This window comes from Indicator indicator, unplaced genomic scaffold (assembly GCF_027791375.1).
Source record: "Indicator indicator isolate 239-I01 unplaced genomic scaffold, UM_Iind_1.1 iindUn_scaffold_38, whole genome shotgun sequence".
Lineage (NCBI taxonomy): Eukaryota > Metazoa > Chordata > Aves > Piciformes > Indicatoridae > Indicator > Indicator indicator.
The window spans coordinates 215,243-465,175 of NW_026539186.1; the positions used below are offsets into that span (position 1 = coordinate 215,243).

The window sequence follows — 249,933 nt, forward strand, 5'->3', positions numbered from 1 at the left end:
TGCTCATAAAATATCCATAGCAAAATCATGCCATGCCTGTCTCTCTTATACATTTTTAAGAGCTGTGTCCTAAATCCATTAAAAGACTGTGAGGCACAAGTGGAAGAATAATCCTGCCAACCAGATGGGTGAGAAAGGGGTTGGGATCAAATAACACTGGCCATACAAAACCAACCATGTGGATTTGCTGCCTGCTTTGAGAACACAGTATGCAGTACCTCTTCAAGTTCAGTTCTTTTGTCTAACTTGATGGAAAATATTTTGCATTATAGATCAGAGGAACTTGGTACAGTAAAAGCAGAGCTGGCAGAAAGAGAGGTCAGAGAAATAGAATTGTGGAGGGGTCTGAAGATGGTGAGGACCCTGTGTACCTATAGAAGGTGCTTTCTGATTTCAGGATAATGAAGCTGAGGGAAGGATTTCTGTGTGATAAATGTAATTACTTGTGTATTGCGAGGTGGTTACTCTTATTCCAGGAGTGAACCTTGGAAATCCAATCCTATTTATTGGGAAAAAATGGCCTTTGTTGTTTTACCCTTAGGAGAGAAGCAGGAAACCTAATGACATCCCACATAACCGAGGTGGATGTTCAAAGAAGAAGGGAATTAACCACTCAGAATGAAAGGGAATTGGGTGTCAACATCCCTAAGGCTCTTTATAAAATTACACACTACACCTCTTGCCAGGAGTCCTCTCATCTGATCATTTCTGTAGAATTGTACTGTCTTTAATTTGGAAAATATACACTCCACCTAAGTCTAGGTTCCAGGGACTTCCTCTTCCTATTCAATGTCTTGCATCTTAGAATCCCTTACAGGTGCTCTCAGAGGTACAGTTTGCCCTTTAGCCATGTCCAGGATCATCTGCAGGATTTCAGACATACACATGGGGGCTTGTAGGCAGCCGGTTTTGTTCCCATGGAAGCTGGGAAAGGGACAAGGAGGGGATGGAGATATTGCCCTTACTGGGAGCAGAGTGCTGCATTCCTGCTCTGTCACTGCAGGGCCCTTGCGCTTTGCAGGGCCCATTTTTCTCAGGCAGTGTGTCCCTCTGTCCTGAGGCAAGGTACGAAAACGAATTGGTATTTATTGTAAAAGCTTACAGTTGTGAGGCTAAATGCAGCGTTCCGTAATTTAGTGGCTGTGTGCTGAATAGAGCCCCATTCAACTGCTGCCACAGGTTGGTTCCTCCATAGGTCAAAAGCTCCCAAGAAGTCAGCATGAGAGAGCTGAGCAGAGAGCTGGAGGGAAAAAGTGCCTCCAAACTGAATGCCTCCAAACTGAGTGCCTCCAAACAACTGAGGAACAAATTTCTGTGGAGTCTGCTCCCAAGTGCTTATGCCTCATGCATATGAGATGATGCACAAAAGTCCTCTGCTGCTTCTGGACACCTGAACCCAAAAGCCATGTGCATGTTGAAAGAAGAAAATAGAAGAGCTTCATAATGCATTCGTCAGAGCCTAAGATGGCAGGACTGCATGGCGTGAATTCATCTTAGTTCAGAAATGGATGATGTACTGACCTCACCTGTGGCTGGCGTCACTCCTCCGAGCTCGGTGGAATTCATTGAGTGAACAGAATCAGTGTTTTCTCTTTAGAAACAGGCCAAAGGACAACCCAGCCTCTATATATTCTAGGACTTCACTCTGAAGAAAATCCCTTTGACAGAATCTTCAGTAACTAACTTATCACCCAACTTGAAAAGCAAAGTTTACTGTAAATATTAAATTGGGATTTTTCTGTCTTGGTCATCTGCTGTTTAAAATGACTCGTTACTAGAACTGCCCTTGCAGCTTGTGATTCTCTTTTCTTCTTTCAGTTTCTCTTCTGTGCTGCCTTGGTTGTAAGTAGGCTGTGGTTTTCTGCAAAGGTAGCTGGGATGTTTGTTGTGTTTTCTGACACAAGACTTCTGTTCAAAACAAACCAAAACCAAAACCAACCCCAGACACCCAACCTAGCCAAACGCTAATTCTTTCCCTCACACATTGAAGTTCCTGCTGTTAAGAAATGTTTAACATACACAGTGTGTTCACACCACACTTGTGCATATTCTGAGAGCTGTGGTAAAATTTTTACTGCTAAGAGGTCCTATTGTGTAGGGTGTGTGCACATATCATCTTGGACAAGTCCTGTGAGATATCTGACCGTGATGGAAGGTGATGATGTCTTCACAATCATAGGCTGACTCCTTGCTACAAATAGCAACCTTGATCTTGTATTTGTGTCCTTGGGTCCCAAGTAATGTCCAGAGGTTTCTGTTTGGGATGGAGGCCCACCCTCCTGGTTTGACTGCTGGTGAGGAAGGACAATTAGCAAAATACCAAGACTTTCCACACTCTTCTCAGAACAAGGACGTAATTGTTCTAATACCTCATTTTCTGTATTGCTATTTTGACATCTCTCCTGATTTTGATTTCATTTTCATATGGTGAGTCTGATTCTTTTCTCTTTCCATGTTAAAATGCCTCAGGTTCCTTCAGGCATGTATTTTCTTGGTCAGTAGGTGACCTCAGCTACTGTTATCAAACCAGCAATACCTCTTTTGCTTGCATTTTGGCTGGGCTCCCAAATGTGCTGACAGAAGTTAGATTCCCAAATGAAAAGCATGGGATGCTCCAATGGTTTTCTTCTTCTTTGAGCTAACTTCTGCTTCTGTCCGAGTGTGCCACAGTGCCTCAAAGCTCACTGGAGCTGTCTACTCATCTCTGGAGGCTTAAAAATCAACCTGTCTTTGGTGCTGCTGCCATCATTTCAGGAGATGTGATTTCACTGATGTTTCCTGGACCACTTAGTTGTGGGAAGGCTGCAAAGTTCGACATTTTACATGGGGTTTGTTTGTTTGACCATATTTAGCCATCTAAAACTGTCTAGTCCAAGGTACTTGTCTGCTCCACCTCTGTGGAGATAGGTAGCTTCAGAGGATAGTTCTCCCATCACTATTAGAAACCTTTCCTTGGGGTTGTCTAAACATGTCTGTTTCTCTGACTGTAGGAAAGTCTCAGCTTGTCTCTGGAAGCTAGCTGACAGACAGGTAAAGGTAGATGAGATAAAACCTCCCTTTAGTTTAGGGGGGGGGGGAGAAATGATCTTGTATGCTGGATTTCTACACCCAGTGGTGGAACCAGCAAGTTCCTTCTTCCTTTGGTGGTGAACGTAGCATTCTGGGAATTTCAGTGGAGGTATAGATGAAAGGGCAGGATCTGCCCCTCTTCCTCAAATGGAATGATCTCCTGTTCCATGGGAAGTGCCCCCTCTAAGAGGTTCCTGTTTTCCACGAGGAACTAAGTGTGGACTGAGCAGAAGCAAGCATGGAGAGCCTTGTGCCCTGAGTGCTGTACTGTGGCATTTGTGCTGCAAGCACTCTGGTCTTGGTTGTCCTGCAAAGCTGCACTTCCCATGTCAGGCCTGGCAGCTGCCTGCAAGGACCCATTTCCTTCAGCTCTCCTTTGGCTGTAACAGTCTTGAACTTGTTCACCTCTGTGCCTATTAATTATTGATATGGTGTTGCATTATTTAGGCTTGTTTCAGCAGATGGATACATTATTACCAGACAGACATTTGCCAGACAGGCTGATAGATAACACCTCAAAAAAAAAAAAAAAAAAAAGTCTCCAGTTGGCATGGTATAACAAAGGACTGGAACTTCATTCCTTACCACCCAGCCCCTTCTCTGGCTGGTCAATCAGTACTGTGCTACCTCGAAGCCTTAATAGAAATCTACATTTAATACCTTAGTGTCAGTAAAGTAGAATAATCTCTGTGGACAATAGGCTTGATCTTGACTTTGTTGGAGCTGTGGCCCTGGTGTTGGTCTGTCCTCAGAACTATGGAGGAAGTCTTAACCAACCCACTGAAGGTGTTTTTCTTAAGATAAAAGCAATGGGTTTGTTTTTCAAGCCCTTTCCATGGAAAGGAGAACTGATTTCTCCCTGGTTGCTATGAGCTGTATTGCAACACTCCCAAGGCACAGGCAGAGCTTGATGTCTATCTGCCTTGGACTCGTCTTTCCTGCTGTCTACAGATCCAAGGAAAAGACAAATCAACCTGAACGAGCTGTAATTGAAGACATGCATGCCGAACCTTCCTCAGCCTTTTTAACTGCAGCACAGGTTCAGCTGCAGCAGGAGCGGAGGAGCACAGCCCTGCACGTCACTCACAGCAGAGCTGCGAGCGCAGGGTGCGGGTACAGCTGACGAGCGGCTCCGCGTAGGTGCCGAGTGCCAGCCCCTGCCTGCCGCCTTCGCTCCTCCTGCCCTGCTCGTCATGCTGTGCTCTGTCGCAACCGGTGTCTCCTCTGATGTCAAAATCCCACTGCTTGGTACGTTGCTTGCAGAACAGGCTGAATAAAAAGGAAGGAAAGAGGAAGGAGGATGAGGACCAGAAGTGCAGTCTTGAGCCTTCCAAACCTGACAGCTTGTTTGTTTTGCAGGGACTTCCTCAGAAGAAACACTTGGGAAAACTCGGGAAAACTCAGAAAAACTCAGCTGCTGTTTTCACCAACTTCTTAATGCCGTGTGGGTACCCACCACTGCGGTTGACATGCTATGGGGTTTTCACAGCTGTGTGGCCTCCTGCTGCCTTGGGTGCCCGTGGTCAATGTTTTGATCCTTTGTGAGTCGCTTCTGTCTCATTTGTGATTCACTGCTGCAGCAGAGCTGTGTCCAAGTGCCTGGGGAAACTCCCTTAGTTCAGCCCCGACTTGGCTGCTGTGCTTGGCCCCGTCACTCACAACTGTCTCTCTCTTACACTCTTCTTACTCTGAGGCCACATTAGATTTTCCCTGGCTTTCAGGAACACCAACCACATGTGCTACCCTTCCACTAAAACAGGACCGCACCTTCAAAGCCTCTGTAATCCCTTCATTTCCCCTCATTCAAACACACTGTCCCAGAGGTCCAGCCTTATTCAGCAGGGGGGATTCTGTTCCAGAGAAATCCTCTAGGTTTATCAATATCCATTAACCACAAACCTGGAAAAAAGAGTGAATGAGGAAACTTGCATTGCCTTCCTCGGTGCTCTACAGTGTATTGTGCATATTGGTCGGTGTCTTTGAGGTGTCCAAGTGTCCCTCAGCTCATGGCTGCTTCCCCAGGTTATACAGTCTGTCCTACTCCTGCCAGCAGTTTGGTTTTTTTCCAGACCGATAGGTGAGGGACTGCCATCCCTCATCTCCTTTGTCATGTATCTCATTCATCCAGTCTGTCCATCATTGCCACCGGGCAATCCCAGATTTCCACTAGACAATTAGTTCCTACCTCTTTGAAGTCTGCACTTGAAAAAGGTTTTCCTGAGTGGGAACCATCTTCTTTTTTCCCCCAGTAGCCCTCCATTTGAACAGATGAGTGTCAGGGTTTAGCAGCCCTCCCTTCCAGTCCTGGCTAAAAGGGAAGAATTTATTCTGTTGCATGCTGTGGGTTTTATCTCCATGTAGGGACAGGGAAGCAACCGACTCCCACACTCAGATTGAATTTAAAGTCTGACATGAGTAAATGTAAGAAATGCAAGTCCCTAGCACCAAATTCACAAAACCTCTGCAAGCTTTCTAAATTATTTCAGGCTAGTTGACTGAAATTAAATTACATGAAAGTTACCCAAACCAGCAGGTTATTATGTAAAGCTCCACAAAACAAGAGCTGTGATTTTAACCGAGTTGAACAAATACAACAGTAAGTGTCATTTTCGTTCAGGGCCATGTGTTAGCTTTGGAAAACAAAAAGGAAATAAATGAACCAAATCACACAAAACATATGTCTGCAGAATCATGATAAAACATACACTGTATCTGGACATCTTGGAAGTGTGGTTTTAATTCTTGCTGCTGCTGTGGCTGGAGGCTTTTGCTGTGGAGAAAGGCTACGCTGTGTTCGTGTTACAATGCAAAGTGGATTTTACTTCTACTGCATCAGGAACAATGCAGACCTCTTGCGGCAGTGTGATGGGGTCTGAGTTCATTGGCTGAGACACCTTGGTGGGGATTGCTGGAAACTGGCAGAAAAACAACAGTCAGTGCTGCTGGCTGTGACACAGGTCACCTCTCATCCCACCCAGGCTTTGAAGGAGTCTGACTTCCCCTTTGGTGTGCAAACCCCTACATTCTGAGACTAAGAATTCTGGAGGAAGAGTCAGCATGTGACCAGCTGAATTTAAGCAGTCTCATACCAGAATTTCTGTCACTATGCTCTTAGAGTTGCTTTGTTAAGAAAACCATGTGAGAAGTGGTGTGTTTCTGTTCTCCCTGCCATCTGCAGGCCGTGTTTTGGGAAGAGAGGCTATGGTGGTGACTCTGAACATGGCAAGAAGCCTCTTGTGCAATATATGGGGTAGAATGGCACTTGCCTCTCTTGGCATGTTACGAGTCATGCCAGGCTTAACCAAAAGCATGCTCAGTGGTATTAACAAGGTGCCTTTGGTAGCTAAACATCTGTCTGTTCTCCAGCTTCATCATTGCTTTACCATCCATCATCCTATCATCTGCTTGAACTTGTCTTCTCCAGCTGCTGCTGCAGCCTGAGCCCTGTCTCCTATGGGAGGAGCATGAGTACCCATACCTTGCAATGCTGCCATTTCTTCTTTGTTGTTCTCAGGGTACTGCAGTTGTGGGGTATTTCTGTCAGTGTTCTGGCCACAGGCCAAAGCTGTAACATCTTAATTAATTTTCTCTTGTTGAGCACGATTTCATATTGTAGGCACACGTGTTTAGCTGTCAGCTTGCATCTTGCAGCAAAAGGAAAAGCAACCCAGTAATAAATGGAGAAGTTGCACAAGGCAGTCTTTAAATAATGGCATGGGGTAGAACACGTGAAACAGGAGCTGTGGCTACAAAGCACATTACTGCTTCCTATTCCTCCTATGAGAGTGATGGAAATCACAGCTCTTTAAACTGGTGCAGCCACCAAGGAGAATATTGGAAGCCTGAAGATGCCTCTGCAGCTCTCCTGCTACTCCTGCTTCAGGTTTGTAGACTAAGAAGTGAAGAACTGAGCCCCAAGCCTTGTTCTCTTCCACTGAAGAGTGGTTTAGTTCTGGTGTACTGAGTAAAAGAATTGCAAAGTCACACTTCTGTTTTCTGATGTGACAGTCATTGATGCTACACAAATCTTGGAGGTTCCAAGCTAGAAAGGCCTTACTTTTCAATTCTCTTTTCAGTGGCAGTGGGAAGGGATTTATAAACACTTAAAAGCCTTAAAAATGGAGGCATAGTATTCAAAAAATGTGGAAACTTGGCTTTAAAAGAATCTGCAATCATTTCAGGGTTTTTTTAAGGTCTTAGTTTAGATTTAGAAGATAATGATTTTTTTTTTCAGCATTTCATTGTGTCACATTCAATTTTATTATTTTTGGTGAAGGCAGGTTAATGTGACCAGTAGATGCATATTCATCTGTCAGTACATTTGTGTTTAAAACAATGAGTCGTTTAAGTGATTAATACCACTCCAGATTTCTTCTAATATCATCATTAATCATTAAGCTACAAATACCTTCTTTTGAAAGGCAATGTTTCTTAAGGTGTTTGTTTTTGAAACTGTGGTGGGATCCTACACTTGAAATTTAAAACACATTTAGAGTGGCAGAAGCTTCTCAACTTGTTTTCTATTATAAATGCTTTATATATTATAAAATCTAGAATTTGAGTTCCCCAGGATTCCTACAGTTCTGTCCAGATTATACTAAAAAGTGAAAAGAAATACTGAATTTCAGTGTTTCTTTTAGAATTCATTGAAACAACTCCTTCTGATGGCCTTATTTGCATGCCAGTGTCATAAAATTCTGGAAAGAATGAGAAAAATGGGTTCTTTGAGACAGAGGTAAGAGATAGCTGAAATATTGTGTGCTAGAGCAATTCTCCTAGCCCCCAGCTAATGCTTTGCTATGCTTTTTTCATAGAATCATAGAATGGTAAGGGTTGGAAGGGACCTCCAGAGATCACCCATCCAGCCCTTCTGCCAAAGCAGGACCACTTAGGGCAGGCCACACAGGAACGCATCCAGGTGGGTTTGGAATGTCTCCAGAGAAGGAGACTCCACAAGCTTCCTGGGCAGCCTGTTCCAGTGCTCTGTCACCCTCACAGTTTATTCTCATGTTGAGATGGAATTTCCTGTGATTGAATTTACATCCATTGCCCCTCGTCCTATCACTGGGTATCACTGAAAAGAGACTGGCTCCATCCTGCTGACCCTTCAGATATTTGTAGACAGTGATAAGGCCCCTCTCCCCCTTCTCTTCTCCAGACTGAACAGCCCCAGGTCTCTCAGTCTTTCCTCCTAAATAGGTGCTCCAGTCCCTTAATTTCCTGGGGACATCTCTGACTTGGGCAGTGAGTTATCATGATGAATTATTCTGATGGCCCACAGCTGACCTCTTCTTTCTGGACAGCTTCACGTGTCCTTCCTTATCATGCAATCATGTGTCCACTGCAGGCAATAGCATGTAAGAAGAGAAAGGGAGACAAAAATACTAAGCTCTGAGGGTGCATGAGAAAAAAAAAAATTCAGATCCAAAAGAACTTGGTCCCTCCATTTTAGGGTATTTCAGTCTCCTAGACATACTTGAAACTGTTTTAACTAATGTGTTTTTGCAGAAGCATCCTACACTTAATGATAGCAGAGTAGTAATCCCTAGGACTTTCTTTCTCCAGAGATTAAAGTTATAGTATCATTTTGGTTGTGAGTTAACTTTTATTATCATCTGGGTTGAGAGCAGCTATTAAGAAAGTGACTTGATGAGAAGCTAACCATGAGCCAGCAGTGCCCTCATGCAGCCCAGAAAGCAGCTGTGGCCATCAGGGCAAGAGAGGGTGTTCTGCCCCTTTGCTGCATCCAGTTCTGGTGTCCCCAGAAAAAGGGACACAGCTGTTGGAGTGAGTCCAGAGGAGGGCCACAAAGATGAGCCAAGAGCTGGAGCACCTCTGCTATGAGGATAGGCTGAGGGAGCTGGAGGTGTTCAGACTGGAGAAGAAAGACTGCAGGGGGACCTTATAGCTGCTTTCCAATAGCTGAAGGGATCCTCCAGGAAGGCTGCAGAGGGACTTTTCATCAGGGTGTCTAGAGACAGGACAAGGGGGAATGGTTTGAAGCTGAGGGAGAGTAGGTTTAGACTGGATCTTAGGAAGTTCTTCAGTGGTGAGACTCTGGAATAGGCTGCCCAGGGAGGTTGTGGATGCCTCCTCCCTGGGGGTGTTGAAGCCTAGGTTGGATGAGGCCTTGAGCAGCCGAGTCTAGTTGAGAGGTGTTCCTGCCCATGGCAGGGAGGTTGGAGTAGATGATCTTTGAGGTCCCTTTCAGCCTAAGCCACTATAGGGTTCTATGACAATGATCTTGATCAAAATGTTAGCAACAAATTTGTTGTTTACTTGTGTCTAGACATAAACATGACAACCTTTGAGCTTTTTTTGAGGAAGAAACTCCATTTTCACAGGCATTTGTCACCAGAAAAAACAAAAACTTGGAGATGATTTTATCCACAATTGTTTGCTTAATCATCACCATCCTTATTTTAATGAAATGGTAATGTTTTATGGAGGGAGGGAGGAATAATTTTCTGGGCACTTCTGTTCTGAGCTACACCCATCCAACATGGATATAATCAAGATTTTACAACTGCTTAAATGGATCAGTGCAAGAGGGAGTCATTTACACTCCCCTGTAGTTGGGGAGGGGTGCATATGCTCCATCATCAGAGATACTTGATTGAACCTCAAAAAGAATGCTATTAAGCACTAACTATGCTTAAACCCATCCCTCTAGTGATGCTGGGGCTAATTTTTAATTGATACACTTATATCAGTTCCTTCATGGACAGACATTTGTTCATTATGAGCTCGTTTTTACGCAGAGGCACTCTCAGGCAAAGCAAGCTTCCGTCAGCAGGCAGGTGCATTAGGGAAGCAATTGCTATACATCTCCTCCTGATGTGCTTTCGTGGTGCTCATTTCTTCTGGCATGCTTTTAGCTCCCAGGGATTCAGATGTGTCAGCTACTATAGCTGTAAGAAAACATTGGTGATGGATTTATAACACCCAGACTTCAACTTACTGACCTGAAAAATGGCTGCATGTTTGCTTTTGAAGCAGAATTTGGTTTATCCATACAAAACCCATGCTCCCCTTATCTCTATTTTAATAAAACATTTTATCCTGCCTATAATTCATGACTCTTGTCAGAGGAAGTTTTCTCAATGAGGCATAGTTGGGGTAGCTACTGAATTTATGGGAGGGAATCAACTTAATCTCTTCATAAGTGAAGTTGTCTTGTAAAGTGTCAGTCAGCATCATCATTGTATAAGGGTTCTGAAATGTCTTGCTGTCTATATTAAGAAGAAGTTTCTCTAGGCTGAAAGATGCTGGAGCTCTGACAGGACAATGGTTGTCCAAGGAAGGATGCTCTTCAGATCTCCCTCTGGAACCAAATGCAATTTACTGTTCTTGTGATTGTTATATTGGTTTTAGAGCAGCTCCCAGTTCGACTCAGGTCTCATCCTGCTTGTGTTGAAGAGGTATGGAGGAGGGCACAGCCTCTGCAGCAAAGCTTAGCCCTGCAGACAGAGACAGGGTAGAAGAATCAAAAGGGTTAGTTAAATATTGCAATATATTGCAAAGAAAGCTCCTCTCTTGCCAGGTGAATTCCAGCAGCCAGATCAGATACCAAGGCTCCAGTTCTGCCATCCTCATTCCAACAGAAATCTGACTGCACTCATTCCAGCATAAAACCTGATAGATTATTAAATAATGAAGTGAATATATCTGATATTTATTTTCCATCTACATTCTTCCAGTGGAAGAAGAGCTCCTTGAAATGGTGTCAGCTCTGAGCCATTCATGGTAAATTTGTTGAAAGCTTTACTCAATCTCCTGAGAGAAAAAAATAATCTGCCCCACAACCAATCACATTGGATGAAGTCGTGAGGTCTTGGTTCACTTTTCTGCCTGTCTACAGATTTTGCTGTGTCCTTGGAGGAGCTCTTCCACCCCCTTCTTTCTCAGTTTACCATCTGCAAAATGAAATGACAGTATTTCCCTCACTGACAAGGAACAGTCCTCTGCTCAGGTACTACCCTAAACTGTCATCTAAATCTGGGACATATTCCTGGTCTGTTTTGTCTCAAGTAAATAGGGTCTCCCATGTGCAAGGTAAATGGGATATCTCTCATACATTCATGTTTTGAGGGGTAGCTGGATTAGGGAGGACAAGTAAAAGAGCCTGCATTTTAAAATGTTGCAAATCAGTTTAAGTGTTTTGAAGCTGCATAAGATGATCCCCTGATGATGCTGGACAGAAGGAGTCAGATTACTTAGCTTTGAAAGACATCAGAAAGTGGCTTCTTCCCTTCCCTGGCAACTGCTGTAGTATTTCTTCCATCCTACGGGGAGGATTTAGCTTCTAGAGCAGGCTGTCCCTGGAGCACCTTGAAGTGCCTCTCTAATAGGGCTATGGGGATTTTGCAGTATATAATTCATAACCAGAAGCACTTCCCTTATGGACAGGTTCCTTGACACACCCTAGACTGAGGGCAGACTGCTGTGGCTATCCTTCAGCTTCAGGAGCCTGGGTTAACCTTCCTTCTGCAAGGCACTAATGCAGGTATTTAGCCCTTGTCACCCCTGCTGCTGCCATCATGAATAGAGAATAGAGGTTCTGGAGCACTGAACAGGCAGAAATCAGGCCGAAGAAGAGCAAGATGCCCCTGCATGCTGCTCACCTTGAACCTTAGCTTTAGCATTTAATCTTAAAATACATCCTGCCCTTTAGCCTCTGGATTGAAGGTATCAGTCACTGGAGTGGTTTCTGTGGTATCAACCTCTCTGGAAATACAACAGAGGCAAAGGCCACCCAGCCACAGTCAGATGGTCGATGGCTTTTGGTCATTACCACAGCATTGCTAGTGCAGCAGGAGAGTGAATAAAGGAGGTAGTCCCTCCTGGAGGAGACTGGAAGTCTTTGGGATCCTCACATCAGATGAATGGGCTGGCAGGGAACACAGAGCTGCACCAAGGTGCTTGCCTTTGTATGATACTGCCTTTACTTGTCCATGGAGGGGCTGGGAGCTGGAAAGGGGAGCGATAAGAGACCTGCATCTGCAGAGGTGCAGACCCCTGTTCCTTGGCCTGAGGAGATGGCAGAGGCCAGAAAGGCTGCTGCTGTTTTGGGAGAGCGTAGAAGCACAGAATCATTTCAGCTGGGAAAGACCTTTAAGACCATTGAGTCCAACCATTCTCTAACTCTACCAAGCCTGGTGCTAAACCAAGTCCCTCAGCATCACATCTGTGTGTCTCTTAAACTCCTCCAGGGATGGAGATTCAGCCACGCCACTGGGTAGCCTGGTCCAGTCCAGAAACTCCTTCAGTGAAGAAGTTTCTTCAAATATCCAACCTAAAACTCCTCTGGTGCAACTTGAGACTATGTCCTCTCATCCTATCACTTGTTACTAGTGAGAAGAGACCAACCCCCACCTCACTGCAAACTTCTTTCAAGGAGTTGTAGAGAGCAAGGAGGTCTCTCCTCAGATACCTCTTCCCAAGACTGAACAACCCCAGTTCCCTCAGCCTCTCCTCAGAAGACTTCTTCTCCAAACCCTTCACCAGCTTCATTGCCCCTTTCTGGACCCACTCCAGCACCTTAATGTCCTTCTTGGAGTGAGGGCCCCACAGAACGAAACCAAACCCATAGCACTGTTCATCTCCCACCTCCCTTCCCATCGAGTGAGCCCCACCAGCCTCCTCAAAGGGGGCCCCAAACTGCTGCAAGAGCCTGCACTGGGAGTTCCTACCTGCTCTCTTGTTTACAGTTCCCCAGCTCAGACCTGATGTCTGCTCTCTCCTTTCAGCTAATTGGCAGACAGGTGCCTCAAGGGGTTTGGTTTGGTGCCATCAGACTCCTGCGAGCTCCAGCAGTGGTGTTCCTCCCCAGACAATGACTTCAGTAGCCTCCGGGCACCCCAGAACCTCCTAACAAACATCTCACATAACTGCCTTATTAACTGATTGCTGTAGTAAGATAAAAATTAACACCCTTACTTGTGTCTTGGCTCAGCCAGAAACATTCTCCAGTGGACTTAGAAATGCATAAAATGAATAAATGATTTATGTTGACTATTTTTAATGGAGCTCTAAGACAGAGCACCGCAAAACACTCCTGGTTTCCTTGCAGATGTAGAAGGTGGTAATGAAAAGCTGCAGGGGATAAAGTGGGGAAATGCTCCCCGAGTCAAATGCTGCTCTCAGTGGTATCTAAAGACTGTGCCAAGTTGAACCCTGGAGAAGACTTCCACCAGAAAAGCATTGTAACGGAGAGAAATCTCTGTCATCTACTCATTCCGACTTCATTCAGAACCTGTATCAGCCCAGAGAAGGGTGCCCACCCTGGCAGCACAGACACAGACCCACAAGTGCAGCAGACCAGAAGGGCCATGTTCACACAAGCATTGCTGACTGCAGGAGACAGTAGTAGGCACTTTCACCATGGCAGCCTGAAGTGGTTGTGCTGGCCTCAGGATGCAGGCCATGCACTTGATGAGAAGTGGGAAGGTTCATGTGGCAAATCTTCACTAATTTGTGTTGTTTCTAACAATGATAAGAATTGTAGACTTGTTTTGGTTGGAAAAGATCTCTATGATCATTGAGTCTAACCTCCATCCTAAGACCACCATGGTCATTAAACCATGTCTTGAAGAACGTGGTGGCTTTTAGAGAGATCCCTGATGGAAGACTCCAGGTAACCTGAATGCTGTGCCTTGCACTGTTGCTGGGTGTTTCTTTTAGCATGCACTTCATCCTGCAAATGTTGATAGACCCCTTTTGCAAACACCATGAAATACCTGCAGAGTCTGAAATGAGTCTGAAATGCCTGACTAGCAGCATCATTGAAAGCATCTGTTTTTTCTTCTAGATGGATGGGATTCCAGCAGCATCTGAAAAACCAGAGCACTTTAAGGTGCTAGTAGTGTCAGATCAGTAGTTTCTGGAGGCAACAGAATCACAGAATTGGTTCTGTTGGAAAAGCCCTCCAAGATCATCAAGTCCAACTGTCAACCTAACACCACCATGGCCGCTAAACCATGTCCCAGAGAGCTATGTCTACATGACTTTTGAACATCTCCAGGGATGATGACTCCACCATCTCCATGGGCAGCCTGTTACAATGCCTGACCACTCTTGCAGGAAAGATATTTTTCCTAATACTGAATCTAAGACTCCCCTGATGCAACTTGAGGCCATTTCCTCTCATCCTATTGCCTGATACTAGGGGGAAGAGACCAAGCCCCACCTCACTACAATCTCCTCTCAGCAAGTTATATAGAGCAATGAGGTCTCCCCTCAGCTTCCTTTTCTCCAGACTAAACAACCCCAGTTCTCTCAGCTGCTCCTCATCAGACTTGTTCTCCAGACCCGTCCCCAGCTTTGTTGCTAGAGGATTTTCCAGACTGCCATATTTTTCACTCCTGTGCAAATGAAACATCCTGTGGATATTATCACATTGTCTTAGGCAGTCCTATCAGTCAGCCACATAGAGGCTAAAGGCTACAGGACTTCCCTTGTCCTGAGCAAAATGCAGCATTTTCAGATAACTCCCACAGCAGCCTCTCTGTCGGTTCTTAAAATGATGTATTGCTCCATTTTTATTTTTTTTAATTTTAATTTCCAGAAATAAAAAGGGAGTTTGCTGCAGGGCAGAGACAGTCTAAAAGCTTGTGCTAATAAATCTATGCAAGTTTAGTAGTGCTTAATACACATTCTGCTTCCAGTGCTGTTTTAAATGCATTATCACCTTTAAGTAAATATAGTGGAAGTCTGCCAAATGCCTGAATGCTGCTCCCTGTAAATTTATGCATCTATATCATTAATGCCATGAAATGTTTAAACTTTCATTGGATTTTGCTAACTGATTTGCTATTTGACTTGCAGTAATTTTATGCATTTATCAATTAGCATTGAAGGAGCTGCTATAATATTTCTGTTTAGGCAAGCAAAGCACACTCATCAAAATGCTTTTCATCTAAATTAGATTTGGAATGAAGTACTTGAGCAATCTCAAAACAGAGAATCAGAGAATCACAGAATGGCTTAAGTTGGAAGGGACCCCAGAGATCATCTCCTTCAACCTTCCTGCCATGAGCAGGGACACCTCTTAACTATACTCAGCTGCTCAACGCCTCGTCCAACCTGGCCTTCAACACCCCCAGGGAGAAGGCATCTACAGCCTCCCTGGGCAGCCTAGTCCAGTGTCTCACCCCTCTTGTACTGAAGAACTTCTTCCTAAGATCCAGTCTAAACCTACTCTCCCTCAGCTTCAAACCATCCGCCTTGTCCTATCTCTAGACACCCTTATGAAAAGTCCCTCTCCAACCTTCTTGTAGGATCCCTTCAGCTATTGGAAGACATCTCTAAGGTCCCCCTGAAGTCTTTCTTCTCCAGTCTGAACAACCTCAGCTCCCTCAGCTTCTCCTCATAGCAGAGGTGCCCCAGCCCTTGGCTCATCTTTGTGGCCCTCCTCTGGACTCTCTCCAACAGTCCTTCTGCTGTATTCAAGGTGGAGCCTCACAAGAGGATGTATCCAAGGTATGACGACTTCACAGCTGCTTGTTCCTGATACAAAACAATACTGAGCCTTGCAGAAATATATTTTGTGGTCTCAGGTTCTTAACCTACAGTGCAAACCTGGACTAGATGATCTTCAAAGTTTGCTTTAAACCTCCACCCCTTCTGTGATTCCTTCTCTGCTGCATGCTTATGATGCCAATGGGTGTAAGTGGTGCCTTATCAAAATTATTAGCAATCTCTCCTGTGTTGCTGCTATGCCAAGAAACCATTGCATCATGTGCTGTAACAAATTCAGAAGACAACCTTTGCCCCCGTGAGTTGGTATCCCAAAGATGCATAAATGATTTGTGCAGCTGTTCCTGGCTGCACAGGGTTCAAGGCAGCGGTGAATTAAGGCGGTGGTGCTTTGTGTTGTGATGACACGTGTTGGCTTTTGTGGGCTATAGATACCTCCTCCTCCTTTTGTTCTTGGCTTCTGGGGCCCTCCCCACCCAGCTCCTCATCACTGAGGAAGGCTGAGTGTAACAGTGAGGGAGCTGGATCTCTTTAGCTTGGAGCAGAGGAGCCTGAGGGGTGACCTCATTCATGTTTATAAAGATGTGCAGGGCAGTGTCAGGAGGACAGAGCCAGGCTCTGCTCAGGGATGTCCAACAACACGACAAGGGGCAATGGGTGCAAGCTGGAGCAGAGGAGGTGCCATAGGAACAGAAGGGAAAACTTTTTCAGTGTGAGGGTGCCAGAGCCCTGGAACAGGCTGCCCAGAGAGGTTGTGGATTCTCCTTCTCTGGAGACATTCCAAACCCACCTGGATGCATTCCTGTGTGACCTGCCTTAAGGTGATCCTGCTCTGGCAAGGTGGGTTGGACTCGATGATTTCTGGAGGTCCCTTCCAACCCCTAGTATTCTGTGATTCTGTGATCGTGTCCTCCCAGCTGTCAGTGCTTGTCTAGCCTGAACTACCAGGCATGGCACTAACCATGGTAGCAACAGCTTGGAGGAGGGGAAGAAAGGATTTGTGCAGGGCCCCCATCTCCTGCTGGCATTCGGAGTGGCAGGACAAGGAGCACTGGTCTGTAGCTGTATGACACAGGTGAACAAGACTCTGCCCCACCACCATCCATGCCTGGGTGGAGCGGAGGAGGCCACAGACCACATCTGTGTGCACCCACCACTTCTAATGGTATTGGCATGTTGGGCTTAAGTTGTCACCAGGAGAGGAAGCAGACAGAGCTGCCATGGTATTAAGATGAGAATCCTTTGGTTAAATGTTTCACCACCCCTTTTCTGCAGTAAATAATGCAAACCTTGTTTTGAACTGTTCTTCCTGCAGCCAGGCAGATCTGTAGGTTCCATGTGTACATACCTGAGGGAAGATTTACCTACAGAATGGTAGCATGTTTGAGGAGCAGTAGCTTGAGAGCTCTCACTCCCATAGCTGTCAATACACAGCAACAGACCATTTCTGTAATCAAGCCCTGCCTCGTTAGGAGTCTGCCTAGAGATGGACATTAAAGCAAAGTCACTTTAAAAGAGCCATGTACTGGCTTTTAGAATTTATGCAAATTTACTGAAAGTTTGAGGCAAAAGATTAATATATATGTTAAAAATAGTCTAATTTAGAAGTGAGCTAGTTTACCTTTGTAGGTGGTCATTCCTCTTGATTTTTTACTATAAGAAAAAGAAATAACACAATTCTGTATTTTTATCTGCCTGTTTTGCTCAAGTTTCAAGTTTAGAAACAAGAAAAGAATGGATCAAGTGCTTTGTTTGAAGATACAGAAAAACATTTTTTAGCTCCCACTTGGGTTTAGTTTTCAAGAGTGACTAATAAGAAGGTGGTGATTGCTTCATTAGTATGCACTGAACTGAGTGCACAATATAATGATATATTTCAGTTGTAATTAGGACATTTAATTGATTTGTTTTAACTAAATTAACAGACATCAGGGGAAAAAAGGGGAAAAAAAAAAAAAGAAAGATTTTTGGCAGATTAAGAAATGTTTTCCACACAGCCAGCTGGGTTCAGCTGAGCAGAAATATCTGTCTCATTTCTGGATACTGTTATGAAGATCAAAAACCTGGTTGTTGAGAAACTGTTAGGAAATAATCTCACATTTCTTCAGCTCTCTCCTTTATGGGACAAAATATTAGCAGCTGAATTTCACAGTGGTCTTGGGAGACGGGTATGGATCCCTTTGGGAAGAGAAAAAGTTAGGGGTGGAAATGCCTGAAACAGCAGATATTTCCGTGCACTGCCATAAGAAATAGGGTTGAAGTGCAGAATTCCTTTTATTAGGTTGGTTAATTGGTGACTCTGCTACCCAGTTAGGCAAATACAAGCATTACTTAGAAATCATCTTCTTCCTCCTTTTTGGTCACTTACTTCTCTCTAATTTTTTTCCTGATTTTGCAGCCTGGCTCCATGCTGCTTCTTGATTCTGGGTTATTCTAACAAGATGGCTTTTTGCTTCCAGTTTTTAGCATGGAAGCAGAAATGCTGACACAGCACAAGCAAGGCTGAGCGTGCAGTAAAGCTGCTGGAGTCCTACAGAAAGTATTACAAAGCCTCTTCTCCATATCTTATTGCCAGCATTTAGTCTTGGAGGAGAGGGGGAATATATAAAGGAGAGCCTAAGAAGTCTAGAAGTTGAAATGCATCTACAGTATTTAAATCCAGCCGGATGCTTTATGTACCTGGGGTGCTTCACAGAGTCACAGAATGGTGGGGGTTGGAAAAGACCTCTGAGGATCATCTACACCAACTCCATTGCTGGGGCAGGATCACACAGAGTAAATCGCACTGGCTTGATCGATGTGACCCTTGAAGGCTGCCGAAACTAGCCACTGAGACGGCTGGACATCTCAACCCCAAAAAGCATTTGCACTGTTGAGTTTCTGTGTGAAATTAACCTGGCTTTTCATTTCTGTGCCTATCGATCCTACCCAACTTTGAATTTTCCTGATTTCAGTACTCCCATATTACACAAACAATGAACAGCCTCAGAATCTACCCTGAGAATCCGCTCTGTCCTGTGAGAAGTGCAGCAAAGCAGCATGGGGACACGACACAACTTGGAGGCAGCAGTGGTTTGCTGCTCAGGCATATCTGGAGTAGCTGACTGCAAGGAGTAGTTTAGAAACCTCTGGTGTGAGAATGAGGTGGAGGAGCCAAAAGTGCTGTGGTTCCTAAAGTTATTCTGCTCTTATATTTACAGGAATATGTGGAATTGAGCATCTAGCTAAATGCACACAGAACAGGAGAAAGAAGAACTAAGGGAAAGGCAGTAGCTGGGCACCCTTCTGGTAAAACCTGTTCTAGTTTTTAGGAACAGCTCATAATCCACTGTTTACAAACAGCAGCAACATCAATGTGCAGCACAAATGATTCATCCTGAGACAAACCAAAACAAAACAAAAGAAAGCAAAATCCCCAAATTGCCCCTGAGTTGTGACACAGGGCACTAAAAATAGGCAAATTCAGAATGAAAGCTACAGCACAGCATACAGCTCCCCTCTGTTAGTGACTTGTGTGGAGACCCAGCACTAAATGGGCAAGAGACAGATTTTTCTCTGAAATGTTTTTCTTTGAAAATATGGTTCCATTTGAACTCAGAATTTCTCCAGGAACTCGTCAGAAACAATTTAATTTCATCTCGATACCTGGAGGCAAAGAGATCCTTTGATAATGTCAATCACTGCATGTCAATGTTTTCAGAATGCATGCCACATATTTTTATTTCAAGTCATTGTTCATATTTACATATTTTGCAGTTCCTTCAAGAAATGTTTAGCATTCAGGTTGGAAATCAGGATGAGATGGATTAGTTTGATCCAACAGAAATAATTCACTTGACATGTAATGCCTTTCTGTTTTTAATGTGGGGGATAACAAAACTTATTGCAACCCTGATAACAGGGGCTTAAAGGCTATGCAAAAATATTTGCTTTCACAGCAACATATATTACAAGGAAGTATTGAGATGTTCCAAAAACCATTTTGTGTTCAGTGCTTTTGCATTGAGAGCGTTGGCTGGATCATTAGGGTGCTGTTTAGGAATGAAAACAAGTTTTGAAATCACAGCTTCTAATGAAACAGTAATTTAAGGTTTTTCCGAGCAGCAGGAGAATGCAGAGCTTCCAAACACCCTTTAAGGCATGGAGTGTTCTGAGCTCTGCTGTCAAACTGAAGGAAAGTCATGGGGGTCATGCACAGAAAACTTGGACATGTGCTGTTGATTTGCACATGGGCTGCAAGGCTTTATTTTGCTTTGCTGGGAACAGGCAGCTCGACATTTCAAACTTGGCAAACAGTGGTGGGAGTGAGGGTGTGCCCTGCTTGGGCAGGGCCAGCAGCTGTATCTGGGCCCTGGGTGCAGTGGGGAGATGCTGCCTGGATATGGTTGCATCTGTGAGATCCAGAAAGCTCTTCATCCCTGAGATGTGGGTTCTGGTTCTGCTACCCCTTTCCTATCTTCAAATAAAATCCTATTTTTCAGACATTTGGAATATTTGTGACTGTAGTGTACACCACTAGGATGTATAGCAGCCCAGCATCTCTACAGTCTTCCATACTATGTCATATTTCCATTTCCAGCAGAAAAATGAGGAGATGGAAACTGTTGTTGCTTCTTGCCCTCTCCCATCCCATCAGGTTAAATTATTGGCTATCTCATGTGAGTTGTTATGAATCCAATCTCCATTTACGTCTGTAGCTCAATTAGATTATTTTGATTATTTATATATATTATGCTCCTGCAGAAAATAGAGCAAAACAGGGGAGGAATGACATATTGGATCATCAGCACTTTAGGATGATTCATAGCAAGGAAAGAGTTGGTCCATTTTACTGCCCTTTCTATCATTTAGTAGCCAAAATTTATAGTTTACAAAACTGTAAAAGTATTTTGTCTTTAATGTAACACCGTTGTAAAGAATGCTTCTGAAAGAAAATGCACCTTGTTAGCACCCTAGGGAAGCCAAACTTTGCATTTTGGTGCCACATTGCAACAGGAACCCAAAAGGTCTAAAACCAGAAAGTGAAAGCACATCTCAGCCCATTTTGCCTTTTCTTTGGGAGGTAGAAATGTAAATTTTCAAAGCACCAATAGGAATCAGATATCAGCTTTTCTTGTTTAATGAGTATAGATTCCACAGCCAAAGAGGAAAATTAAACAGTCCCATGTGCCCTTTGAAAAGTCTGAAGTTTACAGTCCTTTTTTTATTGTAGGAACCAAGAATCTGTTTATTATCTGTTTATTATAAGGCAAAAACACTTGCAAATGAAACATCTTTGAATTAGAAAATACTAATTCTCAAATTAACCAGGAGAGTTTGAATGCAGAATTGAACTCCTGCTTTCTCTTAGCAGAGTACAGGAGTGTCTGCAATCTGAAGAGAAATTGATACAGGAGCAACTGTAGTGGTGCTAGTAAATTAGTTTTGGAGCAATAAATGTTGTGCAAAGAGCTTAGAGAAGCCAGAGAAGCTGGCTGAAGTGAGTGTCCTCTTCTGCAAGATGCTGCAATCTGGACAGAAACCATCAAACATTAAAAGGGATCCATTTCCTTGCCCACATGAGCAGACCTGGGGAAGCAAACGTCAGTACCAATGAGTTGCAATTTTCCTGGTGGCTGACCAGTTTGCATGTAGCAAAGGATCAGTCTCAGTGCTTCCCTGGGAACAGTGATTCATTCAAAACATGGCAGTAACAACATGGAGGGCAGGAGCCAAGGATTTGGATGGAGAAGCAGGGAGCCACTCTGCTCCCCATACCACAGCATAGTAGCACTTTGTAGGTAGCTCTCAAAGACAGCTTTATGAGCCACCAAGTCTTCCATCGCTGGCAGGATATGTGCTGTAGGTGCACTTAAATAAGGCATGTGCAGGTACCTGCAGCCCCCAGGCTCTCAAAAAATCTCCTCAGCTTGCAGCTGACATCAATTAAGCCACTTTCTGTGACTTGTCCTGCCTCATGGCTATTGAGGTGAAGTGGGATGTGTTTTGTCTTTCATTTGTGACTTCTGCTTGGTCACACTTTGTAGGGTGAGAAAAGTCTGCTGAGAAGTCTGAGCTTCTTGTAGCTTACTAATGGTGCTCAGGGCAGCCTGAGAGGGGAAGGGCTGCAACAAGAACATCACGCAGCTACTCTACCAGACTACGACCTGGGTGTGGTGTAACAGCTGTGAAGAGGAGGTCCTCCTTCTGTTGGCTTTGCTTTTGAAATGTAAGCAGGTGTTCAAAAGAAGAGAAACAGCCTAGATGCTGTGTTGGATGTAGCCTGTCTCTGCCATGACTGATTTTCTCACAGTTCTCCTGTATTTCGTCAAGGTTTGGTGGGGCTATTTGGTCCGTTTTGTCATGAATTCCACTGAGGTATTTTGGATGGAAATGCATGAAGCACTCAACTATGAAATACCTGGGTGGATGGAAGCCCTATGGCTTATGGGCTCAATGGGTTTTGTTACTCACTGAGATGGTTTTTGCTGGGCAGAGAGGCGTATCCCAGAGCTGCTTCAGAATTCCCAGAATTGTTTATGTAGCTTTCCACCAGCTGGACCTGGCTTAGGAGATACATCCATTGTAAGTGATACCTTCCCCGATCACATGTGGCACAGTTTTCTAGTTAAAATGTTAAACTTTTAATTGGGGGTGGTGGGGTGTGAATGCTTTTCTTTGTGGAATAATAAAAATTTATGTCATTAGTTTGGATGAGAAGTCAGCCTCAGCAAAACCATAGTCAGAGCTCTTGGGAGAGCATTCTGTGGTGCATGGTGGTTGCTGTACCGCTGATTTGTGGCTGGAGAGTGATGTGGCCAGCAGAAAGATCTGGGAAAAGGCAGCAAGCTTGGGCTGAAGGCACACAGAACACCATCTATGAGACTATACTAAATCTGTGCCCTGTCTAATCCTAAAGATGAGACCATTTAACCTGTATTAGCTGGCACAAGAGCAGCTTGTTCTTTAGAAGAAAATACACACACCTGAACATTGATCTCTTCTGCTCTGGATAGCAAACTGGGAGTTAAGTTTTGCAGGTTCTTCATGACCAATATGAGTCCTGCTAGAGAGCTGGCTAAGGCTAAGGCTGCTGCTGAGAAACTGGGGATTAGAAATCTAGCCAAGAGGTAGCACACTAATTATTGGCTCCTGCAATGTTAACCTTTGCTTCTTTCTGTTGTCCAGGAAAATTTTGTTTGGTCCGAGCCTTTGCATTTGGTGTTTCAGAGAGGAAAGGTCCTTGTCCTTAAGTGAACCTAGTTGAGGTAACTCAGGTTTTTTGAGGTAACTCAGGTTTTGAGGTCTTTGGATAAAGGTTTGATTCCTTTTTCAGACAATCTCTTTAGTGATAATTTCATAAAGCTTCCAATAGCACCTGGCACAAGGGTTTCTGGAAAACCCTTAACATCTTGTTAGCTCTGCTCTTTTCCAGGGAAATGTTGAGTCTCCCCATTATGGCAGTAAAATAATGTCTGCCTTTGAGCCCTTCCTGAAAGCCTTATGTGTTGCTTCAGTAGTTAATCATATCAAATAATCATATCAATTACTTCAGACTAAGGAAAAAAAGTGTCTTTGTGGAGAATAGTGAGGCACTGCAGAAGGGCACCAATGTTTGCATTGGAAAGCAGATTATTAATAACTCCTGTTCTTCCAAGAAATGTTGCATCCTGCTGGCTTTGGTTGTTTTAATGTAGTAGCCTTTATGGGTTAAGCTAACAAAAATTATTAAGTTTAATTAAACTAAGAAATTCAGAGCCAAAGAGCCCAATTTGTGTTGAGAGATAAATGGGACCTGTAGCAGAGAGAAAATACACTTTCTGTAAGCTTGGCTCATCAAGTATTTTTCATGTAGCATAAACAGTTTCCTGGCTACTCTGTTGTGTAGATTCCTTAATCTCATTTAATTCCATTTACTTTCCTCTTGTGGGCAGCCCTAGCACCTTTTGCACCAGCTTTAGGGGCTGTAAATCCTACATCCATATAGTCAGCTGCTACTTTCCCTGGAGGCTTGAGGGAAAACTTAGCTCCTAGAGCAGGTGAAAAGGGGTGCCTTGACCTGAGCTAAAGAGTTAATCTGATGAAAACTTGAGCATGGCCTCGGCTGAGCTTTGTGCTCAGTTGTGGTATTGAGCCAGGGGAGGACCAAGCCAATGAGCGTATTCTGGCATCAGCTCTTGGAGGTTACAAGAACCTTATGTATCATTTTATGTATTTTCTTTTCATGTGTCTATAATCAATTCCAGTGGCGAGGCTTGTGTTTTGGTTCATACAGCCAAGCCAGGCAATTGACTTGGCTCCATTTTCAAACCTCTTGGCTTGCTAAATGTCAGAGCCTAAGTAGAGCTTCTCTTTGTACTCCAATCTCATACACTTGGCCTGAGTTATGTGTCTTCCCTCCGAGTACATGCACGGCCCTGAATACAAATCAAACCTAGTTGGGAGCCAAACACAGAGGTCAGTGAAGCAAATATTTTTGTCTCCCCAAACTACCTTTCCTGCCTCCTGGCACAGCTGTGTGAGGCCCTGGCTTGACAAGTCTTCTAAATCCCTTATGCCAAAAACTGAAAATGAAATAAAGGGATAATACTAATAGTGTAAATGCATCAGCACTCTCTGCTAACCATCCACAGTCACTTACTGGATTCTTGCAGTTCTGCACCTAAGGGAAACTGTAAATTCTGTGGAAAAGGGAGTCACTGGAGGGATTTTTTTGAGATGGTTTCTTCAGAGTGTTGATTATCTTAGATCTCCTTAAAGAAGGTGGTGGAGAACATGGATTCCTGCAAGCAAACGTTGTCAGCTCACCGTGAGGTATTTAGATTTCCAGTGTACACGTAGGAAACAATGAGATAATGAACAAAATAATGTTTAAGGAATCAATAGTGAATATATCGTCTTTAGATGAGTCTTAACAGGCTTTGAGTGTAGAGACTGACAAATGCAATTTTGCAAGAAGACTGTTGGAGCATGGTAGGAGATGCTATCCCAGTTGCAGCTGAACTGAGTCAAGAAACTGTCAGTCTCAAGATGAGCTTGCTCAAAAGAAAGAGAAAAACCAAACAATAAACTGCTGAAAAAAATCTTCAAGCTAGGCTGGATCATTCTGACAGAGCCAGAGCTGGGAGTGTCCGCACATGTGGTTATGTGGCTCATGGAAAAGGGTGGTAACCCCTAATGGGGGGCAGTGGATAAACAGCTGTGGGCAGGCTGGAGGTGGTAACCTCTTAACCTGGCTCAGCTGCTGCTGCAAGAGCACGTGTGGCTGTGCCCTGCCTTACACAACAGTGGGATTTCTTAAGAGAGGAATTCTTAGATGGAAGAGCGAGCTGCAGGCCAAGCTCACAGTGGGATGTGAGCATCCCCAAACGTGTGCAGAAGTATCCCTTTCCCAAACGTGTGTGCTGAGTGAACATTCAGTCCTCCAGAGCACCAGCACATAATGCTGGCTCTGGTTCCTCCCGTGGCCATCGTGGTTGGAGCACAATATGTTCCAAACGGCACACTTTGCTGCATGAGCCTCAGCTGTAGCTCTCGAGCAGAGAGAGGCTTCTATTAAATGCATCTGTACTTGTGTGTCTTTGGTCTGTATCAGATTCTCCTTAGGTTACTCAAACTGCTTCCAGACTAAGCTCTCTTGTGCCCCCACTGTGCCATGATACTCTTAACCCTCTCCTCACCTACCCTCCATTAATCAGGACAAGCCACTTGCCTGAATCCCATGCAGCACCCAGCACTGTTTGTAGCCTGTTAATATCTTGTGGGAAGAGATATGAACTGGTTAAGTGTGAAGCACACAAGCTGCTCTGCGAGCCTCTCTAAACACGAGGAGGAATGAAGGGCTGTGCTTTGCTGAAAGGTCATGGTGAGCTCACGCCAGCAGGAGGACAGCATTTTGGGCAGGACTCTTGCTGGGTGGAGGGAGCTGCCTGAATTGTTCCAGGGCTGAACTGGTGAGATGCTGCATGGAAGGGAAAGCCTGACCACACCAAAAGAAAAAGGGGTGGGAGAGAGAATTGGATATGAGGGCTCCTCATGTTGGGTTGAATTAGATTTGATGCAGAGAGATGGAAAGATGTGGTTCACTGCCACTAATACCTTTGTTTAGTTCTTTTACCCCCAAAGCATCCAAAAAGCTCTGATGGGGTAATGATGAGACCAGCTGTATGCTTTGTCATGAGGCTTTTCCTCAGGCTTCTTATCCCACATGCTGTCAGTTTGCTGCACCACAGGACCACAATCCCTGTGGTTCTGAGGATCACAGAGACCCTGCAACAATTAGTCCTCACCCAGCTCCTGGGAGTCCTGTACAGGAGGAGGACTCGCTGCTGGGCCCTGGACTTGCTGCATGCTGTCCTGAGAGGAGCTTCATGCTCTGCTGACTTCTGTTAAGTCTGGGAGAAGGTGGGGTGAGGAAGATCCCATGTTCCACAGCCCAGTTGTCCTTCAGCATCTCCCTTTGTCTGCTGAGCTGCTTTCAGTGCCCTGTCAGCAAGGCAGCTGTGCAGCACTGGGACTTTAGCTTGAGGTGCAGCCACTGGCACCATGAGTGGAACTCAGCAGGTCTCTGAAATTTTCAAGATTTGGAGTCTGTGCCATCTTACAAACCTACAGCCATGGTGGAGTGGTCTTCTGGTATCATTCTCCTATAGTGTTCTGTTTAGGAAAGGGCATGAGGCAAAAATTTGTGAGTCTCCAGATTTCGTTTTTGATGGTATGAGCCTCTGTGGCATTGGGTACTTTCTCAGAGTGAACATTTAACACTGCTGGGATAGCCCTCAGGACAAGGGTGACAATTAAAATGTTACATTCACTTGAGGATTGTAAGGTGAAGCTTGTGGATTTAGGCTTAGTCTGGTTTTGGAGAAGAAGGTGGATGTCCTCTGGAAGACCCTACCCTTCCCACCTGTGAGTTCTGCCCTGGCAGCTGCAGCTCATCCAGCACCAAGCACAGGTGTCAGACCTGGCTTCCCTTGGTGGTGTTTTTATTCTAAATGAAGATTTTGGTGATGCTCAGCAAGACTTGTGTCATTAAATCTGCCGTGCTTCAGGACTTCCCTGGCACTGGTGCTAGGGGCACAAGCACGTGCCAGAACCTGCAGTGCCAAGAGTGAATTGCCCTGGAGCTGTGAAACCTGCTGCACTCTGTGTCCTGCTGAGAAAGGAAGATTCCCTGGGGCATTTATGCATAAGAAGTGAGGGAAGAGGACTGTGAAGGAGCTCTTGAGAAAGCACAAGTGGAAGTTAACAACCAAGTGAGAAGGGATACCAATAGGGATGTGTTTGATGAAGGCCCAGAGAGGGAACAGGGCTTTATAAGCATTGTTTCTGGATGCTGGCTCTTTGTTTAGGCCTGGATGGAGACAAGAAATTATGTCATAAAAAGCTTGTATGGTTTACCGACTTGAAAGGCTGAGGTCCAGCTTAGCTTAATTTGATTAGAATTATTTGATTAGAACAGTTTTTATCCTTTCATAAAATTAAGTAAGACATAGTCTTTAGTGGTAGAGGATCAGATAGTCACCAGAGTGGCTTAAGGGCATGGAGACAAATCCTTGGGGTGGTGTTGTAAGCAAACCACCAGGAGAAAGCAGAGGTAGTCTTCTTTCTCTGCAGAGTGTGAATTGTATGTAGTGCTTGGCATAGGTTTTCTGAGTGACCTTAACCTAGTGATACAGGTTTTAATTGCAACTTTAAATGATGCTGGGACCAGATGGGTGAAGGCTAAAGAAACACTGTTAGCTCTGCCCACCTCCTGTCAGAGCTGTGCTTGCAGGGTCTGGAGAACAGCTTTGGGAGGGGCCTTAAGATGGAGAATGGCTTTGGGAGAGGTAAGGCTCCTCAGGGTTAGGGATCTCAGCAGAGCAGGAATATGTGTTGTCCTCATGCTTGTTTGTACAGTGTTGTGGAAAAGCTCATAATGAGCCACATGGACCATGACAATGAGTCTGCCCTACCTGGAGCTGGAGGCACTGGTACCTCAGCATGGGCCGCTGCAGTGCTGGCACTGAAGGACGTGTTTGCAGCTGCCCCAGAGTACAAGCTGGCTCGTTCTGCCATGCAGCAACCCCATTTTTCAAAGACACAAGAGAACCCCTCTCCATGCTAGCTAGCTGCTGTTATGTGAGTAGTGGCTTCCAATGAAAATGAAAGACTAGAAGCTTTGAGAGAAGTTGTCAGGCATCTGCTGGGGTGATGATCAATTAAATCACCGCATGGCTTGCTCCTTAGTAGCATTTGTGAGGCATGAGGGTTTCCTCTCCAGTGCAGTGTTTGGAAGAAAGGGGTAGTTTTATTTCATACCTAAAATTTAATGGTGGTTGCAGCTAATTTCACGCAGCAAATCAGACAAAATACTTGAGCTGCTTCCACCCTCTGAACTCGACAACAAATGGAAAGAGCTTTTTGGAGGGTAACTTGAGAGTTATTTGAGAAGGTTAAATGTGTCTCACCGGTACACTCAGTTTGACAGGATGATGCACTTTGTCTAGATGATAGATATGAAAAACTAATATCTCGGTTTTCAGAGGGGGTTCTGAAACCTAAAATCAAAACCAGATGTGCAAGAGAAAAGAGCAGTGTATATTACAAAGTGTTGTGAAATAGCCCAAGGGAGGCAAGTAAGCAAAAACAGCCCCGTGTCTTAGCAACCTGCAAAACAAAACAAGTAACAGCTTGGTTGGCATCTGACAGGGCAGGTTTTGGTCTTTGCAGTGGAAAAGGAGACTGGAGAAAACTGGGAATAAATCTGGAATTTTTGGTGACCCGGAAACCCCTTTACTTCCAACAGAGTGGTTACCTGATTTCTCTCGTCCCCTAGACCTCCTTCTTGCAGCTGAGAAACACAGTGCTGTCTTCTTGTCTTTCCTATCCTGCTACAGCCTCCTGTGGTGTGGAACATAAATGTCCTGGTTTTTCCTTGCTTTCCCTCTTAGTAAAGCAAATCACACCCATGAAAAGTGGGTGCAAAGTGAAGATTCCACACAAAATGATGAGGTGAAGTTAGTTCCTCACATGTGGAGAAATATCCAAGTGTGGCTTTTGTGTAGAATGGAAAGAAGTGTTCAATAAATGAGAAGTTAAACTTAAATCCGTGATGAATGATTTCCAAAAGAGTATTTAAGTCAGTTTCTGGAAATGGTGCTCCTTTATCATTTGGTTTCCTTCAGATTGTTAATTAAACCAGTGCATTCTCTCAACCCCTCAAATGAAAAACTTGCAGCTCAGACCCCAAAATGTTATTCTCTAGGTTTAAAATTCAGCCCTGAAAGCAAGAGAAGCACTTGCTGACTTCAGGGGTTGCTATGATGTATGCTAGAATCCTCTACTAGCACTGCTGCATCCTCAAGACAGTCCTACCACTCAGTAACAGCTGCTCGGGTGGGACAGCAATGTGCCTTTGTGGCCAAGAGGGCCATGGCATCCTGGGGTGCATCAAAAAAAGTGTGTCCAGCAGGTCTAGGGAGGTTCTCCTGCCCTTCTACTTTGCCCTAGTCAGGCCATGCCTGGAATACTATGTCCAGTTTTGTGCTCCCCAGTTCCAGAGAGACAGGGATCTGCTGGAGAGCGTGCAATGGACAGCTTGGACATGGAACTTGAACATCTCTTCTGTAAAGAAAGGCTGAGAGACCTGAGGCTGTTTAGTCTGGAGAAGAGAAGGATGAGAGGAGATTTTACCAATGTCTATACATATGATACTGTGATATTTGAGGGGTGGATGTCAAGATGAAGGTGCTAGACTCTTTCTGGTGGTGCCCAGGCATAGGACAAGGAACAATGGGTACAAGCTGGAACACAGAAGATTCCACCTCAACATGAGGAGACACTTCTTTACGGTGACAATGCTGGAGCCCTGGAACAGGCTGCCTAGAGAGGTTGTGGAGTCTCCTTCTCTCAAGACTTTCAAAACCCATCTGGATGCATTCCTGTGTGACCTGTCCTGGGTACTTCTGCTCTGGCAAGGGGGTTGGACTGGGTGATCTCTGGAGGTCCCTTCCAACCCCTACCATTCTGTGATTCTCTGAATGGGCTTCAACCTTCCAACCAGTGTGTTTGGGGGAAGAGCTCATTCTGCTATGTGCCATCCCCTGTAGCTGTTTGTCACAACAGTTCTCATGGCATTTCTGTCTGAGCAAATGTTTTCTGCGAAAATCCTTTTGAGCGTAGGCCAGCCATGGGGTGTTCCTGTAACCAGCCTGGCTCCAGGACCCACAGCTCAAAGCAAAACCGCAGCCTGCCCCGAGGTCTGTCACAAATGGTGGTGGAGAGGGAAGGTGGGCGGACTTGACTTGGATGGGTTATTTTTAGAGAGGTCGAGGCTGCCAGGCAGCCAGGCTTTGTGATCTGTGTTGTGGCTTGGCTTTTGTTGTTTGTTTTGTTGGGGTTTTTTCAGATTTTACAAAATAAATTTATGTTGGAAAATGCTGCTTTAGCAGAATTAGAATCTGGGGGAAGTTCATCTTGATGAAGTTTTCAACAGAAGCATTAATGCTACTTGAGACTGAAACAGTGACTTTCATTTTGACTCACTCCTTCTCTCAGAGAGTTTAGCTCTTTTTAGCTTCTAAGAACTACTGTGATATTAAAGATTAATTATAGATATGAATGGTTTGACATTATCAGATAGAAATTCTTAATGAACTAATTTTGATCCTTGCAGCTAAAACAAAAGAACAACTCAGAATTTCCATTCTGCAAAATGGTTGAGATTTTGTTTTTCTGGCTGATTGGCAGAAAAAGAAAATGTCAGTGTCAGAATCTATCATGGGACAGAAGTCCTTGTTTTGGGCTACCTTCAATAAAGTCACTACCAAGCTAACTGGATCTGAACCAGTACCTTCAAAAGTAGGCATGGTTTTGTTGGTCTTGAGTGCAAAACTGGAAGGGAATAAGTTTGTGTTACTGACCTTTCTCACCTACTGAACTTGTTTCTCTTGAGGCTTCTAGCAGTTCTGTAGGACTCAAGGCCTCCTCGGCTTCAAAATCCTGTAAGAAGGATGCAAATGAAACTGACAAAAGCAACAGAAAGTGGTCCCATGGTATCTGAAACAGGAGTCACTATCTAAGCTGGTCTTGCTTCTTGGGACCCAGAAGATTGTGTAGATGTGGTGTTCACCGAGATGGTTTAGTGGTGGAGTTGACTGTGCTGGGTTAATGGTTGGACTCCATTATCCTGAAGGTCTTTGCCAATGCAAATGATTCTGTGATTCTGTGGACACCGTCAGGGCTCAGTTCATTTTCCACCAGTATTTTAATTCTTTCTCTGGTGTCTCAGTGGCAAGATTTCTTCTCTAGTGCTGCCAGGTGTCTACTAGAATCAGTCTGACCATAAATTTTATCTCAGACAATGCACCAGAAAGAAAGCAGCAGGCTGGAACAATAAAACAAAGCAGGGGATGGAGCTGTCTGAACCAAAAATAATCACAAATGATCAAGCTATTATGTGTCCTCTGTACCATCTCCTGATGTTCCCAATGAGTGTGAAACTCCTCTTTCCTTCAGCAGGATTTCTGGTAGGAGAGTCACTGGCCCAAGGCACTGAAAAAGCAGGCACTGAAGTAAGTGTGTTTTGGGTAGAAGTGGTCCATTCTTTCTTCTGAAGCAGAAAGCCATTTTCATGATACTTAGGAGATGGACTGTTTTCAGTAGCCCTGTATTTGAGCAGTTGGAATTGTTGCTGCATAGATCTGGCAGTGAGCACAGGCTAACCTTGCTGGAAGGGTGCAGCAAGGAGGGGTGCAGGTGGGCAGGTTTTGTACATCAGTACTGGAGCCTTCAAAAACCATCAGTCATCACACAACACCAGCAGAGTGTCATGGAGATGTACCTCTCATTAACAAGGTGTCCTAATTACTCATCCTGCATATCATAGAATGGCTTAGGTTGGAAGGGACTTTGGAGAACATCTACTCCAACTTTCTTGCCATGGGCAGGGGCACCTTTCAACTATACTCAACTGCTCAAGGCCTCATCCAACCTGGCCTTCAACACTCCCAGGCAGGAGGCAGCCACAACCTTCCTGGGCAGCCCATTCCAGAGTCTCACCACTCTCGTGCTGAAGAACTTCCTAAGATCCATTCTAACCCTACTCTCCCTCAGCTTCAAACCATCCCCCTTGTCCTGTCACTAGGCACTGTTATGAAAAGTCCCTCTCCAGCCTTCCTGTAGGATCCCTTCAGCTAGTGGAAGGCAGCTCTAAGGTCCCCCCCAGAGGGTCGCCCCAGAGTCTTCTCTTCACTACACTGAACACCCCCAGCTCCCTCAGCCTATCCTCATAGCAGAGGTGCTCCAGCCCTTGGATCATCTTTGTGGCCCTCCTCTGGACTTATTCTAACAGCTCTGTGTCCTTCTTATGGTGGGGACACCAGGACTGGATGCAGTGTTTGAGGTGGGTGAGGTCTCACAAGAGCAGTCCTAGAATCATTAAGGTTGGCAAAGACCTCTAAGATCACCAAGTCCAGCTGTCAAACCAACACTTTCTTTTCATGTTGCCTCACGTAACTATTGCAGATGGTTTTCCAGCATAAATGTGACAACAATTTTTGGATTAAAACCCAGCATGACTGGGAACTGCATCCAGGTGTTTGCCAGCCTTCTGTTTTTGTTGTTTGTATTCAAACTCCAATTAAGTAGCCTACTAAAACCTGTAAGTGCAGGGTCAGGTCAAACAAGGCCAGTTGGGCAGGTGCAGCTGGTGTTGCTGGTGCACTCCTTTATTTAACTGTGGGCATGTTTACCATTGTCAATGTCTGGGATCCACAATGTTTGATAAATGGAAATGGTGCTTTTCAAATTGCAAAGCCTTTTACATTTGACTTGCATTGGCCAATGAAGTCCATTAGTGCCTGAATAAGTGGTAATTAGTGGTAGGACTGGTGGCCATTAGTGTATCTCAGCTCCCTCTGAGTTGGCAGCTGTGGGATTTTTCTACAGCCTTTGACCTGTACCAGGGGCAGGAGGGAGAAGGCTCCATGGAACGTTTGGGAAGTGGCTGTTTGTAGTGGTCTTTTTGCAGGGTTGGAATGGGGTAACCCATCTGTGGTGTGCAGGGAATTATAGAGGATGAGCTTTCTATAACCAGGAATCTTCAAGAGAGGGAATATTTGAGGGAGATGGCAAGTTTAGCAACTGTAGGATATTCATCTTTTCCTTTGATGTCCAAGATCCATTGAATTAATTGCAATCCTACTGTGTGAACTCAGCCTGCTCCTGTATGATGTCTGCTGTGTTCCCATCAGGCTTACAAAAGGCTACTGGGTCTCTTCTCCTCCTCGGCTTGTGAGGGGTGGCACTCCTGAAATGGCGGGCAGTAGGGGATGGTCGGGAAGACATGGGGATGCATTGACATAAAGACAATTTTCCCTTCAGGCAGCTTTGTCTCAAGGAAGCATGAAGATGCACATCCTGTAGACCAGAACTCTGGAATACTTTCACTGATGAGGATGTCTTCTTAAATCAGGCAGGGAGATGCTTGAAGCTGCTGTGAATCAGTTGTGCTTTCGCCACACGCCTCTTTGAGTGTCAAGGATTTTTCAGAGTGGAAGGTTTAGATCACATAGTGATCAGTTTTCTATTCTGCATTTGAAAACAAAGAGTTTCTGTCCTAACCCCCCCATTTTCAAGGGGCAGTAATCCTAGTTGCTCTGTTACCCCAGTAAGCACCTTCACATGGTACTAGTGGCCTTCAGTCTCTCTCTCATGATGCAGTGCTGGCATTCATCCTTCCAGGAAAGATGAGCAGGAGATAGACAGACCTTGTGACTCAGGGTAAAATTATTTATCACATTTAATACCCATCACTGGGGTTTGGTGCTTGTTGTAGGCGAAGGTAAATCAAGAGTTCATTGGAATAAGCATAAATAAAAGTCCTCCAGAGGCTAGAGAGTCCCAGGGGCATGGGCAGCTTGTCCCAGGATATTGTCATCTGTTATTCTATTCTGTTTTCCTGGATTTCTCTATTTAAGGGAGTGTACAACTGATTCTCTCTCTCCTTTCTCCATCTTGGGATGCATGTGCTGTTATCCTATGGTTTGTGAGGGGAAGCTTTTCTCCTGGGCTTGGCTGGCAGCAAATTTCCAGCTACACCACTGGGCCTGCTGAAACCTGCAATAGGCCTGGGTCTAGTGGGGGGGGACAGGGGCACAATTTGGCTGCTCTTGGGCCTGCTGAGGCTGAGGGGAGTGGAGGTTTTTGGAAGGCTCTGGAAGGTTTTGGCCTGGTAGGCTGAGGTGAAGGACTGAGCCTAACTTGTGAATGTATTCCTTTTACCTGGATACCTTTTGTATACACTTGTGAACAGAATTTCCATTTCAAGTTCCAATGCAGTGTGGAGCATTTTTATTTTCCTCCTTGGGAAGAGGTAAGATCTTTTCTGTCCTTTTGCCCTGGGCAGCTCGTGGCTCAAAACTCAGACAGTGCTTCTTACAGGTACCTGTCCCATCTGTGGAAAGACGCAGAGATGGACAGATGAGGAACTTCAAGTCACTTTGCAGCTGTGTTTTGTCACAGGATGAAAGTGTGCAAGATACAGATCAGATACAGCTGCTGAAAAACAAACTGAAACAAAGAGTCTCACAAAGAGAATGGCTGCAGTCAGAGTTCATAAAAGGGCTCTATATGCTTTCTAATGTAATAAGCCTTTCTTCTGCCTGGCTGCCCCTTTGAGTAATGGTCAGAGAGAAACTGACATCTCTTTTAAATAGCAAAGAAGAACATTTATTTTATTTCTAACGGTTCTAACAAACCTCTCCATGATGAATTATGTATTTATTGTAACTGCACGCTCCACAGCCACAAATTCTTGCAGTGTCTTTCCAGCTGAAAACTCCAATAAAATATTTCCCCAGATAAAGGTTAGAGGATTTGAGACATGATTTTTAGACTTAGATTGATTTGTTTACTCTGATTTCTCCAGACTGGAGATTTCAGAGACCAGATAAATCAAGAGTACAGTAAATGAAGTTATAAAATATTCAAAAATAGTAATTGTGGAGCCATGTACCTCACCTTCTAGTGGCTTCCTTCCTTGATTTTTTATTTTCCGCCTCTCCCTCTTTTCCCAGCTATGCTTTTCATCTCATTCAGTCTTCTTTCCTTCTTGTAACACCAAATCCAGAGGTGTTGACAACTTTTCTTCATTCAGGATAGATGTAAAAAGCTGCCAAGGGAAAAAGGTAAAAAAGGAGCCCTAGAGAAACAATCACTTGCCAGCAAGGATGATATTCAGTTGTGTGGGCCAAGGGAATCATTCAGCAAAGCTGTGTGCCCCTGGGAGCAGAAGCACTGGGGAGCAGCCAGAGAGGAGGCAGGTGGACAAATAAGAACTGGAAATAAGTACTGGAAATGTAGCCATGAAAGGTACAGAGGATAAAGGTTTGTGTCCATGGAGGAGAGGAGGAAAGCAGGCTTTCAGCTGTGAGCAAAGAGCCTGAATCCAGCTGATTTAGCCCTGTTTTGTTGTAGGAAACAGGACCTCATAAATAAGATTACACTGGAGAAATACCTGACACTGTTCTGTGGCTAATGGAAACATCTTAAAAGACTCTGAATATAGGCCAAGTATGTGGGTCAGTAGAGAAACTGCTATTTATATTTGGAGTTGCCTGTGAATACAGTATAATATCCAGCTGTTGAAAATGCTAGGAGAAATTGCAGGAAAGTTTGGTTGTATGTGTTGTTGGTGTTTTTGGGGTTTTTTTAGGTATAAAATGCCAAAGACTTTGTCAGGTGATGTTGCTGTTAGAACTGCAACTTTACTTTCATCTCCCGTGAATTCTGTGGGCAGCTTCTTAAAAGTTCTCATTTGGCAAGATTGTCTCCAATCTGGTGAGTAAAAAAGGATCTGCTCCCTTAGTAAAAACCTTGCTGAATCACAGCATAAAAGTGAAATACGAAAGAACATAGACTGCAAGTGAACTTTGCTGTGGATATGCAAGTATTTCTACTGACTCTCAGATTCTAAGAGTTCTCTCTCTTTCTTTGCTGGCTTGTCAAATCCACTTCTGTCTTGGGAAAGTTTCCAGTCACAGGTTAGAGGATCTCAGGAATGTTCACTGAGTTTGCTGCAGGCAAGCTGCATACACAAGCAGAATCAGGGGTTTAACAAGTTTGAGTTCCCTATCCACAAAACACTCATTGTAAATGATTCTTGCCTTGTAAAGAACATCTGCTGTGGAATTCAGGATGTGATGCATCCCTCATAAAAAGACAGAGGGGGGGAAAAAAGGTTGCAGGAGGCACTGATGCTATGTTAAGGGTGTTCATTGTAATTCCTCCACAAGGATGGATGTTTTGGGAGAGGTAGGGCTGAAACAGGCCCATAGCATCACTGAGAACTTTCTGTGGTGGGGTGGAGGCCTTTGATTTCCATCAGAGCTGTGGGGTCTTGTTCCTTCCTATGAAACTATATCCTGCTCCCTTTTCTCCTACATCTACTGACACAGGACAAAGCCCGTTACTGACAGCCAGGCTGGTCTGTAACATTGTGGGGTTTTTTCTATGTTCTTTTATGATCCAAATCTATATGAAAACAGCCAACATGTAATTCTGCACTCAAAGAAAATTACTTTTTTTTTTCCCCATAAATGCAATTTAGGCAGTAATTGGACTTAGCAAAGCTTTGAAGGTGCAGCTGGAGCTAAAAGTAGAGTGCGATGTAGAAGGGTGTAGTTGAGTAAAAGAAAGCTTTTCCAGAGGACACAGGGGGCCTAGAAGGGGAGGAATTGGACATGAAACCTTCCAAACAAGGCCAGAGTGCAAGTTTATTGCAGCATTCAACAGCTTGCATTGCACTGGTGGCTGGAGCTCATGCTGATGGGCTAGAGTTTGCTCTCCACCATCTCTGTTGTTGAGCCTAACATGCATCTTTAGCTGTGTAGGTGTAACCCCATTTACTCCTGGTGGTATGCATGAGAAGGTGACTGAAAGCAGAGTTAAATTCCTTGTCTTTATATATTAGCTCTGTCTGAATGTCTTGAAGTTCTGCAAATAAATCCTTTTTGGGAAGTTAGAACAATTGGAGAAAATAATGTGCAGGAAAGGTCAAGTCACCAGAGCAAGATGACAGGGTGAGAGCAAGGTCCCAGTCAGGAACCTCCAGTGTGCTCCTGACTGCAGTGCATGCCATATTTCATACTCCCTGAAGGAAGTGGAAACGATGACTGTCATGGGGTTGGGTATGCTGCAGGTCATATGGACAAAGCCACTTGTTCAAGTAGCTTAAGCTGAGGACTCCTCAAAAACTGCTGAAATCTCACAGCCTCTCCTTCCTCAAAGGAGTGAAGTCCTGCATCCAAACTAAACACAGATGGCTGCTTCCCCACTTCATTTTGAGCACTGACCAAGACCTGCTTCCTTGTTCTTAGTGCTGCATTTTGTGTCTGAGAGATTTTGCAGCTCTTTCTGCAGCATCCTTTAAGCACAGCAGGCCAAGATGAAGTGAAAAAAAGTCATCTTTCACTTTGAAAATGTTAAATTACCTTAAAAGCAACAGCATTAATAACATTGGGTGTTTTGGTGGTTTGGCTGAGTCCATCACTGCTGGTGTTGTTGTTGGTGTGTCACTGTCAGTATTTTGTACTGAACTATCTAACAGCTGTCTTGGCTTCCTTCCCCACTAAAACAACTGCTGCTTCACAAAGAACACAGATAATTTTGTCTTCCTTGATATTAACAGATCAAGAGAGGCCTTTGCCAATACAAACTCATCTCTTATTTTTACAGTCTGAGAGAGATCCTTGGTAGAATTGTTTTCTTTTATTCTGTACTTGGAAACTCGTTGACATCTAATCTTTTCAAGTGATGCTGAGTGGGTGGGACATCTAGAAGGGGGTTAAAATCTCTTACAAAAGAATCCAAGTTAAAAGGAACCCAAAGGCAAAACAAAACAAAAAAAAAGCCCTGCAGAAGGCACCAAAATGAAAGGGCTTGTTTAAAGGCAGAACAGTGACAGCACAGTCTGCATCTTGGTTTTAAAAAGCAGTCAAATGAAAGGCACTGTGCTGGGATTTGCCTCCATCTCCCACCATGTCCACACATTCCATGCTTCTGTGTGGGAAGGAGAGTGGCACCATACACTAAATGGGAAATGCTGCTCTTCCTGCTTGAAAAGTCAGACCTGGGCAAAGGTCTGCAGAGTGTCCACAGCAGGCCATTTTCCTCCTGCTGTACAAAGCCTCTCTGTGTGGTGTCAGAGATTTTCACCATGGAGGTGAGGTGCTCATGGTACAGAGTCTGCAGTGGGATATTGTGACATTAATGGTGACTCCAGCAAGACTAAACTGCAGACTTCTGTGTGGATGGGCTTGCTCATGAGCCTCTGGTCCAGCTGCAGCCAGTGACAGGCATCCTGGTGTGGTCAGTGGTTTAATACTCAATGGGAAGCTAAGACATTGCAGAGGGGGTTGGACTAAATGACCTTTGTATGTCCTTTCCAACCCAGACCATTCTGTGATTCTATGACTTGACACCTGCCATGGAAACGTCAGCAACAGAAGGAAAAGAGAGTCCTTCCTGCTGTGAAACTGCTTCCTTCTTGTGATCATACCAGGTCCAGTTTTTAATAGATTGTTTAGTAGGTTAGTTAGTTTTGGATCGAAGTAAGACAATTTCAATTTGAGAATAGTGAGGGTGCATTAGAGGATTTTAACCATTAACTAAATTTTTGAATGTAAAATAGGGACAATATTTGGGGTTTGAATGCTATTAAAACCAGCCTTCCAAATGCATAATACTGAAGGACTCATCCTGCAGGATGCCCATAGGGATTTTAGATGGTGAATGTCTCAGTGAGAGAAGTCTTAGGTTGTGATAGCTGCATGCTATTAATTCCCAGCAACTGGTCTTTAAAAATACCCAAGTTGTGCACTGCTGGTCTGCCAGGCAGAACTAAGGTCCTTTCCTGAGCACTCTCACATCTGCATGTTGTATCTCAGTCACCTCAACAGTCACCGATCAGGCCACCGTTGCTTCCTTTTACCTGTTTCTTCTAGAGTCATCCAGCCAAAAAAGTGTTGCTCTTTCCAGATGTTTCCTTAATGTGACATCTGTGCAATAAAAGATAAGGATCTCTGGATCTTTCTTATTTGGATTGGTTGAAGGTAACCATAGTTACAGTGCCCCTTTGGATTTATAACAGAGTTTTTAATGGGTTTTATTGCAAACTGGACATTTCAGAGAGGTGAGAGTAGCACAATAAAAGGTTTTTTCAGTACCCAAGATGAAATCCTAAGTTTGGGGTCAGTAAAGTGGGGATTTCAATTTAAATTTAGGGCTTGCACAATGTATATAGCCTATCCATATATAGCCTCTGGTCTGTCCAACTGTGAAGGTTACCTCTTAGGACAGTTGGTCATAGACTATTATTTGCAAGTCATCTTCTTGGAGTCATGGTGGAAGAAAAGTAGTAGAGAAGCACAGGGGGAAATATGCTCATTTCAGAGCGGTTAGGTAGGTAAACAGTAATACTTCTCATTCCTTTCCTCCCACATGGATAATGAGCTGAATGTGTACCGTGAGTAATTTGCTTTTTTAAGAATTGAAATTGACCCCAGATCAGAGCATCTGTACCATAGCTCGTGTGCTGCTGAAGAGACCAAAACTCATCATCTGAATTCAAGGAGGTGGTGCATTTCTGTAAAATGGAATAAAATCACATGATGTGGGGAAAGGATCTGATCTGAGGGATGGAAGCAATTGTTTTTAAGGGATTACCAGAGGGCACCTGGACGGTATGGCATGCTAGAAAACATCTATACTCAATAGCAGTAGAAAGCATGCTACTCCTCCCCCCTTACCACAGCATCTGCCAAACAATTCCTAGAATTCTAGAATCATTTGGGTTGGAAGAGACCTTCAAGATCAAGTCCAACCATTATCCAGCTTTGCCCTGTTTACCATATTTATTTATTAATCAACTTCAGGTCCACAAATTATAAAGGTTTGTCTGCAAACAAAAAAAACCCCAGCTGTTAAATTGATGGAGATGCTGGCTTTTGTGTTGGAGATGCACCTTTACTTACTCCAATGACAGAAGACTGGTCTACCTGACAGTCCCTTTCCATTTCTATGTCACCTACATGTGTCTGTGTAATACCTAGGCTGCTTCTTTACAGCTGGCATTATTTTTGCTTGCTTGGTTAAAATGCCCACCTATCAGATGAATATGACTAGTGTTAGGCAGCATATAAGCACCATGTAGGTTGTGTGATAGAGTCTGTGTAGTAGATGTTAGTAATTGCAGTAGATGTGTTGGTCACCACACAAAGCTGTGGCAGAGCTGTTTTTCCCTCCCACTTAGAAAAGCAAGCTCTTGTGATAGCTGGTGTACCAGAGTGCTAGTGTTGGCACACAGTGACTCTTTAATGGCTTTACTATAAATAAAAGCAAGCCATCTCCGTGCTGCGATACCTCCTGGAAATACTTTGGTGGTGGTTTGTTACATAGATGTTTCACAGCAAGGTCAGGGTTCTCTAAAATATGGATGATATCAAGTGGCTGAGGCTTCTCCAAAGGCTGTGCCAAATGGAAGAATTCATGAGGACTTTGCTCTTCTGCCTGCTCTCTGTGGGCTGTGTCTAAATCATGACTCAACTGGCCAGCTAGCCTCTAGCCAGAGAAACTTGATAGAAGTGGAGACCTGGCTCCCACAGCAGCTCTGTCCTGAAGTCCACATGCAATGAGTAGCAGCCACTTGGCTGTGTGAAGCTCAAGCCTGTGTTCAAGCAAGGGAGTATAGACGTGGCTGAGATGTTTCTCTTTCAGCACTTCATCCCTCAGGAATAAAATAATACAGAAAGGGCATGACTGTCCCATGCTCCTGCACCACAGGTCTCGGGCAGATGAGGGTGGGCTAAAGGGAGCTATAGACAGAACATGGGGAGGTAGAAAAAAGAGACCCAGTGTCCATGATCTTCGTGCCCCCTTCCTTACCACAGCACATCATAGCCACAGTGGGTTCACTCCCATGCCAGGTTAAGCCTCCTGAGGGCTGGGTTTGGAAGCACAGGACTCCAGTAGCTGGTGTCCAGGACCTTCCCACCATTTGCCATTGCTCTCGGGCTGCTTGGTGCAAGTGTGAAAGATCTGGTTGGATTCACTAACCCTATTTCCACTTGTATGGCTGAAACCTAGTGTTAGAGCTCTGTGCTGTGTGCCTTGTCTTCCAGTGCTGTCTAATAACTTGGTTTTGTTCCTTATATCAAATGCTTAGGCCTGACCTTTCCAAACTGCTTACATAAAATACAAATATTGAGGTGTTTTTTTTTTTTTCAGAGCTTAGAAAATTATTTCCAAGTTGGAGGGAAGCAAAAAATACTAACACTTCATCTGGAAATAGCAATCAGTAATGTAATTGTTTCTCTTACTTTGGTAAGAAGTGAAACAGTAAGTTATGGTGAGATATACCTGCTGACAAGTGCTCAGGTTCGGGAAAGTATTTTTTTTTTTTTTTTTACAACTTTCAGGTGTATAAGTTCATCCCCCAAGTAGCAAGATCTTGGTCTTCTTAGGTGCATTGAAAAAGTCTCCTGCATGTCTTGGGCTAGAAACATTGACTCATGAGAGACCTTAAGGGTTGAGTGGTTTGAAACAAGATCAAGAACTCTAAGTCAAGTTAATTAAATATACTGAAACCTCTTTCTTCCCAAAGCTGCTAATCCCAATGACTTGGCCAGCTGAGTGATAATGTGTTATCCCCTCTGCCACTCCTGCTGCCATGGCTACATTTTGTCTTAAGTCAAAACTTTGGCTTTAAGGAGAACTAGGAAAAAGGAAGGGAAAAAAATGAAAAAGCAGCGCTGTGGTATGCCTGACTACATACCAATATTAGCAAACATAACCTTGAAATAGCAGCAGTGTTCATCAATCTGAACACTGTTTGAGTCCAGAAATGCTCAGATTACTGACATTCACTGCAATTTGCTTCCCCATGCCACTGTCAATAGCAGTCCTAATACCAACCTTTGAATGCACTAATTGCCTCAAACTGCCTTTTAGGCAAATAAATAATTCTGTGATGCAAGATGAGGGAAAGGGTTTCTGAGTAGGTTGACTTGGACGTTTTCCAGTCAGCAGATCTGTATATGCCCTCATTTAGCTATTTACAGATGTGCTGCCACAGGAGTTTGGAAATGCATTTCATGCCTATAGCTGGAAACTTCAGGCAAACTTGGGCACTCTGGGCTGTTCTTCAGCTGGTGAAGTCACCTTAGCTCAGCAATAATCAAGAGCTGTTCCAGCTGACACCAGCTTAGAGAATCTGTAAGCTGTCTTGGACCTCAGAGCTCAGCTCCATCTGTAAAGCAGGTTTCATACTTCCAAATATACATTGAAGGTATGAGGAAGGATTCCTTGTGAAGTTAAAGGTTTCAAAGGAACATGTCTTCAGTGTCTGAGAGAGGGAGAGCACGTCCTTGTAAGATGTGTCTGTACAGAATGTCCATTTCAAGTAAATGCTAATTACTGAGTGGTGTGTTGCTTTGTCTGCAGAACATCTTCATTCAGAAGACTCAGCCTAAGAAAATCATCAAAACCAAAATTGGTAACTTCTTATATACAACCAAGTTTGTTCTGATCGGTAGTGGTGAAATATTTCTAGACACCCACATATAGAAAGTTAATTTGGGCTTTTAAGAATTATTGGTATTCCTAGTGCTGTCTCAGCACCAGCTACAGAAATAGATCTGGAACATAGCTAGTACATTTTGTAGGGGCAAGTGGAGGGGACTCAAATGTGTCTGGATCAGCTGTGTTTGATGTCCGGGCTTCACTGTGCTAGATTCCGTGGAATGACAGGGACAGAGTCCCCTACCCAGGTGCTTCCCTGTTCCTTTAAAGGCAGAATGTGTCCACTGTTGTCACCTCCCCTGAGAAACCCCAGACATGGTCAGAAGAGGCACCTATTGTCATTCATCACTCAAATTTCTCTTAGGAGGTGTAAGTCAGTCAAGGATGACAAAGATAAGGAAGGCCGGTGGTATTCCTTACAGTTTTATTTCATGCATGCTAAATCAACTTTGTGGTCTCATATTTTTCTAAAACTCTGGCAACTGGGTGGTTTTGTTGAGCTAAATGGTCCTAGTGACACCATTGATGGTAGACTGTTTTTCAAAGTATACTGGGTGAAAATGCACTTAGTAAAGTGTACTTCAGATATAAATTGCCAGCTTCTCTCTGTAAAAGGATGTAGGAACTGGAGCAAGTCTTCATCTATTGTTTCCTTCCTGCAGTATATGGAAATGATGAGGTGCCAGTTAATGCTTCGTGTTGATTTCTGTAGCAGGCTGGTGTTTTTCTGCATTGGCTTTTGAGTCCTGCATCCCTAAATGAAGCATCACAGGCTGCCATGAGTCACTGTACAGGAACTAAATGTCAAAGTTGAATTCAAGTTTACTGCCACAGTTGGTGTGAACAGTGAGACTGGTGGCGTGGCATTCCCATAGCATGGATGTCTGGGCAGGGGAGAGCTGGGTTGCCCCCTGCTTAGAGGAGAGCATAACTGGGCAGGGGTGGCACTAAAAGCACAGTAGCTTCTGCCTTGATGATCTTCCAAATGTACATCTGAGGGATTCAGCACACCTTGAAAACAAAGGTGGTGACCAAAAGGATATGTAGGACAGTGCCCTCCAAGTTGAGCAAGCTGCCTCTGTGCTGTAGTGTGACTTTGCAGACATGCTTCCCAGCAGTGTGGTATGGGCTCCTACAACAGCTGCATGCAGATGACTGAGGAGACCTCAAGCTTGAGGTGCCATGCTGAAGGCAAGGCTCTGCTGGGCTCTGTCTTGTGGCCTTAGGCTGGAACAGTATGTAAAAATTGTCTGTCTTGGGTCCTCATCTGACCTCTTAACAGAAACCACTATAGCACTTGATGGGGAGAGCTAAAGGATGGTGATAGAAAATTCTACCCTGCTCCTATGTAGGGTAAACACTTGTTTTGCCTCATTTCCTGTCCTCATGTCACCCCTGCCATCATGGACTCCCTTTCTTACCACTCAGTGTTGAAAATGGGAGAAGATGGAGGAGTCACTATGGCCTTGCTGTTGACAGCAGAGACTGAGCTCTTTTTGCTACTGACCTGCCCAGATAGTTCTAATAAATTGTTTCAGTGTGCCACGACTCTGGTTTGTTTTCTGAAAACTGTCTGGAGTCTGTTGAACTACATTGTGATTAATAGCTGAAGCCTGTTGGTTCACTATTGAATGCTACAAAACAAAAAGTTAAAACATGACAACTAAATCCAAGAAGTAGAAACAAAGAGAAGTTGCAAGAACTCCTTGCTACTTAAACTGAGGCTTCTTGGGATCCAGGACAATCATTTCTGAACACTAAGCAGGTGTCGAACGGCAACTGGAAATAGTCAGTGATAGTTTAAGACCATGATTTTAGGCCCAATTGTGCCACTGTGATGGGAACTCAGCACCTTTGTGTTCTAGGGGCATGAAAGGCATGCAGCATCTTGCTGTTTGAATATTAGGTTTCTCTCTTTTCTCTTCTGGCTCTAAAGCTTCATTCCTATTCAGCAGAACTCCATAAATAACATAACTTCTAAACCCCCAACAACTGACAAACTGTTCTCTTTGTATTTTTAAGTCTTTTAGGGAACCTTGTTTATAGATATTTTTTAGAAGCCTCTCACTACTATAGCACACAGCAGCACCCCTGTAAGTGTCAGAATTCCTCTGCAAAACTTGAGCAAGGATGTGCTGGGTACGTGACCCAGCTCAGGAGGTGCATATTGTCCTACATAAAGTTCCAGTGCTGAGCCTGTTCCAGTTTTACTAATTCCTGTTGCCTACATATAGCTTGAACTTTTTTATAGACAAAGAGTCATTCTTCTCCTGGTCTGTAATAGTTCCTAAGGGCAGGAGAGAAAAAGTGAGAGTGGGAATTCATGGAAGTCAGAGTCTGTGGGATGAAATTCAGAGCAGGAAGGAGAATCATCAGTTGCCAGAGTTCCCAAAATCAAAGAGAGTTAACCAAACCCTTTTAAATAGGAATAAGACAGAGTAGGACCCATGGTTGGAAAGCATCTTGGTAGCAGAAACTCAGAGTATTCAAATGGTAGAGATCTGTGATCTGAAATGTGTTCCAAATCTGGTCCTTCCACAGACCAGTCACAGTTGTACTTTGTGTACTGGTTGTTTGCTGCTTGCTGGGACCAGGCTTGAGCTGAATGCCCCTGGTTTCAGAAAGCATGTAAGGTGCCAGGTCAGAGTCTGAGCATTGCTGACTTGCAGCAGCTGCAGCATGGCTTGGATACTGTCAGGATATTCTGCTTTGCTGTCAGACTCTGAATGTCACATTGACTCTTTGGGCACGTCTGGCCTAAAAGAGCAAGGGAGCCCTTCTGAGACTGAGTCCTTTCCATAGACTCAGCGAGAGACAGCTGTCATGACACCTAAAAAGCTGGAAGAGCCATGGCTCATGGTAAGAGGGGTTAGGTTCAGCTGAAGAAGGCACATGTAAGAAGCAGCTTTTCCTAAAACCTGAGAAAAGGTCAAAGCGTGTGGAGCTGGCACTCTGGGACACTACTGCTGCTTGTAACTCATGTAACTCTGTGTGTGAAGCTGTTCCCAGCTTTCAGCTCCTCTCCAGGGGAAAGTGAAACCCTTTCAGCTTTGTAAAAAATACCTGGACATCACACTTATCTTTTACACCTTTACCTCTGCCTCATCAGAACCTAAAAAGAGCTCTTTTTTGTCTCCAAAGTCTTGGTATCTCTCCAAGATGTAGTCTTATTGCTTTTGGACCTCCAGTTCTTGTGAGTCATATCTGCAAATTACATGAGTCAGGTTTCAGTGGTGACCATTTCAAATTGGCTGGCCATTTAAGGTGGAAAAATTCACCATTAGTTCATGCATTTTTATTTGGTCTATGGGCTTTGTGTTGGCAGTCTTTGCGATCTCTTTTTTCTCGTCTTTTTAAAGTATAAGGATATTCAATTTGCATTCAGGGCTATTGTAAGCAATCACAGAATGGTGGGGGCTGAAAAGGACCTCTGGAGATCATGAAGTCCAACCCCTCTGTTAGAGCAGGTCTGCCTACATCAGGTTGCAAAACTTTGCTCTGCTGACCTTTGAGGCATTATTAACTTAAGATGTTCTTAGAACACAAAAAGGAGTTTCCAGTTCTCTGATGTACCTAAAATTGGTGGAGTTTGCAGGTAACAAATAATACAAGGAGCCCGAGTAGGCTTTGGCAAGCTGAAGGGCACTTGGCTGTGCTGAGAGAGGATGATGAGTATCGACAGACACAAGCTGTGGGAAGCGTGTAGGTGCCTCCAGCTGCTGCCAGGAGGTTGTAGGGGCACTGAGACAAGATGCACTTGCCATGGGGAAGGTAACACAGGAAACATTATGCTTCCCAGAGCAGTGGTGGGGAATGGCAAAGAGCATCCTCTGCAAATTTACAACCAGGGAAGCATTCTCTCAGCTGCAGCTCCTGACAGAATGAGGATTGTGGCTTTCTGCATTCAACCCCAAATTTCCTTCAATTGGCAAGCAGCTACTAGTGCTAATGTGAAGAGTTCGTCCAAACTGGGAGAGAGGGAATTTACACCGTGCTGAAAACAGTGTTGAACTTCCCCTGCTTCCTGCCTTTGTGCCGCACGTAGCGCATCTGCTGTGCCAGGGGAGATGGGGACTGCTAATGCTGCTTGTCTGGAAGATATGAACGTAACATAAGACAGCTATTCAAGGGCTGCTGCTGGCCTGCCAGGGATTTATGGTACGCAGGAAAGATTCTGATGTGTCATGCTGCAGGGGGAAAGGAAAGCAGGAGCGGGGTCATGAACAAAAAGGAATTTGCTTATCCAATTTCCGTCTCTTTCTGAATTTGATTGGAACTCACAGTTGTCAGGCTCTGTTTAAGGCTCCTCTTTACCAACGCCTCCTTTACTGCAGAAGGTCAGAACCAATTATTGTTTTGCCTCCAGGGACTTTCCTTCTTCAGAGAGACCTTACAGTGGATATTCTTTAAACCCTTTTCCTTCCAATTAAGGCAGCAAATTCCTCATTTAGAGGCTTTTTGAGGGGGGGGACACACACAGAGTAATCAGGAGACTGATAGATTTATCAATAGCCTTGAAAAACAAAGCCTGTATGTCTCAGGAAGCTTGAAGTCTAATTCCTTTCAGTGACTTTTCTCACTCTGAACTTTAAATCTGTCATTTCATTACACCGGGAATGGAAAGCCCCTAATTTTCCCAGGCTACAGTTTTCCTCTGTTTTTTAACCCTCAAATACCATGTGGACTTAAGCCTCTGAGTACCTAGTGCTTAAGTTTTTTAATGTAGATAAAAATGTTTAAGTTCTCTTTTGGGTAGGAATTCACAGCTTTATGGACAGCAGGCAGTCAAAAGTGGCTGTACCTACACTCTCAGCTGTAGTCTGACAATTAGTTAAGAAGTCTTCCAGATCTTTGGAGTGGAAACAGAGAACATCCTGAGATAGGTTTAGAATTCTTTGGCTGTTAGGAACAAATTCTTTACCATGAGAGTAGTGGAACACTGGAACAGGTTGCCTGGGGAGGTGGTTGGGACCCCATCCCTGGAGATACTCAAGGTGAGGCTTGACAGGGCTCTGAGCAACCTGATCTAGTTGAGGATGCCCCTGCTGACTGCAGAGGGGGTTGGGCTAGGTGACCTTTGGAGGTCCCTTCCAACCCAGACCATTCTATGATTCTTTTCGTTTTTCTGTTACGGGCAGAGTTATTTTCTGTTTCATAGGCATTATCTCCTGCTCCAAACCCTTGATATCCACTAAAGCCTGTGTCAGTAGGTAGAGGAAGCAATACTTTTGGTATCGCAATTGGTAGAACACATTGCAAAACTACTTTGCAATTGCTGTTTGCATCAGGATGAACTGTGAAACGATAGGGCTAGGTGTGAGGTGTAACCCCTGCACTTCACTTCAGTATGCTCTAAGGTGAGTATGCTGAAGTAAAGTGAACCACTGAGGTGATTCAGGTGGCTGAGATTGCATGGACAGCACTGGCTGCTCACACAGCAATACTAGATTGTGCATCGTGTTAAAGGAGTCTGTTTTTCTGGAGCTGGTAGATTTAAGACCCCTGATTAAATGTGTTCACAGCTTCACTGAAGAACTGCACAACTATGATTATGTGATTATAAGGCAGCTGTGGTCTTGTGGACTGAGGCTAAGGACAGGAATTAGGAGATATGAGTCTTGTTCTTCATCTGCCAGTGTCTGTTTTGTAAGACTCTGGGCAGGTCACTTGCAATGCTTTGGCTACCATTTGATAGACCCGTTTTAGATGTTTACTGAAGACTCAGCTTACTCCCTTGACTGTGTTACCTACAGAGAGAGTGTGGAGAGTGACTGGCTCAGATTCTTGCATTTAATCAGATCATTCCAATCTGCTCTTCATGATGGGGCTGATGAGTGCCCGGTCTGTCAAGATTCTATTTGCAATTGGTTTATAAAGAGTTAATCTGCTAGGAATGTCTCAGTCATTGCATACAAAGTCAAGTAAGTCTAGGAGGTGCTGAGAAATTACTTACAATTTACTGCTCCTGTCTGCAACATGCATATAGTAAGGGTTAGCCAGGTATGAATCCTTTCTAAAACATTTATAAATAAAACCTGGATACCAACCAGGCTGAAATATAGTCATAGGCAGGGCTCTGAAAGCAGAGGTACAGAGTACTGCTCTCCTCTGACACCCTGCTCCCCTTTAGCTCTGAGCTCACCTCTGGGCAGGCATCACAGCAGCAGTCCTAAGAAATCTTTCATTGGTTGAAAGGAATAATTCCCTCCTTACCCAGAGCAAAGAAAATCATCCAGATCTAATAATAACTTGCTAATCTCGCCTGGCTGGACCAGCACAGATAGTGCAACGGAAATTTCCTTCTCAGCTCCTGGGAGAGCCTGTCCCCAAAGAGGGCTTTTCTTTTGATAAGGTGTCCCCTATCCCGTGCTGCTGAACCAGCCTGAATCAGCACGTCACCCTCGGAGTGCAGGAAGATCCCGGGCTCAGCCGCTGAGTCACATGAATAACTGGAATAGTTCTGCAAAGCAGAATGAATTCCCAGAACCTTTTCAGGCATATACCAGCAGGCACATGCTTTTGCTCCTTACTTTACAGCTCTGGAAAGGACACTACTGATATTTTTAACCAAGATAAAGCAGTTTACCTGGTGTTAGAGAGTTAAACCTTACAAGTTTATTGTTGACACTCTCCTGCTTCCAAGCAGGTTTAAGAATAAGCCACGACATAACAGAGCTATTAGGGTTAAGCTCAAATCAACTCTGCAATGACTCAGAGCTTGTAGCCCTTTCAAAGCAAGTGTTGGGGGGAGAAGCTTGTTATTAACTATTGAGTAGCTTGTGGCTGATGCTGACTCTTCAGACAGCAAAGATCTCTAAGGACACTCTTTGGGTTCTTAAATCTATTATCCTTTGGCCAAAAAAAAGTCTGAGTTACAAGAACAGTAAATCAGCAGCCCTGAGATTCTGGTTTAGCAAAGACTGCATGCTTGGAATTTGGGCAGAAATATGAAATTCACTATAGAAATATGAAATTCACTATAGATATTCTTTATATTCAGTCCTAAAACTTGTAAAGGCTGCATTTGTATTACAGAAATGAACTTGTCTAGAACAGAGGAATGAGGGGAGAAGGCTCAGTGGCAAATGCAGGATCGCAGGCATTGCTCCAAACAGTGGACTAGTGGGGTGGGGGGCTGTAATAAGGAAGTAGGAGGAAAGAGAATAACTGGAAAGCAAGTAGAGGGTTAGTGGTTACTGAAGCTTTTGAGAGTTTTTCCTTTTAAGCTGCATTTTATGTTTTCTGAATAATAGTGATAAGCTGACCAGGGACAGAGGGGAATGAAGAAGAAACACCACTTGTATTTCTACCTGTTGCCCTTGAATATATCATAAGTGAATACAGGATCATCTGCTCTAGAGTCCAACATCACTGATCAGAGGAACTGATTCCATGGCTTTTAGTTCTGTCCCGTCTCCCTTCTTTTAGAATACTAAAGTCAAAGTTGATGCCATTTCTCCACAAAATGCTGTAGTTTTTAATTCTTCAGAAAGCCTTATGTGATGCTGCTCCTGACCTGTTATATCCAACAACCACTATAAAGAAAATGAAATTTAGATGTTCAACATAACAGGGCATTATTACTGATGAGGAGCTCTGGGGCCAGCATTCAGAAGTCTGGATGTCTGTGCCTTGTCTTTTGCCCACAGACGAAAATGTGCCACTTTAATTGGGCTCAGAGACAGGACCTTTCCTTATGGTGTATTTGAAATGAACGCTCCCTAAACCCAAACATTATTTCTGACATCTGTTGCTTGTTTAGATGGCAAAATCTGTGATAATGGTCAGGGAAAAGTATACAGTCCAGTAGCCATGGAAACCTGCTGTAGTTTTTTCCTGTTTCTTTTTCTACTTTTTCTAGTGAATGAATGGCTGCTGAATCCAGCTGGATGGCAGCCCGAGAGCCTGCAGTCCTCAGCTGAGCCTCAGCAACAGGCAAACCTTGTCAAAAGCAATGAGCTTTCTCTTTGCTTGTTCTCACCGAAGTGCTGTTTTTAGCAGGCTACTTCTTTTCAGGAAGAGTTCAGTGCCCCAGGAAGAGTGACCATTCATTCCCCAGTCCCCCTGGCTATGGCTAGAAAACAAAGTAACCCAAACACAAAGTAGCTTATCATGACTCATATCCACATGACTCAGCTCTTTCCCCCCATTGCTGTGTCCCAAGCAAGTGGCCTCATCCAGACTGCCTCTTGGGAACAGTCCTTGGCCTTCACTGCCTCCCAAGTGTTCTCAGACATTGTCTGGGAGAGTTCCAGTTGGGACAGGCCTGTGCCATAGCAGGGAGTGTTCTGAGTTAGACAAGATGAGAGGTGATGGATCAAAGCTGTGGTCTGGTCCTCTGTGTTTACAGTATAGATGTAACCTCTGTGAAGGCTGTCAGCATGGAAGGTAGCTAGTGCCAGTGGTGGTTCTGATTGGGTGACACAGTCTTCAGCTCCAAATGCTAGCTCACAGAGGAGCACCTCTCAAGCCAGGGAACCCATATGTAAAACATAGAATGGCTGCGTTTGGATCTGTGGCCTCCAACATAAGGACATGGACCTGTTGGAGCAGGTCCAGAAGAGGGCCATAAAGATGATCAGAGGTCTGGAGCACTTCTGCTATGGGGACAAGCTGAGAGAGTTGGTATACTTCAGCTTGGAGAAGAGAAGGCTCTGAGGAGACTTTGTAGCTGCTTCCCAGTACCTAAAGGTGGCCTACAAGAGGGACTTTTTATCAAGGAGCTTGTAGTAGGCCATAGACAGGATGAGGGTTGATGGCTTTAAAAGAAGACAGCTTTAGACTGGATATAAGGATAAAATTCTTTACTCTGAGGGTAGTGAGACACTGGAACAGGTTTTCCAGAGAGGAATTTGGATACCTCATCCCTGGAAGTGATCAAGGCCAGGCTGGATGGGGCTTTGAGCAACCTGGTCTAATGTAAGGTGTCTCTGCCCATTGCAGGGGGGTTGGAAATGGATGATCTTTAAGGTTGCTTCCAATCCAAACCATTCTCTGAATCTTTGAGTCTATGATTCTGTTATTTTTCAGAGACTGTATGAGGCCATATGGATGTCTGTCTTTGGTACCTAGAGCTGTAGGATCTTGATTCATTCTTGCTGCACTGAGATGCTGCTGCAGCTCAGCTGCTAGCATCTTGGTGTACCACTGTGCAATGAAGATGGTTTAAGCACATCTCATACTTGTAGATACTGTGCAAGTGATGACTCATACCTTTTATCAGCCCAACACACAGCACAGACATGCTGTCTTCTGCCAATCTCTCCAGTTTGATTTGCACTGTCATATTTTGCAACAAAGAGCACTTGCATGAGGGCCCAGCGCAGCCCAAGGGCTGCTAGTGCCTACGGCAGATTTCGTCTTCATTTTAGTGGGTTCAAGGTTAGGCCCCCCATTGACTGTGATGCTGCTGAGTGTGCTCAGCTGCTCCTGCAATCACTGCTTTAATAAATTTTTTTCTTTTTTTGTAGGGCTGGCTCAATATTATTCTCTGAGAATCCAGTCAGCACCTTCACCCAAAAGAAACCAGTTTGTGGTTTCATCATTCTTAGAAGGAACTCAAGGAGTCCTAAAAGTGTACAGCTGCTTTGTGTGGTATTGATGGGTTATTTTGTACCTCCATCAAGGAAGGGCTAAGCAAATATGTTAACATGGTTCTGGTCAGCTTTGCCTCATTTAGTACTGTGTCCAGTTCTGGGCCCCTCAGTTTAGGAAAGATGTTGAATTGCTGGAGCATGTCCAGAGAAGGGCAACGAGGCTGGTGAGAGGCCTTGAGCACAAGCCCTATGAGGAGAGGCTGAGGGAGCTGGGGGTGTTTAGCCTGGAGAAGAGGAGGCTCAGGGCAGACCTCATTGCTGTCTACAACTACCTGAAGGGAGGTTGTAGCCAGGAGGGGGTTGGTCTCTTCTCCCAGACAACCAGCACCAGAACAAGAGGACACAGTCTCAAGCTGCGCCAGGGGAGGTTTAGGCTGGAGGTGAGGAGAAAGTTCTTCACAGAGAGAGTGGTTGGACATTGGAATGTGCTGCCCAGGGAGGTGGTGGAGTCGCCATCCCTGGAGGTGTTCAAGAGGGGATTGGACGTGGCACTTGGTGCCATGGTTTAGATAGTCATGAGGTTTAGGGTGACAGGTTGGACTCGATCTTTGAGGTCTCTTCCAACCTTCTTGATTCTTGATATGGTTTGGTCTTCTTGATATTTATTTTCTTCTCAGAAAAACAGGAGGCTGACAGGAAAACCATGACTTCAGACAATAGATGTAGCAGTAAAGCTCAGTTTACGTTCCAAACTGGAGCAGGACAGGTATTTGTTATCAGAAAGCCCCCAGAGTGCAGTAGTTACTGGAATGCTCTTTCTATAAAATTTTACAACCAGTTTATAGAATTCCACAGAGCAGACTGTCAAGATGTAATCTTTATTATCACAGAATATATTTCAGTACAGATCTCTCTATGGCTTCTAAATAAGTGTCCCTCTAGATGGCCCTGTCCTTGGTCACATGGGAAGTGCGTCATGCCAGAATTGATATCATCATTGGATTATCCTGCTTGAATCTTCATAATGCACTTTGAAGTCTTCAGAGGAAGAGCTTCATGGGAATATTTTGAGAGCCTGATTCAGTTCTTAATTGGACTGACTCATGTTGAGTCACCAGGATATCCATTAGCTGCATCTTTAAAATCCAACACTCAGATTTTGGATGAACTGTGAGGAAATGGGACCCCCCCTCCAGCTGCTTCTGAGGTGCCATAGGGTTGGGATACCTACTGCCATTGTACTCTCTGGGAAGTTCTGATTTCTACTCTACCAACCACCACAGCTCTGGCTGGCAAGCCAGATGATTTCTGTGTTCTTTGGACACTCGGTTGACCAACTGCTTGCCAGGCAGCTTTTCAAAATTATCTCCTACTCCCCGTCTTCAGCATCACTGGCATCTATTACGCACAAAGAGTTCACCACACCCACAGCTCACCATACTGCAGGAAGTACTTGGCTAAGAGAAGCAACCTTAAAACTGAAAGAAGCATTTTCCTTTTCATTTCTAGGAAAGGATTTTTACTCCGTGAACAAAACAGCAAGAGGCAGTGAGTAAGGCACCTGATGACTAAAATAATTTAGGTTGTGGGAAGCAGCAGAATTTGATGTAGAATAAAAATCTGAGTGGGATTCATCTCACCTAACTTAAGCCATCTGAAGTTAAACATTCAGTCTAAACAAGCCATCCAACACTTGGATCTGTTGTCAATGGGGACAAGTAGGTACTCTGAGATGGTGACTCATCCCGCCTGCCTTTGTTCTGCTGGGCTGAAATCACTCGCCCTTTGAAGTTGCTTCCTAATACCACTTCCTAATACTCTACAAAATATGCAGAGAATCTGGGGTGAGTAGTTTGGTCTATTGCTGATTGATGTTAGACAGCTCGAATTGGGTAAGATAAAGACAGGCATGAACATGTGCAAAGGACCAGATTTAATAAAAGAGAACACTTTATAAGGGCAGAGTCTGACTTTCATTTCCTTTGTAGGTGGCATTTGTAGTGGATTTTTGGCTCATTACCACTCCTATTAGGGTGGAAAATAGAGGCATCTAATCTGTGTACCTTGTGAATCTCTGCCCTATAAATCCCTTTCCTAGAGGAAGACATTTGCTTCATTCTGTAGCAACAACACCCCAGAACGGATGACAGATGAGTGAACGAGTAATTCCAATTATTAAGATAATGAAGAGAAAAGAATTGGGCCACTCAGTCATAAAATTAAACTTTGGCAAACTCAGCCAAACCCATATTTGTGTTCTGGACCTACTTTCTTTCTTTCTGAGGATCTGGAGAAAGGTCTACAAACCCTGGCAGAATTATGGAGCTATTGAAATGTCCGTCATGTAGGTGCAATACAGGCCAAGATTTGCAAACTTGTGTTTGATAGAGTGGAAAAAACCCTAGGAGGTGTTTGAAGAATTGAGGGTAAAGCACTAAAGATACAGCCTCACCTGTGGCATGATCTTGCTTTTTCATTTTGACAGAGTAAAACTCTAAAACTAAGGAAAATTGAGTCCTGACTGAAACTCACTAAAAAGATCCCACGAAACAATGTAAATGATCTGTGACAACTCTGAAGGTTTGACTTCACAGTTAACTGTGGGCAATTAAATATTGAATGTAACAAGAAGAATGTTTCCTTTGTGTTCCTTATGACGTTTCTTTGGTTCGTTATATCATGCATCTCTTGAATACGTAGTGGGCTGCTAAAAATGTTCTGCTTCTAAAATTAATAAAAATATGCCAGAAAAGTAAATATGTTATGAATAATAGTAGAAATGTTACAAATAATGATGACTTTGGAGCCAATGGGCCAATTCCCACAAGTAAAGATGATCAGGCATGAATAAGAATTGCAAGATGACAACTCTAGTACTTTAAATCTTTGAAACACTTCACACACTTTCACCCAAGAGACACCTTGCAACAGAAGAAGAGGAGAGATGCAGGCCCTGGTCCTGTACTGTTACGTCAAACAGACCTCGGCTGATGACTTCAGCAGGTCCAGGATCAAGCTGTATAATTTGCCTAAGGTTGAAGTGGGTGTCAGTGGCAGGATGAGCTCAGGCTTCTGGACTCCAGCCCTGTGTGTTGTCCATGAGAGCCTACAACCACTTACATAGTGTTACCTTCTAGCATGGTGGTGACCATATAAATCAACCCTGCCTGTCAGTTTCCTGTCATTCTGATGGTAACGTGGCTAGAAGTTTTGGGGTGTGTGTATAGAGAGAGACAAATATATGCTTAAGAGCTAGACATAGAATGGCCTCCTTTACCTAAACTGGCTTGAGGACCATGAAAACTCAGGCTGTTTAGAATCTGTCTTTCTGATGGCTACACCTATCCCTCCTTGGATCCTAGGAGAAAGAGGTAGAGGCAAAATAAAATAGCTGGGGTAGTAAGGCCTGAAGCAAACCAGAACAGCTTAGGGGACAGTGTAGAAGTCACTGTTTTGGTGATGGGTTTTGTTTGATTTTTGGTTTTGTTTTTTTGTTGTTGGTGGTGTAATTCTGGAATAAACCCCAAGGTCTAAAAAGAGAAGGTATGGGCAAAGCGAGACAGCATGGAGAAGGGGTGGATTTGGCCCTGGTTTCTGCTTGCATTTTGGGCCTATTCCTGCAGTTGTATCACTCAGTGATGTTTGGCAGATTGTTATTCAGGACAAGAATCAGTTGGGCTGGCTGACAGCACACTAGATATGTTGTGCTGGGGATAACATTTGCTCTGTAAGTTGAGGCCTTGCATTCCTGCACACATGGAATTCCCAATGACGTTGCTGACGCTTCTTTGTGAGAAGGTTAAGTGAAGCCCCAAGTCATTTCACTTTGTACTGTCAACTGAAGTCTGAACTAAGAGCTGTGCTTGTGAGGTCCAGGCAAGTCTGAGCCCTTACAAAGATCAGATTTAAAAATTTATGACCATATTCCATAATGTTTTACATGATTTGCTTATTGTTGAGTACTACTTGGTTTGGGAAACTTCTTTTTCTTCCTAAAGTAGAAATCTGGAAAATCATGAAATGAACAGCACTGGTTTAAAAAATATGAGATATACTATAACTTATTTGATAAGAAATTCATTTATCAAAACTCCACAACATTGGACAGTCAAAGATAAAGATGTGTCAGGGAGGAGAACCAGGCTTTTAGTGGGTTCTATCCTTACTTTAGGCAACAGTGCCTTGGTCCTCTTTTGTTCTTTGCCAAGTTGTCTTTTTGCCTTTAGTGTCTGTGCTTAGCTTTCTCCAAAGAGAATGTGTAGCATGGAATGATACCTGAGTGGTTGAAAGCTATTTCAACGTCATGAAGAATGTCCTTGGAAAAAAAAAGTGCTGCTAGGATTATTTCATCCAGGTTTCCTAAGAAAGGAAGGCTCATGACCAGTATGTATGTGGCCTGTTATTCTCTTTTTAGTAGTCCTTGATAGGTTTGGCTCATATTAACCAAATTTTCTCGGGAAGCTGAGGTCAAATGCATGATGTTGCTATAGATGTAGTGCAAATTGCTGGCCAGTTAAATGATAAAAAGTCTTCTAAATTCAAACACAGTCCCTATATCAGAGTCTATATGGCAAAGGCAAACTGGGAAGTAGGTTTCTTGTATCCCAGGGCTCGTGGAACTACTTAGTTCATTCCTCTCTAAAATGAAATGCAGCATAGTGACTAATGAGTGAGTTCTGCTTCATGAAGGAAGTGCACTTGTCAGAGGGCTTTAGAGAAGAAGGTATCACCCCATATCTTGCATGGGGGAAAAAGTAGAGGTTTTAAAATGAAAAATCTAAATTAAAAGGTACACAGATACAGAGGTGGCAGGAAAGGGGATGAGTGAAGGATGTTGAGAGATTCACAGAATCTCATATTCTCATATAGAATCATAGCCCCCTTCTTGGAGGTGTTCAAGGCCAGGTTGGATGAGGCCTTGAGTGATCTGATCTAGTGGAAGCTGTCCCTGCCCAAGGCAGGGAGTTGGAACTAAATCATCTTTAAGGTCCCTTCCAGCCTAAACCATTCTAAGAATTCTGTGAATCCAGATGTTGACTGGAGCAAAGGAGTGGGCAGTACCTCCTTGTGTCTCACTGAAGATTAGGGTTCAGAGCTTCAGTTTTCTCAGTGCACATGTTCAAGCAAAAGGATGTAGTAAAAGAGATGTCATGTGCAGAAGAGGGAGTGAGGAAGCTCATCCTAGCAGCTGCATTTTCCTATGTATGCTGGTTCCTTTTAGATGCACTGTACAATAGAGAAGTAACTTAAGAACTCTTAATTTGCTGGCAGAAGGAGAAGTTGGTACTGAGTAGGATGGGGGCACTTCCAGTGAAGAATGGCTGGGTCTGTTCCTCAGGGCAGGAGCACTGGAGTTTTTCCCCTGAAATAAAACAGTCCCTTTCCCTCCTTGTTATGCTTTTTCTTACTGAAAGCAAAGGGACTTTCCATTGTATTTCTTCAGCTTTTGCTGATCTTACTGTTTCAAATACCAGAGAAGTGGGTCTTAGGGCTTAATTCTTAGCAACTGCAGAGGTTTATCAGAACTGTGACAACTGCCTAGATGTTCGCTTCTACCCTTGGGAAAGAGAAATTATTTTAATTCTCTTTTCCTGAAGGTAGCTTATTTATCTTTACTGAAAACAAAAGCAAAGCAATAAAACCACTTTAAGAAGTTCCTTCTAGTCTTGGAAGTTCATTTCTGCCCTCATGCTGCAGGTTACTGACTCCTCTTGGTGCCAGTCCAGCTGTGTGTGGAGGTGTGCTTTAAATTAGATATGGAAATTGCCTGGGCTAAAGAAAACAGACAATACCCCTCCCTTCCCCCCCACTCCCCCCCTCCCCCCCCCCGCCCCGTTTTTTATTTGGATTTTTTTTTTTCCTACTTGGGTTATTTTGGTGATTCAGTTCTTCATGTGGGTCCACAACAATGGTCTTGCCACATGAATGGGTGGAAAGTGTAGCAGAGGGGCAGAAGCACAGGTTTGGGAAAGCCTTGCTGCTGTCCTAAGGCATCACTGCTCTCTGCTAGCATGTGCTTCCTACTGACCTGCTGAAACGCTTCAGTTCCACCCTGGATCTCCCCTTGCTCTAACTTGTTTCTGTGTTCATGGCTAATACCCGCTTGTAGCTACCAGCTGTATCTTTAGTAAGCAAATCACCTTAAGTGTGTTTCATTAAATAGCTTCCAACCTCATTAAAGTTTTTTTTTTTAACTTACTGACTTTTTAGACCTGATCCTGCTTCCACTGTCATAATGACAGAAGCCTCCTGATAGCAAGGCTGGCCACAGAATGGAGAAGTGGATTTAGGGATTTCCTCAAGCACTTTATAGTTATGTTCCCAGCTTTGTCTCTGCTTCACTGTCAGTTGTCTACTGTTCTCCCTAATCCTCCCTTTGCTTTCTGAAGCTCTATCTTCCTTCCTGCTGACAGATAATAATTTATTGTGGGCTAGCTTTAATATTCTTGGTGTGCTGAGATCTCATTGCTTTCATGTAAATGTAGGAATGTTTTGGTGTTTTCTTTTAGGCTTGAATTGTTCAAAGAGAATTCATTCAGTCTATTATTCTGTTCCTATTAGCAACCTAACACCTGAGCTTTTAAATAATCTTGCTGTTTAATTAGTTAAATCTTGCTCTTCACTTGGAAAACTGAAAGTATTAAATACTTTTGCAATGTGATTATTTTATGTTTTAAATTATTAAATACTTAAATTATTAAATACTTTTGCAATGTATTAAATACTTTTGCAATGTGATTATTTTATGTTTGCCAAATTATTAAGTAATAAAGTATTAAAGTATTAAATACTTTTGCAATGTGATTATTTTATGTTTGCCAAATGATTTAGCATCAGGACGTTTTAAACCTTCTCTTTATATCCAATGATGGAGGTATATCCCAGAGACACAGACGAAAACCCATCTGTAGAGTAATTTCTTCAGCACTGTTTGACTTCTGACAGGGAGAGGTCTAGATCTGTGCTACTTATCATCATCTTTGCCTCAGCTTTCCCCTTTTGTGGCCTTTTTTCTGCTATGGATCCTTTTCAAGTGGTTGCTTAAATGGATCCCAGAAAGATTTGGACTTCGTGAAGCTGATGCATTTGTCTGTAGCAGAAGCCACTTGCCCATGCCAGGAATGTATTCATTGTGCACTTGTTCTGATTTACGCTTTGGGAGATTAAAATTCAGTACACCTTGGCTGTTATCATCATTACAGAACTAGATCTCTTACCCAGTAACAGTAAATGTGGAAACAGTGGTCCTGTGCTGGTCTTCATCAGGGAAAGGTGAGCAGGCAGGTGTTTAGGTATCACTGAAGTTGTGTGGAACAGTGAAAAATAAACAACATCCCTCAGGAGTTAATATTTTGTTATTTCTTTAAAGAGAGTTTACCTGCAAAAGAGACCTAGATTTAGTATGTGGTAGTAATTAATAAGTAACTCTGGTATTCAGTCGTGTGAATGCTCTCTCTGCACATACTCCCCTTTCTAGCTCTCAGTTGTCAACAAGCAAGAACCAGACTATGGTTGAAGCAACTTTAGTTTATGCATATGTAACTTTTGGTCACACTTGACCAAGTGATACCCTTGTTGCAAGAGGTGTCAGGGAGAGAAATATTTGAGTTTCTAGTCCAAGCTAATTGTGAGAGATGGAAAAATTATGGTTATAGAAACAGGGAGTTCTTCAGATTCAATTTTCAAGAAGACCATTAGAGACTTTTTTTCTGATATAATTTCCAATCTTTTCCTGCTCAGCTTTGATAATAAATATCCCTTGAGGACAGCAAACATGAATCTATTGAGAATCTTGGATGAGGGGATTTAATGATTTCATTTAAAGTGCTGTTCATTCAATTCTTGCAATCTGTCTGTCTCTTTCTTCCATTCCTTATGTTTTCACTCACAGAATTCTCCCTTCCAATTAAGTGAATGAACCTTAGAATTAAGTAAAGCTGTCATAGGATGTAAAAGGAATATGACTGATTTTTATAATATAAATTGGAAGCAATTACCAGTTTTCTATCTTCATGCTTGCTTGGAAAATTTACACTTAGCCTAGCAATACACCTTAATTAAAGGCCTATCTATCTATCTACATAACCTTCTCATTCCAGCAAAAGTCCTTCTGTGAGCTGAATTAAATTTACTGTGGCTTCATCTCTTTATTAATAACCTTTTTGTATATTTTCAATTAAGTTTCTAGTCACATTATCACACTGAGGTAAGAGCTCTTGCTGACCTTTAATAGGATGTGGATAATAGAACATCTTTGGCTCGTGTTCTCCTCCAGACTGCAGTAAAACTGGATGGACACCCATTTGCAGGCTTTGAGACTAGACAGCACTTAAACAACCTCACTTTTTCTTGTGTTTATGGCAAACACCAGTAGGAGATCATGAATGACTCTTAACATAAGCTAAGTATATTTTATTTTGACTGATATTTTCCATATGGCAAGTGGAGCTTCTCCCCACATGAACCCTAAGAAGTGTTGTGTGGGGCAGAAGCTGTAGGTACTTTCAGAGGATAAGGACCACATCATATTTGAATTCAGATGTTAACATTCTGGCATTTGGACACCAAGTAGAATTGGCAATAAATGCTGTAGAGTGATAAGGGATGTTTATGCTCCCTTCAAGCCCAAATTATTTCTGGGTGGGAAGGGTATATTTGGTAGGCAGCCAGAGTTGTGTCAATATGAATATCTGAACCAGCTGCTTTTCTTGCTGTTCTCCCATGGCTGGATGAATCTGTTCTTCTTTATGTCTTTGTCTTTTTTTCTTGTAACCTGTAGGTCATGTTGCTGTCATTTCACTGCCAGAGGCATCTATCATATATTTTTCTCTTGATAGGTGATTGTCATTTTACTTCATTGAAAACCTCAGCTCCTCTTCAGCTCCTTTTTTTTGTGGTTCTTGAATCAGCTTTCCCCTATTTTAGTTCAGCAAACCATACAACCAACCTCAGCTGAAAGTTGCCAAAACACAAAGGGGACACAGTGAGTTAAATCTGCCAAGGTGACATTCCTCTGCATTAATTCCTGTTGATATTTCTGTCTCGATGGATGTCTGGATGTTTAGGAAACCTCATCTGGCATGTCCACGTAAAGTGAGGTCTAAAGATCAAAGCAGTATATTTGTCCCCAATGAGGCAAGGCTTGATATTTCAGATGGAGAATTTGATCCAGACTCTCGGTGGAAGCTGAGGGAACAGCTCTGGGATGGGCTGGGCTCAGGGCAGGGGTGCCACCACTCCTGCAATGGTGTGACTCACAGTGATTCCCTCGTGGGTTTGTCCTATTGACTAGAGTGCACATTTCAAAGACTGACTGGTTGAACCTGCTGCTCAATGTGCCATCTCAAAGAGCTGTGGAGCAATAGCCTCCTCAGGTGAGTTCTTGGCTCTGAGCAGGGCTTTGGAAGTGGCCAAGATCCGCAGATAACACTCCCAGAGGTTGTGTTATTCCCCAGGCAACCCTGCCTTGGTTTAGGTGCAGTCCCATGCATCTTGCCCTGGAGCAGCACAATCTAACAGTCACCATCTGGGCTATTTCACCCTTAGTCAGCAGGACTCATACTTTGTCACTGTCCAAACTGAAAACCTATTCATCACCATCCTCATTTGTACACCTGTCGGATACAGCCTTCAGCTCTACCGGTATTTCCAGCCCAGTCCAGCCATTTAACACTTCTTTCCATACTTCCTTCTGTGTCACCACCTGTGTTCCCTGTGTGAATTCCCTGACTTCCTCCACCAGGCTCTGAGTCTTCAGCATCTGTTAAGTACACATCTCAGCTTGTTTTCCTGAATTTACTTCTACACATACTAGGCTTTGTTCCCATTCTCTTACCCACTTTCTGCTTCCCTATCTGCGCTGAGATTGTGGGCTGAGGAACAATCCCTTGTTTGAGATGCAAAGCATGCAAACACATGCAAAATAATTATGCAAATATTTTCTCAATTGCTTTCATTGTGATTTTAATTAGCATTGTTTTGGTCTTGTGATGGAAAATGGAAGCCAAGTGAGCCAAAGTACCTGTCTGGGTGTGGAGCTGGGGCTAGACCCTGAATTTCCCCACTCCTCTTCAGGCTACAGCACATGATCGTCTCCTCTGTATGTTCTGCCCTGGAAAATTTTCATTTACAGAAACAGAAGTTCTGTAATTTGCATAGCTTTGTAGCAGCAGTTTCTGCTCTATGTTCAAAAGACTGCTTGTTAATCTTCAGGCCACGGCACTTGCATTTCTGCTAAATCATAGGAAAGGAGACTACGTGAACTTGGAATACTTCTCTACTGTGGCATTTTCCACTGTGAGCTTGCTGTAGTTGCTACCAGACTGTTATTGGGAGCAGAAGGGGGGTCGCATAAGATAAAGCATGTCATTTTAAATGTGGTGCACCTTGGAAAGAGTCTCCTGAGTCTGGGAATTGCACTCAGGCTTGTGTTTGGGGGGCTGTGATGAAGTGTAGCTGTTAATGAAGTGCAGAGGAAGGAAGGGACTGTGAAGCAGTAGATCTCTTTCTGTAGGAGAGGGCACAGAAGACACAGGAGAGCAAAGCCAAGGAAGGAGCTTCTGTAAGCAGTGCTGGTGCTCTGGGACTGGTCTCCTATCAACACCACAGCAGAGGACTTATTCCTGGGGTGCTGCCAGCTTTGCCCTCGCAGCCTCCATGCTGGTTTCTACTGTTTGGAGGCGCAGCACAGCAGAGAGTAGCAGATCTGGATGCTCCACAAGTATTGAGAGAGGGGTCATCACGTGGTGCACCAACTCCTCTTGTCATATGGTAGCAGACAACTGGCAGCCTACTTTACTTGTCATCACTTTTTTTCCCTCTTCAGGTAAATCCACCTCCCACCCAGCGGCCACTTTCAAACCAGGGTTGGACATGCAAGAAGAGAGACAGCCATGCAGGATTTCCTCCTTGCTGCCAACTGTGCCAACAGTTTGTTTTCCTGGATATAATTTTAAAAAGAGCTGGGAGGAGAGAAACCTTTCCTGGAACTTCCATTTCTGGAATCAAATAATTTCTGGATCTCATTTCTGGAACAGTTCTGCTGTTGTTCTTGTACACAAAGGATTTAATGGAAGGAACTGAGCTCTGACCCTCTGTGCAGACACTCCTGTAACTCCTGATGTTCAGCACCCTCACCCTGCACATGAGGCACTGGGAGGGGCCAAAGACATGGTAGGAAGAGCCTGAACAGATTATGCAAAGTAGCACAACCTCCAGTTGCTCAAAGGGACACCATGCATAGTGCTGGAATGCCATGGACTGTGGAAAGACCTTCTAGAAAGAAGTTGAGGAGCAGCAAGATACCAGGCAGCCTGGAAGATGGGATACTAAGGAATCTTTCAACAGGAGGGCCTGGGCTGAGTATGAAGCCCAGCAAGAGGATGAATTCACTGGAAATTCAGGAGAAGATGTATGGACAATATTCAGTTCTTCTGTGATTTAAGCCCAAATCATTCCACGCTTTCCATTTTTCACAAAGTCCTAGTTCTCAGGACATCTGATTACGTGAGGCTTTCAGCCTTCAATAGAAAATAATTCTGCTGGCTCTTCAGGTCATAGAGAAAAGCTTTGCACAGATATTCCAGTTTGAAAGGCCAAAAGCCTGGAGTATAAACTGCATCCTTCTGGGCTATCGGGGGAGGTTTCCTAGTGGTACTCACTACATTAGTGTTTTAGGAGTCACCAAGAGCCAGTCAGAGCTGCAACACATAGCTGGGTTTTTAGGCCATGCATTCTACCTAAAATGCAGGAGATCTGTGGGAGGAAGATGGAACGACCCAGAAATGGCATAATTTTGACACATGGAAGGCAGTGATTCAGTTGTTTCACAGGTACATAGACTACTGCAAATGTACAGCTCATGAAAATCTTGACAGTGTTTAAAGAAGCAGTTTGACAGTGTCAGTCCCCCTGTCCTCATGCCAACTGCCCATATTGGCTTGCCTCATAAGCAGAGGGCTCAAGGAACAGGTGAGCACTTGGTTGGCCTGAGGAAATATAACTGTCTTCTAAGAAAGGAGCTTTAACTAACATTCCTTGCTCTGGACTTGTTCTGTGAATGAGGAGAGGGCCTCAGTCTCTGAGGATGCTAATCTGGCACTTCTTGCTGACCTTAAATTGACCTATGTAATTTAAACCAAACCAATGTACAAGTGACACAATTTCTGCTGAGAGAGTGGAATATGTGCCAGGACTTTTAATACCACTTTTTTTTTTTAAATCTCTCTCTGATTAATCTAGTATCTGATGTGAATGATGTACAACACAGTCCTTGCACCAAAGCCTTAGAAAATAAAATGCAAATGCAGGATTATGACACAAACTCCATTTCAGTTAACATGCACTCACACAGAGGTGTTGCCAAAACCAGAGTTAGCCAACCTACAGCGTGTCTATGTGCAATTTACTGAAGGGAGGGGACAGGGCTAATTTATGCACTTGGCCCTCAGACCATGGTTTACCTCAATGCTTTTCCACGCACAGATCCTGTAAATCTTACGGGAGAAGCAATGTCAGCCCGCGCCAGGCTCGGGACACGCTGAAAATGTCGCTCGCACAGATGATGACTTGTGTCTAATTTGCTGTTGTGGATGGGCCTGAACCAAACTCTGTTGTTCCAAACATCTCTAAATTTAGGAGGTTTTGGCATCCCAGTCCAGATATGAGTCAATAGCTCTCTGTGTTCCAAGGAATAAGTATTAGGTTGTAAAGGTGGGAGTTGTAATGTAAATGGGATAATATAAGGGAATATCTGTATTAATCCTTTTGTTATGCCTTGGAGCTTGCACTTTGCCAAGGCTTAAGTGGACTCAGGATGATCTGGACACATCCAGTTAATATCAGTAAGGTGACTTTTCTTGAACAAATGTGGCTCCTCAGTGCACACTGCAGCTGTTGAGTGTTCCAGCTCTGCTGCAGCTGCTGCTTGGAGGTTTAGAAATGTGCATTCTAGTGTTGAAGCCTGCTCTTATTTCTGATTTTCTTTGGTCCTAAATAAATAGGTTCTGATTTTCAGTGCTTCTGTCAGGGAAGTAACAAAATATTGGTGCGTTATTGATGGATATAGAAGTCCTAGGGAAAAAACAAACAAACAAACAACAACCAACCAAAGAAAAAACCACAACAAAACCAGAATGTGAATTAAAGAATTACATGTCTATATGCAAAGTATTGGACCTCCCATCTCATTCCTGATGTCACTGCTACATTCATAATTTCTATATCATGTAAAAGTCTTCTAAGGCTTCTCTCAGTGCAGCATCTGCATATCTTCCATTGATGCCATAGTTAACATTTAACATGTTCTGCTGCTTCTTTGTCTTGTGCAGGTTTTCATGGGTTTGGGTGCTGGCTTCAACAGGGCAGGTGGATGATGAACACATTGAGCTGTGCAGTTGCACTTTGCACTTTGGAGAGGTACTGTGGGTTCTGGTCAAATGTGCAGTTCTGCTTGGTTTTGAGGAAAGGAAATGGGACTTCCTTCCACAGGCTCCTACAGAAGACAATATTATTTAAATGTTTTGTGATTCACCTGTCATCATATTCCAGTCTCATTCCAGGATGTCTTCTGAGTGACTGGGATTCACCACTGGCAGGTAAAAAGGGAGAAAAACACTGGCACAGAGGAAGATTATTAGTCCAATCCCTCTTATGGCTTCCTAGACTGGGAAAGACAGGCCCTTCCCCTGCTCCTCCACAGATTGCTCGGTGGCTCACCATGTTCACCTCACTGCACAGGCCCCTAACTGGGATTGTTCTTTCAAATCCAGTGGTCCCTAGCTGCTGTGAACCATGCTGGCTACACTGTGGTGGCAGAAGTCAGGGTTGTCCATCTCTGTGGTATCAGAAATGCTGTCTGTGCATTGGCAATGATCCACACATAGAAGCAGTAGGCAGTATAACGGGGCAAGCAGAGTGTGCTACATGAGGATCAGCTTTAGCATGTTGGATCAGTGACACTTTGCAGCAGAATACAAACTGCTTATTCTTCTTCCCAGCTGTTCTCTCAAGCATTTTGAGCATACATTCACCCTCAGCATGCAGGAGAGTTACATATTTCACTGTCTTTGACATGGTAGGAGAGACCCTCCTCACTTGCAGATTTGTTCTTTTAATAGGCATCCAGCACAAATGGGAATTGAGTGCATGTGTGTGTCCAACAGAGAGTAGACCAGATCCAGCTGTGGGCACGAATAACTGCTTAGGAGGCCCATTTTTTTCTGCTGATTTGGTAACTCACAGGACAGCCAAATCTTCCTTTTTAGGAATGGGAAGAACAGTTAAAATAGAGGACCTCAGCTTCAGATTGTATCGCCTGTGGAAGAGGGGAGTCAGCAGGAGAAAGCTCTCTGTATGAAGTTGTTCTCTGCCTGCTGGAGCAGCTGGAGAAAATAAGGTTCATTGTGGGCAAACGTGAGCTCATCTTGCCTCTCCTCCAAGCTGGCAGAGAGGTCAGGGTGTTTTGGGCTCTGAGTCAATGCTGTCATGACTTGCTCGTGTGACTTACTAATTGAAGTTAGAGATACTTGCAGATACTGAATGTCTGTGGCATAGACATGCTGCTCTCAGTTGTCTTCTGCTCCAGACCTTTTCAAATCATAAATCTAAAGACAGTGTGGATTTTGGGAGAGACGGGTAAGTCTCCGTACTCATTCTCACTTCTGGGAGATGCAGAGGTGAGTCAGCTGGGTTGTGTGATGACAACACATGAACAAAAACCGGTCCTCAGACAAGTCCTTTTAGAATCAGCCACACAAAAAGGTGAATCTCAGAAGACAAAAGAAAATGGTATTAGGAGGAAAGAAGGGGCAATGGCTGAAGCCCTGAATTTGATGCCAACGATATCTCGAAGTAGGCAATTTCCCAGAGGATTGTCAGAGATGTGAAATGAATTGTAAGAGCTGCTTTACAGGCATTTGTGGGCACATGCACCTGCTTACAGCAAGGGGAAAGACGGTGCGTAAATGTCTGGAGCATCACATAAAAGCTGTCTGCTGGGCTAGGCAGAGCAATTAAAACCCATCTCGCTTAAACGAACCCTGAGTGCAGGTCAAACAAATCTAATTTTTATTGTTCCTTAAGGAGATGTCTGGGTAGGAGACAAAAGTGGGGGGAGGCAGCCGTCAGGTTAAAAAATCAAGATGCCTTTAAAAAATTAAATGTTCACAATAGTGCTACAGCAAGCTAGATAAATGATCTATTGCAGCCATGGTTTAAAACTAATTGATGACTAATGTTGTAATGCATTTGTAGCTACACTGATCTATTATATATCTTGGCCAAGCTGAAGGGACACTTCAAGGAGAAAAATTGCTAACTGTTTTAACCTGATGGAACTTGGGGGAAAAATAGTTACTTTAAGAGATAAATGGAAAGGTTGTGACCTCCTAATGTACATCTGGGTCTTGCGACGCAAAATCAAATTATCATTAAACAGAATGTGATCTGTGATGGAATTAAACCAACTGCAAACCGGCACAGAAGTTTCCTCAGAGAAGCACAATGGTGCTGTTTGAGCTGGGACCATCAGCTGAAAAGCTGCCTGGTGAAAGAAGTGGTGTAACGAGTTGGTATGGGATTGTTTTGCTCTAAAATGAAAAGTTCCTTTAATTGGAGACTGCAGGAAAAATGTAAGCATATTTACAGCAGTTTGCATATGTAAGGCGTTCTGCAAACATTACTTAATTAGTGTATAAATAATTAACAATTTACCCTGAGTTCTGAAGAACATGTGTCTCTCTGGCTCTTGGAGGGGAGACAGGAAGCCTCGTTTTCTCCTCTTCATTTTTGTCATGCCTGAGGCTCATGCCTGCTGGGTTTTACCCTTGCAGTTGGAATTCAGAGAAGATGTCAGTCAGGCTCTGCTTATTTTCACATCTAATTCATGCAAAAACCAGGTTTCCTCCTGAGGCAGTAAACTGGCCCAGATTTGCTTCAAAGTTTGGCCTGGGTTCAGCGAATGACTCACTTGAAGGTACATCCATCTTCCTGGCTGAAACACAACATAGGAAGTGTTGTCAAAGAGCACATACCCCCCTAGAAGAGATTCAGGACCATAGAAACCAAAAGTAATGGCTTGTTTCACCCATTGGTTTCCTTCCAATATTAAGGACACAGAGTGGGTGTAATAAGAACATTGTTACTCAACCCAGGGTACCAATCTGGGGGTTTGCATGCTGAACAAGCTACAGATAGCTGGGATGTATTGCTGGAAGCTGAGCTGGGAGGAGCTGCACTCATGAAGTCTCCATGGTCATAGGCTCTGTGCAAAATTCTATGGAGTAAATATGGCAAGAGGCTATCAGTGAAGGCACTGCTAAAATATGATGATAATGTACTGTTCTCCTGTTTGGATCACACTCACAAACAACAGTCTTGGCAGGTGTTGGAGATGGTAGAGTTACCTACTCAGGCTGAAACTTCTGCTTTTGAAACAATCAGACATAAAATAGCCTAAATTAAGGGTATAGTTACCATTTATTTCTTTACTCTTTTTTTTCTGGGGGGGTGGTGTGGTGGTGTGGTGTACCTTGGTTTGTAACAGCATTGCTTAGCACTTGCTCCATTTGATTTCTGATTGTCAGATTAGTGCAAGAATGCAAGCAGGAAATGTAAAATGTATCTTTCCCCATGTTCTTTCTAACATTATGTCAATAGTCTAAAGGAGTTGTTGCTGTGAGGCACTGAATACTTGACATTGGGTACACCATTTACCAGTTCACTGCTGCCAAAGCCATCACATCCTTCTTCCCTCTTGACCCCAGTTTGCCTAATCTTTCCATAGTTTGGTTCTGATATGGTTTTGAAGCTGTGTTGATTTTCCAAGACAGCCTTAAGAACCGAGGCATCTGCTCTGTGCTGCTAGGGCAGCTCCAACAACTGCAGAGGAAATGGAATAATCTCCCCCAGACCTCTGACAGCATCATATTTCCCTGTTTGCAACCCACCCCCTCTCGTCATGGTGCCCGGTACATGTAGCCCTGGCAGGAGGAGCTGGGGAAACTCCTGTTTTCTGGGCCATGACCTATGAAGCTGCATGATTTTAGGAAAGACCAGGTTAGCTCCAGGAGGAGGGAAGTATTATAGCTCTTTTTCTCTGATGCTGCACAGAAGTCAGAAGTTTTCAACATCAGTGAGAGCATCAGTGTGTATGTTCTGATTCCCATCTGTCAGGCAAAGCATAAATCCAAAGCACTGTGTGTGATCAATCACTCCCCAAATATTTAAAGTTACCTAGAATGTTGAAGAATTAATAGCTTACATTTTTCTCCAGAGTCCTGAGCAGTGCAGACGTTCTGTTAATAATATATTACAAGCTGAAGCAATACATTAAGTTTGAGAAATAGATTTATGTAACAAAGATGAAGCAGAATTATTTGGATCCACAAATGTCTTTCTACTCACAGCTGTCTGTAATTGTTTCAGTCCATTTCTTCAGGTTTTATCCTGTTTTGCTGTGACCTCCTGCTGGCAATGTATCTGTTAAAAAAGGCAAGAAATTCTAATGTGTAAGACCTACAAAATAAATCCTGTGACCTTTTCTAATATGTGAATATTTCTAAGTGCTAGACTAAAACATCCCTCCAACCGTTTTTTTACAGACTTTCCTTGTTACAGGAACTTGGCCTGAGTTAGGAGGAAACCCCATAACTGTCCCTTAAAGGTTGAATTGCATCAGTGTGGGTAAGATGTTGGGCAAAATTCTTTAATGGTGTAATGCCATGAAAATCAGAAATACTACACCAGGGCTGAAGCTGCCCCATGATATAAAATGATCTCCCTAGAGGCAAAACTGTTGGAAATAGCATCATATTTTAATTATAAGCAGACAATTTGTTTTGGGTTGTATTCAGAGCATGAAAATCTAACTGCTATAGGAATTAGCTACATATATGGTGATTTTTATTCTTGGTTTTAGTGCTGTTTGGTTTATTTGTGTGTGATTTGCAGGTGGCTAAATGATCCTGCAGATTTATTTTTATGTACTTGAATAAGTCCCTGATGAATTGAAGATGCTGAAAGATTACAGTGCTGGGTTTAGAGCATCATTTGTACATTTTGCAATCAGTTTAGGAGAAGGGCTACATCTTATTTAGTCTGCTAAGTTCAGATTCCAGTGAACAATCTTACCCTTGGAGAAGAGGCAATTAGATTTTTTACAAGTTGATGGTGCTTTGCCTTCCATGACTCCATTCAATAGTTTCTGAATTCAGAGGGCAATATGATCTGCTTGTTACAGAATGTTCCAGACGTGGCAGTAGAACACTTCTTAAAATATGGTCAATCCTTCTCCATGCTGCTGGCATTTTGGCATCCCTGTAGGATGTATCACAACTGTGACCAACTACTTCATGTAAGCTGTTTGTATGCTATGGAAAAATTCTTGAAAGTATGGTGCAGGAAAATATTTACCCTTTGCTAGTGATTTTTCATGAGATGTGAGGTATTGTGAAATGTAATGAGTTTGACAGATTTTTACAGCTTAGCTTGTGAAATTCATTTCCAGCTCGAGAGGTTGTGATTTCACCATTTTGCACATCTGGATTGTGGCACAGAGCTGTAGTGGAAGATGTCCCTAGCAATTCTGCCTCCCAGAGAGCAGAGCAGGGCAGTATGGCTGATTCTGGTCAGTGAGGAGTCCAGCCCTGCCTGGGAGTTGTAACCTGCCTGCCCTCACCTATGTGGCTTCTGTTCCACCCCTCAAAGGCTGCACAGCTGTAGCTGGCCTTGACATCACTGATCTCAGGAATTACTTGACTACAAATGTTAATGCTAAAGTTAAATTTCTAGTATTTAAAGAGCATATGCAAATTTTGGAGGGGTATCTGGACTGTATTTGTAGCTGGCCTTGACATCACTGGTCTCAGGAATTACTTGACTGGAAATGTTACTGCTAAAGTCAAATTTCCAATATTTAAGGAGCGTAAAGGGATATGCAAATTTTGCAGGGGTATCTGGACTGTAGCTATAGTTGGTCTTAACATCACTGATCTCAGGAATTACTTGACTAGAAATTTTAATGCTAAAGTCAAATTTCCAATATTTAAGAGGTGTAAAGGGATATGCACATTTTGCAGGATATCTGGACTGTGTATTCAGAAACTGAACCTCTTCTGGGGAGCAAACAGAACATTTTTCACATGCTGGCAACATGGGTGGGTACTGCACCAACGTGTGCAAAGACCACTGAGCACTTCCTCTGCTACACTGCAGCAGTGGGCTTCTTTTCTCGTCAAACATTTGTGGAGGAGAGGGTCTTCTCCTTAACCTAATCTGTGGAGAGCTGGCAGTCTTCCCAGAGGGGAACCAGTTGATGAAAACATGACTTTAAGTCAGAATTTTTTTCAGAGTTCACACCACAGAAGGAGTTTATAAAGATGGTAAGAGCCATGTGGATATTCCCTTTGTGTATCACCCCATTTTCCCAGCAGGATCACACAGTGTCACACAACTTCACTTATTCTTGTGGCACTGGCAGTGTGGTTTTGAAAGAAAACTCCCTGTGCTGCCTGGAATGCTCAACTGTTGGGTATCAGAGGCAGAAAACATCCTGCCCGCCATCAACGGTAGGAAAACAGAGCAGTCCTGACTCAAGTGCCAAGTGGTTTTTTGGAAGGCTGACTCCCCTGAGAATAAAGGATACTGGTATCCAGCCAAGAGGGCAGGCAGGAGCAGGCACTGGGCAAGACACTGGAATTTTGATGGAGCCTGGAATATTGTATGCTTGTTTGTGTCAGCTTCTCACTTCTGTACTAAAAGGTGAGCTTTTAGTACAGAATATATGAAATGGGTCAGAAATTGCTAAAACCAAAATTATTTTCTAGTATATTTAGAGCTGTGTGAAACAGGGATTTCCCTTTTTGGCTGCTCTAGTGTCTAAGGGTAACTTAATATCTCTGTTAAAACCAGAAAAAGTTCCCCAAAGGAAATTTCCTTTTTTTTTTTTTTTCCCCCTATTGTACACTCAGAAATCCCTTCTTGTTGTTGCATAGCATTCAGTTGTTCTTTACTTCCCTATTTCCCTGTTTGAATGAATAATCTTAATGACTCATTAAGCCCTTCATCTAGAGTATTCCCCAGCTTCTACTTCCTACACCAGTGTTAGACTGCTTAAAAATTAGATTGAACCCCCCCTCAGGTGCCTGTATGAAGCAAACACGTGTTACATGAGATTTCATAAATCTTTTCTTCCCTTGCTGTGCTAATCACTACCTAAGTAAGCTGAATTTTTGAATGCTCAAAGATACATTTCTGCTTCTGTAACTCCAACAATTTGCTCATGTGCCTCTTTTGTTTTGGTAGACAGATCGGTTTTAGGTTAGGTTTTCTGCACAGAAATTCTTGAAAACACCACAAGTGGGAAAATTGCAAAAAAGGAGGAGGTTATACAGATAGATTTTATATCACTAATTTCCTGTTTAGATTTGAGAGATAATAGATTAGATCCCTTGGTTGCTTTATTTCCAGTGTTACAAAGCAGCTCAGTGTCTAGCCTCTAAGCTTCTACCTCCTCTGACAAAACTGAGATAATGCGAAGTTGTCTTAGTGATGCTACCTATGCCATCCTGACAATCTCTCTGTTATCTGTGCTGAAGTTAGACTCTGAACCTGCTTGAGAATTTTTTTCCTCTGTGGTGGTAGTTTCAGTTATCAATATGTACCCATACTGCCTGATTTGGGCCCCAAAAGAAAGCCCCAAGGCTGTTTCTGTTGAGCCTCTGGGGTTGGTGTGCAGTCTGCTGAAGTGAAAGATCTTGTCTGGTACATTTGAGAATTCTGAATCACTGGATTCAGAAATGCCAACAATTTTCCACTTACTTATTTTTGCAAAATGCCCTGTTTTCCTGCAAAGCAAGTGTTTGAACTTCCAGCACAGCTATGGTGAGCAATTCAGCCAGACATTCTACATATAGGTGTCTGTTGGACTGTCTCACTTGTGTCCATGTGCACTCCTGAGATGGCAGCTTGCGCTAACGTTCACCAGCAGGCTGGGATGTGGGGCCAGAACTTGCATCCAGGGAGGCTGAGAGATCTTTTTGTGTTGGTCACAGTGGAGCAGGGCTGGATCTTTGTTTCCTTGACAAGGCTGGAAAATGTTCATTCTCTTTCTCCTTCACAGAGATATTTTCTTTTCTTTATAGAATAAGTCATTTGTCTTTATCTCACCATTCACCTCTCCCTGATTGCAGTTAATGGAATTGTCACCTTTATGTACTCATGTTCCATTTCTCAACCTGTCTGGACTTTGGCCTTCAAAGGTTACCACTGCTAGTGAAGTAATATGATTAAGTGAGTCGTTTTAGACAGATTTATGCAAGATTTCTTCTCCAGCAAGTGTCACATCTAGTCTAGTTCTGCAGTTGAGAATATTTCAAAGATGCCAACTGTCAGCTAAACCCACTAAATTGTTCTGCAGTGCTGGTTGAGAGGGCTGCAGGCCATCTCGGAGCAATGCTGATTTACACTACCCAAAGCCATATCCCCACAGCTTGAAATACGGGCTTTTGTTAATCAGGAAAAAACCCACTGTTCCTGTCTCACAGAAAGCACATTTAAAATGGAATTTCCATTAGTTACTCTGTAATGAAAAGGCAAAAGAAGATATTTTAAGTGAATCTGTCCAGAATCTTGGGAAAAGAAGGAGGTGATTTGAAGCAGTTAAATCTGAGGCAAAGATACAACAGAAAAGAAGTGGTTTTGTGTTCCACTTAAGGTGCACAAATCTACAAGGTATTTTCAAACTTAGAGAATTAATTTAGGATTATAGAGGATTCACTGCACATGCATCTCTAACTCTTCCCCATTTGATACAAAGCACAAATTAATCATCATTATTCTGCACTGATATAACACCTCTTAACCCTCAGCTTTCAGAGTATTTCAAAGGAGTAATGAATTAAGCCTCATGTGGTCTTGGGGAATAGGTGATAATCTAAACTTTGAGTCTTTCACTTGATGAAAAGCCTATTTTCAGGACTCTGATTTGGGAGGCTGGAGATCTTGTAATTGTTCTTGAAACTGATTTCATTTGTCACCCCCTTGGAAAGAAACCATGTGAGTGCTGGAGAAGCGTAATGAAATGGAAAAATGAATGAAGGGAAAGTTAATACATTTGTCTGCACTTGCAGGCAGACACCTTTAAAAAATAATAATTTCATTTGCTATGTATTGGAGCAAAACGACCTGGATAAATCAAGGTGCTAAGGTGACAGAGGTGTAAAAAAGGCAAAACTGATCCCTGCCTGTGACTACGAGGGTGCATAAGGAATTATTATTGCCACTGTATGAGTCACTAGCAAGATATTGTTTTGAATATTATGCATTATATTGGGCTGTGATCACTCTTGTTCAGAAAAGATGAATTCTGACTGAAATCAGTGCAGAGAAAGCTTATTAGATAAGCCAAAACTTGCTGTTATGAAAGAAATTGTAGATGGTTAACGTTTAACTTGGCAAAACAAAAGAAGGGATTTAAATGGTGTCTACAAACACACTGTGGGAGAAGAACAAATACTATTTATAGTAAACGAAAGTGTCAGCAGCCTGTGAATATACAGAAATAGTGGCACTTGTTTTTAATGGACCGAGGAGTAGATTCTAGAACAAAAGAGCCAAGAAGGGAGATAGTTGTGAGGTTGAAGAGCAAGAACTATAAACCAGAGCTTGGCATGTCTACGGAAGGGTCTGTAGCATTTGACTTGTCAGAGATGGCAGAAGCACACTCAGGTCCATTTCTCTGGGCTTCACTTTACTGCTTCGCAGTTGAATAAACCATTTTGTTACAGCCACTGTCACAGTGCTTTGGTTTGGGTCACTGAACTAACGTGAAACAGCTTGTTTGTGCCTCTGAACTCTCTGCTTTTGCTGGGTCAGTGTCAGCCTTATGCTACGATTCGTTCCCATGGGCCAGGTGCCCGGCTGCCTGGCCTGGTCTGACTCAGCTCGGGTGGACACGTCTCAGAAGCGAGAAATGTGCATCCTGCTGCAGGCACTGCAGACCTCCCGGGGAGCTCAGCAGAGCAGGAGAGCACACGCTCCCACCCTGCACTGAGCTGGCTTGGAATTACAGTCAGGAGCTGGGTAGGTTTTAAAACATGAATCTATCTGCTCAAAGTAAAACAAATGTAAGAAAACTCCAAATACTTCAGTTTTGGGTCTGATGCCCTTTCTTACCCTGCCTAGACATGATGTATTCCCAACAGAAAGTCAGTTTTCACCCAGAAGATTTCAGTTTTGTGGAAGTAGTGTTTTCCATCAGAAAATCATTCCAACGGAAAATTACTAAATGGTTCTAATACAAAGTGACTAGCAAAGCTCTCAAAATGATTCAGTGGTAAGGCTGGAATGAGAACCCACAGCTCCTGACCACGAACCCTGTGCTCTAACCACGAGACAACACTCATCTTTCCCTGAGCAAGGTTGTTCCTGCAGTATTTCTGCCTGGGCCAAAGTAGGAAAACTCTGGACATGTTGCAAGAGAGGGTTTTTTTTTGCTACAAAAATCCTGCTGTAGAATATTTAGGGAATAATAACGGGAAAAAAAAACCCTGGTGAATCCCTGAGGCCTCCTCAGGAGAACATGATGGGAATGTGAGGGTTTCCATCTGCTCCTCCCTGCATGAGCTGTGGAGGAACGTGGTGGGGTCTGGTCCTACCCACTGCTGGTCTGCTGTCTCTCTGTTTTTAAGGGATGTATTTGAATGCATCCTAGTGCCCTGTCTTCCTTCCAGTTTAAGCAAATGTTCACTAAACTTAGGGTTGTTGGAAGTAGGACCTCTAACTAGTCCAGCCCACCTACTAGAGAAGGGTCACCTAGAGTCAATCACACAGGAACACGTCCAGAAAGGTTTTGAATGCCTCCAAGGAATGCCTCCAGAGACTCTACAACTTCTCTGGGCAGCCTGTTCCAGTGCTCTGCCACCGTCAAAGGAAATAATTTTTTCCTTATGTTTATGTGGAACCTCCTGTGTTCCAATTTGTGACCGTTGCCCCTTGTCCTGTCACTGGACACCAATGTGAAGAGGCTGGCTCCATTCTCATGACACTCACCCTTTAGATATTTATAAGCATTAGTGAGATCCCCTCTCAGCCTCAGCATCAGGAATTTCCCAACTTTTCAGGTAAAACTCTCACAGTAACCCAATGCAGAAAATCTACCCCATGGCTGTTTTATTTAAGAAGCAATTTTATATTAATGGGTCAAGGTGGGGGATGTCCTCAGTCCAGACATACCGTTCCCTTCTGCTTGTTTCCCTGTATTCGTCCCTTGGATCTCAGTGTGGCTTCTTGCACTGCTTAAATGCTAAATGCATTACCTGAAAGGAGGTTGTAGTGAGGTGGGGGTTGGTTTCTTCTCCCAAATAACTAGCAATAAGATGAGAGGAAATGGCCTCAAGGTGTGCCAAGGGAGGTTTAGGTTGGATGTTAGGCAACATTTCTTTACTGGAGAGTGGTCAAGACGCAGCAGGCTGCCCAAGAAGGTGGTGGACTCACCATCCATGAGGTGTTAAAAACCCATGTAGACATGGCACTTTGGGACATGGTTTAGTGGGCACAGTGGTGCTGGATTGATGGTTGGACCTGATGACCTTCGAGATCTCTTTCAGCTGAAATTACTCTGATTCTATAAAGGCTTCTGCAGTGCCCAGTGTTTCTGCAGTCTAGTAGGAGAGTGGGCTGAGAAACACGATTTAGCAACAACCCCTTGGACAAAAAGAACCACCCCACCCCCCTTGTTTCTATTTGCTTTTAAATAAAGGAGAAATACGAGTCCCTTTCCGAGGCAAAAATACCGGTATCGGCTGAAATCCTGTCAGGGCCCAGCGCACGCTCGGCTCTGAGGGCAGCGCAGGCTGACAGCTACGGCTAACACACAGCAGATCCCTTCCTTTGACAGCGCTCGGGGCGAGCTCCACACGCGGGACCCCAAATGCAAACCAGATGCCGGCACCGGCCGGCGCAGCCTTCAAAGGCGAGGGGGAGGGAGGCTTATCCTCTCTCGCCTCCCCTTCCCCGCCCCGACGCAGGGACGGCGGCGCAAGCGCGGCCGGGCCCAGGCGGGGGCCCGGGGGGAGAGCGCGGGCTTCCCGGCAGCGGCCGGCGGTCAGGAAATTGCTCTGTCAGGAAAAGCGTGGTTTCTGTAGCCCGCTCGCTGCGCAGCTAATATAGTGTTTCAATTTGGACAAGTAAGTGACTGACGCTCGTCAGGGCCCACGGCGATTAGCCGCGGCCGGGTGGGCTCCCGCGCAGGCAGGCAAGGCTGGCGCGGTACCCCTGCGGGGAGCGCTCTTTCAGTCGAGCCGGTGCGGCCGTTAAGCGCTGGCGGCCCAGGGCGGCCCAGTGCAGCCCGGCCTGCGCGGGCAGCCGGCCTTGCTATGCCCTGGCGGGCTCCCAGCCCAGCGCCCTTCCCGAAGCTCCGCGCTGCCGCTCAGGGATCGACGTCCCCGTGCCTGAGGGACTGCTGCTAAATAGGGAAGTTCGACTAGATGATGTTCAGAGGTCCTTTCCAACCCCTACCGTTCTGCGATTCGGTGCTGGTTGAGAATCCCTGGCACATTTACAGTGTTTACATTTGAAAGCCGTGTGTAACAACCTCTCTGGATTTTTCCCCAGGGAGCTGCTCTCGCTGCACCCCCAGGCCGCATACAGCGTGTCCAGGGTGTGTGTTGGCTGTGCAATTAAATTGTTCCAAACCAGTTTCAGAGCCTGCTTTTCACATAGCTGGTGGGGCATTTTTAGGATTGACATTCTAGTCTGCCTGCCTGGCTTCCCAGAGTTTGCTTTTACTGCGTTTCTCAACGGCACAGCCCATATATAACGCCTCAATTTAATGAGAATGGGTCTGCCCTTTTTCACGGTCCCTCCGCGGTGACAGACTGCAGGCAGCACGGGCGCCTTGGGAGGCACTGGAGGTTTCGCAGGGCTGGGGTAGGCACGTTGCTTCAGTGGCTCCTTCTGCAGATGCTGGGCTAGCAGAGCTACCATTTTCCCTGCCTCGTTTCACAGTGTCACCGTACATTACAGGTTGGAAGGGACCTCAAGAGATCATTGAGACCAACCTCCCCTGCCAAAGCAGGATCACTTAGGGTAGTCCACATGGGAATGCATGCAGGTGGGTTTGAAGGTCTCCAGAGAAGGAGACTCCACAATGTCTCTGGGAGGCCTGTTCCAGTGCTTTCTGAGAGCTTTAAATGACAGTGTTCAGGTTACCTGATGTAGGCAGATTGGACATGTGTACTTGCTTAATCCTCCAGATCCCTGGGAGGTTTCCTTAAACTTATTTCTTACCATTACTCAAGTTGGTAGTTTCCAGTCTTGTGTCTCTGGCACTGGTGTCCTCTTGTTGCTTGCTGCCACCACTGCCTCCTTTCCTCCTCGTGCAGCTCTGCTTTCTCACACCTTTGCAGCCCAGTCTCCTTTTCATGGCAGTTGCTCCCACGTTCTCATAAAGCTTGTGGGCTGGCATGGAGCCACCCCAATAACCTGGTGGAGTTTACTTGTGCTTGGCTCCAGACTTGCCTGTAATGGCTGTGTTCCTTGCTAGTGACGTGCTCTGTATGGGTTAGGAACTGGTGACCTTGCAGATTCTGTTTCTGCTTAGGTGCCTGGGACTTGTTAGCTAGTTTAATAAATTTAGCATCAGTGCCTCTTCTCTGGAGAACACTTGAGAAATAAATATCAGGGAAGGAGAGGAGGAGAGTGCGCTCTCATATCTGAGGTTCTTAGAAAGTAATAAGCCGATGCATTACTGTGAAGGTGGTTTCCTTGTTTTTCATTCTCCTGTATTCCCTCATCCAGGAAGGCCATTCGTTTAATTTATTGAAATTAACTTTCAAATTTTTTTCTAAATGTACTTAAATTTAGTGCACAAACATATTGGAATTTTAAAGTGTCTTTAAATATTAATAGCCCCCTTTCCTTCAGAAATATGTACTGGCATATGGTAAAAAAAACCAAAACCAAACCAAACAGCTTTTTTTTTTTTTTTTCCTTTTCTTTCTTTTTCCCTGGGAAGAGTGCCCAGGGTAGGAGGATGAAAGAGGAAAACAAAGGGAATTGTGTTCTTGTAGGTACAGCTGTTCCCAGCTGTAAGAATCAGGGCTGAAATAAATTCATAGTGCCAGGAGATACTAAATAAACCAGTGCTGTGCTGGGAGGTTTTTCTCTGTATCCTTAGCCACTTTTGTTATTCTGTCCTGTGTTTGTAACAGTCCTACAGCTAAGTTATCATTTGGAAGTCTTGATTCTTCTGGAGAAATTTGTTCTTCTTCCCAAATACAGGCTCTTTTCTGTTTTGTGTCTTGCACTTCCTCAATAACTTTGCCTTCTCTATTTACATTAGCTCTTCTTCCTTTTAAGCGTTCTTAAGATCCTGTTAAAGGTTGATCTGTTTCCTGAGAACTAGCAGATTTACAGGAGAGGATCACAATAGCTCTCGTGTATGTCCCTGTTCTGTATCTTGGGCTTTTCTAATGATTCATGTTGAAATTTCTCCCTGGTACCTGCCACGGGAATGTCAAAGTGCCTGGTGTGCAAAATCAACAGTAGTGGCATGGCCTTGGTAGAAAGATGTTTATGAGCTTCATTCTCAAAGGGAAATCACAGAATATATCTGGTTGGAAGAGACCTCAAAGATCAGACAGTCCAGCCCTCTACCCAGCTTATCTCTGGTTTTGTCTCTTACTGATGCCTTTGGTTTGGTGTCTGAGCTGCCTTCAGTTTCCCCTGTACGTTTCCAAGCGTGAAAGGGAAAGTACTCAGACTGCTCATAAAATAAAGTTGGAAAATCTGAGACCTTCAGCTGTTTGAGGCAAGCAAGCTCTTGACTTCTGAGATGTTTTGAGAAAGTCAGTGAAAGGAACTTACAGAGAGGTGTTGGCCTCATACACTTTCAGGCTTGTCTTTGTGGGAGTTTGAAGTTACGAGTCTGATGGGATCATTAAAAGGGCAGATTTTGAATAGATAAAACCAAACCAAACAAACAATCCTCCCTAGCTGTGTATGTAGAGAGATGGAAGAGAACTCACTGAGTTCAGATGAGCAGCTGTGCTGCTTCTTTCAGTGTAAAAAAGAAGGGAATGTAGACATCTTACACGTGTATGGTCTATCTAGATACCTGATTTTTGTGCAGTATTTGTGTTTCTTTTAGCCTAAGTTAATGTGCATCCTTGCTTTCTCCTAAGTAGTTGTGACAGGAACTTCAGGGCTGGTGTTTTTGGAATTGCAGCCCAAATAAATGTTTAATTTTAAAATGACAGCTTACTTAGGGCTGTCATTCTTCTCATGTTCTTACTATGCAAGGGTGAACAAAGACTGTGCGGTGAATTCTGGCCTCAGCCGGTGGACACGTGCTTGCTTCTGGGCTGAGTACTGGAAGAAGTGGTTTTACAGCATGTCTTTAAAAATTGATTTCACTGGTGCATCTACTACTGGCCTAAGTGTTCCAGTATCTGCCAGGAGTAATTATAGACACTTGGTTCAGATGTTGCTTAAATGTGTAAGCCTTGATGGGAAATGCAGTGGATTTCAGCCAGAATGCTAATTTCGATGTTTTGTCATTTTGTAAAACTGTGAACTTAGACCAAATGATTTTTATACTGATCTGCTGATACGTAATCCCTCAGCTACGGCCAAACTCACCCTTGGTGTAGCACTGGCATTTAAAGACCTGATTAGAGTATCAGCCGTAACCTAAGTTGGCTACTTTGACACCCACAGTAGCAAAATGGTTTTCTTTAGCCAGGATTTCAGGTGAGCAGATGTACTCTGAGCTGAAAGCTCGTGGTGCTGGGCTGCTTTGCTCCAGGGATGCAGTTTATACGTGATGTTTGTGAGCTCACATGAAGTCCAGTTGTGTCTTTCAAATTGCGTTCTACTCTGTTTTATAATGTAAATAGATATTCTCTAAATTAAGGTGATTGTGCTAGGGACATTTTTAACTTAATGCTTCTTTCTGTGTGTGCTTCGTTTATTTTTGTTTGTTACTCCACTTCCATTATAGCATTAGAAAAGAATGAAAAACTACTAAAAGTTACAGTGCAGGACTCTGCCTCATTTTTACAGGCAGTGAACAGTTTGTTTGTTCTGTCCAGTGTGGGAGAAGTTAATGGGATAGAGACATAGGAGTAAGAAAGATCTTTCTTAGCATTAGACTAATAAGATGATGGATCCAACCACTTGCATCCATCAGTCATTTTGGAGCCTGCTACCTCCTTTCAACTAGTCATGAAGCTGATACAGATAGAATTTATGTAATAATCAGATGGCCTCTTTTTTTTTTTTTTTTACCACTCGTAGTCCATGTAAACAAGATAGTGTCTCCTTTCAGAGCTTCAAACATTCTGCAGTGTCATTTGGGACGTGTCTGTCTGCCAGGTCATTAGCACAGCCTTTAGGGACATGTGCAGCTGCAGTGTCAGAGGAGGGCATAGATCTAAATAGGTTGGTGTGCAGGAATTGCATTGATTGCTGTCCTCAGGGTGTGGAGAAGAAAGGCTGCTGCTAGATACCCTCCTAATTCCATAGGCTTTCCTGAGTAAGAGTTGTGTCTTGGCATAACTGATCAACATTTCCTCTGTGTGACACATTGGAGGTTATGGAAAGTGTTCAAAATCCAGCAGACGTGTGAGCACACCTGGGAGATTCACAAGTGTCAAGAGTTTAATCCTGAACTACTAATATGGCTGGGAGTTTTCCCACTGATTTCAAGGGATGCAATATCAAACCCTGTTTTTGAAGTGACGGTCTAGTCCAAGCATGGCCGAGAGAGCCCCAGAGGGGTTTGTAGCTGTTGGGTTTCCCCAGAAGTGTGTTGTCTTCTCTCCTCATCTCATTTTGTATGTTATTGTGGCTCTTTGCTCGGCTTTCCTTTTTCCTGAGAGTTCCTCTCTGCAGCTGTTTCCTGCTGTTCCTGCTGTTAGGTGAGCAGTGGAGCAGAGAGCTGAACTTGTTTCTTTTGTGCAGTGGTTACAGGCTGGGGAACAAATGGGGCAGCCCAGTTTGCAACTTGCTTAGGGTGAGAGGGCTGGTTCTGTCCTCGGTCTCACAGACTGACTGGGCAGCCTGGCTGCTTCCTGACGCGTGCAGTGGCATTAATCTCTTGTCTCTTGCAGTGCAGAGCTCATCAGGGCATGCAGCAACCACCTGGGTGCCTTGCTTTTCCTTCCAAAGAAAACCAAGCACTAGCCTTTAGTCTTCTCCAAGCATAGAGTTGGGAGGAGCTCCTGGATTCCTCTGTTTAGCTATATTTTGAGGGGCTGTGTTTCAGGAACTGTCTGTGAAGTTTTAAGTCCCTGCCTTGCCTTCCATAGCCAGCTCTGTGCTCCAAAGCATCACCTCTCAGTTGACACCAACATGTTATTTTTCTACTGTGAGCATCTCTGAGCAATATCTCTGCTTGTCCAAAGCCACCTTGGGATCGTTACTTGCGCTTATTCCTACTGCACTATATTGTGGTGCTTGTTATTGACACATCCATGAACAGTCAGAGAGCAGAAAAGTGCTTTTTGACTTACCTGACTGTGTTGAGATTGTGAGTTCAGCTCAGTGTCCATGGTCTGTAGCGGACAGTTCAGGATGCGATGCAACTAATCATGACTGCATGGAGAATGTAAATATTGAGCAATTGCTTAATGTCTTCTCTAGCTCAGGAACTCAGGCACATCAAACAAAGCTAGCAGGTGGCATGCTCAGAACAAACAAAAGGGCTTTTTCTTACATTGTTTACCCAAAACTTTATAACTGTTACCACAGTAGTTTGCAGTTACAGAAGTTTCCCTGAATTCAAAAAGAGCACGATCCTATTTGGAGAGGAAAAAGCCTTCAAGCTCTGCTAATCCTTAAGATAAAATATCTGCCTCAGGAAGTGCCTCTACTATAGATAGCAGGAGGAGGACGGTGTCTTGGGGAAGTATCACTGGATGAAAAGGGCAGGCATCTGCTTTTCTGATGGCTGCTGCTGCTTGTGGCAGGATACTGCACTAATTGCACCTTCCATCTGACCCAATGCAGCCAGGGGCCAGAATGCCATTGCTCTCATCAAGGGTACTGTGGGCTGTGTCTGCCAGTGTGAGTTTAAGAGAAACTGGAAGCAGAACATAATTTTTCTTTTCCAGTACAGATCCTTTCTAGAGCAGTTGATACATAAACCCCATTCTTGTACATTTAGGAGCTTAATGTTTATTGACACTGGTCATGCTGACATCTTTCTGCTGCTGCTGAGATATCTGTGTAGGCAGTAAACTGAAAATGAATAAATTTTGGATCTAATTTCTTGGAATAATTTGCTTTGTCATTTTCATTTCTCCACTAATTATTTACCCCAGGATAAACCATGATGTGTATGGCGTTATATACCAGATCAAATGGAAATAATTTGGCCTGAAAGTAATTAAAATACAAAAGATGGAACTGAAGGGCAGAAGGCAGTGATGAAGTAATGGCTTTGTCCTGGACACTGAGAGAGGGGGGGAAAAAAAGAAGATACAGAGAGACATTACAGAAGAGTAGTACGTAGTGAATTATTTATATAGAGAAAAGGAGATATTAGAACATAGTAGAATATCTTCAATCCTGTGGTGGGATTTATTGAGCCCATCTTACAGTGTTGAAGAAGGCAATTAGGAAGGTTTTGGTGGAACAATGTAGGTATTGCAGGACTGGCAGTTATGTTCTGATTCTGTTACTAAAATGAGGTCTCTTCCACTGTTTGAAGCTGTTTGCCCTTGTTCTAAGGAAAGAGTATTGCAGTGTGAGAAAGCTCCACAGAATTTACCAGAGAACAGCTGAAATCATCCAGTGTGTTGGGGTTTTAGTAAAGAAGACTTTCTCCATCTTTTTAATTTGTTCATTCCAGTTTTTTTACTGTTGACATTGCTAAGACAGATCTCCTTCACGTAGGTGTTTCTGTTTTGGGAAGTGAAAAGGGGAGGTAAAGGTGTGCTTTTGTCTCTTGTTTTTGTTTTGTTTGCTGTTGGGTAGCTGAAACAGAAATGCTTGTTGATAGTTCTAGCGTAGTCCCTCGGGCATTTAAGGGCATTATTCTATATTAGTACTGCCCTTCAATGCAACATTCGAATTCCCCATCTGCTCCCACTCTCCCACACAGACATGTGCCTTCATTGTCTCTTCACATCCAAACAGGAATTAAAGATCCTGGAAGAGGAAAGGGAGTTCACTGTCCTTAAGAGGAGTTTGCCATTCTAGCACCAGCACTGTTGTGAGTTTACCGACTATAACCCCAGAAAGCCAAAAAGTGCTGAATTTCTAGTATAATGTTTTATCTCCTTTTGACAATTGAAAAGCAGCTTTTATTTAACATACTTAAATCTCCTCACACTGCAATTATGAAGCCTGATTTGAGCCTGTTAATCTTTTTCTCAGTAATCCATAGAAAAGCACAGCTGCACCACTAAAACCACACTGTTTGTCCATGATGGCTGGGCCCAGGCAGCCTGCAGCGTTCCAAAGATCAAAGTTTAAAACAGACGTGCCAGTCCTTCATAATTCCTCGTGTGTAAGCACATGATACCACACAATCTCTGCTTGCTGCTGGTAAAGGCCTCTGTTGGAAATGCCTGAGAGTCTGCAGCCTTCCTGTGCTGCAGCTTAGCAGAAAGGTAGGTCCTGGCAATCTGATAACCCTGAAGTAAGGTGAGACAGCCTGAGCTGAGTAGTTAGTTGTAAGGAAGCAGTCATCTGGCTACTTACTCCTTTCAAATTAAAGTAAACAATGTTAAGGATTTTCTTTTTTTTTTTTTTTAATTAAAAAAGAAATATTTTTGCAAATGACAGTTTCACCTCCTCCCCCCCCCCCTTTTTTTTTTTTCTTTAATGAGTGCCTATGTGGGAAAACTAGCACATTTGTTTAAGGATAAACTGGGAAGTCTGTGGTTTCCAGCACACACATTTTGAATAATATTTATACAGACTATTATTTAATGGCCCATATAAATATTTATCATATGCTGTAGCCCTTTGATCATAAATGCTTGTTTGAAAAGCCATTCTGTCCCTGCTGTGATTTGCAGGGAAAGAGGCCATTGCTAGTTCAGTGCTTGGAGGAAATTTTGGCTGCTTCTTAGCAGTTATAGTCACAGACTAACACAGTCAAGCTGGACATGCCTTCTAGAAATTGCCTTTTTGGTTTTTTTTTTTTTTTTTTGCTCTCTTTCACTTTGGAGATTCAAATACTAAGTTGTAAATAGGAGGCCCTAACACTGCAACAATTCTGAACAAGCAAAGCTTTAATAAAGTTTTGGAGGCCTTTTTTCTTGACTGCAAAAAGTCAGGCTTTCTGAGGTAGGTACTTCAAGGGTATAAGAGGCCCTGGTATTATCACTACTGCTTTCCAGCTCTTGGGAAGTTCATAAACATGCATCATCCAGGCATGAAATATTGGAATATTGGGCTTGAGGAACTGACCAGTCTGACTATACCTTGAGGACTTGTTATTTCAGTCATTTTTCTGGTTTGCTGTTTTCCTCCTGGTTGTATTGACTGCAGAAGCTGTGTGCTAAGAATCCAGTAGATACAAAATTTCAAACCAAAGTTTTCTTTGCACATGGCAATGCACGTTGGTGTCCAGCTTCCAAAGCAAGAAGTTTGTGCTAGGACCTTCTTTTACCTTTGAACTCCTCTAGAGCATTTCTTCATTCCTGATTTGGAGTTATTTCTTACACCAAAGGAGTCTTCTCTAAACAAAACAACATTCCTCTTTAAATTCTCATTAAAGTGCTTTGGCTAAATATTTTCCATCAACCTGGATGCTTAGTTCTCTGGTTCTCAAGAAATACCTTTAGGCAGAGTCCCAAATTGGTGACACTAATGACCTGGAGATGACAGTGCTTTTTTTGGATCCATTTAAGAAGGAGGTGACTTACCAAATGATTGGTATTCCAGAAAGACCTTTGGCATCACAATATGTTTTTGCAAGCAGATTAGATCCTATTGCAGAGATGCTATACTTTAAACAGCTTCAGAAACTCAGTACTTGCTGTGCTTGGAAAAAGGCTTAATATTTACTTTTAACTTTTTTTTTTTTTATGAGATACTGATACGATGTTTGTAAATCTAGGTAGGTTTTACTCAGAGAAAGACCAGATAAAATAGATTTGTGGTTCTTGGTTTGGACTCTGTCACTTAACTTCCTCAGGTCTACTGTTTTACTTCTGTTAATCAGTAGATATGCCTAGACTGATATGTACTGCTTGAGCACATAAACAAACTGTGCTTCCTGCTCAGTCACTTGCACATGCACATCCTGGTTGCTTAGTAAGGAAAAAAGGAAAGTAAACATTACATGGGCTGATTGGCTTCCAGGTTTCAAATGTTTGTGGGAAGAATCCAATGCAAAGCCATAATTTTAAGTGCTGAGTAGGAGGTACTATGAGCTTAGTTCTCTAACATCTGTTAAGCTTGTTCTCTGAGTAGCAAAAACACATTAATGAGCTAAAATCAAGGCTGCCATACAAGGAAGAGAAGTGAAAATTTAGAGTAAGATTGCATGTGTGAGACAAAGAGACAGGATATAAAATACTCCTTTTGCTATTTGTATTTTGTGAAAAACAAGTAAGAGAGGTTTGATTTTGTTAAAAAAAAAAATAAACCTGCTTTGTAGCTTGTGGTTTGCTCTTGTCTTTTTGTGAGTCAGCAGTTGAAGACAGAGCTAAAATAGGGAAAACTGGGGAAGTTTGTGAGGTAGTATCACAAACAGGCTTATGCAATTTCTTGATAGTAGAATTTGTCATAGGTAGATAGCAGCATGTGCAACCTGCCTTTTAAGCTGTGAGGAGATTAGGGCAAAATGAAAAGTGAACACTGTCTGTTGAAAAGAATGTCTTAAAACTGCTTTTACAGCCAACGGCCAAGAGGAAGACGCAGAGTGCTTTAAGTATCCCCAGCTGACAGATGCAGCATTAATCACAGATACCAGGAGAACTGTCCTCTCAGTGACAGAGGCATTAGCTTTTGTTAGCCTGACCAGGTCATAGAGCCAGGGCCAAGAAAATAAAGCGAGCTTTCTTGCCAATATTCTTAGGTGTTAGACTCATGGCACACCATTATTTTTAGCTGATTGCTCATCACTTGAGCAAATGACCTTGCTTAACAAGATTAGTGTGTATTGCACCTAATTGACTGGGGAGATCCAGTGTGCTGAAGGAGAGCAGCTAGGATTTCTCTCAGGACCACAATATGCTCTACAGCTTTGATTTTCTCTAGTTTCTGATATTGTTAGAAGCTAATGATCTGTACAGCTTCTTCTGGTGACCCTGCCATGGGGTCTGCTAACTGCTTTGGTTTGTACCGGGCTGCTCAGGAGCTTTAGTGATGGACAGAAGTCCCTCATGCTAATGCCAGTCAGGCAAGAACAAAACAGTGGACCCTTGTCCCCAGCAGTGCTTACTCTAAGGATGAAGTTACAGATTCAGGCAATGCAAAATGCTTGTGATAAGAGATCTCCACAGACTAACCACATTTCCTTGAACCATTTACGGTGTAGGATGAGAGGAAACTGGGTAGGTTTCTTGGGCAGTGGGTACGAAGGAGAATGCAGGAAGTTCCACCTAAATACAAGGGTTGGAGTAAATAGTCTCCAGAGGTCCCTTCCAACCCCCACTGTTCGGTGATTCTTCAGCCAAGGTGTTGGCTTATGGTGTTTTACATGAAAAACCCCACTTTGTCCTAATTGGCTGTTACACTGCTTAATTGTTATCCAGATAATGGAGTTTTCTGAGATAAGGGTCTTGCTTTTGTTCCTTCCTCTTTATCCTTCTGTATTTCTCCTGCTACCTCAAACCCTCAGTGGTTCTACATTTGTAATGCCATCACAACAGCGCTTACAAGCCAGCCATAGGTGTGAACAGCCAAGTACATGGTGTCAACACTACCTTCAAACTGCCTCCCAATGATAGATCTTGACCTGTGCTCAAGATGTTTTGAGCTGGGGAGGGGGCAAGCTTGGTTTTGTCTTGTAGAAATAAGTAATAAACATTGCTTCTAAAGCAGAGTACAATTTATGTAGCTATATGATCAGCCATTTGTTCTTTAACATCTGTTAAGCTTGTTCTCCGAATAGCAAAAACATAGAAAGAGAACTTGAGCCATGCTCTGTTCCACTGCTTTTTCGATCAGGCTTTTGCTGTACTTTGCCACTGAACTCCAGTTATTTAACACACACACACACAAAAGTAATAATTTGAAATATGAGTAATCATGTTTCTAATAAGCAATACTCTCCAAATCTTTCCCCCTTTGCTTATGCCCTTCCCTGCAACTCATCTTTCATGTACAGAAGTAATCCAGGTCACTTCTTTGGGAGAAACTAGCTGTTTTTAAGTGGAGCCTTTTTGATGCTATGTAAATACTGTGTATTCATCAAATTAGAATTGATCCTTTGGTTGTCTGAAAATCAGAAGCTGTATGTCAGCTGCACTTTTTTTGTGTTTCAGAGGCTTAATAGAATCATACCAGCACTGAACTTTGTATTTGTCTGAAGTTTCAAATACTTTGTATCAGCTCTAACTTAGTATTCTCCCAGCTTGGTCAAATGTTAACAATAAAGGACAAACTGAGAAATTAAGTGCAGTGCATTTGTCACTGCATTAAATGTCAAACAGTTAAACATAATGTAGTGAAATAAGCAATTTACCCTGAATAATTAAATCCATTAACTTAACCTCATTTTGTTCTCGTAGGTTGTGAGAGAACAGGCAGAGATTTCCTGAGATGCTCTCATAACTCAACACATTTTCAACAAATTATTTTCTGAATCTATAAAATTGTGTGGATTGATGGTGGATAGCTCTTAAAAATCTGCCCAGTTTGGTTTTCAGGTGGGTTTTTTATTTTTTGTTCTTTGGAGGGATCAAATTTGGGTAGTATGTACCAGATTATCACTTAGTTATTTTTATTATCAGTGTCACTCCCCATTTTTTTTTTGGTGTTTTTTTTTCTTTGTTTGTTTTGTGTTTTTTTTTTTTTTTTTTTTTGGGAGGGGAAAGTGTTTGCAGATTCTACAGAAATTCCCTGACTCAGTCAGCTGTAATTTGCCTCTCATGATCTGGCCTCTATGGGAGGCAGAAGCCCTTGGCTCCTTTTTCCTCTTCAGGTCAGGGTTCAGGGGACCCAGGCACACCACCTCTTTCACTTCTTTAGGAGAATAATTTGTTTGCATTAAGGCAGTGGTTCTTGCTATCTGGTTTAGAGATTAATCCATTTTAGCAGGCATTAGCAGCTTCTTCATCTGCCAGAATTCAGGAAAACCCAGGAGTCTCTGGGTGGAAATTTCCCTTCTGTTTAAAGCACCAGCTCCTGAGTGCTGCAGAGTTTGAAACTATACCCTTCCCTTCCTGTCTCCTTCTCTCTTTTTCCCTTTATATAGAGGTGATGCTGTATGATAACAGCTCATTTGCTTGATTGTATGAGTGCAGGAACTTTATTGTAGCATGCACATTCTTACAGGCACATTTACAGTTTGCTTTTCAGGAACTTGTGTGCCCTGCAACTTAGATACAAATGTTTGAAGGAGTACAAGTAGTGCAAGACTTGAAAACTCAAGTTAATAAATGCCAAATGAGTCTTACCAAGCAAAGTGTCTGTTCAGCACAGTTTTCCATCAGCAGTCGTTTTACCTGTTTTTAACCTCTTCTTGTTTGTTTTTTCTTTTATTTCTATTTTTCCCCAACAGGTTTTAATAAAGATGCAGAGTGAGAAGCAGAGTCCAGTAAAATACTATGTTGGAATTGATGTGGGGACAGCAAGTGTTCGAGCAGCTTTGGTAGATGAGCATGGGACAGTGGTGGCACATGCAGATCAGCCAATCCAAATTTGGGAGCCCCAACCAGACCACTACGAGCAGTCCTCTGCAGACATATGGGCTGCTTGTTGCTCAGTCACAAAGGTATGGGGAAAAAAGACAATGAAGGTGATGTGTTGCAGGAAACTCTTCAGGTTTTGGATGCTTAAGGTCTTCCAGTCACCAGTCTTTACCATTCAGTTCTATATGTATTTTGTAACTTTTAACCATCCTTGTGCATTAAAGGGACCCTGAGGCTGATGGCTCTTACTTAAGAGAAGAGCTGAAAGCCAGGCTTGTGCTGTGACTGAAAATAGAATGGAAAGCCTTTCTTTCTACTCTTAGCAAAAAGGGAGAACTTACCTACTGCCTTCAGGATTCACATCTGTAGGTTTTTGTCACTAGTGTATATCTGAGCCACTAGACAGTTCTTTGAGCAGTAAAAGAAAGCCAATCACATCCTGGGCTGCATCAGAAGATGTGTGGCCAGCAGATCAAGTGAGGTGATTCTGCCCCTTTGCTCTGGTGAGACCTCACCTGGAGTACTGCATACAGGTCTGGAGCCCTCAATACAAGAGGGCCATGGATCTGAGGGAGCAGGTCCAGAGGAGGGCCACAAAAATGATCAGGGGGTTGGAGCACCTCTGCTATGAAGACAGGCTGAGGGAGCTGGGGTTGTTCAGCCTGGAGAAGAGAAGGCTCTGGGGAGACCTAATAGCAGCCTGGCAGTACCTGAAGGGGGCCTACAAGAAGGATGGAGAGAGACTGTTTGCAAAGGCCTATAACAATAGGACAAAGAGCAGAACAGATTTAGATCAGATCTTAGGAACAAGTTCTTTACCATGAGGGTGGTAGAACACTGGAACAGGTTGCCCAGGGAGGTGGTTGGGGCCTCATCCCTGGAGATATTCAAGGTGAGGCTCAACAGGACTCTGGGCAACCTGATCTGTTTGAGGATGCCCCTGAGTACTGCAGAGGGAGTTGGACTAGATGACCTTTGGAGGGTCCCTTCCAGCCCAGACCGTTCTATGCTTCTGTAAAGTTCCTCAGGACCTGGTAATGCATGTACACATGGTGCTGTTCTGGAGTCATAAAAGGACATTTACTGTAGAGAAATTATAAACTGGTTTGTGGGTGGTGCCTAATGTAAAGTCTGTCACCTGTGAGCCTCATTATAGAGGATCCAGTGTTATAAAAGATCAAAATACATTCTATACATTTGTGGATAGTACCAAACACAGAACCAGACTGAAATAAACCTCACTGTAAGGGAAAATACACTAGTGGTAAATGAGGAACCTTGCTTGGCAGTGCACATGTAGGACATTTCATCTTACTTTATAAAGCTCCAGCCTGCTCCATGTGCTAAGGTTTGCTTTTTAAATATTCATGATACGCTTGGTAATTTGCAGATGGACAGTTCACCCATTCCCTTGTTATTGATCAGCCTTTTCAAACATTAATGAGCTTGGCTCTGCAGAAATGCCCTGAGATGAAGGAGACAAGGTGAGGGGGGAAGGAAGCTAAAGAAGGGAGTGACAGGAGTGATGGGGAAGAATAGCATGATCTTAAGCAAAGCAAGGCTTTTATTCTGCTTGTTTGATTTCTCTCTTTGTGAGTTGCTTTGTTTTTCTCTGAACCTCTCTAGATACAATCTCTTATATGTAAGCAGTCTTTGCAACTATTGCTTTACAGAGACAGTGAGAGACTGGCACTGGAGCAAGTCTAGTGAAAGTCTTTCCTTTTAGTACTAATTAAAATAGTGAACCTTTTATTGTTGCTGAGAAGTGGCAATTTATTACCACATTACACTTTAGGTGTCTTGCAGCCTCACTTGGCACTTAATCAGTGTGGGTGTTGTGGGTTTTTTAAAATTTTATTTATTTTTTTAAATTTTCTTTTCCAGTGCCGCTGGAAGCTGTGAAGTTGAGGCCTTTTAGGGTGGTTATTACTGGGGGGTAGATCTTCCAAAAAGTATGCTCTCCAATCTGCTGGTAGCAGAGCTTTTCAAAAAGTCTGCATTGAAGAGGGGATAGCACTGCTGCATGTTTTGACCAACTTTAATTTGGGGAGCCTTCACTATCGCAAGACAAAACGCTGTGGTGCAGTACTACCAAAGCAGTTCAAGAAGATTGTTGCTTCCACAGATGGGGGCAACTGAGTGCAGTAGCTGATGGAAACACCTGGCCCTAATCCTGTGTCCATGTTTCACATGCAGCTCAACTCCAAGCTTTTAGAAAAGAGAGGAAAATTGGCATTGCTAGTTTTTTGCTGATTCTATTTGCTGATATTTTTGTGTTTCCTGCTTTTACTTCAGAACTGTAGCTGGTAAGATTAACATTAATGAAGAACTTTCTGTGGACCTTTGAATTCAGTTTTGACAACCAAAAATTATTTTTTTTAGTAATGAGGTGCATTTTTGATTACAGAATCACAGAATGGTCTGGATTGGAAGGGACCTCCAAAGGTCATCTAGTTCAACTCCCTCTGCAGTCAGCAGGGGCATCCTCAACTAGATCAGGTGGCCCAGAGCCCTGTTGAACCTCACCTTGAGTATCTCCAGGGATGAGGCCCCAACCACCTCCTTGGGTAACCTCTTCCAGTGTTTCACTATCTTCATGCTGCAGAACTTGTTCCTGACATCCAGTCTAAATCTACTCTTCTCTACTCTGCCCCTTGTTCTATCACTACAGATCTTTGCAAACAGTCTCTCTCCATCCTTCTTGTAGCCCGCTTCAGGTACTAGGTCTCCCCAGAGCCTTCTCTTCTCCAGGCTGAACAACCCCAGCTCCTTAGGCTGTCTCTGTAGAGGTGTTAAAGAATAGTGAATCTCCATTTTGGAGTTTGAGCTCACATTTCTAGTGCATAGCTCATCTTCTGTGCTCGCTTGGATGGTCATGTTTGTGATCAGGAGTGTTCTGTGTATTTGCAGAAAGTTGTCCATGGAGTAGGTGCTGGCCAGATCCGAGGGCTTGGGTTTGATGCGACATGTTCCCTTGTTGTTGTGGATAAACAATTCCAACCTCTGGCAGTCAACTGTGAAGGTAGGACTCCAGCACTTCTAGAAACTGGTCTTACTGTACATGTTTTGACCCTGGTGGGAGTGAGCTTAACAATTTCATCCAAGTGCCAAGTTAAGGGAGCTAGAGATGATAGAAAATCTTTTTTACAAGAGGATTTGTAAAAAAATTGTACTGCAAAATTCAATTTGGGATGAGAATTACTGTTTGGCTAAACATTTGGCATCCTAAGGTCAAATTCATTCACCTTGGCTCAGAGAGACATCTCTTAGAGAAATCTATGCTCATTTTTCTTTTCTACATATTTTCTTCTCCTTCGAACTTTGCTACTCATGGCTTTTGTAGTGTGTGTGTATGCCCATGGCTGCTGTAGTGTGTGTGGATGCCATCCACACTGGCTGAAGGCATGCTAAAAACATCAGTGTTAGCACAGTCTAACTGCCCACGCTGTCATGGAGCTGCAGGCAAGAGGTTCAGCTGTATTACGTTATACTGCCCTTCTCTCTTTGCCTAGGACAGTGCTAAACTTTAAAAACAGTCTCTGACCTTTTTCTAGTAATTCTGATTTTTTATTTTTTTTTTTTTTACAATTGGTTTTAAAGTACTGATTCAGACTCCAGAGAAGTCTGAGGCACATCTTTTCAGTGGATCCCATTAGAGATTAGGTGTGTGCTAAATCAGTGGTTACACAGCCATAATCACAATTCTGTGTATGTTCCATTTCTATTCTCAGATGTATTTGTCATCTCCTTCTCCTCTTCTCAAGAAACCAGCTTTGACCCCAAAATGTCCTTCCCTAAATTTAGATGTAATTATTTATTTTTCAGTTCAAGAGTCTCTTGCAATCTGTTCAAGGCCTAATGATGTCTGGGACTATTTTGGTCTATTGAGTCAAATTCAGTTCTCATTACTTGTTTTCTGATATCCCCAAGAACTTTGAGTTTACCCAGTGTTGTTGTTCAATAAGAAGACAAGAATGCTTGTGTGTGAATGCTCTGAATGCTGTCCCACTGGTATGGGCATGCAATGGTGTGGTTTCAAGCAGTCTCATAGTTCTGTAGTGGTATTTCAGCCCATGGTAGAAATACTGATGTGCCTCATACTTCTGCCTTGTCTTGGAGTATGCTTTCAAGAATATGCATGAGTGGCTGTCATGAAGTTGAGTGTGCAGTGTACTTAGCAAGAGAGGAATTCAAAGTGGTGTCTGGATTACTGTTCTACCTGTCCTGTTCTCATGTGCTATGTGTGCTTGCCAAATTCTTTTTCTTTCCACATAGATGATCCTAGGGCTGGAGCAACTCTGCTATGATGATAGGCTGAGGGAGCTGGAGTTGTTCAGCCTAGAGAAGAGAAAACTCCAGGGGGACCTTAGAGTTGCCTTCCAATACTTGAAGGGATCCTACAAGAAGGCTGCAGAGGGACTTTTCCTAAGGGTGTCTAGAGACAGGACAAGGGGAATGGTTTGAATCCGAGGGAGAGTAGGGTTAGACTGGAGTTTAGGAAGAAGTTCTTCAGTAGGAGGGTGGTGAGACTCTGGAATAGGCTGCCTAGGGAGGATGCCTCCTCCCTGGGGGTGTTCAAGGCCAGGTTGGATGAGGCCTTGAGTAGCCAAGTCTAGTTGAGAGGTGTCCCTGCCTATGGTGGAGGTTGGAGTAGATGATCTCTAAGGTCCCTTCAAACCTGAGCCATTCTATGATAAAAGCAAGTTGTTCACCCTGAAACTGTATTTTTGACAAGAATTAGTGTAGTTCTTATAGCAATAGAAGAGGAAAGAAAACCCCTCTAAGTGTCTAGCTGACTAGCTGTGTTAATTTCAGTTCATAGTGTAATTGCTCAGATTTTGTCACACTTTTAGTTCTTAGTCACCAAAATACTTCTTTACATGTATGTATTTAAAAAAAAAATCTTATGTATGTACTTTGTCAAGATGTTTGGGTTCTTTGAACCAAGTATAGTCTACAAGAGTGTGGCATTTCAACCTTCTTGGATGCTCACAAGCCTGACTGGTTTCAGTCAGCGTTCTTAGTGCTCAGCATGTCTTAAAGTTGGTTCAGAGAGCTAGAATTGGATCTGTAGATACCTACTGTGGATTATTAATGCAAATAGAATTAGAGTTTCATGTGTAGAAGTGAAAAGTGTGAAGCAGCTTAGAGCCTAGTAACTTAACACTTCTGAGGTGGGGTTAAACCGGACCTGAAATATCTCTTTTCGTTTTGTGTGTTTTTTTTCCCCAAGGAAAGAACTATAGGAATGTTATTATGTGGATGGACCATCGTGCAGCCAGTCAGGTGGAGCGCATCAATGCCACACAACACAGGGTTTTGAGCTATGTAGGGGGAGTGATGTCTGTGGAAATGCAACCACCTAAGTTGCTGTGGCTCAAGGAGGTGAGTACACCCAAGACTGATGTATTTTTAATGATTAATGCTCTTTGTTAATTTCTGAGAACAAAATTTCTGAAACAAAAGGTTTTAGCCTCAGTGTTGAACCCAAAGGTGTGCAAAGTAAGGGCAGCCTTAAGTTAGGTTGAAAACATTTTGATATGCTTTTATTTCTTCTCAATTATTTAGAAATATCTTTGATGTTATTGCAGTGTAGTGTTTCTTGATTAAAACCTTTCATATGCCTTTTTAAACCTACTTTTAAGGTTAGATATACATATAAATGTAGTTACAAGTAACATGTCCTCAAAATATCCTAGGATATAGATATGGAGACCTGTTTCCTGCTCCTATTACTGTAGCAGGACATGTTTACAGGGATGTAGGTGCTACTTCTGGGATGGATTTATAGCAATTTGAGGGCAGCACAATCTCCACATTGGGCATTGCAGCTAGAGGTACTGCCTCTGAGGTCATGCATCCAGCAACAAGGGCACATGGCATGTCTTTGGCTGCTGTTCTGTTAGAGCTTCTCTTGAGTTGTCCCACCTGTAGGAAGGACACCATCTGTAAATGGAAGGTGCTCTGTTCACGATGTGGACCTTTACTTCTGGGGGTACTGGTTGACAGGCGCCTGAACATGAGCCAGCAGTGTGCCCAGGTGGCCAAGAGAGCCAATGGCATCCTGGCCTGCATCAGGCATAGTTTGGCCAGCAGGAGCAGGGAGGTCATTGTATCCCTGTACACAGCACTGGTTAGGCCACACCTTGAGTACTGTGTCCAGTTCTGGGCCCCTCAGTTTAGGAAAGATGTTGAATTGCTGGAGCATGTCCAGAGAAGGACAACGAGGCTGGGGAGAGGCCTTGAGCACAAGCCCTATGAGGAGAGGCTGAGGGAGCTGGGACTGTTTAGCCTGGAGAAGAGAAGGCTCAGGGGAGACCTCATTGCTGTCTACAACTACCTGAAGGGAGGTTGTAGCCAGGAGGGGGTTGGTCTCTTCTCCCAGGCAGCCAGCACCAGAACAAGAGGACACAGTCTCAAGCTGCACCAGGGGAGGTTTAGGCTGGAGGTGAGGAGAAAGTTCTTCACAGAGAGAGTGGTTGGCCATTGGAATGTGCTGCCCAGGGAGGTGGTGGAGTCACCATCCCTGGAGGTGTTCAAGAGGGGATTGGACATGGCACTTGGTGCCATGGTTTAGATAGTCATGAGGTGTAGGGTGACAGGTTGGACTCGATGATCCTTGAGGTCTCTTCCAACCTTCTTGATTCTTGATTCTTGATTCTTGATTCTGTCTCTTGTGTTTAAATGTTGTGTGTTGCAGAATGCCATTTTTCATCTGATCTGACAGTTATTAAATGCTTGCCACTTGAATTTTTCATAAGCTTCTCCATCTTGGCTCTTATATTTGGTCTCAGTGATGCTTGCTGTCATTTTAACAAAGCCCAGATGTAAATTACTTGCTGCCAGTTTCAAGCAAACAGTCCTGTCCTTAACAGACACTAAACATTATGGAGCAGCAAGGCACAGCTTGGACTAAACCAAAGGAATCAACTGGTAGGGGCAGGCACTAACAGATAGGAGATAATTAGTTGGTTGTAAATCTATCTGAAATACAGCTATCAATTCAGTAGTTCTTTCCTTCTCGAGCTATGAGTATCATATATTAGTCATTTTACAAATAATAAAAAGTTAGAAGCTGTAAAAAAACTTAAATGAATCCATCATGTTTTAAACATTTTTATATTGCAAGGTCTGGAATATCAGTAGCTGACTGATCAGGACAGGCCAGCTTATGGGCCCTCCAAATGTGGACATCTGGAGATATGTCTATGCTATGACCTCAAAGCCCTCTGATGTAATTGCTGTATTGTATTATAAAGGGGAAAGGAAGTACTGCAGGGCTTGTTCCCTCCATGAGCAAATGGGTAGGAAATAGAATTGTCCTTGCCCTGCACTGCCTGGCAGGAGGGCATTATGAAAGAGGGCTTGTTCATAGGTCCCCTTTCAGCTCCTGACATACCAGCTTAAAGAGATGATTACCCTCAGGAGAGGGGCTTTTTGCCTCAGTATCTGCTTGTGAGCTGCTCACGCCACAGTTGCTGCATCCTGAGTGGACCAGCAAAGTCATACTGCTAAACTGCTTAGGCTTACCCTGCTTATCTTGAGGACCTTAGGTGACATCTACAGTAGTACCTCAGCTAGCTCATGTGGAGGAAGAAGAATGTTTATGAGGGATCTGGTTGTGCTCAGTTGAGTACATACAGTGTTAAAGTCTCTAGCTTCAGAGAGGTATGTGATCAAGTCTTGCTTACTGCTTCCATGCTTGTTGCAAAGTATGAGGGTGAAAGGAATTTTAGGAAGAGTGGCAACGTCAGTGCCAACCACAATAATGTGCCTATGACTAGCAGCAAAACTTCAAATTCATCAAGTTCTGCTGTTCTCTGACAGCTGAAATTCAGCCTCCTGTAATGCAAGTGTTCCTCCTTTTTGCCAAGGAATCCAAATTATACTGTAACTTTGAATGTCAGGTTCTCAAAACAAGAGGTAAAAACCAGTTTGCACCTATGCTGTTATTCAGTGGAATGTCTTCAAGTGGTCTACAAATAATAAATTACTTAAGTCTCTTCAGCTTCTTTGTTAATATTTTATAGGTGAATAAACTGGCACAGGAATTAAAGGCATGGTCAGAAAAAACTACTTGTGAAATGCTACTTAATATTTCTTTCATGGCTTTTGAGTTGTACAATCTATCTTTTCTGTGTTTAGTATATTTCTGTCCTGATAATACTGCCCAGTTCCCAGAGGTGTGGTAGAGGGAGATTTGGAGCTAGCTCACACACCACAAGCAAAAAGTATTCTATGCTGATTGCAGGCTTATTTCTTAAGCTGCTGATTATACACAAGTTGGCAAAAGGGAGGGTTGGTTTTCACATCTCTTGGGAGAACCAGAAGATTAGCAGGTAGAAAGAAACATTTTATCCTTTTTAACTGAGAATATCTGGACTCTGTGTGAAGAGGTATCATTTCTTCTGTAGCAAGCTCCTAAAACTTCATTTGCCTTTTGGTTTTTTGAATGTATGAGACAGTGAACTATATCATTCCCCACCAAGATCCCTGTGCCATTGACCATTGAGATGGTTGTTTTTTAAATTTTTCTTCCTTATGCCTTTCTTAGTATTCCTCCCTAATGTTGTCATATACCTGACAGCATCCCAGGAACCTAAAGCAAACAGTGGATTGGGCACATTCTTCTGTGATTGGCCATACTCAAAAGTGGCTCAGGCGAGGTGTACCCAGAAGCTACTTTCCACCTTTATCTTTGTCAGGCATCACAATTCTTGAAAGTTTTTGATCAGAGAGCTTGACAACACATACAGCACATGGATGTTTATAAACAAAAGAAAACAAAACAAACCCCCCAGCCATACGCTTTGTACAGTCATGCTCCAGCTCACTGGGTACACTTCAATATATGAAGATTCACTGCTGGCTGTTGCTTTGAATTCCCTGGAACTTTTTTGAACTCCCTGGGAATTTAATGTTTCTGCTATTAAATAGAATCATGGAATGGTTTGGGTTGGAAGGGATCTTTAAAGGTCATTTAGTGAGCAGGGTAATCTTCAATTCGAGCAGGTTGTTCACAGTCCTTTCCAACCTGACCTGGAATCTCTCCAGGGATTGAGCATCCACCATTTCTCTGCTGTTTGCCCCCTGTACATCTTTTCCTGGAACTGGTGCTGTGGAGATTCTCTATGTGCTTGGATTGATCTCTGTTTTGCAGAGACAGTGCAGTGGGGAAAACAACTGCTTTGTAACTGAAGTTATGGTATAATAACCTGGTACTAGTAATAAAGAACAAATTACAAATCCATTGAAGTAGCCAGAATTAACTTTTGTGTCATCAGGAAAATGTATGATACTTTTTAATTAAACCTCACTGTTTTTTTTTTTTTAACAGTAAACAGTATATAATTGAAAGAACTTTAAAAATAATCCTAATGAAATATGTTCCTTTCATGGATCCTTAGTTCTCTGGAACTCTTAATATTCTTTTCTTGAGCTTCAAAGTTTATGTAGGCTGACATAAATAGAAATGTTTCTTTTTGAGTTTATTGCCTAACCAATAAATATTCAAGATTTCCCTTGACTTTTCCATGTTCCATATTCAGTGGATTCAGTCATGTAAAACTGCAGTCTTGCTCAGACAAGGTAAGCTGCACAAATGTGACTGTAACCTAAATTAATTTAAGAGCCATTTAGGAGAATAGTGATTTAGGGGACTAACTAGATGCACTTTTGGAAGGAAGTTACTGTCCTCTGTTTGCTGGGCACAAGCCTAGGCCAGCTATGGTCTTCAGGCCATTGGCAGTTTGGAGTCAGCCAGGGCAGCTGACCTGAGTTGGCCACAGGTGTTCCCAGACCTTTAATGTCATGCTCAGTATAAAGGCGGGGCGGGGGGGGGGTGGTTTGCTGTGGAGGGGGCTTCTTGCTGTGGCTCCTCCTGACCCATGCTCCTTTGTTCCTGAGGACTGCCATCCTATTTACTGTGACCACCGTATGTCTGCTGGCCGGAGTATGACTTTTTATACTGTCATTTGTGTTAGTTTGGCTGTTTCATGCGATCCCTTTTCATTAGAACCTGGGGCTTTCCTCTCCTTTTCCTGATTTCCCTTCTTTGCTGGGGAGAAGTCATTGAGTGGTAGAGCAACTGCTAGAGTTTAGCCCTGGATACGGGCCAAGCGCAGACAGTTATTTAAGGTATTGCTGCTCGGTGACCCTTTGGACTGCTGTTGTACCTGCAGGTTCATTGTGTGTGCATGGTCATTAAAGCCTCTACCTCCCTTTCCCTGCTGCTAACCTGGCTGCAGAAGGCCACATTAGGAGATCTCGTCTTGGCCCTTTTTGCCCTGTACTCTCCTACTCTCCTGTGGTATCCGAAACTTAACTTCTGTGAGGAAGGGTCTGACTTAGGTCAGTTCAGCAGTGTTTTGAAGTTCTGGGTGATTAGGCTGTCTCTCAAAGAAAGCAATTGGATTTCTAGTACATACAGAAATTTCATCTTGGGAGTCAGTATTACTGAAGAGTATGACTTAACAAATTTGCTCTGAATTGGTTGGAAATAGTGAATAGGAAGGAGGAGAGGGAGAGGACTAAGGTGATCCAACTGTGACTTTCCATCTTCATTGTCTTATTAGAATTGAAGTTAAAGATGACCTCACACACCATGAGGCATGAGCTGACATCACTGTAAGAGATACTGGTCCTTATCTCTTGTGGCTTTCTTGTAACACTTGTATTTATTTTCAGAGGGATGTTGCAGATTTTCTTTGAAGTCACAAGCTGTTTCTTTATTTACTCTCTTTTCCATATAATGCTTTCTCTTCAACATTTAATCTCCTTATGTTCCCACTGTACACAGCCTACAGATTTGACCAGGGGCTTTGGGGTGTGTTCTGTTCTCCCAGCTCTTCATCTCTATTCCATTTTGATTTTGAATTAAGAAACTAAATAATAAAGACTGTAACAGGCCTTTTGAGATCTTTTGTTTGGATTGTGTTGGCTTTACCTTGACTGCTGCTGAATCATTTTACTCTCTGATACCCAGTGATTAGTCTGCATGAAATTAATTGGGTGGCCTTGATGTTTGTGATGGCAGATAGGTGTTCATGTGATGAAGCCATCATTGCAGGTGGGAATTTGTGTGCTGGGGACAGCTGAGTGCAGCTTCTGTGTAGCCTGTGGTCCGTTCATGAGGGGCTGTGTATTTCTCTGCCTGTGTGGACCATTTGTGGTGATAGAGTCCAGTGTTAAATCTCTAATGAATGATTATGGTAATGAATGCAATGAATGAATATGTGATTTTATTTTTTTAAGCTAATTTCTGTGGATACACTCACGTTTGGCTTTTGAGAACGTCAACTGCAGAAGAAGTTGAAATGAAGAACCATTATCTTTTCATGAGTATTTAGAAACTAGCTGAAAGAGAATTCTGACAAAGTCTTTGTGAAGTCAATAAAAGAAATTTGAATGTTAACTTCACTGAAAATGAAAATACTCCCTGGTTACTGAGTCTTTAGAAAAGCCTATTAAATTCACTCCTTTTGCTGTTATTTCCTTAGATTTCTTTATTGTTAAGAATTCTCTTGAAAACATTATTGCAGTAGTTCTTTACTCCTGTCACTGCAGGTGAATATTTTTGCAGTGTTGTGCTGTTTTGTTGATTTTGGCTAAAGAAATTGATTGTTCTGAAATAGGTAGATGTGTGATGAACTGAAAATGTAGGCACACACCTTCGCCTTTGCAGCCAATGTTTATCAGTACAACATGACTGTATGGATGTCTATGCTATGGCAAACCAGCATGAGAGCACAGCTTAAACCCAGCAGTGTAAAAGCTTCAGTCAAGGCTTGTCCAGCTCTGGGATTAGCCACTTAGTGTTTTATTTCCCAGAGGTAGCACCAAAAAAAAAATCTAATAATCTTGTTTACTAATTTCTGTCTGGAAATTTTATTGTAGCTTGTGCCAAAATGAAAGGATGCTTGCTATGTTTTCCTCATACTAATGACGTTGCAAATCAACTATTTCTAAAAAATACTGGTCCCATTAAATCAGAGACACTGTAACTTATTTGAAATGGGTGGGGAATGCTGGACTCCAAGGAGGTTTGCTTATAACTGTCTCCAGATGAAATGCAGTCCTCTTATGCTGTGTTTTCAAAACTCTCCTCTTAATAGGGTGTGTAAGAGCAGAGAAGAGCCTCCCTTCAGCAAAGAAAAAAACGAATGTGACTAGATGGCATATTTTTCCTCTTCGATTAATTAAAATCAATAGGTTTGGAGTAATTTTATGGCACAGTGGTTGATGGTCATAGAATGTTTTGAGTTGAAAGGGACCTCCAAATGTCATCTAATCCAGGCCTTCAGTAGATCAGGTTGTTCAGAGCCTTGCCAAGCCTGACCTTGAATATCTCCAGGGATGGGGCCTCAACCACCTCCCCTGGGCGACCTGTTCCAGAGTTCCACCACTCTCACGGTAAAGAACCTTTTCCTAATACCCAATCTAAATCTCTCTCTAGTTTCAAACCATTGCCCCTCATCCTATCACTGCAGGCCTTTGTAAACAGTCCCTCTGCAGCCTTCTTGTAGCCCTCATCAGGTACTGGAAGGCTGCTATTAAGTCTCCCTGGAGCCTTCTCTTCTCCAGGCTGAGCAACCCCAGTTCCCTCAGCCTGACCTCATAGCCGAGGTGCTCCAGCCCCCCAGTCGTCTTCATGGCCCTCCTCTGGACCTGCTCCATGAGGTCCATGTCCTTCCTGAGTTGGGGACTTTCTCTGTGTTGCAGTTCCCATCTTCAGTTCCAGCAGCTGTTTTATGCATCATTGTTCTGCCCCTACACACCTGTGGCTCGCAGCTATCAGTGGGAAAATTTTCCACAACAATGCAAACGTTCCTTCCCTTGGCTCTGAGGGGAAGAGTGGTGGCTCTACCGGTGCTGGCTTGGCAGCAGCTTCTTTGATACATTTTGTTTCTGTTGCTTGCTGCCTTTGCAGCTGGCTTTTTGTTTTGTTGAATGTGACTGAATATTTTTCCATTAAAAGAAATAATAAATTCCATGCTAAGTGAGAGTGAGTCCAAGGTACTGAGTCAGAAACTCTTGATTAAAATTGTTTATAAATGCTTCAACAGCTCTGCGTTATCAAAATCCTTACATAGTGCAGACATAGATGCTTAAGTTGTACTTTGGACTGCTGAGTTTGGCTTTCCCTTGCAGTGGCTAATCAAGGAGCAGTACCAGTTAAAAAAGGACTAACAGCTGGGAGGTTTGAAGCACCTACACCTCTAAGTATGTCCTGTTCAGGCTGCCTCCCAGCTGTCTCTCTCCACACCATCACAGCGTGATGAGGCTTACAACATGCACACATTTTGTCCTTCCTGCCTTGTTAGAGCTTCTGCCATTAGTGTGCCTGGTCTCTCCCTCTATAGCCATTTCTGACCTGCACTCTGATGCTTTTCTGACTTGTGGTGCTATGGTCTGGGTTCCTCGAGGCTTTGAATATACCTCCATGTGTCTTAAGCAGTGTCTTGATGGCAGAGACAGTATTTTTCCACCTTCAGCAGTGGCCTGGATAAGGACTTTCCAGGTCTCCCTCTCATCCTGAGGCTGCAGCTGGAGCAGGGGGGCAATCAGTTCCATTTGTGAGGTTTTTACCAATAAGAGTGCAACTTATGTTTGTAGAATTGATCAGTTTGCAGCCTTGGCTCTGTCAAGGATAGAATTTCTGGTCAGAGCCTGTGTTTGGTATGTGAGAGTAGCTCTATCCCCATTGCCTGACATCCAGTCTGTAGTGTGGGAGAACCAAGTCTGAAGTCCTTGCTTTGGGAGCAGGGCATCTGATTCTTACCACCGCCATGAGCGTGTGCAGTAAGTCTTCAGTTCTTTCTACCTTTCTCAAAATGTATGTTTGTTTTCTGTAATTCAGTGGAAAAGAGAGACTGGTACAGCATGTAGCCTACTATGACAGATTGCCTGGGAGCGTGAGAGAACGTTTTGGTGTTGAATTGGGAAAAGCAGACAATTCTCCAGTGCATGAGTCTCTCTTCAGATTTTCAGATGACTTAGATTCTGACCTGATGTGGTTACACTAAATTTCTTTTTTTTTTTAACACTAAATGGTAAAACATTTTTCTGCTTCCATCTGTTCCTCCTGGTTTTAATCTAGTTTTCTAACACACACCATTTTGAGATGATTTTTGAATTTGTGGATTTTGGCTCATAATTCAGTCTGATACCTTGTGCTAAAGCAGATGTCTTGCTTCTAGCCCATCCCATGGCCTAAAGGGGTCTGATACAAAGGCTATCTGTGATGGCTTTTAAGATAACTTGATTAATACATAATCTCTATTGGCAAGTCAGAGCATCTTCGGTGTTCATAAACGTTTTACTTATGGTGGAAAGGCATCAGATATTCTGATCACTTCATCTTACAAGCAAATTATAGAATTAGTAAAAGTAGGAATCAGAGGCTTTCTGTACAGAAACAAACCACTTCAACCACCCAGTGAAATGGGAATGTAAAAGCACTTTTAACTTTCCCAATGTGAATGTGCCTGAAGGTGCCTCAAAAAATTGTATCAGGTGCTGGAGTTTGTGTGCAGTTCTGCCTGTGTGTGTATTTTCAGTCCAGTAAAGAAGTGAAAGAATACAACTGACACAACACTGCCTGCTGTGGCTTCATGGTACTCCTTTGGCTTGTCAAGGAATGCACGGGCAGTAGAGGCTTTTCATGTGCTCTGTATCAGTTCACTGAGTCATAGATTCACAGAATGGCTTGGATTGGAAGGGATCTCAAAGATCATCCAGTTCCAACCCTGCTGCCATGGGCAAGGACACTAGACCAGGCTGCTCATCCAACCTGGCCTTGAACACCTCCAGGGAAGGGACATCCATGACCTCCCTGGGCAACCTGTTCCAGTGTCTCACCACCCTCACTGTAAAGAATTTCTTCCTAATCTCCAGTCTAAACCTCCCCACTCAAGATTAAGCCATTGTCCTTTGTCTTGTCACTACAAGCCCTTGTAAAAAGTCCATGTCCCTTCCCATCTTTCTTGTAGTCCCCCTTCAGGTACTGGAAGGCTGTGCTAGGTCTCCCTGGAGTGTTCTGTTCTCCAGGATGAACAGCCCCAACTCTCTTTGGCTGTCCCCACACGGAGGTTCTCTGGCCCTGTGATAATCTTCATGGCCTTGCTCTGGACCTGCTTCAGCAGCTCCATCTGCCTCTTATGCTGGGGGAACCAGAACTGGACAGAGTACTCCAGCTGTGGTCTCATGAGAGCAGAGTAGAGGGTCAGAATCTTGGTCTCTCGTAGACCCTTCTTGTTTAGGAAGGTTAAAAGATGTTGTACTTCATAATTCTTAAACTTTGCCCCTAAGTGTTTGGGATTATCTGTAGGGACTTTAAACATCATTGTCTGGAGGTGTAATTGTTTAAAAAAAAACAACCCCAAAAGAGTCAGAGGTGAAGAATGAGGACTCCATAAGTACCTCTGGATCATAGAAAGGCTTGAATTAATTTCTTTCCAAGTGAGTTTGGAGGGTGAGCTGCAGGATGTGAAGACAGTGTTGGGAACGTTCCCGGATCTCTTCCACAATCCTTTTAATGTGGTCACAGATTCTTGACTGCAAGTGAAAATAAATTAGAATTAACTTGAGCGAACATCAAAAACATGGAGGCTTTTCAGTTTGTTTGGAAAAAGCATCAGGGCATGCTATGATTTTTATTTTTTTCTTGTGTCTGTACTAATTACTGATGACAAAGCATCAAGATGGCAAAGAATGAATCAGTTGGATGTTCATGAAACAACATATTTTAGTGTCACTATCATGTGGCTTTGGGAATTTTTGAAGTGCAGCAATAGAATATGGATCCAAGGAGTATCTTTGATGAAACACATTTGTTTGAAGAGGACAGGTACTCTTAATGCAGTTTCTTTACTGATAGCACTAATGGCCAAGCTCCTCCTATTGCTTCTTGAAGACTGTCAGGTACGTTAACAAAACATAATGGCTTTTATTACCAAAATAATCATAGAATGGCTCTGTTTGGAAGGGACCTCTGAGGTCATCTACTCCAACCTCCCTGCTGAAGGCCTTATCCAACCTGGCCTTCAACATCCCCAGGGAGAAGGCATCCACAGCTTCCCTGGGAAGCCTATTGAGAGTCTCACCACCCTCGTACTGAAGAACTTCTTCCTAAGATCCAGACTAAACCTCCTCTCTCTTGGCTTCAAACCATTCTCCCTTGTCTTCTCTCTAGACAGCAGCCTTCCTGTAGGATACCTTCAGTTATTGGAAGGCAGCTCTAAGGACCGCTTGAAGCCTTCCCTTTTCCAGACTGAACACCCCCAGTTCCCTCAGCCTATCCTCATAGCAGAGGTGCTCCAGCCCTTGGCTCATCTTTGTGGCCCTCCTCTGGACTCACTCCAACAGCTCTGTGCCCTTCTTATGATGGGGACACCAGAACTGGAGGCAGTATTCAAGGTGCGGTCTCAGCAGAGCAGAGCAAAGTGACAGAATTGCTTCTCTTGCCCTGATGGCCACACTTGATGCAACCTAGGATATGATTTGTCTTCTGGGCTGCATGAACTTTGTGGAAGCCTGGCCTAGGTGATATTACAGGCTGCTTCTAGTAGACTTCTTGCTTTCTGGACCACCAGCTCTCTTCAGTCTACGGTTTACAGGAGCTATCTGTAAATGATCTGTCTTGGTAGAAGAGTCTTTTTAGGAGTTTGGAAATGTCACATGGCTATCAGGAGCTTGCAGGTGTCATTCCTAATATTGGAGGGGTTGCCTGTAAGTCTTCAGTTTCTCCCTTAGCTGAAGAAAGAAGGTTGAAGCTATGTTCAAATGGAAATATAGGCCTTCATGTGGGTGAAATTTAGAAGAGGGGCAGAGTTTGCAAAGATAAACTTCTGTTAATTGTGAATTGATGTGCCTTCTGGGGTGGCAACTGTAGGGTTGTTGTGTGCATTTAAAGCTGATTGCTGTGTAAAAAAGCTTCACTGAAAGCTTAAAGATCCTTACATGCTTCAATCATGTTTCAGTTGTTCTCAAATTTGAAAGCTTTGGTCCTGTGCTCATCGAGCTGTTTGTTTTCTTCCTGTACTTATGATTCAAAAATACTAAGTTAAAAATGGTAAATTTTAGAAAGTAGGGTAGTCTTCAATCAAATACTGTTTTTATCCATGGACTTTGAGACTTCTCTGACATTGAGCAGTTGATGGGGAACTGAGAGAGCCCGCAGTATTGATCTGAAATATGTGCCTCCACAAAGTCTTCATGGGAAACTCCTTATGGTCAGTCTGTCTGTGGTGGGGAAAAAAGTTAGTTCTTCAGGCAGTAGATCACTGTAACATGAGGAGAACAGTCTTGAATGATCAGAATATTGGCTTTGGGAGAGTTGTCATTTTAACATAAATATCAGGTTTTGTAATTGCATTAAAATAAGGCCATGATCATGCCTGGCCTCTAATATTTGTTTTTCTAAACTCGTTTTGTTTTGTTAGAACTTGCAAGAATTGTGCTGGGAGAAGGCAGCCTACTTCTTTGATCTTCCAGATTTCTTATCTTGGAAAGCCACAGGTGTCACTGCAAGGTAGGTTCATTTGTTTTTCTTGGTCTGTTTTCTTCAGTGTGTTTCTGCTTTAACTCATTTTGCCCTGACCATGCTGTTGTGTCCATGTGTCTGTAATTCAGCCTGCTCCCAAACATCTTGAACCTATCTCCTGCTTCAGAGTGCATTCCTGTGCACAGTTGTTCCTGTGAGCAGTGTAGTTCACAGAAACACCGACGTTGCTGCAACTGTCACTTTAATTGGCCTTGTATTCCATTTTGGAACATGATTGCTCTAGTTACTGTGAAATATGTTTCTAATCAGTCTTTGAAATCTGTTTTTGTTGACAAATTTATAAACTTCTATTGAGAATTGGAAGACAATATTTTTGTCATGTGGGAGGGAGATGGTAAAATCATCTTTAAAATGAGCATTGCAGTGTAAAACGCAGTGACTGTGCTGCTCCTCAAACGCTTCCTAGAATACTTGCTGAGCAGTTTAACAAACCCTCTAAAGGGACCCCTTTAAAATCTTCCCTGAAGTACCTTTGCAGATAGAACCATAGAATTGTTTTGGTTGGAAGAGACCTTCAAGATCGTTAAGTCCAACCGTTCTCTAATTCTGCCAAGTCTGGTGCTAAACCATGACGCTCAGCACCAAGTCTCTGCCTCTTTGAAACACCTCCAGGGATGGATAGTCAACCACCCACCATGGGGAGCCTTCCAGTGTTTGAGAACCCTTTCAGTGAAGAAGTTTCTTGAACTATCCAACCTAAACCTCCCATGGTGCAAGTGGAGGCCATTTCCTCTTGGTCACAGAATCACAGAATTTTTGGGGCTGGAAGGGACCTTCAAAGATCATCCAGTCCAACCCCCCTGCCAGAGCAGGATCACCCAGGGCGGGTCACACAGGAACACATCCAGGCAGGTTTGGAATGTCTCCAGAAATGGAGACTCCACAGTCTCCCTGGGCAGCCTGTTCCTGGGCTCTGGCACCCTCACAGTCAAAAAATTTTTCCTTCTTTTCCTGTTGGAACCTCCTCTGCTCCAGCTTGTACCCTTTGTCCTATCACTGGACATCACTGAGCAGAACCTGGCTCTGTTCTCCCCACACTGTCCTTCACATCTTTATGAATCATGAATGAGGTCAGCCCTCAGGCTCCTCTTCTCCAAGCTAAAGAGACCCAACTCCTTCAGCCTTTCCTCACAAGAGAGATGTTCCACTCCCTTCAGCATTTTTGTGGCTCTGTGCTGGACTCTTTCAAACAGTTCCCTGAGGTCCTTCTCAAACTGTGCCCAGAAATGGACACAGTATTCCAGATGGGGCCAGGGCAGAGTAGATGGGCAGGAGAACCTCTCTGGACCTACTAATCTATTAGCTCTGCTAATAGACCCCAGGATGCCATTGGCCTTCTTGGCCACAAGGGCACATTGCTGACTCACAGTCATCCTTCTGTCCACCAGCACCCCCAGGTCCCTTTTCCCCACAATCAGTATAAGAGTGTAACAGATGAAGTGCTCCAGAAATTAGGCATGGTCACATGTGAGAAGAAACCCTACCTATCCTGAAGAGAATGCTGCCTTCATGTGCTCCCCACAACATGAACCTCATTGTTCTGGCTCTAGCTGAGCGTCTTATGGGATAACAAAATAGGAAGAAAAAGACAGGAAAATAAGGACAATCAATGCTTTGTTGCAATCAAAGCTATTTTTTTCCTTTTCTCTGCTCTCCCCCATGCACACCTGCTTCTTGGGAGCTTCCTTTCAGTTTGAAATAATTTGTCCTGCATACTCTCATAATAGGGGGGACGTGTGAATTTACCAAGTGTAAGATTCTTGCCACCTTTACTCCTTTTGAGCACAAAGGAACCTATTCAAAGGGCAAGACACAAGAGTTAGTCATTGTGAATCATCCATAACTTGACCTTGATAAAAGAAAGAGGTTTTTTTTTTTTTTGGGTGCTTTTTTTTTTTTTTTCAGATTTGTTTTGGTGAGGAGGATTTTACCAAAGTAAATGCAATTTCAAGGGCACTTTTACAGGAAAGACTTCTGCACACATTCAAACTATTACTGCTTTGCTTCTTTCAATTTTTAAGAGGATCCTGAATTCATTTTGTGTGTGTTTAAGATTGTAAAACTATGTGTAGTCTTTTTGGCTTCAGTGAGATTATTCAGTGCACAAAGGTAACTAGTCTAAGAGGTCAGGATTCAAAGTATTTGAAAGGGGTTTTTGATGTGTCTTTCTGAGTGTAAAATTTGGTTTTCACCTTTAATTCCAGTGGTTTGCACTGCTTCATTGCCAAGTTTTTTCTCCTGGATGTATAATAAACAGTAAATGCTTCTTACCTGTAAGGTGGAGGCTCAGGCATATTCTGAGATTTTTACCTAATTTCTCTGAAATGCACAAAGTCACAGAATGTTAGGGGTTGGAAGAGACCTCAAAAGAACATTCAGTCCAACCCCTCTGCCAGAGCAGGATCACCCAGGGCAGGTTACACAGGAACACATTCAGGTGGGTTTGGAATGTCTCCAGAGAAGGAGACTCCACAACCTCCCTGGGCAGCCTGCTCCTGGGCTCTGGCACCCTCATAGTTACGTTCCCGTGGAACCTCCTCTGCTCCTGCTTGCACCCATTGCCCCTTGTCCTATCATTGGACATTACTGAGCAGAGCCTGGCTCCATCCTCCCCACACTGCCCTGCATAACTTTATGAACATGAATGAGGTCACCCCTCAGGCTCTTCTTCTCCAAGCCAAAGGGCCCCAGCTCCCTCAGCCTTTCCTCACAAGGGAGATGTTCCACTCCCTTCAGCATTTTTGTGGCTCTGTGCTGGACTCTTTCAAGCAGTTCCCTGAGGTCCTTCTTGAACTGTGGGGCCCAGAGTTGAAGACAATATACCAGATGTTGCCTCACCAGTGCAGGGTAGAGGGGGAGGAGAACCTCTCTTGACCTACTAACCACAGCCCTTCTAATCCATCCCAGGATACCATTGGCCTTGCTTGCCACAGGGGTCCATTGCTGGTTCATGGTCATCCTGTTGTCAGACCTCCAGGTCCTTTTCCCCAGAGCTGCTCTCCAGCAGGTCAGTTGCCAACCTGTGCTGGCCCATGGGGTTGTTCTTTCCCAGCTGCAAGGCCACACTTGTCCTTGTTGTGTTTCCATTGCTATATACTTCACCAAACAGCACCCACCCATCAACTGCAAAAAGTTAAGTTCCAAATCATTGATTCCCATTGTTCTTGGAAAATCGTTTCCTGTAATATTAAAAGTAGTTGGTTTTTTATTATTTCTTCTTTGGGTTGATGAAAGACCATTGAATTGTTCTGGATGATCCAGACAGCTGAGGGTTCTGCATTAAAAAAATGTTACTGACAGCTCTTGAGTTAGAACAATTTAAAACTTTGGAACTTCACTGTACTTCACAGAGTTACAACAATGGGTATTGGTTTTGCCACTTGGTTTTGTCTTCTTTCAGAAATGCTGTTGTGGAGAGGAAGAGAGAGCTGTTTCTTCACAGACATGTTAGCAATGCTTTTCAGAGCCTCAGCACTTTTACTCATGGGGAGCGTGACTCACTGCTCTCTTCCACCCACCATCTATAACCTCTGATAACTTCTCCTTTATATGGTATTTTGGATAAAGCTATCTTAATAAAATCTAAATACCCATCTGATTTAGTTACAGGCTACTGTATTGTGGATGGAGAATTCCTACCAGAGATGTGCCTCTGCAATTTAATTGTCTTGCTGAAGTCTTGTGAAGGATTATGTTGAGAGATGAGCATGGCTGAGCCGGTAAATTGGGCAGAATTCACACACACATTTCTCAAAGGTCATGTGTGCTTAGATTCAAGAGTTCTGTTTCAAGGCCACTTTTAATCATAAAGAACTCACTCAGTGTAAAAATTAGTCTCTACCAAAGACAGATTAAACCTGTGGAGGAGGATTTGGAAACACAGGGAAGAATGTCAGGCTGACATTGCTCTGATGCTGACGGTGTTTAACATCATGCTATAAACCACCTACCAAAATAACCAAAACCAGTTGGAACAAGCAGAATATTTGTGCAGAATAATACTTTTAGTATTTTTTTAAATTATTACACTCTAGATATTTTAATAGTTGGGGAAAGTAATGGGCTATTTAGTGTAGAGATTATCTCTCATATAAATGTCGACCCAAATAGTTCTCATGTGGAAATAATTGCCCAGACAGTCTTCAACTGCTAACCATCACAACAGGGAAAATGGTGTAATGGGGACATTTCCTATTCTTTTAGGGAATCTTTTGTGAATGATCTCTTTCTAGGAGATCCTTCAGCATCATGAGTTTCTTCAGATAAAATCAGTTTTCTAAGAAAAATTACTGTCTGTAATTACTGTAACAGCATTGAAGTGAAAGACAAATGTTTGAATGTTTACAGTTCATAGAAACATTTCTGGGAAGCACATTATTGATATTAGGCTTTACATATGTGAGAGATCTTTTTAATATACATTATTTTCAACAGAAAAATACATTGATAATTTTACTTTCCTTTCATTTATGAGGAAAAAAAGCCTAGTTCCTTGTACACAGTTAAATAGCTGACTCTTTATGTTAAACAATGATTAATTCTTTAAAGTCTATTTGTAACCTGTCCCCAGTTGTTTATCATTAGGGCAGCTGAAAAGCTGGTATGGATACCAGTAGTTATCTGAATCCAGACAACGACTCTGATGGTAGCAGGATTGGAGTGAACTAGGAGAAAAAGAAGTAGTTTGGTCCATTGCTGTGATGGAAGGTTGTAATACAATGTTAAAGCTAGGAAGGTACTTTTGAATCCAAGAATCTGGATTCAGGTCTCTGCTCTGTTATGTCCCGTCTGAGATTTGGAGGAGTGAATTAAATCTGTATCTTCAGAGGTCTTTAGGCATCTTGAATACCTCTGGGGACTTGATTCTGGTTCATCCCTGTGTGTGTTCTTCATCTGTTAAACTGATACATGCACATGCTCTCATGAGGTTGGTTTCTCTGCTGTGAGGTCTTTCGTTAGTGGAGTCCTCACCAAGTATTTTATTCAGATAGGCTGGAAACTTTGAAAAGAGAAACAGTTTGGAAGAGGAGCTTATGTTTAGAGGCACTGTTGTAAAAACAAACTGGTGTGAGTTAAATGATTATCTGAAGGATGCCTGTGCCTTTTGAAAGGATTAGGCAATCCTGCTAGTGAGATGTGGTAACGGGAGCAGCATAGACACCAGTTTTTTGGGGCCAGCTGCCCTTCCCTTCCTTCGTAGCCTTGCCATGACTAATGTATACCCTTTGGCTGGGATTCTGGTGTTTGGCTGCTTCTTGTTTATATTTTGTGCCTACTTCAAAAGATGGCTGGTAAAAGGAGCAGGCCTCTTTCTGGAAAGGAGGGGTCTAGGGAATATTTCAGAAGGCTTTCATGATTAGCACTGCAGCCCATGTGGTGGTGACAGTATCCTGAATTGCACTCGGGTTTTGTGTCCTGTTTGTGAAATGAAACCCAAGGCTTCAGATGTGCAGACTTGTTTGGAGAAGTCTCTGGAGAAGGGAGAATTATCTTGAAGGGCTGGTTGGGAGGGAAGGGATGGTGTTTTTGTGGATTGGACAAACAAAGTACCCTGAATTTATTGTCACAGAGCCAAAAGCAAGTGTCCCTGTGACAGTATCTTTGCCAAATGAGAGAACTGCACTTCTGCCAGGCTTTTAATAAATTCAAAACATGTTGTTTGGAGACACACAGACTGATCCACTGTAAGAAAATAGGAAATGTATAGCTGGAAAAGTTATCAGAACTGTGAAGGGCAGGTGCAGTGTGGGCTGTTACTGTAAGATTTGATTTGATTTTAATTTAAAAATGGTATGTCCTTCAGTCTAGAGAGTGATTTGAAAGAGTTCTGTGTGCTAAAGAAGAAAATTGTTAGCAGGTCTCGTTAACATTAGCCAGGAAGCACACAGGCAAACAGGAAGCTTTAGCTATTGTTATTGTACAAATGCCCTTTACAAAATATTAGCAAAAGAAGCTTAATGTCTTTTCCACAAGAACAGGAGCCCTTCATAGTGTCTAACTATATCTGCAGGGTGATGAAAAACTGCATTGTGCCTTTGCAGCAGCTTTGACATACATTGAGACCTTGCATTTCAGACTTGCATTTGGATCTTCAAATATTTACTGCTTTGGTAATTCTTTCTTTCTTTTTTTTTTTCTTTAAGATGTTAGGATTGTTAATTAGCTGTGACAGTATCTAGCCCTTGGTTTTCTATTGTGTTCATTTGCTGCTAAAAAAAAAAAAAAAGTCAGCTAGGTCAGTATAGAAAAGGATTGGGGGCAGGCGCGGTAGTAGATGTATTACTGGCACCTTGCCACAGAGACAGTGAACTCTGAGCCAACCATGAAGTCATTTTGAACTCAGGGAGTCTCACTAATCCAAGGCAATGTGTCTTAATTTGACAAAGCTGAGGCTGCTTGATAAGCAACCCCCTCTAGAAATGCTGTTAAAGGGGGGTGTTTGTGAGTTTAGATTGGGGACGAGAAATGTGGCGATAGGAAAAGAATCATCTTGTTTTCAGGTCCTTACTCCCTCAAGCCCAAAGGCAGGCTTGGCTCTGTTCTCCCCTGCAGTTTGGGCTGTGCAGTGGCTTGATGTGAAATTTGAGAAACATATGTAGTTTTCTATTTCAGGAAAGTGATCTCAGGGATTGAATGTGTGTTTTGTTGGCTGTTAAGCTCTGATCTTGCCTAGTGTGGTAGTTTGAGAGTGTGTGTGTATGTGAGTGTGTGTGTGTCTGTGTGATGGTTAAGACATTCTCCAGCACTAATAAAAAGAATAATTAAAAAAAAGTCATTGCTGTTAAAGCTCTTATTTTTTTCAGTCTCAAAATATAATATCCTACATTGTAAGAGGCCTCTTAAATATATTCTGTACATCAGAAAATGTTTGTCTTTTATTTTTCCATAATAGTCATTAACATTTACTGGAGCTGCTGAGTGGTACACACACAAAGTTTTCCATCGTGGCAAAGGAGCTGTGTTTAAACAACCCTTTCATTGTTGATCCTGTGCAGCAGCTATATATATGTATCTGAACACTGTAATTATTAGCTTCTCTGAAGATCAGATGATCATTTTCCCTTAAGCTTACAAAGAGATGGTGAGAGGTGCTTGAGACCCATCTTGATGCTGTGCTAACTAATGGTGGGGCTGGATTGTTGTGCTTCACTGAAGATAGGCTTGGGGAGGACGACTATCAAAGGAGATTGTGGTGTTAAGGCCTTAAATTCTGAGGAAAGACAAGGCAGAAACCACAGAGGAGCTTACTGTCTTTCAGCTCTCTTCATCTCATCTTTTTTTATAGTCATCTTAGTTCTCTTCAGATAAAGATTGGGTGCTTGGGAAGTATGTGTTTCTTCTTTGGCTTCTGTGAACACCATTGGGGATCAAACCCTCATGGTTCAGGCATGCTATAAACTATCTGTCATCTTCTTTGAACTCTTTCTTCTGTGAGACACCATGGAAAGGCTTATGCAAAACCTTTGGGTCTCTGTTCAGCAAGAGCTGTGTGACAATTGCCTTCTTGCATAAATTTGAACCAGATAGGAAAATAGCCACCTTTCTGAACTCCTGGGTCCTGTACAACCCCAGCAGTGTTTCAGTGTGCACATATGTAATGTATGTATCTGCACTCAGCACACCAGCCCCTGAAAACAATGACATTCCAGGAATGTCCTGATCCAGTGCAGGAAGAGAAGGCTATGTAGCGTGAAGTCCACACGTTGTATCTGTACATACAGTGCTTAAAAGTGTTCAAACTCATATGTTTGATTCCGTAAGGGGCTCTTTCTAACTTTACTCTTATGTAATATCATGTTTATAAAAGAATCTTAATAAATTCAGCCTTAAAATGCTCTTCTTCATTATGATTTTGTAGTTGAGCAAATAGCTGTGTAATATGAAGGGTAACATTTTTCTAAGTGTTTAACTGGGCATCTAGCTTTCTGTCTAACTTGTGAGAATGAGGTGTCCTATTCCATAGGCATTTTCACACATCACTGTAAATTATTTATTCTGGACCAATTCTTTCTCCAGACTTCCCAAACAAATGCTTTTCACCACTGGAGTGTTCCTCCCATCCCTTTCACTGTAATACATAGCTGTAACAACAGTCTTGGCCTGGAAGGCAGTTTACTTACACGTTTGCTTTATTTTTCTTGGCTGGCTGTCTCCATCTGCTCAATGTTAGTAACTTTCCCTGGAAATTCTCATCGTGCTTTAGGATGACACTGATGGTGTCAGGCTTGATTTACGTTGTCTCTTTAAAGTAACATTAGCTTACATAAGATTTTTTTTCTCTTATTTGTTTTTGCATTCATATTATCCAGAGAGCAGCTTTTTAATTGTGAAATGTAAATACCCTGACAACACAGACTTCAAAAGGAAATGATTCTTTGTCTGTGGCAGTGATACCAATTCTGCCAACTCTAACCTTTAAAGGAGTGTACCTTTATGCTTGACCTGTCACCTGCCGATAAAAATAATCTTAGATCAGTGATGCAGTGCTTTCAAAAATGTGTCTGAAAAAAGCAGACCCTTCTACATACCTGTTCTGTCATTTCTTCATTGTGATTATCATCTGCTGCTTTAACTATAAGTTAGATCTTGTTAGTGACTTGGTCTAAATGCCTGGCTGTGCCTTCTACTTACATTAAGGTAGTGAACACTTTTTTACTGTAGCTTGCAAATTGATGTTGCCAGATAGTCAGCCTGATCCTATATAAATATATAATGCATTATGTAAAATCACCAAGGATTTGTTTTTGTCTTCCCTTGCTCTTTATTCCACTGCCATTATGTTAAGATGCTCATTAGATGAAAGGTTGCAATTCAGTCTTCCGTGGATGCAATACATATGTATGTATGGAATCAAAGACATTCCAAGAAAGGTTGTTTATTTTCTTACTACCTTCTTTAATTAAATTTTTATAGTTAGATTCTGACTGTCTGACTTTAGAGAAACAGATGAAGCAATAATGATTGCAGTGTGATACAGCAAAGATGACTGAAGTTGTGCTTGTTGGTTGTCAGACTCTGCATGCATAGGAAAATTAATTATACTGTGGCTAGGATACTTGAAATTTCAGATTCCACCATGCCTGTTAGTATTATTTTAAGGTGAAGAGATGGAAGTTTTCTATTCTATCTCTCAGTATCAGCTGTCTTCAGATAATATTTGGCTTTTGTATACATTTGGCATTGCTCACACTCTGCTTTAAATTACCTCTGGAGCTGCTAACCTGAGTTAAAACCTGTGTTTGTCCAGTTCACTTTAGTTCGTGTGTTCTATCTCAGGTTTGTCAGCCTGAGTTATGTGCTTACTGCTGTTCTGCATTATAGCTGTACCCTTATACTCTCCTCAGTGAGGATTTGGAAACAAGAAGCATTCCTCTGAGAGCCTGTCCCTGTGTTTTCCAACAGGCTGCAGTCAGCTCAGAGCTCCACGGCTGTGCCTCTGTGGCCATTGTGCCTGGGCACCATCTGGCAGTGGCTGTTAGAGTCGAAGGGAGGCTATGGAATAGAGCAGGACGGAGGGTGACCTCAGAGTTGCCTCTAGTACCCACTCACAAGGAATTTTTGTCAAAGTGGGAAAGAAAGCACTAGTAGTAAGGCCCTTCATGTAGCAGATGTTCATCAGGGAAGAACTTACTTGAGGGTGTGCAAAGGGAGCTAGGCTTGTTACAGTGCGAACCCTCTCTTGCCCCCAAAATACCTTTGAATTTATGCATGTGTAGTACCTGTTGCTAAGAGGAAGGTAATAACTCCAACTTTCATTTACTGTACTTAAGTGTGTTAAGAAATTTTCCTTCCAACCTAATTTTCCCTTGTTTCTTCTGAGGGATGAGACTGGATTGGCACAGTAAGATGTTTTAGTATTTAATTAAAGTGATGAGAGGGGGGGAACATGTCACAAAATACACAGATAAACATTTTCCTGCAGTTTCTATCTTCTGAGATTATCTTCCTGAAGCTGTGTTTGGGCGTTTTTGATGTTGATTTGTTGTTGTATGTAACATATCATACTGTTGCTTTTTCTCAAGAGATACAATTTTACTTTCAAGAAAAATAATGGGAGTGTGCTTCCTGTCTTAACGGAAAAAGGAGGTGTGATGTCGTCCTTAGTTCCTTCAACACAAGAGTGTTGTGGATGGCCCCAAGGCCAGGTTGGATGAGGCCTTGAGCAACCAAGTCTAGTTGAGAGGTGTCCCTGCCCATGGTGGGGAGGTTGGAGTAGGTGATCTCTGAGGCCCTTCCCAACCTAAGTCATTCTATGATCTGTATGCAAAGTTGATGCTGCCTGGTGCTTTCAGAAGGGAAAATGGGGAGTATGTAAGAGCATGATATGCTAGTGACACCTCTTAATTTTTGCTTCATCCCCAGTTGTTCTTGCCCTCCTGCTTCCATTCCACCAAGATCTCTTGGCATACCTGTGCAGCCTGGACTTGGAAAGAGCAGTTGATGTAGCCTCCTTCATGAACAGTATCTTTCATATGTCATATTGGTTGATGTTTGCCCATGATATGTATGATATGGCCTTGTATCTCAGACAAATGAGAGTTCTTTAGTATTCACCATTCTTCATGCAGGTATGACAGGGGATCTCTCTAGAAAGATTCTGGTTTGTTTCAGACTTCTGGTCTTGTATATTCTGTCCTGTAGCAACTCTTCATTTTGTCTATAGGGAAAGTTCATAAACAGATGTTGAATCTCCACGTGGTGCCTGAAATTTCCTGCTGTTTCTGTCCTGCCTGTAACAACACAGACAATCCTTATTTACACACACTGATTGGCTCCACTGGTAATCTAGCTAAGGAAATTTCCTCTTGACTTTTTCAGGTTATGTCTCTTTAAGTGTGGATCAATGCAAAGTTATACATACTAAAAATGTTAAGAGTCAAGAGATTTCTAATTGACTAACTCATCAAGAGACATTAATTAATTAAAGTGGATATTTTTTTGCTTGGATACAAACAGAATAATAGGCAGAGGATAGAGGAAGAAGAGTAGAATGAATGTCCAAAATTACATAGTACAAATTACCTTGTAACTGATACCTACTGTGCTGATGGAAATCACTTCAGGCTGATCTCAAAGGCTTCATCCCTTATCTCACTTACTTGTTTGCTTATCTGAAAGCACCTCTATGTGTGTGTATGCACATGTGCATAAACTAGGAATACAACCTTCCCTTATTAAATCTGAAACTCTGCTTGCAGAAATATTGCATAAGAAAACCACATCAGGCCACATTTTTGAAAATGCAGACTGGTTTAGAGAAAGCATTTTAATAATATTGAAGCCTCAAGCCATCTACCTCTTTGCTCCTGAGAGCTCTACCTGAAAACTTCCAGGGCTGAATAATTTAAAGTTTGGGTTTTATTTTTTACTCTTTCTGCAAGAAATACTAGTCTGATATTTTATTTTCTTAAAGTCTGAACTCCACATAACTTTTTTTTTTTTTTCAGAACTGTTTATCCTCACTCCAGACATGAACCTTGGAAAGGTGGCAGAAAAAACAAACAGCTGCTGTGTTTTTGGGCAGTCTGCATTCCTTTAAACTCTCTGAGATCAGACTTGTGCTGAGATTTTCAAATTATTTGTCCTAGGGCTTAACCACTTTCACTCCTGCTTGAGAGTTCAGTGAGTTTGCCATACTGGTGCTTGTGAGAGCTGTCATGCAAGAGCCTTAATGATTCAAGAGCTATGAATATATGATGTGTTCCTAGTGCTTTTTATTATTGTTTCATTCCAGCTTCACCTACCTCCCTAATCATCTTTCCATTTTTGGTTTCCAACTTGTTTCTTTTTTTTTTTTTTTTTTTTTTTTTTTTTTTTTTTTTTTTTTTTTTGCTTAAGCATTTTGCTTAATGTGTTGTAGGGAATTTTGGTTTTTTTCTGGTTTCAGGGTAAATTTGATGCATATAAAAATGTTATTAATGGACCAGGGTGGAGGTAATAAAAAAAGCTGTCACATTCCCAGAACACAGAGTCAGAAATAATCTTCTCCAGCTTGGATTTCTTTCACGGATTCACAGATTGCATTGGGTTGGAAGGGACCCTCAAAGGTCATTTTATGCAACACCCTGCAGTGATCAGAGACACCTCCAACTACATCAGGCTGCCCAGGGCTAGCCACATCAAGTCTCATCTTGAATGTCTCCAGGGACAGGGCCTCAACTATATCCCTGGGCAGCCTGTTCCAGTATTTCACTTGCTCTCATTGTAAAGAACTTCCTCCTTACATTCTTCCCCTCTCCCACTTGTGAAGGAAAGAAGAACATCAGTCCTGTGACAGTGTTTTGTATCCTCTTGGTGTGGCCTCCAAAATATGTTCTGTGGAGCTTGATGCAAGAGATGTCAGAGTCAGGACAAGGTGTGTTGTGTGGTGATCTACTAAAAGAATTTCTACTTGTGCCTTTCTAAGGAGCCCAAATCACCAAGCTTGTCTTGCAGTTCCCTGGCTTTCCAATTCATAGAGGTTCCCTGAGAGCAGAGGTTGGCTGTCCTGGAGCACTGATTTTGTGCAGTGGGTTAAATATATTGGGCAGGATTCTGAACCCAAATGTGTGTTTACTAGCAACTGGAGTTAATGGAAAAACAAAGCAGTCAATGCAATTCTGAAGGGCTTTTCAGTTAACCATACTCATTCTTTTCTGTGGGCCTTTTTCCAGCAAAGCACTTAGGCACGTGCTTAAAGTTAAAGCATGTGCTTAAGTGCTTTGCTGGTCTGGCTCCTTTATTTGCTCTCCAGGCATGTTGGTATGAAGAAACTGTTGGTTGTATGGATGTTTGGGGAACTGTTCTTACACTGTTCATTTTCTTCTCTGAACTCTTTGTCTGTTTACAGCCCAGAACATATAAATTGTGATTTCAGTAGGACACAGGTAATGATTTGCACACGCTCTGTAAGTTATTGGTTGAGATTAAGTGGCACTGATTGTGAAGAAATTGTGTATTTGGAAAAATGAAGGTCAGTCTCCTCAGAGACCTTGTCATCTGTTGTCTTGCTCCATCCAAGTAATCTGACTGCAGCACTCGTCATATGACAAGAGACTCTCCTGACAGTTAAGGTACTGTGGATTTAGGCCATGCTTACACTTGGTATTCCTTCTTCCAAAAAATTCTCCTCAGGTAACTGCTGCCTTTTAGGTGGCACTTGCTGTGATTTTTTTGATCTGGATGTAGATCTGTTTATTTATTCTGGTTTCTATTACTGGAGTCCAGAGTTGCCTATCTGCTTACTGCAGGACAGCAGGTCTTGTGCTGTCCCTCTTCCTCATTCTCATGCCATCCATGCCAAGTCAGGGCAGGAGACCTCAGTTAAATTGAGACTTTAGGATTTCTGTCAGCATCTTGCAGCAGTGGAAGTTGGCCTTTCACCTCAAGAACCATTGTAGAACATCAATAAGTTAATTTTCTCTATGCTTTTCTTTGTCAAGGTGCTAACCGCTTCTCGGAAAGGAAAATGGCTTAATTATGCAGAATGTACAGCCTGGTATTCCTCACTTAATTGCTGCAGTTACTAAGGACTATCTCTATGGAATGAGTTGCACACAGCCCTGCAGTTGCTTGCGCAAACCAGTGACTTGCATAAATGCTCCTGCTGACGTCAAAGGCACTGTTGGTTCAGGTCAGGTTACTCACACCTAACTCTTTGTAGGACCAGGCTCATAGATAGGTAGTGGGTTGCAAAATTGCATCTGAAAAAATTTGTCCTTAATTTCTCTTACATGAAAATGTACGGTGTTTCTGTGAAGAGTGAGCTTTTTTTAATTGCATCACTTAGGTAAAACACAAATGTGGAAATTCTTGGGATTTTTTTTTTCCATTAAAGGAATATAAAGCATTAAAGAGGGAAGAAAACACTCTTTATGTTTCAGGCATAGGGAGTTTGTAAGTGACTTCTAGTCCATTCTTTGTGCTTGCTACGTTTGCAAGTGTTTATGCTGCAAGTGTTGCAATATAATTCAGGTGTCAAGGAAGGGAAAGATAAATACTTCAGCATTGTTAGAACTGCATGAAAGGGTTCATTAGAGTTTATAGTAGTGGTAAACTCCACCCTTCTGGTTCAACCGTCACCTTTCATGGCATTTAGCGTAAGGCAAGCTTAGGCATTACCCAGCTTACCTGGGAGGGTTAGCTCTGTCTCTGAGAGAGCTGTGGATGTTCATTCCCAGATGAACTTGTTTTGAAGATTTAAGTGCATGTAAAAAACGTTGATGTCCACCTTCCTTGTGCAACAGACTAAAGCATCTGAAATGAGAAGAGTAACATCTTTCTTTTAGCCACTCTTCCAAGAACCTGTGGGTTGATTTCTTTGACTGTTACAAGAAGTCAAAGTGGAGATTCTTTTTGTCTGGTCCCTTCTCTTTTACAACAGCAGAGGGGAAAAAAGGAGGGACGAATCCTGGAACTGACAGTATGTTAAATTCTTTCTGTGAGAGTTCCTTTAAGTCCTGGACTTATGTTCCTGTATATTATTTACGTCTCTTAGGACTGGAAGCAGTCTAGCTATCCAAGTAACACTTTTTTCCTCTGTTACGGTCCCAGTAATATCCATACCCTTCTTCAATTGCATACTGATTTCTTATTTTGTTTAGGTGCCTTTTATTGCTGTGTTCTCAGAATACCAACACCTGATTTATCTTCTCTGTAGCCTTAGTTGTTTTCTGTATCGATTTCCTAGTCCTCTCCCAGCTGATGTAAATCAGCTGTTCTTTTCATTCTGTCTTTATGGAAATTTGTATGCTTTTACTGTCTTAGAGAATCATAGAATGGCTTAGGTTGGAAGGGGCCTCAGAGATCATCTACTCTGACCTCCTTGCCATGGGCAGGGACACCTCTCAACTAGACTAGGCTGCGCAAAGCCTCATCCAACCTGACATTGAACACCCCTAGGGAGGAGGTGTCCACAACCTCCCTGGGCAGCCTATTCCAGAGTCGCACCACCCTTGTACTGAAGAACTTCATCCTAAGATGCAGTCTAACCCTCTTCTCTCTTAGCTTCAAACCGTTTGCCCTTGTCCTGTCTCTAGACACCCTTAGGAAAAGTCCCTCTCCAGCCTTCCTGTAGGCTCCCTTCAGCTATTGGAAAGCAGCTCTAAGGTCCTCCCAGAGTCTTGTCTTCTCTAGGTTGAACAACCCCAGCTCTGTCAGCCTATCCTCACAGCAGAGATGCTTCAACCCTTGGATCATCTTTGTGGCCCTTCTCTGCACTCACTCCAACAGCTCTGTGTGCTTCTTGTGCTGGGGACACCAGAACTGGACGCAGCATTCAAGATGGGGTCTCACAGCCCACTGTTTCCCAACTTCTCATGGTTCTCTTTAGTGGAGTTTTCCAAATAGTGCTGTTGATCTCTATGCTTTTTGAAATTGCTCAAAAATTTACTCTCTTTTTTTACATGAATACAATTCCAAAGGGCTGTGAACTCAAACCATATTAAATACACTCTAGAAACAGGTGTACTGATCACTGGAAAGATGAAGATACGAGCATGCGATACGGTGTATGATGTATGTGAAATGAACCGTCTTGCTTTGCCTTTGATTGAAATATCTTGCCAGGGACATCCTGGTTTGTATCAAAGGCCCCCAACACAACAGGGACATGGACCTGCTGGAGCAGGTCCAGAGGAGGGCCACAAAGATGGTCAGAGGGCTGGAGCACCTTTCCTGTGAAGACAGTCTGAAAGAATTGGGGCTGTTTAGCCTAGATAGGAGAGGCTCTAAGGAGACCTTACAGTTATTTCAATATCTGAAGAACAACTCCAGGAAGGCTGGAGAGGGACTGTTTAGAAGTGTAGCAATAGGACAAGGGGCAGTGGTTTGAAACTGAAGCCAGTTAGATTTAGGTTGGAAGTATTAAGTTCTTCACAGTGAGAGTGGTGAAACACCACTCTGCTGCCCATGGATGTGGTTGAGGCTCCATCCCTGGAGACATTCAAGATCAGACTCGATGGCCCTGGGGAGCTGGATCTAGTTGGAAGTGTCCCTGCTGACTGCAGGGAGGTTGGACAAGATGACTTCTGAGGGTCCCTTCCAACCCAATGCAATCTGTGAATCACTAGTGTGAATTTTTGATTGAGATACACATGATGGCAGAATCCTGACATCCCAATTTGAGTAAGGCTTGGAGATGGTTTGTCTGAGTAAAAGAGGGCTCAGTATTGGTGTTTAGTATGTGAAATTGGATCAGTCTGTATCAAAATGTAGTTACTAAAACTTTCTTTTATTTCAGTACTCTTGGCAATTTCCCTGCTTCTGTTCTGGTTTCACTTAGGCTTTGTCTGGCCACAAGTGCATGACAGCCTAGGTTCCAGTTCAGTGCAGTCTGACTAAGCTGGTAAAAACTCCTATTAACTCTACTGACATTTCTTTAGGACTTCATACTCACACAGATGGCTAAGTACTGGGTTAAATTAGCCTCTCGACAGTTTCGATGGTAGGAATAGATAGATAATTTACTCATGGATTAGTGAAACGTGACTTTATAGTGAACTTGTGAAGAGATTTCTGGACTAGTAATTCTCTCTTGTGAAATATCAAGGTTAAGGTTGTAAGGGTGGGTTTTTCTCTCACCACTCTAATTCTGCTCAGTTATATGAAAATAGCGTAAAACACATCATGAAGTGTAGCATTGCTCATGTGGAGGTTTGCTTTACTAGTCAGTGTAGAGATTCAGTGTCCACATGGCTGCTGGCCAAATGTTGCCCTCAGCCTCTTGCCATGCTTTCTAAATCACAGGAAAAGTCCACAATGATTCCTAAGTTTTAGTGCTCCCTAAACATGGAGGTTGGTGGTGTATGTCCCATGATTTTTTTTCTCATACAATAGAAGGTAAGTGTCATGGAGCTACCGTGATCTTCCTGCAGCCTCCTGATGCCAGTCTTGCCCAATAATAAAGTCTAATACAGCAAAGTGTTGTGAGGATATGTGTGGTTGTGTGATGGCCAGTGACTGAAGCACCAACAGGTGCTGACAGATGTATTGGGTCATACACATCTGGATGTGAACACCAGTTTGGTACTGTCATTGCACTGGGAGACATTAATGTTGCTGAAAGGAGTGATCTTCCTTTATCAAAACCAATATAGTGGTGAAGGAGCTTGCCTGAAACCTGACTTCCTTTCTCTCAGGTACCTGTAATCTTCACTTAATCTTTTGAATAACTTCTTGGAGTGTTTGCTGAAGCCTTAAACCATGGCAAATTTGCTCAAGCTTAGGCTTCCAGAGGAAAGCTGTTTGCAGAGTCACTATCCCCATACTTTCAGTCCATTGTGTAATAGTTTTAACAGCCTGAAGAAGGTAACAGATGTTTTTTAAATACAAGCTCTTAACTGAAACAGGTATTTGTTGTCCTGATGCAGAGTGGTTTGCTTGAAATACTGAGCTTGCAGTAGTGTATTTTTCTGGATCAAATGAACTGAAACACTGCTGATGTTGCATAATGTCCAGAGGGCAGGCTCTGGCCTGGAGTGGCTGCCTACAGGGGCTTTATTTGTAGCTTTGCTTTTCGTTTCCTTCACATTTTTGAACAATTTTTATAACCTCTCCTTATTATGCTTTTAAAACTTAGTGATTCACTTTTATATATATTTACATGCTTCTTGTACTCATATTTCAAGATTAACTGTGAGAGTGATAAAGCACAGGAAACAGGCTGTCCAGAGAGGTTGCGGAATCTCCTTCTCTGGAGACATTCAAAACCCGTCTGGATGTGTTTCCTGTGTGACATGCTCTAGGTGGTCCTGCTCTGACAGGGGGGTTGGACTGGATGATCTTTTGAGGTCTCCTCCAGCCACTAACATTCTGTGATTCTGTGATTTAGACTCTAGCTGTGCATAGGAAGGTTTTTAATATGTTCAGCATCATAGTATGTGAATGCTGGATCTCTGAAATTCAGGATTCAGTTCAGGGGTCTGAATAAGGTTTACTCTTTGACCCTTGGCCAGATCACTCAATTTCTTTTGCCTCTGTTTGCCATCTTTTAAGGAAATGGATTAATATTTCCAATCCCACATGCTATGTCTGATTTGTCTAGACAATACATTTTTGTGTCTAGGACTGTGTCTCATTATGTGTTTTTCAACAATGCTGAAGACAATGGGCTTGAATCTTGGTTGGGTGTCTGTAATACAATACAGAATGAAATTAATACAAAAGCAAGCAGTCTGCTGACTGTTTGCTTCCCCTTACCTCATGACACGGTGAGGTGTATGTGGGTGGATGAAATACTCTTATTTTGTGCTTTCTGGTCCAACTCAAGATGTTTAATGAAGTGCATTGCTGGTATAAATCCACTGAAGTTATTGGATGGACACAAGGGATTAATCAGACTCAATGTGTTCTACTTGAGGTGGGTGGTTCCCTTCATGTCTGATGACATAACTTCTAGGAAAACTGAATTTAAAAGTCTAAGTCTTTTGACAGCCTGTTGCTGAAGAGAAACATGGTTGGGTTTTTTGGTGGGTTTTTTTTTGGTTTGGGTTTTTTTTATGTTGGTTTGTTTTTGCTGTTTGTTTTTTGTTATTTTGTTGGGGGTTTTTTGTTTGGGTTTTTTGTTGTTTTTTTTTTCTCTTGGCCTCTGTAAAAGAAACATCTCATTATAGCTAGTGTGATTCACCTTTTCTTGTGTAACTGTTTGACATCTGCACCATTTGATGCATTTGTTTGTATTTTTAAATGGCACGTTTAAATAGATTACAGCAAAGAGAGGCAGGTACATTCTCCCAATCCAAACTAAATATCTGGTTGTGTATAAATACCTGTCTGTGTATTTATGCAAAAGGAAACCATGCCAGTTTTCTTGTAATACTTCTGTATCAAATGCATGCTATCACATCTGGACAGGCTTGGGACTGGGAAAAAGTTGAATGAAATACAACAAGGACAAATGTAGATTCCTGAAGCTGGGAAAGAACAAACCCATGCACCAGGATGGGTTGGGGGCTGACCTCTTGGAGAGCAGCTCTGGGGAAAAGGACCTGGGAGTCCCTGCTATTATGAGAATATGCAGGACAATTAATTTCAAACTAAAAGGAAGCTCCCAAGAAGCAGGTGTGCATGGGGGAGAGCAAAGAAAAGGAAAAAAATAGCTTTGATTGCAACAAAGCATTGATTGTCCTTATTTTCCTGTCTTTTTCTTCCTATTTTGTTATCCCATAAGACGCTCAGCTAGAGCCAGAACAATGAGGTTCATGTTGTGAGGAGCACATGAAGGCAGCATTCTCTTCAGGATAGGTAGGGTTTCTTCTCACATGTGACCATGCCTAATTTCTGAAGCACTTCATCTGTTACACTCTTATACTGATTGTGGGGAAAAGGGACCTGGGGGTGCTGATGGACAGAAGGATGACTGTGAGTCAGCAATGTGCCCTTGTGGCCAAGAAGGCCAATGGCATCCTGGGGTCTATTAGCAGAGCTAATAGGTTAGTAGGTCCAGAGAGGTTCTCCTTGCCCTCTACTCTGCCCTGGTGAGGTGACATCTGGAATAATGTGTCCAATTCTGTGCCCCTCAGTTCAGGAAGGACCTCAAGGTCTGTTTGAAAGAGTCCAGCACAGAGCCACAAAGTTGCTAAAGGCAGTGGAACATCTCTCTTGTGAGGAAAGGCTGAGGGAGCCTGGGGCTCTTTAGGTTGGAGAAGAGGAGACTGAGGAGTGCTCCCAGTCATATTCATAAAGATGTGAAGAACTGTGTCAGAAGGACAGAACTAGGCTCTGCTCAGTGATGTCCAGTGATAGGACAAAGGACAAAGGGTGCATGCTGCAGCAGAGGAGGTTCCAGAGGGAACATAAGGAGACACTTTTCAACTGTGAGGGTTCCAGAGCCCTGGAACAGGCTGCCCAGGGAGGTTGTGGAGTCTCCTTCTCTGGTGACATTCCAAACCTGCCTGGATGAATTCCTGTGTGACCTGCCCTGGGTGATTGTGCTCTGGCAAGGGGGTTGTACTCAATTTTTCCAGGTCCCTTCCAGCCCCTAACATTCTGTGATCTATGGCAACATGCACAAAAGGTACATTTTTAAGGTACCTTATTCAACAGAGCATTTCGCTTGTGCTGGTTGATCCTTAGAGTCTGATTGTCACAGAAATGGTTTTGCCATCAGTCTGTCACTGAGCTTGAGGTCTATCTGTGTAATACATCAGTCTCGTATCTCTCTGGAGCACAGGAAACATCTACACTTTATATTTCTCAAGAGACTTCTGTGCTTATTGTGGTGGTAATTGGAGGTTACTCTTAGTGCTGGCTGGGGTGGTCAGTAGGTTGATACCAGGGCTCAAAGCACTTTGATTTAAAACCTTGTGGTGCAAATGATTCTACTTTTTTTGGGGGGTTTGGTGTTTTGTGTTTTGTTTTTTTTTTTTTTTCTTTCAAAGTGGCACCTAGGGTTTAAATATAAGATGGAATCTTTTCAGGGAGTGGCAGTAATCAGAGATTAATTATAGAGGTGGGTGTAGAAAATTGCAAATGTTGAATTGTATTTTTCATACAATAAATTCTCTCCCTTTAAGTAAGCAACATATTTGCTTAGAAAATGCTGTGATTTTAAAAGGCAGCCAAAAACCTCCCAAATGTTACAGCATGAACACCAAATACTAGAGCAGGGCTTGTGTTAGTTGCTCCTTTCTCCCTTTTACAGAAATAATATTCACTTTTTGATTTGCAATTTGAAAGCCTTTCTTTCCTACTCACTCCCTGCCTGTAAGGGCTGTGAGTGGGACTTCAACATGCATGTGTGGTAGGACATGTTCAGAAGAGTCAAGACCTCCTGCACCCTGTATCCTGACACAAGGCCTAGAAGCCCAGGGTAACATATCTGCCTTGAAATGCCTCCTGCTGTTGAGGTGCTGGAAAACCTCTGCAAGGAAACTTTTATGATGGTAGAAGAAATTGTTTTCTGGTCTTTTCTTCCTGGGTTTTGCTGAGCTCATAGTTTAGTCAGTGCTTTTCTTCACATAGTGCAACCTTTGCCAGAGTTGGAGCTCCTGCTTACTGCACAGGAAAACCAGTCATGGACTTAACCTGACTTAGGACCTACTGTTCTGCCTGCCTCAGGACAGCCATGCTTAAGGCAAAGGGACTATTTCTATGCTTGGATCCCTGGTGTGGGTTTCCCTGAGCAGCGATGAAGTCTGAGCTAATTCCTCACAAGTTTGAAAGAGAAACTCCATTTTGCCTCAGTGGAAACTGGGCAAGCCCTGTTATCCTTTACAGCCCCAGGCATTTCTTTGGCTGATAAATAAGTTTTGAAGTGCTAGTGCAATGCCAGAGATTGGATGGATACCAATCCCTTAAGAGCTGTTATGTAGTTGCTTCTCCCCAAGAACCTTCCTCTTACATAAAAGAGTCTGTTACTTTCATGGACTGCTTTGACAGGTAGATTTACAGTAGAGGAAGGGAAACTTGTTTTACATTTTAAAATAAAAGCTGTGCCACCAGTCCAGTGAGACTTCTGATTTCCCAGATCTGTGGCCAAGAGAGATGTTGAATACAAATTCAGAAGTTTTCAAACCAGGGTTTAATTATGGTGATGGTGAAGGACTATGCTAGGACTACCCAAATTCACTGACTTAGCAGGGTTCAGAAAGAAGAAAGAAAGAATGGTGAATCTTGTCAGATGAAGCTGGAACACCTCTGCTATGAGAACAGGCTGAGGGAGCTGGGGTTGTTCAGCCTAGAGAAGAGAAGGCTGTGGGGACCTTAGAGCTGACTTCCAATACCTGAAGGGATCCTGCAGGAAGGCTGGACAGAGACTTTTCATAAGGCTGTCTATCAATAGGACAAGGGGGAATGGTTTTAAACTGAGGCAGAGTAGGTTTAGAGTGGATCTCAGGAAGAAGTTCTTCAGTACAAGGGTGGAATAGGCTGCCCAGGGAGGTTGTGGATGCCTCTTCTGTGGGGGTGTTCAAGGCCAGGTTGGATGAGGCCTTGAGCAGCCGAATCCAGTTGAGAGGAGTCCCTGCCTGTGGTGGAGGAGATGATCTCTGAGGTCCCTTCCAACCTAAGCCATGCTTGGATTCTGTGAAATACTTTAAACACAGGCTTTAAAGAAAACCCTCTGAAATCTTTAGACCAAATGCAATACTTGAGTATGTTTTTCTTCTACAGAAGAAATCTGACTTGAGAGGTTTGGGGAAGGTATAAATAGTAGAATCAAGGATCAGTATTGTCAGTAGTTGATAGGTCATGAGCTGTTCAATGTGCTTTGCCTCAGTGACTTTGTGGGTTGTTATCTTGTACCACACTTAAGACATTTGTAGTAAAAGGAAATCTCTTCCACCCTAAACTTTGTTTTTTGAAACTGAAGAGCTGTTTTCTGAGATTCTGTTTTCCTCACAGTGAATTCAATACTGCTGATGTTTAAAACGAGATAATGAAGACTTCTTAAAAGAGGATAGTCCAATTAATTTTTGGAACATTAACTCTTGAGGGTCGAGATCTGCAGCTTAATCCTATTTCATCTGTAAAATATGACAGAATTGCCTTTAACCTTCATGTTAATAAATACTGGCATTTCCTTGCCTCCCACAACAGGAAAGAAATTCATCCTACAGTTTATAGATGCACTTATTTATATTATTTATATATAGTTTTTTCTTTCCCCCCGCCCCGCCTCTGCAGCTTTAGTCAAGATTTCCAAGTGGTGAGAATGCTATTGAACTTCTTTTCAAAAAGCTAAGCTTAAGTCAGACTACTTTTAATTATTTCAGATGAACATGTGTTATCCATAGTACAGAAAGGATGAAGCCAGTAGAATTGCTAACACTGTTTACCTTAAATTCCTCGCTACCTTTGTTGGCCAGGTTTAAATCCTCAGACATGCAAAGGCTGAAAGTCAAGGCCTCTGAGTGCAACTGGAATGTGTCTGCTAGTTGTCCCAAACAGGCTTCCCCATCTTTCTTTGCTTGGCATGTTTAATGTTTTGTTAGAAGAAGAAAACCCTTTTCAGGCTAGAGTCATGTTGCACTGCTGTTCCAAGACAATGGGTTTGGGCAGGCAGGAATTTCATAGGCTTTGGGTCAAAGGCAATAATAATAAAATGTGGTGTGTTGTAAATATTAGGAACTTGGGATTTGCACAGTTGGGTGGATGGAACAGCCCCTGACATGTTTTGGTTTGTGTACATGCAATTAAAGAGCTGTTGAATAGGTGAAATGAGTAAAATGCAGACAGCGTATGTAAAACAGAGCACACCCAGACTGACTTAGCCTTGTGGTTTAAAATTAATCTGTATGAGAGATCTACTGTAGGCACTGAGTGACAACAGGTGCAGCTCTTCTTACACCTCTGTCAGCTCACCACACTGCTCTCTGATTCTATTTAGCAAACACTTAAACATGGGCAGCATCTCATACATTTTATACATTGCAAGACTAAAGACTAGATGTCACTTTTTCTTTTCTTACTACCTGAGAAGTATTCCTTAGGACAAATTCCCCTCTTTTCCCATTTCCCCCAGAGCAACCAAATACACCAAGCAAGCAGAGACATCGATGTGGCAGGTATAAATACCAGTGGTGTATGTGGATCTAATAATCTGGTTCTAATTTCAGAGCTCCGTGTTAATGTAAATGGTATCATCCATAATGGAGCAGAGAATAATTCCGTGTTTCCTATTGCTCTGTGATAACCTCTGCTGTATTTCAGGTTCTTGCAGGACCACTGAGCAGTTCTCTTTAAATCAAAGCTTGGATGCTGGCAGTATGTGTAATCTGTCTTAATCTTTTTTTTTTGGCAGAACTCACAGTCAGATCTGGAACTGTGTTAGACTGGAGAATTGCTCCTTGTTGTCAAAAGCTTTAAGTCTGTGCATAATTTGGGAGGACATTAACAGTTTGGTTCAGATGTCAGTATCTGGAGAAGTTCACTTGAGCAGAACCTAGGCCCTGGTTGTTGGTTTGAATTCAAAGACTGTTTTCAGTTTGAAGTTTAGAGAACAAAAGGCAAACCATATTTGATGTTGCGATGGTCACACTCCATTGTTTCAGATTTCCTTCTTGCCTTCAGAATGTCATACAGCTTTCTTCATTTTTGATTCTTTGGAGCTTGAAATAAATCTGGGAACAGACCACAGAAAGTTACTCTATTCTACACACTTTTGGGACCTGATTATATACCCTATCCTGGCTTCTGTAGGTCTTAGCTCTGGTACAGTCCTCAGCAGGTGCACTTGGTTTTAGTTCACTACCAGCACATTACTCTCAGTATGACAGCCAGGTTGTAAGGACATTTTTCATGGAAGTGATCCATTGAACATATTTTGTGATTAAACTGTTAGAGATGCCTACAAAATTAATTATGTTAATGAATTGAAATTCATTTCTGAGCAGTTAGGATAAATGAAGTGGATGCTTTTGCTTTGGAACCAAGGCCAAAGCTTCTGTTCAATTCAGGCTGGTCAATACAAGTTTCTCTGTCTTTAGAGCTGGTAGCTGACTCATTTTCCAGGCTAACTAGTATTGTACCAACCCTCCCGAATAAAAGGTCGCATAGAAATGCTGTATGGGGTCACTTTTCAGGGAAAAACATTCTCTTAGTAACTCTCCTTGTTAGTAGGACTTTTATATAAGCCTATACTCAAGGTCAAGTAGACCTCCAGGAGACTGCCTTAGTTATGGAATACCCCTGCCCCCAACTGTGTTTTGCTGTCAAAGATAGCAAATGTTCTCCTGGGCAGGGCAGAATCTCTGCAGAGTTAAGTGTCATCTCTATGCTTGCTTTCTCTCTTTTGGAGTATGGGAAATGGTGTCAGCAAAGAACAGAACAGAGTATAAAGCTTCAGCAACTCAAGTAGATATGGAGAAGACTTTGGTAATCTTTACTTTTAGGTATATTTTTATGTGGGTAACTGAGACCATACAGTATTTGCCATTTTCAAATGAGTGTATCTGAATTTGTTCTCTCCAAGGAGTACAAAAGAGTGAGGGAGAATACTCAGAATGGGTAGATAATGTGGCAAGAGCCACACATCAACTAACTTGGATTGGCTATGAGTCTTGTTGTTCTGGATCCTTTTGAAGCTTAGTGTGGGCAAATAGTTGCTTCCAGGCAGCATTTTGGGAATTATCAGTGTGTGTCAGAAAGTGATTATGGTCTCCCTGAACCTCATGGTTTTCATATGAGGACATACTGCTGGTGGGTTTTCCTGAATTCTGAGATTCTGGTCATGAAGGACCTCAGCACATCCACAGTCAGTCCTCAGCAAGAGATGCGCAAAACCTCAGAGCTAGACAGTAATAGAAAGGATTGCGTAAGACATCTGCCCAGCCAAACATACTTTGTAGGGAATGGGGCAGGGATTTTTTTTTTCTTTCTTTTTGAGGCTGTTGGATGCAAGTAGGATCCTATAGTTCTTTGGAGACAACAATTTGAAGGAAACACTAAACATAAGCATGTTCCCGTGGAAAATCTGGTTTCAATAAAATGGACGTTTTTCCATGCAAAAGGGTTGTTTTGTTTTGTTTTGTTTTTTTCCAGTAGGAGTATCCTAAGCAAAACATTTTGTTCTGAACAGAGAAAGGAAATCTTTCATTTCGTTGTATTGAGAATATGCTTGAGGAGAACAGTCCTCAGATTTATGGTATTTGAGACTAGCTAAATACGGCCTCTGCTACTGAGGGGTTCCACACTATGTCTTCTTAAGTCTTCCATTAGATCCAGCAGTCAGGAGAGGGCTGTTGCCTGGATGAATGCCTATTAACTCAGCACCTTTGAACCTAGCTGATCCTGGTAGTGAAGCACGGGAATGTTTGTGTCTATTCGTCTAGTTCATCCAGCTTCAGCTGGTACAACTCTGGTTTTTAGGGCTGAATAATTGAGGTCATCCCGCCAAATAGTTAGGAGAAAGGAATATACCACAGTGAATATTAGCATTGTTTCTGTTGAATGTCTGCCCTTCATCTCATAAAATTTCGGAGTTACTGTGAAATACAAAATTTTCAGGTTTCTTTGTATGTGTAATGTGCTTCCTCAGCTTCTTCTTTATTATAACATCTCTCTGGATGCGCTTTTTGCAGATTACAGGCGACAATGGTTTTAAATGACAGAAGAATAGATTTAGATTAGATCTTAGGAACAAGTTCTTTACCATGAGGGTGGTAGAACACTGGTGCATGTTGCCCAGGAAGGTAGTTGAGGCCCCATCCCTGGAGATACTCAAGATCAGGCTCGACAAGGCTCTGAGCAACCTCATCTAGTGGAGGATGTCCCTGCTCACGGCTGTTGAATTGGACTGGGACCTGAGTTAAACACTTCAAGTTCGTTTGGAAGCATTTGAAGTTAATCGATCATTGCAAGCATCTCAAAGAAATACTTTCCCCTTACACTATTATCTGGGAAACCAGAATGTCTTTCTGCAGTATAGTGTTTTGCCTCCGACACTAAGGGGTTTGTATAAAGCTGCATTGTTCAATTAAACAACTTTCTATGTGGCAATTAAGTGGTGGCAACAGTGGAATAAGGAGCTCAAATCCCAGCAAAGTGTAAATGCTTGGGCTTTGTGTTCATAACAAATGTTCTGGGGTTCCTATTGTGGCTATAGAAATAAAAAACATCCAGGGTATTGGGTTAGAGTTTTAGCTCAGATCTGAGGTTGTTTTTATATCAGAACCTTCTGTTTCTAGATCTGCCAGTTAATTCATTTGGGAAGAGGTGTCCTTCACAGTTCATGTTTTCTGTATTGTATTAAAAATTCAAACAGAAATCATTAATTTATCCTTCTTCTGTCAGCACTTGGCATTTATAAATCTACATAAGCAGGATGAAATTGCTCACAGCTCCATTGTCATTTCATTCTAAACTACGTTCAGCCCAGCTGTATCCAGTAAGAGAGCTCCAACTTGCTGGAATTCAGTGGACTGTCAAGGGCTGGTCTATCCCTGTTGACACTGTTTCACTGGACCTGTATACATAACATGCAGTTGCTCCGAGTGAGCTGCTTGAAAGCATTGGCACTTGTTTGAAACATGCCCTTTGGAGTCAAGTAGTGCTGCTCTGGTTTCTCTTTGGACAAGCATAGAGACTCAGAGTTCTGGGTGAGTGAGGAGCCATGACATTTAGCTGTCATCCTTAGAGCATTTGTCAGGGTGTGGCAATAGTTCATGGCATTGATCTAATTAGAAAAATACATGCTCAGTTCTGATGCTAATTTGTTATGATTTGGTATTTACCATATTTGGAAAAACTTGGTGCATTATTGTTTCACTCTTTATGTCTCAGTTTTTCCTAAAGTGATGAAATGGTCTTTATTTCGAATATTCTGTCTTTATTTTTCCTTTTAATGGGAGGTTTGGGGCAAATATTTAGTTTCCCCCCACCCCCCTGTATTTCCTTCAGCCTAGAATTTATTTATTCACCCAGGTTTTGTCAGAGGTCCTAATTAGATTTCTGTGTCTGGCTTTAAACCCTTGGAAATTGGAATTTCTTATATCAACATTGTCATTGCTGTAGTTAGAGATCATGTGCTTTTCAGTTTTCAAACCAGGCACTGAACTGTAGTTGTCTGATCTATGCTTAAACTGGGTTTTTTGGTTGTTTTTTCTGTCTTTTGTGAAAAAAGGGGGTGATGAAAGGGGGTGTTCAAGAAAGGGATTGAGTGGGTTCAAAATTGTTTGAAGAGAAGCCGTGAAATAATCCCCACAGTATGTACAAGGATATAAATAGTGAGTTATATTTATTTTTCCTTTTTTTTCCCCCAAAATGATATATGTTTTTTCCCCAAATGATAATTCTCGTTGTCAAGAGCAAATGATGCAGCTTTATGAAGAGTGGGGTTGTGAGTGAACATCACCAGTCCTCTGGTAGTAAAAACGTGGTCATTCCAAAAGAACAGACACATGTGAAAAATGCTGCATTTAAAATAGACGTTTCTGTCCTGGATGAGAAAATGGGAGTAGGGAGAAACTGTGTAAGTCACAGACTGCACTGGGTTGGAAGGGACCCTCAGAAGTCATCTTGTCCAACCTCCCTGCAGTTGGCAGGGACACTTCCAACTAGATCAAGCTGCCCAGGGTCACATTGAGTCTTACCTTGAATGTCTCCAAGGATGGGTTCTCAACCACATCCCTGGGTAGCCTGTTGCAGTATTTCACCACTCTTATTGTGAGGAACTTCCTCCTGATATCCAATCTAAATTTCCCCTGCTCCAGTTTCAAACCCCTGCCCCTCATCACCGCAGGCCCTTCTAAACAGTTCCTCCTCAGCCTTCCTGGAGATCTTCTTCAGATATTGAAATGTAGCTGTAAGGTCACCTTGGAGCCTTCTCCTCTCCAGGCTGAACACCCCAAGTTCTTTCAGCCTGCCCTCACAGGAGGGGTGCTCCAGTCCTCTTATCATTTTTGTGGCTCTCCTTTCCTCCATGTCCCTGTTGTGTAGGGGACCCCAGAGCTGAACACAGTACTCCAGGTAATTATCTGTTCTTACTGGGATTTAAGTGCATAGTATCAGTGTCTAGAAGCCTTAGCTGTGATCTCTAGCTAGTAAATAAAAATAACTTCTCTACTTCTATTGTTTGCTGGTTTCTTTTCTAGTTTCTATTACTGTGTTTTAATTCATTGATTCACAGAATGGTTTAGGTTGGAAGAACCCCTTAAAGATCATGTAGTTCCAACCTTCCTGCCATGGGCAGGAACATCTTCCACTACAGCAGGTTGCTCAAGACCTCATCCAACCTGGCTGGAGGAGATGCACTTGCTTTGTTTGTGTGGTATTTCCATAGTGTACCTTGCTGAAGATGGGGGGGGGTCATTGTCCAGAGCTGGTTTTCCTAGGCATTATGGTAATGTAGATAACAGCATGTTTAATTTTAGTTTAATTCTCCTTATTTAGGTCCATAGGTAGCTCTGCTGGATGAAAAGAAAGCTTTACTTTAACTCTCAAAACATTTTTCATAGATGGGAATATTTGCCTTTTATTTGCACAAAACTGTAAGAAAAAGACAAATGCTTCAGGAAAATTCAGTTGCTTTATGCAGGCACTTGAACACATGCTATGCTCTAGTAGTTGGAATGTGATGTCTTCTGGGCATTGCATGGCCTGTTATTTGACTGATTTATGCCATGAAGTGGTTGGACCAGGAGTTACTTCAGCAGGGAAGAATCTTAAACAAAAGGTCTTTTTAAGGTATCTCAGGATGTGCACTCTAAACAGTAACCAGTCTTGGGTTGTTTTGTTTGGGTTTTTTAATGCTAGCATTATATTAGAAGTATAGAATGGCTTAGTCTGGAAGGGACCTCAGGCATTATCTACTCCAACCTCCCTGCCATGGGCAGGGACTCCTCTCAACTAGACTTGGATGCTCAAGGCCCCTTCCAGCCTGGCCTTGCATACCCCCAGGGAGGAGGCATCCACAGCCTCCCTGGGCAGCCTATTCCAGAGTCTCACCACCCTTGTACTGAAGAACTTCTTCATAAGATTCAGTCTAACCCTACTCTCCCTCAGCCTAAAACCATCTCACCTTGTCCTATTGCTAAACACCCTTATGAAAAGTCCCTGTCCAGCATTCCTGTAGGTTCTGTCCAGTTCTGGGCCCCTCAGTTTAGGAATGATGTTGAGTTGCTTGAACCTGTCCGAAGAAGGGCAACAAAGCTATGAGGAGAGGCTGAGGGAGCTGGGGGTATTTAGCCTGGAGAAGAGGAGGCTCAGGGGACACCTTATTGCTGTCTACAACTACCTGAAGGGAGGTTGTAGCCAGGTGGGGGTTGGTCTCTTCTCCCAGGCAACCAGCACCAGAACAAGAGGACACAGTCTCAAGCTGCGCCAGCGGAGGTTTAGGCTGGGTGTTAGGAAGAAACTCTTCACAGAAGGAGTGGAGTGATTGCCCATTGAAATGGGCTGCCTAGGAAGGTAATGGAGTAACTGTCCGTGAAAGTGTTTAAAATAAGACTGGATGAGGCACTCAGTGCCATGGTTTAGTTGATTAGAATGTGTTGGGTGATAGGTTGGACTTGGTGGTCTCAAAGGTCTTTTCTAACCTGTTAATTCTGTGATCCCTTCAGATATTGGAATTTTTGACCAGTGAATAAAGAGGTCATTTTGCACAAACTTCTTTCTAGTCACATGTTGGAAAGTAAAAGTGATATTTTTCCTCAGTTTGTGCCTATATGTTCTGTGTTCTAGGTCCCTCTGTACAGTAGTGTGCAAGTGGACATACGCTTCAGATGGAGGCTGGGATGACAGTTTCTGGAAAATGATTGGTTTGGAAGATTTGGTGAAGGATAAGTATGAAAAAATAGGTATATCAGGGGGTTGTTTTGTTTTATACATATGCATAAAAACAAAAAGTCATGTACACATAAAAAGATATTTTGCTGTATTACTGGGAAATGAAGCAGGACTTGATGAGCCTTCAGATGGGTTGATAGCAAGGCTGGATGCCCATAGGTCACAGCTTTCCTAAGCATACTTTTAACTTTCCATTGCCATAAAAACATTTACATTTTATACCTCCTGGCCTTCTGAAAGGCCTTTCAGTGGTGCTCAGCCTCAACAGGAGGGAAGCAAGCGGGAGCCTCAGCAATTGGTTACATGAGAAAGGACCTGATGTGGGGCTATTGGGTGGAAGGCTACAAAAGAATCCCCACTGTAGTAATTTATGGCTGTTACTGATAGCATGTTTTGCAACTTGTACCAATCTCCCTTAGAGTAATTTTCAAAAAAGTGCTACTTCAGCTTGTTATTCTTTTCATACTGACTTTTTTTTCCACTGTCTTAGAGCCCAATTTTAATTAGAATGGTGGCCTTGCTAATAGCAATTCCTACAGCAGATATTCATTAAAAGTCCATAATGTTAATACACCAGAAAATTTCCAGGATAACTTTATTAGACTTTCCCTGTTAACTTAATGGACTTTTAATGGATGTCCTAAGCAGACATGTCATTAACAAGAATATTACCAGACATGAATTAAAATATGCTCATTCATCAAAGTTAATTATCTGAAATTTCCTTTGATTTTTTTTTTCTTTTTTCTTTTTTTTTTAATGTCTAGCACTTTGAACAAGTTCGTGCAGTGGTTTAAATGCGGGAACATGAAATGGAAAAGGGGTAGGGAGGACTGTAGTGAAATGAAGTGTAATGAAATCTATAAGCTTTACTGATTATCACAAAATATAAGTCATTTTCAGGTTATCAGAAAATTAATACTTCAAAGCTTCCTTGAATAAATTTCAGCTTCTCCTCTGTAACTGAAACTGCTTATGCAAAGGTATAAACCCTTCCAGGAGTATTAGGCTTTTAGCTTCCTGAGGTTTTAGTTGGAATATGGTCTTAGAACATCTATCACATGTGGCTTTTAGCAAATCTTCAACAAGTTAAAATAAGACTCTCAATAAATGCATGTTTTTACCAGAAAATTGACCGTCTCAGCAGCTGGTGGTCTCACAGAAGAGTATTTTTTAAACTAAATTATTTATGAAGTGTAAGCTAAGGCTTTAATATAATATTTATGCAATGTACTTCAAGGACATTGCAAAGCTATTTGCCATTTTAAGTAACTAACATACATGGTTTAAATTATAAAGCAGCCATTAATAAAAAGGGCCACTTGTTGTGATGGAAGCCTCTTTAAACTTATCTATATAGGGCTTAACACTTAGTTAAACAAAATTCATTAACTTTCAACATCAGGCTTAATTTTTTGTTAAAACAGTGTTTACAAAATAAATCCGTGAATTAGCTTCTGGTGATAGGTGACTCTTGCAAGACAAAGTGGTTTTCCTGAGTTGATGAGAAAGGTGTCTCATTCCCTGGGCAGCTGTGTTGATTCTCGTCAGCTGAACCGTAGAATACTTGAGTGCCTCTTGGCTGGGGTTGGAGAAGCAGAACCTGACCTCCACAATTGCACCAAACTGTAGGCTAGAACTTGAAGCTTCTGAGGAGCTCACCTTGAGAAATCCTTTGATTTTTTTTTTTTTTTCAGATTCTTGAGCTGATTACCTTAGGTGTATCCAAGGTGTAAGACACTTCTTGTTCTTCATAATAATGCTGAAACCTGGCCTCAGATAGAATCTATTCTTGTTTCCATGAGCATTTGTCTAACCTTGCCTTTGGTAAAAATAAAAGTGTTACATTCATTATAATTAGCTGTGTGATAAAATCACAGAAAAGCAGGACAGTCATCTTCATTCATCTGTCTGTGAAGAGGTAGCAAGGTGCTTGCTGAACAAATATGGAAATCAGGTAGCAACTACTCCATCACTGCTTTGGGTTTGTTTTCTAAACTGTGCCTATTGGAGTCTCTTGGGAGAGTTTAGCTTCAGAAGGAGAAAAGAGGAGAAGGCTCTGGGGAGATGCAGTAGCAGCCTTTCCAGTACTTGAAAGGGGCCTACAAGAGAGCTGGAGAGGGTCTGTTTGCAAAGGCCTGCAGTGACAGGATGAGGGGCAATGGTTTGGAATTAGAGAAGAGGAGATTTAGATTGGATGGTAGGAACAAGTTGTTTGCCATGAGGGTGGTGGAACACTGGGGCACGTTGTCCAGGGGAGGTAGTGGAGGCCCCATCCCTGGAGATATTCAAGGTCAGGCTTGACAAGGCTCTGCGCAACTTGATCTAATGGAGGATGTCCCTGCTCACCACAGGGGGGGGTTTGCCTAGATGACCCAAACAATTCTATGATTCTAAGAAGACAACAAATTAAACAAAAACTGCAGTTGGAGTGGTCTTGTATAGTGGAAGACTTCTTCTTACCAAATCCTTTGATGTTAGCATTGCTGGTGAGGCACCACCACTGCCTAGACCTCCTCCTAGGAGCTCACAAATGCTACGGTGGGCACAACAAACACAGTATCACACCTTGCACAAACTCAACTTAAGCTGTATTTACAATACTGCTTCAGAGTGCTGACCCATAAGTGAAGAATCTCAGCTGCCATTACCTTTACCATGTTATACAAAAAGCAATTTAAGTAACTCATCTGGGCAAACAGTCAGAGGCTGCTTCCAGGAGGCACATCACAGTGTGCTACAGCTGACAGAAAAGAATTTGAAGCAGTAGACTTGGCTGGCTTGCAGATTAAGGAACTTGGAATTGCCAGATAACCCAGGTAGGAGTAGGTTGAAGGGAGATTGCACATAGTCAGAAACTCCTCCTAAAATGAAAACAAAACCAAAAACCTAACAAGTGTGAAGTAATTCTAGTGGAATTTCCTTTTCTGTTCTCAAGCTTGTCCAAGTCCATGTATGTCTGCTCAAGGTTTGTTTAGCTCAAATACAAGGATTTATTTTAATGCATGCACATTCCCCTTACAAAGAGAGATAATAGTATTTTTCTCTCATATCTCTCCTAAAGATTAGCAGGCTCTGAATCATCACTTCTTTCTAAAGAAAGCAAAATGTCTCAAGATAAAATTAGCAAGATTTTCTCACTGTAACATGTAAATATATAGTTTACCAGTTTAAAATAAACAGAAAAGCTCTGTGGCTTCTTTTTTTTTTTTTTTTTTTTACTCTCTAGAGAAATCATTGTGTCCAGTCAGAGGGACCTATGGATGAATAGTTGCAACTAGACTTATATTTGAAGTACCTTTAACTTTCAGGACAAATATTTATGGAAATCACCTGAGAACAACTTCATCACTGTACATATTTCTTTATTCTTATAAATACCCCTTTAAAAATCACTTCTAAAATGCCTTGCCCTTAAAAAATGTATTTACTGTAATCTGATTCCAGGTAGTTCTCTTCTCTTAGTTTCAGTTTAACTTAAGATACGACCTTGTTGATACAGCAGACCCTCACATCTGACCTTTAGGATCTTCCACAAACCTTTCCCACATCAAGGCGTGGGTTCACATACGAAAATTCCCCGTCCTTTGATATTTCACATTTCTCACAGCAGACAAACCTTTCAGGGAAGCCACACAGCAAGCTTTTTGTGAGCCCTTCTGTACATTGTGAGTTTGCTGATCGTGGGGTTTTTTGAAGGTAAAGAGTCTTATCTGGAGATACGACCAAATTTATTGATGCCATTAATTTGCCCACCAAGAGAGTAGAAGATGGCTTGTATACAAAACCACTCTGAAAGTGTTGTGTGCTACAGACATTAGCATTTATCTGCTGTGGTGAAAGCACCCGATGAGTATCTCTTTGTGGTGTTATAAAACCTAGAAAGACATTAAAAATTCCGTTAAAATTTCATGTCCTAGAGACCTCTTAGGGTACTGAAGCATATATTCCATTTGGAGTAAAATGCCTGATAAATTTTCACCATAGCCCTCTACTTCAGGGGCTACTTAAGGGACCAAATAATGGTTTTCTTTTCTTTTTTTTTTTTTTTTTTGGTAATTGAATGGTAATATTTTATACCAAATCTTTTTGGGGTTGAACATGGTGCCTTTGTCTGAAGGTATTGCAGGTGCTACAGAATAGGTTTTACTAAGCTTGTAGATTGTGTGTTGAAGGGTAAAGTGCCATCTTTTGTGAAAGGTAGTTTGTCACCTTGTTTTGTCTTTGATTTTGACGAAGGTTTAGTTTTTAAAAGCAAGCTTCAAACTTGGAAATACAATCCGTCAACATGATAGGGATTTCATAAACCCATTGACCAACTTTTCCTGAATAGGAATGTACAGCCACTTCCTCAAAAGTGGATAAATATACAACCCTCACATATGGGATCTCTTTGCACATCTGAGGCAAAACTACGAAAGGTGTTTGGATTGTTCACATCTCAAAAGAAACTTAGGGCTTGCCTTGAGCTTTTGAGTGCTTGACATTAATAGGCTGATGAAAAGAACTCTGTTTCCTGTGTCTAAAACTGTAGCTTTGCTTTGTGTGCTTTAGCCTTAGGTAGAATTGTTTCATATTTGATTTTGGCTTTGGAGCTGATGGTGTAAGGAAGGACCTCTGGTCCTTAGATACCTCTTTACTTATTAAATCATCCTCTGGGTCTTTTACCCACTCATTCTCCTTAGCCACCTTCAGGAAGAATGCTTTCTCATTTCCATAGATTGCCTCAAGTCACATCCAGTAAGAATTCTTCTGATCTGGAGTTCAACTTGACTCTAAAGTGCATTTCCATACCTCAGTACCCAGGACTCTGACTGTACTTTAGTGTGCTATCTCCTATTCCTAACTCTTCCCTTAATTCCAGGACTCTGGAAACTGGAAGCTTCATATTTTCAGGTACCTGGGCACTTGTGTATGCCATTTTTGAGCACCCTGAAAAGAAGAATCTGTATAATTTTAAGTCTGGATGATCTTGAAATGTTCCTTCATTTGGAATACTTATTCATAAATTGGTAATAAATAAAAGCAGAGATTATTTGGGGCTTTGAAAGGATGGTTGTGACTCTTTTGATTAATACCTGCTGCCATTCTTACTGTGCACAAGCTTTACAATATGCTGAGTTTTCAAGTGTAGGGGCAGCTCTATGTTCCTTCAGGGACAAAACCAGCAAGCTCTTTCTTCATGAGCATGTAACTATAGGAATGGTTCTATTCCTGCATCTGCCAGTGTCTGCTTCCACATACAAAACTAACAAAGACAATTGGATTTCACACCTCCCTTCTTACACTTCAGTAGAGGATGCTTAGGTTCAGGCTTTTGTCAGAAGCAGCCAGTTTTAATACTTGGAAGTTGTACTGCATTTACATTTAGGCTGAAAAGGGAAGATTCAGTCCAAGGTGGTAGAATCCTGTCAATATTAACTTATGCTACAGCAGCTGTGAAGGGAGTGGGAAATCCATTACTTCTGTCAGTTTTCTATCTCTTCCAAGGCCTTTGATGCCAGATACTCTGGAATGTATGAGGGATTTCCTTGAAGGCTGAGCGAAAGGGGACGATTCTTTTTTTCCCAGGTCTGTTTGTAGCTGCCAGTTCTTTATAAAACTTGATGTTAACAACTAGCTTTAAACACCATGCTTTGCAAATGATGGAGAATAAGCAGTAAAAGGATTCTACTGAGTATAGGATCCCCTTATCTGTCTTCCTTTGGTCTTTTGCTATCCCCAATAAATTACAACATGTTACAATTTCACATAAAGTGGAAGGATGAATCAGAGGATATTTACACTTACATACTGTCAAAATCCATGGAATTTACAACTGAGTAGTGTTCCAAACATGCTAACATTTCTCTGGCTTCCTGTAATTTCAGTCTGTCCAAGAGCTGTAGCAACTGTAAAGGAGCTGAAACTGGCACAGCTCAAAGAGGTTTTCGGGTGTCTCCTTCCTCAAAGCCTGAGGCATTATTTCATAATATATGATTCAGCAGTAAGAAGTTAGGAATAGTTTTGTTGTTTTGTTTTTTTTTTTTCTCAGAAAATAAGCATGTTCCTGTGATTTCTATTTATTTCGTGTTTTTTCTATCTTGAATCACATGAGTGGTTGAGTTTTGAAAGGATCTCTGAAAATGATCAAGTCCAGATCTTCCTGCTCAAATCAGGGTCATCTACAGCAGGTTGCTTAGGGCTGTGTCTAGTTGAGTTTTGGGTAATTGAAGAGTGAAGACTCCAAAATCTGTCTGGGTAATTTATTACAGTGTCTTGACCACCTTTCCCCAGCAAAAACAGTTTTTCTTTTGTTTAAATTTAATTTCCTGTATTTCAGTTTGTGCATGTTGCTATTTGTACCGTCACTGGGTGCCACTGAGAAGAGTCTTGCTCCATAATCTTTACTCTCTCCCACCAGGTATTTGTATGCACATTGATAAGATCCAACCCCACACACACCTCCAGCCTTCTCTATTCTGGCTTAAATTCTTAGGTCTGTCAGACTCTCCTTGCATGACATGCCTCTGTCATCGTTGTGGTCCTTCTCTGGACTTGCTCCAGTGTGTCCATGTTTCTCTGGTAGTGGGGAGCCCAGTACACTCCAGATATAGCCTTTTGAGCAGGGAGCAAGGATCCCTGACACCTCTGGCCTGCTGTGGCACTCGTTCTAATGAAGCCCAGGAGGCTTTTGGCCACCTGTATTGCAAGGGCATATCACTGCCTCATGTTCAATGTGGTGTCCATAAGATCTCAGAGTCCTTTTCTGCCAAACTGCTTTCCAGTCTGCCCCCAGATCATCCTGGTGCAATGGATCCTTCCACCTCATGTGCAAAACGTTGCTGTTCCCTTTGTTGAATTTTTTATGTCCTGCCAGCCGATTTCTCTAGCCTGGGATGTTCTTGCTGTTTCCAGTAACTCTTCTTTAATAGGCTGGGCTGAACTTGGGTAGCTCAGGTTTCTTCACAGTGTTTCCTGTTTTCTATTCCTCTTCCATTTTCTATTCCTCTTCCACTGTAAGGAAAGGAATCATCATTAACTCTGCTTATCATCACCTTGAGTCCTGATGGCAGATGGTGCCTTTCCTCCTCTCTGCTGCAAGAAGTGAGGAGTACTATTTGGTGTTGTTTCAACCTTAGGTTTCATCTTAGCTTACAGCATTCAAAAAATAACAATAAAACAATTTTCCTCTGTCTACTTCTAGAATTCAGGTCTCAGGCTCTGTCTGGGAAATTGTATTTTCTTCTGCTCTGGAAGCATTATGGACTTGTGAACTTGCTCTTTTTTTTCTAGAATGAAAACTTTTTCTGTGAATATCTGCTTTTAAAAAGGGATAGGAGAAGCCTTGACCAGACTTTTGAGCCTGTTTTGATAGACTTTGAGCCTATTTTGATAGTTCAGTTTTTACTTTTCTCAAATATTATCCTCCTTCCTTATTTTTCATACAGTTCTAAAAAAAGAAAGGAAAAGAGGAAAAAAAAAAGGCATTTCTTTAAAAAATTCTGGGTCATTTCTTCTTTTAACCTGACTCCTCTTCTCTCTGGTTCTAATGTATTCTTCATCTTCTGGATTTTTTTTTTTTTTTTTTTTTTTTTTTTTTTTTTTTTTTTTTTGCTTAAGCCTCCTGCTGAGATAGCTTTTAAAACAGCAACTTCTGCTTTATGAGTCAGGATTCACAAAACCAGAAGGATCATTTCAAACAACTTGCCAACTTCCTCCAAGTCAGAGGCTCTTGGACTTCCTGAAATTAATGTTGAGGTAGTTCAAAGTGTATCTTAGAACCAATCCTGATTTTATGATTTCTTGTGATGGAGAGCCCACTTCAAACTTCCAGGTTGTCCACTGCTAGTATCCTGTCATTTTCTCCAAAATTAATGAATTAATTAAAGAATACACTTTATTTTTCAACTGAACTTTAACCTCTACTCCTACCTGGCAGACTGTGGTGATATGCCTGACCTGCACAAATTGAAATTGTCTCTGTTAAAGGAAAACACTGAACTGCATGAGGTTTTTCACCTAAACTCTTATATGAACTGTCATACTTTTCAATCCTTGTAATTGCTTTCCAGACTCATTTCTGAACCCTTTATAATGCTTCAGTATCTTCTCAGTATGGGTATTAGAACTGAATACTGTGACAGTGTAATGGGGAATAGGGTTGGGGAGGTATTGGAAGCTTTAGCTGAAAGATTTGAAAGCGTTGGTTCAGTAACTGATCAGGTTATTTTTGGTCTGCCATGCCTTTCAGTTTTGAAAAAGGAGTAATGATTTCATCAGAGGAGTTGATATTGTGTGAACTATTGGAAAAACATCCAGCATTGCTGTTAAGTAGCAATCTGTAATTAATATAAGTTAAACTGCCTTCACTGTTTTAATGATGTACTAATCAAAGTCTGATTACTTACAACTCTGAAAGTATAGCAAGTCACATCAACTGCATTGACGTTTTTTGTCTTTAAAGAGAATCTAAATGATCAGCCTAATGAAATTATTGTTTCCAAACAGTAATTTTTGTGTTGTAATACTTTTGCACCTAGTTACTTGGTAAGACATCTAAGCAGACATGCGGTGCATCCACATGCATGCCAGCATAGTGAGTAGTGAACCATAAATTACAAGAGATGTTCATTCTGCACTGTTTCACCAAAATCTAGTCATGAAAACTCAGTCATGTCTATCAGTGGCCATGCCTAATGATCCAATGATGCAGAATGCTTTATTTTTTCCTTTTCTTTTGACTTTTAACCAGAAAGCTTATCATTTATACATGAAGTAGCTTGGACAAGAAAGCAGTGGTAGCCTCTGTTGAAGCAGGCACCTGTGGTCTGCAGACCAATTTATTTTTCAGCTTAATGAATCAGGATGTGCTTGCACGCAGGTTGCTTGCTTCTGCCAGTATTTACCAAGCTAATATGTCTGCCTTAAGTAATTACATGTTAGGTAGTTGAGATGTAGTTCAGCCAAAGGCATCAGCTCTATGGGAGAGTGCGATGGAAAGGACCCAAATTAGATTTGCCTCAAGCTGCTGTGGCAGCTCACATAGACAGAGATGAATTTTGAACTGAAGGAAGCCAAAGTGATTTTGTTTAACCAACTGTTTTTCTCACTTTTAAATAAGCTGGACTATAATATCACAATTTGTTTTGGTTTTCCTGAATGAAAAGTCTGAATCTTTTAACCGCCAACCAGGAACTTTTATGGAGGGCATTTCCAGGTTAAAAAAGCCCCAAATCCGACTGTTTCTAACAACCTTTAACCACCATGCATTCAGTCCTAAGAAAAAAATTCATATTATAATTTTATAGTCTGCATCATTATCTTGCTTCCTTCTGATCTTAGCAGTATTTTTCCTAAGCAAAATGGTTAAAAATGGTGGAACAATCAGCAGCACGCATCTAATGTAAATGTGAGTATTGATGTAATTGAGAGGGATATTTGGTAATGTGTTCTATGTGAGATTGGGTTGGGATGATGAATTAGAAGAGTTATATTATTATTTATTGAAATTCCTTGCATAGTCCACACTTTCGGCATTGTCAGAATTATCATAAAGCACAGAAATTGGAGGTCGTCTGCAAGCTTTGTAATGAGCATGAGATCCATTTGGATGGACAGTTCTTGTTTCCTGTGATCCATATTTAGCATTGTTTTGTTTAGCTAAAGAACTTAACAGTGGCATCAAGGGCACCCTCAGCAGGCCTGCTGATGGCACCAAGCTGTATGGTGCAGTGGATTCACTTGACAGCAGCTACGGCATCCAAAAGTGTCTTGACAGGCTTGACAATTGGGGCAGAGCCAACTGCATGAGGTTCAACGAGGCCAAGCGTAGGGTCCTGGAGCTGGGTTGAGCCAACCCCAGACACAAATCCAGGCTGAGTGTATAGTGGGAGTTGTAGGTTAGGTAAATCAAGAGTTAATTGGTATAAGCATAAAGAAAAGTCCTTCAGAGGCTAGAGAGTCCCAGGGGCATGGGCAGTTTGTCCCAGGATATTGTCATCTGTTATTCTATTCTGTTTTCCTGTGTTTCTCTCTTTAAGGGAGTGTATAGCCAAAGCACCCTCTCCTCTTTTCTCCATCTTGGGATGCATGTGCTGTTATCCTATGGTTTATAGGGGAGAACTTTTCTCCTGGCCTTGGCTGGCAGTGAATTTTTGGCTATACCACTGGGCCTGCTGAAACCTGCAATAGGCCTGGGTCTAGTGGGGGGGGAAGACAGTTTGGCTGCTCTTGGGCCTGCTGAGGCTTGAGGTGGGTGGAAGTTTCTGGAAGGTTCTTGAAGGTTGTGGCATGGGAGGCCCAAATGTATTCCTTTTAGCTGAATGCCTTTTATATATATATATTTGTAAATAGAATTTCCATTTGAACTTCCAATCCAGTGTGGAGCATTTTAATTTTACTCCTTGGAAAAGGGGTAAAATACCTTTTCTGTTGTTTTGCCCTGGGCAGCTTGTGGCTCAAAACTAGGACAGTGGGTTGAGAAGAAAAGAGACTTGGGTGTGTTGATTGATAAGAAGCTCACCAGCAGTGCCCTCATGCAGCCCAGAAGGCAAATTGTGTCTTAGGTCATGTCAAGGTGGTATGGCCAGCAGGGCAAGAGAGGTGATTCTGCCCCTTGACTCTGCTCTGGTGAGACCCCATGGCCAGTGCTGCATCCAGTTCTGGTGTCATTGTCATAAGAAGGACACAGAGCTGTTGGAGCAAGTCCGGAGGAGGCCACAAAGGTGATCCAAGGGCTGGAACACCTCTGCTAGGAGGATAGGCTGAGGGAGCTGGGGGTGTTCAGCCTGGATAAGAATCTGTGGGGACCTTAGAGCTGCCTTCCAGCACCTGAAAGGATCCTACAGGAAGGCTGCAGAGGGGATTTTCATCAGGGTGTCTATCAACAGGACAAGGGGTAATGGTTTGAAGCTGAGGGGAGAGTAGGTTTAGACTGGATTTTAGGAAGAAGTTCTTCAGTACAGAGGTGGTGGAAATCTGGACTGGGTTGCCCAGGGATGTTGTGGATGCCTACTCTGTCAGGGTGTTCAAGGCCAGGTTGGATGAGGCCTTGGGCAACCAAGTTTAGTTGAGAGGCATCCCTGCCCATAGTGGGAGGTTAGAGTAGATGATCTCTGAGGTCCCTCCCAACCTAAGCCATTCTATGATAACTCTCCAATGCATGTTGTGTATCACTTCTTTAACAGGATATCTGTTTTGTGTATTGTCTTTTAAAATAAAATGCCTTTAGTTTGTCCAGTCTGGGAAAGGCTGTACAATAAAGGCAGGATATACCCTTTGGTTCTGAGATTGCTGGGATTTCAGCAAGAAATTGATATATTAGAGTTTGAGTTTTCTTGTGTCAAGTTAGTGCAGAAAGGAGACATCTCCTTTTGATTTTCTTCCTTTTGTATTTTTATGCACTTATCCAGCCAAATAGAAGGGCCTATGAAGTGCAGCCACGTTCTGCACGATAGATGAAAAGCTGTTCTCAGTGAGTATATCATAGTTGAGTCAGCTGGGCCCCTGCTGCGCTCTGCTTTTGTTGTTTTTATAAAGGTCTAAGTCCTCAACTACCTAGTTCTGTTAAATATTAGTAAGCCCGTAGAGTGAATTTTGAATCCTGAAGTTGACTGAAGATGTATTGTCTGCCTGGTGTGTTGCGTCTGGTAAATAGCTGGTTGCTGTGGTAACCGCCGAAAATGGTAGAGGGTCCTTGGTACCACATAAATTCTCTGAAGAAAACCTGATCATAGCAAATTCTAACATTAGTCTTCGAAGAAGGATAAAAGAGGAGGAAGAGATTCAGACAGCTTTTTCCTTTTGTAAACTCACTGCTTTATAGGGGGAAAAATAGCTAGGAATAGTCTGTCTCGTAAGGAATGAAAAGGTTGTGAATCAAGGCGCTGCCTTGGTGCGACAGCTGTATGAATGTGAAACAGAAAGTTCTCCAGCTTCAGCCATTATGGGTTTGTTTGGTTAGCTCTAATTTTGGAAGTCATTATAGCAAAGGTAAATGACTTGCACAGGAGACTACTGTAAACAAAAGACTCGATACATTTACTTTGGCAGGAGCTTTGAGAAGACTCGGTCCTTTCACTGCCTCTTTTATGCAGCCTCTGTAATAGCCTCACTGCCTGCCTCTGTGTGCAAGCAGCTCTCATTTCCCTTCCTCCCTCCCTGACAGCTTCTTTCCCCTGACAGGTAGGATTTAAGGGGGGCAGCACCTGCTGTTGAATTGCTGCTGTGTAGCCAGAGAATACCTTCACTTTTATAATAGCTGTCTCTTGATTCTTAAAGACAGTGTGCTCAAGGGAGAATCTGTTCAGTCTCTCTCTATCTGATACCGGACTACAATCCATTTCAAATCCTTTTTAGTTATGCCTTTTCTTTGGCTGGTTTCTGTGGTTTTATTTTTATAATTTAATGTATTTATACCTACAGATTCTAAGCATGCTGGTGCTTATCTGAGTTTTCTAGCTTTGCAGTGAAGAATAAATAAACCATGAGAATCATAGATTCCTTTCCAGGTTCAGTCAAGGCTCTGCCCATTCCACACCTACTTACTCATAGTTGTGTGGGTGGGGAGGCAACTTCCATGATGACAGAAAGAGCCTGATGTTTTCCTTTTAGAGAGCTCCTCATCAACATCTCCCATGGGTGTAGCAGACCTTTCACTGATTTCTAAAGCTGAGAGCATCAAGTAGAGAGGCAGAGTGGGTATCCTCTCCTTGCTACGCTCACTTGCTAGAACCTCATTTCTGCACTCCCTGACTGCTGGTTGACCTAGGAGGCTCTCCTTCACAATCCCTGTCATGGGTGGCTGCTTCCCAGCTTGTCAGGAAGTGTTTTCTGCCAAGGAGTAGCTCCTCAGGCTTACCTTGACTCCTAAAACCAGATGGGGCATACTCTAGTGTTTGTTCATTTTCTTGTAAATACTGGACTATTATGGTGCATCTTCAAATCACAAGGAACCCATGCCTGCATGTTCTCACAGGCTTTATGCCCATGAGGGGATAGCAATGCTGCTGGTTGTTCTGATAACATAACAAGTACCAAAGGAATCTATAGGGTCATTTTCTACTCCTGTCTCTGAAATCACTCCCTTAGTGCTCAATAACTAGAAATAGTAATTGAGAAGATGGTAGGAAAAGATCTTGTCTAATAGTAGCCCTAATCTCTAAAATGGAGTTTAACCACATAATAATTACACACTAAAACGTATTACCAACGTGACTGATATAAACAAGCCAGCCATGGAACTGAGAGCCTAGAAAGAGGTTTTCTTTCAGATTAGTTCTATCTCATGCTGTATACACAGGATATTTGTGTGCTTTCTGGTCAGGCGACTAAGTCTGAAGAATAAGATGGGGTTTGAGCTGCATGAATCTTTTGAACTTCCTTCCACCTGCAGGGTCTTTGAATGTCAAGAGAAGCAGACAACAACTTTGATACTATTCTCCAATGTCTTAAAAAAGCAGAAATGTAATACGAAAGTTTTCTTCAAAAGAAACATCCTGCTCTCCAACTTACTAGGGAAATACTAGGGTGCAAAAGATGCACCTCTTGAAAAAGCTGGCACAGTGTTTTGACTTGGCACTAAGAAGTAATAAAATGAAGACATTTCCTGTGAGGAGATAGTTTAATGTCATCACTTCCTTCTATATAAACTAAACTGAGGTTTGCTTACTGTCCCCAGTATTTGAATATAAAACCAAAAGTCAAGTGCAGAATTTCGGCCTGTCCAAACCTCTCTTAACTTTCTAGTATGAGATTCAGCCTAGCATTTCAGAAGTGGTTCTGTGGCTGTCAGTAGAGCAGAAACTGTTGGAGAGACAAGCAGTGAGGAGCTGTCTGCTGTCTGGTCAGAGTCCTCCATATACCGTATCTGTCAGGAGGTGGGCATCTTCCATAGAGGGGAGAACCAACATTGTTTACAGCCAAGAAAATGACCTAAGTGATGTGTAAAACTGAAGGCCTGTCTTCCACTCATGAATTTAATGTCATAACATTTTTTTCATCTAGCAGTAATGTAGAACTGTATTGCTAGAAGATACTGCTCGTGGGCACCAGTCCATTTCTGACATTTTATCATATGCTGTTCCTCCTAATTAATATATAGTGGAGGATGTTTTACTTCCTTCCCATACATCAGAACATGCTTTAGGTGTAGTGTTCTCAATGGAATTCACTGTAAAAACAGGTTTGTTTTATTTTTAAAAGGAGTTTTGTTAACTCTGCCCAGATTTGTCACATTCAGTAAATGCTGCAGATAGCTCCTCACCAACACCACGGATTTCATATGTGTATGGGAGCTCCCACTGTGCCTTTCACTGCCTCTCACCCACCACATCTATAGATAAATAGGGAAGTATGTGCAGTCCGTGCTGTCAGTCTCGTTGCTTCAGCTGTGGTTATACTGAGCATCCAGAGAGGAGGCTGTTGAGGGGAGGGAGTATGTCCTCAAATTCTGAAAATTTAATGAGTCTATATTTGTTCTCCTAAGCTCTGCACAGTCTCTTATTACCGTGATTTAATTATTGAAGATACCTCTTTTTATAAGCCAAAACTTCATGTGCAGTGGTTCCAAGCTGCATCAGGGGAGGTTCAGGCTGTATATTAGGAAATATTTCTTCACTGAAAGTGTTCTCAAATGTTGGAATGGTCTGCCCAGGACAATGATGGAGTCACTATCTGTGGGGGTGTTCAAGCAGGTCGTGGACCTGGAGCTTAGGGACATGTTTTATTGACAACCCTTCAGTGCTGGGCTGAGGGTTGGACTGGATGATCTTGGAGGTCTCTTCCAACTGGATGTATTCTGTGTTGTGTATTATGGTAGCAGAGACCAATGCAGCTGGGACCTGCCACCGGACTTGCTAGTGACAGGTGTGAGAGGACAGGATTGTGTTGCTTGTGTTCAGGATGGCCATCACGTTCTTCACGCTTCATAAAGCTAAGGAAGGCTCAAAAAGGGATTATTTAAGTCTGTGAGGAAATACAACTGCAATAGGAGGAATATGGTGCTTAAACAGTTTCTCTTTCAGAGTTTCTGTTGTAATAGCCACCTTATTCCTAGTAGAAACTGCTGGAAGGGAGTTAAAAAATTGTCTCCTGCACTGTGCATCAGGTGCAGTTTTCAGTGGTGTGCATGGGCAGAGCTGAATCTTGTTCACATGAACACAGGCTGGCTGCAGGCAGCCTCATCAGTGACTGCCACAAGATCTTGGGATTTCTGCATAAGTATTTCACATTTCTTGGAATGTTGCCAAGCAGAACTTAATTGCTTGTGGTGAAATCTTTCTCTGTGGCTAGATAGGACATTGAATACTTTTGAACTTATAAATTGCTATGAGACTTCCTGATCTAGCATGGTTGTATTGAGTATACAGACAGATAATGAAAGATTCTTCTTAATCAGATAGAGTTCTTTGATGCATTATTTTTTGTTTTATATATGCCACACTAACTTGATGGAGAGGAAGGGAGTTCTTATAATAACATACACATTTGTTTTTCTGTTTAGTAAATTGACAGGTGTTTGGTTTTTCTTGTGTCTGTCCAGGAAACCACGTCTTGTCTCCTGGAGAGCCTGTTGGAAAAGGTCTCACACCAGAAGCTGCAAAAGATCTTGGTCTCCCTGAAGGGATTGCAGTGGCGGCATCTCTCATTGATGCACATGCTGGAGGACTAGGTACTCAGTAATACGTTTACTGCCCTTTGAAACTGGATTGTGCTGTATTGAATTTATAATGCCACTTTCTCACAGCCTGTTTTGTATCCAGCCTTTTGCTCTGATGCTACTGTAACGAAATAACTAAAGTAAAACCCTCTCATGGTAACTGCTAGTACTGAATATGTCTTAATAGAAGGGGGCTATCACTGCTTAATTCTTTTCAGCTGTATTTTCAATTTGTTAATTTCTGCTTGTTCCACTCTGAATTCCTTAGCTGAAACACCATTGTCTTGGTATGCCAATGTGCTGAGAGTCTGTATCTTCTGTTGCTCAAAACTTTGGGGATAGACAAGAAAAAAAGTAAGGGAGTAGTCTCATGTCTGAGGCTTGTTCATAGTTAGTCTTCCTGCTTAGTTTTAGAAGTGATTCATGTTTTGTTTAAATAATGCAACAGAAACTTTTTCACAGGGGTTTATGATTGCACACTGTGGGATACATACCAAAAATGCTGCCTCTGCTCTTGGGCATTAGAATATGTAAATGCTGTGTAGCTAAACTAGCAAAAAGAGTAGAAAGGGAACTGGCCACTGCACAGCATTCGTCTTCTGCAGCTTTGAACTTTTTATCCAGAACTGGTACTTGGATAATGCCTGATGCATAGATTTTTTTTTTTTTCCAACACAATATTCTGATATGCCCAGTTTCAGTGTGTTGAAATTTATTTGGTGAGTCTCAACTGTTTCATTTTCTTACTATCTTGTTTGGCCTTCTCTAAATACAGTCAGTAACAATGTGATTCAATTTAGCTTTTTCAGCAGGAAATTGAAGGGTTTCTTTTACTTTGATAGTTTAGAAAAAATTGTTACCTCAGGAAGTGTCAGTGCTATTGAAAGAGTGCTGTTCAATGGAAATCTATTGCTCATCAGAGTATTCTTCTCAAGATCTAAATGAAATATGATTAGCTGCTAAAGTACCAGTTCTGTTTCAGATATTTTGTGGTGTTTAAAATCCCATTTGTTCTTCTAGAAGTTGTGGCCTGGAACTTTAAAAATGTTTAAATCCATTTACTTTGCTTCTGATAACTGCTTCTGATGAGGTTTAGCAATTGTGTAGATTGCTTTTCTTATTACCTCAGAAAGATTAGATATAGATTCAGCTGCAAAATGAAGACTGATTTTCAGTGTCATGGTTGGAGATGTGTTTGTCACGGCTGTTGTGACTTATTTAAAGATCTGCTTGTGTTAATTAGTATCTTAATTGCGTAAAAATTTGTTTAAAACTCTGTGCCCTAGCAGTTTTGTGTTCTTGAAAAGGATGTAATAATAAACTGACATGAAATAATTAGCTTGCTGGAAAACTGGATTGTCACAGAGCACATGAAAATGGCAGTGGAGGGTCCTTGTTTAATTGGCATCATTGTGTGAGTAGTGGGATAGAGCATAGAAAGAGCATGGCAAGCTTGCTCAGTAAATTTCATGTGCTTAAATCCATAACTTGAATGTTGAGAGTAGTGGGCTGTTCATTTGCTGTGGTCTTCTGCAAAGAAACTCTGACATCAGAATTACATAGCTACAGGCATCCAACAGAGTAAGACTGCAGTGCATGGAGACAGTCTGCTTATGCTAGTCCTGTTTATCAGAATATGTTTTCCCAGATGGCACCACAAACAGGAGCAGACTGCTGAAATCATTGCCAGGAGAACATAAATGTATAGGTTGTGTTGAGAGGGACAGAGACATTGAAGAGGGAAGAGTCAGTTACACACGGGGAAAACCTGCATGCTAATCATGTGATAACTGAATAGCCTGGGAAAAGGGGAGATAAAAAATGGAACTCATCCATCTTGAATCTGGGAAGAGTAATACATAGGTTGGGAAACTATTAGAAAAGACAGTAAAAAGGAAAAGATGTGAATAGCAAAAGAAGCAGCAGGAGCGAAAGGACAGATGGAGAGTGCAAGACAATGAACAGAGTGGCTGAGTCTCAAATATTGAATAGCTTGCCTTCATCCATAGCTGGTAATAACAAGAACCTTAATATTTTTCCAGTGTAGGTTATCCTTCAGTATGTAGAATACAGAGCTGAAAGAAAAAGCAAAAGGAGAATGCAATTAATAGAATTAAGTATTGAAACTGTGTTCTGATTAAAAGATATTGAGGATGGCAATCTACTGAAGCATATTGATCTTTTAATAATGATAAAAGGAGCAGAGAAGATAGAGAGGAGGGATTTTAAACTGAATTAAAATGGGAAATTATTTGAAATTAATAACTTTTTGCAGTTGATGTAAAACTTCTGTTCTAAAAAGGTACTGCTGTGTATTTTAATGTTGCTGTGATTTGTATTGAAACATGAGGCTCTTCAATTCTGTATTGTTTATGAAAATACGTTTGTGACATATGCTCACAATTCAGTTTAATAGTTGTGTTCTCTCTGAAGTGTGAATAATATTTTTAACTCCTTTAAGAAATTCTGTTAGTGTTGTATAGTACAGGAAATTGCCTTTTAGTCAACCCCATCCAAACTTCTTAATATGAACTCATGCGTACCTGTGTTTGAGCAGTGAAAAATAAAGCAATAAAAGGGAGAGGCCATACTTTAGCTTTCTTTTGTTCCTTACAATAAATACTGTGTGTGACAACCATGCCACTACATAGTTGCAAGCCAGCTAGGATAAAGGGACAGATTTGTAAAGATTGTGCAGTTTTAGACCTTAATTTTGTGAGTATTTAGGTAACTTCCATTTACGATAATATCATGAGAACATCAGCATAAATCAACCCCCAACAGACCAGTGTATTAACAGAATTTGGCAGTGGTGACGTGAAGAAGAAGGCAGTAATGAAATGCAGCATACTAACCAGCAGTAACACTTGACTTTCACACTGTCCAGCAAATGCTTTCATGATATTTTTTTTTCAGTGGGATTGGCAGACTGGTCACCAGACTGCACACTATAGATGCGTATGCAATGCACAGTCTGATGACCAGTGTGCCAGTTCAAAAGTAATACTGCAGAAAAGAAAAAACACAAAAGAATATTACTTGTTGGGCTGCTGAGTTTTGCTGGGTGTAGCACAATGTGGTGCAAGAACGCAGCTTAGGAGAGGGCAGGGTTTCCGCTTCATCTACCTCCCCCCCACTCCCCTACCCCCCCCCCCCAAAAAAAAAAAAGTGAATTAAGCAGGATTTGATGCATGTTGAAGCTTGGCTGTCAGTCTGTCTCATTCTGTAAGCAAGCTCCTGGTTCCTCTCTGACATCTCTGGAGGTATTCAAGGTCAGGCTCGACAAGGCCCTGAGCAACCTGATCTAGTGGAGAACATCCCTGCTTTTACTGTAGGGAGGGTTGGACTAGATAACCTTTGGAGGTCCCTTCAAACCCAAACCATTCTATGATTCTGTCTCCTGATACATGTTTCTGCTGCAGGCTGTGTTTGCTGAGTTTGTTCTCCATCCTGTCCTGTCCTGCAAACAGAAGTTCCTTAGAGCAAGCACAGCTCCTCTAAGGGAAGGAGTAATCTTCCTTTAGGTGGTTCTATCTGCCATGGACAGAACACCAGCAACAATCAAGACAACACAACACAACTGGCAGCCTTCCATTCTCCTGCCAAGTTACCCATTTCTCCAACTCATCCCCTGACAAAACACATCAAACAGTGTGTGCATGATAAACTGTGAACAAATGAACAGATCTGCAGCCTACCGTAGTGCCTTTCACAACAGGGCAGGCTTTTGTGCTGCATGTTAGTGTGCTGCCTAAGTGAATAAGGATCAGGTTGTAGCCACAATAATATGTAAAAATTGTCATGATAAATGTGAACGTATAAGAAATCCACTTTTGTCCTCATGTATCTGGAATAAAAACCCATTTGAACCTGCTTTGATAAAAGAACTTTGTTTATTGACTAAACTTTTTTGATTTGTGCAATGGTTTGAGATACTCAACAGTTGCTTATGTGCTGTTTTTTTAGGGTTGGCTTGCTGCTCTTTAGTACAGAATTTGAATTTTATTTTAATAGGAGTAATTGGAGCAGATGTGAAAGGACATAACCTGCCATGTGAGAACCAGCCAATTACATCTCGAGTTGCTATGATCTGTGGAACATCTTCATGCCACATGGGGGTAGGTTGTATGCATGCACCTAATTTGTACAGAATATGCTAACTGATGCTTTTGAAGGGAAAAATCACCTTTGTCTTTCTCACCCTTTTCCCTGATTTGTTTTTTTCTTTTTTTTTCTGGTAACTCTATCTTTACCTTTGGATATTAATTATATATTACTATGCATTTGCTATTAAGCAAGAACTTTAATAGTAGTAGAAATCAATACTGAAAAATGACATGGAAAGTAAAAACCACGATGCTAGAGTGGCTGAAAGAGCAGCTTGAAATCTGAGCCAAAGACTCTGGGCTTGAGTTATCTGTGACAAGCCTGTCACTAATGTGGTACAGAATAGTGTCTTTGGAGAAAGAGTGCATGTCTTCAGTCACAGCCCTTTTCCCCCACCTCTCCACTTAATCAATATAAATCCTTCTACCTCAGAAAGCTGCCCTGCTGTATAGAATTACGATACATATCATGACTGAAAAAGAAAGAAAACCCCTGATAAGCAATTTTCACTTCGCTAATTTTTCTCAGTGAATTAATACAAAAGCTTTCTCGGAGATTGCAATTAAAATTTAGTGTCTGCTTTTGAAATTTATAACGTTTTAAAATGTATGAGTCTGAAAGCATTCCATTTAGATAAGTACCCTTTTCTGCCACATTTTTTATTTGAAACTCATTTTGGTCTTAAAAGTTAGACTTGATTATATCTTGGATTTTTCCAAAACTAGCAAATGGCAATGGGAGTGCTAGAGGTGTTAGAGAGGACTGACATGCTTTGTGCACATAGCTCCAGTAGAGAAAAGGAAAGGAAGCTGATAATAAAATGCCAGGCTTAACAGTAAGTTGTTTTCTTAGTAACAGCATGAATATGTGGTGATCTTGAGCACGAATAAATGGTGATCTTGTCACATGGATTGAAGTTCAGTAAAGCATTTTAGCACATGATTGAATTTAAAAGATGTGAATAATCCCAGTACTGTGATGCAGTGCATTTAAGCGATTGGAATGTATTTAGATTCCTTCCCAAACAAGAGTTTAAAACCTCAAACTCCACCATTTGTAGCTTGCTCTGCTTCTGAAAAATTGCACTGGTGTCTCTTTGTAACAGGGCAGGTAGAGCAGCCTGCAAATGCCAGCTCTGGGGAAAGAAGTCACCCTTTGAGCCTGACACTACTTTTATTATTTCCTTTTAATTTTTTTGATGGTGGTTTCTGCGCTTTCAGAAGAAGCTGTTTGTGTGAACTCTTTGTAACCTGTTTCATTTAGCTGAGTTAGTTTAAATTGTTAAAATGAGCTGGGTTAATAGAGACATAATACTGGACTGAAATAAGCTGAGAAGCTCACAGTCAGTTTCCCCAGAAGGTCTAAGGGCAATGTTGAGCAGCTGGATATGAGCCAGCTGCCTTTAGCATACTCCTTCAGTAGAGCTAGCTCTGGAGGAGGACATGCATGTGGTTATTTATTAATTTAATATATTCACATTGGTAAGATCTGACATAGACCCAGTTCACAACTCTAGTTCATCTTGCTTCCCAGACTAGAGCATGACATGTCAGTATAAACAGTGGTGTGGCATTTCTGTGCCATGACAGCTTTGGCTCTGTTAAATGTGCTAATGCACAAAAGTGACGTGGTAAAGTCGACATGGATGTTCATCAGTGCTCAGTCAATGATGTTAATCAGTGTTTAATCACAGCCACAAAGATGATCCGGGGGCTGGACCACCTCTTCTATGAGGATAGGCTGAGGGAGCTGGGATTGTTAAGCCTAGAGAAGAAAAAACTCTGGGGCGACCTTAGAGCTGCCTTCCAATACCTGAAGGGATCCTACATGAAGGCTGCAGAGGGACTTTTCATGAGGGTGTCTAGAGACAGGACAAGGGGGAATGGTTTGAAGCTGAGGGAGAGTAGTGTTAGACTGGATCTTAGGATGAAGTTCTTCAGTACAAGGATGAAGCTCTGGAATAGGCTGCCCAGGGAGGTTGTGGACACCACCTCCCTCGGGGTGTTCAAGGTCAGGTTGGGTGAGACCTTGAGCAGCTGAGTCTAGTTGAGAGGTGTCCCTGCCCATGGTAGGGATGTTGGAGTAGATGATCTCTGAGATCCTTTCCAACCTAATCCATTCTACAATTCTGTCATTAAAGCAACTCTAAAGTCTGCACACCATTGACAAGGTAGAACCTTTCAAGGTCCTCAGTTACTTGACTGCAACCTCAGGAATAGATGCATGTGCAGTTTTGGCTAGATTTAAGTAGATTTTTATTTGAATATAACTACTCAGCATTTTATAATCATTTCCTTAACTGCTTTCCTTCACTCATCTGCTCAGAGGTATAGCAATCAGTACCAGCAGACAATAAGCAAATTCTAAACTTCTCTGGATTTAATCTGTGGAGGGACTTTGGTTGCTGTTCTTTTATCTATTACCTGCATAGATTGCATGAATTGAATGTAAGGCACACCAAGCAGTTGTATTTGTGTTTTAATGAGACCTATATGCAGCTGCATTTGGCTGAAATTAGCTGTTCCTTTTTTAAATTAGGGCTATAAAATGAAAGTATATTATACTTGTGTTTTGATAGAAATATATATTTTCTTTCTCTCCTGCACTAAGGGACCCTCAGGGCTACAGAGATTAATCATCGAGTTTAATTTAATGCAGTGGGAGAGAGACCTGTGTGGTCAGGCGGGCATTAAAAAGTGCCTTTGATCTGCCTCAGGTGCACTGAGCCCCAGTGAGCCAGCAACAATAATACCTTTGTGAGATGATCAGAGACGAGAGAAGGAGAAAATGGCCTGTGTGGAAACTCAAGGCCGTCCTTTGTTGTGGTTCTGGCAAACGAAAGAGCCAACTGTCAGGAGAAATTCAGAAAACAGAAAGCAGGGTGAAAGTATGGTTGGATTTCTTTCAAGGGATTGTAACAGGAAACTGGTCAGAAATCATCTGTTACGCCTCTCTTTTCCCCTGCCTTCCTCCTTTATTTGGTGAGGGCAAGGGTACTACTGTTAGTGTATGTGCGTTGGTGCAGCATTTCCATTCTCTAGACCAAATACTCCATGAGTCACAGAAGCAGGTACTGCCTGAACTCAGCTTTAAGCTTGAAGAGAAACTGCTCCATGACCCAGTTTTTATTACCTCAAAGATTCTAGAGATCTTGAACAAAAGACTTTCCAAAATATCAAAGGCATGATTAGCAAAGTACAAATGTGGAACCTAATTTTATTCCTGGCTGTAATAGTTTTAATTTGTGGTAGTACTGCCATTTTTAAGTGAGAGTAAGATTTGGGATTAACCACTGACAGTTTGGGGTAATCAGACACCCACAAAGCATTTTGTCTTGATGTTGAGATGCTTGAGTAACTCAGGAAAGAAGCAAAAATCATTTTTAAATGAAGTTACTGATCGAAGTCCAGGTCTGAGTTGGTAGTTGCTGGAAGTCACTGCCACCTCAGGGCTCATCCATTATCCATGAGGAAAAAGAAAAGAGAAGATGGTTTTCTGAATATTTTTGGACAGTTATTCATTTTACATGATTCTCTGCTGCCTCCTTTGCCCTAGCATATGTCACTGGGAGGATTTGCATTTGGAATGGCAAATAAGCTGTCCTTTTACTTGTGAAGGATTGGCCCTTAGTTTAGGGCTGGGCCTCATTTGCTGGGGCTTTGATCCTTCCATGCAGGGTAGGTATTCCTTTCAAGTGACAGATACTCAGTGGCTGACTCTTCTGAGTGGGCTGCTGCATGCCCGTCGTGCTTTGTAGACAGGGTCTCTAAGCTCCAGCACCCACATTTTGGTTTGGAACTTTTTAGGAGACTTCCCTTGTGTCACTATGGCAACTACACAAAATGTGTGAGTAGTTTTTCACAGTAAAATAGCAGCAGGTTTGAAGGATTAAAATATGAGCTTATATATTATTCCTAACTAGCAGTTTGCGTGGATCTAACAGACATGTCCTAACTTCTGGGAATAAGGTAATTGGTTTCCCTACAAACCTGTCTTCCTGCCTGGTTTTATGGCATATATTGAAGATTTTTAAAAATCCTTTGTTTTCTTCTGAAACCTTTATGTGATCAGAATGATTTAGAGTACAGTTCTCTGTATTCTCTTGTCTCAGTCCTAAACACAAGCGTGCTTGCCCTTGCAGATGTATAAAACCAACAAGGATTTCAGATGCCACTTAACAAACAGCACAACTAACCTGAGCAAACAGTGTGGCAGAGGACTTGTACACAGAAAATTCCTAGGATTCCTTGGAGCAAGTGATCTAGCAGTGCTGTTGCTTCTTCCTGGTAGATAAATCTTACACTTTCCCATACCTGGTATCAGCATAGCATTCATTTTGTAGGCACTAAGTTCACATCACAAAACTTTTTTTTCCCCTCAAAGTAAAATGTTTCATTAGACTGTAAAGTTTTCATCAAAGAGACTATGGATTGGAGTAACCTAACAGACTGGGACCAGACTGGGACTGGTTTTTGGTAGCCAGAGGTTGTGAAAGGAATTTAAAGTAATTTAAAATGGCAAGCAGAAATAAATGATAGTTCTGGAGTGGGAAAATAGAGCATGCTGAGTGTTGTGGAGTCACTAGGGTATAGTGCCTCTTTCACCAATCTAGGACGTCTGTGGAGAACAAGGACAACGTGCATTCAGAGCTGCAAGATTCCGAAATTACAAAGCTCGTTGTGAGAGAGAGCAGAGATGTTCTTTTGCTCAACCCCATCTTCTCTGGTTGTCTGCAATACGGGGTCCTTGCTAATTTTGTCTCTCTACAGGACATGCTATTTATGCATAAAACATGTTCATAAAATGCGTATCAACTCCTACTTCTGCCTATTCTGTGGTGATTTTGGCCCACTTGGAGATCTTCTTTGCACTTGTCCCAGCACAGGTGTTCCATTATGAAAGTATTTGTCCTTCTTGCTCTAACATCTTTTTGGGTTCACAGCTGAAGGAAGTAGCCAGGGTAGCTTCTGGTGAGATTTCAGCTTACTGGGACTTGGGGTTCTGAATTTACTGACCCAAATATGCCAGGTTTGTGTTCTTTCCTGTCCGGAGTCTCTGATGTTTTATCGTCTTCATTTGGTGATGTGGTCTGTGTGCTTCTACAGTCATTCCTTCTTTATCAGCTCTCTGTACACACAACTTCTTTTTTGGGATTGTCAGGGAATTTTTTTAGGTTTAGATGGAGTCTCTTCCTTTGCATCTGTTTTTGGTATTACTCTGACTCCTGTCATTTGGAGTTGACTCACCTGGCTTGGTACACAGTTCTTTTTTATCCTGATATGTGGTTTGAAGCTTACAATTTAGTTGTATTTTAAACTGGAAAGGCAGGAGTATTTTATCATCTATCTTTTCAGATTTACTACATGATCTAAAAGACAGAGCTTGAGCAACTACACGAACAGCAAACTAGGCAGATCATTTTGCTGTCCCAGTGTTTACTATTCAGGAAGAATATCCCATGTTCTCTTTTACCAAGCCTGACTAGTCTTTGCCTGTTTTCTGCTAAAGGAACTTCAGCCCAGTTTGCTTATTCTAAATTTATTCCTTCGATTCTCGTGATGACTGGCAAACACAATAGAGCTTCTTTGCTCCACAATATCCGCCCAAGCTGCCAGCTTTGTTCACGCAAATAGAGTGTAAAGCACGTTTCCACCCCCAAAGCATGCACAGTACGTGTCCTTTGCAGTACATCCTGGAGTGGAGACTGCAGAGGCATGCTGGCTCAAAGTGTTCTCATGGCCTGATCTCTGTAATCTCGGTGGGAGCCAGACCAGCAAGTGGATTCAGTGTATTTTGGCTCTGATATGAGAGTCTCCTCTTCAGAACATGCCACGTTGTTAAAGCAGCAGACTTTTGAATAATTACTACACAGGGACTCCTCAGCTGCTTGAAGTCGTCTGTGATGAGGGGAAAACTTGCAGGGACTAAACAGGCTGTTCCTTGTTTTGCCAGCTATCTAGTGGGATGGCACTGAGCAGCATCTTTCTGGAGAGCACGTTGGAGGACTGCATGCAGCACTTCAGCCTCACACACTTCAGTCACTGCTGCACATGCAGCCCTGACGTGAAATGTGCAGTCTCTGAGAGGACAGAGCCAGGAGCCACGTGTCTTGAGTGCCAACTGGCTATGACCCAGGCTTTAGCAAATGCAGCAATTTGTCCTTCTCCTGACCAAGAGAAAGGGGCTGGGTTTGGGAGGGTCAGGCGAGTGTGGAGATGGGGGAAGGAATATGCAGTAGGGAAGAAAATAAAAGCAAAAGCAAACCTATTGAAGCTTGGGCAGCCTAGACAAGTTTTTGAAATGTTGTAAGAGCTTTATGAAATTGATAAGTGCCTGCCCTCCTATTTTTTAATATCCTTCTTTTCTATAAGCCCTGTTCTGCACATGAGTCACATAGCTGGTGTCTTTCAAATGGGAGAAATAAATTTGGATTGCAGGAACCTCTTTCTTGCTCTGTCCTCACTCAGTTCAGTTCTGCTGCCTTATATATTGTATTTGGCAGCAGTTGTCGTGCTGACTTCCCAGCTAATGAGGACGTTTTACATTGAGGGGGGGCTGCATGAAATTAAAACCACATTGACCTCATGGCTGTTGTTACAGGTTGCCTGTCCTTAGTGTACACAGATTTAGCCTTCTGAGGAAAAGGTCACAGACTCTATTTAGGTGTCTTTTCAGCCTATGGCCTTAGAAGGGTTAGGTATATATGAAATTGCCACCTACTTGTCCCTTAAAGAAGTCCTCCACACCCATTTCAATGAAACTGTCTCTTTCCATGGTCTAGCATCCTTGGTTTGAAAAAGCAATGAACAAAACTAATATCCCCTTTGCCGGTATTAAGTTGACATTGTATGCGTTGCTTGCTTTGTTTTGTTTTTAAAAGGCAAGAAGTAAAATATTTCTGCTAGCAGGGCATGTAAAAGATTGTTGCTTTTCTGACCTCCTTATTATATTAATAAAAGCTAGGAAGACTTCTGTAGTGGTGGGAGATCATATGCAGGCTGCTTCCAAAACACAAAGCACTTACTTGCAGAACTAGTAAACCACAAAGCTTAAGATCTTGAAATGTAAATAGGAAGTTGGAGAGTTTACTTTAGAGCCAGCAGTGGTGAGTCTGTATAATGTTTATTTCTGCTTGCCTCCCAGCCTTTCCTAAAGCTTGGCAGAGATGAAAGGGAGGCTTTCTCAGTAAATGAGTTATTAAAAGTTTCTGTTATGAGCAGGGTTCCTTTGTTCCTGGCCTGACACAATTCAAAGCTCCAGGTATGCCCTGGTGACTGGAAGAATGGGACGCTGCTATTGAATGTATGCTTGTCAGAGACACCCCATGGCTTTGCATGATAAACCTGTTCAAGGGACTGTAGCTGAAAGCAATACAGTGTCTATTGTACAGAAACTAGAGAATGCTTAGTGACAGAAAACTCTGCAGTCAACCCTTTTTCCCTTTTGTGAACAGATAGTTTGAATTCAAAAAGTAGATGTGGACAGAATTAATGCTTTGAAAAATTCTCTGCTTGGAGACTTAAGTGAAGGCTATTATTCCAAATGCATCTCACTGACATCAGTGATAACACTTGCTTTGAAAATTCAGACGCAGACATAGTGGTTTCCATGCTGGAGCTAACTACAAGCTGCCCTGTGTAATACAGAGCCATGTGTCGAGGTGTTGGATTTATAATACTGAATGTTTCTGCAGTGTCTTTGGTGGTCTTGGGGTTCTTTGCAACAGTGAATGAATGGAGTAAGAGAGTAGGAGCTGCTGTTCTAATTTTACTAGATGGGACACAGAGGTACTTGATAGTTTAGTAGGTTTAAAATTGTTGTATTTTTACTTTTACAACCTATAGCTATCCAGTACTTTGGGAGTCTATGACATCTGAGTTAGAAATTATACCTTGCATGCTGCAAAGATCTTCAGTGGTCTGAACTGACAGCATTTACATGCACCAGGCAATAGTATATTGCACTATAGTGTTAACCAGACACCTGTTTTCTTCTTTCCTTGGATTTTCTATTCTTTTTGATGTCAACACAAAGGATATAAAGGCTTAAACTGAGCTTCTTCCAGGTCCGACTGCTAATAGGGCTCCTCTTCTGTCCCTCACTCTTTTTTCCCACATTTTGCCTTAGAAAGGGTGAGCAAGAGAGACTGACCTTCTTGAGTACTTATGTTGACATTAGTAAGATTTATCTGGTCTGGCTGCCAGAAATACTGAGCTGCTTAATTTGGGCCTCTCTGCTTAAAGCACTGTGAGACTGAAGGTTACTTGTTAGGATCTAGCTCTAGAAGGTAGTGCCTTACACCTTTATTTCCTAACTCTAACAGTTTTATGTTTTAATAGGGTTTGGGGGATTTTATTTCTTCCATTGTAGGAAGGTGGTTGCATTCTAGATTCTGTAGCGAAGAAAGTTATAAAATTGTTTTCCTTCATTGATGTTCAGATGGTATAACATCACTCCATTGCAGGGGACAAGACAAAGCAACTTCATTTTGATTTGTTCTTTATATATTGTTTTTCTTGGGTTTTGTTCACAAACGTCAAGCAGCAGCTGCAGCCCTTCGTTGTAACAGATTTTTGTTCTTTCCTTTTCTGTAGTCTTCTAAGTGATGATATTAGATTTGACAGGTACAGCACTCTCATCAACACTGCAAACTAACCACTTGTGATTGCTCCTCCCTAGACCCAGAAGAATCTATTGACCTGAAGCCCACAGTCTTGAGCAAACCCAAGTTCTTTCTGGAGATTTTTGTACTGAGGAGAGCTTGATAGGGGATTTCTCTCAGATCACAGGCACATTTAAGTATAATAAATGGCCTTTCAGATCCTTTGTTTATCTTGGTTTTGTAAGCATGAATTTATTAAACAGCCTGTTTATTCTGTGTGTCCAGATCTCATGGTGAGCAAAAAGGACTCTTTTTTGTGCTCCTTTTCTTAGCAGATCTTAACTGAACTGTAAAGAACAATTGCAATACAAATGAGATATGATAGGGAATGTTCTTGGTCACCTGTTAGGTTGTCTCTGGGCCCTGAAACAGTGAAGTACAATTTTCAAGGAAGTAGAATAATTGTATGAAAAACAACTAAATAGTTTTCTGTTGGGAAATTTTTAAATGGGCCTAGTGGTGGACTTGGTATAGTAAGGTTAGTGGTTGGACTTGATGATCTTGGAGGTCTTTTCCAACAAAAATGATTCTATGATTCTACATTTGCAATGAATAGAGTGGAATTTGGGCTCAGAATCCCAGATTTTGTTTAGTCTTGGTGTTTTGTTAGATGATTCTGTCACGTTGTTGCTTTTGCTTAGTTTACTTACTGGCAATAGGGACATGAAGATGAAGCTGTTCTAATGAAAGCTGTGGTGTGTGACTGCTGGGTATTAAGAATTCTGTGGTCCAAGGTGGTACAGGTGCAGTGGCATTTGTGATCATCTCTTTACTTTTCTTAACATCATGTTCCTCAGTCAGGCAGCCTTAGTCACTGTGTGGGCAGTAGGCCTCTTTCTAAGGCCTTTTTTTCAACTTCCCGTTTCCTATTTTATTCAGCCTCTATGAATCAGTAGTTCTTCATCTGGTTTTCCTTTTGCTGCTCCAGCCTTGGGTAGGCGAAGATCTTACACAGGGACAAGTTTGGGTTTTGGCTTTTTTTAAGGAGAAAGTAAATCTCTTCTCATATAATCATGCTGGAAGCAAAATGAGGAGAAGCATTAGCTGCTGCTTTTCTCCCAGTGTCAGCCAGGAATCACCGTTTGCGCTGAGTTCATTGTTTATAACTGTGGGTGAAGGCCTGAGGTCCCCTCTCAGTGTTTACTCTGTCCTTGGGAGTTTGTCTTAGTAAGTAAGGGCTGAATAAACACCAAGTAAGGTTCTCAGGATTTACCCATTTAGTTATTCAAATGTTTAAAAATTATGTTTTAAATAGTGTGTGCTAGCATCTCCCATATAATGTAAATCTGCTTGCAGGAACTCGTGGATATTGCAGGAGAAGATTTATTTTACCTATAAGTATGAAACTATTGTGGCAGTGGCCTTCACTAATAGAGAAGAAATGCTTACCTAATGGTGAAAAAGGAAAATAAATCTCTAAATGTATTATGCAATAAATAAATGAGAAAGACCTTAAAGTACATGGGAAGGGCATCCAGAGTATATAAATATACCAGCCCTCACCCAAAAAGGTTTTGGGTTTCCTTGGTATTTCCCATTGAGGTTTCAAAGAATAATTATCCTCCGTAAATATTAAGGTTAGGAATAGTATCTGCATGTCAAAAATCCGTGAGTTTCCTGTTTAAATGCCACATCTGAATGTTCTTTCCCACCTTGAATTTCTGTCACATCAACTGCTAAGCTCCAAGTTCTTCAGGACTGTCAACATCTGATACAACAAATTGGACTGAGGTCATCAAAACTTGGACTATTTCACATGCATCTTAGAGATAACTATAAAAGCACTTTGCAAGTGAAGACAAGGGTCTTGCAACACCAATCTTGAGGAAAGTTTGAGACAGGACAGCTCGTTATCTTCCTACAATTCACAATTCTGCTATTAACTGTCTGGAAAAGGAAAAAGGTCAGTGCTAGAAACCTCTTATAGATACTGTTTGTTCCTGTGCTGGCCCAGCATGTCACAATAGCTGTGACAAGGTGACAAGAACTGGTCTGCTTTGGCCTTGTGGATTCTCATTCTCTGGAGACTTTTAAAACCCAGCTGGATGTGTTCCTGTGTGGCCTGCCCTAGGTGATCCTGGTTTAGCAGGGGGATTAGACTCAATGATCTCTGGAGGTCGCTTCTAACCTCGAACATTCTGTGATTACAAAGATTGGCTGGGAGGCTAGATGGGCTTTTCTTAAGTATCATTTGGAGGTGGAGTTCTTTCTGTATCTGGTGAGTGAGGTACAGCATCCACCAGTATTTGTGACACATTTATTCCATGTGCGCAGTTCCAATATCTGAAGAATTCCTACGGGAGGGCTGGAGAGGAACGTTTCATAAGGGTGTCTAGTAGTAGGACAAGGGGGAATGATTTGAAGCTGAGTAAGAGTAGCTTTAGACTGGATCTTAGGAAAAATGTCTTCAATACAAGGGTGGTGAAACTCTGGAATAGGTTGACCAGGGAGGTTGTGGATGCCTCTTCCCTGGGGGTCTTCAAGGCCAGGTTGGATGAGGCCTTGAGCAGCCGACTCTGGTTGAGAAGCGTCCCTGTCCTTAGCAGCGAAGTTGGAGTAGATGATCTGTGAGGTCCCTTCCAACCTAAGCCTTTCTATGATTCTGAGGAGGAATTACACTGTGTTACTTTCTTCTTCTCTAAGCCACTTACTACTGGCCATTGTTAACAACAGGTTAGCAGGCTGTGTGGATCTTCGGTTGGATTTTTTTTTTTTTTAAACTTTGAGAAGAGTTAGCTCCTCTTGTGATAGGCTTTCAGGAATTTAATTTACTATAGCTGCAAATTTTAGTGTTAAAAAGTGTGTATTTAGAATGGCCTGCAGTTAGTTGTCTGTGCCGGAAGATTTATAATCTTCAGATAAACTGGCATTTTGTGACAGTGAGTATCTATCATTGGAAGAGAAGTAAAAATAAATGGGTGATATAAATTGTTCTGGATCTTTTGAGGGCCTGTATCCCCAGTGAGCTATTGTTGTGAGAGACGCAGAAGTAACTGCTGTGAGTCATGGAGCAGTGTTGCTTTAGCAGGGGACATAATAGCACTTCAGCAGAGGACACAAGTAGTAGTGTAACCAGACAACCTTTCAGTCCATTTATCAAAACACTTGTAGTTGCCATTTCAAGGAAGGCGACACAGTAAATATGAGGGGGAAAAAAAAAGGTTAATCTGTATATCTGTACCCAGACATTTCACTAAATAAAAGAATAAAATAAATCAATGCAGAGCTGCTAGTGCTTAAGTGCTTAGAGAAAGCTTTTGAATCTATCACAAATGTAGGCTGCTTTGGTTTTTTTCTGGTTTGGACCTTGAAAACAATTTGACAAATCAAAGGTATTTTGCCAATTTATGTAAGAAACCTTGACCTTTGGGAATACAAAGAAAAGATGATATGCTGCTGTGCATATATACTTTCTCAAGCTGAAACACCAAATGTGCTCAGTGTTAATTGGACACTGAAAGGCACAAGTAAATGTATGTGAACATTCAAGCTTGGAACAGTCAAAATTCATCTAGTTTAAAGGTTTTGTTTCAAAGCTGCACGTTCATTCAGTGTCCTTGATAAGACGTTTGAACTTCTTGCATCCCTGCAAGATGGAAAAGCAGATGGAAATGGTGGACATTGAATGAGTCTGGAATGATTACTCATTAAATCATTCTTATTTAACTTCTTCCAGAGCTGAAACTCTCAAGTTGTACCAGACTTAGTTCCAAGTTTACTTCCTTGAATAAACACAGGAGGGTAACCTCACACCCAAGGAATAAAAACTTAGAGACATGCAGATTTTCTATTGAGGTTTTTCTGTTTCTGGGGAGAGCGAGCACGGGGACAGTTTTAGAAATGGATGCTGTGCTTAGACTTGTCTCTGTTCCCTGTTGTGGTCTCCTCCTGACCTGTCTCGTATGTGACTGAATGACCTAGCAGCTAATCTGAAACTGCTCTCTAGACCCTTCTGCTTTCTCCTTGTGCTGTTAAAGAAGTTGTTTGATCCACTTGCCTCAGATTCTCTCTGGGACAGATCTCAGTTTCTTGCGTCCAGTGTCTCAGCCATCCGACAGTTCCTCATAAACCTCTGCTTTCTCCAAAGAAACAAGGAAACAAGTACATCTACCCCTCTAACATCTTTTATAATAATTTTAGAAAATCATCTGTTCAATCACAAGCAGCCTCCCCCGCCCATTTGTCTCAGAAGACCTTTTCTACCATCTTGGGTTTTGTTGACTCATCCCTTTATAACAGGAGTCTCAGGGTCCAGCTTTCAAGATGGTAGAGCTACGAAAGCTGTCATTCTTTTCCATCATATATGAGGTTAGTAATCCTGATTTACATTACTTCCTTTTTTTTTTTTTTGGGTTCATGGATGGATTACATAAATGCAAATATTAGAGTCTCTTGCTCACAGCGGATCAGTGAAATAAACACTCCCTGGCCAGAAGATCACTGGCAGCTCTCTACGGATCTCCTGGAAGGTTGAGAAGTTTGTGTTTATTCCAGAACACTGATCTTTTTGTTTCCCCCCTGTAATTTTAGTTTGTCTCACCAAGTGGCTGCAGGTAGCATGATAGGGTGATTACTTAATGCTTCTGATACAGACATCTTTAAGTCACACTCCCTTTCTAGCTTATGCATTTCAGTGCCCAACTTCCAAGCGCTTGTGTGCTACTACAGCTCACATCTTTTGCAAATAGCATCTATATTTCAGCAAACAATCAAAACATGTCTTGAGAAACACTTTGTTCAGATGTGGCCCTCTCAGCTTCTGTGGCCAGAGCACTCGTGGGTAAAGATAAGATGAGGTGGCTGAGAGATGCGTTGCATCTCCTAACACTCCCTTGCACCTTTTTACTGTGGAGCATCATCTGCTTTTAAACAGTGGGTCATGGATCATGTGTTTGTGATATCTCTAACCCTTCTCACAACTCCTTTGTTATGGCATAAAGAGAGATAATTTAGGTTGTAGGCTGTCTCTTAGGCCCTTATCAAAATACATACAAGAACAGACTTCATATGCACAGATAGGAGAAAATGGGAAGGAGCTACAAGGACATTGCTGGTAGCCTTGTGAGGCTTCGGTGGCTAAGTGTCGTACATTGCTTGGATTTCAGTACCATTTCTGTTCTGGAGCACCCACTCTGGTTCTGTTCTTGTGAGGAGAAAATTAACTGTGAAGGTTTAATGCACCCCTAAATGCATTGAACTTGACTTTCTTACAGTTGAGTTTTCCTTGCCTTGATGAGGTAGACAATGTATAATGAAAATAAAATACATTTTATCTTACTTGATTTAATCAGGTCTGAATTTTATTTCTCTCTCTCTCTCTGTCTCTCATTTTACTAACATCTTTTCCGGGCTGAAAATGAAAAATTTATGAAAATAGTTTTTTGGGTTTTTTTGGCAGAGAAGTGATATTTTATTAACATTTAATCATTCAAAAATAGCTAACAGTAAGGCAAACAAAATTAAGAGTATTTTACTACCAGTATAATTTATATTCTGCTTTTGAATTGGAGTTTTGAGTGCAAAGAGAGGAAGTCAGAAGTTTACAGTAGGAGAGGTAGCTACCAGCCTTGCACTGCATTTCTCTCAGGAAAATGTCAGAATTTAATAATATGAAAAAAAAAATTAAAACCAATCTCAGTTGTCTGGCTTTGCTGGTTAATATTTGAAGGCTGGTATTGCAAGCTTCTTTTACAATATTACTATTGAAATAAAACAGAAAAAAAAAGACAATTTTAAAATCCTTTGTTATGATCAAGTAATAAGAGTACAAGCAGATGAAGAAATTAAGAATCATCTGCAATGTGCATTTGCACAGTGTCAGCAGCTCTGCAGCAGCACTCCTGGCCCTGGTTTCCTGTGGAATGTGCAAGGTCCCTGGGATCTGTCACATGATGCACCACAGGAAGATGATGAGTAGAGGTGGTTTTGCTGGGCAGCTGACCTCCTGGTTTTGCCCATAATAATTTATTCATGTGGCTGCACCCTAAGACATACTAATACCACACATAGCTTTGGCTGAAAACTGATGCAGCATATTGGAAAACAGCATAAAATACCCAAAGCCAGCTCAGATGAAGAGGCTGGACCTGGACTGCTATATAGAGGGGTCTGTAGCTCTTTTAAGGAGTACAGTGAGTTGGTTAAGCCCCACAGCAACCGTTCTCAGAAGGTTTTCTCAGAAATGCAAGTTCAAACTGGCTTCTGGTGACAGACCTTCAGAAAGGCTGTGTAGACAAGTGCCATTTGTGACCTCTCACGTTCCTTGCTCTTGCCAAGGGCCTGGTCTGTTGCATTTTAAGAGGTAAAATAGAATACAGCTCAGTAAAACAGATGGGGTTTTCTCATCTTGATATTATTGGGTTTTATTATTTTTAAGCAATATTTCAATTGATGTGTTCAACTGTTTTGGGAACCAAGGTCCTCTAGGTAAGGGGGAAAACCCTTAAACAATGTCTTAGCTTCTGCTGGTTGTTACTGAATATGGCAAAGAAACTTTCCAGGAGTGATGCCAGTGTTATAAAGTAGGCATTTCTTTACTGATGGCTGGACACACAGGGGGATCATTCCATCCAGGTGTGTGCTGAACAAACATTGTACAGAGAATATATGTTGATATTCTATGAATATGCACTATTTTTCTGAGAACTAATTAGCATATTCATACATTTCCCTGGAACTCATTCATATATGCAACCAACACCTTGCATGTCTTCCTTAGGTTGCTTGACATGATTCTCACACCTGAGCAGCCCCAAGGCCAGCCTTGACCAATTTGCTTTCTCTTAGCTTCCTGTCCTTATGCCCTTGGTAGCACAGGCTCCCTTTTTCCCCCCTTATCTTCCTTCTCTGCAGTCTTGATTGCATGAGTTCCTTTTACCTTATCAAGCTCAGCAGTGCTTATCTATTCAGCCTAGCAAGCATCCTTAGGTATATATCTCTTTAAGAATTGTTTGTGCTTTTCTACATGGTATCATGGTCAATTAGTTTTAAAGAAGGAAACATTTGAGTATGAGGAGCATGTCTAGTAAAGTCATGTCCAGTTCTCAGTTTTTGAGGTGTGATGCTCTTAGAGACAGAGCACTGCCTTCAGGAGCTGTCTTCAAGAAGTCTCTTGTTCCTTACTTTTTAGAAATGTAGATGAACATGCAGAAGCAGGCAGATTCGTTCTTCTGTATCCAAGTGTCTTCTGTCTTCATTTGAAGAGTTCTCTCACCTGTATGCACATTTGCTAGCATTCTTAATAACAGAAACAAAAAAACCAGGGCCAGTGTACTTCTAAAGGTTAGGTGTCCAAGTCCATATTTGGTATCTGAACAGCTGGCTTCATCTTCTAAGTTCTTGGGCCAAAAATCACTTGGAAATGTGAATCGTTGGCTCTTCTGAAAATCAGACCACTCATTTGTCTAAATACAAGTGTTAGTTTAGCTCTTCAGACAGTAAAAATCAACATTTCTCCATGGAAGCTGATGTAACCATCAATGTGCTGGTTGTACAAGTTTAGGCTTTGGCTCCCAAGGCACTGGTCCAGATTAATTTCTCTTTATACCCATAAATATAAATAAAGCACAAGCTCAATAACTAATATTATTGTGATTCAACATTTTCTTTCATTAAAAATCTTAAGATTTAAGAATTTTTCAAATACCTTTCCTCCTTCAGCCTCACAGTGGAAATATTTAATAATCTCAGCGAAGTTTTCCTCTAATTAATTCTTAGATATATAGCCAAGTTGTGCAGTATGTAGTCCCACTGCATAACTCACCTGAAATATTTTCAGAGATGAGGCAATCAAGCTGCCCTGGGAATGTGGTTTCTTTAACTGGGCATTAATCACATACCTTGTTTGGTCTATGGTTTCTAGACCAGTTAATGTTTTATGGCAAATTGAGAAAATTAGAAATAGTTCTGCATGCATGTCATTCACATTTTGCTGCCCTTCTCATAAGGGTTACTATTAGGAGCAAGAGGTAACAGTAGTCCCTAAGAATTCATCTGTGTCTCCTAATTTTAGGTTGTGCTGAATGTTTTGTCCAGAAAATAACCAACTGGAATTGGCATCGGAATATGAGCTCCAAATTTTCATCCAAAATTTCAGATCCCAGTCTGCATTTTGATATAGGTTTTGAATTCTGGGAATTTTTACTGAAGGGTATTGTTGTGGTTATGATTGGGTTGATTTTTGTTACATAAGTTTGTGTTAATAATATTGTCCTACCTCTGTTGTGGATGTGCTGCACTTGGAACCTTGCTGATCTGCTGGACTGAAATGTGCTGGACCTGTGTTCTTGATCCTACTGTGGTGTGTAAATAAGTAATATCTTTGTCTTCTCTCACAGCCTCTCAGTTATCCTTTCTGGGTGTAAACTCTCCTCTGAGACTCCTCAAGCCAAATGTCTCAGGCCCTAAGAACTAGATAGACATACATGCATCTGGCAGAGCTCCAGTCCTGCCAGCAGTCACCAGTGACACTGGCCTCCCATAAGAGCAGAGGCAGTGAGGGGACATGGGTGACATAACATGTCTTTATTACAGCCAACACAAAGGAAACCAACTTGTGCAAAAACCAATATTGAGTACGTTTCTATTTCAACTTTCCTGCTGCAGGCTACCTCTGTCTGTAAGTTTATGCTCTGGGCAGCACCCAGAACCCTTTGATTCTCTTGCATAGTTTCTTCTGCTTTGGATGATATTTGCCTTTCTGTCTGTCTCATTCAAATTTACTTGGCTCCACAGTCAGAAGTCTTATTTTGCAGTATTTTACATTTCAAAAGTATTACCTGATGCCTTGGAATAATTTTTGTTTTGTTGTACAACCACCATAGACATAATTGGACAATTTTGTTTCTCTTTGATTCATTCTGTTGCTATTCTCGTAACTAAATGGGAGTCTCTAAGGTTTAGTAACTATCAAGGTTGCTGGGTCTGGTAAACTCATGACATAGCCTTGGCCACAAATGATGGAGCACATATTCAGCAAGGCATTTATGAAAGTGATTTCATACATAACCCAGAATTCTTCAACTGCATGTAAACAGATTACCAAAATCATCTGTGGATGGATGTGCACAGGCAGAATCCTGAAGTCCACATTCTAGATCCTCTGTTGTTGTTGTTCAAATAACTTCCATGCTTTCAGTGGGATAAAGTCAGCTCTGTACACAAGTGCTTGTGGCCTAGTCTTAATACCATTGCAGAGCAACTCTGTCACTGTGGATGCCCAAGGGATGCCAACCCGTCACGTGGAAGAGAGCTATGTGACTTCTTGCCACCACAAACTATGCAGCTACATAGCAAACTGATGATGGCCAGGGCACATAAGCTTAAAATATAATCAAATAAATTGCTGGTGGTGTATGACCTATAGGAATTGGGATATTAATGTATTTTAATTTCCTTTGTGTTCTGAAGTATGTTTCTTGTGTTCCAAGACCATATTTTCTGAAATATGTTTTACGTCAGGCAAAAGCTTGAATGCTGTTATGTATTCGCGATGTAATTACTGCTAATAATAAATATATTTTAAGAAGTTGATTGTACTCACCAGAGGCTCAGACTAGAGAGTTTTCTCCAGAGTTATGGAGAAGCTTAGTTTTAAGCCCATTTGGTGCTTGAGAAATAATGTCAGGATGGCAGTTTTAGGGTAGGCATCAGTACACTGAAAATCCAATTGCGTGCTCCAACTCCACTCAATTAATACATAAACCACCAAAAAGTGCTGTTATTAAATCACACATTCAGTAGCTATTGCTATGACCTAAGTTTGAACCAGAAACCTAGAAATGAAACATTCTTGGGTTTCCCTTTGAATTCTCTACTTCTTTTATGAATCTCTTTCGTTCTTTGTCAGAGAGTTGTGGTCGAATAGCTATATAAGACCCATCTGTCAGCAGAAGCAAAATGATACAGTTTTCTTAATACAGGATTTTATGCATCAGTGTAAGACCCCTGAAGTGAATGAATGTCAGTATTCTCAAGCCACAGTCAGTCAGAAACTTTGAAAGTTAAAAGTTAAAAGTCAGCAGAGAAGTTAATGAAAGTATTTGACTTGTCAATGATCAAAGTCCAGAACTGTAAAGAGCATTTATTAGTTGATGACTGATACAGTGCTTTCCCTTGTTTCTTTCCCTACTCTCCATCAATATCTTAGATCTTTTTTCATACCTGCCTTGGTCTTACAAAAGCAGCTGTTATTCTGAATTTCTGGCTGTAGCAGCTGATAAGTGAGGTGATTTTCAAACACATTTTCTGACCCTAGCTTCTCATTAGCAAATGGTTCCTCTAAAACAGTTGTAAGAGTAGAATGAAGGCTTAATTTTCCTTGCGTATAAGTGAGTGTAAGTCAAGAAGAGTTCAACAGAAATTTTATTTTCTCTCTTTGTGTCAAACTGCAAGTAAGCACAGAATCTGGTAATGATCCCAGAATGCTGCCAGGTTTCAGAGACCGATTATTAGGAGCAGAAATGAAAATGGAAGAAGATGGATATATAGCTGCGTGGTGGACTCACTCAAAGGAAGGGATGCCATCCCAGAAATATCTTAACAGGCTTGAGAATTGGGCCAGTGAAAAAACTGTATGAGGTTCAACAAGTCACAGTGCTTGCGCAGTCCTGCATCTGGGTTGGGCCACTCCCAGGCACAAAATCCAGGCTGCTTGCAGAGTGGGTTGAGAGTAACTCTGAAGAAAGAGACTTGGGTGCATTGATGGAGAGCAGCGTGTTCATGCAGCCCAGAAGGCAAATCATGTCCTAGGCTGCATCGAAGAGGAGTCTGGCCAGTAGGTCAGGAAAGGTGATTCTGCCCCTTTACTCTGCTCTAGTGGGGTCTCACCTCAGATACTGCCTCCAGTTCTGGTGTTCCCATTGTAAAAAGGACACAGAGCTATTGGATTGAGTCCAGAGGAGGACTACGAAAGTGATCCAAGGGCTGGATCACCTCTGCTATGAGAATAGGCTGAGGGAGCTGGGGTTGTTCAGCCTGGAAAAGAGAAGATTGCAGGGGGACCTTAGAGCTGCCTTCAGTACCTGAAGGGATCCTACAGGAAGGCTGCAGAGGGAATTTTCATAAGTGTGTCTAGAGACAGGACAAGGAGTAATGGTTTGAAGCTGAGGGAGAGCAGGGTTAGACTTTAGACTGGATCTTAGGAAGAAGTTCTTCAGTACAAGAGCGATGAGACTTTGGAACAGGTTGCCCAGGGAGATTGTGGATGCCTCCTGCCTGGGGGTCTTCAAGGCCAGGTTAGATGAGGCCTGTAGCAGCTGAATCTAGTTGAGAGGCATAGATGTTCTCTGAGGTCCCTTCCAACCAATCTTTGATTCTATAATAGCAGTATATCTTTTTAGTGTAATGATTTCCTTTTCAGGTAATTCTCCAATAGCATTGCTGTAGGAAACTTGTGTAAGCCTCTACCAGCAACAGATGGTGTCAGCTAAGGAGGAAAATTCTGCTGAAATTCTTGCTTCCATAGAGCTGGTCTCAGCAGCGTGCTGTGTTTTATTTATCTTGTCTCTGATTGCTGTAACATTTACACAAAAGTGAGGAGGAAACACAAACATGTGCCTGATCATCATGGCTAGTCTAGCAAAAGCAAAGCTAAGTAAAATAAATCTCATGTTACAACTTGCTCATTTTATGAGATGGCTGGATGCTTAGGTGAATCTTGTCTGTGAAGGTCTGTGTTCTGTTCTGCTTCTTGTACCAAAGGACAGTCCTGAGAGCTGAGTTTAGTTTGGATTAAAGGCATTGACTCCTCTGCCTCACTTAGGTGAGCTGTAAGTTATTGGTAAACTAGTGGTAAGCAGTGCTTTTTGCCATGTTGACTTTTACAATAAAGGTGGAATTTTTTTTGGCCTGTTTTTGTTTTAGAGGGAGAGGCAAGTGGGAAGGGCTAAACTAAATTAAATATATTGCAGATCTCATATTAATGCCATTAAAGCAGGTCCTTTCAGACTACAGGTTCGTTTTATATGTTTCAAAGACATTTTTCATTTCTGTCACTGCCAGATGTACTGCTGATACCTTCTGATCTTAGGTAGTTTGACACTGATTTTCCTAGCACACGCCAGGGTTGAAATCTGGTCTGTAACTCATCCAAATGATCTATTCATAACAAAAAGTGCCTTCTGGCAGTTGCACCACAGCTGAATATTGTTAGGCTGAATTAATCATTTCATTTGTTTCTGATTGCTCTATAATGTTTACATATCTTACGTATTAGCATGATCTCTTATAAAGCACACACTCCCAGACAGAACTTTTTTCCTCCTTCTATTCCCTTTCTGAAGGTGTTGAACTCTTCTTCCCTTCAATGAACAGGAATTTTGGAAATGATTAATGCTCATCTCATGGGCTGAGCATTAGTAGGAATGGGCTGAGCAAGTAGGAATCTGTGTGTTGGGGAGACAGGGAAAGGTGACATTTTCCCATACAAAAGGATTCATCCCTATCCACAGACGGAATTACTGAGGTGGGATTGCTTGTCTAATGCTTCTCTAAGTATCATCACATACCAGGGCACTAGTCTCCATGTGAATATATTCAGCTAAAATCTTCAGAGGTGCTGCTTATGATGCAAAGTATGAATAGGTTCGTATTATTCTTATCTCCCATCATCTCATTCCTGCTGCAGTAATTGTCGTGCAGAGATTATTCTAAGGTGTAGCAGAGGGGATCTTCTCTTGTGTTTCAGCTTCACTACATGTAAAAAATAATAAATGTTAATATGCCTCGCAATAGGAGCGTATCACAGGATGAACTTAAGTCAAATAGAAGGCAGAAAATCTGAGGCTGCCTTTTGAGTTAATATTTTAACTTTCTAAGAGGGATGACATCTTATTTGTTTTAAAAATAAAAATCAGTTGCCTATAAATCTAAAACAGATGTTGTTTTTCGACTGAAAAGATTAAGGATTTTCTTAAGCTCATTAAAGAAAAAAATGACACCACATTGATCCTCCTATATCATCATAAGAATGTCTAAAGGCTGTGAAAAGGATATGGTATTAGTGCAACAAAAATAGCTCTGGGTCTGGCCAGTTGTGCTTATCTTCTGGGGTCTGTGGCAAGCTCTGTACTGTTTCTCCAACCTTAGGCGTATGTCTTGTTATGTGTTTTAGTGGGATGGGGTGGTTTGTATGCTCTGACTGAGCTGGGACTTTTTATGATGAGAATACAAGTGCCAGCTGCTGCATGGTTTGAAAAACTTAAACATCATCCAAATACTTCAAGAAGGGGAAATGGAAACCATTTGCTGTTTCTTATGCATATATCCATGGGAGATTGTTCACTGTTCTGCTTCTCAAAGATTGCATGTCTCTTTTGGGGAGTATGTTATTGCCCAATTTTCTCATCTTCCATGTGCACTAAAATTCAGAGTCTGCAAAATGTGTATTAAACTCTTGAAGGGGAAGGAGGAAATAGGATACTGATATGCTGTATCAGTAAAGCCCAACATGATAGCCCATGTTCTTTATTCCAGGTAAAAGTTCCTGCTGTCCTGTGCAACCTGCTCTAGATGAACCTGCTCTGGCAGGAGGATTGGACTTGATCTCCAGAGATCCCTCCACCCTTTACTATTCTGTGATGCCGTGAGGCAACAGACAACTCCCTCGTTTGCTCTGTTCATGTGTTGAAAGTTTGCTGGAATGTGTTCAAACAATACTTCAGTAGCAAGATGATAGTAAATTCTCAGTGTAATTTGAGAAGCAGTGAAATATCCTGTCCTGGCAAGTTCCTGGGGGTGTCCAAAATGCTAGGCCAGAAGGATTGGCTTAGGGAGAGTTTGGTCTTTTAATCACCTTAAACCTCTTAGTGTTATCAGACATGTAGGGAAGTTTGGTAAATAGTGGACTAATGATAGAAGCTGAAATATCTCTGCTGTGAGGATAGGCTGAGGGAGCTGGAGTTGTTCAGCCTGGGAACAGAAGACCCTGGGTGTACCTTAGAGCTGCCTTCCAGTGTCTAAAGGGATCCTACAGGAAGGCTGCAGAGGGACTTTTCATCAGGGTGTCTAGCAATAGGGTAAGGGGGAATGGTTTGAAGCTGAGGGAGAGTAGGGTTAGACTGAATCTTAGGAACAAGTTCTTCAGTAGAAGGGTGGTGAGACTCTGGAATAGGTTGCCCGGGGAGATTGTGGATGCCTCCCGCCTGGGGGTGTTGAAGGCCAGGTTAGATGAGACCTTTAGCAGCTGAGTCTAGTTGAGAGGCATCCCTGCCCATGGCAGGGAGGTTGGAGTAGATGATCTCTGAGGTGCCTTCCAGGCTGAGCCGTTTTAGGATTCTATGATTCTATGTATTAAGCTATATATCATGACATTTAGAATTTCCACTGATTTCACAAAGCATCTTTCTTCCTTTAAGATGTTTAGATTGACCCCTTCCTTCAGACCACACAGCAGTTGGAATTTAATCTTGAACCATTTGGTGTAGCAAAATTTTTCCTTCAGAAATCACAGTAGAGTGCAGTGTATTGCAAACTTTGCTTCATCAAAAATGGCTTGAGTTGAGACTTCAAAAAACCAGGCACCTTCTGCCCCAAATTTTCCTTTCTACCTATAGAGATGTGTTGTGTCCACAGCTATGGCATGGGATGTCTGGGTTCTCAGCTGTGTCCGTCACTAGTTCAGAGCAGATACTAAATTGCTCTTCTACTGTGTTTTTAGTAAGGTCAGTAATTGGTCTAAAAATCAGGTTGTTTTAGGAATTGCTTTCTGTTGCACTTCATTTTGTTGAAATTGTGAAAGAAGGCTTGCCCCATAGAAGTGTTGAAAACTCAAAGCCGTATTAATTTGTAGTTTTAAGAGAAAACAAAACAAAACCAAATGTCCCTGCAGTGTTCTTGACGTAGCTTCGTCTACTTGGAGTCATAAATGCCTTTTCAAATTCAGTGCAGCTATTCTTGCTCTGTAATGGCTTTAGTCAGCCAGAACCTTACGCAGACACACAGGCACATGTGCACACACATCTCTAGCACAAGCCAGTCAGCGTGTTAGGGCTGACAGGAGAGACCTGAGCAAGGTTCTCAGTTTTGTTAGATGTGTTCTGAAGAGAAATCAAGATCGCTTGACGCTGTGGTGATGTGTTTTGTGAAACCAGTTTGGGTTGCTTTGTTTCTCCTACTTAACTTCGTGACAGAAATCAGCTGTAATGTAAGTTTATGGCTGGAGCAGACTATTGTTTGTGCAGAAACCTCCCTGCTGGTGTATTTGCTAAACATGTGTGATGCACAAATGCCAGTAAACTGCATCTTGGAATATATTTCCTAGTTGCCAGCAAAAACTCTTTTTAAAGTTTGGTCTGTTTAACTATAGGGAGAACGTGCATCAAGTTTGACAGGAACAGTCCTGAATTTTTAATTATTCCTCCTCAAAACTATTTTGACGTCAAGTTGGGGCCTTATTGAAATTGGTAGCAAACCTTAAGCATCCTTCAATGGGTCTAGAATTTTGCTAATGAAGAGCAAGTTTTGCATATAAAAAAACCCCCATTGTTCCGTTGGCTAAGTCCTCTCTTTTTTGATGTTCCATCATTGCAAACATACAGACTTGTTTTGTTAGGGAAGTCTCTTGTTTCCTCCTCTTGGAGCACTTCCCACCTTCCAGAGAACAACAGTTGCAGATTTAACCATCCCGTTAAAGTGGACTACTGGGAATTGCATCATGTGATGGTGCAGGACTGCACTGCTCTTCTCCTTTCCCAGACAAATCATGTATACCTCCATTGGTCCTGGAAGAGAAAACATGAATCATGCTTCCAAGAGAAGCAGGTAGCCTGCCAGGGAATGGATGACCTGTCTTCTCCAGCCTCTTCTACAAGAATGATGTGTGTTCAACCAGTGCAGATTAGTCAACCCGTCCCTACAACAAGTACTAGCACCCAAGTTCCATGCCATGTGCTGTGCCTTAGTATCATGACTCCTTTGGCTTGCTTTCTGAACCAGAAGGAAGGTCTGGAAGGTCTGTCTATTCTACTGAAAGTGGAAGAGTTTTGTAAGAGGAAGGAAAATGCCCTCCACTCTTATAAACTGATCATTTGCATCTTCTGAAGCAGAGAAAGGAAATGAACCAGTGTCTCCCACATCCTGAGTGGTCTAACCACCGAAATATTGCACGGGAGCGGGATCTCACCGTACGCGTGGGTGGTGTATTTGTATGTAAGCAGTGAAATACAGTCCTCTTCGGTTTCTGGATGATAGTGCTTAGATATCTGCCCTGATGAAAGGGTTCACAGGTGTGAAGGAAGGAGTGGTATGTGTGAAGCTAAGCCTAAGTAAGAGGCAGAATCTAATGTTTATGCAGGCAAATATTTCCTGTTGGTTAACACAAGCAAATCCCCTTTTGCCCAGGCCATGTTTACACCTTCTACTCAAAGCTCGTAATATTCCTGACAGCACTGAGAGCACTGGAGCCTGGGGTTCCACTGCAAGCTTCAGGAGGTGATGGCAGTCTTGGGAGACCGTGAAGGATTCCCTTTTGCTTCTTAACTCTGAAACCAAACAGAATGAGTGCTGTGTGAGCACCAGGTGTCCATCACATTGGCTGTATATCCTGATACCAGCCAAACACAGTGTTGTATCCAACTGCTCAGCTGAAGGAAGGTGCTTTTCTGGAGAAATAAAGCAGTCTGAAGCAGTCTTTATCTCTCTCTCTGTAAAACACAGCTTCTGTTCCTGAAATTTCTCACTTTTTGCATGGCCAGAGCCAGCTGCTCTGTAAATGGGGATGAGTGGGGACAGTTGTGCGGTCAGTACCTGCAGCTGTGTGGTGTCGTTTAACAATAATTCAAATGGGGAAGATTTTTCTCCATGTTGTCCTCAGATACCGATGCATCTCTACTCATGTTGGTAACTCCAGTGGAGGAGCAGGAATAGTTTTCAGTTTTGGACTCTGATAGCTGTCAAACATCAGTTGTGAAGCACCTGCTTTAGCAAGTAGTTTGATTCACTGGAGTTTTCTCTTGCCTTTCCAGGTCAGTAAAACACCCATTTTTGTGCCTGGTGTTTGGGGACCTTATTTCTCTGCAATGGTACCTGGATTGTGGTTGAATGAGGGAGGTCAAAGTGCTACAGGAAAACTGGTAAGTGTTTGGAGACAGGCTCCAAGATGGAAGATCTGCTATAACTGCTGTCATTTGGGATAGCTTCACTGTCAATTCAGACAGAGCTGTGCCTAAAACATCTCCAGAAAATCATAGGAGATACCACGCTGCTGAAAACAAGAATAGTTGATTGTCTCTCTTACAAACTGTTAATTTGCATACTAAAAGGGGATTATATATGGGGCAGAGCACTAAGGGCATGTCTTCCTTTTATGATGATGATTATTGTTATTGCTTTACTGACAAAGAAGCATTCATTCTTTACTTGAGCAGGAGGCTGAGATAGACTCTGAGATAAAGAAAATGTGACATATTATATTATGTGGAACAATTGTGCTCACTGATGGGCATACATTAAAGACGTATTGTATGGCCAAAATAGTAATATTTCAACATGTCATCCTATCTAAATAGATACTGCATATACTGTCACTTCAGTTCTTTTCTTGACTGCAAAAAGTGTAATTGAATTTATTAAAAAAAAAAATTGGATTTTCTCAAAATTAATTTTCTTATTTACAAGGAGGCAGTCAGAAGTAGAACACTGATGTTAGGTTTAAAGAAAGGCTAGAAGGGTATGGAACAGTATTTAGGCTTGAGTCCAAAAGTGTCAGCAAGACTTAGGTGGCTACTCTACCCTGGAAGCTTCTGATGCTCCCTGTGTGTCTCCTTGCACAGTGTGTAAAATACTGTCTGCACTTAGGGGTGAGGTGCTGAGCTCCTCTTGAGAAACTGCTGGAGATGGGCCTAATCCTGTGGGTATCCTCTGTAAGCTCCCCAAACAGACACGTGGGTTTGGTCTTTCACAGATTACAGGTGTAATTGCTCTCTTACTCAAACCCAACACCACCCACCTTTTCAAAAGCCTAGTGGCTGGGGTACATGTCCAGGAAGTACTGGACTGGGGCATCACTGCATTTATACATTCCAGATGGAACAGTCACTGTATGAGAAACAGAAATAATCCTGGATCAGGAAACCCAGTCACACCCTCAGTGCTGAGCTATGAACTGATGTTCCCTCCTGTGTTCTCTCCTTGGCTACAGGAATCTGACATTCCTCTCTGTACAGTCATCCCTCTTCCTCTCCTGCAGCCTCTGTTTCCCATCTCCAACCAGCCTCAGCCTCACAGCTGAAGTACTTTTGCAGCAGGTGGGATGTGTGTGCTTTACCCTTGCAGGTCAAGATGTGGCTAGAACCAAAATGCCCCATTTTTACAGAATCATATCATAGAACCATAGAATGGTTTAGGGTGGAAGGAACCTTAAAGGTCATCTGGTTCCAACCCCCCTTGCCACAGGCCGGGACACCTTTTGCAAGATCAGGTTGCTCAAGGCTTCATCCAAGCTGGCCTTGAACACCTTCAGGAAGGGGGCATCCACAGCCCTATCCAGCCTGTTCCAGTGTCTCTGTAGTATCCAGTATCCACCCTAATATCCAGTCTCAGTCTGCCCTTTTATATGTAACTACTGCAACCAGATGTAAAATTACATTACTGCTTGTAACACCACCGCTTGAAAAGGGAAATGTTGTGCATTTCTTGGTAAGAACACTTTGGGAAGGATGGGTGCTTACTCCAAAGTGGGTAAAGACACTTAACTAAGCTCTAGAGAGGATTCAGCAAGTCAGTGCTTTTTCTTGGCTGGCTCAGGGTGGTTTCACACTTGAAATGGACTGTGAGATGTAGGGCATTTCAGAAAGATGATTTCAAAAATCCTTTCCATTCTAGTAGCAGAGAACAAAACACCCCTGAGTCACTAAAGAAATTGCTGGGGAAAATGTATGGTCTTGTTAGGACCCATAGCAGAAGTCAGCTCTGTTAGGTGTATCAGGGAAACTGTCTTAGTAAAACATTCTTAGAATATCTCATGTGGTTTTCTTGAGGCTGTGTGTACAGAAAACACACAGGGAGCCATAGGGGCAACCAGTGTCTGTGCATTGTGTGGAGGATAGGTTGCAGTCTTTGTCTTTGTAATTTTAAAGCTGTGGACTTTTTAAGATCATGTTTTCTCATACTTAAGTTTCCTAAAATAAACAAACAAACAATCAGACATGTTTTGGGATTCTTTTCATCTATGCCCACAGGTGAATTCTTTTCATGCAATTTCACCTGTCTGTTGAACTTCTTAAAAGTAAAACTGATAGAATTCCTTTAAAATTTTCTAATTATTTTCTTTTTCCATTGGTACAGATGCAAGAAAGATTTGTTGGATTTTGCAAACTGGTTTAGATAGGGTCCAAATGAAGAAGTGAGAACTCCCCTTGTGAAAAGAAAGGTTGTTTGTTTATTCTGTGGGATTTTGCACTGCATTTTCAAAATTTGTAGGAAGAAAGGTGTTGTACAACAGGGACAAATGGCACAACATCATTACCAGCTCTAAAATAAAGAATAGCAGGAAAGGGTTTCTAGATGTGATCCTCATGTGGCCATGTTTTGAATTCAAGAGATTTAAATATCTAACTTCATTACTTCTGTAACAGTTTTGTGTTGTTTTCATAGCGTGTACATACGTGATACTTATTTATAGATTTATTGCTGAGTTTATGAGCTGCTCCTATATTCTGCAGAGCTGATGCAAGACTGCAGACTTGAGCTTTGTTTTGAATGCATGCACATGTTTGAGTTTTGTGACTGCAGATCTCAGAAAAACAGGCACTGTTTTTATTGCTGGGTTCAGATGTATATGCTTCATTGCATGTTTTCCTACACTGGTTAAGGACTAGACTCATGCTATTAAAAATTAAATACCTAATGTGGTTTGCTGCCAATAGGTACTGCCAAATCTCCTCAGTACTTTTGAGTAGCTCCAGTTTTGCTTCCTTAGCTTTTACTGTCACCTCTGATGGGGTGTTATCAAGAGGCCACAAAACTTGATGAATTATTGCCCTAAAAGCCTGTGTCATTCTACCTGATACTTTGTGTTTGTGAGTAATGGTAGCCACTCTGGAGTGAAAGGACAAGCTGATTTATAAATTTAGTATAAGACAGAGCCTATAATATTGATCTTTTTTTGTAGCAATAATTGCTTCTCAGGGTATACATTTTGTTTCCTGCAATGAACACATGGAGCATCTATCAGGATGACAACACAGCTTGGGTTTTATTATAATAGTGTGAGAGATGAAGATGGAGGGATTTGGGCCAAGAAGATGTTCCTGGTAGAATTCCAATGAGGGTATGCATGCAAGAGAATGGGAGAGACTAGAGGACATGCTCTGAGGTAGTGCTGGACAGGAAATGAAATCATGCTTTCAGCTTACCCTTCTGACTGCGGAGCTGAATGCTTAGCATTTTGCCTGGTTTTGGTGCAGTGTTGGTTGGGTTTTCTCACTGTTGTGAAGCCAAATCCCAAATCCATTCATGTCAGTGGGAGTTCTGCCATTGGCTTCGCTAGGACTAGGACTTAGCGCCTCATGAGTAATTTAGAAGCTGCCTTGTCTTTTTAAGGTTATGATACCGTATTACCCTTTTCCAGGACCATGTTTTTCAGATGTAATCATCCAACAAATGTTGCTTTCCTCTTTTTCAGATAGATCACGTAGTCCGAGGCCATGTCGCCTTTCTGGAGCTACAATCAAAAGCTGCAGCCAGGTCACTCTTCTTGTTCCTTTATCACATACCTGCCTTACAAATTGATAGTGAACTCTATTCCTAGGACTGCAGAATTGCACTGCTGTATCCTTATGCTGAAACAGGGGAATTAACAGTCTGATAGTGGGTTGGAAGTATGTGCAAAGGCTTGCCAGGTGATTGCTCAAAGATGAAAGCTTCAAACTCCCCTCAGATACCTTTGGCATATCTAAGTGGTGATATTAACTTTCTGCTTTTCAACTTCTTTTATACCCAGCCCAGGGTATTTCTTGGAACAATAGCATCAGACCTTTATGCTTGGGCTAATGAGGTGTCTTAATTTGTAGGTGACACTGTTAAGCTCCAAGGATGAGATATAGCTTAATTAGGAATATATTATTCAATATCTCTGGAACAGTCATCTAAAGGAAGATAGAGCAACTGTATGAACAACTTCTGCATGGCAGCACAAATAGCACACAGAAACTCAGGGTGAATTTTCAGAGAAAAGTTAAGGCGTAGGAGTGAATTGGAGGTAACTCCAGGATTCTTTGAGCAGGAGGCTGTGTGCAGTGTGGAACTTCAGTTTGGTCTGCTTTAGAAGGGGATGAAGACAGTCCAGACACTTCTGTCAGATCTGGACTTTCTCAACCTATTTTGGCTTGGATTCCTTTTAAGATGGTTCGTGTCACTCCCAGAGAGATCTTAGCTGAACAGTTAGGCATACTGGATGAAAATTTGATTGTCTTTTAATTTCTTAGTTCTCAGATTAAAGAAAGAAAAAGAGCAAACTTGGCATTTTATCTCCAATTTATGACTCTGGTTTAAAAGACAAGGTTCAGCCCTGACAGATACATTAAGCACATGCAGTTACAGTTATTTTCAGTCCTCCCTGGGGATATGAGGCTACCTGGTTTCTCCGGATGACCCTTCCATGCATTATAGTACCCAGTGCCTAACTTGTTTGGTAAGAACTTGATGAGGATTCCAAGAAACATAGTGGACTTCATTCAATATGAAATGGATTCCTGCTTCCTAGAATTCTCTTTGTTGTTCTTCTTCAAAAAGAAAATCAGGATATAAATACATTTCTCTGTGTTTGGAATAAGGATTGATATGAGTTTGTTCCCAAAATGTAAGCTTCCAGGTCGTTTTTCTGATGTCCCCATATCAAGCACAATTAGTTTAGTTTGTAAGAGCAGGATAAACCATTTTTTTTCTGTTGGAAAAATGGGTATGTAATAGCTTATTTGTCTGTACTAGATTTCTTACTGAACTGACTGACCACAACTAATTCCATAGTGCAAAAAGCTTGGATTGTGATGTGGTTAGGACACTAGATAGAGAACATCTGGAATATAACTCCATGTGACTTGAGTGTATGGTGTCAGAACTTTGGATATGATTCTCCTGCAGTTAGTAAAAGTGTGAATAAAAAAGGTTATAATATTTTATGAAAAGGATGATAGTATTTTCAGAAATTATTTTGCTCACTGGTACTCTCCTAATGAAATGTTTGGATAGCTATAAATTTAATAAACAACTCTCTTACTAGCTCCCCTTACTCCCTTTCTCTCTAACCTTCTCAAATATTTGTTAAAGTAAAAATAATCATAATTACAATGCACACACCCAAAAGTCTGTAACTCTACAGTTGGAACTGAATTTGTCTTCTTATTTCTTCATTTCTTTCTACACATGGAGCAGAAGCTTCAGCCTTATCACAGGGACTAGATAGCAGTAGCTATACAAGTGTGAGGCGTTTTTCTAGTGGACAGTGTTGTCCTAAACATTGGATTATGTGTCTACTTACATTAAGTTATATACTTAATAATAGTGTGGCAGGTTTGGGGGGTTGGTAGTGACGATGATAAATTCTTTGCCTGAAAATCTCAGGAGAGTGTTTCAGAGAAACTGATTTTTTATGTTTAATATATTCCTGGTATGGGTTCAGCCATTGCAATTGGTCATTGAAAGAAAACAAACTACGAATTCCATACTTAAGTGTGCAGTTACAGATTGCCAGGTGCAACACTGTGAAGAGTTAAACTGATTTTGTTGTGACAAAAAGCATGTTTGGATCATGAAAAACTAATGTTCATGGTCACAAATCTGGGCCTCTGGCTTGCTGCTACCTTCCTAACCCTGTCTTTCCTTTCTCCCAGGCTCCTTATGCTGCTAAGAAGTAGGCTGAGCAACGTGACCTGCCTGCTGAGCAGCTGATCTCAGAAGCTTCACTATGCAGGCTTCTGTTGCTTTGCCTATATCAGGAACCAGAGTTTGCAAGCTGCATTTATCACTCTTCCAGTAATCTGTGGTAACTTGTTAGGGTGTGAGCGGCTTAGGCAGACTTGCCAGAAACCAGCTCCTACTGACCACTTGTGCTGAGGACCAGCCTGGTGTAACCCTCCCAGTACTATTCCTATGTTCTCTTCTCCCTTCTTTTACTGGAATTGGAGAGGGTTGAATTACATAAGCTGTAAATTTAGCGTTTGGTCTAACTAATGGATATACTCTGTGAGCAACAAACCTTGGGGGTTTAGGTGCAGTTCAGTGAGTTGCAGAAATTGCTGTGTGTACATCACCTTTGGTCTTCAACCTATGGATTGTCTAGGTCTGACATCTGCATCACTGATACATTAAATCCTGTATAGATAGACTAGACTAGGAACTTTTAAAAAAGAAATACTATGATCATTTATGCTTTAAAGCTCACAGAATCATGGAACGTACTCGGTTGGAAGAGACCTTCAAGATCATCCAGTCCAACCTTTGAATGCTTCATATACTTCTGTTTCCTAGAACCAGTTTCTAATCTTCTGGAGAAAAAAAAAACACATTTAAGTCTTTGACAGCAAAGATTATGTGCCCTTTGGCACTTTGTGAAGCACCATGTTTTAGAACAGAATTTCTCTTCCTTCTCTGCTCAGTGCCTGTTTCCCCATTGAAAGAGATGGCTCCCAAAAAAAAAAAAAAAGGTCACTTGACACACACATTGTCTTTCAGCAATTTTGGGATCTTCCAACCAGAACATAATAATCATATTTGACAGCTCTCTCCCCCACTAGTTGTTTTAGATTTTAAAATCTCAACTGTTTAGATTTTTTTCCAGAAAGATACCTGCTGGCATCTTCCAGGATTCCGGAACAGATTAAACACCAAATTCTTGTTGCTTTCTAAAATTCTCTAACATAAACATAATCCTAGGCAAACTTGCATTGATTTCTTATTCTCCATTTTCAGCATAGTTTCTTTTTTTAATAGCAATAGCTTGCCCTTGACTCTGCCAGTCAAATGCAGCTGCTACTGATATCTTCTCTTAGAACTGAGTAGAAAAAGCTTATGGTGTCATACTACATACAGCACAAGCTTGGTAGAAAATGGAACTGGCAAGTGTTTGAAGGAATTTGCCAAATGAAGTGCCTTAGATCCATATCTACATGTAGGAAAGAAAACTAAAAGGTATAGGAAAAAAAAAAGTCATTCCAAGAATACGTAGATCTTAAGCATATTTGGCTCAACTGTTCTGTCAGAGCTGCACCAATGCCTAATCATTGTGAGAGTAATGGGGAAGGATGAAGAACAGATAGAAGCTGGGATGACGTCTGGTAGGTCTGTGCTTGAGTGAAGCTTTCCTTTCTTTTCCTTCCTCACAGAAAAGCCATGATTTAGACTGGAGATAAAGTGACTTTGTCCTTAGCATGTCCTGCTTATAGTACAGTCTTTAGGGATGTAGAAAACAGGGCCACTTTTACAACAAGAGGGGAAAAAATGATTGTAACCTCAAAATTATCATAATTCAGGTCCAGGAAGACACATAAAGTCCATTTTAAAGTACGTGAATAATGATGTGAATTAGTTATTTTAATGTCTTCCAAGTGTAGTTCATTTTGAATGATATCCTCTGATAGCATACACATGGTAAGGTATAATTGAAAAAACATGCAGCTGAATGGTTGGATGCAAAGTATAAATATACAGCTGCTAGCGGGTCAGAAGTCAAACTAGTAAAGCATATGCCAAATTCCCTTAGGGAGCTCATTAGTGCATGATTGAATATACATGTAGAGGCTAAATGAATATCACTGTTTGGGTCTACACTGGATGAGACAATGACTAATCAATTGTAATTAGGGTTAGATGCTATTATTGACCCACATGCCTAGAATTAAGTACCCCACTTGGAGGTTTCCAAGGAGTTGAAAAATATATAGGAATCTGTTTATGGTAGTGTGAGTGTCAGACAGAAATATTCTGAGCATTATTGCAACATTTCTCAAATGGAATGTCACTAGAGTCCTTGCAAGGTGAAGCACTGAAGAATTCACTGTTAGTCCTAAGATTGCTCTGGGTCCAGGGAAAAATCTGTGGGATACTGTGGAATTGGGTGTAGTATCTGGATTTGGATACAATCATGTTTAGGCCCATGTTTGACTCCTCCCTGAAATAGCAGCCACTTGCATTCTGTCCTCCACCCTTAGTGCTGCATCTTAACCATAACACACACTGAAATAATTATGGCTTAAAAAAGGAAAGCTGTAAGTCCAGTGCTATTGATTAATCACAGAAATCTCTAAACATTTGTAAAGGAATTTGAGTTTCATTTCTGCCTGGAATCCTCCTTATTCTCCTCTCAGCTTTCTTTTCTCTTTCTCTTGCACAGTGTCAGCACCTTTCTGTTAGAGGCAAGCATCACCAGCCCCCCAAATATCAAACAGCCCTGGCTCATCTAGGGACCTGTAGGAGTCAATGTACAAACTCAAGATCACAAATTGCCGTTATCTCCCCTCATCCTGTGGAGCTGAGGGGAGGTGCAGATAGACATCCCCACTGCCTGCACCCTGCAGTGCCATGGGCTTGGCAAGCCACTGCTTTTGCCTTTCACCCCTTTTGTTTTTGATTTGGGGTTTGCTGTTCTTTGATGGGTTTTCTGCATCTGCTGGTAGTACAAATGTTTTATGTTTGATGAATAACCTCCTTGACTCTTTTTCCAACTTGTTTTTTCTTCTAGTGCTTGCAGTATATATACATACTTGAACAGTCACCTGGATATGATTAAGAAATCTTTGCCTGTGGGTTTCCTCACTGTTGATTTACATGTTTGGCCAGATTTCCATGGTAACAGATCTCCCTTAACAGATCTGACACTAAAGGGCATGGTAAGAAACAGTCTGTCTTTGCAAAAAGGTCAATACAGGGTAAAAAAAAGAAAAAAGCCTTGGAAGGAGCTTCTTTTTTTTTTTCCCCCAGTTTTGAGCCTACTCCTCCTTAGCTATTTAAACCATCCCATAGGATTTGAGTTTCTTGCTGCATTTTGAAGTGTGCTGATGTTTCAGTAGAAAACCAGAGATCATTGTAGTTGAGGTAGCAGTGCAGCCACGTTTATTTTCTAAACATATGGGAAGTGTTGTGTGTGTCCCAGCATCTTTCATAGGAATCACATCTCAGAGCACTGACAGAGCACTTGCTGTTGTTAACTCACCTCCCTACCCAATTCTGCAATAAATTTCAACACAATTTTAGGTATGGCTGTCTGTGAATGAATGAAAATATTCTGAAGAGAAATTGCTCAATTTAAACACATAAATGTTGAGTAAATGTGGTGTATTGGGGTTGCTGGGTGGCAAATTTCAACAGAAACTGAGAATCCCCTATGTTAAGAATGCACATAGATGCTTTCATGAGTGGAAACAGGCAACCATGGTGCTTCATACACCTTTGTTCAAAGGTAAACCTGGTCTGATTCTGGCTTGTTTAAAAATTTTGGTGTTTTTTTTTTTTTTAATTCAAAGGCTTGAAATATTGTATTCTGCACAAAAAAAATTTTAGGTCATTGCAATCCAGAACTAGAAAGAACAGCATTTGGAAGCTCACCAGGGAGCTGTGCTGGGGAGGTGTTCAGGCTGTGTGGATGTTTTTCTTCACTGAAGTTCAGGGTGTTGGATCAGCTAGATCACAAGCTGGGATGTTACTGTGCAGAACCATAACAGAAGAATATCATAAGGGGGTCATTTGATGATATCAAAATACGTGGTCATTAATGCAGAAATGTACTTGAAAATGGCATGTTGTCATTGAAGTGAGCACCTCAAGCTATTCACCAGCACCAAACTCTGCTTTGTTTGAGGCTGAGGTAGAAAAGGGCGTAGGTGTAAGCACTGCAACATGTTTTAAACCACAAACCAGGAAAACATCTAAAATAAAAAGATGGTTTATCTATTTTGGGGTCCTAATAATACCTGTATTACTTTACAAAGGAATGCTACAGGAGAATGAGAATTTCCTTGGTATGGTGGCTGCATGCAAATGTTCGTAGTAGCAACATCTTTTTCTGCCACAGTTATGGCTGCCTTCAAGTCTTGCCTATGCTGATATTAATTGAGAGTAACTACAGCACAGTATTGATTTATGTCAGAGTAAAGGAGGTTAAGATATAGGCTTTAATTATTAATTGTGTTTCAGAGGTAGGTGCATGGAAAGGGGGGGAGAAATGCTTTTAAAAACTTATTTTTATGTAATAGCATTTTCATATTATTACATTAAATACATTCACAAGCAGAATCTGAGTCAGAACATAAAACTGTCAGAGCTAATCCATCTCTAATCCCATACAATCTGCTGCTTGTTCTTCACTTCTTTGCAAGGGCAAGAACAATTTATGTGGTTCTTCCTCAGACCAGGAATAACATGTTTAACATAACATTATGTGTACAGCTTACAAAAGCAGGACATAGAATTACCCCTCAATACTTGTTACAACAAGAAACCATAGAAAATGCTCAAGAGTTTTACTTTGGCTGCGTTTGTAATTGAGTCCTTTTGATCTCTGACACAGGTTGTTGGATTAACATTGTCTCGGGGTCTGGATGAACTCGCCCTTATCTACTTGGCCACAATTCAAGCCATTGCTGTAAGCCATTTTTAGTGCATAAAAGAATAAATGAATTGTCTCATGTTGTGTGGCAGACTGATCAGCCTCTTCTGCTAAACAGATTTCTAATAATAGATGAATTCACTTAATGGACTTCTTAAAGGAGCAAGATATTGTTTACCCACATTGGTGACTACTCCCTGCTGTAGGATAATCGGCAGACTAAGGAGAAAATGTTCCCTTAAAAAGTTTTCTCCGTATTACAGTTCTGTAAATGGAGCTTTTTCCTCTAGTGCAGATGTGAGGAAAGAGGCTGATGCTATATGGGGGAGTATTAACATCCCAGGCTGTCTAGAGGGAACTTGAGAGAGTGAAAAGAAAGAGCTTTGACACTGGTATGAAGGAACTTGTGCTCCCCTAAAATGCCTCTGCTTTGGATTGTTCCTAAATCCATGGGTTTCTCTGCTTGCCTGTTAGATGAGTCAGCACGCTCCCTGCCACAGCAGGTCACAGGGGGTCTATGATGCAGTTCATGACACTACAGATCCAACAGACCCCATCCTAAACCTTTTTTTGTTTTCCTGCTGCAGGACAAGCAGTTGCCTCATGTGTAGTATTTCAAACTCATGGCTATTTGCTGTAAGAGCAGACAGAAGGACCATCTTTATGAAATGGCCTCTGCTAACATGCAGAGGTAGGTAATTTTATTGCAATACTTCATTTCAGGCCTAATTTTTTCTTGAAGCTAGGGTTTCCAGTTCACAAGCACTTCTGTTTTGAAGTGAAAACCTAGGTTGAAGAAGTTGTTTTCAAACCCTGGTGTAGAGTATTTTCAGTGGGGTGTCTGTCCCCAGGCATTTGGTGACTGAAATCCAGATTCCTTTGACATCTTTTTTGTGATTTATCTTTTTTTTTTTTTTTTTAAAGAAAAAAAAGTTGGTTGAACTTGAGGTATTTTTGCAAAACATTAACAGATTGATGAATTGCGGAGTTTTCCTGACAAAACTCTGTTCAGTTGGAAAACTTCCAAACTTCTCTACTGGTTAAACAACAACTTTGCTAGGCTGGGTCAGCCATCTGGGGATATAGAGGGTGGGAGGCTGCTGTAAATCTACTGTGAATTGTACATCTTCTGTGTTAACCCTCCCTCCTGTAAAGAGAACTTAACCCCAGCCTGGAATTCAGTGCTCTGAGTCAGAGAATCATGGAATGGCTTAGGTTGGAAGGGACCTCAGAGATCATCTACTCCAACCTCCCTGCCATGGGCAGCAACACTTCTCAACTAGACTTGGTTGCCCAAAGCCTCATCCAACCTGGCCTTGAACACCCCCACAGAGTAAGCATCCACGATCTCCCTGGGCAACCTATTCCAGACTTCCACCACCCTTGTACTGAAGAATTTCTGCCTAAGATCCAGTCTAAACCTATTCTTCCTCAGCTTCAAACCATTCCCTCTTTTCCTGTCTCTAGATACCCTTATGAAAAGCCCCTCTGAAGCTCTCCTGTAGGATCCCTTCAAATACTGGAAGGCAGCTCTAAGGCCCCCACAGAGTCTTCTTTTCTTGAGGTTGAAGAACCTCAGCTCCCTCAGCCTATGCACATAGCAGAGGTGCTCCAACCATTGAATCACCGTTGTGGCCTCCTCTGGACTCACTCCAACAGCTCTGTCTCCTTATGCTGGGCACACGAGAACTGGACACGGTATTTGAGATGGGGTCTCAGAAGAGCAGAGCAAAGGGGCAGAATCCCCTCTCCTGGCCTGCTGGCCACACTCCTCTTGCTGCAGCCCAGCACACAGCTACCTTCTGGGCTGCATGAGGGCACCGCCAGCTCATGGTGAGCTTCTCATCAGCCAACACCCCCAAGTCTCTTCTATCAGCACTACTCTCAACACACTTTGCACCCAGCCTGGATTGGTGCCTGGGAGTGGCCTGACCCAGATATTTTGATCCTTTTTGAGAAGAAGGGAGCTTGGCTATACCTGATGCTTCAGTATAATCCCACCATTTAAATCAGAATGTCAGGAGAATTTCAACAATGCCAGTGACTGATACTGGCCCCTGAAAGGAACTTCCCAGTACGGAACAGGTGCCCTGTTATTATATCATGCTAATGAAGTGGAAACATTCTCTGCTGGAAATCCTGGGAAAGTCACCTATTATCTCATTATATGACACAGCTCAAATGTTAGTGTAAAATGTAAATACTGTGTTAAAGACTAAATTCAGCATCTGCATATCTTTCTGCTAGCTAATTGTGCTGATGGTGCAATTTAAGAAAAAGGCTGAACTATAGTTCTCATTGTGAGTAAATAGAAATTCTTAAAACACTATTGAAACAGTAATTGAAATGTAGACAGCAGACTTGGTTTTGAGTTGATATATTTACTAACTGCAAATGTGATACCTAGGAAATTTAATTTTCCCTCCCATCTTCCATCACTCCCCATTATAGCATCACTTTTGTTGAAGGAAACGTTTCTCTTCCAGGACAGCCCCAATCCTGTACCATTAGCTGTCTTCAATGGGTGCAAAAGAGACTTTAAACCTAAGTAAAAGTCTTGTAAAAAGTGTCAGCCTGCCCACAGAATGTTAATCTCTGGTTTTCTTTTCATCAGGAGAAGCTTTTTTTCCTCGCTTCTTATATAAAATTTGCATTTGAAGCCCCTCAATTTGCATTTTCTCCAATCCAGGATTAAATTAGTTTCCCCCTGCTCCCTACAGTGAAATAAGCCTGGCTGTAATTTAAATTGCTGCCTGAATACAATTTTCCAGGCAGGTAAACACAAAATAATTTCCACAGCAGTGCTCTTTCTCAGGGTCTTTGACGTGTGTATGTTGGGAGAGAAGTTGTTAATAACTCTGAATGTGAGCAGCAGTGAAAGAGAATATCCCCTTAACCATTCACTGCAAAATGCAGTGCAGCAGCTAGATGGATGAGAACATGGGCAGAGATATAATTGTGGCCATCAAGCCTGTTCTAAGGAGACAGACTCTTTGTAGAGCAGTTTATTTTTCCATAATTAAAATGGTGGCTGTGTGCTTTGGAAATTAGCCCTCTGTGTCAACAGGGAAACGATGGATTTAGTCAGCTGCTGCTGGGGCTGCTGAAGTTCCTCACAAGTGCTTGTCTGAAAAACCAAAATACCTTTGAAGGCCTATCCAGAATGGTGCCAGTCATTCATACTGACCATCTCCAGTCTGGTGAAAATCTGCTAGCTTCCATTTCTGGTAGCTTTTAGTTGAAAAGTTGCATGCTGCAGGCCTCTTCACAAGCTTGCAGCAGAGCAGAAAGAAAACTGTAAGGAGGGTTTTTGAAATCTGACCAGATTGTGTTTTGTGGGGAATCTACCTTCAAAGAGTCAGCTTGGTCAACGTTTTGCCTTGCTTTAGGCATTTTGTCAAATTCTGAGCTTCAAAATTAACTTCCAAGATATTATAAAGGGAATTGGTTTTGGACAAATAGTTTGTCAAAGAAATGGAAAATGTTCTTGCAAGAGGAAAGAGAGAGAAAGTTGATTTCAGTGAGGAGCTGGAGGCAAGCAAAGCAAACAGAAGGAGAAAATATTCTTTTAAAATGGCCAAGCGTTTGCTCTCATCATTTGCAGAGTGGAGTACTGAGCTCTTCAATTTAAGTGTCTCAGAATGGAGACTGTACATGAAAAGTTTAAAAATATGCCTACATTTTAGATGTTTCAGTTAATCCAGGCATGAATTGGAACATTTTATTTTGCATAGGGCAAAGGCCAAAAGAAATAGTTAAACCAATACAAAATTCTTCAGGTTTTCCTTTCTGCTGAGAAGACAGAAAATAGAGGGTTTTATTTGCTTCTTTTTTAATTCTGTTTTGCTATTTGGCTTCAGAATGGAAATCTCTGTGCTGAGAGTGATTTTCAGATGCTGTTATACAAAGTAAATAGAAGGTTTTGGTTGGGATGTCTTTGCCATGTAGGTTTTAGTTCTGGATTTGGCAATGTTCTGCATACTCTGCTGCACTTGGTCGCAAATAGCTGCTTATCACTGCTGTCAGTTTTTCCTGGGGCCCATTTCTGTGTCTTTTCTGAATCCCTGTCTCTCATCCTTGTCAGTGCTTCCCTGTTAGCCCCATTTGCCTGTGTTATTGTGAACTGCTATGTCTTCATTTCTTCAGCCAGCCCCGGGATGTTTACTGCAATATGCTGTGCCCACGTAATTCCCAATTCTTTGTGCCATTTGTTTGATTTTTTAGTTCTTAATTACAATGCCTGTCACTGGCTGGAACAGAGCAGAGGCAGTACCCCTGCAGATCTGCTCCCAGCCCTCAGGTTACTGCTCGGGGCAGTTAGTATCATCCTTTTTTTGAACAGTATCATGCTTTTTTGAGCAGTATCGTTCTTCTTAGCAAACTGTGCTGTAAGATCTGTTTGCTCTTCTGTGTTCATCTCTTCTTTTTTCTTTTTTTTCCCCCTTTTTAAGTTAGGAACAAGACATATTTTGGAAACCATGGAGGCTGCAGGGCATCGTATCAACACGTTGTTCCTGTGTGGTGGGCTGAGCAAGAACCCTGTCTTTGTGCAGATGCATGCTGACATTACTGGTAAGTTAGAGGAATTGTGGGTGAAAGAGCGTAAAACTACTCTGTTTTAGGTGGCTAAATACTTTTCTTTAGAAAAATAAATACTCTCTTTATATAGAACTGTACTTTGCTGGTTTGCCAAGAAGTGTGCAGTGAAATGTTACTTCCTGCAAGGCTGAAATTCTTGAAATTTAAAGATACTTGAATAACACTGAGATGTGATGCAAACAAAGCTCCATACTTTGTATTGTTAGAAAACAGATTTCAGGAGAAACTTCCAGCATGATTTCTAGCGTGTGGTGCTTAGACTTGCAGGGGTTTTGAGAAAGTGCAATAGGATAAAGACTTCTAATGGCATCTTTTTAACCATTATGTGTAAATTTGATGTGAGAAAGGTTTCTCACTATCATGTTTTTAAAAATTGTTCTAAATGTTCTATAGAAATTATTCCATTCAGTCAGACTGTAAGGCATTAGTTAGATGAGGATAATGGCCACTAGATTTTGTGAGCAGCATTGCTTGCGTAAGATCTGTTTTACTAAACCTTCTCTTAGTTCATCCTATTTGAATTGTTTGGCTTCTGACAATTCTTGCTCATGCTGGGCATTGTATCCATTACATTAAAGAATTCTTTTCTGAATTGCTTCCACATCTGTATCATTAATGTGATGTAAGGGACAATTTCTTCTCCTATGTGGTGTTGCATTTGGTTCTGTAGAATTCCTGATAGTTGGAAGGTGCTGGTTATGTGGTCCTTTACAAGAGGAGGTCTCAGGTTTGCATAGTATTTTTGGTCTCCCTTTAGCCTGTCGGTGCTGGACATCTTAACACATAGAATTGCTGTGGTTGGAAAAGGCCTTCGGTTGAATATTCTTGAAAAAAGGTCTGGACAAAACCCCCCAAAATTTAGTGTAAAGGGCTTGATAGAAACTTTGAATGATGTGTGTTTTGGGTATCTTTCAAATTAAGACCAGTTGAGCTGTCATGAATAAAATTTAAGGATCAGATTTGGAACATTTGGTCTGGAGCTCTAACTTGCCTTAACATCAAACCACACTTCATAGCCTGATGGAGGAAGTGAGGTGACAATATGCTTTATGTACTTACCTAAGATGAAAACAGAAATGGAGAAGCAGCAAGAATAAGGCCTGTTGCCCTTAAAATTCACTAAATAGATTGTAGTCAAAGTGACGCTTTGTGAAAATGATGTTGTCAAGTCTGTGCCTTTTCTTATAGAAGTCAAATACTTCAGATGAATTTCATCTGTGTGTAGAGTTGGGATGCTGGTTCATGATGCATAAAAGAAAAGCTCTGTGAAAAGGTATTCTGATTAAAATGTAATCAGGAGTTCTTTGACTGTATCTAATGGCCAAATGCAATTCTGTACAAAAAGGCCTTTTTGCAGTCTGGAGTTCTCCCCCATTTGTAAAATCAGTGACTGACAAGGGATGTCAGAGTTCATCTCACTGAAATGCTTTTGGTTATGTTGAACTCATTAGAGCCTATCAGATAAAATAACTAACATTCCAGGATCAATCCCCCATTCTTTCCTGAAAAGAAAAAAATCTGAATATATTATTGTTAGCTGCAAATGCCCCTGACTCAGCCATGCAGACAGCCAATAGATAATTTCGCAAGCCACTTAAAAAAGTATCTTGATCTTTTTGTTTGACTGGTAAGAATTCTGCATTCATTCTGATGATGCCAAAATGTGCAGTAAATTTTAGAGCATGCTGAAAATTGCTTGCTACCAAACAGCCATGGAGATGGGAGTCTTAGTTTCAGATGTTTTTTTGTTTTGAGTTGACCCCAGCCCTGAGCTGTGATCCACCTGAACGGAAGGGATGCTCAGATGACTGATCCTCCAGTCAGTTTTTTAAGGTGGGTTGTTTGGTCAGAGGAATTTAAGGGATGCTTTAATTACACTAGTTTGTTGTTAGTAGTCATTCTAGCAATCAAACTGTATCCAATTTCTTTCTGCATCGCTCTGCCTGTGCTAAGTGTAGGAAGAAAGGGCATAAAGCCCACTGTGGCACCTGTATACCACATGTTCATAGGGAGCTATATGCTGGTGGAACAGTGCAAAGATAACATCACAGAATGCTCTGGGTTGGGAAGGGACCTCCAAAGGTCATCTTGTCCAGCTCCCTCTACCTGCTGCCTGGGATGAAGGTGAATTTGCTTTGTATCAATAATTGTTTCTTACATTAATGATTTTCTTTCTCATTTTGAAAAGTGTACATTTGCCTTTTCCTCTCTAGGAGTTGTTCATAGCTCACTTTAAATCTTCTTCCAAGTTTCAGCTCCTTCTAATCTTACGGTTGGCTCTCAAGAGCAGCATTTGGTGGGGGGGGCATAGTACCATCAAGGCTATTCCCTTGGGAGGGAGGAAAGCCTTCCCACCACTCTGTGTTTGCATCATCAGTCACTGAATGAAATTATCTCAGTAATGAAAACTTAGCCACATGCCAAGTACTGTAGAAATATTAATTTTTTTGGCTTAGTGAGGATAAACATCTAAATTGCAGCTAGAAAAGTATTTAGGCCTGTGCTATTGTTTTAGATTTTTAAGGAGAATTAAGAGGGCAGGCTGATTTTTTCATTTATTATTCTTTTTCCTGCTGTTTTTACATCAATAGTGCAGGTCTCAGAAAATTTTTGTGTGAACTGAGGGTAAATATGTTCATATGGGACCCACAAGTGACAAAACAATAACATTTAATTCTGCTGCACAATATATAGTTTGCTTTTCCAGTGGCTTAATCTCTTTTTTTTTTCTTTTTAGTTTCTTGCACAATTTAGGAGTCAAGGTTTCTCTTCTGATGTGTGGTGTGACTGGTGTATAGCATGCTCTCTATGATTCTTATTTCATGCATACCTTGTGAATATTTACTAGTCATATTTTCATGGCTTCCAGCGAAACCAGACAGGCTTTGTTGATGCATATTTAAAAACAAACACAAGCAATATTTTTTTTTTTGGGGGGGGAGGGGGTGCCTTGCAAAAGAAAGAAGAAGGATACCATCCTGTTTTCCCCTCCAGGTCAACTTTTAATAGGCATGTGGGTTTGAAGGGTGTGGGTAACAGGTTTCTACCAAACCCTTTCAGATAAATAGCCAGTGTCAGAGATCTGGGGAGTTGTTCTTTGTGTGCTTTATGGTCTCTGACATTATTTTGCTGAAATAGTTTCACTTAACTTCTGCATTTTTCTTGGAGCCTGGAACTACAGAGATTAACACTAACGTACGGTAGCTGTGATTGGAATTGTGAACGTGGTTTTTCAAGTCCTTTTGATTCTTTTTTCTTTGTCTGTTTTTGCTTTAATTATTTATTGTGTGGCTAGTGCAGTACTGCTGTATTCTTCCTAACAGAGGTGTGGCTTTTTCTTGTGTAGGCAAGCCTGTTGTCCTGTCCAAAGAAGTGGAATCTGTTTTGGTGGGTGCTGCTATTCTTGGAGCTTGTGCTTCTGGGGATTTTGCATCTATACAGGTATGCAGTACCTGGTGGCTTGGGGTTGGGGTTTTTTTCAGTGCTAATGTGTTTTACACTTCGACGTTTGGCACCGTGCACTTGAATTCAAGTGGAAAAGTTTGTACCTTCTGCACAGCCAGACAGGAGCCAGCATTGCTTTCTCTCCACCCTCTTTTTAACTCCATACGCCTAATTTCACAGACAGAAGACAAATGAACCTTCAAAACAACTAAATAACATACAGAGTTTGTGTTTTGACTGTAGGGATGTGCAGGTTGAAGCTGCTGTCTGAAACTAGGCCCTGTAATTTTATAGACAAAAAAGGGACTTTGTCAAGGCTGAAGAAGGTCACACTTTCATCTCAGTTATATTTGTCCTACTTTCCTTTATACTGAGGAATGTTAAGCATAAAACCCAACATAGCACTATTTGTGCAGTAAAGAAATGACACACCTATACCTCGTGTCCCACCCACATTCAATGCAGAGTTAATAATGAGGATGGAATTTCATGTTTATTCATGTTATTTCGATCTAGTAACAGTTGTAAAAGTAGCAGTAAAGCTTTTATATTCATTGGATCCACCAAAGCCTAACTGAGCTGCATTTGTGTAAAAAAACATCAGTATTGAAAAACCCAAAAGAGGGTCTGAATGCCCAAAATCATGCCTATATTCCCACCTGGCAATTCCACTAATATAAGACACCCTTTCCTCCTGCTATAGATGGTCACCGCATCAAATTAGACAAAATTAGTTATCAGGATGGTCCCTAGATAGATTTTTCTTTATAAAATCAGGCAGATGAAAATGTAAATGAAATTTTGAATGAAAAACTTAACTGAATGTATATTCTGAATAGGGAAGGTGAGCTTCTTAAACTAGTTAAATTGATGCAGTTCCACTGCAATCAATAAACAGCCCAACATAAGCTGAGGAACTGGGCTGTGTTTGGCATTTTTCCACACATGAAATTTCCAAATGTGAATATTCTGCAGTGCTGTGTAGGTTAGCAGGAAGAGCAGTTTCCTTTCATAAGAATTTTTCCATTCAGATGAATCCTGTTGCAACAAATACAGAGTTAATAATTCTAGTGCTTGTGAGGAGAAAATGTTCTGATGAATGCCTTTTCAATAGCCTTTTTGGTGATTAGTTCTCACTTACGTGTTAATCTTCTGCCTTCAAATATATAGATGTTTCATTCCAAGTTTAAGATGTTTTCCACTAATATGCAAAACCTGAACATCTCAAAACTGATTTTACCAAGCATGTCTTTATAATAATTAGAAAAAATCTAATGTGGTATGTGTTTAGGTAATTTTGATGCATTTAGTTTTTAACCCTGCCCTCACATATAAAAATATTTCAGGAGTATATGCAGTAATGTCATAGAATGGCTTAGGTTGGAAGGGACCTCAAAGATCATCTACCCAGACTTCCCTGCCATGGGCAGGGACACCTCCAAATAGACCTGGGTGCTCAAGGCCTCATCCAGCCTGGTCATGAACACCCTCAGGAACGAGTCATACGCAACCTCCCTGGGCAACCTATTCCAGACTTCCACCACCCTTGCACTGAAGAACTTCTTCCTAAAATCCAGCTTCAAACCATACCCTTTTTCCTGTCTCTAGACAGTCTTATGAAAAGCCCCTCTACAGCCTTCCTGTAGGATCCCTTCAGGTATTGGACGGCAGCTCTAAGCTGTGCTCTGAGTCTTCTCCAGGCTGAACAACGCCAGCTCCTGCAGCCTATCCTCATAGCGGAGGTGCTCCCATGCTCAACTCGTCTTTGTGGCCCTCCTCTAGACTCACTCCAGCAGTTTTGTGTCCTTCTTATGCTGGGAACACCAGAACTGGACGCATAATTCGAGATGGGGTCTCACCAGAGCAGAGTAAAGGGGCAGAATCCCCTCCCTTGACCTGCTGGCCACACTTCTGATGCAGCCCATGTGTCTATAGGTCAGTCTGCACAGCATGCCGTGGCAGAAATCTTTTTCAGTGAAGCTGGATCCTTTCAACCATCCATGTCACAGATTTTTTAATTTTGAAAGTGTTTGCTCTATTGCTGTTATATGTTAGCAAATACCTGTCTCTGGTTGTGGGAATGGTTCTTTAGTTTAAGTACAGAGCAGGTTCTTCCTGGTGTAAACTGCTCCTAAGGGTTTATCTGTGACTATCAGGAGTTGGACTTCATGACTCCTTATGCTCCTTTCTAATTTCTGCCAAAATCAAGTGACTTAATACCAGGTTGGATAAGGCCTTGAGCAGCCAAGTCTAGTTGAGAGGCATCCTTGCCCATAGCTGGAAAGTTGGAGTAGATGATATCTGAGGTCCCTTCCAACCTAAGCCATTCTATAACAGAAAAAGAAAAAGAGTAAAGAGAAATTGCAGCCCAGTGTTTTCCCAGACACAGCCTTTGCCTTTGTCAGTGCTTCAGCAGCTGTTTGTGTAAGGTCTGGTTCCAGTCAGCAGGAGAGTTTCTTTTTGTTTCATTCAGTTACAGGTCAAGCCCATGGGCTTCCCTGGGATCTCTCTGAAACTGAAAAGGGAAACTACTGCTAGTATACATCCCCTTGGGCATTTGTAGCATGTTTCTTTCCATCACACTGCCTGTGGTGATGACTGGGAGCCAGGTGAGGCCCTGAATCCTATCCAGGATGCCACAACGTCTCTGCAGTGTGAAGAAACCACACACTAAGTGTTTTGCTTAGTGTGTGTTCAGAAACTTGTTGTTAGAGGTGTCACCTATGGCAATATCAGTTTTGTCATGCAGCAAAGATGTTATATTATGTAAAAATATTTTTTTAAAGAGTTCAGCTACATGGGATCAAGAAACCAGAACCTGAATAAAAGTATTTTGTAGGAACAGGGAGGCATAAATGCATATCTAGCATTACAGTTCAGTTGCCTTCTCTGACATCTTTTTTTCCTAACACATCTTTCAAAACAATCCTTTCTTAGAGGTGCTGCTGCAAACATGCAGCATCATTGTAGTCTTTGCAAATAATAGAGGTTATTATGTATCCTCTAATAGATGGTTCATGCTTAATTATTGTGCTTTCCAAAGCTCTTTGTTTGTTCAGTCTAATAATAAGGAGAAAATTGTGGGGTTTTTTTAACCAATAACCTCTTTCCTTATGTCTATGGTTGTTTGAAGGGGAAATTTTACTGTGTTTGTCCCAATAACTGGTCACATTTCTCAGAATGATTTTTTGGACATTTCCACTCAATGTCAAAATCAAAACACTTAAAAGCTATCTGGTTTTCAGGGGTTGGCTGTGCTCCATTTTCTAAAACTCAGACATCTTTAGGACAGCTTAGAAATAGCACTCAAAGCCAGGATCCCTCAAAATCACTTCTGATAAACTTATTCTGGCTTTAACAGGCTCTGCCGACAAAAAGGGCTGGCTGCTGAACAGACACCCAAAACCTGCTAGTGATAAGCAGAGGCAGTAGTGCTGCCAGGGAATCTTGCGTGGAAGTATGTGCAAGTGTGCTGCGTACTGTGTGCACAGTGAGGGATGCTTCAGGAGCCTGCAGAGTCAGGCTGCATGCTGCAGGGGTGTAACCTGTATTATGTGTTGGAGCTGACCTGTGTCAGTTGTAGGGGTTTGGGCACGGAGCAGCCACCTCAGTGTCACTGCTCTGGCTGTCTGCTCTTCTCTTAAAAGTCTGGACACACAGACAGTGTCCTCAGAATCTACCAGGGCATCACTTTTCAACAGAGGAGGAAAAGATGGGTCATCTGGGGAAGATCCAGCTGCATGGTAACCTTATATAGTAATTAGTTAGGCTTTATTTAGCTTGACAGTGAAGAAACACATTGGAAATGGATGGTATTTCCTTAGGGGTTAAGCATGTGGCTGTGGTAGCTGCTGTTACCCTCATACTCCTATACTATCCTGATGCTTAGTCCTGTGGCATCCATCACTGGGATTTGGAAATGGGGAGGTATCTGATTCAGAGAGACATGGGAGAATGGATTTTTCAAGGACAGGCAGCTTAGTTACCTACACTCCATGGCACAATGGACCCAGTCAGTAGAGGTCATGAGAGGATTCTCACCCTTCACTTTGTTGGGCAGTTGGTCCTAGTGGTTGGAACACTACAGAGCTTTTCCTCTATCCTTTGGTGTCCCTGAATAAGTCTCTTCTCACAAAGAAACAAGCACCAGCATATCTCCTACTCTTTTCTCTTTCTACACTAAAGCAGTGACTATTTGCAGCATGCAGCATTTTGTTCTAATTCTTAATTTTCATATCTTCTTATTAATTTTTGAGTGATCTCTGGGGTAAAGATTTTCATGCTTTCTGTTGATGATGTCTGTATTAGTGCCAAAAGTCTCAGGATGCTGAACCTTTACCAAGAAGCATTGGAAATGAAGATTACTGCAAAATTCCTAAGTGTGCAGGTTAATTTTCTTGATTCTAGTGTGGTTTTAAAAGCTCAAGCCCCTTGAAGCTGCCATTTCATCTTTAGGTAATTCTATCAAGGAAAGATTTATAACCTCCATCTCTCATGCCTGGTCACCATATGTTGTTGCTTCAAAGAATGTTGGCTTCCCTATTTTCCTCTTCATTTACTCTCCCTGCATTTTTCTCTTCTGTGGTAAAACTGAATTAAAACAATTGGTCTATCCAAAACCAAAACTCAGGGTGGTAAGTTCTCCCCCATTTCAGCTTTTGGTTATTTAGGGGAGAAAAGTCTTCTGAATTTCTTCTTGCAATCTGAGTTATCTTTTCATTTGCCCCTCCAAATGCTTACACCCTTTTGCTTTTTAGTGGTTTTGCTGTGTCTTGATTGTTGTGCCTGTGAGCTGTCAGGCAGCCTGGCTGGGTGGCAGAGGGCAGCACTGTTTGACATAAAGAATTTTGAAGTAGACAACTGTATGTTCAGGTTTGAGATTTCAGAAGTATCTGCTGCATTGAATGAAATAAACCTTACTAGTTTAGATGGGTCAATGCATTGTAGCTATTCCTTTCATGCTGAGCAGCAGGATCCTGGTTTTCTATGCGATTGTTTCTGAAGTAAAAATATAGTTTCCGGTTTAGCAAGCCAGCAATTCCTTCTCAGTAAAAATGTTCAATAAATAAATGTCAAAGTTTCCAGTATATCCTCGTTACTCTGCCTCACTTGCATGTAATTGAAAATGGGAAGAAGGTGCTGTTTGATTTGGCAGCCATCCAGCTCATTTTTTTGGATAACTTACTCTTTGGGACAAAGCTGTACACCAGGGAGCGCGATTATTGCCATATAAAATCCTGCAGCCCACTGACTATTCCTTAATTGCATATTAAAGCAATTAATAAAATTCCCTCTATGAAACTAGATTACCAGATTTATTTTGGATTTGCTATCTTCTTGTGAGTCATCATTACTGGCCAACATGGAAGAGAAGAGGCTTTGTGTAATTTATCCTAATACACTAGACTGGTAGCATTACAACCGGCTTTCTCTAGTCGTTTTTGGTGTAAAATACTGAGCTGTAAATTAGAGGCTACATGATTTTTGGGGGGTACAAAAGTGACTTTTAAGGGAGGCATAGTCTTTTCTTTATTAGTTTTGGTTGCATGCATGTAGGTGGTATGTTCAGAAAAAATCTATGGAAAAGTTTTTTCATTGTTTTTACAAAGTGGATTGGAGGTGAAATAAATGAAGATGAGCTGGATCCTCTAGGAAGAGGTGTTAGGTAATTACCTAACATGGATCATCTGAATTATTTAGCAGCTGACCAACTGAAGTAACCCTTAGCTACAGTTTGCATCCCTGGAAGCAGCCCTGGAAGTTCTGTGGATCATGGTCACCTGGCTCACTTTCAAGACAACAGGCAGAGAGTCTATAGCTACAAGGGAGATATATTACAGAGAGGGGTTTGAAGTTGTGAGGGTGCAGAGGAAATGATTCACTTACAGCTCTGTGTGAAAGGAACTCAAAGAGTTTTGTTTGTGCACTGCTTGGTTATGCTTGATTTAATTGACATCCCCTCTCAGTCATGTAAGGAAGTTGTTGGGTGGTGTAACAGAGGATAAAATCAAATAACAAACCTCACATAGCAGAGGCTTAATAAAGACCAGCCAGGAGGAGGATGTGAGATGCAGTGTATTTGTCTCTTCACAATGACAATATTACAGGTTGTCATGAATGTAAAGAAGCTCTTCAGTGCAACAGTCAGTCTACAGCCTTGGTACTGGATCAGCTGGCAGTTGTAAATAGGCAGCATTTCATAAGAACACACATAAGTAGTACCAGGCCATACTCAACATTTCTGCTGACAGAACTGGAGGGGATTTAGGCTATTTCCATTTCTGGATCAGTCTCTTGTGTAATTTTGTTCCACTTATTTCAATGGATGTGCTACAGTTGATGATCTGATCCTCTATTCCTCTTCCAAAGCATTACCTGTCAGGTCATGGACTGAAATTAATACCAGTGGCCTGTTGATTTCCATATTTTCAAAAGCAGGAACCAAGTGAAAGATCAGGGATGGGACAGGTTTTTTCCTTAGAAATGGTAATAACTTGGGAAAGCAAAAGAGGAAATAAAATGAGTTCTCCCTGTTGAGTTAGGGAATGTTGCCTTCCCTCATCTCATTAAAAATTCAAAGCACTCTTGTTTTTGAGCAGGGTGAATTAGTAATTAAGTGCTATAATCAACTTGTGTAAACATAATATTGAAGGAGAGCAGCAAATTATTCATTTCATTGGCTTGCCTTACTCCATTAATGCACCTTTTAGTAAAGGCCTTCCTCCTGTGCTGGGATGTGAGGGTTTTTTTAATCCTGTTCCTTTAATCAGAGGATTTTGGAACAGCAGAGGAAGGAGATGGCTGTTCTCAGGCATCCTGCTGCACACAAGCAGTGTGTTAAGGCACTGTGATTGTGCCTGCCTTTTCTTCAAAGCTCCAGGTTTGGACGTGTAGAGTTGGAGCATAAAGTTCAGTGGAGACTGTGGTTGGGCAGGGCTAGGTGACAGCTGTTGGTTTTCTGAGCAGTGTGCTGGCTGAGTATGGCCTCTTCACCTAAGTGAAGTTTTACAGATTCCTTCCTGGACTATATATGATGAGTCTCAATTCACAGGACATGTGCTCCATGAAAAAATGACTTTACATTTCAGTACATCTATAGCTATATATCTACTGTTAGAGACAATAGTCTGATGGTGAAAAGAGCTAAATTTTCGCAGGCCATCCCTTTGTTGTTCTCTCACTTATGACTGGCAGCAAAGTTACCAAGGGGTGTCATGGACAGTTCATGGTGTGGACTCTTCTGCTTGCTGAGAACCAAACTGTTTTCCACATAAGCAGCTAAGTGGTTCACTGGCTGTGGAGTATATTTACAGCTAACCAGGTGTGGACTCAAAGCAGTGATTAGGCAGTACAAGTCTCTCTTCACCTCTTTCCTTGGTGATTTGACACTGAAAATACATCTTTGCCTAATTGAAAGGGTTTTTTTTTCTTGTGTAACAAAGTTAGATTCAATATGGCATGCATGAAACCACTAAGATACTGGCAATGCCTTTGGCTTTTGTATAGAGTCAGCTGCCTTCTTACCAGAAATCTGCAGAGAAATATAGATGAGAGAGAAAAATTAAAAGGCAGTGATTTGATGGCCACTGTCCAGTTCCTTGTGGCCTAGAGTTTATGGTACAAAGAGTGCCTTTTTAGTTAGCATATTTTGGCCTCACTGTCAGAAGTCTTTGCAGTTAGGGTAAAAAGCAGATGAATCACAACTACTCTTTTGCCCTAAGGATGATCCTTCTGTATTAAAGCTGAGAAATACAAACGCTTGTCTGTCTCAGTCAAGCACAGAATGAGCTTTCAATCAGTTTGAGAGTGTGACTTTTTAATTTTTTTTTCACTTTTCAAGCCACAATAAATATACAGAAGCATTTCTTCTTTCTTTCAGCTGACTTCGGTGGACAGTATTTCCATGTGATTGGAAATCCTTTCTTGGTGGGAGTTTAATCACACATACAAGCCCCACCACTTAGAGGGTCAAGCAGCTGAGATGTGGCTGTAGCTGATAGCATGATGCTTTCACAAAAGTGCTAAGAAAAGTACCCTCTGCCTTGTTGCTGTTTACTGACATGTGATACGGGTTGACATCTGTTGCCCTTCTCATTTGAGGACTGTTTGCTTTACTAACTTTAACATTTCCACATTGCTATGCTGCTGAAGTGCAGATACACAAATCTCCTTGGAGTCCCCAGGGTCCTTTTATGAGAAGCAGAGCTGCTTTCATTTGATATCATCCTGCTGGCTGCCTTTTATATTGGAGCTGAGAGAGATAACTCTGTTGCTGTTACATGTTCGTGGTGGAGTGCAGTGTCTAATGCTATATGTTGTCATGCATTTGATGTATTACCAGATCAGTACATGCTGTAGAGTAGTGTTTGGTTCATTGTCACATCAGATGATTTGTTGTCAGTTTATATCACTTGAAATTATTACAGGTAAAAACTTGTCTAAGAAAATGTCAAAGTTTGTTGTAGCAGGTCATATAGCTACTGAAATGACAGATGATCTTAGCCCATAATCCTAATGCAGGATTCTCAGTTAATGTAAATCAGCATTGCTCCAGGATTTCAGAGGAGTGACACCAGTTTACTCCAGTGCCCTGATCCAATCAAGCACTTAGGTACATCATCTAACTTTCAAGAAGGCAAGAAGCTCAGTTGAAGATAAGCAGGGCTGCCCATGTGCTGAAGTACTTTACTGGATCAGAGCCCAAACAGGAATCTGACACACAGCTCACTGGTAGATGACACATCTTGAAATGATAAAGGCTGTTAGAGCTCTCCCTATTGCTCCAGATTATTAGCCATTCAGAAACAAGTTGTGGATGCTTTAGGTAATAGGATACAAAGGCAGCATCTTTCCTTAAGTGTTGTCCTTTTGTGGAAACTTAGCATGCTCCCTTTTAAATGTCATCCAGTCCACCAACCTTCAGCTTTGGAATTTCTCAGTAACCCTTTAATGGCAAGGAAAGGCAGCCACAGAAAGGCAGCATGGAGTGTTGGCTATAACAGAACTAACCATTGCCTTTAGCTCAGTGTTTGGCACAGAAATGCTAATGCTGGAGGCAACATTCTCAGAAATCCAGTACTTAAAGATGAGGCTGTATTATTTTTTCCTCTAAAGTAGATGGTTTAATGGGATCCCACACTAATGAAATGAAAGGAAACATGGCCTTTCATTTGGGCATCGGTGGAAGGAGATGGGGCTGCGTGTGTTGGGATATCAGTGTGACTTGCCTGTTTATTAATTCTGTCTGAGGGTAGAGAAAAAGACTTTATTACTTTTCACATTTATGAGGATGGACTGAAAAGGTAAAACTGCTTGAATGAGTAAAGAAATCTGTTTAATCCTCTGTCTTTGTGCTGAAGGTGTAGCAGGCTTTGCATGTTGGCAGAGCTCCACTGACTTCACCCAAGTTCTGTGTCTCGCCTGCATGCACCTCATTGCTGCATCAGAAGCAACCCTATGGATGTAAATGTCATCTCTTCTCTCAGCTCAACACATACATCGCCCTGTCTTCTAGCTTCTAATGGACTCACAACAGCTGATGTTGGCAAAGAATAAGATTCAGCACTTTGTTAGTCTGCAGAAATTGAGACTCTTACTAAACCAATGGTATCCTTCTCATCTGTCAGTAAGTCCAAGACCTGGCAAGCAGGAGCAAATATGCCAACTAGAATAGGTCAGGTTCTGCTGCTGAGTGTTTGTGTAACAAACCATGAAATGACCATGGTGGAGTTTGTCTAAGGAGATGTACAATTAGTTGATTTTTTTTTTTTCCCAAAGAGACCAAGACTAAGATCAGCTTGTAGAAGTTTAATAGTACCACAACCTTAGAGATTTTTACAGCTGTCTGGCCCTGCCTTTTCTTGAGCAAAACTATAAATATGAAGAAACCATAAATGTGTCTTAGTAGATAGATTTTTTTTTTCCAAATGCACTGTGATCCATCTCCTTTCTATTTTAAGGACAGATTTTTATCCACATGCTCAAGAGACATGGCTGAAGTCATTTGGACCTTGGACTCCCCTTCTGTCCAGGCCATTTAAGCAGGGAAAAATGTGATGGCAATACTTTATAGGAAAGATGAGTACAAAGGAGGGTACCATGAATCCTTTGTAACTGTCCATAGCCAGTAAGGTCTCTTTCGGAGCGTGTCTTGTTTAAATGATGTTCAGGATGTCAAACTAGTTAAGGTCTCTCTGCCCTCACCTCTTCAGTAGCTGAGCAGAACAACCTTCAAGTTATGCACTAGAGAATTGGAAACTCAATCTGGCTGCATTGTGAGATTAATTTTCCATCTGGGATTTGCACTCTTGCTATGTCAGCACAGGGGATCAGACTGTTCTGTGGCAAAGCACAAGCCTCTAGAGTCACAGTACTAGCTGTCTGAAATGCTTGAGGGTTTTTCACAATACACTTTTTGAAGGACATTGGGATCACTTAGTTGTGGGATTCAATGCCACTAGAACATATCTTTGCCACCCTGAGTTGGAATAAGTTTTATAACTTTCAGTACTGTGTCATCTTTCCTCCTAAAGATGTCTAGAGGAGCTTGTTCCTCAAAATTGGCCCTATCTGTCTAGTTTAACAAGACTCTGTTTGCTATATAGGCATTTCCAATAAGTTTCATATTATTATGGTTGACAGCAAAGACATTTTTCTTTATTCCCTTTCATTTAATTATGGATCTCAAATGGCAGAGGAGAGATTCTGTAACATTTATTAGTTTTATTAGCAATAGAAGCAATTGCTTCATTAACATATTGATTTGAGAGGCATCCCTGCCCATGGCAGGGAGGTTGGAGTAGACAATCTCTAAGGTCTCTTCCAGCCTAAGCTATTCTATGACTTTCCTCACCCTAATCCTAATTGGAATCCAATTCCTCCTCCTCCTTTGTTCAGCTAAGTCACAGATCCTCATTTCCACAATTTGTTGCGTATATACATATAACGACCATTCCCAACCTTCTTCTTTCTTGTTTTGAAGCAACTTTCACACCTACTATGCTTAAATATTTCTGAGGCACAGCTTGATACTAGAAATTGGACAGGGACCTGTAGAGAGAATCCATATGAAACTGCTTCATGGCTCTGTTTTATTTTTATTGGACAAGTGTCCACATAATGATTAGCAACACCACAGTTGTCACTCCTGAGGGAAATACAGGCAGAAAGCTAACCAAAGAAACAGAAGCAGCAAATTTTTGCACAAAGGTACTCCTCCAGTTGAGGATTTAAAAAACACTGAAGCACCACAAATAGGAACTGCTGTGCTTCTATCATGCTGTGCCTTTAAGTGTGTGTAAGCAGCAGAAGTGAGTGGGATTGTTGTTTTTCACAAGTGCAGTTTACAGCTGAGAATAATTTACAGGGGATATACTCAATGTGTAGTGTGCCAAGGGGGCTGCATTCCCCTGAGCATCACTAACTTTCAGTACTCAAATTGTGCTACATTTTGCCCCACGTTTGTGTGAGCACCTGCTACAAGTTGCTGTTTTCTGCATAGCTTCTAGATAAACCTTTGCTAGGTAGAAATTTTAGGGAGGAGTGTGGATGTGGATGCTCCGATAGGAGCATGTTATTTTATTGAGGTACAAAGTGAGAAGACAATGCAGTCCTTGCTAACAGACTTGAGGAGTGGTTAGATCTCTAACCATGTCACTTCTTTTGGAGCTTTGGAAGCACAGAGGATCCTCCAAGGGAAAACACTCTGTAAAGTAAACCAACTTCTAAGCAATATTTTTGTCCTCTCAAGATCTTTGCACAAGAAGAATATCTGGGGAGTGCTGTAGCATCACCTAGCTCCAACCTCTCCCTGACAAAACGTGTGGAGGATGATAGAGTCACATTTGGGAGGTCCCTTTGTTGCTCAGCCCTGTAGCTCAGAACTGAGATAAACACCTTGGGTATATGCAGCAAAATGTTCCTCAGCCTGGTGGTAGCCCTGTGCCAGACTCCTTTTGCTTGCAAAATCTCTACAAAGACTTGGGTTTTGCCTGATTTTCCCAGATTAGTGTTTCCCTATCTGTTCTCATAAAATGAGTGATTCCTGTTAACTTTAAGTAGTATAGCTATTGAATCCTGTATCTTTAGACTAGGCTGAGGGAAGCAGTGCTCTAGTGCCTTACAGCAGATAAATTGGCTGTGTGTTAGCCTCTAGGTTGGAAGCTGGCTCTTAGCTTAGGTGAAAGAGATGAGTAATGGCCCTAAAGATGCTAAGCTGTTTGAAGCCCCTCTGATAAATGGGATCTTTTTGTGATGAGCTATCCTCACTTTCTTTGACTGCTTGGTATAAAAGCTTCATATACACAAGCACATTACTCATTATTTACTGGTTGTGGCTGTAAGGTTGTTTAATTTTGCAACAGTCCCATCTAAGGGATGATTCTAGCATTGCATGGAAGGAAGACTAAGCAAGAGTTCCTATTCACTTGCTTTGTATTACTTTGCCCCTGTGGAAACACTGGACAGCCAGCACAGTTGCCAGAGTACACAAAATGCCAAATTGGTGGCTTTTTGGACATGGAAGTTCCACTCATACTGGAGCAGAACCAGGCATGGAAAGAGAATAAAAAGAAAGACAAGAAGGAAGATAGGTGTGGTGGAGAATGGGGCTGTTCTGGTTTTGACACTAAATACCCAACGTTCTCACCATCTTCCTCTTGCACACTGATATTGTTTATTCTTTCCTCTTGTATTCTTACCTTCTTCCTATTTGTGCTTCTCGTATTTATGTTTGGGGTTTTGTGGGGTTTTTTTTGTTTTGGTTTGGTTGTTGGGTTTTTTTTTACTTTTTGGGTTTTTTTCTCATGTGTTGATCTCTCCCTCTCCTCTCTCCCTCTCCCCTCTCCCTCTCCCCTCTCCCCTCTCCCTCTCCCCTCTCCCTCTCCCCTCTCCCTCTCCCCTCTCCCTCTCCCCTCTCCCCTCTCCCCTCTCCCCCTCCCTCTCCCCTCTCCCCTCTCCCCTCTCCCCTCTCCCCTCTCCCTCCCCCTCTCCCCTCTCCCTTTCTCCTCTCCCTTTCTCCTCTCCCCTCTCCCTCTCCCTTCTCCCTCTCCCTCTCCCCTCTCCCCTCTCCCTCTCCCCTCTCCCTCTCCCTCTCCCCTCTCTTTTGCCTGAGTCCTCACATATAAAAACCAAAGAGGAGGGGGTGGTTTATGCTCATTCCTTGCTGAATGCTCAGCTCTACTCTCATGGCTTGCAGGGCTTCAATGAAGTGTTGTGATATATCCTGTTTTATGGGTACAGCGTGGCCACACAGCACTGATTGGGGTATGCCAGTCTTCTTGGACTGGAAGAGGGAAGATTTTTGATGATACTGATCACAGTGCTAAAATAAACTGCCCTCCCCTAGCCAAAGGAATATGAGTTGGTGAATGCCAGCATTTCAGACCCGAAATGAAGGACATTGGCTAGGAAGCTAGCTGCCTAGGTTAGTTGTTCAAGATCTGAAAATGGCAAGTCTTTAAAAGCAAAGAGCCAGAAGAAGTAATTTATTTTAAAACAAACTCTGTCATGAGTCATTTGACTTCTTTTTTTTCTTGTACACATAGTTTATGTCTCGGCCCTTCTAAGGCCTGAGTAACATCTGATACTCTTTAGGCTGAGCGGACTCTAATAGGAGTAGGACCCTGCTGCCAGTTACAGTGCACCACTTAGAACGCCATTTAATTCGAGTCTCGTGTTTACAGGCTGTAACTATGACTTATTTGTCATTTTAATGGTAATAGAAAAGATTGTTTGTCTGTGATTCTGTCCCAGCCATGCTGTTGAATAGGTCTGTGTCCTCAGTAGCACCAGAGAAGTGGCCTGAGAGGGGCTTTTACTTTTTGCCTTGTTCATTTTGCTCATGTGCAGGTCAGGAAGCATGAGTGGGGAGGCAGTTTTCTTACCATCCCTCCAAAGCACTACCTCAGTCTAACATACCAGCAGAACATTGCTCCACGTTTCTCACACAGTTTGCAGAGAGGCCTCGTGTAATTTTAATTCCCTTCTATTTTAAAAGAGCCAACACCAAAGTGTGCACTGTCTGCACAATACAGCTTTGCCTTTTTAGCCACTTGTCTTTTGTAGATCCACTCCATTCCTTTGTCTCCTCCCTTCTGCTCCCAGGATTTGTTTAAATTTTTTTACCTATGCTTCAGGTGCAAAAATAGTTAAGGTGTATGAATTCTTCAAGTCTTCACTGCTTGTCCCAAGGACTGAAAGGAGAAGGTGAAACACAAAAGTCAGAAAAGCTTTGTCCCACCCCAGAGCTCACAGTGAAAGTGCTCAAAGACCCCAGGCAGCATCCCTGGGCAAGGCTAACCCTCAGCACCCACTATTGACAGTGGCTGCACCTTAATTAAGCAGCATGACTCTTGTTCCCTCTAGTGGCTAATTGCACAGGAGCTGTTTCACACCAGCATTTCATTTAGCTGCCTTTGGACATCCCTGCTTAGTTGTCCTCCCAGCCACGGTTTTTGCTGTGTTCTGTAACTTTCCCAGGTTCTCCCAAGGATGGCATTTGTTGTTCTTTTGATTGTGACTTCAGAAAGCAGGAAGATGTCCTGTGGGTGGATCCAGCACAGAAAGGGGGTTTGGAGTTGGAGAGGTTTTGGCACATACTTGTGCACGTGGTGTGTTTTCTCCAGCATTAGCAGGAAGGGTTAAGGGAGCAGAGCTTTTCTTTGTTTATCAGCATCCCTGTTCCCATTGTAGCTCCTCAAGTATGAACAGACAGGAATGTCAAGAAACGTTGAACACCTCAAATCAGCAGGCTTGTTTAATGTCCTTGAGATAAGAGCTGAATTGCCTGGCTTTACAGATCAAACAAATGCTACATAAAATGTGGTGTAGTATTTCTCAGTGACAGAGTAAAAAGAAGCTGTATTTGCCAATGTAGTTCTTATTTAGCAGGCTGGTAATGGGAGGCAATGGGTGGATTGGGTGACACAGTACTAATTCAAATCCAGCATAAACTACTCTACTCCCAAGTTCTTCTGAGTTTACCTCAGTATAAAAGCAGAATTTTGCAATAAGAAAATAATCTGCGTTGCCTAACTTGAGAGTCAGAGCACATGGGGTTTAGTCCCAGCTTTGCCACTGTGACTTTGGGCAAGTTGTTCACCTTTGTTCTTCTTCCAGCTAGTTTGTGAAGCACATCTAGTGATGTTTATGTACTTCAGAGTTACATTAAAGGTGACAGAATGAAAGGTGCAAAACCAGAAAAAGGTACCATGATGCTAATGGTGAACTAAAATAAGAAAGAATGGAAAGGACAACAGAGTAACAACTCAGTTGTACATAATCGGAACATCTTTTGACTTCTGAGTGGGAAAACAACAAACTGGTTGCAGTTCTAACAGATGATTTTATGTGTGGTCATTTTCATTGCTGTGTATGTCAGAGGAGAGATGGCTGCTGTAGGATGCCATGACTGCAGCTCTGAAGCCTGTATCCATTTTCAATATTTACAGCATTCATGACTTTTATAGGCTGTGTTACACATTTACAATGAAATGCACTTCATAGGCAGAATTCTTGTTTTCAGAAAATATTTGGGCAGGAATGGGAGACCACATCCTTGAAAGCACAACTTCACTCAGGGTTTGTATTGGCAGTTCCTTAGGAACAACAAAGGCTCAATCAGGACCAGCATTTTGCCTCACAAGCTTGCAGCTCCAGGTACCTAGTGCTGCATCTAACACACTATGGAGACTGGGTGCTCTTCTTGCTCAAGTATGGAGCCTTCTGAACTTCAGTATAAGATATTTCAGTTGTCTTCAGACAAGTGAAGGAGTCGGAAACCTCTGAAAATCAGCTGCTATCCTTTTTGACTGCAGTGGGATCAGGGTTAGCAGAACCAACAGATGCATCTTGCACTGCTGAGTGTTTTTTGATTTGCATCTGAAACTGGTTTGTGACAGGTCAGTAACTCAATGAATGTAATGTGAACCAGTCAGCAGGATAAGACCTCCTTGTTAGAACTGTATCCCTTTCCTTGCATGTCTGGGTTGTATTTGGTTAAATTAGGTTACTGAGTTATAGAATGGCCTGCATTCCTTCCAGTGCTGTGCAAATGAAATGACTGACAGCTTTTCAGTTGCACATGGCCCTACTGTTTCTTGGAAGAGGAGAGGACAGGATAAGATCCTACCAAATTTTTGACACATTATATAGGGAGAAAAGCTTGAGCAGGAGAAGACAGCTTCTTATCAAGCAGTTCAGCTAGATATGGTGCAATCTGCTTTGTACTCCAGTCACTTTGGTGCTGGAGCACGTCCAAAGAAGGGCAACAAAGCTGGTGAAGGGTCTGGAGCATGAGTCTTGTGAGGAGCAGCTGAGGGAACTGGGGTTATTTATCCTGGAGAAAAGGAGGCTGAAGGGAGACCTTCTGACTACAACTCCCTGAAAGGATGTAGGAGCCAGGGGGGGTCAGGCTCTTATCCCAGGTAACAAGCGATAGGACAAGAGGAAATGGCCTCAAAGTTGCACCAGGAGAGGTTTAGGTTTGACATTAGGAAATAGTTCTCCAGAGGTGTTGTCAAGCCCTGTAAGAGGCTGCCCAGGGAAGCTGTGGAGTCCACATCCCTTGAGGGGTTTTAAAACTGTGTAGATGTGGTGCTGAGGGACATGGTTTAGTGGTGGACTTGGCAGTGCTGGGTTAACAGTTGGACTTGATGACCTTAAAGGTCTCTTCCAACCAAAACTGCCCTGTGATTTTATATAGATCTTCTCAATTTATTCTAACACCAATCTAGAACAGGACAACAGGTAAGTGCACTTAGAAAAGCTGTGTAGTGAAATAGAGACTCTTCAGATAAAAGCAATTTAATTTCTCCCTCTCCATTCCAGACCTGTCACAGCCAAAGCCATACCTTTGAACAAAACCTTGGGGATTGCGTTTTTTTGTTTTAATAGATTTTCTGTATTAAGCAATTTCCAAAATAAAAAATTGCTGCTCATGGAAAATCAAAACAAATCTGGGATTTTGAGCTAGTCGAGGATTCGTGCAAGTAATGAGGCTGTACAAAAGGAGCATTCATCTTGAAATGACAGATAAGTGCTAAGGACAGGACTGCAAACTGTAAATATGTTAGCACTTTAGGCGAGAGCACAGCTTCAGCACTTGTTAGACTTATCAGCTGCTGTAAACAATATGGATCTTTGAAATGATCTCTGCCGAGATCTCAGCACATTAGATAATGATATAGTTGTTCGATTTTGCTTCTTCTGTTTTGTTGTGTGGGGTTTTTTTTTTCCTTTTTCAGAAAGTCCTTTCTGCAAAGAATAGGCCCATGGTGCTGCCAGCACACACACTTAGCTTTCTCCATGAGCAGCCCCGGCGAGGGCTGCAGAGTCCCTGTGGGGAGCAAAGGACAAGCCTGCAGAGCTGGGCTCTGCCTTTCCCGATTTATGCAGGAGTGAGGAACAGTATGTGCAGCTGTGGAATGACTTTCCTCTCATGCCTGTGCCTCTACCCAAGGCTAGGAAAGGCTCTTTGAGGTCATCCAGGCTCAGTTCACAGTGAGGACGCTGCTTCAAGTCTGATTTTAAAAGGCAAACCGTTTGTGTGGTGGCAGCAGTTTCCCTTGTGTAGCTTTGCAAAGGGTTAACAGTGATCCTTTGCTGTAACAATGGAGGGTTTCATGTTGTGAAAACTGCATGCAATAGAAATTAATTTGAAACCAATAAATCCACTTTGCAAAGGGTGCTATAAAAAGCTTGCATACCACCATAACTCGCAAACGCTTGCTGACCTCGCCAAGGTTCTGATTGGTGACCTACAAGTGAAAAGCTCCATGAGCCATTTGAGTCTCTGCTATTCATCTCTTCTCTCAGCTTGCTGTCTTTAAATAAAAGGACAGATCCTCAGCAGCAGGAATTGGCTCATGTCTTAGAATCAGCTGAGTTGTGAAACACAAAGTGTTTTTTCTTCAGTTGTGTCCCACATTGGCCAAATTTCTCTCCAAAGTGTTTGATATTAATCTAGTGGTGTTACTGAGCCTCATGGGATACATGAGAAACTGAGGTGCAAGAAGACTTCTGTGACTTGTCCAAGATGAAAATTTAGGAGCCAATGTAAGGAGCCCTCCTTACAATCCCAGCAGTTGTGCTGGGAAGAGCTTTTCCCTGTAAGAGCTTCAGGAGCAGGGGGTTAGAAGTGTCTCATTAATGTGCATGAATGAGCCAAGTTTGCTTGGAAAGTGGAGCCACAAGGTGCAGTTCACTGGAAGCTTCTTAAAACATGGGAAGTGGGATGGGACAGCAGAGTAAAAGTAGAAACGGTGACAGGCTGGGTGTTACGAGAGCATCCTTGTGGAGAGATTTGGTGCTCCTTTCCTTTCCAAGCTTATAAAAAGGCTCACCCAGTCCTCCCACCTAGACAAAAGTTGGAGATGGGAATATGGAGACTGCCTAGTGTGCTCTTCTCTGAAGGATCTCAGCTTTAAAGATAAGCCCAGGGGCAGGATGGTGCTATAGTAGATCTCAGGCTGTGAGCCAGCTGAGCTCTGCTACCACTGGTGATGACTCACTCACATGCTAACTGCACTTTTACATCTAGCTGGTGTGTTTTCAGACAGACCCAGCCATTGTTTTGGACATAGTCAATTATAAAATGTGCTCTTTTTCTATTTGCCAGATGAATACAAATGGTTTCTTAGAAGATCTCCTTAGGAAAAAAAGATGCCTCAGATACCTTTAAAAATTCTTGCTGGCAGTGCTGGGTAGCAGGTTGAGATTTGCTCATTAAACAGATTGTGCAATATTTCTGTAATCAAAGGCTCTTCTATGGCTGGGGGCAGGTGGGGATTACCAGCCCTTGGGTTGGGGTTTGCGTAGGGAAATATCAGGCCTGACAGACAGCTGCAGTAGTGATGAGTGTGGCTTTCAACGATTACCAACAAGAACAGTTTCTTCCCATTGAATTTGTGTAAGTGGGTGTTGAGAGCTTCTTCTAGGTAATAAATGTAATTGCAACGTACAGAGAGGTTGTGTGTGTAGAGGTTCCTGCTTACAGAAACTCCTTAATCCTAAGGAAAACTTTATTTGCCATTCCAAATGATCTCCAAGAGATACAAGCCAGGCTTTTTAGGAGCAAGGGGAGCAAAGCAACTACTCTGATACGACAACTACATTTTCCTCTCTGAATTCTGTGTCTGCAGGAGTCCCACAGTTCAGGTTGAGCTTCTCCCTTGCTGCTGTTAGAGCATATTTGGCTATACTTTGACTATAGTTTGCCCATGGAGCATATTTGGCTACAGTTCAGCCATCCCATCAACCAGACCAAGCCTCCCAGCTTTTTAAGGAATCAGGAGCTTGCTGAAAATTTGTAGCAATGTGTATCCAGCATTTAAAGTGTTTATTAGGAACAGCACTGTTCTTAAAGGGCAGTCTTAATGGAGGAAGAGCAAGAGAGCAGCAGCTTCTAGTAGCAGAAAATCAGAAGAGTAAGAAAGCAGCAGCTTCTAGTGGCAGAAGATCAGATACCACTGATTTTCAGACCTTGAGAACAGAGGGTGCCCCATTTTTAACAAAATATGACAATATCATCAGCTCATCAGTGTGCCTCGCTTCAGCTCTCACTCAGTTTAGTCACTTCTAGCCTCTAATTGGGGGAAGAAGAATACTTTCTGGAACAGTGTGCTAGAAGAGTTTGCTAACTCCTTGTCTGTACCAGTCATGGCAAGGAAACCAACTGCCCTGCCATAGACAAATGTCCTCTCGGTGCTGTGCTTCACAAGGAGAAATGGCCCTGCAGTCCCATCCTAAGCTGAACAGATTTTTCATTTCTTCCAGGTTTTACTCTTTGCCAACTACACTCTGGATAGCTATAAATTTACTGCTTTTAGTGATACTATTTTTTTTGTTGTTGGAGATGGGATGTCTGTAAGGCCATTGGAAAGGCTTTCTTCATATTTCAATGCAATTTTACTCTCCTTTTAACATCTCAACCTTCTGCTGGTTTACAGTAGTGTAACACTGGGGTTTTTTTAAAGGTCTCTTGTTTGTTTGTTTTTTTTATGAGCCCTTGTCCAGAGTAATTTCCCAAATGCAGCCCAGATTGGGTAAAATGTAAGCATATTTCTGAGGTATAGATTTATTATTTGTTTTTAAATAAACCACACATCAGATTAACTAGATAAAAAATAATCCCAAATCAAAACTCACAGCAGGGATTTCCCTCATTAACCTCAGGCAGACACTGGAGCATTGCAAAGACTGTATTTGAAAGATGAGGGGGAAAGGAAAATCAGTCAGTGTTGGAAATGGGGAAAGAATAATTAGATGGAGAAGAGTGAAACGTTGCTAATGGTTTGCATTTCTTGATGGAGTAAGCCTAAAGCAAAGTGTGGGTAGAAAGTCATTTTATGACAAAATCCCCCCAAAATGCTAAAACCCATTGAGTGGGGAAATGGAGAGACCTGTGCAGATTAATTAGATTGGGAAAATGTTTTGACAGCATGAGTGAACATATGGAAAGAATTGAGAGAACCTGATCCAGTTCCCTGTGTGTAAATGATGCCTTAGCCATAGCTCATAAAGCAAATACAGATGAAAAAAAAAGGGGAAAGGGAAAAAAGCCTCTTTTTCTATCCCCTCCCCCCAGTAAACCCCAGTCCATTGCCAGATGGCAAATAAAAGTTTGAACTCGGTGACTAAATGTGAACAGAGCTCAATGTTCAATGTGAATATGAAAAGAGATCAGCTGAATAAATCTGAGTTTTGCACCTTGGAGGAAGTGGTGCAGTTCAGCCAAATATTTTGTCAAATCCACAGCCCAATGTCAGGATATCCTGTGCAGATGCTTGCTCTTCAGCTTCTCTGCTTTGCCCTCCCCTGGCCAAACGGCTCCTGCCTTCCGCCCAGCTCCTTTCTTTTGTCGTGCAGGTTAGTGTGGGAGCATGCACCTGCCCTGCCTGCCCCAAAGGTTTTACCACTAAAACTGAGGGTAAAAGCGTTAGGACAGATAATGCAAGCAGAGGGTGAGAAGGAAGCTGGAGAAGCCAAAGAGCTCATTCCAGGTTATGCTGGGGAGCAGTGCTCCCAGGCTTAGTTTAACACCAGCACAATGAGCTGTAGTGCAGTGCCTGTGTTGGGATCTAAAGCAGGACTCTGCTCTCATGACTCCCAAGTGAGCTTGCTTTTCTATTAAGAGCTGCCTGCAGCACAGTATTTCCAAGCCTTAAAAGTGGGTTAAATGGATATATTTTCATGTGGTTTATATGAGCCTATTGTGACAGTGATGCTGTATGTCAACAAACTTCTTCCACCTCAGAAGAGGGAGAGGGACATGTGCCTGGTCCAGTCAAGGAGGCTTCTCTTTGGTAAGGAAGCTGCCAGCCATGGCATTGCCATCCATGATATAGGACAAGGAAGGAGGCAGTGGGCTGCAGGCTGTAGTGGGCAGGCTGGGCAGAGGTCTGTGCTGCTGTGATTGCATCTTTGCAGCTCTCTTGGATCTGCATACACAGAGGTAGTGAAAGGGCACACGCTACAGAAGCTCATGTCAGGGTAAGCATGGCTAAGGGTAAGCATGGGTAAACCAGGCCCCAGCTCTGGTGCACGCTGCTTAGATGTTGCCCACAGACTGTTGATTCATGGCACCCAGTGCCAGCAATCTGTGAAACTGAAACAGGAGATAAACACTTGGGCACTTTCCATTGCCTGGGTAAGCTGAAACCCCTGCTAAGCTGTCAAGTTTGCATCCAAGCAGTTTTGGGTGCTAAGAGCTGCCAGCAACGGAGCCCTCACAAAGCAAACTGCTTAATTATTTGATGGTCAAAGGCAACTCGAGGGAGCAGAGTCAAATCAACAACAAACCGACCTATATTTAGTAGCAGTGTGGCTGGAGCTTAGACCCAAACATAGTTTCCAGCTGATAGATGATGTGGCAATCATAGCTGACCCTCATCCCATTCTAAATTTGGTCTGTGGAACAAGCAATTAATATCATCGCTAGCACAACGAGCTACCCTTGACAGCAGCTGCAGTGCCACTGCTGCTCCTCTTATGGCTTTGTCTGTTGGCTGACCAGCCTGGCTGAAGCACAAGTTCTGTGTGGCACTGAGCTACAGTGGCCACAGCCTGTCTGACACTCAGGCAGAGTAAAAGTAGGTGCTCTGGAGGCAGAGGTGGTGTCATGCCCTTATCTGCCCTTGTCTCCACTGTTATGGGATCTACTTCCCGTTTTTTGCTGTCTCTGGTGCTAAGGAGTGAAAACCATGTTGTAGAGGACAGGTTGAGTGATCTGCACTTCAGTGAGCCATAGGGGGCTCCAGGGACAACCTGAGAGTTTACAGTCTCTGCCTACAAGCCAAACCAAACCTGGGAGACAACAATGGGTGCAGCCTATTTCAAAGGGAGGTAACTGAATATTAAAAGAGCAAATTGCATGTCCCAGGTAATCTGGGGGAGTCTGTTGCAGACTTTATGGATCGTAATTCAGCACTTGAACCAGACAACTACCTTGTCTCAGTGCTGGGGATCCATCCAGTTGACCTCTTAACTGAAGTTGAGTGTTTTAAGGTAGAATAATGATTGGCTTCTTCTAAGCTACCTGTCTGATTTCCTTCCACCACTGGAACGGTCTTCCACAAACAGTTACATGAAATATTGCTGAGAGATGGACTGGTGCTCTTAGTATGGATAGCGAGACTCAAAAAGCCAGTGACTGCTCCTGGAAGACAGAGCTGAGCTCAAGTCCTGAGCTGGTGTCCTGCTGGCTAGACTTCCATCCTCTTCTCCCTCTGTCTCTGTAGTCTCACATACAGACACAGACAGAAACACTCTGTCTCTCTGAGGTTTGATACAAGCACAGGAGTATATGTTGGAACAGTGCAAAAGAAAAATACAAGCTTGTGTGAATTTTTCCACCTTTTCACTAAATGAATGAAAGCCAAATTTTCACACTTTGGTCTTAGGTGTGAAATTTTTGCTCAGCTCTAATATTTATCCATAATGTGTTTTTAAAACTTGGCTCATTCCATTCAGAGTACCACAGAGAATTGAGTTACAGAATCTGGGCTTTGTGCGTGCTGCCAAGATCTACCCCTATAACTCAAACAAATTTAAAGGGGGGGTGGGGAGGGAACCACTAGAAAAATATTGTATATGGTCCATCACATGCTTTCTTCATGCAGTCATATACCACTAAAAAGTAATGTTCTGCTAGGGCTGCGTTACATAAATACATTCATGGAACTCCCTTAAGCATAGATAAGATGAATTTTGCATCTCCAGGCTCTCGAGTAAGCAGGCTCTAAATAAAGGCCTGTAAGGGGATGGCAGCCTTGCTCACGGTCCGTAGAAAAGTTTAAAAGCGTTTCTAAAAGATCAGCATTTCAAGAAATCTATTTATTCCCCTCAAATCCAAATATAGCTCTGCCTAGACTTCTTAAAACGATGCTGGTTATCATCTGTTAGTCTCAGCTATCGTGTGTGGAATAGAGATGAGAGAAAAGCTCTGCACTAGTGAGAAGGGTAAAACTTATTATGTATGGCATTATTTACTGTAGCTGTTAAGAGGACATTGAAGTGTGAGGTCAGTCCCTTTGAAGGTACTTAAACACCTGCTGAGCTTTGCAGATCAGAACAGTTCTGGTGGGGAAGAATGGTACTACATTTCTGCTCCTACATTTCTGTCTACTGTGAATGGGGCAACTTTTCAATTATTTTCCTTTGGTGCTAGATCTGTGAAAGCAGAACAGTACAAAACATCCAGGACTGAGACTGGCCTGAGTTGGGAGTCTAAGTGTGGAGTTCAGGGTAATAACGGTGAAATTCGTCTTCGGAGCAATTTGTGGCTCAGAAATTGAGACTGACCTTGATGTCTCTCTCAGGAATACATGAAGCACATTTGCTGGTGCAGGTTGCTCACTATGCTTGGCTGTAAAAATGGTGACTTTTGATCACTTGGCTTGTACTGGCACAGTAAAAATTAATGTAATTTTCTCCTTTTGCATAAGTACTAATACGGTGTGAATTTGGGAAGAGGAAGAATAAGCCATGCATCTCATTCCAGCTTGTTCTGAGATTCCTGAATGAGTTGCAAGTTATGATGCAAAACTGGCTTGCAGCAAAGCTATTTTTCACCCTTCCTATTTCATTCTTGGTGCAACAGAACCACAGCTGTCACTGGGCAAGCCATAAACCAGCAGCATTCCCAGGCAAAACTTGCTTCGTTTGCATTTGGGTAGCCCTTTAGTTTTCATGCTGCCCAAGGATCCTTCCTCCAGGAGCTGGTGCACTGTCACTGGAGCACGGAACATGGCCCAGTTTGGTGAGCTTTGCAGTGTGCTTTTGTATGTGCAGGCCAAATGGGTTCAGCCACTGAAATAGTACAGCAGAGCTTTAGATGATGTGGGATGGTTTTCACTGTTAGAAAGTACAGTAGGTAAAAGTCTGCATTTAGAGTTGTCAAAATGAGTAAGTGGGGAGAACACAGCTGGGAAACTGCATTTGTGCTCAGAAGCCTCATCCATTTAACTTCAGAAAAAATTTCTGAAGTGTCTAAATTAAAGCAAAAGCCCAAATTCTAAGGGGGCTGAAGTTGACATCTCATTAATTTCAATGGGATTTTGTTACTTGATATCTTTACCTAAGGCTGATGTCCCTAAACCTGAGTCTCTTTTCACATGCTGCTAAGGCCTACATCCCATTAATTTTCAGTAATGCTCAGCCACGTGAGTCCTTCGGTCCCTACTGAATCTCAGCGTAGGGGACTGTTCACAAGTGGACTCATCTGCCTTGGCCCCCTCTGTAGGTCCAAGGAAGATGTGCTGCTCTTGTGGGATGTGCAGGCGTATGCTGGATGCTCTGAGGCAGCCCTCGCAGAAGCCCACTGGGTAGGGAATTGGAGAAGCCTGGTCTCCCAATCTAAAGCTCACCTCTGTAAGCACCTTGGGTAGATTCCTGATGCCAGGTCTAGATGCTTTTCTTGGTGTCTCCTGGCATGATAGAGTAGCTTTTCTCTTCCATTACTGAAGGACCAACAATTTAAATTTCTAGCTGTTATATGCTGTGTTGAACTAGGGTTTCTCTAGGAGATAAGAGTTTTCCCTGGGTTCCAGAAAGAGCTTTTCTGGGAGATTGACCACCTGTTGAGAATACTCTGCTGTGGCACTTGGGCACTTGAAGCCCAACACCCTGGTGTCTTCAACTTAGCCCCTAACCCAGATCATGCTGAAGAATAGGTTTCAGCCACCAGTACCAAATGAATTTGAATGACTACTGACCTTCCAGCAGCAAAATGGCACCTTGCTCTAAAGTCTCAGTAGGCCTTGGAGAACTTGATTCCCTGGGCCTGTGTTTCTTCTGTCCCAGGCAGGGTAACTCTGTCTGTGGTAAGCAGAGTGTTTACTGGCTTGTATCTGTCTCAGCTTTGACACTCTAACAAAAGGTTAGGCATCATGAATGCATCCCTTTATTTCTGCTCCACAGTGCCTCTCTTTTTTTTCTGTGTAAACCCTTCACTTGCCTCTTGCCCAGCCTTTAGAAATAATGATCAAATGTGAACTTTCAGGGTTTATTTATAGCATAGCCTTTATGGAAAGAGAGAAAAGAAATGATTAAAAAGCAATTTTACAAAATATTTTGTTTTAAGAGAGAATTCATTGTGTTTAACTCAGTGTATTCATTGTGCTGTCTAGACTGGCAAACAGAGAAGAGAAAGCATCATTCAAATTACGATTGTGAAATTCTTGGTGACTGGAATTAGGGAACTGGATGTCAACCCTCAAACAAACTATTTCTGAACAGCAGTATTATCACTTTGCTATATTTAAGGCTTTGTTGGAGACAGAGCAGTGTGCAAGGTTGATCTGATTCAGTAAGGCCAGTCTAATGTTCCTTTGTTTCCGATTTCATTATAAATTCATACTTTCAATGTTTTGTTCCTCTTTGTGCCCAGAAAATTGTTGAAAAGACTCTCCTCTGGGAGTAAAGTTTTTGTTCAAACTAACAATGACCAAATGGACTTTTTAAAAACCAAACAAAACACACATCCCCACTCAACCAAAATGCAAATAGAGAGGGAATCCATGTAGGATATTTTTGAGCACCATAGAATGAGTGAGCTGGTGCAAATTGCTGGTTGTGTATTTTTTTAACATGTTATTCCACATTTCTGTGGTAGTTGGTGAGAGACTTCAGTGCTGTGAATTCTCCAAAACCTGTGTATTTTCAGCAGATTTTAAAAAACAGACATATTTCAGCTGATGAGCCAGGAAAACTGCTTTGGCATCTTCCTCCTTACCTGAAAGTGGAGAGATGAGTGAACCAGCAGAAGAATCACAGAATGGTAGGGGTTGGAAGGGACCTCTGCAGTTCAGCTAGTCCAACCCCAAGAAGATAAGGAAGGCCTGTTTCCTAGTTTAGATCAGGCCTTGAAGGACATGTTTTCCTTTGGGGACCTTTTTACCCTGTCCTGCTCCCAGCCCCAGGGGTACAATTTTGCCTTTTCCATCTACCCAACAGAGGGTGGGGGGGCCTCTGTGCCAGGGGTTTCAGGTTCAGGGAGATCTCACAGGGAGCATAGGAGGCTTTCACCAGCCTTATGCAGACTTGGTTTCACTCTTTGAAGACCACTGACTGTTCTGTCTTGAACCCGCCTGGGGAGACCTGGAGTTAGATGAATAACAGCATGAAAATAAAACCTGTCTGGAGATATGTTTATCTCAAAAGCCTGGCTTATTTCCCAAAGAAGCAGGAATGTGTTTTGCAGCCCTGGAAGTTGTAAGCGGCCCCAGAGTAAAGCAGAACTTGAGCGTGTGGATTACTTAGAGCAGAGCAGAACAGAACACATGCTGGGAACAGCACTGTTTGTGTCCTGTCCTCCTAACACTGCCCAGGACAGGGAAGCAGCAGCAGCAGCAGGCAGAGCCTCTGTGTGCACAATGAGGGTGAATAGCAAAGTTTGGCCTTGCTTTTAATTTTTTTTTATGTACCTGTAAAAAAAAAAAAAAGGAAAGTTCTAGGATGTTCAGACCCTGTAGAATGTCTTGGGGGTTTTTTTGTGCAGTATCTCCAGGGCAGATGAAAAGGAGGTGTAAAGCAGGGAGCAGAAAGCAAGGTGACTCTGTTAGTGAGTGCTTCAAGGAGCTGTGCCTTTGCCATAAAGACACAATACTGTCTGGGGAAGCAGACTTGGTTGTAACAGAGGGAACTCTTTTTTACCCTCAGGGTTCCTTTTATCTGTGTCCTTTCAGGGTTTTTTTGGTAGCTTCTAAGTCAATCTGTCTGCGTAAAGGGCTATAAAAGATGGGCTATTGTAAACAGGAACAATGCTTGATCTGGTATCACCTGTGAAGGAACAGGGAATAAAGTGCTAACTTTTCTTATGGGGAAAGATACCGATCTTTCCATGCCACTGTTTTAATCTGGCTGGTGTGTGGAGGGTCTGTGCCAGCAGGCTCACGTCCCAAGGACAAGAACACCCTATCTCACTGGAAGTGTTATTTCAAGGGTGTTTCTTGGGGAATCAAAGTACAATCAACTTCTGCACACATGAAAGAGTATGGGCAAAAGAGTGCACAGAAATGCTCCCTGCTTCTTTTATCAGAAGCATCACTGGCAGTGCTTGTCACTATGGTAAAGCCACAATTTCAGCCAGCAATAACCCCCTGAAGCTGACAAATGTAGAAAGTACCTGTGCCACACTCCAGTAGCACAGCTGGCTTGTCAGTATACAAGGATGTGTTGATGCCAAAGGATGAAGTAAAGAGGCACAGAACATGCCAGGTAATGATGCAGGTTCAGCCAGGAGGCAGAGATGGGACTGCCTGCTGCTCTGGCACATGGGTGGCATCCCAGGTACTTTGTGTTTACTCCTGTGCATGGGAGGTGGCTGCATGGGCATCCCAGGTACATCCTGGCATTTAGGCCACGATCATACTCTTTAACATACGGGAAACGGGACTAGAAGATGCTGTTCATCTGGCTGATCCTCAGCCTGCCTGCCTGCCCTGGGTGGCTGAAAGTCTGCTTGCATTGCTCATCGAGTTCTAGGAGATCCTCAGCTGCGAAATGCTGGATTAGTGGAAAGCAAAGACTTTCCTACAACAGATATTGGCAGCCTGTAAAATCATCCAGCCCTTTTAAGTATCTAGCTGTGGTAGTTGACCAGATGCTTTCCAGCAGCAGCGCAGACTGACTGTTCTCCAGGGGTCATGCTGATATTCTCCCAGTGCTGGGCTTTAGGCAGTACCATTAGAAGAGATTTAGGGTCCTGTTTGGGAACTATGAACACTGATACTGATTTAGTCAGACACCACTTCTTCAGTCCTGATCTTTGATGTTTTAGCATTGTTCCATCTGAAAGCTATTGCTTTAATGCTCCTGGAGAAAAAACTTCCACTGAAAACAGCCTGTGCCTGCTGCCTCCACTCTTGCCTGAGACACTAATCATCTCTGTTAACATCAGTGATTACTGTCTCGTTCCAAGGGGACTCTTCAGGAGAATCCACAAAAAAATCAGAATCTCACAGAGATCAGGGAAGGAACCAAATTATTTGGTCCTTTCTGTATGTGACTCTGCCCCAGAGACTCCTTCTGCAGGGGAGATCCCTTCATCTGATTTGTTTTGACTGAAAGCAGAGTGGAATCAAAGTCTGTCTCTTACACTTTTATACTGGAGTGGGAGGGCAGCTGTGGGCTCCATAACAGAACTTTAGCTTCTGGAGCACACTTGAGTGCTCCCTTGCTGGAGGGAATTGGTACTTGAAGAATGTGATTAAGGGATCTCCTGTGCAGTGTCATTTTCTTTGCGAAATCTCCCCTCTGGGGACTCAGTGTTTAACATTTCCTTTGCTTAGTGTAAATAACAAAAGATAAGTCTGTTCTGCCTTGGACTCCCAGTAAGAAATAGGAACAGATTTTGGTTTACTGAGGGGTCTGCAGGACTTTGTTCTCATGACTACTATATAATGGGATTGAACATATTTTATGCCATCTGGCCCGTTCAGCCGAAACAAAATACATCAGTAATGTTCCAATTGGTTTTGAAACATCTTGTTCTTGTCAAAAAGTATTTTAAACTGAAACAGGCTTTTCCAGTTTGTGTTTGTCTTTTCCTAGGAGGCCATGGCAAAAATGGGGAAAATCGGGAGAGTCGTGCGGCCTACCCAGGAGCATAAAAGGTAATCCTGACTTTGGTGTGTTTCTCTGACAATGTACTGATAATGAAGCTGAGGTCTGCTTCTACATCCCTGGATTCAAGCCCTGCTTGAATGCAGCAGTATTTCTCACCCAGACTTTTTAAGGATTGTGTGGGCCTCCAGCTCTGTAACCTGGCTGGGGGCTGTCTTTCCCGCTCTACTGAGCACTGCTGAAGCTGCACCTCAAATACTGGGTTCAGTTTTGGGCCCCAAGGGCATTGAGGTACTGGAGGAGGTCCAGAGAAGGGAAGGGGAGCTGGTGGAGGGTCTAGAGCAGGTCTGGTGAGGAGCAGCTAAGAGACCTGGGGTTCTTGAGCCTGAAGAAGAGGAGGCTGAGGGGAGACCTCACTGCTCTCTACAAATATCTGAAAGCAAGTTGGAGCCAGGTAGAGGTCAGGCGCTTCTCCCGAGTAGCAAGTGACAGGACAAGAGGAAATGTCCTCAAATTGCACTGGGGAAGTTTAGGTTGGATATTAGAAAATACTTCTTCCCTGGAAGAGTTGTTGAGCCCTGGAACAGTCCCCATCCCTTTGAGGGGTTTGAAAGCTGTGCAGATGTGGTGCTGAGGGAAATGGTGTAGCGATGACCTGGAAGTGCTGGGTTAAGGGTGGGACTTGATGACCTTAAAGGTCTTTTCCAACCAAAAGGATTCGGTGGACTGTATTTGCTATCAGCGGGATGTCTGCCTTGACCATGGGCAGAGACTTTCTTGGTAGCCTGACAGATGCACTGAACGGGCCAGAAACTGCCGTGAGGCTCATAGAGCCCTCAACTCCGGGAATGTTTCGGGCAGGACGGGACCTGTAGCAGTCAGGCAACCTCCACTGCCTTTCCGGATCCCCCCTAAACGCCCCGGTGCGGGGGGACGCCGAGGCGACGCCCGGAGCTGGGGCTGAGGCTGAGGCTGAGGCCGCCGGGCCGCTCCAGCCCTCGGCGGCTCTCGGCGGGGCACCGGCGCCCCCTGGTGGCGGAGTGGCGCGGGGTCCGCCATCCAGCAGTGCTTCAGGAGTCGGGTGGGATGGGGGGGAATGGGAATGCCAGGGAGCCGGGTGCTCTCCTGCGCTGAGCCTCTGGATACAGGTGCAGCGAAGACCTGGTGCCTGCCTGCATGTATTACAGGGGATTTAAATCCCAACACCCAGGGCTTTGTTCAAATTAACTTTTCTTACACAGATTTTATGACAAGAAATATGAAGTGTTTCTGAAACTCGTGGAACACCAGAGAGAGTATCGTGCCATCATGAACAGCTTCTAACGCAGACTCATGGCATCTGGGAACAACAGGGATAATGAATTTACAGATACTTGTGATCAGGGTATTTTCTTCTTACTATACTGTCCATGCTAAGAACATACTTTTATCATTCAAAGTGTACATTTTAATTTTTAATGAGAAATAAAATGCACTCATTTCACTGTGAAGCACTGGGTGTTTTCTCTCAGTAACCCCTGCACCCCAGGGACAAGGAGTAACCATCTGCTCCAGCCAGAGAACCAGCTGCAGGTACCCCAGTGCCAGCGTTCAGACTGGCCACAAGCAGGAACAGCCCAAGGAACAGTGTAACTCATTTGGAGTTGAAGCCCTTTGCTATGCTTGTCACAGGTAATTACACCTGCCAGCAATACATGGGCCTTGCTGTTTTACTGTCTGCTACAGCTAAAACCTAAACATGACTTCCTTTGGAAGGTTCTGTGTGGGTATTTTTTAGTCTGTACTTCTTTGGTGGCTGATATTGGAGAATCACTTTGGCAGATATGCAGATTTTTTCCTTCATTTTCCTACTTTTTTTCCTGCCTCCATTCTGCAGCACGGTCCTTTTGCTAGCAGCATTTTTGTACCATTTTGTCTTTTGCAAGTAACTCAGTGACAGCAGGTACAGGGAACCCAAGGGAAAGACAAAGGGTTTCCCTTCTTAGACTTGCATCTCTCAAGGCTTGGAAGCCTTCCTGGCTGCCCACTGGCCACATCCAGTCAACTAAAAGCTTTTATTTGTTCCCAGGTGGTTTTGAAGGCTGCTCTGGGTAGCTTGTCCTACAAAGCTATTGCCAGGCTCACAACGACAGGTTATGGCATAACTAGGCTGTGGAAGGAGAAGAGTTTGGACACTCAGGTTGCATGCAACAGAAATGTTTCACCTCTGATAGTTACAAACTGTTTTGATCTTGCAAGATCCAAATATTGACGGTGCCTTCAATGAAGTTCTGACAGAAATTCTTTGTTTCTCTGCTGTTTTGTCTGTTACTTCTAAATGAAAGATACTATTCTGTTTAAAAAGCAAGGCCAGGGTCCCCACATGGGAACGGAAGAGCATATGCAGGTGAGCTATAACTCTTTTTTGTAGGTCGCTGATGAGAAACCCCTCTTCAAACTGTGAACTGCCACCCTGCTCACCTCACCCTGTTGAGCCTGTAGTATGTCAGAGAAACTACCTACAGCCCCTTTCCACAGAGGGAGTGTTCACAGAGATGGAGCCCATCTTTATGCACTTAGCTTGAGAGAAATTCCAGTCTTTAGTGTTGGCATTGGTTGTAATTCCCAGCTAAATGCAAACAGAAGTTACACAATAACAAAATTACACTTAAGAGAACTTGGAAAATAATAGTTTATGGTTTTCTTGGATTGTTTTGTTTTGTTTGGGTTTTTTGGGTTTTTTTATGTTAGTAGTCAGAACTCAAAAACATCTGGCAATTTTTTTAAAGAAACAATGCACTTCCTGCCTTGTAGTTCATGGAAAAGTAATTGTTGCCATTTCCAAAGTACCTATTGTTAAGAGAAACAGCTTGACAAGTTCAGGGACATAATTAAAGACAATGAAAGTTGATGGGAATAAAATGAAGAAACATCATAAAAAGGATATAGCAAGCAAGAAAACAACTGCAACATATTGGTATATCATAGCTTACAGTAAAACATGGCAGCTGAAAACATGTAGAATTAAAAAAACAGTTGGAGACCAGTGTATTGTGAACAATAAATATTCATCAATTTTAATGTACAATTCATATGTAAAAAGAATTCCACTGCCTCCACATACGCAGATTTGAAGGGATAGATGTGCAGGGCTGCCTGGCACTGTGTGTTTAACTCTTTGCAGCTCAACACAGACATACACACACAACACACACACGCAAACTTTCCATAAACTTCCTGCTCTTTCTTGTCATCATCATAAAACTGGCCATGGTCCCTCTGGCTGAACTGGTACCAAGACTCACATGGGAATCACGACGAGTGTATGAAGTCTGGAAAGGAAACCAACAGTCACACTGACTTCGTTGAAGTTTAGGTGCACAGGGGTTTAAGGAAGCTCTGTACCTTGCATGGGATTATAGAACAGAGCTGCGCAGAGATTTGTTCACATTTCTTGCATGAATTTTGTTACTGCTTTTCTCCCCTTGTAATACTTTCCTAGTTGCATTTTTGTTCCAAGCTAGTCCTAGTACCAGTTTCATATTCTCCGGTTTAGAACCAGGGCAACTCCTTGTGGAGCTGTAAACCAGTCTATGTTCCAGTGGATGTGTAATCAGCTGTGATAACAGAGCACTGATACAAGTTTTGTAATGATCCTGCCCAGCGTTCCTTGTGTTGTACAAGACTGAGAAAGTTGAAAAGTTTGCTGAGTTCTCAAATTGTAATTTTATTCACATTGAGCCAAGATGTAAAATATTAAAGCTCAAGAGTTCTAAATCTCCTCAAGTGCATGTTGACTGAGTTTGTAATTTTAAGCTCTGTTCATAACGTGAGGCATTTTCAGTTCAGGCACTTTGTATGGAGATAAGTTACAGGAAAATGCAGCATGAAGGAGTCCAGCAAGTACAGAGTGTAAAACTGGCTGCCTAAGCGCTTGCACGTCGAATCGCTTGGCCATGCCGAGCTTTGCTGAGTCCTGCTTCAGCCTTTGTCAGCAGCAGAATGACAAATCCATCATACACTGCCCCAAATCAAAGAGAAGCCTGTCATCACTTGATGAAGTTTGTCCAAGGAATCCAAGCATGAGTCAGTCAGGACTCTGACAGCACACTTGGAGCTGCAGAGCTGGCCATATTTACCCCATTAGATGCAATTTGCTGACAAATGTTGATCATGCAAATAAAAAGAAGGGAGACAACCACCATATGATCAGCTGTTCCAAGCATCCTACAAAGAGGCCCAGGCTTGGTGTCAAGTGGAGAAGACAAGGATACGATTGTTCCAAAGGAGCAAACGGCAACTCTTAGGAAAAAAATCCATAGGAGACCACCCCAGGTGAAGATTCCACGCAAGGCAAGGGTCAGGAATAACAGCATGTCATAGAGGTAATCTGCAAGCTAAATATTCAGAGGAGTTAGGCTGGTTTGCATCCTGATGCATGCAGTTCTTTCAGTTCAGTGTGTCCCTTAAGCACCTTTAGATTCAGATCTTTTGAAAGCAGAAGCTTTTTGTGCTGTCCAAATCAATCTACGTTCAATTATTTTGCAGTGTCTAAGGCAGACTTCTAAAAGGAATCCCTGCTGCCCCAGCACTTTGAAAAGCAAGTGTTATGCTTGACACTGAATCCTTTTGGAAACTGGCCCTAATAGCAGCACTGAGTGTATGCCTGTCTTTAAAATCTGGCATCAAGTGTAGGTTTGAATGCTTCAAAATTCTCCCCTTGATGTGGACAGGAACCATAGGACTGAGTGATTATTCCTCTTCATTAGTGCTACTTTGTTGGGCTGAAAAGTAATATTCTCCTCCACAGTGCTTAGTATATAAACTGAGATAGGCTCCACAGTCCTTTCAGGCCCCCTACCAGCATGTGACAGGAGAGGAAGATTTGCTTTGGTGTAATATTCTACACACTGTCAAGCATAGGCCTCACTTGTGCCTTCAGCCCTCATCTTTCACATATTTTCCACTTCCTGTCATGTCTCTGTACCACCTGGGACTCTAGCTTTACTAAAGTGCAGAGACAGTGTGACCTGTTCAAATTTCCTTTCTGTATTTCATCTCTCATTACTTTCTCCTCCCTGCCAGGATGACTGCAGGAGGACTTGTCTGGGCTAGGAACTCCCATGAAACACCTTTACTAGGTGCTGGACTGAGCAATGGATGGTAGCACTTCCACTGTGATATCAGCAATAAGTGCATGGAAGGGTAACTTATATAGTGATACAAACTAGTTCTCATTGCTGGGTCTCTTTCAGTCCTCTGTATTGTGCAGAGGTAGATCGAAAAACACTTACAAGTCGCGGCTGCCCTGAGAAGCGCTTGTTGTAATCTCTGATGTCATGCACAGTTTGGTCACTGGACTTGTGTTGCTTTTCACAAGAGATGCTGTCCAGGAGAACCACCTTCATAAGAGAAGATTGACAGGAGCAGGGTGTATTTTAGTCTCCCATAGAAAGGATAATGTACCTCTCCATTGCCTGTCTCCCACAACTGGACATTTGCCCAGCTCCAGCAGTTCCACAACAGGCAGAACACTTTCCTTTCATAACTTGCATCCAGCCTTCAGTACAACAGGTAGCCTCTGAGTAGGGTCATATGAGATGATGAACTTCCATTCTGTGTTTTATGGAATGTTATCCAACAAATTCAACAAATGGTACAGCAGTAAAATGCTGGAGGTCACAGAATCACAGAGTGTTAGGGGTTCAAAGGGACCTTGAAAGATCATCCAGTCCAATGCCCCTGCCAGAGCAGGATCACCTAGGACAGGCCACACAGGAACACATGCAGGTGGGTTTTGAATGTCTCCAGAGAAGGAGACTCCACAGCCTCTCTGGGCAGCCTGCTCCAGGGCTCTGTCACCCTCACAGTGAAAAAATTCTCCCTTATGTTCACATGGAACCTCTTCTGCTCCAGCTTGTACCCATTGCCCTTTGTCCTGTCGTTGAACATCACTGACAGAGCCTGGCTCCATCCTCCCCACAGTGCCCTTTACATCTTCATAACATTTCACAGAGTTGTCAGATATGGAGTGTGTCAAATGATAAATGCCAGGGGCTGCAGGGTCACTGAAGTCTGAGTGGGTTTTGAAATGCTGCAGAAAATCGGAGGATAAATAAAGTGGATTCTAAAAGCTCGAGCTTCTAATTTCATACCTTACCTTTTGTCTGCAGAGAGGGCAGGTTATTGCTGCTAGCCAGGGACTGTGCTTCCAGTATGTGATCAGACAGGAACCTACCAAATAATAAAAGTATAAAAAAAACCCCAAAACCAAACAAACAACAAACCACCTTAAGATACATGAAATATATTTGAGGATATTGAATGCTGACAAGGAAGTTATCAGAATTTATAAACTCTCTTTCCACAACTGCCTATGACATTGAATGCAATTTGTTACTTCTATTTTGATGTGTAGTTTTACTCTACAACATGACTCTGTCAAAATGGAGCCTTAGCTCTTCACCACTGGTATATACAGAGATACAGGGACCTTGTAGTGGAGACTGATTCACTTCCTTTTCCTCTTGATGGTGTCTTACTCCCGAGGCTCCCCAGACATGGTTGATGCACCTGGGACTACAGGCACCCCATGCAGATTCCTGTTTCTTGGTGCTAAGTATCATACATTGAGATATTTTCTCTGTTTGCTATTTTTTTTTTCTCTCAGTATATTTCATCTCTATTCTTACCTTCCTGGAACTGCACAGCTCTGATTGAGCAAGCTGCTCCATTCTTGATGATTCTTCCTACCCAGACAACTGCTAACCGATTTCCAAACACAACATCAGCTTCTCTTTATACCAAGGTCTCAGGTGTGAGAGAGGGCAGAATGTGGGGACAGGAAGACTAGATGGCACATGTAGCTGACAGCAGTGGTTGACATACATGAATGTCAGTGCTGGCACTAACAGCACAAACAGCAAAGCATAAGTAGCAGCTAATCAGAAGCAGCACAGCTTGACTTGCAGCTCCTGGGCTTGGTGTGCAGTGTGACAGGTCAGGTTAAAAAAATCCCTCAGCATTTAAACTGATGGGATTTGACAAGGACCCCACTGAAAACAGATGCAGAAGGCTGCCCTGCCGTTTTGATGGGACTGTTTTATTGAATTGAGCAATGTGCTTTGTTCTTAACAAGCAAGTAGCTGCTTGTAAGCACTTTTATAACAAGACATCTTCAGGAGCACTCAGTGCAGGGTTTCTCTGCACCCAGACTTGCTTTGCCTGTACTGTCACTGAAAAGGGGAAAGCTGGAGAAGCAATGTTTGAAATCAAGTATAGGAATGCTTGTGGTGTTGTCAGTTGCATCTTGTATGCTGGGATTGAGGGATGTTACATTTGGCCCAAAGGTGTTTGGCATGAACCTCACTCTGACTTGTGCTTTTTATTTGTGCTTTGATTTGAGTACAGGGGTTTTTATGTTTTTTCTGTTTTGTTTGCACACACGGGCTGGTTGGCTGAGCTGTGTTTATATCCAACTGCCCCAATCACTATGGATAAATTCAGTCTGGCAGCCAGCTTCCAGCTTTCGTCTGAACTTTTGCATTTGACAAGCATCATGCCTGATATCAGGAACTGCTTTGACCCACTGGGTCCAGATTCTGTGCCATGATCCACATAGCTGTATTGCTGTGCCCATGCTCAGTCCCAGTGATGACATTGGGGCACTGATGGATCCAGAGTTCTTCAAGGGCTTTCAGAAAGGAACCTTGTAGAAATTAAAAGTTGCTGCATGCAGAACCCTTTGTTGAGTAGCACAGGAGGACTCCTCTGAAGTTGATCTATTTGTGCTTTGGTGCATTTTTTAATAAAATAGACAAAATCATGTTTCAATCTAGCTGGCTGTACAACCTTCTGAGGGAGTCTGAGGGTTTCTCTAAAATACCTCTGTGGTTATTGTTAATTAGAAAAAAATAATATTGCTCAAGGATTGCTTTTCAGTTGAACTTCCTGAACATATAGTTCAAACTGGAGCTGAAAAGGAAAACTTCAGGACAAACTGTATGAATTACTACTAATAATAAAATCAGACATTTTTTATAAGTCCACATTAATCATCTTTAAAAGCTCTGGCTTGACCACATTTTTTAAATAAAACTTTAACCAGAGCGGAATTTATTAAGAGAGTCTAGTGTTGCCTTAGCTCTGTTACACTACAGGGCATCAAGAGAAGTTTTATGACTGATTTCAGTCACAACAGCCTTAGATCTACACAGAATGCTTTTGATAAGCCCAATGTAAAGTTTTATTGGTTTAAGACATGAAAAACAGACATGCTGGAGAGGCCACTTCTACTGTATAAACACAGCCATAACATCTATCATGCACGACGATGCACTTGAGGAAAGCAAGGCCTAGCTAAATACATATAGTTAACAACAACAATACATGCCAAGCCTGTATATGGTACTTCTCCTTTGCAGATCTCAGAGTAAAATAAAAATAAAATCCACATCATTATGGCACTGTCACAGATGGAAAAGAGAAAATGAACCAGGCCTGAGGAAAGAGGAAAGCTGATGATCTTTGTTGCTATGTCTTTGTACTTGAAACTGTAACTTCTTGGATGATATTTGAAACACATTTTGAGGCCATATGCTTACTGGAGTGAGTTAGATTCAAAGCATCATTTTCCTGTGCGTTATAAAACAGTGTTATAAAAACATGCAACAACCTAAAGTATTAAAGGATGTCACTTACAAGACAGAGGAGCCCCACCAAGTGTCCCTAGCTGTTGGTGATCCACTGTGGGTTTGATGCCTTAGAGGGTTTATCTTGTATAGCCAGACTTTATGGTATCAGTTTCAGAGGATGGAGGTAGTGGCAATGGTGATAGGGGTTGTGCTATGCGAACATCATTTCAAACTAGAGAAAAGTAACATTCCCCTAAAGATAAAAACGTGCTTTTATTGCACCGGCATTAAGAAGACAGTCCCTTGCTCTTGTTTATGTTTGGATCTTCTTAGAACATTCTCACATGGTGGGAAAAAAAAAGTGCAAATGCATTGTAAATGTAACAACTTTCTCTTGTTTTAAGGTCTCTAAAATATCAGAGCAGTGGGAAAGGAGCTTTATGGTTCTGACTAGTGACTGCTGTTGTGGCTTGCTGTTGCAGTATCAGGTACTATTGACTCCAGCTGCCTGCCCCCAGCCAGAGATCACTTGCTGCACAGCAGCCCTGAAGTACCTTCACGGGCTCATCAGATCACGAACTCCAGTTGTCTCTGCCAACACTGTGGTGAGGCTGACAGCGTTCAGCAAGGAGCCTGATAAGCAGCTGGAGAAGTGAGGTTGTGAGCTTCACCTGTGAATTCCCTGGACAGCGTGTCTCAGGCATCTGAAACAGTGTGGAGTCTAAGCAAAGTGTACTGGTGGCCTTATCCTGCTGCCTGCCAGCACGTGCAAAGCTCACAGTGGTGCTAGTGGTGCAGCTGTGGGCCTTAAAAATCCTGAAATCCCCTTTATAAATGCAGTGATGAACATAACTCCCTCCCTTACCCTGTTCTTTGTCCTTTTGTATTCCGTTTGAAAAATGATTTCAGTTTTGTAATCCTGACCACAGGGCTTAGCAGTCTCAAAGAAGACATTTAGCAGACACGTTTCTCTGAAGGCTTATGGTTCTACTTAGATTATCCAGTGACTGTAGATGCACTAGGGGAGGACAGACCACACCATGGACAGCCTCAACAGCAGGACCTTATATTTCTGGATCTGCCCCTTGCCTATTCACAGATCCTGAGCTGGATTAAACAATTATTGAGCATGCATCATGATGACATGTCTTTAAGCATTTTTCCCTTGCATGACCACAGAGATTTACTTGAAAAACAATAAACAGATTAAAAGAAGGTTTATACATGACTAGAAACTTATTTACTTGTTTAACATGCAACTTCCATTTTGTTGTTGTTTAGAAGGAATTTACAGGGCCTTCTTGGTCTAGATCACTTCTGCTTCATTTTAGGCAAAATGATCTGGAACAGATCAGATCTACGTCCAGTGTGCCTTGCTCCTGATTTTCACTAATATAAATGCAATCAGATTTAACTTCATGGGATAGCTGGATTTTTATGCTATTGATTATAAGGACAAGCTGTCTTAGCAGTGAGTCCATGCTTGAAGGTAAGACTTCATGTTTGTTATATCTTGAGCTTCCACAGTTCCAAACTGTGATTACTAGACTGTTGATCTTTAGAACAGGAGTGTTTTTGCATATCTGAATAGAAACTGTATGATTTATGGATGCATTTTAGCCATTCCATGAATTGGTGTTGTGATTTATGAGTATCCTGTGAGATGATCTCTTACTCCTTGTCATCTTAAGACTTCTTGGACATTTCAGAAGTGGTACCTTATAGGTGTGAAAGCAATGAGTGAATTAAAACAGTGTTACGGATTTTGAGGAGCATGTAAAGATGGGATTTCTTCCTCTAGTGAGAACACATATTAATTCCAGGGATAAGAGCCTGGGCCTGGGCCTGGTTCTTACACTTGAGATTACATCTGGTTCTTACCTCCTTCTTAGAACTTCAGATTTCTGTAAGAAGAGTGCATCATTTAGAAGCCTGTATAAGCACTACACTATCAGTCCAGAAAACTCACCACAGAATAAATGTCCATAGTTGGTTTCTACTGGGAGAGTCACTGTCTTGAGACAGATGGGGCAGCTGAAGTCGCTGTGATTACCACGTTGCCAAACCTGGTGTGATTCCTGGAAGAAAGGTAGCAGAGAGTCTTCAGTAAATGAGTATTTTGACTGACATATTGAGTTCATTAATATTTATTTACTATCATTACCAGAGGGTCACAAAAACTTACGTATAGATGTCGCACAGAGCTGTTTGTTACGTCAGCAGCTAATGAAAGTTGGGCACAAAGACATGAGTGCTTTGCGTAGTCCTGCACGGGTAAGATCATGATGCCACATCTCTGCTTCCAGTGAGGTATCCACACATCACTGGATAATATTTATGTTTTGACAGCCAGTTGAGTTTGCACCACTGGTTTGTCTAGCTGTCATTATTAGTTAGACAGCACCCAAAGTCTGCTTCAGTAGCCTTTGGAGCTTTTTCCTCCTCTGTTGTAGTCCTGGCTGTCACTTAAATGTACTGAAACAGCGGCCAGTGTGTTCTCTGCCTTACTTGGGTAGCAGAATTGTATCCTTAGAGTGTACCAGAGGCTACATAGCAAAAATTCTTGCTAATAAATTGCTTCCAAAGCATCCTTCTCTTTGCTTTGCTAAAGAGACATTTGGAAATCCAAAGTGTGTTATATTTCTGGAGGAGAAAGGCTGAAAGATGTATGCTGGCCTAATCTTTGCTCCTAAACCATTGCCTGAAAGCACTAAAAGTCTGTCTGATGATCTATGCCAGGATTGTTTGGTATGATGAGAGGTGAAATAGTCTTCTTACTTGATATCGATTCCTTACCAAATCATAAGGTTGTGCTGCCTTTATTATGATGCATTAGCTGTTCTGTAACGGATGATGGACTTGCCCACTTCACCTTAGCACACCATGGAGAAACTTACACTTGACCATATGTTCAACTGCCATAACCACAATGAGATCAGTCTTTGAAGACAATGTAATAATAATGTGCTTAGTGTCCTTCTTTGTTGAGTCAAAGTTATCTCTGCCTTTCTGTCAGTCCCAGAACCAGAGGAGCACTACTGAAACTGGGAAGCAGCTTAAAAGGAAGTTCCTTCACTTTAAATCTCGAAGGCTATGGACTGTCCTCCATTGCCTACAAGTGTTTAGTGAGACACAACAGGAGATGGCATCAATTACAGTTTTATTTGCTATTTTGATCAAAAAGTTACGAACTTCCCAGAGGTCCAACATTATATGGGATGGGCATTATTTCTCCATTACTGCAGTAAGGTGAAGTGCTTGGCATACTTTGAGATTACAGTACTGTCGTATGCTTGCTGCCCCCTGTTTGGGTTGGTTATTTGTTTTTCAGATAGCTGACTACATGATGGATCAGTGACTACACTTCCAGGTATTGGACCTATTCCTAGAAGTTTTGATAAAGAGAAAATGGAATCGACTCTGTATTTTGCATGCCAAGTAATGGGAGACTCACAATGAACTGTGGTGATTCAAGCTCGTTTGACAGCACAGGTTTTTTGGTAAGTAATTAATTCTTCTAATGCAGTAATTCCAAGAAAGGGGAGGTCATGATGTAGGTCTGCCAAATGAGTTTACAGGAAGCCACCAAGTAAGTAATTTTAAACCAGCAACCATCCTTCCTATCACAGAATCAACCAGGTTGGAAAAGACCTCAGAGATCATCAAGTCCAACCTATTACCTAATACCTAACACCTCATGACAACTAAACCATGGCTCCAAGTGCCACATCCAAGCTTTTTTTTTACAGTGACTCCACCACCTCCCTGGGCAGCACATTCCACCCGCCAATTACTCTTTATGTGAAGAACTTTCTCCTCACCTTGAGCCTAAATATAATGAGGATCTGTAAATAAATACTGGAGGTTTAAAAATAATGTGCCATAACTCCTTTACTCTTTGTGAAGTTGTAAATGTATTTGTTTCTGATTCTCACCAGAAAAAAAAAAACAGATGCTAAAGGCGTTTATATTGTTTTCAGATTTTCCTCTCTGCATACTGATAAGATTATCTCCTGCTGAGATAACAACCACACAACAGCCCAACAAAGCTGGGATAACTGGGTATGAATAACCAAAACACAAGAATGATCAGATTCAAGTCCACTGCACTGGCAGGTGAACTCCAGGCAAGCAGGATTCAACACAGTGCTACCCAAAATTCCTGTGGCACATCACGTCCCTGTATTTTGACTTCGCACGCAGCACTGCTGGGGCATTTGCAGCTTCAGAAGAGTGTTGTTTCAGCTGATACAAGCTGTACCAGTCTTCATCAGCTGAGGAACTGTCCCAGAGCCGTTGTGTTTATAAACATTGCATACATGACATAAGCTCATTAGGTATCTTTATTTTTGCAAAGTAACAACACGCACATTTCTTCAGCTTTGTCTCATACAACAAAGGGAAGCAAATGTGTTTCTGATTATGCAATAGATACTGAGTCAAGGGAAACCCAGCATTCCCAGACCGTAACTGATGGAAACTTTGCAAAGCTCTCTTTCCCTTTGCAACCTCACAAAGTTGAAATTGCTCATGTAGTTTGTATTAGAGCGTGTTGTACAATAATTAACTTACTGTATGACTCCTGGGGGGCAAGGGATTATAATTTCTTTCCAGATGAGTGTATCAGTGTGAGAGCTGAAATCCCCACCAACAATAACCAGGCTAGCTTAGTCTGAAAGCGAATGAAAGCTGTATTTACAAGCAAATCTACAATCTATGATGAAATGCAATGAATATGTACAAATATACACAATTCACAACATTTACAAATATATACAATCAACAGAAAAGCACAACCAAGCTCCCTTTGCTTCCCCCCAAAGCAGCCTTTCCAAAGGGGCCTCCTCCCCCCTAAAACCCCTGTGGCAGAAAGCAGAGAGTTAAGAAGCAGAGAGGCTGTTAACTTAGCTCACCATATATTTAAGCATAGCTCGTTCTCTCTGACCTTTTCCCATCTACTCTGCTCAACATGTTCAATTCATAAAGGCTGCTAAGAAAGATGTCAGTTATCCTTGTCACTTTTAGACAGGACTGTTTATACACTGGAAAATTGAACACATTAAGTTTGTTTTAGTTAGGTCAGTGAGGCATTTGATTAGTACTAACTCAAAAAAAGGATTTGGATGGTTTTAATAGAGAGGTGAAACCTCCTCTCGCCACATAATAGCAAAAAGATGACAGACGTTTTGTAAAGGTGAGCCAGATTTCCTTATGCTTGCCAGGGGCTGTATACAGAGTGCAATGGCTCTTCTGCAGTGCCTTATGCCATTACCAAAGAGACCCCCTGGTCTTGGAAACTGGATACTGAAGTCTGCACTGTTTCCATAAGCAAGACTTTGGTTCCATTTTTTATGCCACTCTATAAACTTATTACTGTTCAGGTCCATTGCAGATCAAAGTACTTCCCCCTGGTCCCAGGCACAGCTAAGATGCTAACATGCAGGACAGCAGGGAACCTGCAGTCTTCTCATGCTTCTATCATCTTTAAGGGGGAAACAAGTTTTTATTAGGCTTGACTCACTGAGTTTGACCATACCTGTTGGTTCCCTTCACATGGCTCCACAATAATTTGAGAAAGAGAACAGACACAAAAGAAATCTCCTAAGTTTCTATAAATCTATCAGTGAAATCAATAAAAATACAATTGCCCCAGACCAGCCATTCCTATTGCCTTGTTAACTTTTCTGGTCCCAGTACATGCCTGAAAGTTGCAGCCCTGGATACATTTCATCTAAACTTTAGGTTGGGATTTTTTGGTGCTAGATCTTTGGCTGAAGCCTTAAAGCAGTACTGTTGCCTTAAAGTAATACTGTTGACTGATAATAAGCTTGTCATTTTGGCTTTGGAGTATGAGCTGGCAAACACGTCTGTGCCTGAATATTTTCCATAGTCAAATAATCCAATCAAAACCAACAGGTCTGTTCATGACAACCACTTATATTATTTCATTATTAGTTCCCAGATTCACAAAGAAAGTTTCTTCTTCTACTACACAAATTTTAACTCACCACAAAATTGGCCCTGAGATATATAAAGATGGGATTGAGAAGTATGAAGATGTGAAATAACACTTTGGAGCAGGGATATGGAATGGCATTTGACAGAAACCAGGTGTGATTCAGCTGAGTTCTGCATTGTGCACTCTCAGTGTGCCCCAGCTGTGACCTAATTCCACCCTGGGGTGTAACAGTGGTGGCTGCTGGCTACGTAGGCAGGCTCCACAGTGCTCTGCTAAAATGAATAACTAAGGTATCAGAACTGCTGTAAGCCCAGTTCCTGTGCAAGAGCAAAACACGTCAGCCCAGCTGTCAGGGAAGAGCAGCAGTAAAACAAGAGAGAAATCTCTTTAAATGGAAACACAAGTGAATGGGTAATAAAATCAGACAATTCTACCTTTTATCTTAAAAAATGATCCATTAACAAAATGTAATGTTGTTAAAAATGCCAATAAAAATACCTGTGACCTCCCTGGCACTGCTTAGAGCGAGCTACCTGTTCAAAAGAGGCCTGACCCCATGCTGTAGGAGCTGGCTTTCACTCTTTGGAGTATGCTGTAGCAAGAGAACCTTAAAATATTTAAAAAAAAAAAAGGAAGTGTTCATCAGTTTTAGGAAACTTGAAGCTTATGTTCCAAGAACAAAAAGAAGAATGACTGATGTAAAAATTATGGGAAATCTGAACTCACTTATGAGAGGTGGATGCTAGCTTATTTATTGCATACACGTTGTGGTGAGCATGAGAATCATTCTTCTTATGCTTTACATACCTACAGCAGTCCTGTTCGGTTTAGACATTTCTGTGTTACTTAATAGCAAGTGATAGCTACAACATTTTCACCTGGTGTTTCTATTTCTGAATACAGACTTTTCTTCTTCAGCTAGAGAACGCTATTTAAATACTCCTTTTAAAACGTTTTTCACTAATTTTCCATACCAACTTAGAGATGCTGAGAAAGGAAATACTCTTTAATAACTCAGCTGTTCATTTCCCACTTAAAAATAATAAAAATTATTAAAAACAATAAACAAGTTATTTTATTCAGAGAATCTTCTGTACTGATAATGTTTCTGAGTAAGAAAACAGTGGTGTGTAATAGGCACAATGGAGCATAGAGTTTTGAAAAATACTGTGTGTTTAGAGATTAGAGATATTACCAGAATTAGTTTCTCTTTGCTAGTAGCCTGGTGCAGAATCAATCTAAAGTGATTACTTCTTCTTGGAAATCAGGTCTGTGGTTTCCCTGATCCTCACAAAATCATGTTCATGGGTTTACTCATGGAGTAATCTCAGACTGCTGAAAACTGGAGGCATTCAGTGTATAATATTAAATAAGCACAAGGATATTCTCAGGAGTCAGAATCTATAATCCAGATGACCTTATGGGCACAAAATACACACAGGAAGAACACTTAAGTTCTTGAGTGCATCCAGAGAAAGGCAGCAAAGCTGGTGAAGGGTCTAGACCACAAGTCTTATGAGGAGTGGCTGAGGGAACTGGGGGTTTTAGCCTGGAGCAAAGGAGGCTCAGGGAGACCTTTTCGATCTCTACAGCTATCTGGAAGGAGGTTGGAGTAAGGTGAGGGTTGATCTCTTCTCCTAAGTAGCAAGTGGCCGGATAAGAGGAATTGGCCTGAGGTTCAGCCAAGGAAGGTTTAGGTTGGACAGAGGAAAATTTCTTCCCCAAAAAGTTGCAAAGACCTGGAACAAGCTGCCCAGGGAAGTGGTGGAGTCACCACCCCTAGAGGGACTGAAAAACTGTGTAGATGTGGTGCTGAGAGACATGGTTTAGCAGCAGGCATTTCCTGCCAAACCGGTGCCATAGAAGTCACAGCATTGCCCTGTCTTTTCCATGCACCTGTGGAAATGGGACTTGAAAGTATGCATGTGGATTTCTTTGTGATGAATTCAGCATATCCCAGTGCTGAATTTTGTGTTAGGCGTACCACCTGAAATTGTATCTGAGAAATTTAATATCATGGATGTGTAAAGCCGGAAGCTTCTACTGTGACACTACAGTTCCATGATGTCAATTAGTGTCAGCTAGCTAATACTGGAATTGCCAAAGCCCACTTTCACTTGTGACCTTGTTCACTGAAATAAAAGCATACTAAAACAGAAGTGCAGATATCTATGAGAGAGCAAACAAAAAGCCAGAAATAGAAAAGAATAGACAGATTGACAAATGTTAGGGAAACAACCAAGGTAGTGAGAGAGCCTGACAGGAGGGAAGGTTACAGTGACAAAGTGAGGGCTCATGGAGGAAAAATTATTTTGTAGAGATGTATTTTATCTTGCTGGAGTCAATGCTCATAGAAGATGTGACTATTTTATCCTACTGGAGTCCATGCTCATATAAGTTTCCAATTCTGAGATGTTTCCCTGAGATAATCAAGGTACAGAATTCCTTAAAGATGCTTACCATTTGTTCTAGTTCTGTATGAAGCTAAAAGGTACAGCTATAAAGATCTGGTCATAGACTTTGTTATAAACATAGGGAGGTAGCTTTCCGCCTCTGACCTTCTTTGTTTCAATTGTAGCTTTTCATGGAATTTAAGGAGATATCGGACTTTTAGCTCTGTGGCACTGGTTCTGTCTTCTCTCTACCCACCTCCCTTACATGGGAATCACATCATGCTAAAGCAGAGATAATCTCTCATCTTCTTCATTAATCTTTTCTACTTTCTTAAAGAGTGACCAGGTGAGGTAGTCCTCATATAGTCTTTTTTTCTTTTTGACCCTGCAAAGTGAATTTCCTTTCTCCAGGAGAACTGAGAGGGTGGACTGGTCAGAAACACATATGTACTTTAAAATAAGCCACAACTTCTGAGCCTGTGGCTCTGGAGAACACTAAGGCAAGTAACTTAACTGCTTCAAATCAAGTCCAAGCAGCCTATCTCTCCTTTCCCACTCTCTCTCTAATAAAAGATAAAAAACTGCTTGTTGGGATCCTAGCAAGTTTTGTTTATTGTTTATTAGGATGATGTTTTTATTTTATTTTATTTTTATAATTTTACTGTCTTACATGTGAGATTAACAATAGACTCCTATTGCAATTTAGTATTATCCGTAATAAAATGTGATCTGCTTAGCTCATGTTAGCAATATTGTTAAACAATAGTTTAGCAATGCTGACTCCACTGACATATAATAAAACTTAACTAATATCTGTAGCAGTACTTGCCTTTTTTTTTCCTGAAATTAGTATAATACCCTACACAGACACTCACTGTATTACCTGGTCTAAGATAGTTGAAAGTTTGTAACCAAAGACCCCAGAAACTATCCCAGTCAAAACTAAATTCATGTTAAATCAGACTAGAAATGCCTGTCCAAGCCTTCATAGTTTTCATAAGATAACTATTTCTTACCATCATTAAGTCTGTGGGGATCAAAGCAAATGTTCATTGAATTAAGATGTGCTAAGAGAAATGCAAAGAAGAGCATAAATGAGTCAGGAATTCCAGGAATCCCACTGGCTTAAACAGTCTTTTATTAAAAGCAAGAGTTCTCATAGTTGAATCACTTCCAAGAAAGGGCCTCAAGTGATGAAAGTATTTCCACCTAATGTGAAAATACTTGAAAGATGCATATTCTATGTGAAAATAGTTCCACCTTTCAGGAAGGCCTGAATACAAGACTCCTTTAATGAATATACTGCCTCACAAGGTATTAATTTTCAGAATATCCAGAATTCCTACTATTTTGACAAAGAATAGATGATAACGATTTTCATCTTCTACAACAGCCAGACAAAATATTTCAAAGTATTTTACAAAATACATTAATCATCGTGACATTGCTCCCATTTCCCTCAGGGCATAAACTGACCTGGAAAGTACCACAGAACTTCTTCAGAGACAAAGCAAAGGGGTCACCTTCAAACAGCACAGCAGTCATTTGGGTTGGCTAACTCTGCAATATAGACATACCCTGTAGTCCTTCTCTCTTCCTACTTCCCTCCTACCTAAAATACCAACACAGCACCTCCTTCCCTCACCAAAAATCATGCAAGAGCACAGACCAGGAACACTGTGAAAGGATGAGCTACCTCACTGACATTTCAGCCATCAGGACTGCCACTTTTTACTGTGTCTAATTTTATTCTTTCTTTCCATCTCCTTGAGCTCCTTTCCTTTGACAGAAATATGGAGGTAAGACAGTACCATGTGCCCAAACTGCTCCTCTTCAGAACCCTGCTCTGGGAGTTGCTACTCCTGTAAAATGCAATTCATGGAGAGATTGGAAAGTAATAATGAAATAAGCCATTCCTCCTGTTTTTTTTACCGAAGCAAGGGACTAGTATGACTCTTACAGCTGACATGGGTCCCTTGGGTAACTTTGTAAGGAGCTGTCAGGCCCTGGTGTACAGAAGGGAACACAAGACTGAGTACTGAATGTGAGTGACCTGCTGGTTTTGGAAGCCTGGTTTGCCTCTTGTGTAACCAGGACACACAGACCAGACAAGTTACGTGAGTTCACATTAGTAGGATTTTTCTTCATATTTTATGATTTTTAGGCATTCAGTTGGGCTGAATAATCTTTGTTATAATATCTGACAAATTGGACACATCTGAAGAATAAAACAGGTGGCCAAGGCCTTTTTCATGAAACTATAACTTCCTCCAATACACACAGAGTTTGACTCAAAAGGAAGTGGGTGTGTATATGCCAGGAAGCTATAAGAGATTATGACAAAACATGAAGGGACGTGTCCCAGGGAACACAGCAGGTATCAAATCAGTTTGTACTATGCAATAATGAACTGCACAGATTTTGGCAATTGATTAGTTTCTTGTTTCTGCATCTGAAAAATTCAAACGTGTCTCAGCACCACAGAGCATTGTGAGGCTTATTTGGTGCTTCTAAAGCTTTTGAAGTGCAGACTGCCATAAATCACATTGCTCATGCTACTAAATACGACAAAAGCTGAGGGTCATTTTTCATCTGGTAGGTGGTGAGAAATGTGCAAGTTACATAACTAACCAACAAGTGTCACTGTTTGGTATTTTTACATTCTGACATCTTTGTTCCCAAAGTATTTAGAAAATCCTGTTCAGATGCAGTCCTGTAAA

The 249,933-nt window shown here is 42.2% G+C and overlaps 2 protein-coding genes across 3 annotated transcripts; one reads left to right on the forward strand and one right to left on the reverse strand.

Annotated features, from left to right (window-relative positions):
* The first annotated feature begins 89,316 nt into the window (after window positions 1-89,316).
* FGGY (FGGY carbohydrate kinase domain containing) lies at window positions 89,317-231,596 on the forward strand. Of its 2 annotated transcripts, XM_054398381.1 has the most exons (15): window positions 89,317-89,520; window positions 92,348-92,459; window positions 94,671-94,822; window positions 106,879-106,967; window positions 137,097-137,212; window positions 152,725-152,853; window positions 156,856-156,959; window positions 182,572-182,679; window positions 186,231-186,292; window positions 191,283-191,430; window positions 193,107-193,181; window positions 197,597-197,717; window positions 201,091-201,185; window positions 230,238-230,299; window positions 231,491-231,596. In XM_054398381.1, exons 1-15 carry the CDS (start codon window positions 89,320-89,322, stop codon window positions 231,570-231,572), a joined length of 1,656 nt encoding a protein of 551 aa, XP_054254356.1. In that variant the 5' UTR covers window positions 89,317-89,319; the 3' UTR covers window positions 231,573-231,596. The 2 variants fall into 2 exon arrangements, with proteins under 2 accessions (XP_054254356.1, XP_054254355.1); XM_054398380.1 differs by lacking the exons at window positions 92,348-92,459; window positions 94,671-94,822 and having other exon boundaries at window positions 89,320-89,520.
* Window positions 231,597-234,319: 2,723 nt separating this feature from the next.
* On the reverse strand, window positions 234,320-241,145 carry LOC128979984 (E3 ubiquitin-protein ligase RNF170-like). Its single transcript, XM_054398383.1, has 5 exons — window positions 241,047-241,145; window positions 240,831-240,939; window positions 236,389-236,462; window positions 235,523-235,630; window positions 234,320-234,625 (listed from the first exon to the last, which is right to left on the reverse strand). The coding sequence occupies exons 1-5, from the start codon at window positions 241,143-241,145 to the stop codon at window positions 234,320-234,322; spliced, it is 696 nt and encodes a 231-aa protein (XP_054254358.1).
* Between the last annotated feature and the right edge of the window lie 8,788 nt (window positions 241,146-249,933).

What these genes read in the sequence shown, in the direction of transcription:
- LOC128979984 (XM_054398383.1), bottom strand. Translation starts at nt 241,145, where the DNA reads ATGATCTTACCCGTGCAGGACTACGCAAAGCACTCATGTCTTTGTGCC. An exon ending in CTATGGACATTTATTCTGTG is followed by an intron (nt 236,463 to 240,830) that starts GTGAGTTTTCTG and finishes ATTATTTGGTAG; the next exon opens with GTTCCTGTCTGATCACATAC. An exon ending in TCTCAGGGCAGCCGCGACTT is followed by an intron (nt 234,626 to 235,522) that starts GTAAGTGTTTTT and finishes CTGAATATTTAG; the next exon opens with CTTGCAGATTACCTCTATGA.
- FGGY (XM_054398381.1), top strand. Translation starts at nt 89,320, where the DNA reads ATGCAGAGTGAGAAGCAGAGTCCAGTAAAATACTATGTTGGAATTGAT. An exon ending in AAAGTGCTACAGGAAAACTG is followed by an intron (nt 182,680 to 186,230) that starts GTAAGTGTTTGG and finishes CCTCTTTTTCAG; the next exon opens with ATAGATCACGTAGTCCGAGG. An exon ending in CCACAATTCAAGCCATTGCT is followed by an intron (nt 193,182 to 197,596) that starts GTAAGCCATTTT and finishes CCCCTTTTTAAG; the next exon opens with TTAGGAACAAGACATATTTT.